Source organism: Conger conger, chromosome 1 (genome assembly GCF_963514075.1).
Source record: "Conger conger chromosome 1, fConCon1.1, whole genome shotgun sequence".
In the NCBI taxonomy this organism is placed as follows: Eukaryota; Metazoa; Chordata; class Actinopteri; order Anguilliformes; family Congridae; genus Conger; species Conger conger.
Genome location: NC_083760.1, coordinates 31,470,608 through 31,703,622, shown reverse-complemented (window position 1 = coordinate 31,703,622; position 233,015 = coordinate 31,470,608). Strand labels below are relative to the sequence as shown.

Below are 233,015 nucleotides of genomic sequence, written 5' to 3'. Positions count from 1 at the left end.
CGAACAGCGAAGCCGAACGAGCTGTGGCCATGATGAAGAGCCAGTGGAAATACGGCGGAGATCAGGTGAAAGCTTTGCTCGCCTACCGAACAACACCACATGAGAATGGTTATTCTCCTTTGCAGCTGTTGATGGGGAGACAGTTGACGATGACATTGCCCCAAATCCCATCGCCTTTGGCTCTGAGGTGGGCAAGCGTGCTTTCCGAAAAATTGACAAAGAGAGGAAATGGCGTCAGGAGCACAGATACAACGGACTACATTGCACCCACCATCTCCCAGAACTGCAGTCAGGAGAGAGAGTCTGGCTAACGATAGAGAATCATTCAGTATTGCTGCAGGCAATGACGCCACGGCTTCTGTTCGGATGATGGGCTGTAGAGGAGGAACCGCATTCACCTGTGGGCAACACCAAAGCCAGATCCCACAGAGATGCTGCAGCAACAGGCTCCTCAGACAAACAAATGAGAATCTTGCATACTTACCTGACCAGGACAGGACGAGTCACTAAACCTCCCCTTTAACTGGACTAAAAGGAGAAAGATGAGAGAAGCCTTATTGAGACTCTAGGGCTTGTTTTCCTATGGACATTAATATTCTACAAATTTGCAAAGGTTTAACTAGTATGACTAATGTAGTCATTTTTGTAATTTGAAAATAATTTGTTGAACAATAACAAAGTTTATAAATGGCTCAGAGGATCATAATATAATTGACCATAGATCTTTTATGAAGGTTAGTATAGCAGTCATTTCTGTCATTTGGAAATCATTTTGTGATTATTAACAATGTTTTCTGCATTCCTAAAAGTTTACAAACATTTTACTATACATGACCTTAGTTATTGTTGTAAAAATGATTTACTAATTACAGAGAAGTAATCTACAAATGATATTTAAATGTTTCATTTACATAACTTTTGTTTACTAATCATTTACAGTATTTGACCCTTTATGTATTCTTAAAATCATTCTTAAAATAATTTACAAAAATTTTTTATTCAACATGGCGGCACGGATGGTGCAGTGGGTAGCACTGCCACCTCACAGCAAGGAGGTCCTGGGTTCGAATCCCCGTCGGCCGGGGCCTCTCTGTGCGGAGTCTGCATGTTCTCCCCGTGTCTGTGTGGGTTTCCTCCGGGTACTCCGGTTTCCTCCCACAGTCCAAAGACATGCAGGTTAGGCCAATTGGAGAGTCTAAATTGCCCGTAGGCATGAGTGTGTGAGTGAATGGTGCGTGTGCCCTGCGATGGACTGGCGACCTGTCCAGGGTGTATTCCTGCCTTTTGCCCAATGTATGCTGGGATAGGCTCCAGCCCCCCTGCGACCCTGATCAGGATAAGCGGGTTCAGATAATGGATGGATGGATGGATGTATTCAACATGAAATTTCATTAGTTAATGTACAAATCATCTATAAATAATGATAAGTGTAATCTACAAATCAAATGCCATTAATGTAATGTAATGCATGATTTTTAAAGATTAATTCATGGTTTATACATGACTTACAAAATATTAACTATATAACAACAATTATTTATAATTTACAAACATATTTAAATGATTTGTTATTGATTTACTAATAGCTTATTCGTATTAGTAACTTATAAGGGATCATTATAATAAGTGCTACCCATAATTTATTTTCTGCACACAGCATCATTTGCCAGAGACACCATGGCATTTTGCAACTCGGAAATTAAGTAGAGGTTTCATTTATGAATATATTTCAGGAGCGACCTAGCCAACTACGATGCCAAGTGGAAGTCAATAACCACAACGATATAATGTTTTGAGCATTGATTACTATAACCACTATAACAGGCTAATAACTTCATGCCCAAACCAGTTAGGATATAACCAGTTATGATATGTAAGTAATCAATATTTTGTTGTAAAGTATCTCATATGTAATTAATAAACCTCTAGTTTGGACTTTAAACTTGGTAAAACTGGTCCTTGGGATTCATCAGCTCACTGGCTCATGGTAGCAGTGGGTTTCAGTGGGTTCTAGAATTATTGGAACCTTTAATAAAAATGGAGAAAAATGCATACAATATACAACTTGGATAATGATCTACCTATATTTCATGTTCAAATATACAGAAAAGCTATATACTTTAGAGTATATATATATACAGTTTGAAATACATTTACTCTCATGTTTCAATGCTTTTTATTTTGTAATTAATTTTGTCTGAAAACCGCAGGTGCCTAAATTATTGGTAAATAAAATCAAATAAATCTCCAGCCTCCCCCTCGCCAAACTTACAGTTTACAACCCTCACCTTGCCACAGACTCAGACAATAAAAGGCATGTTCTAACAATTTGTCTTGTTACCATTTATCTATGTCAAAAAAATGTAATTGCATGAATAAACACTTTTTTTCTTAGCAAATTTTTATTGCACGTCCAGCCGTCATATTTCTGGTTTGGTAGAAATTATTCAATACAGACTGGAACCAAATATCCCACCTAGTTATGATGCTGTTTTTCAGAACTGTTTTCTGACTAACATTGAAGTTTATTTTGTAATCCGTTCAACCATTTTCGAGAAAACTAAATATTTGCCGGGAATATACCAAAGTGAATGTTGCGTCAACGCATTGCTATGTCATTTCAGTAACAAACTACTGTAAAACATGGCAACCTTCTTGTGTAGGGTTCCTACTCTTTCCCACAAGGTATGATTATTCAGGTGTCATATTATATGTCATATTCAGGCGATGGACAGTCAAGGAATATCACTGCGTTCGCATAGCAGAATGAATATACAGACGTAATTACAGGATTCAGACTTACTACAGATAAACCTGTAATTGTACTGGCTAACAGGGCTAACAGATTTTAAAACCACTTAAGGACTGGACTGGTGAGATTTTCTTGGCATTCATTCCCTTTTTCAGCCTGCAATTTTCAATCACTATGGTAACAGGATATAGCTTTTGAAAGCGTTACAACTCTCGGTTCTATCTGTATAACCTATTTTAACATGCCAGTATCTTTGATATAGTAATATGATTGAACTAACCCTTAACTCATCTTGCCTTCATGTCAGTGAAAGATAAATCGGACCTCATGCCGTGTCATTTTATCATTTATTCAACCAAAAATAAGCCAACCTGCAGAAGCCAATGCACACCCTTACTGTTTAAATCTCTATTAAGGAAATAACTACAGCTACAGTAGGTAGCTGATGCTAATCAGGTGGACATGATTAGCTGATCATCAGCAAGTGCTTCCACCATATACAACCACAAACGTTAAACAGTTTTGGTCTGGAACAATGTGTTGTTGAGGACCAAAGATATCTGTGATGATAACAGGGAAACTATTTCTACTACTAGTCAGTTTGTGAAGGGTTTTATAGCCACTTCAAAACAATATGAAGTCCATCATTCCACACTTCAAAAAGTTCATTTACAAATAATTTAAAAATCTAGTAGTGGGTGTCCATGAATTGGATTGTATGGATTGCAAAGAACCCTCAAGCTACATCCAGTAATCTAGAGGTGTCTGTCTTAGAAAATGTTAATGACTCCACCATAAGGAAAAGACTGAACAAATATGGCTTTCATGGAAGGTTGGCCAGGACAAAATACCCGACTCTGCAAAAATGAACATTGCAGCACGGCTTAGGTTTGCAAAATTGCCTCCAAGAGTGGATTGTATGATGCTCTACGAAATTGCCAAGAACCCTAAGGCTACATCCAGTGAACTAGAGGCCTCTATCAACACAGTACATCTTCATGACCATTAGGAAAAGACTGAAGAAGTATAGCTTTTATGGAAGGGTAGTCAGGAGAAATCCCTGTCTCTCCAATAATGAACATTGCAACATTTGATGAAGCCCAAAGTGGAAACCAAACACTTCATATTGCCTCATACCACCTGTAAAGCATAGTGAAAGAACGGTGATTATTTACAGCTGCTGGGGCCTGCACAGGTTGAATGAGAAACAAAATGAGAAACCTACGTAAGCTGAAAAAAATCATGATTTATAAAACTGCATTCTCTTATAGTCAACTTGAATTTTTTAGTAGGCCTATATGCCCTATTAACTCCCACAACTAACCATAAATGGTTCATGGAATGCCAAATGTGAATATGATATGCATTTAAATCTGTTTGTCAATTCCAATTCATTGTCGGAGAATAGAGAAGTCAGACCACAAAATAAAAAAGAGACTGTGAAATCGAGATGCTCGTTATGGGTAAGGTCATACTGGTTATATTACATTACATTACATTACATTACGTGGCATTTAGCAGACGCTCTTATCCAGAGCGACGTACAACAAAGTGCAAATCAATCACAAGAACAAGTGCAAAAGTAGACCTGAGAGGACAGTACAGTTCCGAGTCCTAGTATAAACATACAGAAATTCAGAACCCTTGAAGAGTACAATCAACATTCAAACTAGCATACCACTGTTGGCAGCTAGAATACAACAACAGCCAATAAAAACAACAATACCTATACAAGTAACGATATCTATACATAAGTGCCATTACGGTCTAAGGCTAATCACAGTGATTGTGAGTTGGGGAGGGAAAGGTGTAGCCTGAAGAGATGGGTCTTCAGTCTGCGCTTGAAGGAGGTCAGAGACTCTGCCGTTCTGACATTCACCGGGAGGTCATTCCACCACCGTGGGACCAGGACAGACAGCAGTCGTGAGCGTGAAGTGCAGGTGTGGCGAGGGGGAGGCGCCAGACGGCACGAAGTGGCAGAACGGAGGGGTCTTGTTGGTGTATAGGTCTTGATAAGGGATTGAATATACACAGGGGCTGATCCTTTAACTGCCTGGTATGCGAGCACCAAAGTTTTAAATTTGGCCAGTGGAGGTTGCTGAGCAGGGGGGTGACATGTGAATGTCTGGGAACATTGAAGACCAGACGGGCTGCAACATTCTGGATGAGTTGTAGGGGTCTGATGGCAGATGCTGGAAGGCCAGCCAGCAGAGAATTGCAATAGTCCAGGCGGGACAGGACCATTGCTGAGTGGAGTAGGTGGTGAGACAGGGTCGGATTCTCCGGATGTTGCACAGGAAGAACCTGCACGCCCGGGTCACCGTAGCGATGTTCTTGGAGAAGGATAGCCTGTTGTCCATCACCACTCCAAGGTTTCTTGCACTAGGGGATGAGGTCACTGTGGTATCCCCTAGTGAGATGGAGAAATCAGAGAAGGGAGAGGTTAAAGCAGGGATGAAGATCACCTCCGTCTTATCTGGGTTGAGCTTTAGATGGTGGTTGCCCATCCAGCTCTGGATGTCTCTCAGGCAGGCGGAGATACGGGTAGAGACCTGTGTGTCTGATGGGGGGAAGGAGAGAAAGAGTTGGGTGTCATCGGCATAACAATGATAGGAGATGCCATGAGCAGAGATAACGGGGCCAAGGGATCTCGTGTAGATGGAGAAGAGGAGGGGTCCGGGGACTGAGCCCTGGGGGACTCCTGTAACAAGGGGGCGAGGGGTTGACACTCCTCCAGCCCAGGACACCTGGGAGGATCGGCCAGAGAGATAAGATTGGATCCACTCTAAGGCTGTGCCACAGATCCCTGTAGATGCCAGGGAGGCTAAGAGGATGGAGTGGTTGACCGTGTCGAACGCCGCAGAGAGGTCAAGAAGGATCAGGACAGAGGAGAGAGAGGTTGCTCGTGCAGCCTGAAGGGACTCGTTGACAGAGAGTGCAGTCTCCGTCGAGTGGCCAGGTCTGAAGCCGGACTGGTGGGGGTCCAGCAGGTTATTCTGAGAGAGGAAAGAAGAGAGTTGGTTGGAGGCGGCTCGTTCAATGGATTTGGATAGAAAAGGAAGGAGAGATACCGGACGGTAGTTTTGAATGCAGGAGGATATCTGCAACTTTCTCGTCAAAAAATACCGCAAAGTCATCATTATTGTCATCAATATTGTTTCTCCGCCACAGAAACAGACTGATGGCTGCGTACTGCCTAGGTATGAAGTTAATGTCCATAAAAACCAAAAACCAAGAAAACCTTTTTATTTTCACTCCTTCTCTATTCAAGTTTTACATTTTTCCTACTTATACAAGAAAACAAAGAACAGCTGTGGAACAATTATGGAAATTTAAAATGGTCACCAAATATTAATGTTATGTTCCTGTGTTCTGTGTGTTAGTTTATCATTGTTTATTATCTTTAGTCTTGTAATTTATTATTTTTCATATTCATGTCTGGTGTTTTGTTTATATTCATTAGTCTTTGTACTCGTCTTCCCCTGTGATGTCTGAGTCTGAATTTTTATGAGTCCAGCCACTCCCTTGTCTGCGTGCCCCACTATTCAGGTATTTACGGGGGTTCAATCTTCCTTCCAATCTTGCATTCCTTACTTCCTGCTTTCTCTCCATTTCATGTTTGTACATAGCACTAATATACTAATCCCAACTAACATAGAATTTGTACAGTACTAATTATACTGACACACTAATATGTTTGTCAAACTAACAAAATAACATTCACTAGTTTTGGCGATTTGTAATTTAAATCACTTAACTAACTTCAGATCAGTGCACAGTTTTAAAGTCGAAGACTGGAATTTAAGGAGACTGAGATGCCTATTGCAGAACATGGTTGTTGTTTTTACTTAACCTTTTCTGTATTGATTCTGAGGATCCAGTTCGCGCCCAGTTCCAGTGCCCAGGAGAAGACCACCAAAGGAACCCTCGCTGGCAGCAGGAACCCCGTCTTCTGCTCCTCTTTCCACAACCTTAACTCTCACAAACCCTTTCCGCATTGTTCCCACACAGTCCCCGGTCCCAAAGTTTCCTACGGTTGGACAAGGCAGAGGCTAGGAAGGGCAACTGCCTGTATACATTAATGCTCTATTTTAGCGATTTATTACCCATGGTATTTAATTTGAGCTTTAAAAATAAATTGAATCAGGCTAAGATGCAGCGGACTTGCAGTTGCAATTTGTTGCAGTTTTACACAGAGGACTGGGGTTCGATTCCTGGTCCTGCCAAAAGTTTGGCCGGCACTCGTGGAGCGGCATAATTTGCTCGCTGCTCCAGAGGGAGGGACTTGGCAGGTTTAGTGGATCGCCGCCATAACAGCACCCCAGGTGCCTCAGAATCACGGTCTATAATGTAGGCTAATAGCTATATTACTGTTGACATTACATTTTAAGTGGCATTCTAGGTAGTGTAAGGCTGGAAATCTGGCATTATCACTCAGGGCTGGTCAGCTTGCTGGCTTCCTAAATAAGACATCCACATCCATAAGAAATAAGACATCCACTAGATGTGGACAACTAATCTAAATTATTATTCTAAAATGGAGTCAGATAAACGAAGGTGAATCTATTGGCCCTATTGTGGAGATTCTGGGTCAGCCCGGACCAGTAAAGAGCGGAAGGCAGAGTGGTACTACTGCCTTTGTATCGTGGTTTGTTTATTGGCTGATCTAGACTGTCTGCATAGGGGCCACTAATGTTTAACCCTATTAGTATTCTTTCAGCAACACCAGAAGGACGAGCACGCTGATACCTTCAGCCCTCGCTAAATTCCGTCGTTGGGTTAGCTGGGGTATTACAGTAGCTAGCTGACATTAGCATGCAGAAGAAAGGTGCAAAATCTGAACATCTGCTTAAATGTCGGACCCTAGCTACAAAGCACGACATTAGTAAATCTTTCTTTTTTTAATTTGACTAGCATTATCTGAAATGTTCATTTAGCTATACATCAGCCTTGTACTGTGAGTAATTGGTTGGTCTTCAAACATACAAAGTAAGAGGAAACAATGAAATTACAATTTTGTTTTATCATCGATCATACGCAAAATGGCATTGCAAACGTACTCTACAGGTTTGCTGTTCCCATTTGCATTATGACAGCATTCGATTCTTTTGAGTGGGAAGTGTTAGCTATGGACATTATTTTTGCAAGTAGCAATAATTGTCATCTCTGCCATATAGCAGCGGTTTAGATCCAGCTGCTTCATGAATCACACTCTGGTTATCAGCAGTAGTTGAACAGTCAGAATTATTGTTGGTTTAAGATTGCTCAGCAATCTCTGCACGTGATTGCTGTGTAACTGCCTGTAATAGGTCTACATAGACTAATGGAATATATAGATTTTATTTATTAGTTGTATTAATCAATTATATAGGAATTAGAAGGGAAAAAAAAGAATGGAAATTCGGAAATTAAATTGATCAGCCCTAACGCTAACATCACCCTGCTCTCCAACAAGGTATCAGCACAGATCTCTGATGACTGCTCTGATAACCTCTCAAAGAATTCATAATTTTACAGTAGTGTACTGTAATATTAAAGTTAGAGGCAATATATTCTATATATATTCAATATATTTTACCATGTGTCATATTTGGGAGCACATATCTTGTATCACTCTTTTAACACAGCTTGGGGTTCAAGTCAGGTGACTGTGGAGGAAATTCCATGACAGTCAGGACTCCTTGGTCTTCTTTGGTCTTTAAATTGTTCTTGTAAAGCTTTGAGGTGTGTTTGGGATCATTATCCTGCTGAAATATGAAGTATTCTCCACAAAGATGCATACCAGAGGGTATAGCCTGTCTCTGGAAAATGGAGTGGTACTTCTCCTTGGTCAAGATGTAGTCAATTTGGTGCAGGTCTCCAACTCCAGAGTAGGCAAAAGACTTGAATTCCCACCACCATGTTTCACTGTTGGTTTAATACACTGCAGTATCATTCTCTCTCCTGTTCATCACCTTAGATACACCCTTCTGTTACTGCCATAAATCTCAAACTTGGATTCATCAGTAAACAGGCCTTTTTCCAGTCATCCACTGTGAAATGCTAGTATTTCTTAGCCTGCCCCAAGCGTTTGGCCTTGTTTTCCCTCCTGAGAAGTAGTTTAGAAACTGCTACTCGTCCTCTGAGACCACTATAAGACAGCCTTCTTTTGACAATACTTTTGCTGATTGGAGCCTTGCGTTCTTCATTTAGCAGATTCTGTATCAGTAATGAAGTTACTTTGCTATCTCTCAAGGAAGTAGGCTTGATGTATTGATCTTCTTATGGTGTGGTCACTTTAAGTCTGCCTGATCGTGCTTTGGATACAACTGATTCAGTTTCTGCAAAGCGTTTTAGAGTTTCATGGACCGCCCCTTTAGAAACCTTTAGTCTAGCCATGATTTGATGTTGAGAAAGCTCCTCTTTGCTTAGAATAACAATTCGACTTCTGACACTTTCACTTAGTTCTGATGCCTTTTCCCCCACTATCTACTAATGCTACTTAGTAAGCAATTATCTGCTGGAAACTTGAGGCACAGCCACATTTATAACCAGTGAACACTGGCTGAAAGTTAAGTTACTTTATCAAGCCTCTGATGAGTATATCAAATCCAAGTGTCATTGGAACATGTGCTTCAATGGAGGGGCTACAACTCAAGGAAATCTGACCTTTCATACAAGTTGGTCAATGCCCCAAATTTTCTTAAATTTGATTGCTGACCTAGAAATAGCACAGAATCTAAATAATAAATTAATAATTTCTTCTTCAAACTTTCAGATTATTGCTAGGTTTACGTGAAAATATTAGACATTATATCTGTGGTCTCAGGCTTTTGGACCCCACTGTATATGGGCCTAAACATAATTATTCATATTTGTCCAAATTATTGACCAATTAAACAAAGTCATAGCTAACTACTGTGCATTCACAGTCACTCAATGATAGTGACACCCACACTTTGATTCTCACTGGAGAAATACGTTATAATGTTGTACATATGTAATATATACAATTTATTTTCCATTTGTTTTCAAAATAATTATATGCTGCCATGTTAATTCTATGCATATAAATTGGTATAAATGAGAGTCTTGTTCTGCTAAACTGAATATAAACTACAGGGCTGTAGCATGTTGTCAAAAATCTGTCCTTATTCCTTGAGAAGTATAGAAGTATAGATAGCGTCATTGTTTTCCATTTCAACGACAATTCTGCTGCCTCAAACGCATTCATAAGTCTTAAGAAGATGCCAGTTGTCTGCCATCAACATTGCATTTGCATATTATCTTGCATGTTATCTCATTGTTATGTGTAATGAGAAATATCAGCCAGTCAGGTAGCTAGCAAGGTAGATTGCAAACTACTTTTAAAAGTGTAATCATAGGCTACTGTCACTGCCATTTATACATGTAGCCTGGAGCTAACTGGCTAGCCTAGTGAACTCAATTGAAATGTATTAAAATGTACAGTCATGAAATTATAAAAAGCACATCTTCATGTTTTTTAAGGGTACCATAACACAGAAATGGCGCAATGTTTACCAACAAACCAACCAAATATCAATGTTAATTTAACGCTGCCTGTTCAACGTTTGTTTGATGTTGACAAACCCAACATAAGATCTACATTGATTCCATACTGGGCTTTCAAAGAAGAACAATACCAACAAATCCAATTGACGATTGACAACCGATAAAGGACAATGCAATCTAAATTCAACATTGATTCAACATTCCTTTGCAATCCAGATCTCTTCTGAAAGGTAACCCTACCTAGAATTACACTAAATATTTTGAAAAACAAAGTTAAAAATGCTGCAACACAGTGGTGTTTTCTATTTCTCAGATATTTCTCTGAGTTTGCGCGTTTTTGGAATTATAAACTATTATGGATTTGGTTCACTGTATCCTTGCAGAGGAAAGGACATCAACATTAATATGATTTGTATCGCTTGTGAGTTCCCAAAATGCAGAGAAGGTGAGGTCCCCCTCCCTTGTTTTTCCACCCTAAGTTACAAAAAAAGTTACAAAAAAGGAACTGTTATCACTAAAGCAATGGCATTGTAAAATAGTTCATACAGATAGAACTGTGAGTTTAAACACATATTTTTATGCCATTGTTTTAGTGACAACAGTTCCTTATTTTGGTAAAGCAAGTGTTGGGGGATCTTACCTTCTCTGCACTTTGGAAAACCACATACTACAAGAAATATGGCAATGTCAGTGTCCTTTTCACGACAAGTGTCCAGTGGACGAAATGCATAATAGCTTCTCATTTAAAAAATGTACTGTTTACTTTGAATTTCTCTGGAGTAATTATCATTGCTGTCCTATTTTGCCATTGTATACTTCTACAAAATTCTATTATCTATGTTTTGTATAGGCTCTCTCAAACACGATGAGCCCAAGTACAACCATCTCTGACCAGTATTTCTAACATAGTTGCAGGAAAAAAGCGAAGGCATTTTATCTAATGACATTACGTTTTCCAACGGTGTATAATTTGTTAGGCTTGCATAAAACGTCACCTATGTGACGACACTAGCATTTTCAATATGCACTTCTTTGCGCTTTTGTCTGTTGTGCTTCGGCAAAAACTGTTCTTGAGATTTTATTCCAAAAAAGTTTGACTTTACAACAACAAATGTATTTTATGATTTTGCCTACATCTAAATAGAGGATTTCCTTTGAGGAGTTCCAATGAATCTCGTCTGAGTGAATATTTCTGAGGAAGAAAATGAAAACACAACAGGGGCGACATGGCTCAGGCAGTAAGAGCAGTTGTCTGGCAGTCGGAGGGTTGCCGGTTTGATCCCCCGCCCGGGCTGTGTGGAAGTGTCCCTGAGCAAGACACCTAACCCTAAATACTCCTGACGATCCTTGCATGGCAGCCAATCGCCGTTGGTGTGTGAGTGTGAGTGTGAGTGTGTGTATGAATGGGTGAATGAGCATTAATTGTACACTGCTTTGGATAAAGGCGCTATATAAATTCCAACCATTTACAATAGAGTGCATTTGTCACGTTTCAGGTCTGTCTTGCCATGTTTTATGTTTATTCATGTTGTCTTAGTCACGTAGTGTCTTATCATGTATTATGTTAGTCTAGGTTCATCATGTTGTTTAGTTATGTTTCGTATGATTATATTACCTTGTTATGTTGAGTGGTTATCGTCTTAGTTTCGCTTTGTGTTATGTTTTGATTTATGTTTATTGTTACGTTAACTGGTCGTTGTTTATGCATACACTTTTACATGTCTTTCCGCAAACCTTGCGTTCCGCCTTTTCTCTCTCTCTCTTTCTGTCATTCACTCCCTGTTTCCATTTGTCTATTTACTAAAACTACTAACGCTAGATCAGGATTGGGTAGAAACTAACAAACTAATCATGTGTTCATGTTACCTTACGTTTCTCGTGCATGTCATTTACTAATTTACTAATGCTAGGGCAGGATAGGTTTATTACTAACGATTACTAATCACCTTGTTAAACTTGTCATCCATCGCACCTGTTTTCCATTTCCTTTGTAGGCGCTAACTAATTGTCTACACCTGTCTACATCTGCATTTATATCCCAGTCGCGCTACTGTTCACTGCGAAATTGTCTGCCTCTGTTTACCACGCAACGCTTGAGCATTACTGGTTTTGATTACACGTTACGATCCAAGCCTGTTACCGACTTTTGATTATTGATGTCTGTTTTGTGACCATCGTTTGTTTTTGACCACGTCCTCGCCTACCGTTTTTGTACCTTTGCCTCACTGATGGTTTTATGGTTTCGACTTCCGCATTGCCCTCGACTACGACTCTGCCTGCCGTCCGCCTGTACTTCTGCCCCGCTGACAGCTCCTGCTACCGGACCTCCCTGCACGTCTACCGACTACGAGATTGCCTCTTCCCTCGGCACTGTGCTTGTTTACTATTTGTTTGGCTGGATCTACGTGTATGGACTTTGCTTGTTTTGACTACGCTCCTGGGATTCGTCCCGAATAAAGCCCTGAGGGGTCTTTATATAACTATTGTTTCTGAGTCGTGCATTTTGGGTCCAACCCCCACGCACCCGTCTCAGCATTTTCACTTCCATTTTATATCAGTGAGCATCTTAATACATTCTCAAAATATTTGATTATGAGCTGTGGTGGTGCACGGCTAAAGCAACGGACCTTGATGCAGGCATCAGTTTGTTACAGTTGGCTGAAAGTTATAATTGGCTGTTTAGATAATCACATGAATGAGGAGTTGCCAGTTTCAGTCATTCATTTAATTGAATTACCACAGCTGTTCAGAGGATTTACCTATTTTTTATTGTTATCAACTACCTGGAACGTATCTCTATTAAATCGATGATAAATGCTGTTCGGTTTACAAAATTTTGGTATCATAAAAATAATATTAAGGCTACCTTGAGTGTGCTTAATGACATGATTAAAAATCGTGGTAACATTTTCCAACATATTTTGTAAAAAGTGATAATTAATTATTGAAAATATAGAGGAAATTGTTAATGAGTTTAATGAATATGTTGTTAATGTAGGCCCAAATTTGGCAAAGGAAATTAATATTAATCAAAATAAAAAAATCCACTGATGGTAACTCTATTGATTTGACACTTTTAAAATAAGTAATTGACTGTGACCTTAAGCCATATACTTATATATGTAATAAATCCTTTCAAACAGGTTTTTTTCCTAATAAAATGAAAATACTAAGGTGGTTCCAATTTTAAAAATGCTGACAAACATATTGCATCAAATTATCAACCTGTGTCCTTGCTACCTCTTTTTTTAAAAATACTTGGAAAACGTATTTGTTAATAGACTTGATAACTTTGAGAAATATGAGTTATTGAGTCACCATCAATATGGGTTGAGGAGCAGTCAATCAACATCTTTAGCAATGATGGATCTGGTAGAAAACATAGCAACATCAGTTGAAAAGAAACAACATACTGTTGGTGTATTTATTGATTTACGTAAAGCATTTGACACAATCGATAGTTCCTTACTTTTGTAGAAATTGGAACGCTCTGCTATAAGAGGTGTCACACAGCACTGGTTAAGAAGTTATTTAAATAATAGGTTTCAATATGTAATAATTAATAATACTGAATCACATTCTAGAAAAGTAACCTGTGGTGTTCCACAAGGTTTGGTATTGGGACCTAAGTTATTTATACTTTATTTAAATTATATTTTTAGAGTATCCCATACATTGAAATTTGTAAATTTTGCTGATAATACAAACTTATTTTTTTCAGGAGAGGACATGAAAGAGTTATTGAAAACAGTAGAAAGGGAATTGATCTCTCAATTTGTTAAGTTTCAGAATACACCAGAGAAGGTGACTTAGTCGTGTTATTTTTATGAAAGGAGGGAGCCCAAAATATTGTGAATTCTTGGAGGACACAAGTGTATTAAAACAAAGACACAGGACAGATTAGGTTATTCTCTCAATAAACATGAGCCACCACTGTTTTAAAATTATTTATTGTGCTGCAAAGAAAAAAATACAAGAAATCGCCAAAAAAACTGCTGTGATACTTGTACAATATCATTAATATCAACATTTTGTTTTATCTGTATACAGGAGCAAAAACAGCAGGAGGAAACAGAAAGTGTCTTGTCTTTTTGAATAATTAAACAAGAGAAGAAATTTACCTAATAGAGAAGTCGCTGGCATCTCACACTCTCTGTAGGTTTGATTTTATAAGGATTTTTATTTTTTGCTGGGTTAGTTCTCCACACACTTGGACAAGGCAAATCCACATAAGATTAAAAAAACTGACAAACATATCAGGAGTTTGCATTATTAAGGGTGTGGACTGCAGTAAACTTAAAAACAAAAAAAAGAAGAGAACAACATTATTCTAAAACAATAACAGATTCACACATCAGTCTTTCAAACCAAATCGAAGTTTGAAACACCTGGAAGTAAAGATCTAAGGTAGCATTCCACTGTTGTGGGCCTATTTCTGCGAATAATTCCCTTTGGACTATCTAAAATTATCAACTGCGCAATGAACCAACTAGCTAACCAGCCTTAGTAAAATATTTTTTGTTGCACATTTTATTTTTACTGTGGGGAAAAAAACCAAACTGATTTTAACTATCTGTCATGCAGAAGATGGAGTGTTGACTTGAGAGAATGGTTTGTCCACTGATTGAATAATAAACCTCGTCCCATTAAATACTGTAGCTATACATCTGGTAGCAGCTAGCTATGAACATTATATTGTCAACACCAAACATTTCAACCATTTTGTGTTTATTCAATATAGCTAAAACTAGCAGCCATTGTCTACCTTGGATTGATAGCAAGCTACCTTGCTTTCTTCTAAAAACCTGCCCATTCACAAGAGTGAAATGTGGTGATTTGGTTAACTAGCTAGTAGGTTAGCTAATTCATAATTACTGTAGCAAAGAAGCATTATAGTTTTAAAAAAATGAAGTGTGCTGGTCGAAATGTAAATCTGGAGTTACCAGTCAACAGAGCCTTCCTAATAACATATTGTAGATAAATTAGCTGAATAAGAAGGCCCAATCTGCTTTTAAACAGAGACAATTATATGTGGCAGATGAAGCCTATAGTTGAATACCTAATGTGGAAACCCTTGTCAATAAGCATGGTTACCAAAACTGGCTATATTAAACTGGGCCAAACATAACTTTGCTAGCAATAAATGGAGTGATAAGCTAGCTAGCTATACATGGTAAGGATATTTCCAACTAGCTAGCTAATGAGTGAATTAGCTGGCTTCTATCCTGCTTGCATCCATTTACACTGCTTGGGTCCATTAGTTCTTTTGCATGTCAATTCATAATTTGTCCAAATACCTACTGCATCTTGCAGGCCATTTTCTATTGACCAAAATTTTGGGCAGCCACTGCACAAGGCTGCAGTCACATCAAGAGGCAAGAGTGAAATGGGTTCCATGTGACGCTGCTAAGCATTTCAATCCTCATTTCCAAATCATCATGGCCATGCCGTGAATGGACTATAATTAATAGTTTTCACCTTAAAAAAATTTTTTTCAAATCAATAAATTATACGATCATTACACAATAAATTAATTTTTTCATTTCTCTCATTTTAATCACTTTTTGTTTTGGCAAGTGACAAGTATTTACAACAATACTTGGAAGATGCACATAAAAAAAAAACATCTACCCTGTGAGACCCCTATTTATTACATCCTATAATTCAACTACTTTCAGTATAAGTGGCCATTTGTGGACCTAGTAGTAGTTAAATGCACGCTTTAACTCGTGAGACCCTTAAGAGTAAATAAGATTCTTCTTTGCCTTAAGTTTTTTAACCGATTCATTTCAGCCAGTTTATTGGTTTGTTGTATAACTGTATTCTAATTGTTTGGGGAAACTGGTTTAGAATTATGAAGGACATGGTCATCCCTGAACTGTCAACTGTCATATGACATTTTTTTGTGCTGCTGATCTGTGGAAACTAAAAGTTTGAGATACAAACACTGGATGAAGCAGTTTCTACAACATCTTTAAGGCAACACACGGGTCTCACAGGGTCGCATAAAAAAGGGTCTTCTCTTTCATGAACTGTGGGGAAAAAATAAAACCACATCAGGTTATATATAAAAGTGCTAAAATGGAGGACTCTAATGACATACTTATCAGATAAGAGATTATGGTACACCCAAGACAAATGACCACAGCTCCTCAACCCCTTCCCCTTCCTTTGTGCCCACAGCTTTTGTCTGTGAACTTTCCAGTAGTTCTGACATCAGAAGCAATTCGTGAGAGACCTGAAGTGAGAAACTAGAAGTTGAGCTGTAAAAACTCTTGACAGGTAAATGGCTGGCCTCCAGGTTGCCTGCAGCCCCTGTACTGTTATTTGTGGGAGCTTATTGATGCAAGCGACAAAGTCAAGTCGAGCAAATAATGAGAAAAACAAAACTACGCAACTAAAAGATAAACAATAGAATGAGATGTTTGTCACTTTCTTTCTGTTTTTCTCTCTCTTCTGCCCCAAACTAATTTTCGAACAGGCAATGCCCATTCAGCGTTATTTTTCCTTTATATAATCTCTCCTCTCATCCATAAATACATTCAATTGTAAATTCATAGAAAAATTTACATGTGAAGAAAAATTATGGGTGCATGCATATGTGTGTATACACATATACGTACATACATGCATACACATATACATACACACTTACACACAAACACAACAAAATAATCTTTTCATTTCAGCATAAAATATGTACATAAATGTTCTTATAATGTTTAAGTAGCCAAAGGGTTTGCTGCGGAAAAAAAAAAAAACACAAAAGTGCTTAGGTACCAGCACATCTCCTGGTAAAGGAAATGGCTGCCAAACCAGTAAAGCGAATTTTCATCTTCCAGACCTCCAAAACCCTCCTGACAACACATCAACGGACAGTCAAAATGTTCCGGATGTTAGCATTGTTACCCAGTAAGTACCTACCAATTGACCTTTTTTTGTGTGTATATATTTATATCCTGAACCAATAGGGCATTCAGAAACTAAAAGCAGCAAGTTAAAGAATATGCTCAAAATTCAACTCACAAGGAGCACAAAAATTTATATTCACTATTATTTCTCCTTTTCTCAAACCCTTTACTTTGAAACAGTTAAATGAGAAGGTGTGTACGTAGAGTGTAAATCTACCCTCAGGCTTGCAACAGGCAAGTCTGTTGCCTTGTGGATGCAATTTTGTCAGAATACTTGTATACCTGCAGCAGGAAAAGAAATAATTGAAACAACAAAAACCCAAACAACCGAGGGGTATTTAAAAAAAAACAAAAAAATTTAGGTTGATAGGCTAACAGTGTTTCTTCCTATTATCGATTCTTCAGATGAATTTTAGTCTGGAAATGTCAGTTCTTGAAGAAGAAAAAAAGAGACGGAAGTGTTGTATTCGGCAGGCAACTCACTTCCCTGCCAGTCTGCTCTCCTTTATTGTCGCTAATCAGTTTTCACTGCCTCCATGTGAGGCAGACTGCGGCAGTTCATTAGTTTGACAGAAACACAGGAGCTTTGGCGTGACAGTGTTCATTGGAAACACTTTCTTGTAATTTTGCGTTTTTTCTTTTTTTTTTCTGAGGCAGGAATGCAGAAAAACAGGACTTTTCCCAAATCCTAAAGCTTTTGCATTAAACTTCATACACACACCCACGCACATACAGCTACACACAAATCCATCCAACAAATCTTTACATAGCCTCATCGCTACTCCCATTTTGTCTGCGTTCGTTCAAATCGACTTTCGTTTGGTATCTTTTTGCGACTTTGTCAGATTGTAAAACCTTTTTTTTTTTTTTTTTTTAGTTTGGACAGAAGTATGTCAGGTTGTTTTTTTGGAGTGTTTATTTTTTCCGAGATTCTTTTCATGGTAATGTCCTTCAGTGTGCACGGCTCTGAGCCGCATCATTTGGCCTCTCCGTCACCCCCCCCCCCCCCCCCCCTCCTCGCCCCCCGGTGCTGATCCACCTCACGCAGTCTGGTAAAAGTTGTCCGCTTGCAGGTTGCTCTGTTTCTGCATGCTGTAGTATCCGCTGTACCGCGAGTCGGGGTCAGCAATGCGGAGCATCCGCTGGGAGCTGTCCACTTGCACTTTCATCCCCTTCTGGCAGTCCACGTACACGAGCTGGTTATTAAGACAGGTCGGCTGCTAAAGACGAGAAGTCACACACAAACAAATTTGTTTATATCACAACCAAAAGAAAAGTAGCTATATTTGACCAGATCGTAAATGTCCACAATTCCAGTCACACACCACAAAAATTTAATTCCAACCACTCTAATAACCATAATTTGCAATGATTATCAGGTTGGTGGAAGTTATTAGTTGTATGTATAAGTTAAATATTAAATTTGGCCACACACCATCAAGGATTTTCAATCTACATATTCTAGGAATTACTTGTGTCTACATATACATATCTAGTCTACGTATTTTCTAACTTTTAATTTAACAGATGGCACACCCCACACACATTGTATATATGAAATAACATTCAGTATATTTAAAAAAACTAGTTACACTGAAACGTTCACTCTATATATTCAAGAAACTACAAATATAAGGTTTCTTGATATACATAGATTTAAGAAAATATGTACTGTACATATTCAAACATTCAATCTATATATTCTAAAAATGTCTTATATATTTAAACTTTCATTATCAATATGTAATAATTATATATTATATTATTATATATTAAAAATGAATCTTAAATGAAAATGAAATAAGGTAGCGAAAAATACACATACACACATAATAACACAGTCCTTGCCTGTGTACAACTGACTATTTTATGAATTGTAGCTTATCCGACCTCTTCTGTAGTTTCTTCTAATGACCTTGATATTCACTTTTTTGTATATGGCTTTCGATAAAAGCGTCTGCTAAATAAAATGTAATGTAATGTAATGTGTTGAGCAAGTTTTAAGGGAGGCATCTGAATGTACCTTTGTGGGGGTGCGGTAGCATGGCACTGTGAGCCACTGTTTCTTCTGATTAATGACCAGAAGGGTGGCAATAGCGACCACTATCATCAAGATTGGCAGGGCCACCCATGCCGCTGTGTGGAAGGTCCCATCATCATGGGTTGCCAGTGTCTTGCTTTCCAAATAGGGCATCTGCAGGCTTCCAAAATCACCTGCAGCAAGGCAGCGGATATCCACGTCCATTCCCATTATGCATACAAAACGGTGTACAAAATGTGGACCAACTTACAGTTATGCATATCTATTATATTTATGAGTAATATACTTCACAAAGCTAGACACATTGCACATAATGTTCCCTGAAAGAAAACACACACACAAAAACCAGTTTTGCTTAACCAGTAGCTTGACTGCATAATAGTGAAACAATGGTTTTGAAACTTGTTTCTGGAGACCCCTGTGTTGGCTGGTTTTTGTTCATTAAACACATTATTAATAAATTTCCCATGGGCATGAGTGTGTGAGTGAATGGTGTGTGTGCCCTGCGATGGACTGGCGACCTGTCCAGGGTGTATTCCTGCCTTTCGCCCAATGTATGCTGGGATAGGCTCCAGCCCCCCTGCAACCCTGTTCAGGTTTGATCATTTGCTTTGTCTTTGTATTCTTTGTTTTACTTATTTATGGCATGCATTGTGAGTTCCGACATAATGTGGCTTAAGATGGAAAATAATCCCTGAAAACATGAAGAGTCAGAAAAACAAACAGCTTGTTAAAATTGTGGTTAGAATGAAAACCAGCATACACAGAGAACCACTGCAGTAGAGTATGACCTACACAGTACCCTCCCTGTTTGAACTGGGTTCATTGCACAGCAAATATTAAGCATTCATTACACCTGCTTGCTTGATTCAAGGACGTTTTGTGTTTGTTTCCACATAAACATGAGGTGAAAGAAAAAGTGTCTCTGACCTCTGAACTGGGGCATGATGTCATTTTCACTCGGTGTAGGCCAACCCGGCCTGCGCATCCCTGTGTCCCGGTGCTGGTCCGTCTTTTCGATCGGTATGTTTGTAGGGACGTACATCTCTGCATAGACATGTGTGAATAAACATATGTCACACACACATACAGAAGGAGAATGGTCAGATAGCTACATAAGCACAGAGTAATGTTCTGAATTACCTGAACAGAAAGAAAAACAGTTTGATAGTGTTATAAAGATTTATGAACATCAGAACATAGCAACAGAGCTTGCATTCACAACACCGATATGCCACATCCATTCTAATTTCTAATTATCATTGTTTAAATGTTTTAAATCAGTACAAATGCTAATTAATTTTTGTAAAGTTCAATTGCAAGGGTAAAAGTATTGAGGGTATGGTACCTGTTTGCATGAAAAAAACCATTTCATTATTTCAAAAGTGAAAGAGTTACAGGCTATGCACTGTATGGAAAAAATAGGAAGCATATACCTTATATAAAAAAAGTTTGAGTACATTCTGAAAGTACATTTATCACTTTTCCCCCTTGAACCGTTAAACTTCATTTGAACCAATGTGATTTTTTTGATCAGGCACAATTATTCTGTCTTACATTCATCACTTCTCGCCTTTAAATGCTAAGTGCCTATTGTTGTACCGTCACTTGATAAACCTACATCTTTTTCAAATCCAGATTAGCATACATCCTTGAAGCACTAAGTGTTGAATCAATCAATCAGCTGCAAGTTGACATAGTGTAAAAGTAATACAGACGAAAAAAATTGTGCCAATCAGTTTGGGGGGGGGGGGGGGGGACACAACAACAGAGCATGGAAAACCTTTTTCAAAAATCATTTTCTGGCCATATTTAGGAACCGGTGGGGAATGGTCTGTCATGCCAAACTGCTGACATCGCATCATTCCTGGTGTTGACCTCGCGAGTACATGGGCCCTCCATTTTAATTGAGACTCGTTTGACTGCAGTTTGGCCACAGTTAAGAACTGATGGCAACTGTCTGTCAAGGCAACCTGCTGACATCACAGTGCCATTGGCCTCACCTGAGCACATGGGGCAGCAGCTGCCCTCAACGTTGATTGGCTCATGGCAAGACAGGGCGGGGCAGCTGACTGTGGAGCAGAGCGTCTGGCCCTGCAGGCAGTAGCAGTGGGTGCAGCTGTCAATGTCCCAGCGTTCTTCGTCAGCGTATGTCTTTCCGTTGAAATTACACACTGCCCTTGCAGCGGTATCCTCTGGGAAATAGACCAGCAACAAAGTGAGAGGAGAATATACTTAGAATGGGAAATGAAAGCAATCATGAACATTCCCATGAAGGTGTCCTGACTCCTCTCAATGCAATATGTAGATAAAGTGTGGGCAATGTTTACAGTCAGCTACATTAACTTTAGGGACAAAGGCTTATTTTTCTTCATTTGGCTCTGCACTGCACAATTGTATTGTAATGAAGCAATTCACACGCAGTTAAAGTGCAGATTCTCAGTTTTCATTAAAGGGAATTTTTATACATTTAGTTTTCACAATGTAGAAATGACACTTTTTGCACTTTAACCACTGATTACAAATCTAAAATTGTGGAGTACAGATGTACGTCTTTGTCAAATATTTTGGAGTTCATGCTATATCACTAATTCCCGATACAACAGTTCAATTTTAAGTATGGTAACATATTTCAGAATAAGCATATTGCAATTGTTTTGATATGTATTGCATTTTTGTTATATGAGTCAATTTCAGGCCAAGCATAATTTAGACTGTTTAGCATCTGCATTGTCTTGTGGTCCTTGTCCACAATACCTGCCCAATCATCTGGAATGCAAAGGCCTTGTCAATTTATGCCTAAATTGATAACCAATAGATATTTGATATCTACTTGATAGCGCACTTACCTAGGCAGTAGGGGCAACACTGTCCCTTGCGCAGAACAGGACGGGCACAGCCAACCAGTGGGCAGGATTCTGAGAAGCACCGGATCTTTCCGTCTAAACAAACGCAGCTGGAGCAAGTGTTGGGTTTCCAGGACTCAGCAGCCAGAAAAATGTCCCCCTCTTCGTTCCTGCAGTAGCTGGGCATGCTGTCATTACTGGGTGACTGTGGGGTGAGTGGCTCTTCTGAAAGAGAATGTACACACGCAAGTTAATGACCTGTGAAGGTTTATTACCTCTTTCAGACTACGTTTTCAGGCTGAAAAGTTTGTAATGTCGACTGAATTAAGAATTTTTCAAACGTCATCGTTTGGAGGCAGCACCTCAGCTTGGATGTTGAGACTCGAAATACAGCCAGATATAGTAAAATACTGTAAACAGTATGGGTCATTTTCACGGACACTGATTATGTGGACACAAAACCGGCCCTGGCTATGAGTAATACTGATTTAAGTACCAAAACACCCATGAGGAAATGGGTATGGGATATACATGGACCCTGCATGTGTCCACATATGAATGTCAATAAAATATGAATTACTGTGCTCATTATCTAATGTGATGGATCAAAATAATGGTCTGGCCTAATTATTTGAAGGTTGCTTATATTCCCATTTGCAAAACCACAGAATGGTATCCACACGCCAAACCCCAGGAGCTGGTACATGCAGCTGGCAGCAAAAATGTGAGGATTCAAAGCAAGACTTTCAAAACAGACTCCTCTCAACTGGACATTTCCAAATCGAAAATGTTATTTTTTTGAAACATCAATAGAAAGATAATTCCATCAGGAGACCTTCATAACAAATAAAAATGTCAAGATCTTTTGTTATTTAACAAAATGGATCATCGCAACAAATAAAAAAGGAGAGTCCCTTCATTCAGTCTTCTCTTTCCTCCCAACAGTTTTGACCGGATGGGAATGCAACTGAAACATCCCTTCACAAGCGATCTTGCTCATTCTTATGCTCAATATGCTCATGAATTGAATTAAATTATTAACATTATGAAATAAATAATATTTAGGAAATATGTATATACTGACAGACAGAATTAGGTTGTATAGAATATTCCTCCTGAAAGATGTAAACGTGCTTTGCAAATTACACAAGCAGACACTGTAATACAGTTGTAATGTTGGACAAAACATAATGAAAGATAAACGCAACCTTGTTAGAATTGTCATATCACTTTCAGATTTTAGACTGAAATAGTCTGGGCCTTACTCTTACAGACAAGACTCCAAGACAAAAGTCTACAATTTAAAAGCACAGCACTGACATGCCCAACACAACTTCGGTTAGTTTGTGATTAGAGACAGTATAGGACCAATTGTTTCAACAGGAAGAAATTACCCTTGGTGTGGTGGAGGTTTTCATTGTGCCCTCTTTCTTTTCTTTAATACGACTGCATTAAAACCATAAGTGAACCGGCAGTTTCCTCATGTCCACTATAGTTATGGAGCTTGTCACATGTACATTTATAGCACCTCAAAAAAGTATCCTTGATGATGTTGTCAAGATGAGAGGCTTTTTTTCCCATCTTAGTCAGATATAAACCTCAAATATTCATGTATTATATGAAAAGTTTTCCCTTTTTACTACAGTACATTTTGCAGCAGTAAAACTTTATAGACTGTACTGCCTTTTGTGTTTACCAGACTATTAAAGAGACACAATAAATAGTCTCTACTTTAATTATGTTTCATTGATGAACGTCAGATGCGCCACAGCCAACAGGTCTATTGCAGTCAACCAGACCCATCAAAAACTGAAACGGAATATGCAATTACACCTTATCACTATAAACCTCTGATACCAGAGGCAAGCTTTAAACCAAGACAAATCATTTCCCATTTGTAGGAAGCCAAAACACAATCAAAAATTGACAAAGGACAATGTCTCAACACTATTGCCTAATTAAATTTGGAAAAATAAAGTGATAAAGAATTAAGTCGTAATGCAATATAAGATGCAATAAGATGCACTCAAAAAGCCATAGATATATATATAAAGAATGAAAAAAAAGTCATTTTGTGTTGCAGCAAAAACACTGCAGTGTCTCAATGAAACTGAATAGACATAAGATGAAAATATAAGCAACAACAGATTTGAATTAAAGTTAAACATAAATGCATCTCTTCTGTGATCACTCATCTGCCACATTTATTCAATGTTCACATTGTTTCTTATAACATAAAATTGTTGAAATTGAATTTTTGATTCTAGAATATTTTAGAAGGGACTGCTTTGATTGGGCAGTCACGTGAAATATTATGCAATCAAAGAAAAGCCAGCCAACCGTCCGTGCAACAATGCACAACAGAGCCTTCTGTAGCTGCTCTTGTGCTATTCTACCTGTGCCCACTGCATAATTGGTATCCTCTAGCACAGTGGCTGTAAAGATTGCAGTTAAACAAAGCAACAGCCCTAAATTGAAATAAACATGTTATGGTATTAACATGCCATACTGATTTTTTTTTTTTTAGGTTTGCTATATTTTTTTACATTGTATATACTGGTAATATAATTTGAACCTATGACTGTTCTTGCTGTTGAACAAATGTAGCCCTTTTATAAATCGCTTGTTAAAGTTGGTTTGGACCTCGAGGGCTTGCGCAAACTGGGAAAAATCTGTGCAGTCTCTCTCGTGGGTTTATGTGACATCATAGCCCTTGGGTCAGCAACCTGCCTCTATGCAGGCATGCCTTACCATCAGCATAAATTTAAAAACAGGATTTCGCTCCACCCGTTAACACCAGAACAACACAAACAGAAATAGAAATGAACTGAATGCTAACTGACTGAATCGAGGCCACAGTTACCCTGCAGGCTGTTTGAGTCTCGTGCTGACTGCCTTAATCGAACCGATTCATTCACTTAATTCAATTCAAGAGCTGCTTCAAACTTTGCCGAAAGTTAGTGTTTCTGGCTTCCAGAAGGTCAGTCGAGTGCACCAAATTCAAATAATCTTTCTGCTTTTAGCGTGGACTGTGTGAAGATTGTCGTTCATTCGGTTTAAGGCAGGAGCAGCAGTTCTCGGACATCAAGGACCACAAGTTGCTGATCCCTGGTTAAAAGACAAGCTGAAATCAAAATTCACCTTTTCCTTTTCCTCATAAAGTAAATACTCAATTGTTCAATTGTAATACTTCTGCAACTTCACACCAAAGTTTTCTCCATCCACTTCGTGGAAAACAAGATTTGATATCATTGTGTACCAGTTTGTCAATCAAATGTCAATCAATTCCCCTCCAATCAATATCCCCATTTGACATCAGATAAATCGATTCCCCCACTGCGTACATGTCATACTACGGAAGCTAGCGCTGCACTAACTTCACCTCGGCTTTAAGGAAACATGCCCCTGGCGCTGGTGCCGACCCCCTTTCACCCTTCCTGAACGCATAAGCCCAGCCTTTACCTGGGCAGTGCGGACAGCAGGAGTCCTGGGTCCTGATTGGGCTCTGGCAGAGCAGGGGAGGGCACACCTCTGTCTCGCACAGCACTCGCCCGCTGTGGCAAGCACACTGGGTGCAGGAGTCCATGTTCCAGGTCTCGCCCTCCACATAGTACTCTCCACCAGGGGCGAGGCACACCGAAGAGTCGCTCAGCTCTGTTCTGTGGGTGGTGGGGTCATCTGGGAGGGAAGAACGATAGCAGTGTGCTGTGAAATCACCATTGTCAAGACTGCAATACAGAGCGATATTATATATATATTATATGTATATATGGAGTGGCAATCTATGATTTCCTTGGTTTTGGTGGATTTAACGGGCATCCATGGCGACTGGTAGTCATAACAGGTCTATTCTACACTTTTCCTTTTATTTTGGTTACTTTACTACTTGTACTTTCATCCATTGCTGTAAAGTTACTGGAAACAATGACTGCTCCTAAACTCCTCCTCTTCTTATGTCGCTGAAACTCTCCTGTGCCACTGCCGAAAGTATGTGTCACGCAAACTATGCATCTCTGTATCGCTCGTAACACTATCCATAGGTTTCCGTCCATTTCCATACAGGGTGGGAATGGTGGGCCCTCCACAAACTGAAAATTTGAATATATAGAAAAGTACTCCGGTTTCCTCCCACAGTCCAAAGACATGCAGGATAGGCTGATTGGAGAGTCTAAATTGCCCGTGGGTATGAGTGTGTGAGTGAATGGTGTGTGTGCCCTGCGATGGACTGGTGACCTGTCCAGGGTGTATTCCTGCCTTTCGCCCAATGTATGCTGGGATAGGCTCCAGCCCCCCTGCAACCCTGTTCAGGATAATGGAAATGGTCCTAGTGGTCATTGCCAGAGAAATGCCTGGGGGAATATGTCTCAAATGTGGTATTTGTTCATATAAAAAAATTATAGATTGCCACCAGGGGCAATTCTAGGATTTTATGTGAAGGGGGGCTGAGCAGTGAATTATAGTTACATGGACAAGTAAAGCTTGGGGGGTCCGGCAGCATGCACCCCCGTAGAATTAAAAAAATAATCCTTTAAAGACCCGTTTCTGGCAGCATTTTAGGCAAAAATAGGGCAATAATAAGACAGAATATGGTCTTTTATAAAACTGAAACACTAGACTGGAGTCTGCTCTCAGTGATCATGTATTTCTTACCTGATGATCAGTGGCTCATCCCCATCCTACTCTCTCCCTCTCATCTGTGCCCTCTTAACATTTCCTGTCTGCTGTTTGTACTCTTTACTTTGACTGATTTTTCTGATCTTTTCTGTCTCTTCACAAATTTTCCACTGTTTCCACGAGAAATGTGAATGTAAGAAAGTTTTTAAGCAACCAGTCCCACGGGATAATTTGTTTGTCCAGTGCTTAAAAATGACAAAGCTTAATTGTTATTTAATAAGGTTACAAATATAAAGAATGTATATGCTATATAACTGACAGGATCCCTAAAGCACTGAAATTTACTGCACACATAAGGAGGTTAGTGCTTCTTTCTCTGTCCCTCAGATCTTCCCACTTGTTCTGAATGCACCTAACGTTACTTGTCAGTTTCTCTCAGTGAAAAAGCAAAGAAGTTCGTTAAATAGCTAGCTACCTTTTTCTTCTTGAGTTCTTATTGATTAATGTTACTAGGAAGCTAGCTACCCTTGGCTACTCTGGGGGATGTTCTTGGGCACTAACCAGGGCTGCAGACTAACTTTTTCAACTGGTGGCGGAATCAAAAATTCTGTTGTGGGATTGCACATTAAGCTATTTCCTACATTTTGGAGTGGCCTGTATGATTTCTCATTACACAGTAGGCCTACATTAAGGTTTTGAAATCAGAAATAATGTGCAACATTTTATATTGATACACTTTTGAGAAGACTTTAAGTGTATGACAACAAATCAATGTGCCATTGGTACTTCCTTCACAGGCCAATTCCCATACCATAACCAGGGGTGGAAAATCCAGGTCCTCCCCAGGGTTTTTTCTAATCAGCTGTATTTGTTAACTAGCACAATTCTTCAGCCAGGAGGTAGAACTAATTAGGTAAATCAGCTGGTTGAGTTCATGGGTGGAAGACTTTTGGCAAGACTTTTACTTCCCATCTCTGAGGGTAAAACCGACTCATTAGTCAAACTGACTGCTGGGTAGTTTTATTATACTGTACATCTCATGATTGCATATCTGTTTATGACTATTCCATGAAAATTAAGCATTTTGATCCTTTTTCGCAGTCTGAGTTTAATTGTTGTGTAACAGGTCAGTGAGGTACTACATACATGTATAACATAATATGATTGGTGGACAGATACTGCATTTTCCAACAGTATTCAAAGAATCATACACTGTGGTGTATATTGAACCATTGTAAACTGTAGAGGAAAGAGCCCTTTAATGGGTATACACTGGGCAAGAAGAAACCTTGGGAAAAAAACATGTTGGCTGAGCATCCCGCCCCTGCAAAGCGTTCATATGAAAAACTCCATTATATTCTGAATTATTTTATTAGTTTTCTTATTTGAAATATTCTGAAATATTTCTTGTCAACTCAAAATTGTCATCCTAGAAGGACTGAATGGCCTATTGTCACAAGATTGTTATGCCCCTATGCAATGTCAGTTGACATCGACTCTCTTGCAGCTTGTGCGCATTAATTTTGTACTAGTTCTGTGACTGATTTCAGCTCAGAGAATCCAGAGAAACTCAGTCCTTATATGGTTTCCAAACGGTTTCAAAAACATGACTTTCTTTATTTTCTCTTCCTTTTTTACCCCCTTAATGTTGTGCAGAGGGTTTTATGCATTCACATTTTTGTGTCAGTTTTATTACATATTTTGTTTGCTGGAGATATATTTTTATTTTATATTGTGCACTTTCTGTGGTTTTAGTGTGTAGTTTTAGCACATTCTTCTCTATAATTAGCTCACATCCAGAACTGTTTTACAATGCATTCCTGTTCACTTAGAATAGGGTTTATGAATAATTATTGAAGAATTTATAACTGATCTTATCTAATCTAACCGAAATCTAAAGTGTTACAATGACACTGCTGATTCAAATAATTTGAGATACAGATAAATGGCTCCATATCCAAATATTGAAGTTCATAAAGCCTCACTTTACTGTAATAAATCACCCCAAGCATAAAACTGCTACTTTTACTCGTGTAGAAGCACCCCTCATAGACAGGTCTCTGTTTCCCAGGTTGAATGGCTCTTACCTGGGCATGACGGGCAGCACTGGCCAGGCCGTATGGTGGGGTTGGCACAGACGGGCACGGGGCAGGAGATCAGGGCGCACATCTCCCGGCTGTTGTGGCAGTAACAGTCCCGGCAGCCGTCGTGCCAGTTCTCCCCGTTCTCGTGGCGACGGCCGTCCATGGAGAGGCAGGAGCCCTGCTTCACTGCGGGAGCCACAGAGGAAGCGCTGGGGTCTGTAGCTGTTGGGGGGGAGGAGAGTTCAGAGGTCAAATAGCCAAAAGACTAATTAAATAAACGAATAAAGGGGGAAAATTCTATATTAACGTACAGAACTTCTGCCCAGGAACCTTGAAAAATCATTTTAACATCTTGCAATGAAATGCCTCCCAGCCTGGCCAAAGGGATACGGAATGCTTTCAATGAACCCCAGGTGGCGCTGCAGATTGTGTTAAGGCACCGTTCTAGTGCATGGGTGGGTCCTGCAGTCAGGTATCGTATTTGGACTGTGTTAATCCCGGCTGTGGCCAGGTGCAATGCAGATTAACACACAATTTTAGCATCACCCAGAGATGGGAGGGATTGAGTAAGGATAATCGTGTCTCATCGTACACCAGTGACCCCTGCAGGTCGATCAGGTGCATACCAGTCCACTGGATAGGCTACAACTGAAGCGCTTCCTGCAACTTGTGTGCAGTGATGACAAGTCTGCTTATAATAAGCAACTTTGGGATTGTTCCAAGTTCGCTTGGAAAAATTCAGAGTTGCGGGTTGAGCTTTTTTTGGCTTATTTTAACATTTGTTTACATTTATTGGCACTATTTTCCCGGGTGCACAGTCTGTTCACTAGTCATTAATATCTCAAGTGCCATTAGGTATAAATCGCCCTCCCACTGATAAGTACACAAACCTCACCCCCTTCATTTGAGGATCATGTTGTCATTTCTATCATTGTCCTATAACTGGTATAGACAAAAGAATAATACCCATTTTCTTTCACCATTTTCACTGATCTTGATTTTGGGGAGCAATGGCTGTCCAAGTACAGAAAAAAGTATATTAAGAACTGGAAAAATGGAGAAAACAAAAGACTGGATATGTCCAGTAACCGGTGATGAAACTAAATGTATGCAGGTATTGTAAAGCGGAGACTCAAGCTCATCAGGCAGACCTCTTGCAACACGCTAGCACAGACAAACACAAGAGGAACTCTAAGCCATTGGATTTACTGTGTCAAATCCGTCGACTACAATGCACAGAACGGAACTTCAGCTGCCAAGCTATATCGCCTGCCACACAGCAATAAGTTCATTGTATCAGCCTTCACTGTACAAAATATACAGCGCTAATCCACAATGTCATAGCCCTCTGCATGTTCAAAGACCTGTTAAAAGATGCCAGAGAATTTCAATATTCTTTGTTGATTTGGCGAGAGCACAGACGTTGCCGCGGTAGAGCGGCTGTGTGCAGTAGTGCGCTACTGCAGCGTTTCGTTGAACAAAAACATTTCTACATTTTTGGATTAGTGGACTTGCTGGGAGAAACAGCAGAAGCAATTGGCACAACACTGACTCAGTTTCTCGCCAACATTGGTCTTAATTTCAAAAAGTGTGCCGGCATTGGAACCGATAGCTGGAATGTCATAGTTGGAAAAAAAATCAGTTTAGATGCATCTTCTAAAGGAAAACAAGAGACTCCAACTACTAAAGTGTGTTTGTTATTCCATCCAACTTTGTGTCATCAAAGTCATATAAAAAATGCCTCGCAATCTGGAGTTTTAAATTTTCTATTCTCATCACTGGTTTTCTGACAGTGCATCCATGTGTCGGGAAGATGCAAAAAATGACCAATTAATCAATCTCGGTGAAACGCCACACGCAAGCTCACACAGCTTTCCAGCACTAGGTGGCTCTCCATCCATTATTGCTGCTTCCGCATTTTAGCCCAACTGAACTGAACTTTCAACTTGGCAAAGATAAACAGCGATTCTAAGATGCAGAAGTTCTCGATCAGATGGACTGTGACCCTGTGAAAAAATTGTATGTAGAGTTTATAATGCCTATTCTACACAAATTTTCTAGAATCAATAAACAGTTCCAACTTGATGCGCTCAAAATGTTCTGCCTCTAGACATTCTTTTGTGCACTTATCTCGAGAGTGATTACACCCAGTGCAATTCCACTCTTAAGACTACAAACTCCTAGATTACAGTTTGGGTGACAGGCCTTATGTGCTGTTAATTTTGGGGTGCAGTTTACCACTGTAGGAAGCAAAGCCTGAAAACACAGTTGAAACAAATGTCAAGATGAGATGTCAGCACTTGGACAGCTAAGCAGGTGCCGAATAGGCTCCCAGCCAATGTCAACACATGGAAATGAATGGCATCCTTCAGCCCGTCTGTGATTTCATCATCGAACAAACCACAGTTAGCCACTGTGTTCATGTTGAAAATGTACAGAGGTGATCTGGGGACTTGGATTCACAGTACCAAGCAACTTCCATGAGTGGAAGACGAAGGATGACTGTCATGCAGAACCGTTTAGGTATTGTAAGGACAATAGTGAGGAACAGTGTTTTAAAGATCCCTGGAAGTTCTTCGAAAGACACATTCGGTTCTCATGTGAAATCAAAACAGACACCAGGTTTAATAAAAATAAATGCACTGAAGACATACAAATGCAGAACATAAACAGGCAGAAAGAGCAGGTACGAGTTTGTGTGGGTGCTTGTGTGTATGCGCACATAAGCACACGTGTCCCTTGAACAAAGAAAAGGTAACGGTAGCTAGGGTAGGTTTGCATGGCTGAATAAACTAATGCTACAGGTAACACTTGACAAAGAGAGAAGCATAGCTTCAACTCAAAGCTATACAAAAAACAATGAGTAGGTTATTCACGACTAACAGCTACGTTAGTTAAAGAGTTCTGCGTGCGAGTATTAGAGTTAGGTGCAAGGAGCGAGAGAGGTGTGGTTTAACTCTATAATCTTTAACTCTATAATATATAAATAATCATTTTGTAATTTCCACATTCAGGAAAACTGGTTTCGGGCACAGCCGACAGCTCAAAAACACATACTGTCTGAGTGAGTACTGGGCTGTGGTCCATTACATTACATTTTACATTTTTGTCATTTAGCAGATGCTTTTAATCCAAAGCGACATACAAGTGCATAGGTTCTTCCACAAGTTAAAGCATCAAATCCATAACTAGTAGAATACACATGAAGTGTTGTTCTAAACATATAGTCATCATAAGTGCAATTATTTTTTTGGGGGTTAGACAAGAGGGATAGAGATATCAGAAAGGGGGCCGGAGGAAATCAGGAGGGAGGACTAAGGTACAGTGTGTTTTTAGTCTGCGTCGAAATAGGGGGAGCGATTCTGCTGTCCTGACAGTGGTAGGCAAGTCATTCCACCACTGAGGAACCAGAGCGGAAAACAGGTGTGAACGTGCAGCTCAACCGCCAGGTGCTCGTAGAGAGGGACCCATAAGGCGACCAGAGCTGGCAGACCGGAGTGGTCTAGCTGGGGAGTAGGGAGTGATTAGGGATTGGATGTAAGGTGGGACAGTGCCCTTAACAGCTTGAAATGCCAACACTAGGGCCTTGAATCGGACCCAGTTCCTTTCAGTGACTCAAGTCATTTGATTCAGTCCACTTTAAAGATTAGTTCACTGATTTGTCCAGTAGTAGTTCTGCAGCTGCCAATAACTCCATCGGTTCCTTTGGTTCTTTCAAGTCATTCACTGATCCATTCCTTCAGTTTTTTTCTGGTTTGTTCAGCGATTCAACATCACCAGTTCATTTAAAGAGCTGAACACACCAATTTGTTCACCAACAGCCTCATGAGAATTTAAATAAATGCAGCCAAACTCAAAGGATCAAAGGTAATCTACCATTATTTTAATGGTTTCAAATGTCACTCATTATATTATATCTCCCATAATGTTATTATAAGTATTCAGAGATGATAAAAAGAAACATGCTCAGCTTTGATCATTTTTATCCTTTTTTCCCCTCTATCTTTCCATTATTTTTCTCAATAATAATTTTAGGTAGTGCTTTCAGATTGTTCACACAATGAAAAGCATGTCATACCTTTTGACATATTATTATTAACTCCATATAATAATGACAAAGATTGTGTACTGAATCCTACGTAAAGTGCAAAATCAAGATCCAGGACAGCACTCCAATTGACATTTTTTTATTCCTGCATTATTCAAAGAGAGCCTGCCCGCTAGGAGTTGTAGACAAATAGATTTTAAGAAAGAACCAAATAAACAAATCATTACATGGAGACGCTACACTTCATTCTGTTCACCCCAAATGAACAACCCACCACTACTGCACAATGGCACACATTTTAAGCACAGCCTCATGCAGGTGTTTGTGGGGGGGGGGGGGGGTTATGGTTCTTTTGTGCAAAAGTCGATCAGATGGCTGCAGTCTGTAATATATTTATGAGCACTTGCAAATATTGTAAATGTCTTATCTTGCTACTGTTTGAGATGCATTAACAAAATTCAGAGTATGTCAATTTATCAAAATGCGCACATGCCTCTTTTCACTGATGGGAATTAATATGATATGCCATCCTCCAGAGCCTTAAAGGGGAACTGCTTGAAAAAGTGGCAGTGCATTGAATTGCTATAACCAGGCAAGCCTGTCAATGTTTTTGTCTCTCCAGCTTTGCGTGCTAATTAGCTAACTGAAAGTGCAACGTCAATAAAGCAATAAATGTAAGTCAACTTATGCCAACCTAGAACCATAACACAGTACAAAATACTTTAGACTAATATCATTCACGGCCATAAACAATACTGGCATACTGTTCCATCCAAACAGACTTGTGATCTTTCATAAACTTTGCAGAAAAAAATCTGAGAAGTTTCTGAAAGTTGAGGTTTTAGTTGCTGTAAAAAGCAGTTACTGTACTCTGGGGCAATACAATGATACCCTCCACACTTTGACTGCTCTGCAGACGGTTCTGATGCAATAGCTTATTTGACAGCATGTAAACAAGACATAAGCTGTGGCAGAATGTTTCTCTGATGTAATCAAAAGAAACAAAATATGTCTGCAAGCTAGTGCCATTTTGCGCAATTTCAAACTAATTTTAATTTGAACCCATTTTGTTCAGCTGCAATTTCTCAGCATTACATATTATTGTTTTTAAAATTACCCAAACTTCATAAAACTTTGCAGTGCCCCATTAATGAACGAGTGCCTTTTAGTCTTGTAATCTTTGCAAGACACTTGCGTTTCTACATCAAGGGTCTGTTTGTTTAAAGGGCCACTTCAAATAAGTCATTTTTTCATTGGTTGACCTGTGTACTTTGCATGTAGTGAGCAATCAAAGCACTTGTTTTGTCCTGTTTCAAGTGCTTCAGTATTTGACTACCCACCCCCGACATGGTCACACTTGTAGTCTCCTTTCCCTCCGATTAAACCCTGGCAAGAGCCTTATCCTTCACATACTCTGTATTATAAACTGGAAGCAAAAACATGAAAAGAATAAGAAAAAAAACTCTTTGAGGGAAAATTAATTCATAGATGAAAGAGGAATGAAAAAACCCTTGATTACATCCTGTTGTTGAAATATAATATATCACTCTTAAACATTTAAAATGGAGGAGACTAAAAATGGCTTCACTGGGGAATCAACACAGCTCTCTTTTATGAATATTTCAAACTTAGAATTCATTATTTAGCACGAATCACATATAACATCAGAATAACATAAATAATAGAAGGAAAAAACAGGGCAAACCATGCCTACTACCCTTTATGGACAACAGGTGTGACAGTATACTGTGGATACACATCATTTGTTTTATATATTTCTATTTGCTTAGCATAGTGGTTTAAATCTTCTGGGATGCTTGGATGACCAAGTTCATTTTCTGTGACCAACCCCTTAATAGAATGAACTGTAACCTGATAGGGAATATGGAATTATTATTATTATTTTATTTTTTTAAGTCAAGACAACAATGTGCATCATAACTGGTATGGTGCATCTAACCGATACTGCCAAGTGTAGCGTGTCTATTGGCTAGTGTGAATGGCAACTAAAAATGCATTATTTAGTGTAACTTACATGTTGCACATTTATCCATTTATTTAAAGATATATTCTTTAAAGCAATTTTGGGTTGAGTACCTTGCATAAGGGAACAATGACAGTGTCCCCACTGGCGAACTGACCCTGAAGCTTTTGGATTACAATGCCAGCTCTGTAAACAATACATGTCACAGGTGGCCTGTAGCATAGTGGTTAAGGTAAATGACTGGGACATGCAAGGTCGGTGGTTCTAATCCCGATGTAGCCACAATAAGACCCGCACAGCCCTTGGGCCCTTGAGCAAGGCCCTTAACCCTGCATTGCTCTAGCCGAGGATTGTCTCCTGCTCAGTCTAATCAATTGTACGTCGCTCTGGAGCATCTGCCAAGTGCCAATAATGTAATGTAAATGAATTTATCAGATATGATGATCCCACTATATAATTAATTCATCATTTTCTTTGATTTCGGTGTACTCGTTCTACATGAAAATACAAATATTATATTATACAGACCAACAAGCTGTTTGGATTTGTATCAATAGTGCACAATGCTGTACATTATGAGTAGCTACTGTTATTGGTGTCACCATTTTAAGACTTATTCCTCTTGTAGTAAATTATTTTGTATACCTGTATACAACATAGGCCCAGCTAGGAACAGTATACAGTATAAAGGTTCTCCCCAAAGAAACAGAGCTGGTGCACTATTCTGTTCCCCATTGAGCCACTGGGTAGCGAAAATAGCAGCTGACTCACATCTACCTACTCAGCGGAGATCAGTGGAGAACACTATGCAAATGGTAATGTCAACGGAACTATTCCGATGAAAACCTACCAGTATGATGTTGAAATGTTAACCATTTGCACAGTGAATCAAACATCACTCATAGTTTTTTTTGAAGCATTAGGCTCCAAGAGTGTGTGACAGTGCATTTGCAAAAAATATGATATGATCAAATTAAATCATCAATAGCCTATCTCTCTTGCAGCACACTTATTTTTTGTAGGCAAAAGCAAGTTGCACAAGCAGGTGTAGCTTGCAAGATACTGTTAAGATTGTGTATAGTGCGGGAGACTCACATTTTCTCCTGCAAGCTTTAAAAAAACGAGTTCTTAATTCCCTTTTTTATTGTTTTGCCACTGTCAAGAGTAAGCAATGCCTCATAATTTACCTCTGTTGTTTTCTCACACAAGAGACACAAAATTATAGGCTTAAGGCTAAATGTTTTGCAATATTAAGCCATAATTTCTAAGATGTAGCTTAGCTCCATCTATTTTTATGTCTCTGTTTCCCAGGATAGCTAATTAAAATGTCTATCAGACGATGTCTGTAGTCTATTAATCCACTAAAGCCTGATATATTAGAAAAGAGACAGATAGCCGGCACGTGGTAATCACTTATTCCTGTGTACTGTGTGAAGTAAAGCTGAAGAAAATTCTCTGTTTTAGCGGGTCTGCCGCTGTAAAACAGGCTTTAGGTACTGTACCTATAAAATTGGACTTGCGTAATCGGAGGGACATGTCATCTATCTTTCATGTAGAGAAAATAGTCCCACCCCTAACTTAACACTGATTTGCAAAAACATGACTTGCTTCGCTCGAGAGCAGGGCTAGCCAACATTGTTCTTGGATATCTACAGTCTGATATCTTTTCACTCCAAACCTAACAAAGCACATATCATTCAACAGCTAGAGAACTCATTTATACCATTTTTGCTGTATTCTACCTTTATCAATTTACCTAGATATGCAGTATAACATACTGTAGCTTTCGAGCCATCAGCTAATATTAACTAAAGGGGATGCATAAGTCGTTTAGCACCAGATATTTACAAAAAACATTCCCGCCAACATAAATTGCACTAGTTTGTTATGGTAAGGGAAGCAATAGGTACATTTTAATTTTGAGGGTAAGTACAGGTTAGATCAAATCTTACAAACCTTATGCAAATCTTACATGCAAACCGGAATGACTTGAATAATTGTAAGGAGGGAACATATTTGATGAGTTGTATGTGCATAATATCAGCTGTGTAAATAATGTAAGTAATGTGAGATGAATCTCATCAATTTACCTTTGCACTGACAGAGGAGGCAACCGAGCTCATCCTGCTGGAAGCCAGTTGGACAGGTCTTCTCACATGGCAGTACCGGACACTTCTTGCATCGACAGACATCACAGCCATGTTTGTTCTTTCTGAGGGTAGAGAGTAAATAAGTAGATAGTAGAGAGAATATTTTGGATAGTTAATGGATTAGCAGATATACACCTGGTTGTAATAAATTATACAAATCGTTTGAAACTCTGCATTAATTATTGCTGGGGTGTAAGTGATTACACACCTACCTATTTACTGAATAGGAAACTTTGAACATACTGACAACATGAGACAGTCCATGTAATAGTGGGAGCACAGAAAGGATTGGTGTGCTGAATTTGTTATGTTGGAAGAAATGTGTTTCTAAAAATATTGCACTTCTTAGGTCTTGAGCTACTTTTTACAGTTGGGTTTTGTCCTGCACATTTCAGTGCTTTTCTCAGTGCGCTTGAAAAAGCATGTTTTTTTTATTTGCTTATATTCATTTCCATAATTTAGAATGAAATTAATTCATTTGTTTACTTTATTTAAAGAAAATAGTTATGTAACAATTGGTTTCATAATCTGTATGAAATTAGGTTGCTGTGCATGTACAAATCAATGCTACAGTATAAAGCTGAACATTTTGGCAGTAAAAACAAAACCCAGCCTTTCTAGTGTTAAAGGTCAAATTCATTCATACTCCTGTGAATTCATTGATTTCATAATACCACATACTGAATTTGAAATAGTCACCGTAGAATTTCAGAGGAGAAAATATGTTGAGTGGCAGCTGAATCTTTGACACCCAATTGCCAGAAAAAGGTAAACTGAGAGAGATCAAAGATTTTACACTCAAATTCCCACCACGAAACAAGTAAACAAAGCAGTGGTGGTCACTTTCAGCCAGCTGCTGCAAACAGGCTTCAGATTAATTTAAAGGCAGGCTCTTACATCAATCCGAAGGGACATTCCTTGTCGCACAACACCGGTTTGCACTTCTTTGGCCGGGGCCTACACTGGCACACATCACAGCCATGAGCATCGATCTGGTATCCAAAGGGACAGTCCAGGGTGCAGCCTTGGATCAACCCTTTGCACAGCTGTTCTCCTGTAAATAAGTAAATGGAAAACCATTGGTCTTCAAACAGCCGTTCACCCCAGCAAAGGGAATATGAAATGAGTACATTTTTTTCCATGAAATGCTTCTCTACTTTTCAGCAGTGTATGCTTATGAATATTAAATTTATATAATCTAATTTATCTTTCCAGCCTTGCATTGGTTAGCTGACATTTAACCAAGTGTCCTCTTAGTATGGTATGACCTCTGACAGTATATACTATACAGTGCCCTCTAATGTTTGGGGCAAAGAAGCCTAGCTCCATAATTAGCGAACAATTTGCAGATTCACAGCTTTAATTAAAAGTTGTTTTTTTTTACACATTTTGGTTTCACCCTGTATAAATAACAGCACTTCTTATAAATGCACAAATAGTTTCACAGCTGTTTATGATTAGTCAGGTGTGTTCAATTGCTTCCTTAATGCAAGTGTAAGAGAGCTTTTTCATTCAATTGCTTCCTTAGTGCAAGAATAAGAGAATCAAGCTATCTTGTCTTCATTCTACCCTTTTGATTGCTTGTTGCCTGTTATTGCCATTTGTCAACAAGTGGGCCAGAGTTCAGCTAATGATGGTCAAGGAAGCCATTATGAGGCTGAGAAATAATTTTTTAAAAACATAGGGCGAACAACTGGCTTACTAAAAGAAATGGTTTGGAACATAATTTAAGAAGGAAGAGAGCACTGGTGAGCTCAGTAATCACAAAAGGCCTGGCAGGCAAAACAATTCTGACCATAATGAAGGCAAACCACAAACACCTGTCCGACAGATCAGAAACTCTCTAAAGCAGCCAGGAATGAATGTGTCAGTAATTACTGTCTGCAGAACAGAATACTTCACAATCAGAACTACAGTCCAAACTGCAAGGTTAGAATTAGACATTTTAAATTGTGGAGTATAACCCCAATCAAGAAAAAATGTGTCTTTGTCCCAAACATTATGGAGCGCACTATATACTACATACTGTATACTGTATGCAGTATATACCTACCATTGAATTTGGAGAAACAGTAAAAAAAGAATCCTTTTCATCTAAATATGCAAGCTGGTTACATTATTGATATTATTCATTATCACTCTTGAAACTATGAGTTCACACATATTATGAGGCAATGAACCATTATTTACCAAAAATAAATTATAGTTTCATAGTGTTCAGCCCATTGGGGAAAATGTAGAAATTTACTCATCAAATATATGAAGGGAATAGATTGTTAAAATATGAATGAACATTTGATATTCTACCATTATATATGATCCAGCTGGATATCAACTCTGACAACTCAATGCTTTTCAACAGACTTATTTGCTGCCAAGCAATGGCAGCAACTAAAAATCTACTCTCAACTGTATGAATCATCCTGAATACACTAACTGGGAGACTGATTTTCCAGACCAGACTAGCTTCTGAAGTCATGTAATAGCAGGTGAGTGTAATAAAAACATTTTTCTGATAAATCTTTTGGATTGATTTGGATCTGAAGAAAATGGTAAACACAAGCACTCAGTTGAGCAGCCTGGGACGTGTAGATTTTTACAAATCACTTATCCTGGCTTCCTCAATCCTAAGAAAAGTGGAAAGAAAAAGAAAATAGCTCAACATCCTTTGAACCCTCAGACAGTTCCCTCTGAAGGCAGAAGATTGAACGGCCTGTCTTTAAAAAGGTTGAAGAATCTCCTGTTCCCCAAATTAAAGTGCTCTCTGAAAAAACAGTGTAGGAATCAAATACATTTCAATCCTTGAATAAGGTTTAAAATAAAATGTAAAGTGTGCCCCGAATAAATAATGACAAAGTAAAATCGGTTATGTGTCGTTTGACACATTGAGAATGAAAAGATTTATGTTAGGACTAGAAGAGAATTACACATGTTCTAATATGAAAAGCCGTAGAATTGGAAGATTGTGTAATTTCTTTCTCATATCACTGGCAATTGCAGCTGCATGGGCAGAATGGGTTGCTAATTGTGAGCAATACCCAAATGTAGTGTTGAAAATCGAGTGTTGAAGATAGCAGGAAATGGAAAACAGATAATATTTCCAAAATTAAGCAAATGACAAATGAAGACAAATGAAAGAATAAGATGTCAGACCCTCACAGTCCATAGAATTATGTACTTAAATAAGAGCAGGGATTCTTGAGTAGCCCTTAAGACAGTATCTGAATAAATGTATACAGCATATCCAGTTTACTGAAGACTTTCCTCCAGAGTTCAGCTTATATAAAGAACAAAGCCTCCCCTTGAAATCATCAAGAGAGTGCTGGAATACAAATGTTCTGACATCCCTTCATACTTGGTCACATACTGATACTGTATAGTGCATACAAAGATTATTGGCTCTCTTAATAAAGATGAGCAAAAAGGCTGCATGAAATTGGGTGTTGAAGCCCATCTGCCTCAATGTTCGATGTGTTGTGCATTCTGAGATGCTTTTCGGCTGACCACAATTGCACAATTGAGTGGTTATATAAGTTACCGTAGCCTTTCTGTCGGCTTGAACCAGTATGGCCATTCTCCGTTGACCTCTCTCATCAACAAGAGTCTTCATCACTGGAAGCTTTTGGTTTTTTTGCACCATTCTGAGTAAACTCGAGAGACTGGTGTGCATGAAGATCCCAAGAGATCAGCAGTTAGAGAAATAGTCAAACCAGCCTGTCTCGTACCAAGAATCATGCCACAGCCAAAGTCACTTAGATCACATTTATTCCCCATTCTGACGGTTGATGTGAACATTAATTGAGGCTCCAGACCCGTATCTGAATGATTTTATGCATTGCACTGCTGACACACGATTCAGTGATGAGATAATGGCATTCAGGTGTTCTTAATAAATTACTCAGTGAGTGAATGTTGTATGCTCAAAAAAAAATGAACAGCAACTTTAAATTTTATACTAATACAATTGCTCAGAGAGAAAGGTTGCAAAAAGTTATTATTGGCACCCTGGTTTTTAGGATTTTGTATGGTGTGATCTTTCCATTCACAAGGAGAGAACTACTAGTTGTCAAAACATGTAATCAGATCGGACAGCACTTGGAGCATTCCTCAATGCAAAATCCGGAAAAGGGTGGTGACAGAAATATTGACACCTTTTCAGGGAAAAAAATATTAACTGAGGAATTGCATTTGTATACATGCATATAAATTATTCTGCTTACTTGAGCATACAATATACACTCAGCAACCACATTTTAGGTAATTATTCTTCTGCTGCTGTAGCCCATCCATTTCAAAGTTAGAAATGTTGTGTGTTCACTGTTCCATTAACAAGGTGTTTTTGCCCACAGAACTGCCACTCACTGGATGCTTTTCTTTTCTTTTCTTTTTTTTTTGCACCATTTTTCGGAAAGCTTGGCGACTGTTGCATGTGAAAATCCCAGGAGATCAACAGTGTCAGAGATACTCAAACCACCCCTTCTGGCATCAACAATCATTCCACGGTCAAAGTCCCTGAGATCACATTTATTCCCAATTCTGATGGTTGGCCTGACCAGTAACGGAACCTCTTGACCATGTCAGAATACTTGTATGCATGATATAAAAGCTGAGGAGATATTTGCATTAACGAGCTGGTATACAGGTCTAAAACAGTAGTCACTGAGTGCAGTTCCTTACCTGTGTTGTTTAAGTGTATACAGCCTTTTTGACACTCATGAGTGCTAAGGCACACTATAGGCAGGAGTTCAACTATTTGTCTGTTTGTCAACATTTGTCCTTAACTTCCTTGAGCCAGAAGGGCTAAGTTCTTCTTACGCAAAGTTTGGCAAGCTATTGATCACAATTATGGATTTTTTGGATTGTGAAATGAAATGAACACCAGTTTAATTGGAAGAGAAAGTTAAGGACAAATGTTGATTGATTCCAAGCTGCAGTCATCGCTTAAGCATGCTGTAGCGGTTCCTTGCCAAGTAAATGCCAGCACCCATGACAAATGTTGAAAGGCATACACTACAGTTCAAATAGCAAGCTTTGACAGGACAAGGCCTGCATTGGAGAATGCTCTAATACACTGGCAGACATATAGCCTACAGCACAGAAATACTGGTCCAGGGGAATTTAATTTACTTGATACATGGTATGTGTGTGCCTCAAGGGTCCACTATAAAGTTTATTCAGAGTCCACAAGGAAATATACCAAATTCAAGTAGAGTGAAGGAAAAGCTGAATATACATCTTTGCAGATTGGTTCCTAAATTAGATTTTTACCTTAATCTATGTTAAGTTTAATGTAAGACCTCTACAATGAAACCTAGAAAGGTGTAAAATTATTTATTTTCATAAGTTCAAATAATGGCCTTCATTAACTACTGCCAAGTAGTGGTACTAGACGTCCTGGGGTTTGTGAGGCGACCATTATTAATGCTCATCATATGTGATGATGCAAATGGTGTAAACTTTACTTTACCCCAACTAAAGGCTGGCTAACCAAACTGGAAGCCATCTAACTAGGTCAGATAAATAGGACCCATGACATAATTAAATCACAATTCTACATAACTTAAAAATCATCACTTCAAACGGCAATTCCCAGTCTGCAGGCAGTTTAGACACAGAAGTGTAAGGAATTCCCAGCAACATAATCTATCTTTGGAAAGTCCTGGACATGTGTGGAAAAACTAAGTGAATGATGGGAACTCACGTGTTTTGCATTGGCAGATGTGGCAGTCATTCCGGTCTCTCTGGAAACCGTAGAAACAGTCCTTCTCCGTCAGACTGCAGTTTATCAAAGGACCGCAGGCAGGGGGCGCCATGGTAATATAGGTGGGCTCTGGAGAAGGAAAACATTTTTTGAAAACACTCCCTAGTGGGGGAGTGAGTCACCCAGAGGAGAACAACTTCACACCCTTAATGGAAAATGAGGCCATTATTATGGATCTAAATCCTCGCACACAGAATCCCAGGCAGTGTGACGAGGCTTTTCAATTTGTTTTCCCCGAGACCCTTCACCTTGATATGAAATTTAGCATGACTGGGAAGAATACATAGTTAAATACATAAGTTGTGCAGGGAAAAAGGAAGATAAAGAGCATGCTACAGTATATGGAACAAATAATGCCTCAAGGTGATGAGGCTTTATTTTTATGAGGCCACCTGATGCTCTTCTTTACCGTAACTGGAGGTGGAGGTAAAAATACAGCAAAAAATATATACTCGAGAAAATATTCACACTCGTAGAGCCAGATGAAAATGTGCCGTAATAAGCACTAATATGAATACAGAGAAATTCAAACTGTAATCACGACCATAAATACAAAAGACGGAATTAAAACCGCAGACTGAAGCAATATGATGAAGTCCAATCCTCATAAGAAAGCCAAAATTAAGATTAAAAGGCTCTATTTTACCGATAATGGAGTTAATTTGGGTATGTAGCAAATTATACACCAGGCAAAACACTGGCACTCACTGCAATCTTATTCTTAAGATTAGTTTAATTAAAGGACAAATATTTCATCAAAAGGGGACACATTTCTGAAATATTCAGTGCTGTTACTGCTGCTGCTATGGATACTATTACTATTACTACTGCTACTAATTATAATTATTATTAGCATTTATATGAAACAAAGCTTTGTGTGACACGACCTGAACCACCACCAGTGATGTTTTCTGTGCAAAAGCTGTTAAAAGGATAGTTCACACTAAACACACAATTAACTAAGGGGTTAAAAAAAGCACTCAACCTTTTTTTATCCTTTCCTACGGGTCAATTCCACCCAAAGCATACTGTACAATTCAAACGACAGTTTGAGTTATCAGTTATCCCTCGTGTCCGTGAGTCATGCTGTATTAACTGTCAGAAACCTTCAGATTTCCTTCATCTAAGTCTGACATCCTGTGCCCTTTGTATGCGTAATTACTCACACTGTGCCCAGCAGAGTAACCCGCCATCAGGGCAGGGCGACATGGGGGAGGGGATGGTTGTGGAAATCACCTTGAGGAAACAAGGTCTAGTAACAAATAACAATTAGGGAAAAAAATGCATAATTCAAAGGCATGACTTTGAGGACGCTATATTAAGCCAAGGCAGAGCAGAGACGTCAGCAATCTCATGCCTCAGGTGAGGGGGATGGGGGGGGGTTGCACCGTGGTGGGTCGGGGGCTGGTGTCTGGCCGGATGCACCACCTTTTGGCGGTGTCAAAATCTTATCTCTTTCCCTATCCTTAGGGAATACACGGCTGACGTGTAGCCGAACTCGGTCAAAGAGACTTCAGCTTGTGTCCTCTTAGCTCCTAGGTTTTCTTTTCTTTTTTTTTCTGTTCACTGTTGCATTCAGCTCAGTGTAGCAAGTGATTCCTCATCAAAAAACAATCGAACCAAAATGGCCAGAAAAAGATAAAGTTTCAGGGTGTGACCCAAAACAAATCACAAACACAGACTAAATCTACATCCAAACATACCGCGATGTGAGTGATTAGGGGGTGATGTCGTGTTGCAAACCTGTCTTGATATGTTCCGAGGATTTCGCTGTGATGACATCAGAACAAATTTGATAAAACACTGGGCAGTCTCTCAGTTTTGCGCTCCTTTTCTTCCTTTCCGGAAAAATTACATTTAGTAAAACTTCCTTCCCAGTGGCTTTTGCGATCGCCATTGGTTTTAAACCAGTAGGAGCAATTTAGAGGTGGGATGCACCAGCAAAATGTCATGGAAATGAAATGGAGATAGAGCTAGCGATGTTTGAGCTCCAAACGACCATGCTCACACTGTTCATTGTCAGATTAGAAAACTTAATTGAAACGATTATCTTTTATTGATTTATTTGTGTCATTCGGCTGATCGCTTGCTTGTGTCACTTTACGTTTGGATTGGGTGTAACGCACAGAAAGTTTAACTTGACATTTTTTACTTAATTAGCCCTAATCTTTTCAAATATGTTTAGTTTTCAGGTGATGAGTTATGGCGATATTTTACTGTGAATGCATGGAAACTGCGGATAAGTGCTTTTATAAGATAATATGATTTCACCAGTGATAATATTTTTTCATTATTAAAGCTTCATATGCATTTCGACAAGATATATAGTATTTTTTCCTGACTCCTGGGCAGGTGCTAAACTTCAGCAAATGTATATTTTCCAATATCAAAAATAAGTACATGCCCACGGCCGGCCTGAACACCGACTTAAAAAACAAGCGAAACTTTGCTTTGACTTGAAAAAAAAATGCAGCAGTCTGAATGCGGCCCTATGGGCAAAATCCATGTGCTCAGGTATGTTGCTTCTCTGGACAATATAATTTTTCATATTTCAAAATAAGGGGGAAAGAAGCTTCCATAAGTGTTTGTATTCTGCTGGAAACACATCCAGTCCAGGTGCTTCCCATTTCAATCGAGGGAACGCTGATGTAGTCCACTAAAAGACAATGGAGAGCCAAGGTGTTTGGCCTTTTTATTTAGGAGATGAAAGATTGATGCCGATTTAGACAATGAACATCTTAATGGTCAGTTTCATTTTCTGGCATGCGTAACCATTCTATTTCCATGACAATATATTCTAGATTTGTATTTGGCTGTTGTCAAAATGACGCCCTTTTTTGCTGCCAAATTTAAACTGCCTTTGGCAAGTTCTAAAGACAACAAATTATCTTTCTTTGGCTATTTCATTATTTAAATAATAATAAAATATGCCTGACTACATCATTTTGAGTTTCAGCTTCTATATTTAAATACATTTTTTATTTATATTTCCTCCGATGGTTGGCATACAGCCAGGGCTGGCGGGTGAAATTTTCTCTGTCTGTCTTCCTACCAGTTCATAGACCATTGATCGCACCCCTTCCCTTTCCCCTATTATTCTCATTGTGGCCGTAAAACCAAAAAAGCGTAGTTTCATCGGGAATCGTGAGCCAAAGCAAGAGAATGCACTTCATGTAACTCTAAAGGAGCCTGTAGAAGTGGCTACACCGTACAGTACATATGAGCAGTAAAGTTTTATACTGTGCCGGCACTTCTTTCCATCTCAGTCCTCAAGCAGCCCAACCTCTTCAGTCCCAATGACTCGTGTAGGAATGTCGATATAGAAAGCTATGCCATGTGTGCGTCAAAATCAATCACAATGTTTTTCCTGACATGATAGAGCAGTTATGAGCTCCAAAAGTAAGATATTGCTGCAAAGTTTCTTTATTCTGGAAGAGCACTAAAATTGTCCCATAACAAGCCAAGGTTGCATGATGTGTGGGGATCTGTTCACCTTGAAAGTAAAACTGATTTTATCACATTAGTACAAAATTTGACATTTTGTTGTTTTTATCAACTGTAGCCTCTATATCTTTACCTGATAACCCCAAATAAAAAAATATAAATACTTTTTTGAGGGATACAGTGTTTCACAGCTGTAGCCTCACTCACATTTATACGCTTACAATACTATTCGTCCGACTAAAATAGCCGACACAGCATTGCAAGATTAATCTGGCCAACTTCCAGGTTGTGTCTGCTAATACAACAATTTAACCAATATACCAAACTTATGTGTTCTGAATGAATCATTGTCTTTTGAAGTTGAAGCTCCAATTGGACGCACTGAATCAAACTCGACGACTCACCTGAAACACTGGATAAAGCTTGCGAGAACCAATCAGGCCACAGTATTTTTAGTAGAAACCAATCAGAATTACTAACATTCATTTTCATGAGCTCCGGGGATGGAGCATTTGCGGTCAAAACTACTCAGGCGGTAAAAACTCTCATTTCCAACATGTCAGGTTTAAGGCTGGCCTACAGTACATCACCAGCTAACTAAGACCAGAAGCCCATGCTGACATTGAAATGCAGTAAACAATGCATTTCCAGGATTAACAGGCTAGGGTTGCTCAGGTCACTGCAATAATTCCTCTGCGGATCATGTGGGGTGATGTCAGATGTCACTACAGAGAAGTAAGTCATTCCTCAAGCTAGCCTTCTCAATGCGTCCTTGTGGTAAATAGTGTGAAAAGGTAGTATAGGTGGTACGAGATGGGTAATGGTGATTAATCTGAATGAGGTTTGGTTCATCTGCATTTATCTGCATTTATCATATGACCAACTAATTTCCTGTTTGGCATCATGCAACACATACCTTTTTAACCCTACCATTTTTAATGACGGTAGGGCCTGCTGCTACATTTTAGCGCATTGCATATGTGATACGCATGGAATTTTTATGATATTTCAGACGCATTGTCTATATGGCTTGGCTGTGCTGTATTGCATTTACTTCATTTTCTCTGTTCTGCTTGCAGTCTGTCAGATCTGACATAATGTCTTCTGTTGCAAGCCAACGCATAAAAGATGAATTGAAGTGTAAAGTTGAGAGCAAGCCCTTTCTTCACATGACAAAATAACCTAGGGGCATAGTGGATTGTCCGTCTCCATTCAAGATACACCACCTAAGGCAGTGATTAAAAGCAGCTCAGAAACCCCAGGCCCCACCCCCTCAGGCTTTTTGCTACTTTAATTGGACGCTTTGCAGTCTTATTATATTAAATGCAAACCTTCTGTACCTGCTGTAGCTGGCATTTAGCAGTTTAGCTTGAAGTGAAATTTTGTTGCTCCTGCTTAACTGGAATGCACGTATTTCAGCCCTGCTACTGAGTGGAAAATGCCACCTCGGTGCGCCACTGAGATTATTTCCTCTGTCGCTGGATCAATATGGCATTCGTGTGATGAAGCCTACCATAATAATCCCCTGCCCAGATCCGATAATCAGCTAGTGCTCCAGTCAACACAACCCCAGGACAGAAAACCTGATGTATGTGATATATGTATGGTCACCTGGCACATAATATTCATAACAATGTATGGTAGGTACTGTATATGCACAATTGAAAATGGGTGTTGGGTGTAATGATCAACAAAAGTCTATCCAGGTCCAGACATTGTACCAAAGCAGCAAAATAGGTCATTAAAATGACTGGATACAAGTATCATACAAATCAAAGGTGATTATGTTCATGTTTCACCAGAATATAGTTTGGTCCTAGACTACCACACAAAGGAAATACATAGAAGCTCTTGATGAAAGTACAGACACTGACTTGTTCTGGATATGAAAGCATAGCATAACATTTATGAAGAGAAACTTCAGACACTTAATCTCTGCAAAAGGAGACCCAGGGTAGATTTGATCATGGATTTTTTTTAAAGGCTTCATAAAAGTGGAGCTACTGTATTAAAGTTCTGTCAGCAGAACAAATAGGCACTGGCAAAAATGAGTTGACACTGGTTGACATTAATGTACCTATTAAAGTGTTTCTCCCCAACACCAAGAATTAATATACAGTATGAAATAATAGTTTAGCAAGAATTGTGGTGAAAGCAGTGGTGAAAGCAGATAAAGCGGCCTGTAGCGTAGTGGTTAAGGTAAATGACTGGGACACACAAGGTTGGTGGTGTGGCCACAATAAAATCCGCACAGCCGTTGGGCCCTTGAGCAAGGCCCTGAACCTTGCATTGCTCCAGGGGAGGACTGTCTTCTGCTTAGTCTAATCAACTGTATGTCGCACTGGATAAGAGCGTCTGCCAAATGCCAATAATGTAATAAAGACCAGGCTTCGGTTTGATACAAACTAGACCATAGGTGATTAAATGGGCTGTTTGTGCAATGAAACCTATTTAACCTTTGTTCTTATTTACTGTTCTATGTTATGAGATTTGTATATAAACAGCCATCAGACTCAGCCAGTCCGAATTGGGTTGAGAATCCAATCCGCTGCTGTCTAATCTCAAAAATCCCTGAAGAATGATCAGAATGCATGCCTGAGGTTGTTCCAGCAAGCATAAACAGGCTGCCGTAATCTCTGGATGTAATGTGGTAAATCTTATCATATATTGAAAAAAAATACAAAAAAGGAACTGAAGTCTTGTGCCGAACTGATCAAAACTAAAACGTAATTTAAGATGCTGCAGATATGGGTAATTTGAAATTTGACCAGTCTGAAGAGGATAACAATGCTGTGAACTTTAAGAAAAGAATAAGCATAACTTCAGTTAGAACATAACAATCAGTGGCCAGTACTGTCCATGCGAATGTGCAGTACAGAAACAAAACAATTCAGACACAGACAAAAGAAAACAGGCTCAAATGAAAAACTATTCAGATGCAGACAAAACAAAATGAGTAAGGACCCAAAACAATTTGATGCAAACAAGATGAGCTCTCCCACAAACTGAGTATGACCCCTCTAAAAAAAACAAAAAACAAAACGAAAGACAGAAAACGATTTAGACACAGACAAAATCCCAATTTACCTTCACACACAGGGCAGCACTCTCCGGGAACTGTCACTGGGTTGATGCAGCTGTGCCCGCACGCAGCTGCGACACAGCGTGCCTCCCCACTCACGCACTGGCAGAAAGTGCAGTCGTCCTCTCGCCAGTGGTCGCCGTGCGCCAGAATCTGCGCGTTGACGTAGCAGCCGGCGAAATTCAGCACCGGGTAGATTGGATCTGCGGCAAGCAGGCGAGAGGGTCAGGTCACAGAAAGAACATTTCGGTTTGAATCAAGTATATTACAGTATGCTACCTCTTTTCTTGATTTTTAAAAAAATGATTTTGTCAATGAAAACTACACACACTATCAGCAATCCACACACTCAGTACTCTAATTTGGGCCATCCGTAGTTTTCCTCAGGCCACCATTTTGTCCATTCGGTTATCGTATCATAAACACACATTTCATCATGCATTTCATCAGATATGCCGTATACCGATTCTTATTATACCGTAAACGCGCATTTCAACATCAGAACTTACACAACCATGATGTCACTGGCAGTGAAATTATTTTTACCTCCTTTTTGTCAGTCTTCTCTCACCCACAGAGCTGCTTATAGAACACACTGATGCTTTTCACACTGGTATCTCCAAAGCCCGAATGACTGAATCATCAGATATTGACGCAGAATGTATCACACATCGCGCACGGCTGTCGGGTATCATAAAACAGCCATTCACCACTTGAATGCTTGATGTTTCCTAATGACTATGTGTCACTGGCACATGATTCAGGTATGCGTGTCAGGCGGCTCGAACAAAGGTGTTTAAGAGCGAGGAATTTAATTTCCCATTTCACCTTTTGTCGTGTTGGCTTCAAATGCTGAACAATCTAAATGTATGTGCGTTCCCAGGAGGGGCGGAATTGGAAATAGTTTCAGCGAATTCACAGCTGAGTGCATTGAAAGTAATACACTATTCTTCTGCACATTGTGTAGTAAGTCTGTGAAAAATGTCCGTTGTGATTGTTGCCATATTTTGGTGTCGGGTGTGAATGTTGTGTTACTAAATAGCCCACACAGGTGTTTTGTGCCCACTGACAGCCGTTCTAACTGTCACCAATCCTATGTGTCTGGAGGTGGAGATGAGGACGGCGGGTGGAACGAAAAGCAGCGGGATGACATCATACCTTCACAGACCGGGCAGCACTCTCCCTCAGGCACGTAGTAGTGCTCGCAGTTTAGCGTGCCGCACTGCGCAGAGAAACAAACCGACACACCCCCCTGGCAACGGCAGAAGCGGCAGGTGTCCATCCGGAACATGTCCCCCTCGTGGTACTCCACGCCGTTAAACGTGCAGGCGGGCTTGCTCTCTGGCGTGGGGATGAACAGTGGACCTATTAGCGTCAGTTCGGTGATTTGTTCATGAGAAGATAAGCACGGTGCATAGGCAGAAGGACAGCGCGGGCCTTAAACCCGCTGCATTCTCCCCATCTATCGTCTTTTTATCGCCTTTTTATTCACTGAAAAGCTGCTCGCAGGCCTATTGCTTTTTAGATTCCTATCTGTTTACCTCCAGCTCCACGGTCGTTGATTTCATTGATCTGTCAATGACAAAACACCTTTGTGTTTATTCTAATAATAGAGAGAGAGAGATAGAGGAGAGAGATTATGTACAGTATGTGAGGTCAGAGAGTTTGTTTAAATTAGTGGGCGTATATGAGAGTGTGTGTGAGAGAGACAGTCGTTTGTGAGTGTGCTTAAGTGTGTGTATGTGCGTGCGAGGTTGTGAATGAGAGTGTGTGTGCATGGGTGTGTGTATCTTTGTGTCGGAGATCTAAAGGGCACAGGGGGGAAAAAAAGACAGAGCATCATGATGTCTTGATTTTGGCAAGATGTTGCGACTTGTGGTGTCTCAGATCGTGGCCTGTCATTGATGGATTGTGCTTGCCTGTAATGCTGTGCCAGATTAGAAACCTGCTGGCTGTGGCCAGCCCAGATGGCGAGTGACAGTGTCCTGTCTCCGAACATTAAAAGAACAAAGGCGCAGAGAAAAGGAGAGGGGAAAACTGCTTCTTTTCTGAAGTTTTTCTTTTTATTATCAGAAGTCAGAACCGGAGAGCGACCATATATGCTCAAATATATCCAGTTAGTGGGGTAGTTTTCACATAGTCCTTGAGTGTAGAAGAAACAGCAAAAGTGTTATACAAGATATAAGGTATAATTATGGGACTGTCATGCAATGTCATTCAAACAATGAAACCAAACATTAATCAAGATCCAAAATCTCTATACCTTAATGTCCAAACCCACTCATACATAGTGATTTTTCTCATAGTTTTGGAATCGTCAACAGCATAATGCTCTCATCTTGTCATGCAATGTCCCGTTTGCCTGATGCATATCACCACAGAGCAATCGAGAGCTTTAGCTGAATACACAAATTGAGAGCCCCCAAAAATGTTTTTTGACAGTGATCATTAACTATGCATGAGTGACTGTGTGCCCACAAGTGCTGTAGATAGAATCATAAAACAGCATCATTCATAATTCTCTCAAACTATAGCTGCCTTTTCAGATCTAACAAAGTTTGTCACTTCAAAGACTGCAGCAACTGAATCAAGGAACCTCAATTACTGATAGAAAGCACAAGATTCATTTTTATTTTTAGGGGCCCAAGCAGCAGGGGCAAAGCTCCTGGAACCCTATTGTATTTGTAAGTTGTTATTATACCTTCCGGCGTTCACTCATTTCTGCCAAGTGTGTCTGACAACTTTTTACGAAACTTACGCAAAGTTGTTCAAGGTTGTGTGCATTACAAAAAGAACGATGTTTGTGCCAATTGGATTCTCTGTGCTCAATTGAAAATACAAAATTTGAAAGGAAGCCGCAATACTACCCTACAAAGACAAAAGGCAGTAACTTCCTTTTGCATGAATGTAGATTGTAGAACTGAGAAAAAGGACTTTAAAGTCTTCTTCTTGTCCTGCCAAATTAGTTGCAGGAAGATCACTGAAGATGTGCTAGTTTGTTTACTTTCTATTAGTCAATTATTTTTTCTACATACAGTACCAGTCAAAAGTTTGGACACACCATGCCACTTTCTGCTTTATCTGATTAATGATTTATTCCCTCTGTTTGTAATCAAAGAATTCACATATGGTCAAAGTGCCGATTATCAGCTTTTATTAAAGGGTACTTTGTTTTCACTATGTATTAATTGCAGCACTTTTTATACATAGCTCCCATTTCAATGTTTGAGACAAATTTATATAATGTCAAATAAAATACCAGAGACAATACAAAGTGGAATGTTACACCAATTTTATTGTGTCTAAATGGATATCGATGGGAATGGGGGGGGGGTGGGACTTGATTGAGAAAATGCTGTAAAAAAAGCTGATACAGTATGGAACACATTTGTGGACTAAATACTTTCAAGTGATCACTGTTTGCTTGCTTATACTCCATCAATAAATGCTGTAAATGTTATGCTGTACAATATGTCCTCCTCATATCCAACTCATAGGCAAGTTATATAAACAAAGTTGCTACACATACAAAATGTGCTTGCAGTAATATAATCCAATGAATTTGCATGGGCGTGTGGCTTTTTACCAAGAAGCTAATAAATCCTAGTAAGAGTGATGAAGCTTAGTAAGTCTATTTACAACTATCCTGATGACAGTCCTAAATAATTTCCACAATCAAACCACAAGGTGGTGCTATAGAGCCTCAACAAATGTAAAAAATTGCCCCCTAAAATGGAGAAATTCACAAAATACATACGAATATAAGATCAATTGTCTGGCACCAACAATCATTCCATGGTAAAACTCACTCCGTTCACATTTCTTTCCCATTCTGATGCCTGAACAACAACTGAAACTCTTGACCATGTCATACAGTGAGATGCTACCACATGACTGGCTTGGCATTAATGAGCTGGTGTACAGGTCTTCCAAATACAAGGGTCACCAATGTTGGGTACATGCAATCTGGATTATAATCAGTTGAGTTATTGAAATAAAATTACGTAGTCTTCCCATATGTATGAACATATACACTCAGCAAGCACTTTATTATGAACATTTTTACTTTACTTTTACTACACCTACTTCACCTAATTCATGCAATTATCTAATCAGGCAATTGTGTGGCAGCAGTGCAATGCATCACGTAGATATGGGTTAGGAGCTTCAGTTAATGTTCACATCAACCATTAGAATGGGGTAGAAAAAGTGATCTAAGTGACTTTGACTGTTGAATGATTGTTGGTGGCAGACACGGTGGTTTGAGTATCTGGGATTTTCATGGACACTAGTCTCTAGGGTTTGCAAGGAATGGTGCAAAAAACAAAAGAAATCCAGTGAGCAGCAGTTCTGCAGACAGAAGCGCCTTAAAGAGAGACGTCAGAGGAGAAGGAAGGAAGGTGAGAGTAATGCAAATAACCACACATTCCAACAGTGGTATGCAGAAGAGCACCTCTGAACACACAATGCATCATAACTCTTAAGTGGATAGGCTACAGCAGTAAGTCTGTAGGCTACAGCAGTAAGTCCTAATAAAGTTCTCGCGAGTGTAGATGATTAGCTGTGTTGTTTATTAAATGTATATTTTTCTTAAGGATGCCAGTATACGAGGCCTGTATATATTGAAAAAAATAAATTAACAATGGTAAATAATTAGTTTAAGCCATGGTGACGTTTAGAAATAAAAAATTAAAAAAGTTCACTTTCAACAATTGATGAAAAAAAGTTGCAACTTTAGATACGGCTAAGCAGTAAAAATAAAATTAATTGTAACATTTCTAAAGACAGAAGCTGTTGGAGGTATACTGTTTGATGACTAAATTCATTACAGATACTGTTTGAAGCCATTTCAAATAGAGGTTCATTTTACATGCAGTATTGGTAACAGTCCTTAAACTAGTTTGAAAAATTGACTAGCTTATTTGGATTCGCCCTGGACAGCCTTTGTGACTGTCCTTGCAAATTATTACTGGCAGGAGATAGCAAAGAGCAATTTGACCTCAACACATAACCGTGTCCTCTGGTCATGCAGCAACATGCCGGACTTCCGGATTCCGGATCCCTGAACTAAAATGAATGATAATGTGCACCCCTACATTACAGTTGATTGACCATGACAAGGCTGTGATAATCTGTTCAGACAGTGACGAACCGGCCGTAGCTGGTTTAATAGGGTTTTCCAGGACATTATCGCTGTTCGCTCACTGACCCCCACACAAAGCCTTTGCTTAGAGCCTGGCAGACACTGTAAGAGTTCAAACAATCACACAGCGAAGAGCGCACGGACGGTACTGACATGTTGACAGGCTGCAGAATCAAATACAATAACAAAACTGTCACACTACCAATAAATACTATACCATGATGTATCGGTTGGCATTGACCTTGTCTTCTAAGAGTACGAGTGCACCTAAGCACATCAGGAGAATGCACCCCATACCATTATAGAATCACCAGAGCCCATCACACTCATGTGTCTGCTTTTTATTCAGTACCTTTATTCAGTATTTTTAAAACTAAATGGATCACAGAATATTCATGGTCACAATTCCACTTTCATGCTCACCAACTAATGCCATTTGCAATGATGTTCCATATTGAAAACATTTTCATCAACCTCACCTCCCTTACTGTTTGTAATGAACCTACATTTTGTAACAGGTGTGCGTCCATCATCTGTACTGCTCGATAGACCAAAACGAACCACAAAATTGGGTTCGTGAGGATTACATTAGGGATCATGACTACAGATACAGCTCTGCATTCACCCCATTCCCCATTGCTTAAAGCAATCTACATTAAAAATTTCAGGTGAGAGAATTACACATCTTCATTTATTTAGCATATAATCCATTAATATTTACTGAAGCAATTCTGGTAAAGTATCATGATCACTGGTACTATGCACCTCCTGAGAATCAGGGGAAAAAACATTGGAATTGCAAGACCAGTCCCCCAATCATTATGCCTATGCCTACTGTGCTTTACCGCCACACCGGCTACTTCACATTGGGTCAGACGGCTCTTCTTCTTTTTTTTTTTTTCGATCTTTCTTAAATTTTCTAAAGAACATAGAACTATTATTTATATATAAACCGTACAAGTGAACGTCAATCAGGAGGTCCTTGGTCGCCATAGTGATTGTAATAAATAAAAAAACCAGCTCTGCCTCTTTATTTCATGCCTTGCGGCAACTGCTCCGAGACACTGTTCACACAGGGGCCTTGAGGAAGAAACTCTTAAATTGTGCTGCCTGAAACACCTCAATATATTACTTATTTGCCTGCTCCCACTCACTGCAAGATTTCTTCAGGTAAAATACAAGAAAGCGTCAAATAAATGTGCAATTTTCATTCAAAAAACATTTACAAAGGAAACCCGCCAGAATGTTATGGGTCATACACTTTACTCACATGGATATGCTCTGAGTCTAGGGAGGCATGCGTTCCAGAGAAAGGTATCCAAAACATGAACAGACTGGACTAACCCACTTCAGAGCCTTGCTGAGTACAGACAAGATAATGTGCGTGCTCTGTATATTTTGCACAATATTTTTCACGGTTGCCATGAAAACGGCAGCGCAGATGTTCACAGAAAAGGTGATCTCCAATGGAGAAGTTAGTGCATACGAAATGGAGGAAGGCAGTGACAACTGACCTTGTCGTTGCATCTGTACCCTGCTATATGGGAAGTCTGCCAGGACAGAAACAGCTGGCTTATAGCTGCAAGTAAGAGGCAATTTCAGGCTAACGATCATTGAGTTATACAGTAGTTTACCACAGAACCAAATGCTAAACAGTACAGGTGCTCTTCACTGGTACAAGAGTGACATTCTGGTTTTTGAAATCCTATGGTTAGGGAACTGGAGGTCATGAGATTATAATCAGTTTTTTCATAATACTGTGTGCTTATACAGTACAACAAAAAATGTAAATGTAACCAAAAAAAAAAGACTTCACAAAGGAGCTTCTTCTACGATTCTTTTCCTCTCCTTCTCGCCTGTTTGGAACACTAAATCATATTAATTTTAGGTGCTCACTGCTGAAATCGCAGTGACATATTTAGGAGTACACAGGAGCATGTGGCCTGAACAGGTGGCACCAAACACTAGCACCAAACAACCAGTAGGGGTCGTTGGCAAACGATGAGATGCTAATCCTCGCCAGCTAACAACCTCCCTTCCCTAGACAACACTAGTGCCAATTGTAATTTGCCCTGCAGGCAACACTGCCATGTTCCAGCTTCAAAATCACACCGTCCTAATGCGCCAATCCCCACACTGCGTTAACACGGTGATCCACCCAGCAGCCCCATAGGGATAAATATTAATTACAGATCCCACTGGTTAGGAAATATAATTTGCATTTTAGTCATTTGGCAGACGCTGCATAGGTTCTTCCACAGGTTAAAGCATCAAATCCATAACTTGTAAAATACACACGAAGGGCTCTTCTAAACAATTAGGACAACAGTCATCATAAGTGCAATTATTATTCTTTTCTAAAAACATTTTTTTGGGGGGTTAGACAAGAGGGATATTGGAGGGGAGGGGGGGAGGAAATCAGGAGGGAGGACTAAGGTATAGTTTGAAAAGGTGTGTTTTTAGTCTGCGTCAAAATACGGGGAGGGATTCTGCCGACCTGACAGTAGTAGGCAAGTCATTCCACCACTGAGGAACCAGAACAGAAAACAGGCATGAACGTGCAGCTCGACCGCCCGGTGCACGTAGAGAGGGAACCATAAGGCGACCAGAGCTGGCAGACCGGAGTGGTCTAGCTGGGGAGTAGGGAGTGATTAAAGATTGTATGTAGGGGCAGTCCACTTAGCAGCCTGAAATTCCAACACTAGGGCCTTGAAGCGGATGCATGCGGCAATAGGATAGCCAGTGGAGGCCAAAACGGAGTGGGGTGACATGACACGACCTGGGCTGATTGGTGATCAGGCCGGCTGCAGCATTCTGGACCAGCTGGAGGAGCTTGATGGCACAAGCTGGGAGACCGGCCAAGAGGGAATTGCAGTAATCGAGGCGGGAAATGATGAGCGCCTGTACTAGGAGCTGGGTGGCTTTCTCCATCAGGAGATGACGGATACGGCGTATATTGTATCGGAAGAACCTGAAGGTTCTGGCAGTGGAGGATACATGTGGATCAAGGGTGAGGTGGTTATCAATAGTCACCCCAAGATTCTTGGTCATATGGGAGGAAGATACTACAAAGTCCTCAACAATCAGTGAGAGGTCGGTTCTTGGAGAGGACTTAGCAGGGATGTAGAGAAGCTCAGTCTTGCCAAGGTTAAGCTTCAGGTGGTGGGAAGTCATCCATGCAGAGATATCAGCCAAGCAGGCAGAGATCTATGTGGTGACCTGGGTATTGGGGGGGGGAGGAAAGTAAGAGTTGAGTGTCATCATCATAAGCATGATAAGAAAAGCCATGGGAAGAGATAATAGAACCAAGAGACATGGTGTCTAGTGAGAAGAGGAGAGGACAAAGAACTGAGCCCTGCGGGACTCCAATTTGTAGGGGGTGTGGGTCAGAGACTGAGTCTCTCCAAGTCACCTGGTATGAACGACCAGAGAGGTAGGAAGAAAACCATGCCAGTGCAGAGCCTGTGACACCCATCCCAGTCAGCGATGAGAGCAGAATCCCATGGTTGACTGCATCGAAGGCGGCCGACAGGTCAAGGAAGATGAGGACAAAGGGGAGGGATTTGGCTTTAGCAGAGTGCAGTGCCTGCGAGCAGGGCGGTCTCAGTGGAGTGGCCACTCTTGGAGCCGGACTGGTTGGGATCATGAAGATTGTTCTGGAGAAGATAAGATGACAGTTGGCAGCAGACAACCCGTTCCAGAAAGGGAAAAAGGGAGACAGGCTGGTAGTTATTCAGAGCAGTAGGTTTTTTGCGCAGGGGAGTGACTCTTAAGGGAAGAGGGCATAGTGCCGGAAGAAAGGGAGGTGTTGATCAGAGAGGAGAGAAAAGGGAGAAAATTAGAGATGGATTGTGGAAGGGGAGAAGGGATGGGGTCAAGAGGACAGGTGGTTGGGCGGTGGGATGTGAGGAGTTTCAAAGTGTCGGAGTCAGAGAGGAGAAAAGGAGGATAGGGAGTTGGGGAAGGTAGGAGGTCAGCAGGGGGAGAGGGTGGGGAGAAGGAATTGCCTTCTTTTCAGAGAAGGAGACAAAGTCGTCAGCTGTGAGCGATGAGGGAGGTGGGGGGAGGGGGGAGGGGGTGCGAGAAGAGAGGAGAAGGTTGAAAACAGTTAGTGAGGGTTAGAGGCAGCTGCGTTAATTTTAGAGTGAAAGAAGGAAGATTTAGCAAGAGAGACAGAGGAACAGAAAGATGATAGGAGGGCATGGAAGGGAGGGAGACAGGACCTTTTCCATTTTCTCTCCGCAGTTTGGTTTGGTCAGCTCCGAGAGCATCAGAAAGGCAAGGACTGTGGAGGGAAGCCCGGGCTAGTTTGCTAGTGAGGGGACACAGAGAGTCAAAGGAAGATGAGAGAGAGGACATGAGGGTTGTGGCAGCATCGACGGGAGACAGTCGAGAGAAAGACTCCACAGATAGTAGGGAGAAGAGGATTGCAGATGAGAGGGTGGAGGTAGACAGGTGGTGTAGGTTGCGGCAACAGGTGACAGTGGATGGTGGGAGGGATGGATAAGTGTTAGAGGAGAGTGGAAGAGAAAAAGAGATGAAGGAGTGGTCAGATATATGGAGTGGTGTTACAAAAATTGTGCAGCTCCTTGTGAAGACCAGGTCAAGAAGGTTGCCTGCTTTGTGGGTGGGAAGAGAATGTTGTCAAAAGATGTAAGGAGGGAGAGAAAGGTAGACTGGGTGGACTCTGAGTTCTGGTTGAAGTCACCCAGGAGGATCAGGGGAGTGCCATTTACAAACTAGAGCTTCTTCCAGCCTTCCTCTCCAGAGCATGACGTCAACTGTTTATTTTGCAACCCAAATTTAAGGACTATAAACACAGGCAGAGTGAACCTCTGTCAGTGAGCCTTTTGCAATGATAGGAAGGGATTTACAAAGGTCTTGTAACAATGTTTTAACACAAAAATCTTACCTATTGTACATTTAATACCAGGTTGCCATTAGCACCTAGAGTCTGTGATTCAGAGCTTCCCGGTCATGCATCACCTTCCCTATTTATTTCAGGTGCACCTTGGAACACGTTGCTATTTTGTCATTACATACTTTTATCATAATGCCTGTGTCAGCTCTGGGGCTAAGTCACTGTTCCACCTTGTTCCATTCCTCTTAGCTGGTGATACAATCTTTATTTTTGCCACATGACTCCAGGAACAAAATGTGATACAGCCCCTCCCCCACCCATTCCCTGCTCTCTCATCCTCAGCACCTTTTCTGTTTTGACTTTTAACGTAGGAGATTAAATATTGTGATATCACGCAATGAGCCAGGTGTTCTCCTTCAAACATGCCCTGACTCTACTTGGAGCCATTGGCACCAAATCCTTTTTTTATTTTTTTGGCTGCGATAGAAGGCTTTCATAAACACACGTAGACAGATGTGCAATTGGTAGATGAATGAACAAGGGCCCAAAAGTAAAGCAAGAAAACATTGAAAAACACTGTCAGCTTTAGTATTTCTGTGTATTTTAGTCAAACACACTCGCCTCACCAACTGGAAGGGGTGGAAGAGGGATTATATCAAACATGCCAACCTGTAGTCTTCACGTCACGAGGAGAATGCTGAGTTTCAGGGGAACTAATTTCTTACTATGTGGTGAACATTCTACACCAGGGATGTGATTTTATCATTTAATTCCTTTACGTAAATTACCAGCAAGTGTAAGCGTGAATCCAGCACACCATATCATTTCACAATTAAATTAGCAAGTTCAAAGGTGTGAGTGAGCGTGTGAATGTCCATTACAGAAAGTGAAATTAATTGTTATTAGTTCCCTAGACTGAGGACAGTTGGTCTTGACATAATCTCGAGTGTGATCTAGATCCAACAAAACACCTACCCCCAATTCCGCGGTGCCATGCCTTGAATAATGACATGCCTGTCAGTATTGCTGTAGTGAATTTCAGGCATCATTGAATGTTTCTTACAAAAGATGATAGCACCTGCTAGAGCGTTAATTAGTTTAATTAAAGTTTTTAAAGTGTGATTTTGCTTGTCACAAATGTGTCTTTAAAAAGATTTTCTTTTGTAAAAAGGTGTAGACCATGACACTTTAACAATGTAAAAAAAACACTGTGGGAACATCACTGCATTAATATTCAGCACAGCCAAACATAACTCCACTGTAATGTTTCAAAAGTTCTAATAACATTTTGAACAAGCTGTGAGATTAGGTCCCCTGGTTGGAGGCCTTGGTCATTGGCTTAGCATGCTAATCATATAACTTGTGTCAGTCAGTGGATGGTGAGGGATTTGAGGCATTTGGCAATTTCCCTTTAATCGTTTGCATTGTATCCTTCCTATTCCCAAGGCTCTTATGGTTTAATTAACTGTGGTTCCACATAAAAGACTAGTAGGAAAACAGTTGTATATTAACTAATGGATATTTCTCACTGGCTGCTGACAATCCTTCACTACTTTTAAAACCCAATGCTGAACAAGAACATTTCTAAAACGGTTTTGATATCCATTCCAAGCTTGTACAGAGCTCACAGGAGCAATTATCATCCGTCATGGAGCCTGACATGGTACATCACCTAACTTTGTATGCCACAAGCCATTAAAAGAGCTGACTCACTGCTGAAACTAATGTTTTTGCATAAGCTTCAAAAATTATAAACGGTTGATTATGAGAATCTTATGAACATTTTATATGGCAAAGAATTTACACAAAATGAAGAAAAACAAACCAACCTCCAAAAATCACTGGATGTAACAGACACCTATGCAACTTAAAAACCGCCAAAACAGCTACACTGAACCCACATCCATGCAAAGTTGCATGTGGCTTTTGTGGGAGTGCCCCAAGATCTATACTAAACATAAATATTAGGACATTTTATCAAGACATATGTGAAGCTGAAAGATGCACTAACACTTTTTCAGTGGGTTGTAACACATAATGTTATGTGGCCTCCAAACAGAGCTCCAGCTCATAACGCATTGGTGTTCATCATTTTGGGGTACAGAGCTTTGGCAGTCTTTACAGTATTAGCCTGTAGTTCAGGCTGTTTTCAAACTCAGCCCTGGGGAACTACTGTGTAAGCAGTTTTTTCCAACAAATCACTTGATAAATTAAGGTTGCTGAGAACAAATATCTGTCTTAATCTTATTTTTTGTTAAATAATTTTCATGCTCCACAAAGGGTTTAACATTCGTGACCAGGTACCTCTGTTGTTGGAAATTAGGATCTCACTAGTCAGGTCAGTCTCACTAGGACATTACTATGGAGATTCCAGTGATGCTACAATCAAATTTAGCAAGAATTTGTCACATTTTCTCGCTACTGTCTAACTTTTTTGTCCATGAATACCAAAATGCCTTAAGTGCCTGGACATTGACATTTGTGATCTCAGCTTCTCAACAGCCATTTTAAATCTTTCATAGCTATTATTATGTTCTCTGGTGCCGAGTATCAAGAGGGACAGAAATGTACAGGAAATTATATTGTGTGTAGCATGGTGCGCTACAAATAATGAGATGATTTGACATTTTGAGCAATGCATATTTATAAACACTGAAAATGAAATCATTTCTTCTTTGTGAATACTTCTGGGGAAAAAGGAACCGGATAAATCTGATACATAATTAAAGTATCTATGTACAGCTATAAATACAAACACACGTAACATTTTTAGACAGCAGCATTGCTTTCACTTCAATTTTATGGCAATCCTCTATTCAAGAAGAAATCTCTAGCCCCCTTCATCTGTCATGCTCTCCCCCAGCACCCCTTGTCAGCTCAGAATCACTATCTTTCTTCCTCTCCTCTTCTCCTCCCTCTGTTCTTCTGAGTCATACCATTCTTTACTTGTCCCCCAGAGTTATGTTCTCTTTCCTGCGCAAAAGCCCTCTCCCTGTCAGAAATATTTGATACACAAGCTGACAGATTCATTACATGGCCTGTAACTTATCAGCACAATTGCACATTTGCATATTTGGTGTCCTCATTTCCTGCAATTACTAAATGATTCACATTCATATCACAGTAATAATTATCATTACAATGGGCATACACAATATATATAGGTATATATATATATATATATATATATATATATATATATATATATATATATATATATATATATATATATATATATATAGTGTGTGCTCCAGAATTATTGGCACCCCTGAAAATAAATCTTCATAAAAACTTTATTAATGATTCAACGGAACCGACCAAAGTCTTACATTTTTCCCCCAAAAAACAGGTTCCACAATTATTGGCAGCCCCGGTTTAATACCCCTGGCAATGATGACAGCCATTAGTATTTTCTTATAATTTGTGATAAGGTTAGAAAGCACATTTGCAGGGATTCCTCCATGCACAACTTTTCAGAATCATTGCTCTCCTTGGGATACCCCCCCCTTCAGTTCAGACCACAGGTTTTTCATGGGATTTAAGTCAGAGATGGCCATTGCAGAACATGGTTGCTCTTTTCACTTAATTGTGTGGATTTTGATGTACGCACTGAGTCATCATAGGACAACCTACCTACGACCAAGAATCAGCTTCCTAGCAGAGGTAACTATATTTTCTGCCAAGATTTTCTTGTAGTTTGTCTCCAAAGCATCAATGACCCACTGCCACATTTGACAGAAGGTAGGAGGTGCCATGTTTTTATTTTAGACTTGGTGACGACAAGACACAACCAATCTCTGCAGTTCTTAAATTGTGATACTTATGGCCTCCCTCATGTTCTTCCTTGCCATCTGTGGTGATAATATGCACTTGCATTCTCTTCCTGGCAAGTTTGCAATCCATATGTTTTACGACTTTATTTAAGTGGTATGTTTAACCAGTTTCGTATTTCTTTTGTACACATTACCCACCTTGTGATGGTGAATTACCATCTGGGTCTTCTGAATTGACAGTTCTCCGGCTTTTCCCATGCTGATGGTAGAAAATGGGATTTTGCATGCTTGTTGCATCCAAATGTGTTTGCCAGCGGTGTTTCCACAAAGTATTAAACCGGGTGTGCCAATAATTGTGAAACCTGTTTTATGCGGAAATACAGTGCTGTGCAAGTCCTAGGCTTTCAAACATTCTATATAGATAAGATTCTTTAAAAAACAATTCAAAGAAAGGTCCTAAATAAATGTACTATATATTTTACATTACATTGTATTAATAGTAAAGCAGAACAGTTAAAAATTGAATCAAATCAATATTTTTTTGTGACCACCCTTCGGCGTTAAAACTGCATCACTTCTCTGAGATAGCCAATGCTGTCCTGCAGTTATAAGACAATCAGCAGGGAGGTTGTTCAAAGCACGTTGAAGAACTTGAGCCACAGTTCTTCTGCAGACTTTGGTTGACTCCTTGCTTCTGATATCAGACAGCCTTGATCAAGTTTTTATGTAAAAAGTAGTCAATTGCTGACAGTAATATGTTACTTTTTAAAATTAAATACAAAAATGTCTCCGTAAAATAAAATATATTTATATTATATTTTATATAATATAATAGGAAATTTCAAATGTGTTCTTTTATACTAACACAAAAAAATATATATATATATAATAAAGTCTAGGGTGCCTACTGTATATATATATATTTTTTTTTTTTAAAGACTAGTGTTACTTTATCACTATTTTACACATGTTGGAAAATAAAACTAGTCAATAACTGTATTGCTTTTTAGTTAACATTATTTTTTGTACATATTTATCAGGGGCAGCAATAATTCTGGAGCCCATTGTATATAGAACATACTTTATATATATTGGGCAAAACCACAGAAACATGGTCTGGCCATCAGGACTTTGAGTTTACAAAAAAAAAAAAAAAAAAAAAATTCAGTCCCCATTGTAGGTGCATTGGTCACAAACTGCTAAATTATTTAATTTAGCCATGGGAACAAGTCAAAGCTCACAGACACGGACAAACAGCCCCCAAAAATTACCACAGAATTAAATCAACACTTCTATAACCCAGTCTCAACAAGAACTGTACATCTTGAGCTTCACAGAGCTGGTATTTATGGCACGGCCGCCTTTAGGAAACCGCTTTTATCCAAGGCTAATGCACAAAGACACATAACCCGGTGCAGAGAGCATAAAACCTGGGCCCCAGAGTAATGGAAAAAAGTAATATGGTCTGTTAAGTCATCTTTTATTCTTTTTCCTACATCTGGACAGGTTTACGTTCGCAGAGAGCCAAAGGAAGCCTTCAACCGACAACGTCTACTGCCGACTGTTATATGTACATGGTGGTGGACCTGTAATGGCATGGGTAGCCATCCCATGGGAGTCATTGGGTCTGATGATTGCTCTGAATGGTCCTATAATGGCCAAGGAATATGAAGCCATTTTACAAAGCCACGTGCGCCCTATGGTGCAAATGCTGCTAGACATGGTTCATGCACATCAGGATGAAGTCAAACACTTCTATGTCCTCCACGATCAGCAGATCTAAACATCGTTGCAGTTTTATGGGAAGCTCTGTAGTGCAAATATGAGAATTAGTGCAGTGGTGCTGGCTTGGAGAATGGTCCAATATCCCACTACACACAGTTCAGAACTTGTATGACAGCATTCTAAGAAGGATGGAAGCCATTCTGAAGGTGAATTGTGGCCCTAATACTTACTATTAGTTACTTGATATTCATATTATTGTTACATGTTATTCACTATTTTGTCTAACCCCTGTATATATTTTATATATTTTTGACTGACACCTAGTATATTAAATCAAGTTACTCACGCCCTCATTTCTGTAATGGTGCCACTCTCCTGACATACACATGTTAAATCAATTTTCACCTTTAATCATAAGTCTCTTGTCACTGTAATTTGAGAAGGGTGTAAACAAGCACACACTCTTTATCTCCACTGAAGCGCATGCTTTCAAACACTACTTCCTTTTCACTTCACTGTCCACCAACTGAGTATTTCTGGCACCAGGTCAGGCATAGGAAATAAAGACTGGCCTACAACTGTGAATGAGAGTTCCAGTACTGTGCAAAAGTCTTAGGCACCTGTATAACATTCTGTACAGGTAAGATTCTTTCAAAAATAATTCAATGAAAGGTCCTAAATAAACCTACTATACATTTGACCTTACATTTTAGTAATTTGACAGAATAGTTAAAAACTGAATCAAATCAATAGTTTTTGTGACCACCCTTCGGCGTTAAAACTGCATCACTTATCTGAGATAACCAACGCTGTCCTGCAGTTCTATAAGACAATCAGCAGGGAGGTTGTTCCAAGCATGTTGGAGAATTAACGACAGTTCTTCTGCAGACTTTGGTTGGCTTCTTGCTTCTGATCTCAGACAGCCTTTTTATGTAAAAGGCACTCAATTGCTTACAGTAATATGCTACTAACAAAAAAAAAATTAAATAAAAAAATGTCTCTGTAAAATTAAATCTTTTATTAAACGAATATTTGGAAATCTCAAATGTGTTCTTTTATACTAACACACACACACAAAAATAAACATATATATAATAAAGTCTAGGGTGCCTAAGACTTCTGCACAGTACTGTACAAACAGGTGAAAAATTGTGGATGAAGGTTCCCAGCACATCGTACCGTGCTGGGAACAGGAATCAGAGACAAGGAATCATCATCCTAAAATAGACATACAGCAATTACACCAAAAAGAACATAGACTGCAGCTTTTTTTCTTACCAGAGATCCGTATTCCTTTGTTCAGTGTTAGCATGCGATACATCTTCGAATACAAGTAGTCATGAATTATGGTTCCTGCTTTATGAAACATCTTTAAGCATCTCTCTCCCTCTCTGATCATCTCCCTGCCCCCCTAACCCCCCGTCCACCCAAAAATAGCATCACATTCTTTATCCTCTGATTGCATTTCCTCTTTGTCCTATGCTCTTCATCAGAAAATGTCACAAAATTCTTGCTTAACAAGCAGATTCTCATTCGGGGCAATGATATTTTTCATTTTTTCCACCATACTTCTCCTTCCTCCACCTCTGACCGTAATTGCATATCAATCACAAACATTTTAATTAGTAACATATGTGACATTGTTAATTTTATCCCCATTCAATTTAACTGCCCAGTTTGTAGCTGTCATTCTTATCCCTGTCCTCTGTCAATGTGGGTTCACCATAAGTTTGCACACACATTGAGGAGGACATTTAATGCATAGCTTGTCCAGCCAAACCTGTGGAACACCAGGCTAGGGTAAAATACATTATTGTTTTGGATTCAAATACTTTTCTATGCTCGATTGATCTTGCCTGGTGCAACTGAGCCAACCAAGACGACCAGAAGGTTTTTTGAGAGTACCTCATAGGTTCCAATACACCTGATAAGCTCAGTAAAGTGTAGAAAAGTATTCAAATCCAAAACAATTACATATTTGACCCAGGTGTACAGGTCAAAGCATGGCACCACAGCAGTCCAGTTCCAAAACCCGACTGTGGTGCTTGTCTACAAATTGCGCTTTAACAGACTGAGGCACAAAGTAACCCTGCAACAGGCAGCAAGAATACAATTGAAGCTGATGTTTAATTTTGCCACTAAATTAAAAGGGGGAGAAATTAAGAGGAGAATTAACTTACCATTGAAACATTCAAACACGTCACAGCATCTTCCAGGGGAACCATCACCGTGGGAGATAATGTGGAGTACACTTCCTGCCGAACACTGAGGCAAGCCGCATAGGCCAGGTAAGCATTCACACCTGAAGAAGGCAAGTGAGGACAGAAGAGCACAATTTCAGCCAATAGCCATGTCTGGAAGGGCATAATTTTAGCATATCCCCTCCTTTTAAAGTCTACAATCCCAGCCAACCACTGACTGTGGACATGCACGACAAATAAGCAACCTTGGAAGTGCAATTTTCAGCCAAATGCCACCTGCTTTCCTTGATTGAATTTGCATCATAAAAGTACAGTCTGCCAACCCAAGATTCTTGTGGGGTTGCAGTGTGGATAAGTGGTTAAAGGGTCTGTGCTTCTCAATCAAATAATTGCTGAAGTGCTTGCACAGGTGACTCAGAGGTGTGCTGAAACATGTTTGCTTCAGATTTAGAGATGTGAATGCGTATCCTCCAATATGGTAGATAGAGAGGAATAAACCATTTGAAATGGTGTCAGTTCTGACAAGACAACTTAAAACATGTGATTTTGAATAATTGGGTACTACACTAAAAAAACAAAATACATTGTAATTATTTTGTCTAGAGTTCTCTCATATACTTTTTTGTTATACAATAAGCCACTGGATAATCTTTTAGTTAGGTAATACAGTATCTATAAGTCTGGTTGTTTTTTTAATAAAAATTGCACATTTTCTTGAAAATGTACCCTGGTTAATGTTGTTTGTGACCACAGTAAGGAAACAGTATTTTATTTAATGCAACAAACTGATTTTTATTCTCATTATAAACCACTTTGGCTGGAGTGTAATGTGACACTGTATGACAGAAGTCAACAGGGGGAAATATCCGGCTCATAGAATCTTCCACATTCCAAAGGCAATCATACACCAAAAGGGACCAAAGTCACTGTACATTACTATATTTGCTAAGTCATATATTAACATCATTAACATATTAATATATCCATCCATCCATCCATCCATTATCTGAACCCGCTTATCCTGAACAGGGTCACAGGGGGGCTGGATCCTATCCCAGCATACATTGGGCGAAAGGCAGGAATACACCCTGGACAGGGATTCGAACCCAGGAACTCCTTGCTATGAGGCGGCAGTGCTACCCATTGCACCATCCGTGCCGCCCATATTAATATAGTCCTATAATATTTATTTTACTTAGTTGTTTATGTAAAATATCTATGGCTTACAGGTACAGCAGAAGAGGCTTCTGGAAACAGGTTTTAGTTGATATGGGCTGTAATTCAATAATCCACCATCAAGATAATGATCTCACAAAGCCACCTGTTGGCATAACCCCTGGGTACTGTATGTGTACAATCAGGAATAAAACAAATATTAAACAAACACTATGGTAACATGAAAAATCTTCTTCAGACGTTTCTGCAAAGTAGATTCATTTGAGTCTGGACACACCAGATGAAAAATGATGAGCAGCAGCTCGTTCAGGAAAGAAAAAACAAAACAAAAGGCTTCATTTTGGATGAGTTCATTGCTCAATTATCGTCTGGAGGGAAAGCGAGAAGGTAATGCTTAAAGGAGCCAAACTGAGGCTCAGACGGGATTAAAAACCAGTGCTCTCTCCAATGTGTGGTCGATGAACTTGCAAAATTGAAAGAAACAAGTGGAAAAAATACTGACATACAGTGTTTGCTCAAAGCCACAGCCCTGTGGTGGTCATAACACTCAACCAGCATTGTGTAAGGGGTGAAAACAAGTACCCAATACTTTACTACAAAGGTGATTGACTGGTGTACCACTGAGAGCTTTCACACAATTAAGTATTTCTTTCCAAATTGCATGAAAATCAAGAAGTAAAATGGCAAACACATTAAAATAAGTGGAAACTGTTTTATGCGCTACAATACCGCGTCTGTTCTGACTCCCTAGCAATACGGAGAATGAGCATGGAGCAATGAGACCCACCTCTTTTAGTCGGAAATGTATAGTAAACAAGCTCATATCCAATCAAAGCCTTAGCAGAATCTTCAAGCTGGTCTCACCTGGTCGGTAAGGTGCAACAGCCATCTGCCGTGAGACGCACCTGGGTCTCATAGCTGTCAGGGGGACATTTCACCTGCTGGACTGATGGACACTCCACTGTACTACAGTCCACACTGAACACTAATGGGGAGAAGAACAAGGAGAAGGAGGGAGGGGGCAAGAGGGACAGGGAGGGAGAGGGAAAGGGAGAGGGAGGGAGAGGGAAAGGAAGAGGGAGGGAGAGGGAGAGGGAGAGGGAGAGGGAGGGGGGGAGAGAGGGAGAGGGAGAGGGACAGGGAGTGGGAGGGAGGGAGAGGGAGAGTGAGGGAGAGGGAGAGGGAGAGGGACGGAGAGGGAGAGGGACAGGGAGGGAGGGAGGGAGGAGAGGGAAAGGGGGAGGGAGGGAGGGAGAGGAAGAGGGAGGGAGGGGGAGAGGAAGAGGGAGGGAGGGGGAGAGGAAGAGGGAGGGAGGGGGAGAGGGAGAGTGAGGGAGAGTGAGAGGGAGAGGGAGGGAGGGGGAGAGGGAGAGCGAGAGGGAGGGAGGGGGAGAGGGAGAGCGAGGGAGAGGGAGAGGGAGAGGGAGAGGGTGAGGGAGAGGGAGAGGGTGAGGGAGAGGGAGGGAGGGAGAGAGGGAGGGGGAGAGGGACAGGGGAAGGGAGGGAGGGAGAGGAAGAGAGGGAGAGGGAGAGAGAGAGGGAGAGAGGGGGGAGAGGGACAGGGGAAGGGAGGGAGGGAGAGAGGGAGAGGGAGAGGGAGAGAGAGAAGAGAGAGGGAGAGAGAGGAGAGAGGCATTCGTATCAACTTACATCGATATATTTTAAGCCCACATTAAATTACCCACCTTGCACATGGAAATATGTCCCAGTCTCACAATGTTTTTCTATTTTAAACAAACACAGTTCATATAACAGAGCCACAGTGAGTCAAAGACTGCTTCATGTCATCTTAAAAGGTTTCTCAGAGTGAAAAAACAAGACTTCTCTCCTATCCTAGAGATAGCTACATCTCAGGGACAGCAACCCAGACTCTGCTTCTGTGAGCTCCCTTGCAGAATACTTCTGAAAGTTGCACGATGCGCTAGGGCTTGCTTGCTTATCTTGTTTGTGCCAGCAGGGACATGATTCTGCCATAATATCAGTATTCGTTGCTCTGGGTTCTGGAACAAATTTGTTTTCACAACCTCCTACCTGATATCTATTCTAGCTTCTGACTCCTGACCTTTCTTTTATAGTGAGACCTAAGAAAGCACATGGTCCCTGCAAAGCTTCCTGGTTCAGTGGAGCATGCAAACTTCACCACTTCACAGTGCAAAAGAGTGAAAGCATGGTGTGCAAAGGTATACAGTATACCCCAATACAAAGCTGCGACTTCACAGATTCATATTCATATATTCATGCATTATATAATATGACTTTTCGTTATGTTTATGGGTCTTTCTTGCCCGACTGCCAAATCCGTCAGTTTGAGAAAGCATAGAAAAGGTCAAGTTCTCCTCCACCAATGCACCTGCTGGAAGCAGTTTCTTTCACTTTTCTCACAAACCGAAAAAAGTCCTTTATCGGAGTACATATTGTCATCAGTGGGAGCAGCTAGACGGTGGGTATTCCATAAACCAGACCAGGGTAATCCAGACCAGACCCCTCTCTCCAGACCTTGGTCAAATACTAAATTGTTTTAGATTCAAATACTTTTCTATGCTTTACTGAGCTTGTCTGGTGTATTTGAATCCCTGCCCTCTGGCCCTCTTGGTTGGCTCAATTGCACCAGGAAAGATCAACCGAACACAGAATCCAAAACAATTAAGTATTTGACCCAGGTCTGCCTCTCTCCCTCCCATGGTGATTCTACGACCAATTAACACGACCATTATACGACCATCCAAGGGTCTGCTGGCCACACTGCTGGGGGCATTGATACCAGCGGTATTAACAGGCTGAGCCATCCAGAAGCACCTTAATGCTTGTCATTTTTTAAACTGCCCTCTTTGATGATATATGCCGTACAGAAGTGCCCAGACGGTGAGATCAATAATTTTTTAACAACTGAATAGTGAATGCAATTACTGTTGTTGTCCTAAAGGCAGTAAATGTCTCGTCTTCACAGAATATCGAGCAGAATATGACAGAACTGTAACGTTGCTCTAATGATTAACAATATTCAGTACAATAAAGGCTACACAACATTAATCAGGATTTAATGGCGTGAGGCAATTGTAAAGCAGATCAGTTCGGTTATTTAAACACCTGGTTATAAAGTCCAGGATATAATGGAGCTGACACAGGTCGAAAGCTCACATTACTCTCGACCCTTTACTTCTACAGGAAAAAATACACAAAACCAATACATCCAAGCTACCAATGGCCGTTCCACGTACTCATTCATCTCACTGTCTCTCTCCCTCCCTCCCTCCCTCCCTCCCTCAGCCACATCAGATTTAAAGTCCTGCCGGTGGCTTACGAGGTAGCCAAAGGAGCGTCACGCTTCACCCTCTCTCAGACCCCGCTCTCCGAGAAGACGGATGCATCTGCCAGACGAGCAGATAAACGTCGGTCTACACCGCGCGCCCCTACCCGGCTTGCATTCGTAGAGGTCGCAGCATTCGCCGGGCTTCCCGGAGCCTTTGGAGACCAGGATGTTGAGATAGCCGGGCTGGCACACCTTCCGCAGGCAGCCGGCGGGGCTGCAGATGCAGCGGCTGGGCAGGGGGCAGCACTCCCCGGGCGGGGCGTACCCCTCGATCAGCACCGAGTCCTCAGGACAGCGGGGCGAGAACTGGACCTCGCAGCGAGCCTTCGAGCAGTCCGGCCTCTCCTCTAGAAAGGAAAAACAACACGAAGAGAAGAAGGGTTGAGTCCCGGTTTTGATTCAACATAAACGTTAGCCGATGATGTGAAATGCTCAAAATGTGTTCTTGTCAGTCCTCAGGGAATGCGACACACCTCAGGGAAATGGGACAGAAATGCTAACTTACACATTGTTTACACATTCCCAGTATTAGCTTTTTTTTCACTCTCCACAGACTAGAACTTCAAAGCCCACTTTTTTTCTCCCCCTCTGTTATAAAATAATACATAACAGAGGGGGTGAAAAAGCAAATACAAGTATGCTGCCTCTTCTGAGTGACACGTTCTGAAGACAACCAGTTCATCAAACTGAGCCTGCACTTCAACAGACCTTCAGATCTGCCCCCATCAAAGCCAAAGTGTGTACTACTAACGTCCACATGATAGAAAAGCTTTTATGGAACTGCTGTTTTGTTAACCACAAGGGAGACGAAAGGGAGGAGAGAAGGAGAGAGAGTATGACAATATCATATTATTCCTTGACAACAAACCAAAGAAAGCAAATGATGCGGAGCTGAGGAACCTGGGCATGCCTGAAATTGGAGTTGGGTTACAGAAAGTACCAGTGAGATTTTCAGAGCTTAGCGAACCCCAAGCTATTTCAGAGCAAGTTGTGGAAGGCCAGCTGGAGATCACCGTCTAGATTCCAGTCCTGGAGCAACTGCTTTTGATGGATGTCCCAGGAGAGACCACCTTCCAGAGTTCTAGATGTCCACAGTTTCTCCACAGGTTTTTGAAAGTTTCAAAAACCTCTTAAAGATAGGCAGTTCCGGTTTATATCATGAACAGGAACATTTTATAATTCGTATGCAACTAAAACAACACTGTGTTTAAGGAAATTTGGCAAATACATTCGAAAGGTATTTATATCGTATACAATTCACTTAAATTAAGAAGAAATAGTAGATATAGTAGATATAATAGACATATTCCCTGGTTTATTCAAGTAAGCATCCAATGAATATCCAAAGAATAATCTAGCTATATTATTAGGCACAGAGATATTTGCAGGACAGTGGACTATGTTCCACCAAGAATATATCTTAATTAATTAGGTTTGACTGAGCTGTCAAATGAATGTTACACATTTTCTATCTCAGGACACTGAGATTAATTTGGGTGACAAGCTATTAATTATTATGGGCCCAATAACAATTAACTGAACAACTAATTAAGTTTTCATTTAGTATTAATCAGTATCACTGCTCTGTTTAAGGGGCAGAAATAACTGAAAATAAATCCAAACCTTTATATGCATTTTCTTATTCGTCCAAACATCAATTCAAAGATAATGCATTTAAATAAAAAAATAAAAAAGGTTTTACAGTAGATGAAGATTCAATAAAATGGCAGGTTTTTTGTGGCATATGTTCATATGTTCTTGCTTACAGACACCAGTGCTTTTAATTGCTGGACTTGTTTTTGTAAATGAAACCGCTGAGCATTAAAATATGTACAATTCTGAAGTTCTAGTTTCTAGTGTTAAAGTTTTGGCAGGAATGTGGCACATTCTGTTTTGCTGCATGGTGTAAAACAGTCTTTCTTTTGGAAATGTTTCTTGGAAAAGTAGGACTGGTATCCACATATTTCCCTGGGAATTACCTGTGATAAAACTGGCTACAGCGCAACAACCTCTTCTGAAGACTAGATATGTGACCAAAATAAAAATAGCTAAGTACTATTTTTATTACAATTTAAATTTGTAATCTTTCATGGCTCAAATTCAGACACAACATGTGTGTCAGCACAAATAGGGTGGAATTCAATAAGCAAAGAGCGCTTGCTGCGAATCTTACCAAGCTTTAAGTGCTGTTGAATTATATCCACCGTTTAATGGCAAATGTCTTTTTCAGCCCCAGTAATTTTCCATATTGCCAGAAGCTGGTGGCCAAGAAAAACCACATGGGGTTTCTGATTAAAATAAATGCTCTTTCAAAACACCTGGCCATTTCTATAAAAAAAACCTGCTCACTTCTGCTCTCATTGTTAAAATATAGATAAGAGTTGCACCAAATCAATTTTTTAAATTACAATCCAGTTAGGTGGATAGCACGTGTAGCCTTTGACCCCACTGGATTTAGAAGATTCTGCTTTCACTATATCTTGTAAAAAAAAAAAGATATATATGTATACACATATATCAGTTTTTCACCAGTTCATTACATATTATGGATCTGTAGTTCAGCTCAGAGTATTGACAGCTTCCCCTTTAGAACCACATTTTTCAGTTGATTAGGAATGCTTTTTTTTATTATTATTATTATTATCGATAGAGGTGCATGGTAGCATAACACCATCATTTCCACTAAAAACCCACAGGTTCCAAGATAAAGTGCTGAATTTTGTGTCAACAATTTCGATGCTGAATTTCTCCTCAGTAATCATAATAACGAGTTAGAACCTTGGGACATGGCAGTTTAATTTAGAGGTGGCTACAGTATTTTGCCATGCATCCAAAACTGTCATCGCAAAATTACATGTATATTTGTTAAATAAAATGTATAAAAATGAAATGTTTTTACATACAGTAACAATGACGTGGCAATGTACAGTCAAATTCAACAGTCTTTGGTTTTCAGGGAACACAAAACTATAAAATATAGAAAGGATGTAAGAAAACACAACTTGATTTCCTCTTTAGCATTGCCTGCTCAAATTTTCATTTTAAAAGTACAAACATTGTATTGCTATTAGACAAAGAAATTTAAATATAGCCAAATAATTCAATTGAACTAAGTCATATAAATGAGCTTGCAAACTTATACATAAAAAAGTACAGTGTTTTTATGGAAAGAAAGAAAATAAAAACATACTTTATTCTATTCCTATGAGGATACACTAATTACTGGTTCATAAAATGTGAGGCCAAGGAAACAAAACTGAAATATTTTGCGGAATTAATAGCTTGGATTCATTTCTATTCCTTCCCTGAGAGCTCAGTAGCTGAAACACGATAACACTGCGCAGAATTGTGGGTAATTACCTATGGCTGACTCTAGTGAAAGGCACACTTACAGAAAAGGAAGGCAATTAACAGCTAACTGTGCATTTATAAACTTGGAATGTGTAAACGCTTGCCACAAAATGGCCGGTCACAAAAACATTCAAGAGCAAGTGGATAACAAGTGCACAACCAGTCCACCTGGGACATGGTTAAATAACGTTTCCCTACACATTGCCACCATAATAAGCAGTAAAGTACATCCTCCAAGGTAATATTATCCCCCCTACTGTTGTGGAATCATTCTGACCTCATCAGCAAGGCAAACTTTTCCACCAGTTCCTCTGGAAACCACCTTTAACTGCATGTTGTCCCCCTTTTCTATGGGGGAAAGAAAAAGGAATAATAACACAATTGGTACTGCAGAGCAGCCAAGCATGAAGGCCACATTGTTGACTGGCACTTGTTATTTAGGTGCACGCAATTGATTGCACGCATGTTATGTCCATTTCATATTTGTAATCTAATACGCGTAAAGCGCGTGTGTGTGTGAGTCTCCAAACACCTGATCCCGCTTAGAAAAAGATTAATTTGGCGATGAAAGAAGCAGTCTGTTCATCATTTTGCAATTATGTCAATTGTAACAACCAAGAAATTTGATGCAAGATAATGGAAAGCAATGGTGATAAAAGAGCTGAGCAAAATACTCAAAATCGGTAAATGAAAGCAAGAAACATCTGTAGCGTGGTGGTTAAGGTACACGACTGGGACCCGCAAGGTCGGTGGTTCGATCCCCGGTGTAACCACAATAAGATCCACACAGCCGTTGGGACCTTCCATTGCTCCAGGGGAGGATTGTCTCCTGCTTAGTCTAATCAACTGTACGTCACTCTGGATAAGAGTGTCTGCCAAACGTCATTAACGTAATGTAATGTCTTGAAGTTCTTTATAAAATGTAGCCCTGTTCGTTTTACGGAATTCTCGCTCAAGGGTGTTTTCTGAATCAGAAACTGTTTTACAGTTTCATTACATTTACTTGTAATAAACAGCTTTTTCTCAACAAACATGCTTTAATAACACACATTCAGAGGCTGCAGTGAAAACACCAGAGAGGCTTTGAAGCTGAATCTGAAAATTGAAAGCTGTAGACTACTTCGCTCTTAAGCAATGTGTTTACTGAATTGCACTGTTTATCTCATGAACATCAAAGGCATAACAGTGTCATTTAACAAAGGCTAGATTACAGAAAATGGTTGCTATGCAACAGACTAGCTGAGACCTCCTCGCCCCACCATAACATAACTGCGTTGTTTTAAAATCATATATCGATTTGAGATGTTCACGGAAAAAAACAACAAAAACATTGAAAACTTTATATATCACTCTTTGAAGTTTGGTAATTGAACAGAGCGCATGCAGTTGCTTAAGAGAAACAACTTTTGATGTGGAAGAAGAGAGGAGGAGCACCTTTAATTTCACAGTGAAAAACAAGATGCTACTCTATACCTTTTTATGGCTGCTGTTCAATCACTGTTCACAAGCTGGACAAGAACTGCATCTTTGAAGGGACTAGAGAAAAAGGTACCCCTAAGTGCTATTAAAGATAATATTCTGGTGCCCCTGTGGGGACTACATAGCATAGTATGTATAACTCACACATAATATCGCTCCCTGTAAGCCACCATTGTAAGGTCTTATAGTAAAGACTTTCCATCTCAGCTAACTGAGTTCAACTACAGTAGTTTAAGAGGCCAGAAGTAGAAGGGAGTGCTTATTAGGCTAAGTCACATGGGTGTAATTACCCATGCTAATCTCATACATTTCTGCTATAAGCCTATAATCCGACTACTACAATCTGACTGCTTACTACCTCTCTCATGGTGCAGCAATCCCTGACACCACAACTGGTTCAATTCTACACAGCCATTATCCAAAGCATCTTATCACTGTCAATCACTCAATCAGTCTGCTATGAAAGCACAGAAAATGGAAAGGATCTTCACAAAAAGGCTATGCACAGGTTATACCCCCCTCCCTGGACTCCATATACGATCAACGTATCGTCAAGAGCACAACCAAGATTATTAAGCACTCCCTTAAGCCAGCAATTAATGTTGTTTCTTTACAGTGAATTGCATTAATTAACAGCTATAAACAAATTCTACCAGCCTAGCTGTGTGGCAATAAAAGAAACTTCAAAAGTTGAATATACGGAAAAGCAACCAAATTACAACTTAACATACTACTGAAATCGTCCAAGATCGCTGCCATCGTGTTAGGCTTATACTGTTACCTTGTATTACTAGTGCATGAAGAAGAGCCATTGTCCAGATAACAATAGCAAGCTACAGAATGACAGCTTGTGCAAGCTTAGTGTACTCACATTTAAACAAACTTGTTTTGCCACTGTTAGGGTAATATTACTGTACATATTAATTATGAAAAGTAAATTTCATCCTATTGGTTAGCTGGCTATCTATATTCATCTTGGTATAAATATGAAAGGTATAATAGAGCCACTGGCTGTAGCAAGCTAGCCACTTAGCTAATGTGGTTACATGGATAACGGTCTATTAGAAGTACAAAACAAACAGTGCGCCTTAGACACCGTTTTTAAAGATTAGATTTTTTGACATGATTAGAAAACCATCAATTCTGGAGGGTGCTCAAAAACAAGTGGCCACCACGAACTGTGTCTTTGCACCCGTCATCTGAGTTTTGCAGCTTGAACCTGCATCACTGCACCAAGTTAAACCACCCAAGGGCAATTTGGCCATTTTAGTTGATATGCACAATCCTTTGACTGTTGAGATATCTCACCCATGCATAGTCATTTGGTTGTATTTTTACAGCAGGAATAAGACAAAATAAAAATAATGTGCAAAAAAACCTAGAGCAGATCACACAGGCAGATAACTGTACTATTCTTTCACAACTTCTATAGTTCATTTACAACGAAACCTGAAATACTTTAATGTGGTCATCTTGAAATAAAGAACAAAGAAAGAAAAAAATAAAAAATAAAAAATAAGCAGACTGAACCCAGACCATGTACTAAGGCTGAATCCACATTAAATGCACTGAGTCAACACATCACAGAATCAACATGTCAATATTCATTCAGTGTTCAATGTGTCAACAATCTGGACTGCTAACAGAGCAAACAATGTCCAGAAATGCACTGCATTTATTTAATGTAATCCCAATGCCAGTATTATGCAATTTCCAAGCCCCTGTTTCACCCCACCCCAACCAAATACCCCCCAGCCCAAACCACACACACTCCAGCTGCCTTTTTTTTTTCAATAAAAGGGACCTACTGCTGGATTGGCCTGTCACTATTTGTGGTCTCTCTTCGAAATGACTGCCGTGGTACTCCGCTGTGACTGCGGAACCCCACTACGCCATTACCACAAAAATTGCATTTCCGCCCTATCCCCTGCCGCGTGTGCCTGCCAAACAAACGTGCATTTTGCCCACAGTGCTGAAGAGCTCACCAGTGGCCGAACCCGCCCCTCCCCACTATCTGATGGCTTCTGTTCCAACCGAAATCTCAATTACTCCATCAAACCTTTGTCTGAGACAAATTTGGCTGGCTTCCAACTCTGTGTCGGTAAAAGGTATGAAAAAAGGAAGGTAACAGCTTCTATACTTCTATTCCTTTCAAAGCTGAACTGTAATAAAAATATGGATGAGCACGGTTGCTCGAATAATCGAATATCCGAAAGGGGGGTCGATATTCGGTTACATGTTTGAGTAAAAAAGTATTTGATATTTTATCTAGGCTATGTATGGATATAAAACACGTTTATTACAGAGACTTTAACAGAATGCATTTCCAATAACATTAATAGCACAGAAATGGTATAGGAGCAGCTGCTAGACAGGCAAGAATCACGTCCTGAAAATATGTTAGCTTCTTAATAGGCTGTCTACTGAGTAACAAGCAATTTCTTAAAAGTTAGATCTAGCTTGATAGCTATGAGTTAACTATCAAAAATAACTAGCAAGCAACTCGTTATTAGTTTTCCAATCACCTTTATTCCTCTTACGTTTCTTGCACAACTAGCCAGATATTCCTCATCAATCTGTGCTTCTCTGTCACTGAATTAACGTTACGTAACGTTGATTAGAATCTGGGGTAAAAAGTTCAGCCTGTTATCATGCAAAACAAAACATCCCTGATGTTTACTACGGTAACATGTGTTGTTTCCATCTGTTTGCTATGTTGCGGAATCTCATGTTTACGTGGATATAAGTTTCAAACTGCAGACTTGCTTTGATTTTTCAGAGAATTGTCCTGTAATGGGATCTAGAGAGCAGACTCAACACTCGGCTCTGCCCAGAGCAGACGGATGTGCCATTTTTTTAAACAAGAATGATTAGAATTACTTGATAAGGAGGGGCGCATTTTATGTCCTTAATTTTACAGAAGAGACGATACGCCCAGTCTTCAGCACTTAGTCATATTTTATTTCCCTCTTTCGGTTACTCAAATAAAAAGAGGATATTCGAATAGTGAAATTACCTCCAATGCCCATCCCTAAATAAAAGCCCCAAGTGGCACTGTGTAATCCAGTCCAGGTGGAATTTACAAATGAAGAATCAAAATTCTGGGTAACAGACAGTTCCGTCATGGCAATAATGGTCTCCTGCAGGGCTGAGCAATAAACCATAACAAAAATTTTTGAATCCAATAATGGGCACCATGTGGTGCATTTGTTGTTCTTGGCTGTTTCTCTTTAATTATACCTGATGCAGCAGTCAACATTAAAACTTCAGAGGCTGTTTGAAATGCTTCCAGGGAAAACAGAAACAGAAGACAGCCCATCAGCAGTAACTGTAACACTTCACTTGAACCTGCCATAATGCTGACATAACACTGTCATACACATGATGTAGCAGCTGTCACAAGATGGCTTAACAGATGATGTCAAGTTATATCAAATGATGCAAAACTATATTTTTGATCTGAAAATGATCTGCCATAAAAAATATCTATATATTTTTGTTTGTTATTTATCTGACGGTTTTATCCAAAGCAGTTGATTCGTCAATAATAGCCCAGATAATAGTAGTTGATAATAATAGCAGATAATAATAGTAGATAATAGTAGATAAAAGCCTAGATAATGCAGTTGATCCGTCGACTGCACAGGGGACAATCCCCCCAGGAGCAATGCGGGGTTTAGGGCCTTGCGCAAGGCCCAACAGCTGTGTGGATCTTAGTGTGGCTACACCGGGGCTTAAATCACAAACTATCCGGTACAGTACTTTAGCCACTAGGCTACAGGCTGCCGCCATGTATCAGTAAATACCAATAAAAGTATGGGTTTTATTGCATTTGACATAACCTGACATCATCTGTTATGGCATTGTGTGACAGCTGTTATATCATGCTTATAGGGAGGGGTTCAAGTAAAGTGTTACCACAAAAACACATCACATGATTACAAGGAAAGTTGTGTATTTCGTCTGATGGTTATCTCAAACCTTCAAATTAAACTGGGCTTCAAATTTTCAAATGCGAATACAAAAGTATTCTGTTTCACAAATGGTTTATTGAATATAATTGTACTTAAGCATTCTGAAATGCCCCAGTTCAGTGTACATTCTTTGTTGAAAGAGCCTTGTCATCTGTGTTTCACAGACAACACAGGTTTATAGAGGTGCAAGATGCTAACACACTGAAAGGTTTGTCAGAATGTTGTCTGCTGATAGTGTATACATGCCTAAATTATATATGCACAGTATATGCATATTATAGAATATACATAAATATGTGTATATTTCTCAGCAGAAATATAATGGCAGCAAAAGCTCGTTTGGAGGATGTATACCTCGTAATGATATACTCACCAAGCACTTTATTTGGAACATTTTTACTTTATTACACCTATGTTTTAATGTCTAATCAGCCAATTGTGAGGCAGTGCAATGCATACAATCATGTAGATATGGGTCAGGAGCTTCAGTTAATTTTCACATCAACCATCAGAATGGGGAAAAAAATAGATCTAAGTGACTTTGACGGTAGAATGTTTGTTGGTGACAGACAGAATGGTGCAATAAACCAAAGAAATCCAGTGAGCAGAAGTTCTGCAGACAGAAATGCCTTGTTAATGAGAGATGTCAGAGGAGAATGGCCAGACTGGTTAAAGCTAACAGGAAGGTGACCGTAACGCAAATAACCACACAATACAACAGTGGTATGCAGAAGAGCATCTCTGAACACACATCACATCATAACTCTAAGTGGATAGGCTACAGCAGTAGAAGTAAAAAAATAATAATAAGTCAAATAAATACCTAATAAAGTGCTCACTGAGTGTATACCTCTACCCTCATTTTTGAAAAACTACAATTTTTCATTTTCATTTTAAGATAAATCTCTACTTACTACAGGCAAAGAGATGAGAGTTAATTTTAATCAACAGGACTCTTCTACAAATAAAAAAAACCTAGGCTAGGATTCCCTGCTAAAAGATATCAATTAACATTATATTTATTGTTTCTCAACACTTGTGTTGTTAATTATTTTTTCAAAAGGGAGCCCAAATTGAGTTTTTTGGTTACCATCGTGTCCATTTGGGCATACCAAGGACTTATTAACACTAGCCTAATTGCCAACCACTTTTCAAAAGTACCTGGTATTTGAATGTGAGGGTACACTCACTCGGCCACAGTATTCACAAACTCTTCCACACACATTCACGCTTGCATGTGAATTCCGGTGTACTGGGTCAATGTCTGAAAACCACTTTGCCTTGATGTTTCTCTCCCAAGGTGAAAGCAACAGTGCCCTGCAGCACATTATCCTAGCAACAGCTGGACTCTTTTTTTGTGACATGGCAGAGAAAAGAACAAGGAATTCACTTGTCTGGCACTCAGCCAGTCATCGAGATGAGGATCAATCTGTCCCTGGCCCGCCATGACGACTTGCACAAATCCCATGAATAATGCAGTTTGATCCCTGGCGAGTTTCGGCTTTCATTTGCATGTATACACAATCACAGTGGGCTGGCCCTGCATGCAAATATTACACTGCTGTAGAATACCTACCTGAGCAAATAAGGCTGTCGAGCGTTTTGTTGATTTCGAATTACAAGATTGAAATCCGCGAGGATTTTTTTTTTCTTCTCTGTCCATTTGAGAAACTGTCCTGATTTTATGTAAATGAAAAATGTTCTCATAAAAAAGGCTAGTGCAGTACTTAAAAACTAAATAAGTGAATAAGTAAATAAGTAAGTAAATAAATAAATAATGTTCCAGGAGAGAAAAGCTCCAGATGGCCTTATGCCACAGCACCTGTAATTACTCATCTACCGTCAGAAACATTTAAGAGGCATTATGAAAGGCCAGAAATATTCCATCATATAATTCAATTAAGCGTTCTCTCGGCAGAGCACAGCTTCCGCACATAACGCAACAAAAACCGCTGCAATTAATTATCCTTTTTATTTGCACGGCAGACTGTGAAATTCATTTATTGTGCATGTGTGTATACATACATGCACGTACCCGCGTTTTACGACAGTCCTCTGACATGAAAACAGAGAAGGCCCCGGAATATTCCAGATAAACAAACAGTCTGATATATTTAACAGACGTTCCGCCCGTCACTGACACTCATGAAGCCATGATGGGTGAAACATCTGTTCAGTAAATCAGACTTTTAAAAATCTGCCTATAAGAGTACGGGCCTCCTTGATTTTTATGTGGTTACAATAGGTCAACGCACCATCACGACTCAAGAAGAAAAGTTAAGTGTGCTGGGTTTTGTTCCAATTTTCTGGAATCTTTTGACATACCAGCGCAATGCTCAGCAGACAAAATTGTCAAGACTCACCAGGGCAGGAACAGCATACACCACCTCCTGTTGACTTCAAGTCAATATTCAGAGTGATAAGGAATGCAAAAGCAGTCAGTCGGCTCAACCCTGGAGCCAATCGCGGGCACCAAGCCCACACAAAGCACTGATCTCCAGCATCCCTGCAGAACGCCGATCCAAAATTGCTCCTGGGACTAGATAACAAGCTTAATTTTATACCAAAGCTTACACCAGCGCCGTTGCATGAACCAAACTCTCTTTAAAATAAAATCCAGGTGCCAGACAGATTAAAAGAAATACATTTCATTGAACATATTCTGCATTTGGAGCAACGTAAAAAGTGAGTTCCAACTGAAGTTGTATAAAAATGGAGCTCTGAACATGCAGTGCAGTTCCACCAAGGCAATGAACAACCTCAAGCTGCAACCCTTTCCAAAATCTATGTATAAATAGGACACTATAATAGGATAAAATAACTTGTTTGTACCACCAATATCAGTGTCGATATGGAATATCCATGGGTTTGCACTAGCAGTGAATGAGTACTGCGTTATCTGTATCTGTTCAACCAACTATATTATCTGTATCCGTATCCGTTATCAGAAGTGGTTTACCCCGGAAGTTTCAGAATCAGCTGTCATTACAGCAGTCCACTCAGGGGCCTTGGTGTATGATTATAAAAGTAAAAGTCAGGCCAAAAGGCACCAAAATGCCAAGAACCTTGAAAGAAAAAGAAAAAATCTATCCATATGGAAGTCATAGAGTGAATAGGCTAGAACTGGCACAGCTGAGCAACAAGAGAGCGAACCAACTATTTACAGAACAGCATCAGAATTGACTCTGCCAAGTAGCCTATAGGCGACAGTCAGCTCCAGAATTATTGGCACCCTTTATAAAAAAAAAAAAAAAAGAATGCAATAAACACAAATAATAATCGTATGCTCAGTAATTTTATTTATCAAACGCACCGAAGGTCCTGTGATCAAATTGTGTTCCGCTAAAAATGTGCAAATGCCCTTTGAGCTCATGCCTCCTGTTCCTTTAGTTCTTATATCACAAACTAAACTTACATCAACTGGCTTTTCATAATCACAATAATAATGCCCTTTTTCCTTTTATCAATTGTACTTCTAAGCCTTAATTATCTTGCATCGAATATTATCAGTTAAAATAAATATTTTAAAATAAAAATAAATAAGATAAATATGGGATATCATTTATTATTGGGAGCGAGCTAAATGGCAACATGCACCAGTTGTTCGAAATGTTATGACCTAACTTGGGCTACTACGACTTTCGCTTCTGCAGAATTTTGGGACATACAGGTACAGGATAGCGACAGGTCCAATGGGCTTCCATGATTAAATGAACACTTCCTGTTATCCGTTTCAATTCCATAATATCCCCAAACTCCAACACTTTTTACCTTCTCTCCTCCAAACGCCAGCTCACTGAAGACTTTTGTAATAATAATTATTTAAATGAACCTGGTGATTAATTTCAAGAAGAGTTTGGGCAACTGTGTTGACAGCTTGATTTCTGCGGGGTGGAGTGAGACCATTTTATTTTTAAATATGACGGATATGCCGCGGAGACTTTAATCCCTGTGTTCAATAATACTAAAGAGATAAGGAGCTGAAGTTTTTTTTTTTTACAAATGTACAAGGGAAAGACAGCAACTGCAAGCCACAGACAATATGACAATTGTACACTGCTCATACGCTGGCTACAGACAGTAAAGTTATATATCCTCTCCTGGAGATTACAACAGCTTTGATGACGTTATATGGCAGCTGAATAAATCAATATCAAGTTTTGATTGTAGCTGAAATGTATGAAAATACATTTCAACTGCATTACTATACGTGTAGCTATATTAACTCATCACACTATATTGACTATACAGCACATCCAACAAAAATATATGAATGCTCTGGTTTTATTTTTGATACACTCTCTAAGGTCTGCAATTATGCATTTCATGTTGGGTGGTTCTTTGCCCCATGTCTTGCATAGACTAACTGCACACCTCATGGATTATAAGATTTAGTACAGCCAAGTGGCTTCGTGATTTAGCACTCCTTGTAGACATGACCACTCTACTCAATGATCTCAGTGTGAAGATGCAGGGCCACTGAAAGCTCATTACTACTTGGTTTGACAACATCCGGTCGTTCCAGAGAAAACATCAGCTGTTGAAAGGGAATGTAGCCCCACCTGCAAAGCCCTCAAGGAGGAGCATGGAAATCGACCTATCCTGCATCATTATGCACTCAGACAAAAACAACCGGATCATGCAAAACCTGCAGGCAGAATTCCGTTGCCACTTCTCGGACTACAAGCGCCATGAAAACTCATTCGAGGTCTTCCAGGATCCATTTAAATGTGTCCCAAAAGATGCAGCTACAGAACTGTAGTTTGAGCTCATCGATCTACCGGAAAGTTCCGAGGCAAGAGCTGCGCTTTGCAACAGAGCCTAATTGAGTTCTTTATTTATAAATTTCTATCAATTTACTTTTTTCTGGTATCTTTGTATTACTGTTGCATGTTTTCTGTTGGATATCGTTTTATCCTATAATCTATAAAGTGTCCTTTGGTTTGAAAAAGGCACCATATTATTATTATTATTATTATTATTATTATTATTATTATTATTATTACACAGAACTAAAATCCAGGCTGCCGAAAGCCCACTTACACTCAGTCCTTCGCATTGCGACAATAGATATGGAACCAAGAATGTAAGAAATTGTGACCAGGAGAAATCAGCACCGCAAATCTCATTTGTCATAACGGATTCCATTGTAAATTATGTCATGTTAGATAAGAAAAAAGTTAACATAATGTGTTATTTTGGGAGGAACAGATTTTAGAAATGCAAAAACTAAAACATTATTTATCTCCCATGTTTTGCGGTAGGCCTTATCTCCTTACCATCCTGCACTGGCAATATATATATATTTTTCTTCATTGGATATGGTGTGATGTAAGCATTTCTGTTGCTGTTACATTGAGCAAGATGCACTTGGGACTCACAAAATGGGAATACTTATTGGGTGTAATTATTGTTTTATAGTTTGCTTGTTAGTTATTAAAGTAAATTTAATAACTCTTTTTTTTTCTAAGTGGAGTTCACATTTTGAATGTATAATAAATAAAATTGATAGTTTTGGGTGAATATGGTGAGTTTTGGATGAGTCCAGCCCTCCAGATTTCTTATGTGGCTCCAGAAATTTGCCCTCCATCACCAACTTTTAGAATCCCTGCACCAGCGCCTCTTCAGAGACTCTTGAAATTACAAAAATATATATTTAGAATGAACTCTCCTCCCAGGCCTGTAAAATTGTCCATTTACCAAAGCTCCAAGCCTGAGGAGTGTTTCCATTCAATACAACTATAATGCATGAATGAATCAGATAAGAAGTGTCTCTATAAACCCTTTCAGTCCCAAGCCCCATAAGAAGTGTCTCTACCCAAATCTCAAGTGATTTTGGAGAAAATTGAGAAGTTGCGTTTTAATCAGGGCTCAAAACAATAGTACCGCAGTCATTTTGTTTGGTCGAAAAGGTATCAGGTCAAGAGTTCCGTATGGTAGTTACGCTTGAGTGCCCTTGGGACTGATGGGTTAAGCAGTAATGAATGTCTCTTCATTTTCCAACACAATGAACCAGAGAAGAGATGTCTCTTCACCACATGAATTAACCAGGGAGGGTCACCATTCACAAAGTGATAAACCAGAGAGGAAGTGTCCCCATTCACCACAATAATGAATTACCATGGAATTATCCCTCTGTGGTTCAACACACTTTTGGACCGCATCGTCACAGATGATAAGATTTAGCATTCTGATTTGGCCTTATAAGAAACACTTGCGACCAAAATTACACTAGTCTTGGATTGTTCATCTGGGAGATATGGGCTAACAATGTTTGCACTAATTCGCATGACTCCATGACTGTGACTTGCCCAATCTCAATTACTGTAGGAGAAATGGTTCTTATATCACTGTATCTTTACCAGCTCTATCTATACATATGTGACCTGCTCTATCATCAATCGTAAGTTGCGATGACCAATTTCCAATGTTTATGTATAAATGTACATTTCTGGCTGTTTTAGGCTTTCATCTTAATTTTGTATCTTGGCTTTCGTAATCTGGATGTCCTACTGGCAAATTCAAAGTAAAAATATAATTTGTAAGCTTTTAACATTGTAATAAGTTAAAGTAACACAGCTAGCCAGTTTGTCACTGACAGAAATACATTGTCTGTCTGTGTTAATGTCAAGAGTAAAAGTTCAGAGTAAAAATATAGTTCTAAAGGGTTTACACATAAGATGACAAGTTATAGCCCCAGAGTTCCGTTAGCCCAATCGTAACTCTTGCAACAAAACTTTGTTCTCAAAAGCCGTTGTTCTCAAAACCATAGTTTGCTGGCACCCAAAATTAAATGGGACACAACCCCTGTGATATGTGGAGTAGAGAGATAACTTTGGTATGGTAAGCTTACAGTCTCCTCTTTCGATTAGTTTCCAAAACTCAAAATTAAATTTTGGGCTCAATACGATTTTGTGAATACTTATGTAAATGAAAGATTTCAGTTTTTGATTTGTAATACATTTTTCAAATTATGCTTTCACTTTGTCATTAGGAGTTATTGCATGTAGAAAAAATTGCCATTTTTGCCCATCTATCCATTTTAAATGAAATATGCGACAAAAAGTGAAGGGGTCTGAATACTTGCAGAAGCCACTGTATATATATTTGGGACAAATATTTGATTTTAATTTGACTATGTATGCCACAATTTTAGATTTGTAATCGAACAACTCGTGTGGTTGAAGTGAAAGTACAATCAAAGCTGAGAATTGGCACTTTAACCACATGTGAATTGTTTGATTACAAAGTTCAGGCATACAGAGCCAAATCATGAAAAATATGCTGTAGTCCAAAAACTTATGGAGCTCACAGCATAATATATTATACATTAAAGGTACAATTGGTCATTTCGGACTTTCAACGGCCAAGAGAGGAATTGCAGCAACAAACACCCTCAAACCACAACACTGTTTATCCCTCCCCCTTCTCTGCGAACACACTGACATTGAACCCCCCCCCACACACACACACACACACCATTGGCTGTGGCAATTAGAACCAATTTTCAACCAATGAGTTTGAATTATTCTACAGCTATGCAATGTTTTGGAGTGTCAGTCCGTCAATTGTATATTTTTAAACCCGAACTGAAGGACTATAACAAGTTAATGAGCCTTTTTCAATGATAGGATAGGATTTACAATGGTCTTGTCACAATGTTATTACACAAAAATTATTGTACCTTTAAAGGTTCAAATGTCTAAGAAAAATAAACATTAATTTTCCTTTTTTTCCTTTATTCTGTGGCAGAAAATCTCACAGTGCAAAAAAACCAAATGTCAAGATTGTGAATAATTGTGTGTGCTCCCACACCCCACAAAATCATGAATCATTATCGGTCTCCTTATTCAAATACACTTGCCCAGTCTAGTGGGAGGACTCGTACCAGGAGGCGTGGCATGATAGGCTGGACCCCACCCACTGCTGTCCTTTTGTCCTAATAAATGTTGGACAAGGAGAAAGAGGGTAACAGTGATAATAATGTCAATTACCATTTTACCATCATTTGCATTATTAGATAAACATATTCAGCTGAACAAAAAGCAATATCAGGGTCCCTATATGGATTGTAGCAGAGCTTGCTTAAAACCTCAGGATAATAGAGCCAGGCATAGCATAGGGACAAGAAACCTTCAAATTAGACAAGAAAATCAACAATGAACCTATAGATTGACACCCAAACTTGGCAATATGGAAAATTAGAATTCAGGATAACACTTGCAGCCCTGCTGAAAAAATAATAATAAAATGATGAGCAGCCATGAGCCTGGATCACCCACGCATTGCCAGGTACAGTCACATGCATCACTGCTTTAGCTTGAAAGGTAAACAAAATGGGCCCTAATGAAGGCAGACCAAACTGAAACCAAACTGAAAGGAATCAATTTTCCCAGGAGTACGCATGTGCCAAAACTTGCTTTGGTTTTATCTGAAGCCCTCCTAAAGCGAGGAGCTCCATAACAATAAAATAATGAACTCACAAATTCCAAGCACGTTACATGAAAATCATGTCTGTGAACAGTGGCATAGTTGTTTTTAAGACCGCTTTTAACTCTAATCTAAGGAGCATGCACATAGATAATGCATGGATCACAATGTTATGCAATATCTGATAAGACCAAATGTATTGAGCACATAGTGGTGCAGTTCACTCAATTGCAATATAAAATGAACATTAAATTAAATCTTCCACAACCACAATTGTTTTACTAATAAAGCTATTCTTCCAAATATCCGACTCACTGTAAATATATGGTCAAAAATATGACGACTACTTTACTTAACTAATGAATTAATGCATAAATAAACCATTTCCCTAAAGTAATATTGTGATTTGACAGTAATCTAAAGTGCTCTGATTTCAAAATAAAATCGTTTTAATTGTGGTTTTAATATACAGTATTAAAAAGTTAATCTATTATGCAAATATGAAAGGGGAAAAAAATAATTACATGCCGTTAATGGATTGCGAAGTTGATAAATATTGAATGTTTTGACAAAGCCAAAACACATGGAGTACTTCATTCTTACTTGTGGAGTAATTTTAATATGAACAGGTTTTTAATAAGCACGATTCCATCCTACAATTTTCCATCACTAAATCTGGCTTATTGATACATCTGATATATCCGATATATAAGTCGGTTGTGCTGTCTTGCCAACCCACTTGTAAATAGTGAATTAATAGTGGATGGGTGAATTATGTGTGGTTTATTTAAACTGAATAAGTCTACAATCTAAATGATGAAATATGTTAAAAAAATATATATAATAATAATAATAAAAATAATAATAATAATAATAATAATAAAAATATTCAAAACAGAACATTTATAAAGGTCATTCATTTTAAAACCTTACAGAAATTGATGTTCCACATTGATGACTCCAAAAGATCATGCAAGTTGAACATCCTGTCCAACACCGCTTTAATGACACACTCAGTTTCCTTAAGCATCATAGTATAGAAATGTGTATTTGTATTAGATCGTATAGCATACTGATTAACTGCACAGCAGTACTCAGTAGATCACATTTTCCCAATGGTTGATATGAACTGAAGCTCTTGACTCATATCTGCATGATTTTAAGCATTGCACTGCTGCCACACTGATTAGATAATCACATGATTATGTAGGTGTTCCTAATAAAGTGCTCAGTGAGTGTATATCTATTTATACGGCATACTAGATATTGTATATATTGTATATATTGTATACATTTAAATTTACAATATAAAATGTCACTAAAAGTATGTTTACTTTTGGAGATGGTGACCCCCAAAAATTGTCTCTGCTAAAAATAAAAATTAGAATGCGAGATAAAAATGCTGCATAGAAACGTACACCAACATACAAATTTACAAAGATTTAGGGCTCTAAATGTAAAATTTTGTTTTTCATTGCAACACCCGGCAAACAACTAATCAAATAACAACAGATGCATAACATTACAAACTGCCTGTTTTCAGTTTAAATGGTAAATATACTGCATTAAATGAATCTACAGTATGAAGCAGAAATAATGACTTACAAGGCCATATATTACACAAATAGAGAATGTATTGACACAGCCTCTCCAATGAGACACGGTGCATGCACCACTGAACTGAATTGTATGCCTATGGCATGCATGTACTATGAGACACTTACGAAACCATGAATCATACACTTTGGACACTTTCTCCTTGCCAATTTTCTTTATTGACTAATGACAAGTCGTTTAACCATGTGCCCAAAAAACCACACATACAAACACACACACACACATACATACACACACACACACACATACATACACACACACATACATACATACATACATACATACATACATACACACACTATTTAAATGCATCAGCATCCTCTTTGGTAGGCACAGCCATGACTGTGAGTTTCAATTCACTACAGGCACGTAGTCACTGGCAGACATAACAAGTACTCTGCAATGAGGGCTTGACCTTAATCAAAGAGCATAAAAGATCATCCAGAGATGCCTGGCTGTTTACCTCTGTAATTAACCCTGGGTGCTTCACCAACACAGCCATCTTGGAGCGTGCCAGGAAAAGGCGTGTGACCAATTCATATGTTTTGAGGAAGAGATGTTGAGACTCCTCAACCACCCCCACCTCCCCCCCCCGACCCCCCCACTAATGGCTTCAACAGTGCAAACATCAGCAAAACCTACTATATGTGATCCTACTATAGACATTAACAGTGTGACTTGTTATTACATGTTTCAACCACAGGTGTCATTATATCAATTTTTTCGGGGAAAAAAATATTTTTGTTAAAAAGCATCCATTTTCCCAGGTAACTCAAATCTACTTCATAAATATTATTTCCACATCAAAAAACATTACTACTGCAATTTCATTGGCAGTACTGACAGGGCTCATCTAGCACATACATGGCCGACAGCCAAAGAGGGCTCCTGGCTGGTCCTTGAGTAGGTACAGAGTCCCACTGTGCCGGTAAAATTGGCAGATGTCCCAGGAGGTCTATTTTGCCTTGCGGATAAAAGCCAGTCCTTTGGCAGAGCAGGCTCCTCTTACCGGGAACGAAGACCCGATAAATCACAGCGTTCCGCACAAGGAAGGTTAATTCAGCTGCCGCCTATTATGACACATATTTTTTCACTGTAATGCATGGTTCACTTTAGCAATCTTGTGTCCTCCTGACTGTGTGCTGCTAGCAGAGGGAACTGCACTGGCCCCAGAGACAAGTTTCTCTACACAAACGTGAAACGTGAAAAAAGGACAATCAATAACTCTATACTTGTACTTAGTCGGCTACAGTAGGCAGCAAAGCTACTCAAAGAATACCAGAATTGTAATTCTGCAGATATGATTATCTAGCTGTATATTCAATATTGATTTTCCTGGCCGATTTCAGGGCTGCTTGTGGACATTCCATGCCTCTTGCTATTGAAAAACAGGCCATAAACCTTGATTTATCTAAATACAAGCTGCTAGCTGACTTTCTGGCAGATTTCAAGTAGCCTAAACCACCTCTGATATTTTGCCCAAACACAGTCAACGCAGAAATTCTTTTCCATGAACCTGTGACAGTCAGGAGGGTCTGCCTTAATGCAGATCTACTGTTGAATATCGCAGCAGCTCAAACAAACACTGATAACACTTCAGTAAAACTTCAAAATGCTAAGCTAAATATAAGGACCACTCTGGGCTCATATTGTTTCATGGAAGGTTGTGACAAATGTATGATTATTTTCTGTTCCCAGTGCTCCAACTCATAACGTTGTGATTGCTTGTAGCTGTCACATCCCAGTTTCTGCTCAGATGAGCTTACCAGCAGATTGGACTTGAGTTCAAGGTTGATTTCCTCTTAAAGCCAGTCTCTGGTCCCCTTTGGGAACCAGAAGAAGAATCGTGCTCTTTCTACTAGGCTATTATTTGTTTTTGCTTTGTTTTTCTATTTTTATGGAATTATTTCCTCATTTTGGACCCACATGAGCAACATTCCCAAAATGTAATTCATCATATTTTATGTACAATTCAGCTGAGCTCAAAGACAGCTTCTTACTTTACATTTTCTACTAATGGGTACTTTTATTTCAATAGATTTTTCTGCTGCATGGATTTTTTTGTAATTTACACTGCCATTCCACACTTTTAGCACATACTATGCATGATGGAGAAAACTGTATGCCATTTTTCATTTGTGCACTGAGACATTCATTTTTGTCATATTAATATATTTACCTGAGTAAAATGGGCTATTTGAGATTCTTGATTTTGCTTGAATTCCTTATATTGACAATTTATCAACATAAATGCATCTCTTAGCACTATGGTCACAAAATAACAGCCTACTGGAACAGTTTTCTTCTTTTTTTCCCATTTTTTAAACATAGCAACCCTCTCCCAACCATAATAATGAGTCAAATGGAACCTGACAAATCCAAGTTGACATTGGCCAGTTGGAAGCTGTCTTACACTATAATCTAGTCCACTGTGTACAGCACTAAAAACCTGCAGTCAGACATGTCACAAGCTCTTCCTGTCAAGAGCAAAGCGGTCACACGTGACAATAGAGAACGGCATCATGGGAATTCACCAGGCCTCTGGCTGTAGCCCCAGCCCACATAAATGTCCTAGAATTCTGAGGTGCTTTTTTGTTTTGACATCAAGCATCAATGAAATACAGAAAGAGAAAGAGAGTGATATATATTGAGCTCCATATGTCTTGGGACCAAGAAATTGTTGTCTTGATTTGCCTCTGTACACCCCCAATTTTAAATTTGTTATCAAACAATTCCACGTGGTTAAAGTGCACACTCATCTTTTAAAGGCATACAAACAAATATCTCAATATCTCACACGTTTCAAAATCAATCAATCAAAAACAGGTCTATTACAATGGCAACAGGTTCGCCAACCACTGATTTTGGTATTGCTACGTTGCGCCATTTCTATGTTATGGATACCCTTAAAAAATAGGCGTAAAATAACACTTTTTTTCCACAAAAACAACTCAATTTGAATCCAAATAATACTGACACAAGACTAATCATCATGTCCATAGTTCAGACGCATGCGTACATTTTCTCATTTCATGACTTTACATTTTATTATATTTGAATTTTCAACAATGAATTGTCCATAGACTTAACATGGGGGTGACACAGGCTAACAAAAATAATAATAAGGTTCCATTATTAAGAGGACATGAGAATCACAATCACTGTTATGTTCAGTAACTGTATCGCCGGCAATCACATTTAGCAAACTGACAGTAGTAGCAGCCAGCCTGAGGGACTGTCTAAAGTGGCAAGCAAGGACACAATTTATGACAACAGAGTACAGTAAATAATCGGATATAGTAAAGTGATGGCAGCCAAAAAGATGCCAGTCAGGTCGGTGTACATAAATGGAAAACTTACAGAACTCCAACCAGGAGTGCTGTAAGTTTTTCTGAGCTGCACTCCTTCGTCAGGGATGTCAACCTTAGCTAGCTACCATTAGTAAAGCTCAAGTAGGGGGTATCTGTTCTCAACCTGCACTGTATGAAATTAAACATAAATTAATTAAATATCCCGCTAATTACCCGCTTTAACGTCAATTAAGGTAACAGCTTAACGTAAGCTAACTAGCTAGTCAGCCAATAATGTATTTGTCTGTAGAATAATAAATGTAGCTAGCTACTGGAGCTCTACCTCAATGTAATCGCTAGCTCTAACGTAAGCTAACTGTTATATTGGGTGTGACCTGGAGTGACTATGGTTATCTTTTTAGCAGGACCTTCATGGCTAACTCATGTCTAGCTAGATTAGATAACTAGCTATGACTTGATTTGGCCAGCACCTACGGCAAAGCTTAACATAATCTAATAAATGTTCCCTTTCACAATTACTTTGTGTTAGCTATGATAATGATAAGCACCCCATCCTCATCTGTGAAACATGGCGGTTTGGGAAGTTCAAGAGAATGAGCCCAAACATACTGTGATAGCAACAAAGGAGTTTGTCAAAGCGAAAGAACAGGAAAGTTATTGACTAGCTAAGTCATTCACCCAATCTGAATTCAACATGCATTTCATGTGATGAAGAGAATACTTCACCAGTGGAGATAATCAGCACCCAGTGATGTCGACGGGGGACTTAAAGCCGTCTTTGAATGCAAAGGATATGCAACTAAACAAAGTGCTCAACATGACTACTTTCTTTTACATAATATTAATATGTCCCAAGTATTATGGTGGTCTGAAATGGGAGGGGAAATTATGTATAATAAGTGCTGTAATTTCTACATGGTGAAACCAGAATGTATATAAATACCCTGTAATAAAAGTTGAGAAAACACACTTGTGAATTGTTATGATCTCCAAATCTAAAATTGTGGAGTAGAAAGCCAAAAAAAAAATGTTTGTTGTATGTCTTTGTCCCACATATGGAGTAGTTCGGGAAACCACTTTATACCCAGACTAGCTTTGAGAAAGATGTCAATGTGTACATGAATCTAACTATTTGAATACATGCAATAAATATGGCACCACCTTTGTGCAAATGTTGATCTTGAAGCCATCTCAAGGCTAATCGTATTTTACTTTTTATAATGTGCCTCTTGGTCACATCATTTGCAAGAATCTCATTGCAATGTCCGTGACACAGGCATGTGCAGAGGGGGTCTCCAGGTGCCTAAACACTTGCCCTAAGTGTCCCTTTGACTTTCTGCAATCAATTTTCATTCATTCATTTTGGACAATAAATGGATGTTGTAAAACAGTTTTTCTAGGTTAACATGCCCTTTTATAATTTTTAACCCATAGTCTTCAGAAGGTCTCTGCATGACCCTGCTGTGCAGTGCCAATTTTTGTGAATTAATTATTGATAAAACATGCAAAAGTCTCAGAAATTCTCCAAGCTGAACACTTATATGATCATTTCAAAATAGGTGTCAAATAACATTCTGAGCAAGTTTACTCTAATCCTTGTTGTCCTAGCCCAGAAACTATTATTGTTATACAATAGTGACATTTGGATCACACAGTTGGAAGTATTCAATGTGCCACAATCCCATGCTCTTCGAAAAAAAACTGTCTAAGAATTTGGATACATTTCTGCATGAAAGTCATTGCTGTAGGGGAAAATGCTTTAGAATAAAGCAGAAGGGATTACCTGAAGTTTTTGCCAAAGTAATTTCACCGCATGAGGGATGACAAGGAATATTTCTTTTCAGTATCAGACAATAATGCAGGAAACATACATTTAACAGGTCATTACAAAAATGCCTACATTTTTGTAATGCTACAAATAATATCAAATCTATCCGTATTTGTCCTATTTTATGCACCATAATACCACTTTTTAGCTTGTCTACAATCTTTCCAATGAAAAACAATTACAATTACAGCTCCCAATAAAAGTTCTGACCAAAAGTGTAAATGACCTTATGCCAGAACCCTTTGCCTTCAAAAGCGACTCATTCAAACAAAGAACTACACAGATACACCTAGCTGCCTTGGAGATTTCTTAATCATGTGCATGTGTGATTTTAAATGGCTAAAGATTAGACATACAATAATTCAACTGCATAAGGACAGTGAAAGTCAAAGTTGAAAATAGGAGGGGAAAATAAAACGTCAGTTTGAAAGGAATATTGCATGATACAGACAAAATGGGAGTCCTAACAACTGGTGCAAGAACTGGTAGACCACAGGAACTATCACCATCATAAAGACAGTGCTTAAAAAAAGCTCCACTCTTGCATCAGATCTGAAGAAATCTGTCAATCCTTCCACAGTGAGAAGACGATCAATGCTATGGGTCTAAAAGGATGCGTAGCTGTCAAAAAGGTGCTACTGAGAAAAGGAAATAAACAAAAGAGAAGAGATTTACACTAGTAAGCATGAGATAAAACCTTTCTCCACTGAGATGTGGAGTAAGGTGTTAAGGGCCGATGAGTCAAAATTTCAGATTTTCAGAAGAGAAAGCAGTATGTACGCTGCCAAAGCAATGAAAGACTCTTGGAACAATGTCTATAACCACCAGTCAAGCATGGTGGAGGATCAGCGGGGTGATTTGGTTTTGATTGAAGACATAATGAATGCTGATATATACAAACAAATCCTGATACTGTATCATTCCGTATCCTCTGGACAACGTCTGAATGGGCGTAAATTAATTCCACAGCAAGATAATGACCCTATATACATGGCTAAGCGTCAAATTACCGGTGTTCTCAGAACAATGGACTGGCCACTCCATGAGTGCAGACCTCAGTATGACTTAATGTGTTTGGGATTAGTTGGATCAAGAGAAACAGAAAATGCAACCAACTTCTCAGACAGAACTGGGAGATGTTTACAAGAAGCATGGAAAAGTAGCCCTGCAAATCTCTTTAAAAAAAAAAAAAACTCAGAGCAAGTCTCCCAAAGAGAAAGCAAGCTCTGACTGCTGCACATTAACTTACTATATACTGTAATACACGATTTTTGTTCATAGCAATACTGTCATGAAATCATTCTTTATGAATCAAACAAGTTTACAGCTGCACCTGTGTGCTACAACATTTTTGAGGTTGCTAGAGAAAAAATGGGTTTAAAAAAAGGCATAAAAATGTAACTTTCTCATGATGCTACTCGTATGCATTTTCTAAGCAGATGTTCATAAGGTAACTGACCTGTGTTATGTTTAAAGTCCCTAATGAGTCATATAAAACAATCTCCAGTATCGCAGACAATAGTAGAAATCTGAAATATGTAATGCGAAATGACACGCGCTGAGCATACTTTGCCAGGCCGTGACAGAGTTTCCTGCACTCATTGGAATGCAGAGGTACCCACCCACTTAACGCTACAGGAAATGCCACCGTTCCACTGCAGCGCAGGGGGAATGTTACCCTCTCTGTGGAATGTCTGAATGCCATGTTTGAAAGAGGGGCTATTTTGCAAAAAATATTTCAGAGTTTCTCAGAGCTTAGAAATCTATCTCGACATCAGTCTGTGGCTGGTATTTTCGGAACTGTGACTGAATTAAACAGGTGGCCTGTGCAGATGAGATTGCCCATTGTGGCACTAAACCTAGACACTTTAGATAGACTGTTGCATTCTACATTTAAAAAACGATAAGTTAAATAGATAGATAGATACTTTATTCATCCCGAGGGAAATTTTAGAATGCATAACTCTCTCTTTCTCTGTCTGATGTATTTCCCGAAAGCTTGAGAGAATGTATACATTAACCAGAGACACATTGCAGTTTGTACACTCACAAGGTTAGCCAATGAATAAAATCAACATGGTTATAAAATGGCGCAGTGTGGCAGCCTAGTGGCTAAGTTGCTTGACTGGGATCCAGACAGTTGGTGGTTCAAGCCCGTGTAGCCACAGCTATTGGGCCCTTGACCAAGGCCTTTAACTCCACGTTGTTCCAAGGGGGATTGGCCCCTGCTTAGTCTAATCAACAGTAAGTTTTTTTTTTAATTGCAATTTTATTTTCCCACAGTCATGTCCTGTGATTTAGATCCTGTGATTTTTATATGATATCATTTGAATTATGAGGAATAATAAGAGAATAAAAAGATAACAATAAAAATTACAATAGAATAGCGTTGCCAAACTGTGGGTCAGGACCCCATGTGGGTTGCTCGATTTCAGGATGGGTTCACCTGAAAATTTTGAAAAAGATAAAATGTCATTTTTGTCTCTTTAAAATATGTGAATGTAGGCCACTACCTCTTTAACATGTGGCAGGAGAGGTTGTGGTATATTTGCAGAAAAGTTGTGGCTAAAGGGTGTTGTGGGTGGGGTGTTGGGTAAGTTTGTGAACATTTTCAGAAAAATGTTTGGGAACTCTTGGAATAGACCTTAGAATAGAATATTGTCCATAGAATAGACCAGTGAGGTCATTCTTACTACAAAGAATTTAAAATCCATATCGCACTGTAAAGTACTGTAAAAATTGTTACAATCCAACTTCTAAACAGCCCTATCCCTCATCGTTTAAATTGACCTTAATTGGCCGTTGCCCACAAACAAATGAGCCTTTTTTCATAATTAGCCCATTTGCATGATTGTGGGAGCTCATTGAGCCTTGAGCTTATAATCACCGCTGCCCTGAGCAACTGTATTTTAAGAAGATGAGGCCTCCAAGAGACGGGTGCAATGTACAGTCAATGCAAAGTGAAACTGGAAGCAAGATTTCATGGTATTTCCATGTGCATCCAAACGATCCAGAGATGGGAAGTTCCATGTCCCAACCTCAAAAAAATATTAATTATTACTGCAGCTCATGTCCTTATAGCAAAGATGGAAATGCGCACATAAAAAAACATACTAGGTAGGTGCAGAACTGAGTGATATTAAATAACTATACCGATATCTCCCTTTTTCTGTGCTTTCTTTAGCACCAGCAGTGATATTTCGAGTCTATTTTCTCTTCATCAGACTTCAGCAGATTCTTACTTTAGCTTCTGATCGGCTTGATTCACTTCTATGTTTCAGTGGTAGTAGGAAAAAAGGAAAGTAGTGCACTCATGTCTACTCATGTCTCTTTCAGGTGTGGCTAAGCAAGTGTTTGTTGTTGCTGCTACTGCTGTTGTCACAATGTTCTCATACTCGAATGCATCAGTGCCATTTTCATAAATAAACCAAAAAACATCCACTGCTCAATCCCTCATTCTGAAAGAATTTAAAAACCAGTGTATCAAATTCCTGAGGGCGCTTTGCATTTGCTAGAATAATTTATCACAAGGATCAATCACTCCACTTTGTGCCCCCTATGGTGCTATTTATGATCACATTCCTTGCATCTTCACATGAACAGAATGACAAATTTTTTTACATGTATTGGGTTTTAAAAGATTCAACAGCTCATCAGAAAAATCCCCTCCATATCTGAAAGATCAAACATGCTTTAGACTTAATCCATAATGTCATGAACATTCAAGGACTATGGAGTCAACACTGACTAGATATGAGTGCACATAAACAGTAATTAAGTGCTTTTTAGTTCAAGGAGATGCACTCTTTTGACTTGTGAGTTCTGACTTGGCGTCTCAAGATTGCCTTTGTACACTTTGTTACAAAATTGTGTGCATTCCTACATTTGGCTGTGCAAATTTAAGTAGACAGTCAACCACTTTAAACTCTTGAGGCACTGGTGCAATGCGTCACTTCGGTGTGATGTAACTTTTTCAAATGTCAACCTATATACTTGGCTATACTTGCAACTGATTGAGCAGTCGGGGTCTACTAAATAACCAAATAATCAGAAGGCTATTATGAAAACCATTCATTAAAACCATTCAACATAAAAAAAAAAAACATGGGATGCCCACGGCAATGGACACTGGGTCTGAAGGGGATAACCAGCTGAAATAGACAATGTGCTACTTTAATTTGTTCTGGTAAACCCATGCATTATATTTACCATTCCTTGGTAGTCACTCTTAACCAGAGCAACTTACTGTACAAAAGTAGATCAGTACATCAGTGTTTGATTTCTTCTATCACCAAGAAGGCACAGAATCAATGTTATAATTTTGTAATTCGCTGTAAAACACACTTGGGAGGGACAAAACAGCTTGACACGGAGATGCAATAAATCTAGATTTTATCTGTTATTTTTATTCATTTTAAATGAGAGAGAAGAAATAATAACTGTATCCATTCACCCACACAAGATTCAAATATAATAAACAAAAAATATAATGAACTTAAAAAAGTAAACTTTAAACCAACCAAAACCCAAAAAGTACAGCTTTTCAGTTGGGCTTTTCTGCATATCCATCTCTCTCCGATCTCAGGCATGAGAAGTCTCTAGTCTCAGACACTGTGAAAAGAAGCACACTTTTAAAGCTTGAACTGATTAAGTAAGTGCATCTGCCTACTTAAACCAGTAGGAGTGACCCCAAATTCCTGATTCCCTCCCCCTGCCACAAATTTGTAATCAATAAGTGCAAAGTTAACAAACCTGTGAATAGCACTGTAATAAGTAAAAGTAAAACGAATTATGCCACAAAACAGCAATGTCTACACAGCTATTGCATTACTATCCCAAATTACATATTACATTATTGGCATTTGTCAGACGCTCTTATCCAGAGCTACATACAGTTGATTAGACTAAGCAGGAGACAATTCTCCCCTGGAGCAATGCAGGGTTAAGGGCATGCTCAAGGGCCCAACAGCTGTGCAGATCTTATTGTAGCAACACTGGGATTAGAACCACCGACCTTGAGTGTTGCAGTCTTTTACCTTAACCACTACGCTACAGGCCGCCCCAAATGAAAATCGAAAAGAAAGACAGTCTGAAGGAAGGGCAGGCTGAAGAGAGTATATGGTGCAGTCTGTTGGGTTTTCAGCCTGCGTCTAAAGATGGGTAGGGTTTCTGCCATCCTAACCATACATTAAGTTATGGCTTAACTCTGAATTAATGTTCAAACTAGCCTATGTTTGAACTTACATAATACTGGCGCAACAGGCTGCAGGTACTTATACATGTGTGCTTCTTTCCACCGTAGGTGGCTGAGACTGGCGAACAATGTCCGTGACCAGTGTGCGAGCAAATACTGAGAGCTGACAAGCCAGAAAGCCCAAGGCTGCTGAAAAGCATTGGGAGCAGGTTAATTTTCTTTACCTTTGTTGTTTTAGTTATTTGTTTTGGCCCAGATTCCGTGAGGGTGATGGGTGACAATTTCTTGTTCATTTTTAATTTGGTCGTGGGCTTGCGGACTCCAGTTCCCCAATACAAATAAAACGCCTGTGAAAACTGACGACTGAATTCTTCCTACCTCCCGCCGTCCATATCCTCTGTCCGCCCAAGGGTGTCTCCCTGCTTGTGACACTATTAGATTATGAAATGCTATTTTACTCTATATACACTCACTGAACACTTTATTAGGTAGACCTAATAGTCTAATAGTCTAATAAATAAAACTGTAGTTTAATAACGTCAAGGTCATGTGGCAGCATTAACTTCCTGAATATATACTTGTAATATCGTAAGGGGTTACATTCCACATATATTAAGAAGTTTGGCGGCTCTAAGTAAACAACCTCTAACGCTAGGCAACTAAATTTGGCTAATTATCAAGCGTTACCCTGCCAGCTCTTAGCAATCAAGTTTGTCACCAAGCTACAATGCTGTGCTATTCTGGTTAGCCTGGGGGAAGGAGAACACTCTTTCTGCATTGACATGCCATTCATTTATTACAGTAATTGATTTGTTTCAATTTAAGAAGCATTAGAGCATGCAGGTTCTGTTTAACACAAGCAAATGCAGGACAGATAGGTGATGGATAGTGACCTCACACAGTACCATCATTCACTCTCCTCACACACCTTCCTGTAAATATAATTATCATGACTAATGCTACCAAAACATGCAGAACTGTCCAGCAAACAACCATTTTCATTGTTGAAAACTAGTGTTAGTAAGTAGCCAAACCCAGGCTGATTGAACAGGAAGGTATTGCTGAAGTGCATTTGAAAACAAAAGCTCCACAAGCTCATTGTGTTATCCTATATGTTCAGATAACAATGGCATTCACACAGATATATTTTACTGCCATGCAGACAATGGGTATCAAATATCACAGTGACAGCTATCTTCGTAGATCTAAAAAAATAAAATAAAATAAAAACCAGGACTTTCTTTCTGAAGTAAAATAGAATTTTTTTTTTTTCATTTTGAAGTGCAACAAAAGAGTATGAACACAACCGTATGTCCATGGATTTAAATTTTAATGACCCTTGCCAGAGGACATGACTTTACACTCAAGATATCAGCTTTGTTCAGTGATAGTGGTTTAAGCTCTCTTCAGCAGTTCTCCAAGATACAGAGCTTGAATGTGAAGTACCAGCAAATCATTATTTGCATAACTATAAATCAAATATTCTTCACAGTAGTTGGAAGAAAACTGGGTCCTCAACACCTGACTGCAAGTTGGCTTCAATCAATTTCACTGCATGTTGGCTCTCACTCTTCACATACTGGTCCCCCATCACTCCTCTACCATAAACTTCAGGAAATGACAAACACAGATGCCACGTTTGGCTTTCAAAGTAATATCAGGATTTCATGCATAAATTTAAAAAAATGCATTCATAATTAAAAATAGGTACCACAAGCCATCTACAGTGACTGTATCTTCAAGAACCTGACGCACATCCACTTTCTTAAGCCTCGTCACACAGCCCAGGTGTGAATATTTCCTTCCTCCTTCCAAGGTTAATAAAACTAAGTTAGAACAATTGCTCAACCATTATTCCGTATTCCTGATTCACCATGCAAGGATGTGCCTCTGGCGCTTGGGCACTGTGCAGCATCTACGAGACCGGAAATCTCCGGAGTCCTCAGAAACCTTCACTTCACCCGACATGGAAAATAGCATACATGCGGCGTTACAGCTAGCTGACCACAAGAAGTTGAAGCCAAAGGAACCTACCCAGCAGAACGAACAACGACTGTATTAGTATTGTATTGTAGTATAATTTATAACTGAAGACTACAATATTCATGCAAAGACAGACATATTTAAAAAGACATATGCAAACAGACCTAGCCTACAAACAGACATATTTACATAGCCTACACATATGCAGCACAAAATTGAGCGAATAGAATGAAAGTTCAACATGTAGATCAAGTTGCAATAAAAGACAGTGAGTAATTTGCAAGGTGTAATAGGTGAGAATTCCAGAGCTTGACGCCTCTATAGCGATTTGAAAGAGAAATTACCTATATTTGTATGGCATATAGGAAGGTGTAGATGATTGAATTGTCTGGTTGAATACTTATGAAACAGATTATTTGTATTAAGCCAATATTTTAAACAACCTGGCAGGCCGGAATTCTGATATGTAATTTTGAACAATAAAATACATATTGCACAAATATTGACTTTCAGGAACAACGGAGCAGTTGGTTCATGCAGTCCAGAGAATAGCTATCCTAACAAACCTTTTTTTAACTTTTCAAGGTATGATGGATACATACTAGCCCACACAATAATACAATATGTGAAATATCTGCCTGGCTATTTCTCCATATATTTACATTTACATTACATTATTGGCATTTGGCAGACGCTCTTATCCAGAGCGACGTACAGTTGATGAGACTAAGCAGGAGACAATCCTCCCCTGGAGCAATGCAGGGTTAAGGGCCTTGCTCAAGGGCCCAACGGCTGTGCGGATCTTATTGTGGCTACACCGGGATTAGAACCACCGACCTTGCATGTCCCAGTCATTCACCTTAACCACTACGCTACAGGCCGCCCTTTTAATTCATAATGGTCTTTGTTTCTTATTTTTCACATATGTGTCAGTGATTGTTCTTTAAATTCATGAAATTAATGGTTAGATATTCTACATAATATAAATTTTATGAGACTGATTGTGTAGTATAGAGGCATCGTCACCATAAGTGGTGCCCAGTGTGGGAATATAGAGATATATTCTGTACAGAAGTGGTGCCCTGTGTAAATATAGACGTATTTCTAAAATTAACAGAGGAGGGGGAAATACTGCCAGGTCCTGTATGTATTCAGGACCAAAGATGACTATAGCAAGAAGCCAGAAAGAAAGTCCATCCATTCATCCATTATCTTAACCCGCTTATCCTGAACAGGGTCGCAGGGGGGCTGGAGCCTATCCCAGCATACATTGGGCGAAAGGCAGGAATACACCCTGGACAGGTCCCCAGTCCATCGCAGGGCACACACACCATTCACTCACACACTCATACCCACGGGCAATTTAGACTCTCCAATCAGCCTAACCTGCATGTCTTTGGACTGGAAACCGGAATAGAGGAAACCCACGCGAACACGGGGAGAATATGATAACTCCACACCGAGAGGCCCCGGCCGACCGGGATTCGAACCCAGGACCTCCTTGCTGTGAGGCTACCCACTGCACCATTCCTTCACATGTGTGTATGCATATATACAAACAGACTTAGGCTAGAGGTGTTTATTCTGTAAATAGCAAAACATGTACTCTAAGACATGTTTTTTGTTGACAGAGCACACATTCCCCAGCCATTTTCCTTTTCAAATGTTTTCCTTTGAGGGAAAGCACACTTAAAAGGCTCTGTTGTCTAGCACACAGCTTACAAACAATGATGCTCCTGGTGACAGACAATCAAAAATATAGATGAACAATTTCAGACCTCGATAAATTCAATTTGAAAGGAACTACTAATATCAAAGTCTCAATAAAATAAATCTGTTCAATTGATTTTGTCATCCATGTAACACATTTGTATTTCTGTATCTGGATGTATCCAATGACAAGCAGGAACAAGCTAACGCCTTACAAAGGGCTGAAACTGATAATAGCCTAAATGGAAGACATAAACACCAAATAATGGTGTTTACAGATTACAGACACACTGGATTACGCCAACACCTAACAATGAACTCATAGGGATAATGATCAAGAGCAACACAAAAATAAACAGAAGAGCCCTGTATTCAGCCATTTGAGTTCAGTTTTTTAAAGAGATGCTGGGAATAAAAGCACAGCTATCAAATACTGCACACAGGATTCTATGAAGAAAATATATAGACCTATGCTATTTTATTTCAGTTTTCAGGGATATCAGCAACCTGCGAGAAACTATGGTGCTTTTCACGGTATTACATAACATCACATTCACTCAGCAAAAGCCCTTATCCACAGAAAACTACATAAAGCAAAGTACATAAGTACAATAAGTGCTAGAATTTAGTAAACTACTCTAACAAACAAACCTGACAATCCAGCATGCTCCAGAATTATTAGTACCCTTGATAAATCTGCACAAAAATTAAGGATTCAATGGAATCAACCCAAGTCATCCCCAAAAAATTTTTTCCCAAAAAAACAGGTTCCACAATTATTGGCACACCTGATGCAAACACCCCTGGCACAGATGGCAGCCATGACTCTTTTCCTATCATTTGTGATAAGGTCAGAGAACACATTTAGTAGAATTTCTGACCATTCCAGAAATTTTCTGAATCATTGATATCCTTGTGATACCAGACCACAGGTTTTTTCATGGGATTTAAGTCTGGAAACTGAGCTGGCCTTTGCAGAATATGGTTGTTTTACTTAACCATTTCTGTGTTGATGCATGTTTGGAGTCATTGTCCTGCTGGACAATCTACCTACGACCTAGTCTCAGCTACCTAGCAGAGGCAAACAGATTTCCTGGCTCTTTTAATTCATTATGCCATTAATCTTAAATAGTGACTCTGGACCACTGGCAGCAAAATATCTCCAAAACATCAATGACTCACCACAATCTTTGACAGTAGGTATGAGGTGCTTCTCCGTATATGCATTCCATTTTGCCGCCAAACATGTCGATCGTGTGTATGGCTAAAACGTTCAATGTAGGTCTTATCTGAGCATAGCACTCTCTTTCAGTCATAATTCCAATGAGGTTTGGCAAACTCAAAATGGTTGGTTTTGTTTTTAGTCTTTCTTCATGCCACCCTTCCAAAGAGTTTGCTGGTAATACCATTTTTTTTTTTATTTTTTTTATTTTTTTTTTTTTTTTAGATATGGTGACCCCAAGACACAATCAATCTCTGCAATTCTTATACTGCGATCCTTGGGTATCTTAAGGCCTCCCTTGCCATCTTCTTTACTGTCCATGTGGATAATTTGCACTTGCTTCCTGCCAAGTTTACAACCATTCCATAAGTTTTACACCTTTTTATTATTGCCTTACATTGCTAAGTGGTATGTTTAACCGTTGCTGTATGTTTTATAGAACATTATCTGACTTGATGGTCAATTACCACCTGTGTCTTCAGAATTTACATTTCCTCTGCGTTTACCATGCTGATGGTTGTAAAAAATTTTGCATGCTTGCTACCTAATTTTTATACTCTAGTGTAACAGGAAGTGATGGAATGTCACAATAGGGTTCCTTTAGACTGAGATTAATTTAATGAAAGTAAATTGTGTTGCCAAGTTGTCAGATTTTATTTACAATAATTCTTAGGGGTGCCAATAATTTTGGCATTCATGTTTTTCTGAAAAATTACTAAATAAAAACATTGAAACATTGTAAATGTACGGACATGACAGTTTATAGTTTCCCGTATAAACATAAAAGAAAGATAAATATCATATGTGCAGTCTTTTTTCTTCGTTTTTATTGAGGGTGACAATAATTCTGGAGCCCACTGTATACTGTACCCAGAGAGACATGAAGTACGAAGATTATACAAGAAATAAAGAGCTATAAAAGTGGGTCGAGTAAACTTTGCATTTCAACTAAGGAACTATTCAGTTTCAAGCACAAAAACATGTTCTCTCTGACAGGACCCTGAGCTCAGTAGAGGCATATCACTGCCTTGTTAAGAGCTCCAGACACTTTCTGCCATTTTGAACAATACCCTTGGGCCGTGGCCCTAGTTTGACTCCCAGTCCCAGCCACATCACTGGTTTGCAAAAGCGAGATGCGTCCATTATTGCTTTTAAGAGGTGGCATGCGTCAAGGGCTGATGCAGCATAGATCAAGCAAGCTTTCCTTAAAAAAACAGTTTTCCGCTCGAATGGGCGGTCTCCCAGGATGGAGGATGCGGTCAGGTAAAGGGGAGGGCACGCCAGCGTCCGACTGGCACATGATATATATAAATATATATCATGTGACATCTCCAGAAAGCGCCGGTAACCAAACATTGTTTGCACCAGGGCAAATCAACTGTGATTCTGCATACCTGCAGAGTATTCTGGTGATCACCATTAAGCAGGTAGTGAATTAAAGCATCTGAATTAGCTAGTAACTCCTACACTACACATCTACACTTGGTAGATATTCAGGAAAACACAAAAACCAGTAGATGCTGTCTAAGCTCTACGAGAACTGTGTGGAAATTATTGTAGCTCTCATGAGATTTCAGCCAGCTGGCACCATCATTGCTAACAGTGTTTTGGGCTGAAGAACATTAAAACACAATACTGAACACAAGGTAAGAATGGGTTGCGGTATGTAATAATTATGAAAGAATACATTTTGTCCATTTCAGTTCTTTCCAGCTTCTGAATGATTTCTAGTCATTTAACAGAAGAGCCATTAGGTAAACTTTGTTATGCAAAGACTTGAAGTAACACAAAATTGAGTTTTACTCCCAGTGTTATTTTTTTGTCCCTTGTTTAAATTTGTTATTTAATTTGTGGCACACACTTTCCTTCAAAGATCCCGGCCAAACTAAATGAGAAATTAATCATAAATCATTAATTTAATAGGCTCACAAACTACAAACAGTGCATACTAAATTATTGACTGGTCAGAATTAATACTGTCCAATAATTCTCATCTGACCATGCCTACAAATGCATTACATTACATGGCATAGCAATCGATCAACGTGCACACAATGTACACCATCACAGAGACAAAACAGGAATTTGAAAAACGATCTGGGTTTGCTAATGAATTAAATAAATGCAGCTGTAAATGGAAAGCGAGTCAGGCAATATGGCTGCCGACTGCTGTGAGCAATTACAGGTCAGTCAATGGAATGATGCATCCACTGTCTGCTCCACTGAGCAGTCAATAATGCAGTTAAAATATTCCATTTGGATCATTCAGCCACATACAATTACATGTAAATGCGGAGGATAAGAGGGGCAAAGCATTGTTTTATAGAGGGAACATTGTATAGATCCATAAAAAGGTTATCTTTGCCAGCGCCTGAAATGAGTTGTCACTGGGAGAGAACTCAAGTGAACGTGCGTCACCCACGGGTTTTGGATAGAAACGCACTGGGGGAAATTTCACATGTGGCAGGCATACCAGCTGACCTGCAGACCTCAATTTGAATCACATCACATGCCTCTCTGCAGCTTGCCAATTACAAGGGTTCTTTATGATGTCATCTCCCGCTTAAGGATCTTTTTTTTTTACAGTGCCCTCCATAATGTTTAGTACATCATTTATTTTTTATTTATTCACTCCACAATTTGAGATTTGTAATAACGTGATTAAAGTGCACATTGTCAGATTTTAATAAAGGGCATTTCTATACATTTTCAACATTTCTCACAATGATGGAATTACACCAGTGTCAAGGTCCCCCAATTTCAGGGAACAATGATGTTTGGGACGCAGCAATGCTATGTAAATCAAAGTAGTCATGTTTTGTATTTTGTTGCATATCCTTTGCCTGCCATGACTTCCAGATGTCTGTGACCTATCAACATCAGCAGTCTGGATATTATTATTTTCAGGTTGTTCTACAGGTGATACTAATACTCTTTTCATTTGTGGATCTCTATGGATATTGGGAGGTGGGACTAGATTCAGTTGTTATGTCAATTATCCTGACCCGTATTTGCATGATTTTATGCATTGCACTTCTGCCACACGATTGGCTGATAAGATAATCGCATGAAAGTAGGCGTACAGGTGTTTCTAATAAAGTGCTCAGTGAGTTTCTATTTTTTTGTAGGGTTACCAGCTTGAGTAAACAGGCTCACCACAAATGTGAGCTCACCTACAGACCACTACACCTTTTTAGAAATTTTTCTTTACTAAAAAGCAAATAAGCAAATAGGCAAGGACAGTTACTCTCAGCGAGGCCTGGCCATTTCCAGTAACCACACCCACCCACACCCACAGACGAACAGCTGGCTGGGATTGGAGGAAATGGAGGTGCAGCCGCCTGCATTTATTCTTTTAACTTTATTATTTATTGTCACTAGTGTCTGTTATCCAGTCAAAAACTGAAAATCTTTTCAGTGAGAAAAAAAAGCTTCCACTTTCACTGTGTTAGAGCTTCTGTAACTTGAGTAATATTTGGAGTAATTCTGACTCTTGAACAACAAACCTCATAGGGCTACCATTCAGAAGAGACCAGGATTATGCCTGTAGTCAAAAGGCTTGAAGAATAGTAACCATTTTATTTTGGACATGTCAGTTTGAAGATTGCCTCAAGAAAAGTGGCAATACTAAGGGTTTAATTAATTAAGTTTACATTTAATGGTGTTTTTTTACTTTTTTTCAAGGAGAATTTAGACATCGTCGACAAGCAATCTATGCAGACTTCTGCTTACCCCATTCTTTTATCTGAGGACTAAGCTTTTATTCACCCACTTGCCATTACAGCCGAATCAAACATACTTTGAAAGCATCTGGTTCAAAACACAGCTCACTTCTAACTCTAAGCCATCGTACATGTAAGCAATATTGCTAACTAAAACCCACGAGGCACATAGTCCAGACAGCATCTCTGGGTGAACGCTGAAAACCTGTGCTCTGCTCTCTCTTCTGAAAATCGCTTTTTGCAGCTACATTACCCACCCTGCAGGAGGCATCCATTACATTATTCGATTATTTATGTGCTTTACACACACCTTCATTCAGACCGACTTAAACAGCTTATATTTTACATGGTATTCCCCAATACAGTTGGATAGTTACTCGTGCAGGTCAATTACCTTGCATTGGAGTTCACAAACAGTGTCAGCCCACCTCAAACATCACTTCCACTACGCTGCTGCCCATGATGTCAGTCAAGTTTATTTATATAGCACATTTTCATGCAATAGTACCTGTGCTTTAACAAAAAAATAAAACAATCGATAAAATAAAAAGGAATCAATAAAATAATAAAACCGTTTTTTAAATCCTCCACATCCCACTCATCATCCATAGTACTACACAATCAGCATGTCTAGTCTATTTAGGCGTAAGCTATACTGAATACTCTATTTTCCGGCCCGGTGTGTTGCGAGCGGTCACACTGGCAAAGTGGTATTTTTGTAATCGATTTACTAATTTATGAATACTGTTTGAGCATTAATACAATATTTTCAACAAGGCTACACTGTTAGGCAGCGAGGGCAATAGAAAAAACCAAAGAGAAAGTTGCATGCAACGTGTACAGCAACTGTCCATTTTTCCCCTCTAAAGGTAATCACTCAGTTCAGTTTACTATAAGTAAGCCAGGCTATTGTTGTGAATTAAGCTAATTTTTTTCTTTCCTTTAAGCAACAGTTCATAAAAAGTCATTTTACTGCTGGAACAGTTTATTGGCATTGTTGGTATGATCGGCATGATCGATTTTTTTTTTTCCAGAGCAGTTCATACAGAGTCATTTTATTGCTATGATTGTGATCATGGCATTGTTTCGATCCATAGTTTTATTTTGGTGTGGCTTCTGAATATACCAACATTCAGAAGCCACACCCACTGGGACAACACCATTGATGCAGCCACACGCCATTCAACGTTGATTCTGGAAAATGGAGCCCCATGACTCCTACAAATACAAACTGTATACTGCATGTACGATGCTTCATGGTCAACAGAAACAGATTTCAGCCGGCTGAATAGGGACAGGAGCCGAGAAACGTCCAATCCTGCAAAAGCCTCTGACATGCAGTTGTTTGGGGTCTGGATTCAGCATTAGAATGCTGGATGAAGAGGGCTGTGCTTAAAAGGTCAACTGGGTATAGACTATGAACAGACCCAGTGGAGGTTCAGGAGAAATGTGCAGCTGTGTGCCTGCTCCAGAAGCAACAGAACATCTGGAAGTGACAGGGTGAAAAATACTAGAACCTTATTTGAGGATTTTAGGTTGGCTTTCAACACCATAATACAAAACCTCACAGAAGAGAATGAGCCATGACAGACACAGTGTAATGATTGCCCCTGCACATCAACTCATCAACTTTTATACCTTGAAATTTCAAGAACACTTGACAGGTTTGATGTTGTCCTTGTTTTTATCCTCCTACCTTACACATTTGGTGCTTGCCATAAAACATGCATACCCAGGCTGAATACAAAATGTAAAAAATCATAGTGACCCAGGCATCAAGCTGTGCATAGCCACCATCTGCCATACCACTTCAGGGAGACTATGGGAGTCAAGCGTAAAATTAGGGGCTCTTAAATCATCCACGTGTTAACAACAGCTTCTCCATAGCTACCTGCAGCAATAAATAAAATTGTCCTGTCTCCGTATCAACTCTCAGGGATGGCATAGCGTAAGACTGCAAAACAACTGCAGAAGCTGAACATGTAGTATCGCTTATAGGCTACAGTTCCGTACTTTACTGAAATAAATTCACTGGGCTTGTGTTACGTGCTGCTGCTTTTTAATTCCTCTGCTGATAATCCAGTGTTCTCTCCCTGCAACTTGGAGTTCCAGATGAATGAACGACTAATTGATTGATTGGCTCCACCTGCCTGCAGCCCAACCTAAGCCCTGCAGCAGCAGATGAGAGAAGGTTCTTTAGAGATCTTTTAAGCAGACTTTTGGGTGGTGTGACTCTGCCCTTTTTGTGGCAATTTTCCTTCTTGCTTTCTTTGTCTTTCTTGAATGGTGTTTAGGCAGGATGCTTACTTTGTTTTCTCGTGCACTTTTTTGGTTTCTCGTGCAGATTTTAGGTCAGAGTAGGGAATCTATCTGTAAGATTTGCTTTCACAGGAGTTTAAGTGACTTTGTTTTAGAACAGAGGTTTTAGTGTTCTGTGGCCCTGCTCTGGCCTCTGTCCTGCCCACCACCTTCAAGTTTATGTATTTTGGTTTGTTTGTAGTCTCTATAATAAATCTCTTTTTGTATTGCTTTTTGCAGAACTTTTGAACTTTGCTTTGTTTTGTGCACGAGGGACTTTTGTTGTTGCATCCATGATGTGTTTTTCATGTTGCTGTAACATGGGTGAGATTTGGGACGTAATAGCTTTCACTGCAGCATGTAGTAGGCTCACATTTTTAAAAGCATCCTGAAGGAAAATAATGTTATGGAACATTTGCTATAAAATATCTTTATGAAGCTCAGGTATTTATAAAGCTCACTGTACATTGAACACATCTCTTTTATTTATTTTTTAAATAATTTTTTCCAGATTTTTCCCTTTTTCTCCCAATTTGGTAGCCAATTGTACCTCGTCTGATTCAATTGGAGGTAATCGTATTAGATGTACCGCCCGTACCCCGTCCCTCGGCGGCCCGAATGAGAGCGACACGCCTTTTTCAAGGCATGTCGTTGCCGTGATTCCGAGGCGCCCGAGGTGCCCGAGGTGCTTATTGTGCAGCGATCTAATAACCCTGCCAAGTCCCTCCCTCTGGAGCAGCGAGCCAATTATTGCTGCCCTACGTGAGCCGGCCAAACTTGGCAGGACCGAGAATCGAACCCCGGTCCCCGGTGTGCAACTGCAGCAAACTGCAACCGCAAGTCTTAGCCTGTTGCGCCACCGCGGCTCCCCGAAGACATTTAAACATTTGACAAACCAGTTTGACCTATTCCAAAGAGAGGAAGAAAGGTACCTTAGCAGTGACTAAAGAAGATGGGTACATTAGAATTAATATATTGGATGAATACTGTAAATATAGACCAAAGTTACTTTCTTTAATTTTCTTCTTGCTGTGAAATTACAAGAAATGCACTCAGGAAATACTACTTGAAATGGATTTGGATAAACAGGGGATAGGCCAACATGCATCCACATAGACATAATCTCCTAAATAACTCACACATAAAAACACATGTGCATGCATAGACTCACAAGCTCTCACGCTTACACATACCAGCAAAAACAAAGTAATCCTAATCATTTAAAACAGAACAGAATGGTAACAATGAATAGTAAAGAAAGGAATAAACATTTTATTCTTAAAGATCACCATCAGCACAGCCTAAAAGACTATCATCAGCAGTTCCACTGATGATAGTCTTTTAAACTAAAACACTTGCTCATTTCAACACCTTCACACAATTTGCAAATAACATTTTTCATGCTTCATGAAAATTCATTTTCACAATCAAACAGTAGTTACACAATATACGCTTTCCTTAGACATAAAGTACAAGCATCTGCTTTAAACAATTAATAACCATCCATGATATACAGTATATTAAAGGCCCACTTAATCATTTTGGTTGATAAAAAAAATACTAATGGTTTACAATAAGCAAAAATAAGAAGATACAATTACTCTTAAAATAATGATAAAGATCCTCATGAATACCATTTTAAAAGAAAAAAATAAGGATTTAAAATGTCGGACTGACACAACTTCCAAGTTCATCTTCAGTCTTTCACAATTCATTCTACTTCTTTGTTTTTAATATCTGAGCAATCTGTAGTCATTGCACCACTCACCACAATGGAAACAGATGTATCACTCACTCACCTGGTAAGATATCATAAGGAATAGTTACTCACATTTTGCTAAATAAACCATGCCTAGCTGCTTCAGTACTTGACATTGCCAAAGTAACCTTATGCAAACTGCCACAGTAACAAAGGCTCAGAAGGATAAGTAAAGTTGTTACCCAGGTTATTAACATTCCAGTGTAAGACGTTAACAATTATGAGCGTTCCACTGAGGTACTTCCCAATTCACAATTCTTTAAGGAGATCACAGACAGGAAGGAAGTAAATAATTTTCATTTCAGCCATTATTTAAGACTTACTTAGCAGAGCCAAAAGCAGTAACCAATGAAGCAGTCACCAATTTCAAAATACCTTAATTAGGAAATTATCATTTTAAATGTAGCCATGTTAAGTATATTAATTTGCATATTGTACTCGCATCAGTTTCCCCTTCATTCAAACAGCAGCGACTAGCTGCCGCTACAAGATTCTCACCACCACTGCAATAAAGTGGATACAATTATCCAATTTCTCGTGAATAACTGGTGTGTCATCGTTACCGTGTTCCCCAACGCACAGCCTGTCCGGAACTGGTTTGAAATAACAACACTTACCCTAAGTTCAGACAGTGAGCTGATGCCAAGCCAAACTAAAATACAATTTGGTGCGGCAAAGAGAAACTGGAACCCTCATTTTCTTTATCAAGTGCATGCTCGTATTTTGTGGCCCAGCCTAGTAAAGGCAATTGTCATCTCCAATTGTCACCTATTGTAGGTGAACGATATGGGGGGCTAAGTGTTAAGAATGGAGGTAGATCCACTATGCTTTGGGGTTGTGTGGCAGCTGGGGGCACAGGAAATATTGTGCGAGTCGAAGGAAGAATGGATTCCACCAAATATTAAGAAATTTTTGATGATCAGTCCAGACATTGTTGAAGCAGGGGGAGAGAGTTTGTTGAAGAGAGGTTTGGTATGCCATCAAGACAATGATCCAAAGCATAGCTAAAAATCAACCATGAAGTACCTCCTGGAAAGACATATAACGGTTTTGGAATGGCCACCACAGTCCCCAGACTTTAGATATTATTATTGAAAATCTGTGGAGATCTCATTGCCGAACATTCAAGGAGGCCAAAGAATATTTCTGAGCTAGAGGTGGTGCCAGGAAGAATGGGGGGAAATTCCAAAAGCGAGAATTGAAAGACTCTAAGCACTAACTGACAGGGTTCCCAAACTTTTGGGACTTTTTTTTTATTTTTTTTATTTTGCAACTGTAAAAAAAAAAAATTAAATAAAAGTAATCTTGATTTCAAATTCTAAGAAATGTGTCATGTTTAACGTTGCACCATTTAGAGGTCAGGTTCGCTTCTGTTAACCAAGATATTAATTGTAAAATCCTTCTTAACCAGGGGTGCCCAAATTTTACCAGTAATTCAGTAATTTATACATTTCTGAAAAGCATAATTTTTGCCTATCCATTCACAGCACTGTGATAATAGGCCAACGTGATTTGGCTTATTAGTCATACAGCGCCAGGATCTGTATAAAATGCTACAGAAATTACTGCCTCTTGTGAGCTGTGAGGCAATTATCCACATGAGTTTTGTCCAGAAACTAATAACCCAGTTACAAACATAGTGACTAGACCATCGATGCTGATTGGCAAAAAATAGAACCACATCTAAACACACAATGGATACCGATCAGTTGGATCTGTCCTTTTTTCATTAACTCAGTCTGACCCTCAGGACATGTGCTGACTGGCCTCAAACTTTCGACTCAGAGAACATGTCAATGCTCTCTATACGTAAAACAACATGATTAGTGCTCCAGGACCCAGCAGTGTCTGTGTGGCAGTTAATTGTGCATCACACAAAGGTTGTACTGCCAGTGGTTATTCCTGATAATTAAATGGATTCTCTTTTTGTTTCAAATCACAAAGGACACTGTGCCTCTTTTTTCTGTATACCATCGGGCCCAAACCACAGTACTGTTAGAAGTAGACAACACCTCACTAGATAGTCACCTTGTTCTCTCGGTTCTCTATGGAAATAACTGTGCAGTTGTTAATTTATCAGGTTAATGTGCTTATCTGACCTTGTAACTCTTAAAATAGACTCTTAAAATTAAAAAAATTTAAAGAAATAAAAAAATGAAAAAAATATTGTATATTATAATGTTTTTATAGCCATTTGTTGAGTTTTTTTTAAAGACACAATTTCAGGGCTTCAAATGGTGTGGCTGCAACCATTCAAATTGGCAGAGTACTAGTGTCTGTATCATTTAACCTTCTACAATATGTAGCAGACCTCTATGGAATCGTATCTGTGCCAGCCAGTTCAGTTCACCCTTTCCTCCCGCGAGAGACTGTATTTAGTTCACTTGCCTTAAATTATGAATTTTTTTCTGATCTGGGTCTTCACAACGATCACATCAACTAGTTATTTGCCAGAATTTTTATTTAAGCAAGAGCTAAGCTGTGCACAAGTAAAGTAATGTTAGTTCAGAGCTAATCGACTTCGTCTTTCTTATTTCTGTTGCTTCAGGTCAACATGCACTATAAGCTATTCAGAAAGAAATATACATGCTTATGAGTGATAGACATAGTTCTATGCTCTTTTCACTATTCAATTCCCAGTGGATTAGCAAGCAGCCCTGCTAAATTTATTTTCAATGTCAAGCCATTGGTAGACAGCTACTGGTATTTTTTCAAAGACAAGATACAGCAAGTTGTGTTTGAAGTAGTGAATTAAACTTCAATTGTTAATGAATATATGGATACCCATGAACTTATTTTTGCTTATGGTTTTTCACAATTAACAGAGACCTAGGTAAAGGAATTCAACATAATCCAGTCAAATCTAGTGGAATAGAAATATAATTTCTAGCTTCAACTGCACTACAGTTGCATTGTCAAGCTTGAAAACACAATGCGGCACCACACTGTGTCATTGTCCGCACGCAGTTCTACAGTACCCTCTCCACTAAATTCTTTTCATTTTCCGGTGGAAAGATTGAAGTAGCAGCATGCCCTACTTTGGGCTTTTAGTAGTTAGTTACTCATGCCATCTCAATTCCTTTCAGCGATAAGATCAACAGCGGCCAGTCCTCTAGAGGGAATGACTATTCCCTGACTATTACAGTACATGCTTCTTGGCCACCAGATTAGCTATGCTGTCAAGAAAATAAAAATACTACAGGCCCTCACCAGTCATAACGATTTTGATTTTACTCTCTCTATGCTGTTGACTATTAAAATACAGCTGTCTGCTACCTTCATTTGTTTTCAATTAGTGTTGAAAACATTACACTACAGTTAGTGTGCATCTGTAAATCCCCTTTTCTGAAAGCCAAAAAGCCCTCATCAAGCACAGATTCATAAACCATGAGCTAATTCAGGAATGTAACCCCTGTGGTCGGATGAGGACCACTGAACTGCATTGTGTAATTTTTTTTAATTCTTTTAACATTCTACCTCAGTTTGGAATGTGAAACAAATATTTGTTTGAACCAACATCGTCAAGAACCTTCATGGCAGGCATTAAATGCCCCTACTATCAAGCTTTCAAAATTAGAGCATCGATCAATATCTTATATGTTGCACATGCAATTACCGCCCTGCGTGCGTGTGGAGAAACACTATCGCTCTTCAGGTATTCAGTTCCCAGGAGAGCCCCACACCCTCCTCTCAACCTCCTCCTGGAAAAAAACAAAGCAGAGGCTCCGGGGAGGTTTGCAGCACGAAATTCGCATTGCTCTGGGTGAGGACTCCTGTGCTCTGCAGAACATGGCCTGCGGTGAGAATGACGCACCCCCCCCCCCCCCCTCCCACCCCCTGGTTCAAAAATTCAGTACTGTAATACTGCCAGAGTGCAGAGACACAACTCATGAGAAGGAATGCAAGGCATTTCCTTTAATGTCCTTTGGCTATGCCGGGTCAGAAGACCAGCTCTCAGAATGATCAAACTGCAAGAGAACAACACTTCCTCCACCACAAAAAAAGGAAAAATAAATAAAACTTCATCCCCGTCTGTCCCTCAACAAAAGCTTGATATACCAGGTTGCTAAAAGAAAATCTTACACTATCATTTCTGTAATGCATTACATGCTTACTTTCCCTTTTTAGATTGAGTCCCCTCTGAAGTGATGTACTTGAAATTACAACTTTGAATGGAATGAAGTCACTACTTTTTTAGATATTGCACTGACCCCTCAAAGCATGACCCATGCAATGACTTGAATATGCCCATTTCATTCACAGAAACTGCAATGAGGAAAAAACTTAAAAGGCAAACTGCATGAAAATGTAAGAATGTCTATAATTTAGCAAGACCAAAAGTTGAAATGCTTAGCAGGGGGGCCTCATGCTTAAGTGTAAAGCGAATGATCATTTCTGAGTGCTGTTTGTTCAAAAATAGAACAATATAGGGACAAGAGCCATGTCCAATTTACCTCTCCCAGTCTGCCATTTACCCATGAGCTTTAATTAAAATGTTTCCCTTTTGTTGAAACATACAGTATTTCCAAAGCTATAAAGAATGCTACTGAAGCTCTTAAGTAACTCAGTGCATGCAACTTTTAAATACAAAGGTTGGTTATCTTTTTTTCTCCCCTTAGATTTTCTTCTAGAAGTTCAAAGCATGTAGTTTTGCATTAGACAGGCTATTACAGTAGTGTGCAAAAATGTGGGCACCCCTGATCAAAAAGCCATTTACAATTAATATCCAAGTTAAGAGACGTGAACCTGACCTCGAAATGGTACAACGCTAAATATCACATTTCTTTACATTTTAAAGCAAGATTTACAGTTTCAAAGTAATAAAAAAAATAAAAAAGGCCTGCGCAGAAGTTTGCGAACCCTGTTAGTTAGTACTTCGTAACTCCTACTCGGGCAACAGCTTGTAAACGTTTCCTATGGCCAACTACAGCTGCCTTTCAATTCTTGCTTTTGGAATTTTCCCCATTCTTCCTGGCAGAACACCTTTAACTCAGAAATATTATTTGGCCCCCTACATATACAGCAGGTTTGAAACCAACATCCTCTTTCCTGGAGGTTCTTCATGGTTGATTTTGAGGTATGCTTTTGGTGATTGTCTTGCTGAAATACCCAACCTCTCAACTTGTCTGGACGGACCTTTGAACATTAGCTTCTCAAATTTCTTGATATTTGGTGGAATCCATTCTTCCTTCCACTCTTACAGCTGCCACACAACCCCAAAGTATAATGGATCCAACTCCATGCTTAACAATTGGCAAGGAGTTATTCTCTAAAAAGGCTTACCTTCTTTGGTGGTGGCCAAAAAGTTTCATTTTGGTTTCGTCAGTCCAAAGGCTTCAGGCTTCAGGCTTCTCATTGTTTTCTTTTGCATACTTCAGACGCTTAATTTTGTGTTGAGTTTGTTCTTTCTGGCAACTCTGCCATGTAGGTCTATGTTGTGTACGTTGTATTGTTGTCCTGTGAACAGCTAGACCTGTGTTTGCTACTCTTTTTTGCAGCTCTTTTGCAGTGATGTGTGGGTTCTTCTGAGCATTTCTCACCAGGTCTCGGGCCATTATATATGAATTACTTCTTGGTCTTTCAGACATTGCCTTGACTTCAATTGTTCCATGTATCTATTTTCTAATAATCGTTCTGACAGTGGAAATAGGTACAGTTTGAAACATTGAGAGAGAGTTTTGGGAGCTTTCTCCTTCTTGGTGTAAATGAACCATCTTCATTCTGAAATCCTTGGACTACTGTTTAGAGGAATCCCGGTTGTTAACACTAGGCAGAACAGCCACTGCAGTTGGATACTTTAGAAGGCATGGTGTTACTTCAGAATAAAAAGTTCAGCCCTGGAATTCTACTCACCTGACTCATTGAAGCCTTAATGAGTAACCGGAGTCTGGCCTTAAGTAATATATGTATTTAAAAAGTAACAAAGAATAATCCAAAAGGGTTCCCAGACTTTTGCACAGGGCCCTTTTCCTTTTTTTTATGCAGTAAAAAAATTTAATAAAATACTATTTTGCTTTAAAATTTGCATGCATCTCATGCACAACTCTGCAGCATTTATAGTTCAGGTTTGATCAGTTTCAATCACATACAGATTCATTGTAACAGACATTTAAACCAGGGGTACCCAAATCTTTGCACCACTGTATATTTTATAGGAGTGATGAATAACATGGAGATCAAAATGCATGGTATCTAGTATATTTGCTCATTGCCTGTATAATTTAATGATTTTTGAGCTGAGCATTTTTAATACTGTAGTTTGAGCCACAGTGGAACATACATTAAGTTTTACTGCTCACTTCAGAGTGAAGGTATGTGACCTGACATTTTCCAAGACTGGGAACAAAAGTAGATGGCCCCGGCCATTTTTCTTTTACCTCGTACCTCTGTAGGAATGAACTGTCAACAAATAAATGCACTTTCATGAGGACAAATTAATAAATAAAAAGGAATAATATACTGTTTGCAGAAAGATGCAGAAAGCCTTTCTGCAGACAGTTAAGCTAGAAAACCTACATTGTTACACATCAGGATTATACATATCATGGATAATGGATGGGAAATAACAAGTAATTATGCAAATACAGAGAGCCTCCATTATAGCATGTGTGTGTGCATGTGCATGCGTGTTCCCGCTCACCAACTATTCAAGTTCAAACTGCTCTGTCTAGGACCAGCAATCATTCCACAGTTAAAGTCACATTTCTTCCCCATGCTGACATTTGGTCTGAAAAACAGCTGAACCTCTTGACCATGTCTGTACACCTATTTATTCAGTTGCTGTAGTAGGTGTATATGTCCATTTTGTATTTTATATTATGCTGATAGATATTTCATCCTTGACCTGGGGGAGGTGTAAGGGGTGATGGAATATTCAAGATGCTGAAGGCTCTTGAAAGAAAACAAGTATGCATATATCATGTCTCGTTTTGATATGCTTTTAGGTAAAATGTGCTGGTTGGAAGCAATAGCTTTTAACAATTCAATTAAATAATTCAAGCTTATGGCTTTTGAAATGTATGCACTGTTTAAACTGCTTTCACAGCAACAGAGGTGGTGTCACCACAGCTCTGCATAGATGTGCTATCATCATCATGGCCTGTGTGAAATGGGGAAAAATATTCCCCATGTAGATTTGAACTTCTCTTTCGATCTTCCGCTCTGTGCGAGTGGTTACAAAGTGTCGATGTTGGTTACAAATGTCTGCAGGATTTTTAGGACCTTCAGTGCAGTGGGTTGAAAAAAAACAGCTGTCTTGTGATTTCTGTCCTTTAAAATTTAAAAAGGCCATGCATTAACTCAGCTTTTTATAGTCAACATAAACATTGGAGAAGCCAGTAAAATCAGTGTGTTTCCATGGTGACCCATAAGGCAGAGGTTCTCCCATTACTATTCAATCAAGACAGGCTGCTTTAGCTTGGGAGTTCATCTCATTTTCAGCTTTTTGGACATTTGCGTTTAAATCCTGTTTGCCTAATCCGTTGCCAAAATACAGCGAAGCACTTTTCCCCACTTGATTGATGTTCAAGCCGATTATGTGTCCTGTGGTCCGGTGTGAAACTTCAGCCCTTTTTTATACAGTCCTCCCAATTTTAGGGGCTCAAAAATAATTGGACAAATTAGCATAATCACAGATTAAATTGTCATTGTTTGCATTTGAATGGATCATTATGGGAATTTGGGGAGGGACTAGATTCAACTGTAAATTATACTGATACAGTATAGAACACATTTCTTGGCTCAAGGGTCCAAGGTATCAAAATCAAGGCCTCAAATCATCATGCTGTTGTCAGACATGCAGTAGATATGGATGGATCACTTCAAGGGTTGTTTCTCCTGAATAATTGCCAAGACATACTTAAAAGAGCAACCACAGTACTTGAAAAGATGAGACAAAGGTTAATTTATACCAGAGTGATGGCAAGAGCAAAGTATGAAGGACAGAAGGAATTTCCCAAGATCCAAAGCATAACTGCTGATGGTAGTAGCATAATTAATTCTGAATCGTATAGACACATCCTATCTGGAAATGCCTCAAAACTCATTAGCCGACGATTCATTCTACAGCAAGACAATGATCCCAAACATACTGCGAAAGCAACAAAGGAGTTTTTCAAAGCAAAACAATTGTACTAAAAAAAAACATGCCTTTATATGCTGAAGAAAAAACTTAAGGGGACTAGCCTTAAGACTCAAGCATGAGTTAAGAAGCACCAGAGAAGACACCCAGCAATGGTTATGTCCATGAATCACAGAATTCAAGCAGTCATTGCATGCAAAGTATATGCAACAAAATACAAAACAGGACTACTTTCATTTACATAACAATGCTGTGTCCCAAACATTATGGTGCCCTGGAATGGGGAGACTATGTATAAACACTGCTGCCATTTCTACATGGTGAAATCAAAATGTATAAAAATGCCTATTCTATTCACTCACTGAGGCTGGGATGGCCTCCAATTACATGGATACACATCTTTCCTTCTTTCTCACATTTTTCATATGCTTTCCAACAGTCTACCAAGGCATGTAATATGCACATCAATGTCAAACAAGAAATTAATCATAAGATCTTCATTTTATTCCAAAATAGGAAAAATATCCTACAGTGTCACATGTTCCCAAGATAAAATTAGCTCCACAAGGAAGACAACATTTTGACCAGCTAAGTCTTTGTCAGGTGATTAGGTGGATCATAATGGTGGCCATGAAGATTTGCAGCAGATCAGACTTTTATACCATATTCTAATCACCTTCATTGTTACTGCACACATTCTTGGATACATTTTTATATTTGTATTCTGATGATAAAGTCTTTCCCTGCTGTGGCTGGAAGAGTGTTGAACACTCCATTTTACTGTGAGCTCAATCGTATTGCCCTCCTATTTGTGATCTCGGTGTTCCCCATTTTCATTCCTACCAAGGTCACTAAGAAAAGGCACTCAGCCTACACTGGATTACGGTTTGTCACTGAATAGCAAGCAAGAAATTATGTTCTAAATCACTAGAAAGCCAAACCTCACTAGAAAGTCACACTAAAAGTAAATGCTCAAGAAAGCATTTGCCCATAGCATTTCAAAAGTGCCTTATACACAATTTATCCATAATTGTTAATCATGGAAATTCTAAGTAGAACAATTCAGGTACCACACTGAGGTGATAATAAATGAATACTCAACAGGGCTTTGCGGTCTTAGTTCTTAGCACCAGCATAACACCAGGACACATTCAGCACCATCCAGTGACCCATAAGTTTGCAGCTTTGCCCAGAGGGAGCCCTGAGGTCACTATCTAAGGGGACTGGAAGTCAAAGTTCTTTCCCTTGAATCTTTTATATAATGTTCCAATGGTGTGCTTTCCCTTATGCTGAGCAACATGTTTATTTTTTAAATCCATTTTCACTTCATTTTATCTAGAATTGTATGTGTACAGTGTTATAATATGCTCATTATCATCAACTTTTTTCCATCCCACTATAATCCAGACGTCTGAACTTGAACAAATAAAAATGGTCTGCAGTGTTATTCCAGTTTTTTAATACAGAGGCTAAATTGAGTTACCGTGTCGTTTTTTCCCACCCTGAAAACACCCACTGTGAGGTTTTGTCTGTGTCTGTGTTCTGCACCCTCTTCAAGTGCCGACAGCACTGTAACATATTTAGATTTTTAATAACCGCCATTTATACAGACATCACATGGTGATTAGTCTAAAAATCAAACTAAGCTCGCCTCACCAGATGACGGATAGCTAAATGTTTTTTAATCCAACTTTCCTATTCTCATAAAAATCGGAATTTGATGAACTCAACAAATAAGTAACAGCTTTAAAACCATCAACGGACACAGCGTATCAGAACATAAACCTTCAATAAAACATAAAAAGACATGATGAAACACAAGTAATTTCCTCAGAGACAAAAGACAGGTTTCAGTGTGAAGGGTTTAGTAAAGAAGACTGGCATCCCACAGCCAATAACCAATAACACCTTGAACAACTTTGTGATCTGTTCCAATAGTCACCCTACGAAGAAATTAATGTCCCAACCACTCACAGCTGTAAATCTATTTCTATTAAATGTATAAAAATTCTGTATCTAAACTGTGACAACACAAAACCTTGGGCCTACAAAGATGAAGCTAGAGTTTTTTTTTGTTTTTTTTCATTCCTCGTTTTTTTTATTGCCTTTATTGTCTGTGCCTTTAATGTTAATAGAGAGCAATGGGAGGGCCTAATCTACCTACCCATAACCTCTGAGCTGACATTTTCTCACTGTTAAAGTTACAAGAGGTTCAATCTTTATGAGTTGAAGAATGAATATCTAGCTGCAGTATGAAAGCATATGAAAGCTTCAACACATCCCCAGGACAAATCTGGTCACCAGAACAGCAAGTTGATATACTGCCTATCCCTTTATATTGTGAGAGAAGAGGTTGTTTAATACAGAGCAATAATTCCATGGTATTCCTGTGGACCACAGACCACAAAAACACCAGCTCAACTTCTGAGTCAGAAATATAATCTCTGACGTGATATGAGGAACATTACGACAGCAGAGAAATATTTGGACGCAGTTGGGAGTGGTGGGTGGGGGGGGGGGAGAACAGAAGCTGTGCACATGTGAGCAAGCATACAGAAAGAAAGTGAACCGATTAAAAACGGCAGTCACCAAGAAGACCAGGGCTCAACATCTTGCCCTGATGGTCAAGATATCACTTATCTTTGTTCATGCCATAACTGCAATTCTGCTGCCAACATTTCTGCACCTACACAACATGCAACCATGGACCAACACAGTGATGATAAGACAATGCATCAGTTGGGGTCTTCTGACAGTCGGATTCACATTCTAACAATATTGAAAACATCCAATCAGTTAAAAAGTTTGGTTTTTGTTTCACATTAGCCTAGTCCATGATAAAACCCTGATGAATTCTTCAGGGTAAAACAAAAAACATCTCTACAGAGGTAGAGATACATCAGCCGGTCGATATTGGGCTTTTGAGGTGGCCAGAATCAGCCAATGATACGGAACTCCACATAGGGAAATTCAGCATCTTAGTTTAGATACCTACCGCAGAACATGGTTAGATGTTTTTAGCAGTACCAGCTGCTTCAGCGGAATCATTCAGACAATGGGCCTTGGACTCAATGAGTGAAATGTGAAAGATTATTATTATTGTGCATTTTTATAAAAAATATCTAAAATACCACATGCCAAACGGATGGTCATAATAGGCTATTGTTCTGTCAATTGCAGTAGACAATCACAGTAATGACAAATACAATGGGCCAATGACCAATTTTGGGATAATGGCTACTATTAAATAGGCTACATGTCTCAAATACAGTGCATGAGTTATCATTCAATGAAAAACATGCACTGTAGCCTAATAGAGAGGACTTGTAGTAGGCTACTGAAAATGTCAATGCTAGTGCCTAGTTGCCAAGTATTTTCTAGTTTCAGTTATCATTTACTTAGCTTTTTAGCATGTGAATGTGCAAATCCATTGTATGCTATATAAGCACGATCATATTGCTGATCACTAGAATAAGTTTGGGAATTGTTCTATTTGTGTCCTGACATTAGGCACAGTACAAACAAGCTAAGTATTTAAAACAGTAGAAAGATAATTTGTTAGCGAGCCAATGTAGTCACAAAATCTTTGACCAGTCATCAACATTTCTTGTTGTTTGTAGTGCAAGCTAAATGTGCATTACATTGCTTATTAGCCAACACATTGGGAATTGGGAATGTAGATTATAATAACCTCTGAAATGTTCAAAATTTAAAAATGAAAAAACAGAAAATACACAAACTTTGAAGAAGAACAACAAGGTGGCATGGAGACCATGTAGAGAAATGTGTTTTTGTGTGGACCATTTATTTTGTGATACTTTTTTTGACATTCATAAAAATTTAAAACAGAAAAAGCTGCAATTAATATATGAGCTATATTTCTTTTCTGATATTTGAGCAAAATACATTGTCGAGATAAATATGTTCAATTAAATGATCTGCGTAATTTCATTTTATTATAAAACTGTGTACTATTAAATAAGATAAATACTGTACATTGGCATTACAGTAGCCCAAAACCTATATTTGCTGGCATTAGCTTTTGAAAACCCATCCTTCAGCCTCTATTTTTCTCAGAAACATCCAGTTGAACTGAATAAATTAATTAATGAATAATGCATTTAATTCTTCTTGCCCAACAATGTAAAGACCCCAAATTGCACTGAGGGAAAATTAATTAGCGGGTAACCCCCTCCATGTTGTTTAAAATGCAAGATAATATAAATATTTCCATTGAAAATTAAAGGCTTAAATTCCAGGACAATAATATAAGCCACGAGACTAAAGCAATCTACTCAATTGTATATTGCAATCATATTTCAGTATGAATTCTTGCATTTCTTTACAAAAAATGCAAATGCAGCCATTTGTGCATTTTTGTATTTCTTTTAGGACTCATTTTCACAAATGAGGTAATTTGTAATAAACACACTTAATTCACAGAATGGGATGTATGCTGTCTCAAAACTGTACCCAGGGATTATTTTGTTATGTATACAGTATATTGTAGAAAGACAAAACACATTTTGTTGCCATTTTAAAAAACAAGTAAACAAACCAACGACTAATGAAAATGCTGTTCCTATGTTCCTTTTGTATTTTTTTCTTTTCTCCACTACTAGTCAACTTGCCATCTTTAATTCAAAGACAGAGAAGTGAAATCAATAATATAAAGAACCTGTAAAGATTGATGACATACCTGAATAGACTAAAAAACAATTCTCTTTCTAACCTCTGGAATATAACACAGCACACAATAAAAACACGGAAAGTCACGGTTTTCACAAAAGGAAAATCCAACCAACTAAAAATAAATAAATTCATACGTAAATATGAATGTTATTTCACTGAGTTTGTAAACATTTTGAATGAAATGACCATATTTTTCTACAGCCAGCAGCAAGAAGGGAGAAAAACCCAAGGTCACTACCTGCCTGTTGTAAACAAGAGGATGAAATGACTTACAGCTGCAAAGGACCTCATTGTTTTGCGTGTCACCAGGCACTGGGGGAAAGAGCAAGCCTGGTGGCATCTAATGCACTGCACTTTACACCAGTCGAGATTAAAATAGATTTTGCAATGAAATGGAGGTGCTTGTATTTTCGGACTTAAAAGTCACACCAGCGTAAAACATATGCCAGGACTAAGTCGCACATGCATAAAACAGGCACTAATACAGTAGATTTTCCTCGGGACAAAAACAAACATGTTCCATCACCTTTTGTTATTTGACAATCAATTCCAATATAATGTTGCAAAGACCCCTATGTAATTAAGGTCAGCAGGAATAAATAAAACAGGATCAGAGCTTCTTTGATGGCTGGCATGTTTTGAATAATGGCAATAAATAATAGCACATTTAAAAGCCTGGGGAAGACAAGGGAGCCTACGCACCAAGAATATTCAAAACAAATACAGTACTGTGCAAAAGTCTTAGGCACCTGTATATAACATTCTGTACAGATAAGATTCTTTAAAAAATAATTCAATGAAAGGTCCTAAATAAACATACTATACATTTTACATTACATTTGAGTAATTTGGCAGAATAGTTAAAAACTGAATGAAATCAATATTTTTTGTGAACACCCTTCGGCGGTAAAACTGCACCACTTCTCTGAGATAGCCAACGCTGTCCTGCAGTTCTATAAGACAATCAGCAGGGAGGTTGTTCCAAGCATGTTGGAGAACTTGCCACAGTTCTTCTGCAGACTTTGGTTGGCTCCTCGGTTCTGATCTCAGACAGCCTTGATCAAGGTTTTATGTAAAAAGTAGTCACAATTGCTTACAGTAATATGTTCATTTTTTTTAATTAAATACAAAAATGTTTCTGTAAAATTAAATCTGTTGGAAAATTAATATTTGGAAATCTCAAATATGTTCTTTTATACTAAAATAAACAAATATATAATAAAGTCTAGGGTGCCTAAGACTTCTGCACAGTACTGTGCAAAATGAAAAGACAAAACATTTGATTAATATTAACAATTAAAATCAACAAATAATGATTAACATTTAAAAGTAAAATTGTTAATAACCCTAGTCTCTATCATATATTTGCCCCAACAATGAAATCCAACAAATAGGTTGCCAACAGATCATGAATGCCTTATAAAATAAATAAAAAGATTGCTAAATATAGGTTTAGCCATCAACATTGGATGTTTACATTCAAGTATATGACACTAAACCATAGTTTAATAAACAGGATTAATGCCCAGTGCCATAAATGACAAAACATTGAGTTCCACAGACTTATTTGGAATCACTGTACCCCAGCTTCCAGAGACATCAAGGCCTACCTTCGATTTTCTTTAAGGCCGCCTGGCAGGCATCCTGGCTCTGGAACTCAAAGGGGTTGTTGCATGTTCGCAAGCTGTCGCATTCACACTTCCCATCGATGATGTTGCAACCTGTAATCAGGTTTTCGTTGCAAGGTTCAAATCCCAGAAGCTGATCATCATCCCAATTTTCATCTGTGCAGAGACAAGGGAGATTTTTATAAGACTGTAATTTATTACTACAAAACGCCATAAACCATACAGTATGAAACAAATGGTTGTGATATATTTTATAGCCTAACCATAAGTATGGTTTTCAAGACACATTGCTTTATCACATTTCATCAGCTAAAGTTCAAAATCTGAAATCAAAAGTAAAATAATTGCCATATTCAATAACCTTTCTAAAAACTGGCATAGCTATATAACCGTGTATTCTGCCATAGTCACTGACAGTTTAAAACAAGACAGGATATAGGAGTACAAGGACGAGAGGCCAAACCCGTTAATGGGTACAAAGTGGTCCCAGAAAAGTTTTCTGTGGCCCACTTTGTTGGAATGTACTACTATATTGCAGAAGTAACCAAAAAAATAATAGCCAATACACTAGGGATGTGACAAATCATCAGTTTTTGAAAAAGTTTTTAATAAAATTTAGAAAATGGTTAACCGTGTAACCGATACTGCGAATGGCTGCTATGGGCCGTATCTTATTTACTAAAAAAACTGTACTGACAAATTTCAACTTTATTTTGGGCCATGTTAGTTCCATTTAAATGACAACATTGTAAGTGAGATAATAGCCTGATTGGCAAATTAAAGATGAACATTTACATTGACGTGCAGCGTAAGCTCAAAGTTACAGCAATCTGTAGTTAAATCCCTGTAGTTTACGTCCAGGCATGGCGGTTGATCGCATGCAATTTTTTTTAATGCATAATTATAATTCTTCTTAATTATAATTATTCATCCCTCTTCCCTCTGGCTTCTGCCTGACTTGATTGGCATGAACTGTGTAAATATGCTGCTATTGAGAACTTTTTTGTGCACAAATTACGTGATTCATGCACTATTTACCTAATATAATATAAAACCGGGTCTATTTTACCCGGTAGGTGATTGGTCTAATGATTTTACTTTTATGGCAATAAGGGTATCTATTTTTATGTAACGGTAAACTTTGGCAATGCATTTGATTTTATATTGCACAGGGTAATCCATTTAATTTAATATTCAATATATTTCACTGGTCTAAGGATTTTCCTTTCATGCCAACAATTCTACTTGATTTTAGAAATAGTTCAACTATACGGTCCTGGAAAATACAGGTAAGCTCTGGCCAACATTAAAACACAACATATAAAAAAAATGCAATTTCAGCCTTTATGTTCAACTTACCTACTTACTAATAAATTTGTCCAAAGATGTACTGCTTTATTCATTGTTATGTAGATACGGCATAGGGGAAAGCTACATTCAGTTTGCCAGTAGTTTGAATTTGCGTGTCAACGAATAAACATGGACCCTCTGTGAACCTTACAATACAATACACCATACAACAAGCCATAAGTGAACCAACAGCTCCAGATACAGAACTTCTTTGATAACTATAATATTGTAGCATGCAATTTGCATTTGTAATCCCCGAAATGGCCAAAGATTCCTAGCTAGCTTGTCAATTGCTAGTTTAGAATGTAAGCTAAACAGCCTGACAGGAAAACGCAGCCAAAAAACGTACTGTTCACACCCCTACTTTATGCCTGGTTTACTTGCCTTGTAACTCAAACACGAGGGCAATTCAGTTTATTTGGATCTGCATGGAAAGTTAGTCATTGTTGTAATCAGACATAGGTGCAATTTAAATGGAAACAAGACCACTACATAGGGGTGGTCTCAAGCCATTGGTAACTGATGTTGGCCCACCAAAGAAAATGCATAGCAATGAAAGAAAATGCATTCAATGTCAATGGGAAATAACCTACATTTAAAGGGGAACCACACTCTGCAGGGGACCTCTCCTTTGACCTTACTTCAAGCACCTCATCTGCTCTAAATGTAGTGTGTGAACTGTTTCCACAGTTCAGAAAATAGACAGCACTCTGTCAGTATGTTTAGTTTCTACTTCAGTTCATTGGCAAAGCCTGCCATGACACACAGGAGAACCAAGGGCAATAAGTAAGGTGTCATCTGCTGTATACCTGTATATTTTTCAGAATACTTCAGAATACTTCAAATAATGTCTAAAGAATATAAGATAATCTCTAAATGTGAATGGGTTACCTGGTTGGTTAAACAAAGTAATAGCGAAAACTGAAGAGGGAGAAGATTAGAATCATTATTTTGCAAGAAACATCATTGTCTAATTTTGAGCATGATGAATAAAAATATTGGATTTAGGAATACCTATTATTCTTCCAGTAAAAAGGGACATAAACAGGGGTTTACAATACAGTTACGTAACTCAATCTCCTTTTAACTTCACAGAATTGAAGGATAAGGAGGGACAGTTTGTAATTATAAAGGGGAAAGTAGATCACAAAGAAGTAACATTATGTAATATATATGTACCTCCAGGGAGTGACAAGCTCTTTTATAAAAAAAAAGTGTTCGAGATTATTGCCTCGGAAAGACATGGTACTCTTGTTTGAGGGGGAGATTTTAATATCCTCCTTAACCCCAAACTCGATAGTATGAATCAATATAGGAAAGAAAATCTAACTGAAACTAAGGTCAGTGCAATTCTTCATGAATTGGGCCGATCGATATATGGCGTGAAATTAATGGGTCGGGGAAAGATTATACCTTTTATTCTGCACATCACACCGCCTACTCCAGGATTGATTATTTCTTTATGTACAGTAAAGATAGACATTGAGTGAAGAAGTGCAGTATTGGCCAGCGGGATCTGTCAGGTCACTCTGGACTATATCGGACTGCATCGGGGCAGCAGACCCAAGAATACATTATGGAAGCTTAATACGAGCCTGCTGAATAATACAACATTTATAGAAGAGATGAATTTGGAATTTGACACCTATCTACAGAACAATGACAATGGGGAGATATCACCGGTCATGCTGTGGGATGCAGCCAAAGTGATAATAAGGGGGAAAATCATTTCTATAGCAGCACTGCGGGAGAAATTAAAGGCACAAAAATTGATAGATTTACAAAAAATATTGCGAAATCTGGAGCAGTCCCACAGCAAGACTAAAGATACTTTGATATTGCAACAGATGAGACTAATAAAACAGGATCTGGACAAGAGCTATACAGAAGAGATAGAGAAATAACTCAAGTTCATGATATGAAGCAGGCTCAAAAACTGCAAAACTGCTTGCTAGGAGACTTAAAAAACAACAAGCAGATAATACAATTTCAAAAAGAAAAGACCCCAAGACAAACAAGATAACAGCCAAGTTAATACAGGCAGCCTGTGAGGTATACAACAACAACGCATACACTCAATCTGATAGTCCTAATGTCCAGACTATAAACCAGTCTAGATCTCCCATCGATCGGAAGTGAACAAATTAGAATACTTATCTCTGATATAACTACAGATGAAATGAATAGGGCACTCTCCAATTTGAATAACAATAAATTACCTGGGACTGATAGACTTCCCTCCAGAATAGTATAAGCTCCCAATTTTTTTGCTTCAGGCCAGTTTTAACTGGACTCTTAGAAAGGGGGAAGCCCCAATGTCCTGGAGGGACATCAGTAATTCCTAAGGAGGGTAAGGATAAAACGAAATGCAGCGCATTCCGGCCAATAAGCGTCTTAAATGTGGATTATAAATTATATGCATCGGTACTTGCCAAAAGGCTAGAGTTTTACAATTTTGAATGGACTTTGTCCCACATTAAATACTTGGTGGTAAATTTACATAGAGATGTATCCAAGCTCTTTGAAGTAAATTATACCCTGACAGTTAAATATCTATCAGGACCTAGAGAGGTGGAGCTCTCTCCCACAACAATTTAGCAACACAATCGAGGCTGTTAAAATGAACATCTTACCTAGGTTGCTGCACCAATTCCAGTCTCTGCCAATAGAAATTCCACTAAAACTATTTGAGGAATGGGATAGAAGGATCTCAGGAATGGTAGGAGACCTAGTTTGCAGCTACCTAAAGATAGGGGTGGGATGGTACTACCATGCCTTAAAGACTACATTATCGCAGCCCGACTGTGACCCCTTGTCTGCTGGTGTATTACTGAATATGAATCAAAAAGGAAAGGCCTTGAATTCTCCCTGATGGAGAAACTTGTACAATGAGTTTTAAACAACCAATATTTAGCGGGGGAGGTATATAATGTATAAAATCCTTGGGTACATTTTTCTTTAAGAATTTGGTTTAACATAGTAAAACAATTTTATTTAGACAAAGAGATTAAACTTAAGTTGGCCTGCATATGACTCACATTTTATACCAGCAACCCAGGATTCTAGGTTTAGGGAGTTGACAAGGAAGGGGAATAACTCCAATTTCTACAGCTATGTGGGATGGAGATATTGAAAGCTTCCAGAGCCTGGGCGACAGACATATATGGGACATCAATTCAATTTAAGGGTAAGAAAGTACACTTAAAACCACTCAACCTTTTGGGTAATAATAATCAGCATTAGGAATGACAGTTCTATTGATTTTATGGAGAACACACTACTAACAAGAAACCTGCATTTATGGTAGTGCTGAATATGGTGTGCATCATGAGTCAGTGTTAGCACCATCAGTGCAGCATATTGCAGCATCAAACCTGAATTTAAGAGTGCCAAACTTATGGAGCAAGCATTTCCAGATATTTCTGTCTTCAAATAAGAAGAAAATGCAAGGAGGCCATAATTTTTCATCGACCTCGAGATAAACGTCTCCATAATTTATATTCAGGCAAATATCCTGCAGTTTGGTTGTTATACTTCTTGAAAAATCAAGCCTTTTTCACTGTTAAACACAACATAATATTACTGGATATGAAGAAGAAAGAAGAACTACTAAAACATTCTGTATGGTTCAGCACTAAAGACAAGCTGAAACAGAAGTTTGAGCAGCACTAGCTTATACAATATGATGTTTACATGACTGAAACAAATGTTTCAGAGGGAAATTTGGATGGGAAGTCCCATCAAATGAGGCAAGGGGACATCCAATGAAGATGCATACTGCTGAATGAAAAGGATATTCATTGGAGGGGAATGGAAAATTTACATTTGACCGTCAAACACGTACACTGGTACACGATGACATAAAATCTAAATTCAATATAGTTTTCCTGGAAGTAGATGAAAGTCGGTAAAGAAACTTAGTCCAAACTAAATTTACACTTATAGTTACAGTGGGAGCAATAATTATTTGATCCCTTGCTGATTTTGTAGGTTTGCCCACTTACAAAGAATGGAACTGTGTAGAATTTTAATCATAGGTACATTTTAACATTGAGAGACAGAATATCACAAAATAATCAACAATAACAACAGCATATAAATTTTATAAATTTATTATCGTATTTTTGCATGAAATAAGTATTTGATCTCCTACCAATCAGCAATAATTCTGGCTCCCACAGACCAGTTAGTTTTCCATTAAGAAACACTCCTAATCTCAACTCATTACCCAAAACACCTGTGTCAACTCGTTACATCGTTATGTAGCTGTGTAAAAGACACCTGTCCACACAATCAATCAGATTCCAACGTTTCCACAATGGCCAAGACAAAGGAGCTACCTAAGGACATCAGGGACAAAATTGTAGACCTGCACAAGGCTGGGATGGGCTACAAGAAAATAAGCAAGCAGCTTGGTGAGAAGTTAACAACTGTTGGAGCAATTATTAGAGAATGGAAGAAACACAAAGTCACCGCCAATCTCCCTCGGTCTGGGGCTCCACGCAAGATCTCGCCTCGTGGGGTATCAATGATCATGAGAAAGGGATCAGCCCAGTACTACACAGGAGGAGCTTGTTAATGACCTGAAGGCAGTTGGGACCACAGTCACGAAGAGAACCATCAGTAACACACTACACCGTGAAGGATTAAAATCCTGCTGCGCGTGCAAGGTTCCTCTGCTGAAGAAGGCACATGTACAGGCCCATCTGAAGTTTGCCAAAGAACACCTGGATGATCCAGAGGAGGCTTGGGAGAAGGTGATGAGGTCAGATGAGACCAAAATAGAGCTATTTGGCATCAACTTGACTCGCCGTGTTTGGAGGAAGAGAAATGCTGAGTACAACCCCAAGAACACCATCCCCACTGTGAAGCATGGAGGTGGAAACCTTATGCTTTGGGGGTGTTTCTCAGCTAAGGGGACAGGACAACTTCACCGTATCGAGGGGAGGATGAATGGGGAAATTTTCCATGTACCAGGACATTTTGGGCGACAACCTCCTTCCCTCAGTGAGAGCACTGAAAATGGGTCGTGGATGGGTCTTCCAACATGACAATGACCCAAAACATACGGCCAAGGCAACAAAGGAGTGGCTCAAAAAGAAGCATATTAAGGTCCTGGAGTGGCCTAGCCAGTCCCCAGACCTAAATCCCAAGCGACAGCCTCGGAACCCTAAGGATTTGGAGAGGATCTGCAAAGAGGAGTGGACCAAAATCCCTCCCAAGATCTGTGCAAACCTGGTGAAAAACTACAACAAATGTCTGACCTCTGTGCTTGCCAACAAAGGTTTCTCCACCAAGTATTAAGTCCTATTGTTCTATGGATCAAATACTTATTTCATGTGAAAATATGATATTAAATTAATAAAATTTATATGATGTTGTTATTGTGGATTATTTTGTGATATTCTGTCTCTCAATGTCAAAATGTACCTATGATTAAAATTCTACACAGTTCCATTGGACAAACCTACAAAATCAGCAAGGGATCAAATAATTATTGCTCCCACTGTATGTATATTTATACTTATGCATAAAAAACTGCTAAAATAAAAACTATTTAGGCTAGGCTAAGGAGCATAAATGGATACTTAGATATCTACTCCCTAGTCTTATCAGCATAATGTTCTCCAAGCAGTCTAACTGTAATAGGCCAATAAATAGATTCAATCCAGGGCTGAAACCAAGCTGTAGATACCATGGCAAAACCATGAAATACTTCAGAGAGTATGTACTTTCCGTATGGAATGTGTGTCACTGTCCCAATACTTTTGCATTCAGTTAAACTAAACAAAAAAGCTCCTGAAAAAGAAAATGACTTGAAGGACAAACAAAGAGAACTGCACGTTCAAAGCAGGCCAGGCTGTTCCTTGCTGTATCAAGAAAGAAAATTGAAACGAACATTGAAATCGTCACGTAGGCAATTACTGACAACCCAGCAGAAATTAAACTGCTTTTAGCTGGTCTAATAAATAAATAAATGAAACTGCCAGTGTGTCCAGAAGCACACTAAAAAGTGTTTTATTGTTTCACTATGTCACTTTGTCAGACTCTTGTTCCCAACTCAATCACTTTCGAAGGACCCAGTGTGCCGTTATAAAGAGAAAGGTATTATTTGAGTTTTTATCAATGAAAAGTGTGGCTCAGTTACAAAATGGAACACCCGGCCCAAAGTCTTTCTTTCTTCTCGCACAAAATTCTACATTTGTGCAAGGTTTGCGGCACCAAGAAGAGATTTGAACGAACGAAAAGTGTCAAATGACCCAAAATCATCACTTTCCATGTCAGATATTGGCCTAGCATTTTTTGTCTATTTGCCAAGTGGTCAAAGTGGACAACAAAAGTGACACACATACACACACAGACACACTCTCAAACACATCACATCACTGTCAAACACATCTATAGCTCAGAATCCTTGGAGAATAAACTCTAGTTTAAAAACTAGGACATCCATGACCTCCAGACACTGCTATCTGAAGATAGCACGGAGCCTTATTGACAGTATAAACATATTTTTATGTGGAATCCGCAGTTTGTAGCCACATCACAGACCATGTCTGTTGGCTCGCAAATATATTTACGCCCATAGGTATAAGAAGAATACTGCTCACAGCAATGTATAATTTAAGGATTGGCTATGACAGCTTATGCAGAATTCGGGCAGTGATTCTCACTCAATGCTAAGAACGCAATGCCTTCTGATGAAAATCACTGCACCATGTTGTGAATCTGCCTTGGGCAACAAGATTTTCTTCTGAAATTCTAGTCACACGATTCTAGTCTAGTCGCACATCGTATATGCAGTTAGAGGCAAGTGACAAGTCCTAAACTTTTTCTGCCATGTTTACTTTTGTTTATCATTTCAAAGACGCAATTAATGTGAATAAATTGAAAGATAATCATTTTACTATGAATGCAAACACATTCTAAAACTAGCAGACTGTACCATGAAGAGGTTGTGTCAGCTTCTGTTCACTTAAGAGATTAATTGTAGCAAAGATGCCCAAAGATGCCCATATAGCAAAGATTGAGAATTGTATGTTTTGTTGGGACTTTGTATATTACAAAAAATGATGAAAATAATTATTATTTTTATATTTAAGTTTGGACTGTTTGCATATGTATTAAGATACAGACAGTTGAATTCATTTGAAGCTGGAAAAACTAGAAGATCATATACTGTTTTCTCAACTGATGTTTGCTTGTACAACCTTTATCCTTTCCTGTCACTTGAAATGTTTCTTCCTATTATTAAAATTCAACCTTTTATACATCCTCAAAGTTATCAGCCATACGGCGTGTCTAAAATGTAAAGACTGAATAATAAAAAGGTTGTTCACAAGGAGCAAATGTTGGGAGAGGGGATAAAGAAAGACAAAAGTTTATCAAATCCAGATCACTCCAGTGCTGCCTGTCCCTATAAGACACAAAGGCAAAACTAGCCCCAGTGTCACCCAGGACACCACCATCATCATCTGATATGCCATTTTGGAGTTCAAAAGCCCTCCATTTCACAGAAGCATTCATTTTCCCTGCACAGGCACACCTATTTATTACACATAAATATAAGATGTGAAGGTCCACATCACCCAATTACCACTGTGCATTGCCCACTATTTACTTATAGTTGCCTACAATTAGCACAGGCCCAGTTTGTATGCATGATGAATTAAGCACTGGCTTTTCACAAACGTTGGTTAATGTAGTTCAGTGTTATTCTGCTGGTCAAGGGTGTTTACAGCTATTACACCCAAAGGAAATTAACTGGCCATGAAAATCACTGTACCCGTACACATCTTAGATTCCCACAATTTAAAACGCACTGCACATTCTCCACCTTTAAATATTTCAGCACACGTTCAAATTACTCTCATACAGTGCAACAACACCTTTAAAATTAAAGAGTACTTAATGCAGTTGACATTTCATTTCGATTTATGAGCATCAAGGAATCCACTTCAACGACTGAATACAAGCGCGCTGCTCCAAAACCACATTATTGAATCACTACAATAAAACAATATACGCTATTTTTTTATGTGCAACATTACCTATTATAGTTCTGTACATGTGCTGACAAAAAGTACAAAAGACAGACAGATAACCTCACACTCTTTCCCCAGTGTGTCTGGAAGGAAATTTATGGTTTCTCCACCGTCTTCAGTCTCTCAGTTCGCTGCTCTTCAAATGATGTTGTTTATAGCACCCAAGATTAGACTTCCATCTCCTAATGATAGATGATTATGTCTAAATGCACGATTCTTCTGCAACTGGCAGTGTCCAATTAAAGATGGGAAGACCAGGAGACAAAAGTGCACCAGCAACACAGTAAAGTGTCCAGTAGGCAATTCAACTCTTACAGAGTACATCCAATAGGTATTGTACTGTGAAGGGACCCAACATATTTCCCTTGACTCATATGTTACACTCTCTTGCACAATACTTTATGCAACAACTGAAACAATTCCGTCTTTTTACTATTCTCTCATTGGTGTCAAAGTCATTAATAAATAAACAAAGTTGTTATGTTTAGATGTCAGAATTTCATGTCAAGTCCATTGCAATACAGGAAATGAATTGAAATTCTATTCACAAATTGAGCATATCCATAATTTTATTTGAAGAATTTAGTTGAATGAATTTATTCATTGAACTTCAATTCATTTCCAGAAGTAGAACTGAGCGACCCAATTGAAATAAATCAATGCCACTGGCAAAGGAATACAAGTTTCTTTGACACATTAAAGAGCACTGAAGCCAGTCTTGGCTATATAGCTTCCTGCATTGAAAAATGAGCATTTTCTCTTGGCTTTTAAAAAGTGAGCAAGAAAACAAAAGCAAAACCTGAATTATGTTGAAATGTTGTGGAAACATTGAATAATAAATAATCAGTTTTTATTTCATGGTCATGACCACCATTAAATTCCAGAAATAAACTGTGTAAACAAGTCTTTATTTATATCTAGATTCATTTATTTGCTTGCTTGATGGCTTCAGGGAACTTGGCTGTCATAAAACCACATATTCATGCATTTCTTTCTTAACATGATACTTATTGATTTTTATTCTATTGAAAGGCATTCCATGGGACTCTGAACAAGCAAGCACAATAGAGTGGATTTGCAAAGAAATCAATGGGCCAAATTAACCAACACATTTTTCACCCTCAACCAAAGCCACATTGAACATTGAACATTTCGTCCCTGAGACCCAGGATATTCTGTTCCCACCAATATTCTGCTCAGACCAATAATAAGAGGCTCGCAAAATGTAACAGGTCAAGCTGATAAAGGCTGTGGGCAACAAATTTACTGTTCTGATTTCGTTCACACCCATCTTACAAAAATGCATCTCAAGTGGAATATACAGATACGTGACAAATTAAAGGAAAAACCAACATAAAGTGTCTGAGCAAGGTGTTGGGCCACAAGCTGCCAGAACAGCTTCAATGTGGAATAGATTCTGGAGCTCTGGAGGGATGGAACACCTCAGTTGGTGTTTTGATAATGGTGTGGGAGAGGATTGTCTAACACGCCAATCTCTCCCATAGGTGTTCCACTGGGCTGAGATCTGGTTACTGTGAAGGCCATAACATATGGCAGCCAATTGCCATTGGGGTGTGAGTGCGTGTAGGAATGGGTGAATGAAAAACAATTGTGCAGCGCTTTGGATACCATTTACCTTAAGATTCACATCATTTTTCCACTCATCAAACCATTCAGTGACCTTGTGCCCTGTGGATGGGGGCATCGTCATCCTGGAAAAGACCACATCCATCAGGATAGAAATGTTTCAGTATAGGATAAATGTGATCAGAATAAAATATTGATTGGCAGTAGGAGTCGACCGATTATCGACCGATTATTTTTCCAATAATCGGAATCATTACAGTCGGATATTTAATAAAGATGGTCGATAAAATAAAGAAATAAAATACGCCGCTCCTCAGGCTAAAAGCTAACGACCAACAGAGTGAGAGCTACGCAAACTCTGCGTAAAAGTGCTTTGAGCTGGACATCTCCCTAATTTATTACATAATTGGTGATGAGAAACTCAGTCGACCTGTGTCAAAAAAATGCTAACTATTCTTTCAAAGTTATTCATTTTTACAGGAAAAAAACTGACATGCACTTCAATGTATATTGTCCCCAAATATCGGTTAACGGTCCTCTTGATTAACTAAACAAAAACTGACTGGTGAAAAAACCACAACAGTCGATCCCTAATTTCAGTGACCCTTCCCTGCAGGGACAAGTGGACCCTAACCATGCCAGGAAAATATTCCCCCTTGGGGTCAGGTATTCAAACCTTGACCGTCCTCTTCCACTTTGTTGTACGTCGCTCTGGATAAGAGCGTCTGCCAAATGCCAATAATGTAAATGTAATGTAATGTGACCAAACATGAAGTGAAGTCAGAACGTTTGTATTCCAGCACTCACTTGATGATTTCCAAGGGAGGCTTTGTTCTTTATATAGAAAAGTCTTCATTGAACTGGATATGCTGTATATATTTATTAAGATATGGTCTTAAAGGAGTAACATGGTGGTTGGTCTCACTTTCTAGGTTTGTATATGCAATTTACACAAGAGGGACTTGAAGAAACACGATGAAAGTATTAAATATGTCCATTCTTTAATTTTGGAGAAGTGTTTTAAATGTATAGTCCTATTTTCAACCAGTTGAGAATGTTCTCCTTGTAGGACTTCACACAGGGATAACCACTCCCCTTATCCCTATAATTTGTGACCCATAGTTTGCACCGCTGGCCTCCAGGCAAGACAATGCAAATATTTGATGAACGTTTACTTAAATTATAGTGGCTTTTAAGGATTATTAGACGAGTTCTTGTTATATTCATTTAGCCAACGTCAGCTAGCTAGCTAGCTTGTTTCATAAGGAGACGTTATCGATAATGTTAGCCAGCTAGTTTGCTTTCATAAGGACGTTGTAGTTGTGCTTTTATCTTAACTTGGCTGGCTAGCTAGCAGAAATGATCAGTGGCTAAATCAGCGTCCTTAGCTTAGCTATCGATAATTGATATACTAAGTTAGCAAGCTTGTGAAAACTCAGCCTCCCAAGATGAGCATGTATCATGGAGGCAGCTATGGTAACAAATAACATATGGCAAGTGGGAGCACAGTCTGTCGATCATAGCTAATTGACAGTTCTCATTACCAAGCCCACTTTTATGGTGGGGAATATGTTTTAAAATACATTTAAATGACTGAATTGTTTTGTTGTTGCCTAAAGACAAGTGCCAACTGTCACATTCCATCACCATGTTACTCCTTTAAGAACTTCTAGATAGTCACTCTCCTTAGTATGATCAAGTCCCTGTGGACACACATTTTGTGCTTAGATTTGGCTCACTTTTGGAAACAGGATCTCCTTTCCATTTCCTGATATTTTCAGGAAAGTATTATTAGGACATAACTAACACTCTTATAGTCCTAAAAGTAGATAAATCTATACACTCCTGAAAAGTATAGAAGCATTTAATGGGAATGAATATACTTCTTTCATGTTTGAAGACCAATGGTCCTCCGTTTACTTCTTGCCACATGCACTCATATGGAGACTCATCTATCAAATGTATATTCATTTTTTGACATTCTCAGTAATCTGAGGAATATCGAATTTGTGCATTCGATTACAATTCCAACCCTATTTACTGACATCTTTCCCATATATCGAAATGCAGATGTAGTCACTTTAGCCACCGTTACTATTGAAACACTTGAGCCAGTTGAGCAGTCTTTGTGACTGAAGCTGCAGCCATCTGTGCCCTAATGATGAACAAGGACATATCTTAAATGTTTCCTCTTGCCATCTTGATCCAAAATTGAGGTCAACTGGGCCTGACCAGCATTTTAATACATGCCACAGTGCATGATAGGATGTCAAATGTTTCATTGTATCATGCAATACACCCGTATGGAAGAATCTGCATTTGTTATTTATTGAGGTTTTTCCTTTAATTTATCATCCATCTATACATGGGGGATTTTCAAATCCAATACCACTCTTCCAGGCACATGCATGAACTTTCAGTGGGACAACAAATATAGACCTAGAATACAGAATATAGAGCTCTTTAAAGTAGATAACTAGATACCATTCAGTTGTCAGGGATTTTCCTGGCTAAAAATTAGGCTAATTCATTATGATCACATGATGAAATGTCCTACATCTTATTAGTAATATGAATTACAGTTTTTAACAGTCAGTAATGATCAGATGATGGCCTCAGATGATGGTACTCTTTCTAAAAAAAATAATGTAAAAAAGCTGTTATTCTACGACAACGTTTCCCAACTTACAGAATCTGACGGCACACCACTCTCAAAAGCGAGTTACATAGAATGATGTAACACGTGAACAGTAGGCCTGAATGTTCTTTTGGGGGCTGAATTCGATTGAAACTTGAACGTATCATTCTGGTGCACTTTGGGAGAAAATTAAGACACAAGATCCATGAAGAATCTTATCAACATAACATTATATATCACAGCTGGGACACAGCTTTGCCAACTAGATGCTGGAAATAATATTATGTTAGCCTTCTATTAGAGTATACAAGTGTGAAGCTAATGTTTGTTGTTGTTAACTTGGTAGATTAGCCAGTGGCTAATAATTCATAACGCAGTGCCAATATCGACAGTATCACTCCTTCACATAATCGACTTAATGGTAGGCTTCACATTCTGGACAGACAGCTTTAATAGCCAGATGCTGGAAGTTGAGATGAGATGCAGCACTCTAGAGTGTTTAAAAGAGACTACAGTCAACATCGAAAGCCTGTTCTCATCTCATGGGCACGTATGGAAAGAGACAGTGCAAAACACATTGCAATCTATTATGTTCATTATGGGAGTAAAAAAATATTCTGAAAGGTTTCACAACAAATTAAACTGGTGGGCTGTCACAATTAAGTAAATGGAAAACACTGGGATGTGTTAGTTATTTATTAATACTTTTAATTCATGTGAACTTTTTAAAAAGGTATGCCTAACCTCGCCTGAGGGCAAAATGGTGTGCCATGGCACATCAGCTGGGAAACACTGTTATTCGGGCTGTATCTGCAACTTTTAGTTTGAGCAAGTTGAGCAAACTTAGCAATCTCCGGTTATGTACTCTGAAAACACAGCTTTGCACACTTTTTCAGTAGCGCCTTTCCCAGTTGTGCTGATTATAATACAGCACCACAATGGAGTAATGCCGCCATTTCAGTTAGAAATACAAATCAACAGTATGCAACAAATGTTTTTGGACGCCGGTCAAATTTCATGGAGGCGGCATAAAATTTGATAGAGGCAGCCGCCTCAGAATTCTCAGAAAACCCAGGTTGTCTCTAACCATTTTTCAATATCATAACAAAATGGTAATGTCATGAGCTTGGATCAGGGCAATATTATCCATACGGTGTGACAAGGTCAACAATGGCAGATGAATTGCCTCTATTACAACTGAGACAAGGACAAGGATTTTTTTAAACTAATTCAAGCTTCCATTCAACCCAGGTTTAAGGACCAATAAAAGGCTATATGCTATATGGCAAGTATTGCAGACTATGAAAATGTAAAAAATTACTTCAATATCCCTGAAAACGAATGATGATCAGAATGATTACCAATACCTCATCAAACGTAAATAAATTCTAATACTTCAGTGGTTTAAAAAGAACATTTGATCCAGCATCTGATACAGAATTTGATTAAATATTAGCCCTATTAGCCATGGCTTTTTGACTCACAAAACACAAACATACCTTTTCAAATGCAGGGTTTCACAAGAGAGAAACTGTGGAAGGTGTCAACTTTAGAGGTTGATGCATTGTGTGTTCAGAGATGTTCTTCTGCATACCACTGTTGAAATGTGTGGGTATTTGCGTTACGGTCATCTTCCTGTCAACTTTGACCAGTCTGGCCCTTCTCCAGGGACCTCTCTCATTAACAAGTTGTTTTAGCCCGCAGAACTGCTGCTCGCTGGATGATTTTTGGCCACTCACCATTCTCTGCAAACTCTAGCAACAGTTCTGAAATTCCCAGGAGATCACCAGATCACCAATGCAATGTATTTGTGGGTGGCACATTTTGGGAGCTTAAAGATTGGTGAGGTGATCCAGACCACATCCATATAACCCTGATATTGTTTTTAATACAAATTTTATGTCTGACTTGAAATGCTATTATAGTTATTTACATTACCTTGAATAGATATGTGGTGGATGTGTAGTGGATACATCCCTCTGTGATAATTTATGGTTATTCAAAAAATTTCCAGCTGCTTTACAGGCACTTTGAGTCATCAATATAGTCTTATCCCCGAGCCCAATGCTATCTTGATCGGACCATTATATCTTTATTTTGTCGGTCTTGCCAAAGAATGCTTGCAAGTTGTGCACAACACAACTGAACAATGTCAAAGAAAACAAAGCATAGACTGCATTATCTGCATGACAGCATCTGTGTCCACTTCCCGTGTAACATGTAGAATTTTATAATTTGTTATATAAGCACAATAGGCGTACAGGTATCTGACTTATCCTTCCAATGTGGTTGTAAAAAAACGAGTTTATAGAAAACACTAAACTTGCCCAGTCTGCCGAGCTTTTACAGTAACTCGGGTAGACACCAAGGCATCAATTTGTCCTATCGGTACAAAATCTGCCACATGCTGTAGGTAACTACACCTTAAATACCTTCTTTTTTTTGTTCTAGTACTCCTTTCAAATTTCTAAACATTAAAATATTTTTTGATGTAACAATATATAATATCTGCATATGTGAATGGGACATCTAACACAGCCTGCCCATGCTGTATGGATATTGACTTCAAATTTACTTCTGACTGGTCACACATTTGGTCAAATGTAAATACTGTCCATTGTACTCCACTGTATTTACAGTAAAAAACATGGTCTCAAAATGACCAATACCAAATCCTCCTTTAGTGGGAAGCATACTTAACAAAGGAACTTTGTTCAATACAAAAGTCCATTATTCAAAAGAACTCTGCTACTTTCAAGATAGAAAGCCTCATTTAAAGTCTCAATAAATAAATCAAGCATAACAGCATAACAGTTATCTTTTAAGTTTGTTTTATATAACTATTCAAACTCTAGCAAAAAAACAACTACGGGCATGTTATTTAAGTAATGACTAAAAAGCATTTTAGCTAATGACATTACGTTTCCAATGGTGTATAATTTCTTAGGCTTGCATAAACACCACCGCATTTTTTCACCGGCATAAGAAAACTGCATTTTCAATATGCACAAAGTCTGTTGTGCTTTGGCAAAAACAGTTCTTATGAGATTTTATGCCAAGAAAGGTTGACGTTTTACAACAAAAAAATATTTTGCAATGCCTACAATAGAGGACTTCCTTTGGAGGCATTTCAATGAATCTTTCGTCTAAGTGAACACAACACACAATACAGGGCATTTACAGTTATTTAATATCGGTGAGAATTTAAATACATTCTCAAAATACTGCATCATTATTCAGTATGGGTATAAATAAAGAGCCAGCCTGCATTTGAATAATACATAGCATGTGAAAGTATGGAATGTGTTTGACTTGTTGATGGGTGTTGGGTATTTGACAAAAAACCTAACTCAATTGGACTCAATGAATATATTAGTATACAAGATAGTAATATTGTGATTATTGCACTTCTTTTTATGATCTTCTCGACCTGTTGCGATCTATGGAAGGAGAGCGAGTTTGGGACAGAGAGGTAGAGGGGGGTGACAGGAGGGGGGAAGTGCAAACACTTTTTTTCCCAGTATAAAAACTGCAAAATGCTGTATTTTACATAAGATCCATATCATTTACTTTCCATGTGTCCTTTTGGATTACATTATAAAAAAAACTGGTGATATTGTCCCAAAATTTCAATGGGGATTTGTCCAGTGTTGTGACTTGGCTCCATTGTGTTTCTAAGCGCACCAGCCACAGCTACAATAATCTGTATCCAGTAAAAAACTGAAAATCTTTTAAGTGAGAAAAAAAGCTTCCACTTTCACTGTGTTTGAGTTTTTGTAACTTTGTTTTAGTAATAGTTGGAGTAATCCTGACTCTTGGAAAACAAACCCCACAGGGTTACCTTTGAGATGATACCAGGATTATGCCTGTAGTCAAAAGGGTTCACAATAGTTGATCGCTCATAATTTAATTACTCATACTTATAGCCAATTATCTTGTTATGTTTTGAAGAAGAGTAGATACAGAAGAACACAATAGATTCAGCTAAATTACAGGCTACCAATATCAAGACTGGAGGAAACGCAGGGCATAAAATTAGTTTCTGTCACAACTAGGAATAATGCACTCAGGAGAGTGCAGACCTCTGCGAGCCAATAACCAATAAGAATATTCTGAAAAAATCTCCCCTTGCATAAACATGTACAGCAAATCCAGTCATTACTTTTAGAAATCTGTTTCCTGATGGTGATGCTAGAGAAAAGGTCATGGGGTCATCAAAATCAAGAGGTTTCTTCTCCAGATATACGGTTGTGTTCAAATAAATAGCAGGGCGTTAATAGAGTGCAAATATTTTTTAATAGCTTAGTTAAATATTTTAAATGTAGTGGAAAACATTACACATTCAATTCCAAAAAAAAAAAAAGCATTAGCAAATTGTATCAAGTCTGCGCTATTCTTTTACATTTTTAATGTCACCCCACAAGTTTTCAATGGGGTTGAGGTCGGGGGATTGAGCTGGCCACTCCTTTTTGTCTAGAACCAAGATGTTGCTCTCTTAATCGAGTGTTTGCGGTCGTTGTCTTGTTGAAACACCCGTTTCATGGGCATTTCCTCTTCGGTACACGGCAACATAATCTCTTGAAGTATTTTGATGTATTCAAACTGATCCATGATCCCTGGTATACGAAGCCAACACCGTAGTATGAAAAACATGCTTTACGGGGGCTTCTTGCTGATAGCTTAACTTCGATCAAACGTCTTCTGACTGTAACAGCACTTAATTGTAGATCATCTTTGATCTTTCTGGAGCTGATGAATGGCTGAATCTTCGATCCGTTTTAACAGTAGTTGCAAGTTTTCTTCCTCTTGTTTCGGGTTTTTGTTGCCATTATAAAGCATATGAGATCATTTTAGCTGAGTATCCTATAAGTTGCTGTACTTCTTTATAGGTTTTCCCCTCTCCAATCAACTTCTTAATCAAATTACATTCTTCCGAACAATGTTTGGAAAGGCCCATTTTGAGAAGGAAATATATTTTATAACAATGTGAGAAACATTCGTCCTTAATAAAGGACAATTAATGACACCTGTTTTTTTCACAGAATGAATAAATTCTCTAATTAAACTCCAGACTGCTATTATTCTGAACACGCCCCTTCCAAAGAATGGGTCAATTACTCAGAAAAAGCATCACCTGTATAACATTCTGTACAGATAAGATTCTATCAAAATAATTCAATGAAAGGCCCTAAATAAACATACTATACATTTTACATTACATTTTAGTAATTTGCCAGAATAGTTAAAAACTGCCTATTTGATCATCGGAATTTTAATTTTATTTCATTTGAATTTCATTTTTTTATTGTAGTACCGCAACACACAAATGCATGAACAGTGTATGAACCACTTACCTAGCCAAACAATGCTTACCTAGCCAAATAAAATATCCTGATACACAAGTAATTATCACAGGTAAAGACAACAAATAAGGTTTACAGGGAGGTACGGAGGGGCAGGGAAAGGTGCAGCTTGAAAAGGTGTGTCTTCAGTCTGCGCTTGAAGATTGCAAGAGATTCTGCTGTTCTGACCTCAACGGGGAGTTCGTTCCACCACCGTGGAGCCAGAACAGAAAGTAGTCGTGAACGGGAGGTGGAAGTTTGGAGAGGGGGAGGCGCCAAGCGACCTGTGGTGGCCGAACGAAGAGGTCGGGCAGGGGTGTAGGGTCTGATGATTTTTTGGAGGTAAGCTGGAGCTGACCCCTTAGCATGTTAAAATGTTAAAATGCCATTAATGTAATGTTGGAGAGCTTGCCAGTTCTTCTGCAGACTTTGGTTGGCTCCTTGCTTCTGATCTCAGAAAGCCTTGATCAAGTTTTTATGTAAAAAGTAGTCATTTGCTTAAATTAAATACAAACATGTCTCTGTAAAATTAAATCTTTTGGAAAATGAATATTTGGAAATCTGAAATATGTTCTTTTATACTAACATGCACAAACAAAATAAGAAATGGATATATAATAAAATCTAGGGTGCCTAAGACTTCTGCACAGGACTGTATTTGGCGAAAATTATATACACGGTTGGATAATTCAGTTTGAATTAATTCTAAAGTTGCATGTAGTGAATAATCGATCCTGGAGTTGTCGATGGGTCGCACATAGAAGCTATGCCTTAAGCAACCTTAAGGGATAGTTCAGGAAACACACCTAGAAAAGTAAACAACTTTAGTAAGGTATACCTTTCAAGTCTTCGTAAAATGCTAAGAGGCACCGTTATCAGGAAACGCAGCCCAGAACATTTTTAAATACCCAAAATGCATAGATATTCATTAAAATCAAATATAATTTCAGCTATTTATCATACATTTACATCCTCCTCCTTTCTCACTCTCATCTCCTTCCTCATTCGCACTTTGTTGTCTTTTCTCCTCTTTCTCCATTTTGCCTGGTTGCCATTTCCCCCTCACATGGTCCATCTTTCATATATGGAAATTAAAATGCGGCTCATGATGTTTTCGCCGTGCTCTTAACTAAACAAATCAACAAGCTGTTGGTGCATGACGTAGCCTACTCTGTCGGTGGCAAATCCTGGCTCTGTTATGTTTAAATTCGATGTTTATTCCCTTTAGTTAATTTAAAAGCCTCAATCAAATCCCCCTAAATCTCCTTTTACAAAGCTTAAAGAGATTCCTCATAAAACTTTTTTTATTTCATTTTTTATACATGGACTCAATCTTGCTGCCCTTCTCTGAACCTTGTACAGCACCACTATATCTTTCTTATAGTGTGGTTCCCAGACCATTTTTTGTCTTGTAAAAAAGTTCATCTTAATTGGCAAAAACATGAGCGTCATCTTAATTGGCAGTTGAAAATGTTTTAATTTTATTCAGCCCCAAGTGGATTTCTAACACTTTGCAAAATGTTATAAAAGCACCAAACCAGTGATAACTATCATCAATATATTATGGGTATGTATTGAGAATTTGTACTTTGGTTCTTGGTTACAGTCTATAGCTAGCGGGTCGTGATGTTTTATTGTGAGGCTACTCCCTGCTTCCTAACACACTGGTCTTTGACCAATTCATTGTAAGTCACATTGTAAGTCACTCTGGATGGGACCGTCTGCTAAAGCGATTGGATTGTAGCTCCCAATATTTGGCAAGGTGGCTTTGCTAGGTTCTGCAATCTCCTATGTGGTATCAACAGCAAACGCCTCTGTTCCACTCCAGAACAGTTTAAGTGGCAAGTTTAGTTTACTACTACTTCAACTACTTCAAGTTATTCTTCGTTTTATTTACTTACTTTTAGAGGAAGATATTTCTCATGTCCCTATGGTAAATTTAAAAAAGGACACAAGGTCAGCATAGCCGACTTTTAAACATCAGCCTACTATCATCTAATAAGTCATTTTGATATATATCCAGCTTGCGCTTGCTTAGTTCATGACGTTCAATATCATGTGTACTATTTTGCATTATTCCTGTGTCTATATATCAGTCTGTAAAGGGTTACAAGGTGATTTCTAAGGCTCTGGGACTCCATCAAACCACAGTGAGAGCCATTATCTGCAAATGGAGGACACTTTAAACAGGAGTGGCAGGCAAGCCAAAGTTTCTCCAAAGGCACAATAACAACTGGGCAAAAATGGGATCTATCTAACCACAGCTAATGAAGAGAAAGATTTTGGGATAATGTTCTATGGACAGATCATGGAGTCCCATTATATTTGGAATAAAGCATTTCACAGTAAGAACTAGGGATGTCATGCAATGCCATTATCTGTATCTGCATATGTATTGCTTATGACACAAAATTATCTGAATCTGTATTCGGATTAGGATTCAGAAATGGTTGTGGTTTGGTTAGAAGTGACTGAAAATACATTGGATTTACCATTGCCATGCACACATTCAAAAATACTTTTATACAGTACTGTTTAAACAAGTTTAAAAAAAGTGAATTTATTGATTAATTTTTTATGATTCTGTTGTTCTTCAAGGGACCTTGCCAGCATGAAAAGATCTCAAAAACATATTGATTTAACATGGCAAATGTGACTTGCCCTGATGTTACGTGGCCCCCTGTAATGGGAAATAAACGCATCATTATCCATTGCTCATTTTCTGAGATATTTAAACATGTAATGTACCCATTTTAAAAAGCGCCATTTAATAAACGTTAATAAACAAATGTGAATAATTATTCATTACAGTTACAAATCTTAAAACGCAACAGTTAGAGATATTTGCCTACAGGGGTAGAAAACATCCACTGCTACAGTGGACTCCAAACACTGTCAGGTTCCCAGGGGACAGTACCATTTAAGTGGGACAAGCACACATTGATTCTCAAAGGGTGAAATATCTGGACTTGTTCACCAGAACATCAACAGCCAATCAGAATGTATACCCCGCAAGGCAATACTTGGCCGATCTCACACAGAGTGAACTGTGTTGCTGCAGTGTGAACACAAACTAGCTCTTCGGTCGAGATCAATCGCCTCTCTCTTTCTTTTGTGTTGAGGCCAGTGGATTTCCCCTCCCAATCTCTGTTCTTAATTATTACAGTATGATTTTTGTGGAATCTTTTTTTTTCCAATGAAATAAAAAAAGATTTTTTCTGCGTTAAAATAAAAAACCTGCAATAAAACACATAGAACACTTGAACCAAGTCAATTCATCCAAATCCATTGAACACAGCCTTCTACAAACCAAAAACATTTTACTCTTCAATCACAGTATTGTAAACATTGCACTAAAAACAAAAGCCTTCGTTTTCCAATTGGATATTAAGGACATTTTAGCAATCAATTTCTTGGAGCAATGAAACTCACTTTTAAGTTGCCTACAATCATAACCTCAATTCTCACTACTGCAGCATAAGAAACTGTTACCCATGATGGTTATGACCCATTTAAGACTGAACCATATAAAAGAGAAATACTGTCAATTTCCAAATTCTTTCTTCTCCCTCTGAGGAATATATACTATGCAGTGCATGGAACATTCATTTAATTTTAGGTGGAACAAAAATGTCATGTCATGTTTAGCCATTGAGGTGAATTCAATACAACAATGTTTTTTGACAGATGAATTCCTTCCAAGGGCACCTATGAATGTGTTACTTCTGAGGAAAATACAACTCCAGCCCACTTGAGAAGTGAAACCGCTTCCAAATCGGAATCACAGATAAAGTAATTTGAGATTTGAGCTTTTGAAGGCAGATACCCTGCCCTGAGTAGGTGGGCTTCACATTGTTGAGTATATCTGCTGGAAACCCATGTTTTCATAATCTTCACAGTATACTACGGATTTTGAAAATGACTCCAACAGAAGGCATCTGTGAGACTGATACAACCGGGTAGCACAGTGGTGCAGTGAGCAGGGCTGTCGCTTCCCAGCAAGGTATCAAGCTGGAATCCTGGCCAGGGGCTTTTCTGTGTGCATGTTCTCCCTGTGTCAGCTTCCCCCAAGCACTCCGGTTTCCTCCCACAGACCAAAGACAAGCTGGTTAAGTTAATTGGAGAGTCTAAATTGTCCATGTGGTATGAAAGTGTGAGTGAACAGTGTGTGGGTTTGTAACCTGTTCACATGAGTGAATTGAAAAATTACTGGCATAATTACTATGCCATATTGTAGCACATGCAAACTGGGTGACTGACTAAGCTTACACCACTCACTTATATTTGTGTTTTTTGTGACCTTGATGACAATTGCAAATAAATAAATGTAACAGATACAAACGTTACTGCTTCGCCTACCATCCTTTTATTAATTTTTCTTTTTAATACCATACTGTAGGCTACATAAGTTTCCCTTGCAGTGACTTCTTGCAGTCCACGCGTTACAAACTCAACAACCCAGAAGTGCCCTTAAAAAGAATAGTAAATATGGACGAATGTAATTTGCAACTCATGCCTTATCCCAGACGTCGAGTGGGTAGGATAGCCTATATATCAATTCTCTGTTGACTCACATAACAGCGTTTTTTATGGGATTCCGTATATTTGAAGTGCACGTCTTTCCGCTAGGCGACGTAAAATATACGCGTTGATGGGCAAGAGGAGTTGCATAGCAGACATTCCAACGAAAAACCAACAAGCCCCGGCGGAAAGACTGGGGCTGGCACCAAGTCCAAAAACAGCATGGAATCCGTTAGCAATACCCCAAAGAAATGGAAAACCAACATGCTGCAAACACATTAACTGGCTTGCTTGCTTGCTCAATCTCTGCTTCTTCCTATCTATTTCAGTCTCAAGTCATTACACATGTAATTTTAGGCTGTTATTCGGATACATCACTGTCAATGCCGCAGATTCCTCTGCAAAAATTATAACTTGTGATAGACAGCGATATATAAACGAATGGGCTACTACAACCAGTCTACTGTTCCCGATAATAATCATAATCGTCACCTAACAGAAACCTTATTAATGCTTAGCAATTACTTTAAAGGGTAGCCTCTGCTATACCGACACACTAAGCCCTTCAAAAACAATTAAAATTGTCCACAAAAATTTTTGTTCGACACATCGCGAGCTAGACTCACAGGAAACATGCAATCCTGTTCAATATTCTGCATACCCTGTGCTGCATGCATGTTAGAGGACCACTGCATAAGCTAGAATGCAATTTGTGTTTCTAAAGAATATGAGGTTGACTGCTATTATTTGTTGACACCGTTTATCAACTTTTATTCCATTATTTATTACAGGAACACAATCAACATACGTAGCCTACCTTCACAAACCCCGACCTCATACTGGGTGATGGAGCCGCCGTTCAGAGGTGGTCTAATGACGCACCGGAGCCCCCGGTCGCAGGTCCCGTACAAACCGAAAACGCCACCGCAGTTCTCGTTCTTCTGCTTGGCACAGACGGAACAGCAGCCGCAGATTCCCAGCACCATGCTACCAGAGCAATGTTTGGGCTCCTCACATTTTGACTCGTCGCAGGGCAGACACAAAAGCGCCTGACCGCTCTCCGCTACAAGGATAATAAGTTGGGAGATCACAATGCATTTCGCAAGAAAGTACATCCTGGAAGAGGCCATGTAGGAGAGAAAAATATATCCAACCCGCCCCCAAGCCCCCAAACAGTAGGCTATTTGGGGAAAAATAATAATCTTCTTCTACAGCAGTTAAAATAGCAAGAACAAAACCCAGCGATCCAAGGAGATACGGAAGGTGTACAGTTCCAAAAGAATGTCAGCTTTTGTGAAGTAAGGCTTTTGCTTTTCCGTTCGTAAAACTTTTGTTGATGTTATAAGCCCCCAAAAATGACGATTTTTCAAAAGACAGTAAGCTATATAAACCCAGCACCTTATCCCACAGTAAAAATAAAGCGAATGATTCTTGCACCGCTGGTATTAGCAAGCAAAGTTTAATAGCTCCTGATTGTTTCCACCACGCAAAACTTTCTTTTCTGCCCTCATGCGTCTTTTTTCCTCTCTGGTTTTTTTTTTTTTTTTTTTTTTTTTTTTTTTTTTTTGCAAGCTAGGGAATTTCTTCCTGTTCAGCGCGCTCGGAGCGCCACAGTCAATATGCGAGTTTTCCCCCGTCAACTCAATGAAAGATCAGTCCTATAATTAAGTTGCTGGCTTGGGCTTACTTAACTAAACCTGTTTAAATAAAACGCTTCCTGCTTTCACATATTTCATGTCCCTCCGTCTCATGTTTATCGCTCTCTTGTGCCGAGCTTTTCATTGCCTTCACCCTCAGTTCAGTCCCCCACGGTGACCTCATAACGGAACCCCTCCCATCTTGCATTACTTTGCTCGATTGGGTAGTTCATTCCAGATATGGTACACAGGAAACGTTGGCACGCAAAACGTGAATAATGTCAGCCAGGAGCTGGCTGGGAATGTAGTTTAGGCGCAGGTGAGGTATTTAGCGCTCGAACGGCCTTACAAAAAGTTACGTTTACACTGTAAATCTCTCTCTTTCGATTCGCTGAGAGAAGGAGACGTAGTATACAGTGGAGACTGACCGAAATGGCTTCTTTTGGTTAGATAACCGCAATTGTTCAGTCCAGTCTAACGAATTTCATGGAATGTACAGTTTGCACGATTGAGTAACACTATCAAAATATTTTCTTGTTGCTGTTCAGTTGCTTGAGGTTACATGCACCATTCGTTACAGGGAAATAATAGATTTTATTACATGTATTATACTGTTATTTTGCCGTAACTTAAATGATCGTATCTTAAATTTCCAAAAAGGGTGGGACCAAAAGATTGAGATTTTATTTTATTTTTTACTTTTTAAATATTCTATTGGTTGATGTTATTATAAGTTTGTGTGTTCGTAACAATATCTTTTTATTAATGAGTCATTGGGTGTATTACTAAGATTTAGCTTATTTATTTATTTATTTATTTATTGGCAATTTAGTTTCAGAATGTAGTAGAGTCATGTCTGCACTGAATGGTTGTATGACTAGGCCCTATTTCAGGACCAACCCAAATGCCCCTACTCCAATTTACAAGAGGACAATAAATGTACCTTACTAATCGGTTTTTAATTTATATTACTTGTGAACACAAATAACAAACAAGCACAAAATATCATATGACAAGCTAAATTTCTGACCAGTATGATTTGTATGGAAAGGCAAATCATGAAAAATGTCTTTATGTGTAATATCTGCACACATTCATGTAAAGATATTACTCCTTAAGATGTTCTTTTTATTATTATTTTTTTTTAACTTTTACTTTTGGAAGTGGCCATTTTAAATGTTATGGTCATGGTCCGATAGACCAGGAAATGGGTCTAATTGGATTGAGGTTGCCTGCGTAAGATATTGTAATAACATCATTGTCATACTCTATGACTTTTACACCTGATTGTAGGGTAACGTATATGAAACGTGAAGCACAGGGCCTTCATCGACAGGTTAATGTTTAAATAATTATGCAAATAATGGCAGTTTACTATTAAGCAATTGGTCAAGAAAAAGATGTAAAGAAAAAATCTCTTTGTTGCCGAAACTATGTTTTTAGGTTTAACCTCATTACAAGTTGCGTGTAAAGACATTTTTTAATACTTCTTCAGATTTGACATCATACATGCTAAAGCCAGTGTGTGCCAAGAAGGCAGTTTGGGGTGCTGTCCACCAGGCAGCAGCACCAGCCCTGCATACAGGTATGGCTCAGCTGTGATGAATTGTAATCACTGTAGCTATGGCCACTTACCTAATTAGTGGGCTACATAAGTGGCCTGGATTTTCAGGCCAAGAGATAGGGAGTTGAGGATCTGAGAAGCCTGTGTGTGGACACGGCTGGAGGAGCCTATTTTGTGGTTCCATGGCTCTTTATGATTTCCTATAATTTCTGGGTTGCCAGATTTGCCTTATTTTTAAGTTTCTGTTTCTTTTTCCTCTAATACATTTTTTTGCTTACTTTGCTTGCTAATACCAGCGGTGCAAGAATCATTCGCTTTATTTTTACTGTGGGATAAGGTGCTGGGTTTATATAGCTTACTGTCTTTTGAAAAATCGTCATTTTTGGGGGCTTATAACATCAACAAAAGTTTTACAAACGGAAAAGCAAAAGCCTTAGTTCACTAAAGCTGACATTTTATTTTATTTTATTTATTTTTTAAAACTGTGTCTATTTACCAACGTGATGCTCAGGACCTCCCCTGCCCGGCACTACACCCGTTACATACTATTACACCTGTTACATGTAACACATGTAAGGATGCAGTGAGTGTAAAGTTCACACTAAATGTTACATTGTAACTAGTTAGTTTAAAACTAGTTGTGTTTTTGTTTGGTTGCACAATTCATACTTACTCTACATCTTAGCGAAGTTAACCGTAAGCCAAAACATTGTCAAATACAGTGACATTTCTATATTCAGACCAATCGTGCACATTTAAAAAAACAAATCGTTATTTGCGTCTCATGCCTTTCTAACCTCAAGTATCAAGTAATATGATGGCCAAATTATTCTATCTCAATGGCTGCCGGCTGCCTGTAGGCTACCACTTATTCTAGCTGGTAACTTCTTATGGACTTTTAGTGGATGTATTTGGTTTAAGACTTTTAGTCTCAATTGCTTTTTCTTTGATATGTATTGCTCTCCAACAATTGATATAAAATATTATTATTAGAATGATAATTTTAAGGAGTAATTTAATCCTGTACTCAGTGAGAAGGTCGGTTATTTTCTGTACTTCAGCTTGCCGAAAATGAAAACATTAGTGCACATTAATATCATCATATACATTAAAAGGGTCAGATAATTTGCTGCTAGCTTATACCAAATTGAATTGTTCCTCTAACAAGTTTTTCAGTCTTTGAAATTTATGTGTTATGTCAACAGCTGTTTTTGGAATGACTTTACACCTTGTAGAAAGTAGGTGTAAATTTTAAGTTGTATCTTAACTCTATGTCTGAACTAAATGAGTTGGTGCAACCGACAGTGCCCACGTCGACCGTATATCATTTTTCTCTGTGTGCTGTCTGGAAAAAATTATGCCAGTGGTGATATTGGCTCTTGGCTCATGCAGTACGAGCAGTCGTCTGAGCATTTGCATCATCGTGCCATTTTCATAATTACTAAATAACATGTAATTTCATTATTCCATAATTGAACAGATGTTATACAACAGATATGAAGATGTCACCTGCTAAGCAGAGTTTTAAGCCAGTCTGACTGCCTTGCAGTTTAGTAAGTTACCTGTTCTGTTCATTGTTAGTTACAAGCTTGTTTGGGGGATCAATGATAATTCTTGTTGTAGCTAAGCCAGCATTCGGTAGAACAGCACTGTAGCAGGACATTCTACCTAACCAAGAAACCTGAGGCCTCATGCAAGAAGCATTCATACAAACAGATTTGTTCTTAATTCACTCATGAGTGGTCCCAACCTTATGTATGAATCATGTTAGCAACGCATTCCATTCTTTTCTATGGAGAGGCTCACCTGGCTCACAGAACTCAGATCAAACTTTCAGACTAGGCATTGCAGATCAAATATGAATCAAGATTCAGCAACTGCACTGCTTATTTCTTAGCTGCATTGATTATTTCAAATGTTTTCCTAAATTTATTTTAGTGGACTCTTTGGAAGGAATAAGAGAAAGTTTATCACTGGTCCACCATGTTGTTATGTTTTGCCAAAACCAGTGAACCGCAGTCTATCAGGCGTTGACTACGTGGTAGACTACGTCCCTTGTTCTTATAGATCCCTTTAGCCATTGATCCAACGAGACCCACCTACAGTATATACTGTATTATAATGGACATCTTCTGAAGTTATGAGTGTTTGTTGAATCAGATGTGGCACACTCATATGAGCCCTGAGGACTGTTTTGGACAAAATATTAACTTATCTGGTCACAATAAGGCCGCACTGTCAAACCATTATGACATAGCTACATAGCCCACAGTAGATCTCTCTGATTGGCCAGGTGGGACTGCAATGCCTTGGTGTAAAATTGGTCAAGACCAACAACCCTCCCCCAGTGTTGTGCTTGTTGTGTGCATTTTTGTATATAGCCATTAAACTTAAAAATTCTAATAAAAACCAAGGGAGGTCTTTGCTAGCATGATTTCACAATGCCCACCAGAGGGCGACACCACTCCTCCGACCTCATTCTATAATACTTACAAGCATATAATTGGTGTGTTGTCCTGGGAAAGAACCAATACAAATGGACAATAGTTGTAATTAAATGATGACATAATCTTTCACCAGTTAATTCTCATTTTTAAAACAGACAAAAAAAGGCAGAGAAATACATTTCTGCACCAAATTATTGTCCTGTATCTTAAAGAGTGCCATGTCTTCAATAATCTTTACATTAACCTACATATTTCTTGGCAATTTGCACCACTTTTATGCTCAAGAAATCAGATATTACCATAATCACACAACATTATGCATGTATTATGTTTGCACAACTCCAAATATGACACTCTTTAAGGATGTTATATAACTTCAAGACATGAGATATTCCATTCTATTTACATTCAAAAGCATTTAAGCTAAGGGCATTCCCATTGAGATTGCATTTAGATTTCAACCAATGTCATTTTTCTTAGTGACATCCATTGAGGTACGTATGTTGTAGATTAGATAATCTTATAGCCAGGCACCTGCCAATTTAAGTCTTATAATGTAATGAACTGCAACTCAAATGTCAACACTATTTTATAGTCAGTTGCAGAAGTGACACCTATATATAATATGTGTCATGTGGTCATGCTTTGGTCAGGAACCACAGCCTCAAAATAGGACATTGGAGTATTAAACAGAGCTGATCAGTTTTGCATCCTTGAGAATAGTACATTTTTTTGTCAATAAATGATGAATGCCACTGATAAACTATTTCAGTTTTTCATAATTTCATCTAGGTTGATGACATCTATGATGATAATATTAATAATGAATGCTTTCCAGAATCCAAAGCACTTAATCATAAAGACAGACACACATTAACCACCACCAATGTGCAGCACCCAGATACTCACCTCTGTTGAGGTGAAAAGAGAGCATATTATTAAAACAGTTAAACAGTGCAGATGATTATGTGGCCAAATTTGGGAATTTAGCCACGACATGAAGGAACCCCTTATTTTTTTGCATCTCTTACCAGGAGGGTTAGGATTTCATCGAAAATTGTTTACTTTATTAAGGATATACCCATCATTGTACTGGTTTTGTGGTCAAGATGGTAAGCCACCCCCCCCCCTTAGCCAACCCCAACTACTTCTGCCTGAGGGACGCATATTCACATATTTATCAAGCCAGGAAAGATGTCGACAAAATGTGTATTTCTGCAGGATATGATATGAACTCTCAAGATCCTTTGTAGTGGGTTTGTCTGACCGCAGTGTGTCATCTAAATCATGTCTTACTTCAACTACAGAGGGAGACATTTCCCCCTCATAGTAGAAACTAATATACTGCCTCTTGGCTCTTTGAAAATAATTTGGCATCAATCAATAGAACATCTTCCCAAGATACAGACCTCTGGCAGATTTTCAGCTTTATGCATTTTTGGGCATCTTGCATTTTCTGAGCAATGAACAGCGTAAAGGAATCAGCATCATGGTCACTGATGGACCCAGGGGCAATGAGACCTACAGTAGCCAGCAGATGCGTGCCCGTGAGATCTTAGGTTTTAGATGGGGGAGCTAATAACAATCATGGGATACACAGCTATGTATGGGAATATGGCAAACCTTTGTAATTGCATGTGATTTATTTTCTGTATACTCTTTGTTTTTTTTAATCCTTTATTTGACTAGGGAAGGTCCATTGAGAATATGTTCCTATGTCTCAAGGTTGCCCTGGTAGAAACACTGTAAAAGCCATTAACAGCTATACAGCACTGAACATGATTGTCAGGAGAGACATTGGTACCATCCCCCATTATCTCAGGATAGGGGAGCAAAAGCAACGGTTATGAAAGGGATGGCTATGGAAAGAAGGTCCAGAAAAGGCATGTTGTGGTATAGGGTCTGTTTGCGTTCTAATTCATATTTGTAATTTTTAAACCATGCAGTACAATTTTCTGTATTTGGGTTAGAGCTAGATGCAGCTGGAATGGCTTATTGAATCGTGACACATGCAGTACACTCACTGTATATAATTTTAGTAAATTATTCTATAATAATCTATAAGCATATCCTTGGCTCAGTATTGGATTCAGCATAGCTGAGAGCAAAATCTGCAATGTGGAAAATCTCCAAAGCAGTGCATAAAATTGACTTATCCTATCCTCAAACAGACTGTAACAACTAGTAAACTGTAACTAATGGTAATTTCCATTTGTGGTACAGTACATATGGTAAAGCAATCTCACCTTTCACTGACAAACAGTTTCACAGGAAGAGAGTAGTGAGACTCAGAGAATCAGGAAAAACACAATTATCCAAGGCCAGGTTATCAATCTTCTTGGAAGTGAGAACAAGACAGTGGATGCATTTGCTGTAACTGAACAGTTACACTGGATATAAGTGGGTGGCTGTCTCCTTGGTTATCTCCAGGTGAATAACTAAAAAACATATTTAATTTCTCATGTGAAATTTATTCAACAAAATTAGACAAGTTATAGTTGTGAGTGTTCCAGTTCAACTTAAATTGCTTGTGAACAATATTTGTATGTTGTATATGAAAAAAGTAACCTCTGTAAGTCATTCCAGATAAAGGTATGTACAGTATTAAGCAAATAAACAACGGCAAATAAAATAGCTACATAAGGCCAATCATGACTTAAACATAAACCCACATGAACACCCACAGTGTAATGTATTGTGTCATATTCAGATGATGTCATCGGCTGAATCCCGCACCTTGAACTAGGTGGCGGTAGGGCACAAAAGACAGCACAAAATGTTTGTAAACTGGTCCCAAGTGCAGATAGAATGTGCTCTGGTGTGGTGCACATCTAGCCTTTAAATGTTTGGGGGGGGGGGGGGGGGGGGAGAACTATATGAAAATAATGAAAGATTTGTTGGAAGTGATGTAGATACAATATAAATATAAGTATAAGAGTAAGCCTAGAAGCACGTTATGAAGTCCCCCCAAGTTATTATGTGTAGGACAGATATCTCGCTATGCAGTGGAAGAGTTTTCTTTGCCTATGAAGCCCACAGGCCCACAGGCCTACTTTGTCCTGAGGTCTCCCATTTAAGTAAATAATTATTTTTCTCCTGATACAGATATTTCCAGCACCTAACTTGCACAGTGAATCTCGTGAAGGGCTATATTATTTATTATTACTTATTTGATTGATTAATTGGTTGTTTGTCGGTCGGTCTATCAATTTTTTAATTGATGGAGAGACTGGCATAACAACACAGTTATAAAGTAGACCTACATTTTGGAAGTATTGATATCTGGTAACTGAAACAACATTTTCATCTAAAATCTAACTACATGTGGGAGACAATGGGCCTCATGCAAGTGCAAATCATACAAACAGATTTGTTCTAAAATCTCTTAAAACGACTTATTTAAGAGAACTTGGCACATTCAGCAATCTTTTCTTACTTAGAATTTTTCCTTTTGGTAGGAATAACTGTGACGACCTTGATTTGTTCGTTTTGTTTACCACTGCCAGGGTGCAGTACTGCCTTTGAAAGTGTAAGCACCTGGCTGGAAGACTATAAAACATTCTCCTCCTGCACCAGGCTGGACGGCTGGATGGCTGGACGTTCTGTTTGTGTCACGTTTCAGGTCTGTCTTGCCATGTTTTATGTTTATTCATGTTGTCTTAGTCACGTAGTGTCTTATCATGTATTATGTTAGTCTAGGTTCGTCATGTTGTTTAGTTATGTTTCGTTACGATTTATTTTCTTGTCATGTCTAGTTATGTTTCGTACGATTACTAATCACCTTGTTAAACTTGTCATCCATCGCACCTGTTTTCCATTTCCTTGCTACGCTCTAACTAATTGTCTACACCTGTCTACACCCGCATTTATAGCCCAGTCGCGCAACTGTTCTTCGCGAAATTGTCTGCCTCTAGTTTACTACGCAACTCTTGAGCATTATTTACTGTTTGATTACACGTTACGATCCAAGCCTGTTACCGACCATTGTTTATTGATTTCTGTTTTGTTGACCACTGTTTGTTTTTGACCACGTCCTCGCCTACCGTTTTGTACTTTTTTTGTACTTGATTGTTTCATGGTTTCGACTCCCGCTTCGCCCACGACTACGCCTCTGCCTGCCGTCCGCCTGTTCATCTGCCCCGCTGACAGTTCTCCTGCTACCGGACCTCCCTGCACGTCTACCGACTACGAGTTTGCCTCTTCCCTCGGCACCGTGCTTTTTGTTTGTTTACTATTTGTTTGGCTGGATCTACGTGTATGGACTTTGCTTGTTTTGACTACGCTCCTGGGATTCGTCGCGAATAAAGCCCTGAGGGGTCTTTATATAAGTATTGTTTCTGAGTCGTGCATTTTGGGTCCAAGCCCCACGCACCCGTCTCAGTTTGTTCACCTTTTTACCGGTTTGGGCTGACGATTCACACCCAACTTTTCATTTGCGCATCCACACACATTTCTCATAAATACGCTTCACAAAGCAGTTTATTTTTTTATGTCTAGCAAGTTGTTTTTTTAAATGTATCATGCTCTGCTGTCTTTGTAACGATTTACCGACGGTCGTAACACACCACATACAGGTTGTCTTTTATTCCCAAATCAAACATAGAGATAGGAACTGGCAGGTATTTGCCAATGAATTTAATTCATATAAAACTTTTGATGATTTCTTATAATGCCAGCACAATGAAACATCCATCCATCCATCCATTATCTGAACCCGCTTATCCTGATCAGGGTCGCAGGGGGGCTGGAGCCTATCCCAGCATACATTGGGCGAAAGACAGGAATACACCCTGGACAGGTCGCCAGTCCATCGCAGGGCACACACACCATTCACTCACACACTCATGCCTACGGGCAATTTAGACTCCCCAATCGGCCTAACCTCCATGTCTTTGGACTGTGGGAGGAAACCGCACGCAGACACGGGGAGGACATGCAAACTCCGCACAGAGAGGCCCCGGCCGACAGGGATTCGAACCCAGGACCTCCTTGCTGTGAGGCGGCAGTGCTACCCACTGCACCATCCGTGCCGTCACAATGAAACATTCAATTATATAATTTTACATGACTTCCCATGTGCTGGAAAGATTTTTTTGGGGTCGCCATGAGCATGTAAAAATGTGTCTGTGCAAGAGTGCAATACAGTGTAAATAGGGCCCAGGCGTCCATATAATGGACACAAAATATTTATTTTTCTTACTCTGGTAAAATACCTTGTGATTGGTTTATTTAAATGCCTGTCGAAAGAACATACTCTGTACAGCCAATGAGAGATGACTTACAGTGCCCTCCATAATGTTTGGGACAAAGACCCACCAAATCACAAGTGGACATTGTCAGAATGTAACAAAATGCATTTTTATACATTTTGGTTTCACCATGAAGAAACTACAATGGTGTTTATACATAGTCCCAGAGCAAGCACCATAATGTTTGGGACACAGCAATGTTATGTAAATGGAAGTAGTTTTTCCCCTTTTCTCCTTACCCCTGTTCTAGCTCCCTTATTCCCCTTATTCCTGAGCCCTTGCCTTTGTGGCGTTCTGTCTTGTTGATTTTTGTTTCCTGGATTCTCATTTATGACCCCTGCCTGCTTCTCTGGACTCTTCTCTGGTTTTTGTGGATCTCTGCACCTCTGCCTGTTTTTGATTATCCTCCTGCCATTAAACCTGCCATTTTTCTACACCCCCGTGTCCGCTTTTGGTTCCTCTGTCCCCCCCGCCGTGACAAGTTGGTCGTGTTTAGTAAATTGTTGCATATCCTTTGCATGCAATGAATGCTTGAAGTCTGCGATTCATGGATATCACCACTTGCTGGGTGTCTTTTCTAGTGATGTTCTGTATTGCAGCCATGTTCAGCAAATAATCTAAATGCCCACCCAAAGATGACATACTTGGAACACCTCTGGTGCAGAGTGTAGATATCATCATTCATAAGAATAATTTTAAAAGAGCAAGGAGTTTTCCACGGATAGGAGAAGTAGGCAATCAGTACTGTCAACACTGCCTCAGCGACACTTTATTCACTTGAAACAATACAGCAGCACTGGTGCAAACTTCAACATCTCAAGAATAACAATCAATGACAGAGGAGCTGTTCCTGTTGATGCAGTTTTACACATCGCCACTCCATTTATCCATTCAAAATGGTCCAATTCAATGAAGTGAGGTAGTATGTCACTTAAATAAATAATATACCAAAGAAGTCCCTTCACTGGTCACTCAACTGATGTCATGTGGCTTGGTGGATCTTTTTAAAGTCATTACGGTATCATTCTTGCACCATTATTTGCACACCCAAATTAAAATGAATCCCTTCTAAAATGACAGGCAAGTTTCCTGTGAATGTTATTTAATGAGCATTTGATCATTTTGCTCAGAGTCAGACTGAGATGAAGCACAGCCTCAAATGTGAGCTAATACAGCAGAGAACATTTCATTTTTTGGAACCTTTGAAAAAATATATGTTTATAGCCTTATATTATATGCATATTGCAAATCTTACTAAAAAGTACAGAGCTCACTGTGATGAAGACAGTTATGTCATTTTTCCCCAACTAAAATGGTAACATATTGTAATGGCAGGGAACTGGAAAGACTCAAAACTCCTCCAAAGGGAGAGGCAGCTGCACTAACCACTGTTCTAAAGATGAATTCACCATTAGCAAAGCTGTTATAGTAGGAGGCCTCAAAAGCAGATTGCGACAATATTACTGCGTCTTGTAATATTAACATTTTACTTGTGAGCTAGTGTTGTGCACCTTTCTTCCACTAAATTAATTTATTGTTAGTGGTCATTTAAAACAATAGAGTACAGTAAATTGTATACAGTACTGACATTATGTGAGCTCCACTTTTTCATTACAGTTAAATGCCTTGAAATGTCTTGGCAAGTTAACATTGACCCATAGATTTGATGTCTTCATGTGGGGCTTCAGCATTGGAGTATAGCCAATGATTCTGCTGTCCTGAACACAGTGCACACCACTGAGGGGCCAATACAGGCATTCTGACTAAGAAAAGTGATCATGATGGGAGTGGAGAGCCTGTTGCTCAATGTTGTAGAACAGAGAGATCTGGCCACGGTCTAAGGTTTCAAGATTGATTGGAGTTATGGTGGAGCTGTCCCACTGTAGGTAGGCTGATACCGAGGTTTTAAACTTCATGGGAGCTGTAACAGGTAGCCAGTGAAGTGAGATGAGGAGTGGTGTGGCGTGACCACACTTGGTGCAGCTTCATTCTGTCTTAGCTACTGCAAGACAAAAGTGAGAAGGGAATTGCAGTAGTCCAGATCTGAGAGTACCCAGGCCTGGACTAGTGACCATGTACAGCAGGTGATGAGGAAGGGGCGGATGATTTGGATATTGTATAACATGCACGGCTCACTGCAACTACAACAATGTGCTGTACCACAGAAAGTGGTTGGCGCTCTGCTTCTGCTGACAGAGTTCCATGCTCAGCTCATGGTAGAGGCAGCCCTATGACTCTCACTTGAGAAGCAGCTGGCTGCTGCCTTACTGTCTAATTACTTGCTGTCCTTCAATAGTAAAGTTTTAGGAGGTGCGTGAATACAAATCTGAATTGAGACAGTCAACACCTACAGCATCATGAGCTTTGAAGATTGTGTGGCTCACAACCAAGCCTGCGCACACACATAGCCTACTTATTTACATCCATCACACATCCCCCCTCAACCACTATCCTCAGCCTACCTTATAAATTAAACTCTTAGAGTTAAGTTAGCAAGACAATGAAGTTGAAAAAGATTTAATGGAAAAATGGCACAAAACTGAAGTGTGACCAATTGCTATAGTCAAATACACAACCGCTGAATCATTTAGTTTCCAAATAATTTTTTGACAGAATAGTAAATAATATCACTTGCATTTGTCTTCCATTTTGGTAGCTAGTTAATTTCTAATGGGATACATCTGATAGTTTACATTTAACATTTTTGTCATTTGGCAGACGCTTTTAATCCTAAGTGACTTACAAGTGCATAGGTTCTACCACAAGTCAAAGCATCACATCCAGAACTAGGAAAATACACATTGAATGCTGTTCTAAACATAGTCGTCATCATAAGTGCAAATGTTTTTATTTTTTTGATAGTTTGATAGCTCCTTCAGAATCGTCCAAATGCAGGTATCTTTGCAGGCATCATTTTATGGTAACTTTCGAATGAGACATGCCTTGAGCCTTGATGCCTTCCAACAGTCAAATACTGCCTGTGCAGGCAGCATCTAATGAGACAGAGTGTCAGTGAGACAGAGGAGTGGTGATCCCTTCACAGATGTGGACATTGGAAGGGTTGGCTGAAATAAGGCACTCAGCAAGGTCTACAGCAGGGTTGTGCAGAAACAACTTGCACCCATGTACAGGAGTTGTTAGGTTGGGGCTGGGTGGAGAGCCAGATGCGACCGAGGAAAAACCCTCTAAAACGAACACACAAACGTGTTCGTCACTAGATCCCAGGAAACAATGGGAATGGGATGTAAGCAACAGAAACTGAGCATAAAAAGGAAAAGAGAAAAGCCAAAAAACGGCTATAAGAAAATAAATCAACCCTCTTAAAACAGGGCGAACCGCACCACTGACTTGGTGCTCCAAACGACTGTGGACCAAAAAATAAAATACAACCTACCCGGGAAAAAGGCTAGGCACGAAAATAAAACCTTGAGACGCAGCTCGGGACCAAAACGCAAACCAAAATACAGTACCGGACTTTTAACTCTCACAGAGTCTACCATGTGCATTACCGGCTTTGTGTCAGAGCGCACAGTGAACACAAAAGCATTGGTAGACTGCCAGCACTGGCCTTAAATACTCTTTAGGAGGGGAAAACTCCTCTGCCAATAATGACAACCAGGTGAAGCCAATGAGCACCAGCCCTCTGGTGGACACCTTAGGTGTTACCTCACCATGACAGGACCCCCCCACTAAGGATCGACCCCAGGCGATCCTTCAGCCCCCCGCCTGCGAAACTCGCGAATTAGTTCTGGGTCCAGAATGTCCCTCGAGGGGACCCAACAGCGTTCTTCCGGGCCGAACCCCTCCCAGTCTATCAGGTATTGTTTACCTCTGCCTACGCGGCGCTCCGCCAGGATGCGCCGCACGGTGTAGACCGGGCCCCCATCAATTAATCATGGGGGTGGTGGAGGAACTTCCGCAGGGGCCAGTACGCTTGTCAATACGGGTTTAAGGCGGGAAACATGGAACGTGGGGTGAATTCTCATGGAGTGGGGCAGCTGGAGACGCACCGTGACGGGGTTGATTTTTCTAATGATTTTAAATGGCCCCACGTAACGAGGGGCGAGTTTACGCGGCTCAACCCGCAAGGGCAAATCACGCGTGGACAACCAGACCCGTTGCCCCACCCTATAGCAGGGCGCCGACTGACGGCGCCTGTCGGCCAGCCTCTTCTGGTTGGCAGTAGCCCTCAAAAGAGTCGTTCGCACCCTCTTCCAAGTGGCCCGGCATCGCCGAACAAAGGCCTCAGCAGAGGGCACTTCACCCCCTTTCTCCAGGTCCGGGAACAAAGGCGGAGGATATCCAAACTGCACCTCGAACGGCGAGAGCCCCGTGGATGCATTCTGTAGTGTGTTATGGGCGTACTCTGCCCACGTGAGTTGGCGGCTCCACGAAGTGGGGTTGTCAATAGCCAGGCACCGGAGTGTGTCCTGGGGCAGCCCGTGAAGTCTGAACACGTGGTCAACCACCAACCGTGCGGTCTCCACTGGCGAGGGTAGTTTAGGTAGCGCCACAAAATGAGCCGCCTTGGAAAAACGATCCACTACCACTAAAATGACCGTTTTACCCCCTGAGGGTGGCAATCCTGTGATAAAATCCAATGCAATGTGGCTCCAGGGACGCCTAGGAATAGGTAGCGGATGCAGCTGCCCTGCTGGGGGACGGTGGGAGCCCTTGCTGCGCGCGCAGACAGGACACGCGGCCACAAACTCACGGACATCCTTCTCCATCCCGGGCCACCAGAACCGTCGGGACAATAAATCTTTCGTACGGTGGACCCCGGGATGCCCCGCCAGCCGTGAGGCGTGTTCCCACAGTAACACTTGGGGCCGGACCCCAGTGGGCACAAAGAGGCAGTTAGGCAGACCCCCTCCTGGATCCGGCTCTCTGCGTAATGCTCTACGCACTGCTGATTCCACCTCCCAAATAATCGGCGCCACTATTCTAATCCCTGAGAGAATAGGTTCAGGATCGCGTTCCCCGTCAGTCTTGTCGAAAACCCTAGAGAGGGCGTCTGGTTTGGTGTTTTTGGACCCAGGGCGGTATGTCACCGTAAACGAAAAACGCGCAAAAAACAGTGCCCAGCAGGCTTGACGTGCGTTGCGTGTCTTCTCGGAGGCATCAACCTCTACAATGAATGGCAGGGATGGGTTCGGAGTTATCAGAATCGGCTCAGAACAGAACCTTTTCTTCAACTCGACGAACGCCGCTTCTGCACAAGGTGTCCACACAAAGCGTGCCAGGGCATTCTTTTTCGTGAGCGCAGTGACAGGTGCGACTACCGTGCAAAAATTACGAATAAAACAATGGTAAAAATTGGCGAACCCTAGGAATCTCTGCACCTGTTTCACAGATTCCGGGGTGGGCCAATTCTTCACAGCAGAGGTTTTTTTCGGATCCATCTCCGTTTTACCAGCAGAAACGATAAAACCCAGGAAGGATACCGAATTTGCATGGAACACGCATTTTTCAGCCTTAACAAAAAGGCCAGCCTCTAAAAGGCGCATCAGTACCAGTTTCACATGTCGAATGTGCTCAGAGAGGGTAGCGGAGAAAATCAGAATATCGTCTAAATAGACGAACACGAATCTCTCCAACATCTCCCTGAGCACATCGTTAACGAGTGCTTGAAATACAGCAGGGGCATTGGTGAGGCCGAAGGGCATAACCAAATATTCAAAATGGCCCGAATGCGTATTGAAACCTGTTTTCCACTCGTCTCCCTCCCGTATGCGTACCAGGTTGTATGCGTTACGGAGGTCTAATTTCGTAAACACTGACGCCGTTTGCAATCGCTCGAACGCAGAGTTCATAAGCGGCAGGGGGTATCTATTTTTTACCGTAATAGTGTTCAGCCCCCTGTAATCTATGCATGGCCTTAAACTCCCGTCTTTCTTTTTAACAAAGAAAAACCTTGCTCCAGCCGGTGATGAGGACGGTCTAATGAACCCATTAGCTAAGGCTTCACGGATGTATTCTGTCATGGCCCGGCTCTCAGGGACTGACAGAGAATAGAGTGCAGCCCGGGGGGGAACTGTACCTGGGTGTAGGTCTATTGCACAATCGTAAGAGCGATGCGGGGGTAACATGGTCGCGCATTGTTTGCTGAATACTTCAGCTAACTCGCAATATACCCTAGGAACATTGGTAGGCAGCGGGAACCCCATAGCCCCTACCATCCAATTCTCGCACCCACTGGCTGCAGTAGGGAACATACTCTCGGTGTCCCAGTCTGTGCCCTCACTGCCCTCACCCTCGTCAATGGGACGATTCCAATCATACAGTGAATCCCACTCCAGACTCCACTCCTGCTCCTCCTCCTCCGGCCCCCGGACATTAGGACCAAGAGGCTCCCTAGCCTCCTCCTCATCCCATTCAGACCCTATGTCCGTCTCTATGGGAGGGGCCGAGGGAATATACACACGATTGGAGTGAGTAGCACATTTTGGTCCCCACCGAGACACCGGATTGCTCCGGTTGCCCCAGTTTATTTGGGGTTGATGTTTAATTAGCCAGACATGGCCTAAAACTATCGGGCATGCTGGGGATTCTACCAAATAAAAATATATACGTTCCTGGTGTCCCCCAAATGGAATACGCATAACCACCCGCTCTGTCTTGTGGCGAACCACCCCAGACCCCAACGGGCGGCCATCAAGCGCCGTAATAGATTGTGGCTGCGGCATAGGTCGAACCGGTAGGTTTTCTTGTTTAGCCCACTGGCGGTCAATAAAGTTATCCACTGCCCCAGAGTCAATAAAGGCGTCTGTCCTCACTACGACCCCCTTCCACGTCAATTCAACGGGAATAACTGTGCGAAAGCTAATACCTTCACTAGGTCCCACTAGCAACTTTCGCTCCACTAGTGATCTTTTACTGGAAGGTCGGGACAGTTTCTTATCCGATGCCCGGATCGTTTGCAGAAGAAACAGAGCCCTTCTCTCCAGGGTCGTCTCCTAGGACGCGCCAGGGTAGTACCGTCTAACTGCATAGGTTCCTCCGATTTGTGTGCCCCCTGTCTCCCCGTCTCTATACTCCTGCCTAGAGAAGGCGGAACCGGCCAATTAAACCCGCCGACTCTGCCGGCTCTTTCTCGCTCACGTTCCCGAATCCGGTTGTCTAAACGAATAGCAGCAGAGATTAGCGAACCCAGATCCCCCAGTGGTTCTAATGTGGCCAGTGCGTCTCTGACTGGGTCTGACAAAGTGGCTGTAAATAATTTCATAAGCGGTTCGTCCGCCCACCCAGTCTCCCCTGCCAATGCCTGAAACACCACAGAGAACTCTGCCACACTCTGGGTCCCCTGCCTCATCCACGTTAACCGGGCCGCCGCCTCTTTGCCCGTGATATTGTGGTCAAATACCCGGGTCATCTCCTGTATGAGAAGCTGGGAATCGTTCATTAAAGGAGATTGTGCCCGGATCAGCGGATCCGCCGAAGTCAGAGCAGTCCCGGTCAGTAATGATAAAATGAACGCTACTCGGGAATCTTCAGTCGAGAAACGTGAGGGCTGGGCTTTAAAAAAAAATCAAGCACTGGGAGAGGAACCCCCTACATTTGCCTGCCTCTCCCCAATACCGCAGCGGCAGCTGTAATTTGGGCTCCCTCACCCCGGGTGTAATGGACTGGAGAGCGGATCCCGCAGGTGGGGAAGAAGGGAGTGATTGGGGGTTGTCAGGGGATAGCGCCTGTGCCCGTGATGAGCGGAACTCGCTTGCTAGTTGCTGAAAGCTATCGGCGAGCCCCATCAGCACATCTTGCTGCCTACCTAGCCTGGCCAGGATCTCATCCTGACGATGGAAAATTACTGTCTGCTGCTCTGTCGTAGCAGCCTGCTGTTCATGCAACATACGCAGTGCCTGCTCCTGAGTCGCTAGAGCAGCCTGCTGGGCGGCTACCACCGCTTCAAGTGGTGAACCCCCCACCTCGTTCCCTGAACTGGTCGCTGGTCTCTCCATAGTGGCTTTTGTGTTCTGTTAGGTTTAGGCTGGGCGGAGAGCCAGATGCGACCGAGGAAAAACCCTCTAAAACGAACACACGAACGTGTTCGTCACTAGATCCCAGGAAACAATGGGAATGGGATGTAAGCAACAGAAACTGAGCATAAAAAGGAAAAGAGAAAAGCCAAAAAACGGCTATAAGAAAATAAATCAACCCTCTTAAAACAGGGCGAACCGCACCACTGACTTGGTGCCCCAAACGACTGTGGACCAAAAAATTAAATACAACCTAGCCGGGAAAAAGGCTAGGCACGAAAATAAAACCGAGACGCAGCTTGGGACCAAAACGCAAACCAAAATACATACCAGGGGACAATGTCCCCCAACCACTGACTCACACGAGTCCAAAGAAAGAAAAAGATAACCAAAACCTTAGAGGAAGGCGCCAGCGAACACAACACCAGCTGAACGCCTTCCTTACCTTTTAATCTTTTTGTTTCTTAACAGCGAAACACACACCAGCACAGTACCGGACTCTTAACTCTCACAGAGTCTACCATGTGCATTACCGGCTTTGTGTCAGAGCGCACAGTGAACACAAAAGCATTGGTAGACTGCCAGCACTGGCCTTAAATACTCTTTAGGAGGGGGAAAACTCCTCTGCCAATAATGACAACCAGGTGAAGCCAATGAGCACCAGCCCTCTGGTGGACACCTTAGGTGTTACCTCACCATGACAGGGGGAGAAGAGGAGAGAACACATTCATCAGAGTAATGAGTTTTCCTATGGCCCCAGGTCCTATAGGAGTACATCTCCACAGGAGGAAATGCAGGGGGAAGGAAGGGAAGTGGGGAGTCCCTCTATGCATGGACGTCCCTGCTCACTCTGTCACACGTGTGAGTGAGCGCAAGGCAGTTGGGAGCCACCTGTGGAATGTGTGCATGCAGATGGGGTAAATCTATGTGTGTGAATGCTATGTGCCTGAATGCTGCTCCACCAGGGAGAAGAAGGGTGGAGTGGGAATAGAAATTTGGAGTCGCTCAGAGTCTGCATTTGGGGGTCTGTGCTGCCTGGGGCTGGGGGGGGGGGGGGGTGCAGTTATGCAGTTAGGAATAAAAACATTGCCAATCCACTCCAGCTTGGATGCCAATCATATTGCACAATAACAATACACATGCAGCAAGCCAACCATCCCTGACCATTTCTTTGCTAATTAATCTCTATCTATTTTATCAGCTAGTTTTATACCTCAGGCTATAATAAGTCCAATCATTTTGATTATTTGCTGTGATAGACTCCCCATTGTCTCTCTATTAGCATAGCATGAAGATATGGTAAATGATGCAGTAAAAGGGAGGAATATGTTAGAATAGGTAATTAGGCTTACAGTATTACAGCCTGAGGTATTGAAGTAGCTGGTAAAATAGGCAACTCATGCAAAGAAACATAGTAATATGCAGTTCAGAATAGACCTAACTAGATAGCAACATAGCTAATGAGGTAGCCTAACATACACAATCAACTAGGATTATCCGAGTTTATTTTAGTTTATCATCTTATTTTATTTTAAAACACATGGTAATGACAAGTTACCTACTAATTGGGAATTTAACGTCCGGTTTAAACCACCAGGCCAAGGAACTACATTAGAACTATTGTAACTTATCTCTCAGATACATGGTAGCTCTTCCAGGTCTCATGCAGTTATGTGGTCTAGTGGCTTAACTGAGGCTAAAACCCCTGGCTTGTGCATTGGAATCAACCCTGTGAGTCTGAGAAACTGAGGCAAATACCCCTGTTCAAACTCCTGGTTGATAATTATTTCTATTGGTGTTATATTCTAATGTACTATGCTGAAGCCCACACTACAATGGACATCCAATGAAATTTAAATAAATCACATTTTTGAATATACTCACACTGCAACATTTTTAGTCATCCAAGACACTTTTATTATGGAAAATATATATGTATTTTATTCCTGCTGAGTCTCAGGAGGATATGTTCTGCAGTGAATATGGGCTTTTCAGTGTCAATAATTGCCAGGAGTGCTGTGAGGTAAAACATAATTGCCATAGCAATGCCCAGGGAGGGAGAAGTTGTTGGCTTGCTGCACGTGCATTGTTAATGTGTATTTCTCAATTAATTCAATTTTAAATTTTGTGAGGTCTATACCATAGTATTTAGACAGTGAACATTGTCCAGCAGGAGAAAGAAAAAATATTGGACAGTAGCCATTAGCTGTCCTGTAGAATACTGATTATGGCATTATTCACTCGGTAACAAATTACCATCATCGGCTGCAACATTAGTAGTCTATTCCCTAAGTCTGAAAGGCTCAGAAAAATGATAATAAATGTACAGTATATGTAATGTTAATATGTATGTTAATAATATTATGGTATTAAATAGGAAATCCTGGTATGAAACTGAATAGTATGCTCTATTATGATGCCATGCCAATTTTATCTCAACACAAGGAGGATATGGGTCATCAACTAATGACTTAAATAGTGACTAAATTAAATGATGTAGCTTCATAAATTAAAGTTTACAAAACATCAGTCAGTGCCAATGTAGTATTTTCACACAACATAACTCATTGTCATTTTTCTCCATTCTTCAATGTGTCACAATTAAAGCAAAGCTTTGTCTCTACTGCATCAGGTAAAATAGGTTACAGTCAGTTATCAGTCAACCGCCACACAGAAGACATTGCTTGAAAATATATTTAGAATCATGAATATATAAACTGTGTATATTTGCATGAAGTATCTGTTTTCAAAAAAAGTTGTTCTAGGTCTTCCTTTGAAGAATACACGAACAGCCCAGAAACATTACTGTGTTTCCGACACTCCCAGGTGTATGAAAGTAAAGGTTCTGTAAATGGTGAACGTCACAAGATGTCAGTTTGTACCAGAAGCAAGGATGCTTCCAATTGAGTTATTTCAAATGAATGAGATTCCTGCACCAGATTAAATGAAAAAAGAATCTATACTTGCTACCGGTTTCCAAAAATATTTTACCAATATAGTATGGTAGATATCAAGTGTAATACACATTTGTCATCCAGTGCTGGTAATTTAGGAATGACAATGGGTTTGGCATATTCGCAGAAATATGGGGGATTAAAAAGGGTGCATATGGGTGCAACATGAAAATGACATGTGGAGGAACAAGGATATTTAAATCTTGTCTCAGTAATACTAAACACAGGGTAACTGGAAATATATGTACAAGCACTCTTTTATCATATAACACAGGAGCTTCCCATTATCAGTGAATTGCAGGGTACCATCATTCAGAACACCCTTATGGCATGAAATTGATGACATACGTCCTGCTCATTTGTAACACTGGGATGTTTAATGTACAGAATCTTGAGGGAATTTTCAATCTCTGATATGGACTCTGGATATTCTTTAAAGGGAATTATGCATGTATTGCATACGGTAAGCTAATAAGATGTAATGTTTCCAGAAACAAAAATTCATGAAGAGATATCAATAAACCTCCTCACCTAGCATTGTTTCTTTGACTTAATTTTCCATTTTTGAGCAGATTACTTTGCATGAATTTTGAATTTTGGATTCCCCCCCTCAAATCAAGTTCATGTGTTGTAAGTCAGTTTGGTCTTCTTTTTCGTTGTTTTCAATCTAGAACTGGGCTGCCCAACCCTATTCCTGGAGATCTGACACGATAAATAGGCTTGTCAGAGCAACGTCGCTCCGTCCCAGTTTGTGATGTTATGCTTCACCCCATCCCAGTCTGCTCTCTCCCTCGAAGACACCCCCTGCGACGTGGGCCTCCACGGTGTCGGAACCCCTCGAACCTCAGCTACCCCCCGCTGTCCCCCTGTGAGGACTTTGCTGTCACAGGGGGACTATGGAACTGCCAGTCTGCCACTCGGAAGGCTGACTTCATCCCTGCGTATGCCTCCCTACAGTCCCTACAATTCCTTGCCCTCAAGGAGACCTGGATCACACCTGACAACACCGCAACTCCCGCTGCCCTCTCATCCTCCTTCTCCTTCTCCCACACTCCCATATCCACTTTTGAATTCCATTCTGTTGCAGTATCCTACCCTATACTAACCTTTTCATTGCAGTTATCTACCATCCTCCAGGGCCCCTGGGAAACTTCCTTGATGAGCTAGACACCATTCTCAGCTCCTTCCCTGAGGATGGCACCCCACTGATTCTCCTTGTCTTTGTGAGGAACTGCTCATGCTCCGATTTCACGGTTACCCCTCTGCATACATCTGATCACCAATTCATCTCATTCTCCCTCCCTCTTCCTCCCCATCCTCCTCCCCCTCCTCCTACCCACACTTCCTCAGCCCGCCGTAACCTCCACTCCCTCTCACCCTCTTCCTTTGCCAGCACCGTCACCACCTCACTCCCCCCTCTCGAATCCTTCTTCAAACTCCCCACTAACTCTGCATCTGCCACCCTCCTTTCATCTCTCTCCTCCGCCTTTGACTCTCTCTGTCCCCCTGTCTCAAAGCCACCTCGCACATCCCCTCCCAGTCCTTGGATATCTGACACCCTCCGTACCTCCAGGGCCAGCCTCCGCACAGCGGAGAGGAAGTGGGGGAAATCCAGAGACGCTTCAGACCTCACGACTTACCAGTCTCTCCTGGCGGCATTCTCTTCCACTGTCACTGCCGCCAAAGCGAAATACTATCAAACACAAATTCAGAACTCCGCTTCTAACCCCCGGAAACTTTTCTCTATTTTCTCCTCTCTCCTCAACGCACCGCCTCCTTCTCCTCAGTCCTCCTTCGCTGCTGATGACTTTGCTGATTTCTTCGATGAGAAGGTCACAGTCATCCGCAGATCCTTTACAACCACCGCCCCCCTCACTGTGCCCTTCCCCCCTCTAGGCCCATCCCTTCCTTTTCCACTTTCTCCCCCCTTACAGACTCTGATGTTTCTCAACTCCTGCTCTGCCACCGCCCTACAACCTGTGCCCTTGACCCTATCCCCTCTTCTCTTCTCCAAACTATCACACCTGACATTCTCCCATTTGTCACCTCCCTTGTCAACTCCTCCCTGTCTTCCGGCTGTTTTCCGGCATCCTCCAAGAGGGCCCACATCACTCCGCAGCTAAAAAAGCCTACTCTGGATCCCTCCATCATCCAGAACTACCACCCGGGATCTCTTCTTCCTTTCCTTTCTAAAACTATAGAACGAGCCGCTTCTACTCAACTTTTTTCTTTCTTTTCTAACAACAACCTGCTAGACCCCCATCAGTCTGGCTTCAGATCGGGCCACTCGACAGAGACTGTGCTCCTCTCCGTCAGTGAGTCACTCCATGCCGCACGAGCAGCCTCCCTCTCCTCTGTCCTCATTCTTCTAGATCTCTCTGCTGCCTTCGACACTGTGGATCACTCCATCCTCCTGTCTGCCCTGTCAGCAACGGGCATCTGTGGCACAGCCCTGGACTGGATTGAGTCCTACCTCTCTGGTCGCTCCTTCCAGGTTGTCTGGGCTGGTTCGGTATCGACACCTTGGCCCCTCGCCACAGGAGTTCCCCAGGGCTCAGTCCTTGGCCCGCTTCTTTTTTCTCTTTACACTCGCTCCCTTGGCCCTGTGATCACTGCACATGGGCTATCCTACCACTGCTACGCGGACGATACCCAACCCTTCGTCTCATTCCCACCGTCTGATACGCAGGTTTCAGCCCGTATTTCTGCATGCCTGAGGGACATCCAGAGCTGGATGGACAACCACCATCTAAAGCTCAACCCAGGCAAGACTGAAATGATATTCATCCCTGCTAATACCTCTCCCCATCTGGATCTCTCCATTTCCCTCGGGGATACCACACTCACACCGTCACCCAGTGCAAGGAACCTCGGCGTGGTGATGGACAGCAGACTGTCCCTTTCCGAGAACATTGGGGCGGTGACCCGGTCTTGCAGGATCTTCCTATACAACATACGGAGAATCCGCCCCTTTCTGACCCCCTACTCGACCCAGCTCCTGGTCCAAGCGATGGTTCTGTCCCACCTGGACTACTGCAATTCCCTCTTGGCTGGCCTCCCAACATCCGCCATCAGACCCCTCCAACTCATCCAGAATGCAGCAGCTCGTCTGGTCTTCAACCTTCCCAAATACTCACACGTCACCCCCCTGCTTACTTCCCTCCACTGGCAGCCTGTCATGACTCGCATCAAATTCAAAACATTGGTGCTAGCCTTCCAAGCAGTTAAAGGGTCTTCCCCAGCTTATCTACAAAAAATTATCAGACCCTACACCCCTGCCAGACCTCTTCGTTCAGCCTCCACAGGCCGCTTGGCACCTCACCCCTCTCCGAACCTCCACCTCACGCTCACGACTACTGTCTGTTCTGGCTCCACGGTGGTGGAACGAACTCCCCGTTGAGGTCAGAACTGTAGAATCTCTCCCCACCTTCAAGCGCAAGCTGAAGACACACCTCTTCAAACAGCACCTCTCCCCATCCCTCCCTACCTCCCTGTGAACCTTAATTGTTGTCTCTGTGACTTGCTTTGTGTATCAGTATTTTTAGTTGGCTAGGTAAGCAGTGTTTGGATAGTTAACTTTGGTCACTTTTGCTCTGTTTGTTTGTTTCTTTAATAATAAAATAATAATAAATAAAATAAATAAAATAAATAAAATAAATAAAATAATAATTGGCCCTCGTCCTTATCTTTGTTGTACAGGTAGCAGTTTAAATTGTACTTCCCTCTAGGGTCTTTCAGCGAACTTATCCCTGGTTATGGGTATGCACTTTGTTGTACGTCGCTCTGGATAAGAGCGTCTGCCAAATGCCAATAATGTAATGTAATGTAATCTACCATCATTTCATCCCTAATTTGGCACGCCTGATTCTACAAATTCAACTCAATGAGATCTCTAGGGGTGTGTCCCATTACTCAAAAAATGCATACTCCTTTATTCCACTACCACCCTCCTCTGTTCTGGTCTCACACTAATTCGATGACAGGTGACTGAATGTTCTGACCCCTGAAATGGGCATCTGTGTTCCAAAATCTGCCCCTAGTAGTTGAAGTTAACAAGACGTTAAGTACTACTCTGATGAATGCATTCTCTCCCCTTCTATTTTATATCTATTATTATTCTCCTTGCAATTGCAGAATGTCATTGTGGGGTGGCGCTTATCCAAGATTCGGTATATGAGAACAGATTTCCAGGGCATGACAAATTGCTCGCTCAGTGAGATCATGTTGCTCGCTCCACTGTTCCATTACTGGAGTAGACAAGTCCATCCTCTTCTCCACCATCAAAATATACAATGATGTTGGCTGCAGCATAAGTCATTTCACATTTCTGGGTGATTTCATTGTGCTCACACCCAGATACTATAAAAGCCTACCTTTCAAAATCTGGCACTAAAGTGGAAATTATGCAAGATATTTCGCCAAATTTCTGTGTTGTTGAAGATGTGTGTTATTCTTATCACATACTGTACAATATAGGCCTAGCATTATACCTGAAGGATAGATTGCTTACAACTGATAACAGTTTGCTTTTGTGGCTCACATCCTCCAGACAAATTTGGTAATAAAAAAAGATGGGGAAGCAGGTTTATTTATTTGTTTGTACATTAAACCAACATGACTCTGTTTAGTCCAAATAAGCATAGCAGCTACCATTTCAGTACATGAACATGCATTAATCAATTTATTCAACCATCTATTTCCTATCTAAAAATCCAATAAATAAAATCCAAAATTTAAGACATGACACATATAACAGGAGATATAGTTACGCATAAATTCTTCTTCAAGAAAAGTAAAAACAAATGCGGTGTTAAAACTATTATAATGTTGCAAATTTGTATTTTTTTTCTCAGACTAATTTTTGTTATTTTAGCAATTATTCAAAATTGTTATCAAATATTGCACATATTTCAAATGTTTTTTCTTGTCAATGGAAAATATACCAGTGAGAATAAAAAAAGTTAATCATGTACTGTAAGTAAATGCAACCTCAGGATGGGCTTATTTTTCATACCTATTACATCACGTTGCATCCGGGCTTTGAAATCCGCCTCGCAGCCGTCATTCGCCAATTGTTTTTAGAGCCACACTCTGTGTCACGTGGGCTTGCTTCCACGGACTTTATTGGTTTAAGGGTGCTAAGCAATGTCGATAAACTTTTTTTCTCTTGTAGTTTGACTTGGGTGAAATGGCACTTAGCTAACGAGGAAGTGTACTGTCGTGAAAGCTGGTCTGATTTGTTGTCAAGTTGTAGCAGTGTGACTTCAAAATCAGGAAGTGTATAGGTTCATACAGAAGTATTGCTTTGCACTTTAAGTTTTGGGCTGCTGACTATCATGTGACCTAGGTTGACCTGGTTCGAATTATTCACTCCTTTTCTATCCTTACTTGTCATTGCAACGGCTAGGTTCGTGAAAATGCCTGGGTTGAGAGAAAGGCTAAGAGGGATTTTCGCTGTGGAGCCCGTTCTTTTCTTCTTCATGACGAGTACTTTCATTGTTTTCCCAGCATTTCAGCAGCTTGTCATCGCCAAGGTAAACGTGCGGGAATGAGCCCGAAGCTTCTAATCTCCTGGTCCCATACTATGTCATCGACTGGCAGCACTGCCTCGCACTTCTATTCAAACAAGAAAGAGCACTTTAAGTCTCTAAAGAGGGATCCATTTGTTACAACGTACATACAAGTGCCAGCATCTGTTCGTGAAAGAACATGAAGCGTGCATTAAAATGTTCTGGATATGAGAGAGAGAAAAAAAGTACAATGTGTAAAAGCAAAACGCTTTGTTTAAAAATAATACGCCTTTAAAAATAATCTGCAAGAAGACTTGGGCAAAATGTAGTCCCTGTGTAATCAAAGTTTAAATTAATTGGAAATATTTATATATATATATATATATATATATATATATATATATATATATATATGCAGTCCAGTAGTAATATAGTAGTTATAGTTATTTTAAATGTTTATTATTGATATATTTTAGATTAAGATGAATTGGTGGCAATTGTTTTGCAGTTTACAAAATACCATTTCAATGTAGATACTGTATAGGCCTATATGTATGTGATTCAAAGCTTTGGGAAATGTTAAGGATGTTATGTTGATACCAAATTTATCAAACATCAGTATACTTTGTTTTTGGAATGAAAACAAAATGTGATTTAAATTCTATGACCATCTTGTATTCCCATTTGCTAAAGAGATATGTTTTTCTGTCTGATATTTTTTCAGTGTTCTTCAAGAATATTCTTGCTGCGAGAGAAATCTTTGAGCCTTTTCTGAGCACTAGCTGGAAATTTGAACTCATTGTTACCCTTGCTTTTTGGCCTTACTGAATCTGACTAAAAATGTCTAGCTTTTTGATTTTCTTTATTCACACAACAGAGGTATCAATCTCTAAATCAACAGGTGTCATACAATGAAAAACTTGCAATGCAATGAGGTCCCTTGATTAGCATATCCAGAAAGAACAGTTGCATGTTTAATTGCCCAAAGCACAACCCAAGGAGGAAGGGCATCTGTATTCAGAGTATCTTTCATTGCAGACATATTAAGCAGTATTCTATTAATCAAGGAACAAATCCCTTCTTAAATTGTCACACAGAAGCAATAAGAAAGCTTATAAAGCTCATAAATATTGTCCAAAATATGTTGCATCCAACTCTTTTGCTTTTTTACTGAACAATACATATGCTTATCCATGTCTGTACTAACTGTCATGTGCTGTACATTCTGCTTCTGTCATTATGCTAGGTGTGCAATGAGATGTTCCCAACAAACACGACGGTCTGCGACAATCCCAGACGATTGAATGGGAACGCTGAAATTCAGAGACGGTCCTCCTTCATTATCTTGGCCTATTCTGGAACCCTCAGCCTGGTGTCCATCCCTCCAGCCTTAATGCTGGGCTCCTGGTCTGACCAAGGGGGCCGCAGGTTGGGCATGGTCCTGCCCAGCCTGCTGGCCCTGGTTGGCAATTGCATCTTCATCGCCATGGCGGTAGTGGAAAGCGCTAGCGTGTACTGGTGCGTGGCGGTTGCCCTGGTGACGGGGATCTCGGGATGTCACGTCTCCGTGTTCCTCAGCTGCTTCAGCTACGTGGCTGACGTCGCTGATGCCAGCAGCCGCACCCGACGGTTAGCCCTGGCCGAGTCCATGGTCTTCATCGGTGGGACAGTGGGGTTCCTCCTCAGCGGGTACCTCCTGCAAAACTATAAGTTTCTGGTGACATTTTCGGTATGCAGCACATTCCATCTCATCAGTATCCTGTACGTCCTGCTGTGTCTGCCGAGCCCTGACCTGAATACGCTAGCCGAGGGACAGGAAGAGGAGGATGGGCCATCCCTCCTGATGCATGTTGGGCGCTCCTTCAGGGTCATGCTCAAAAATCGACCAGACAACGGGAAGCAGAAGCTTTACTTCCTGGTGATCTGCACCTTCCTGAACAACGTGATTGTCATAGGTGGGTGAACAGCTCTGAACATGCTGGCACAAGAGAGGTGTGCTCTTTTTTCTGTCTTTTGTTGGTGGTCTTTCTTGTTATCACAGCTGTAGCATCAAGAGAAGATTGATGTTGTATATAGAATTATCGTCAGCATTAAGGCAAGAGAAAACACTGAAGAAATACCTCACCACATTCATATTTTTTAATTTGCCATTTTTCCTGGACTAATATAAACATCTTAGCTAATGCAAATTTTATATAGTGGTTCTTTATAATATTGTTCACTAGATTACAGTACTGTGCAAGAGCCTTAGGCATATGTAAAATGTAATAAATATGTAAGGCATATAATTAAATAATTAAATTAAAAGGGAGCAATATACAGACAAAACTAAATCAAATCATTATTTGTTGTGACCACTGTTCGCCTTCACAACTGCATCAGTTCTCTTTGGTATAATGTCCTGCAGTTTTAGAAGAAAATCAGCTGGTGATTTGTTCCAAATATACCTGAGTTCTTCTGCAGCCTTTGGCTGTCTCACTTGCTCCTGGCTCTCCAGGTAATCCCAGACAGCCTTGATCAAGTTTTTATCTGAGCTATTATTTAACTCCTTAATATCACCCCTTTTCTTAACACAAGCTTAAAAATGACATACCCAAAGTTAAATAGTTACTATTCTTGAACCCTTTTGACTACAGGCATACTCCTGGTCTTATAGAACAGAAGGTGTGATTCTTACCAGTTACTTATTTGCAATGCAGGGTGATAAAATAGCTGGCTCCCCCATGCCACGCTAACGGTTCACATCCCTGACCTGGTCACAGACTTGGACTTGGACTTGGATATTCTAACAATCCTTGATACAATTTCTCTACATCAAGAAAACAAGTTCCAATATAAGAACAATAAGATCCAATTCAGTAGTTGCATGAATAAATGTCCGGCCAACATATTTCCGGTAGAAATACAAGTTTGTTTTGCTAATTATTCAATACAGACATATTTATGGAACCAAATATCCCATCTAGTTATGAAGCTATGACTGTTCTGACTAATCCGTAATCCATTCGGCTATTTTCGAGAAAATGTTTTTTTGCCGGGACTATACCTAAGCAAATGTCATATTAACTACTGGTTTCTTTTGTGTGAATGCTAGGTCATTTCAGTAGCAAACTAATGTAATGTTTCTCACCTTTTCCAACAAGGTATAAGGTGTCATATTCAGGCGACGGACAGTTTAGGAATATCACTGCATTTGCATAGCCGAATAAATAGGCAGTCATGTGTAATTACAGGTTGTGGACTTGTCATAAATGTCGTAAACTTCTACTTGTACTGGCTAACGTGGCTAACGTGGCTAACGGGGCTCTGGTTAACCTAATTTTGAAATGAACTTCAATATTAAATGTGATGCAGATTTGTTAGAAAGTGTTAGGTTGAGTAATCTTTTTTGGAGTTTTGAATAAAACACATGTTGAGGTTACTTTTCTTTTTTGTATCAAAAAATATGTTTTTATAGAAAAATAAGCTTTTCTGATCATTCATGTGTCTAGACAAAAATATATGTGTATGTTTTGTATTTGGAGAGGTTTTGGGACCATTGAGGACATCTGGGGTGCAGTTTTGGGAAAACTCCTGTGGAATTTGAATGTCTGTCAATATATTTATCCAGTTTCTATATAAAGTAGTTTTGGGTTGGTCCTTTACTTAGAAATTAAGATATTCAGTGCTAAACTAATAAGGCGTTTTGTAATTTTTTAGTATTTTAATATGACTTTTGTGTACGCTATATGTACGTGCTCTAACATAAATTTGTTCCGTCTCAAATTTTCAGAATGGTACAAGCCTCAGAATGGTACAAGCCTACAAGTTATTTACTCCACATGTGAGATATTTAAACTTTTCTAGGACTAGTACAAAATAGGTGTAAATTGCCCTTTCGGGGCAATGTTTTTGAACTAATTGGGAAGTGTTAACGGGTTAACGGGTATTATGAAGGTGGTTACCATCTTATTTCTCACCTGAGGAAAAAACCGATGTGAAAGAAATAATGGATGATACAAAGTTAGAACAACAGCAACAAAAAAAAATGCCAGGGAGAAATTTTAGTTATAAACTTATTTATAACTATCAGACCACTCTTAATAAAAACAACCTCCCTGCTGATTGTCTTGCAGGACAGCGTTGGCCATGTCAGAGAATTTATGCAGTTTTAACGCCGGGTGGTCACAAAAAATATTGATTTCATTAGTTTTTAACTATTCTGCCAAATTACTAAAATGTAATGTAAAATGTATAGTACATTTATTTAGGACCTTTTATCGAATTATCTTTGAAATAAGCTTATCTGTTCAGAATGTTATACAGGTGCCTAAAACCTTTGCACAATACTGTTCATCTGCAATTTCTATTGCTATTTCAGAGCTAATCAGTGCATTCTTGCACGCTAGCAATGAATCAAATGGTTGATTTTAACACCCCTAATGGCTATATCTCTGATCAATTTATTCTGAGTGATCAGTGTCAAGATGCCCTGCTTTACTTGTATTGTCACTTATTTGGTCCTCATGTTGAGAGACAATAGCAATAGACTCCAAATGCAAATTCTACTCCTAGAATCAACTCTGAAACTTTTGTGTATATACTAATGCTGCAAAGACACACAGGTGGCCAAGAAACGCCAGCCAATTGTCCAATTACATGATGACCCACATAGGGGCTTCTCTGACCAGTATCGGCCAGTGGTTCCCAAACTCGGTCCTGGGGCCCTGTATGTGCTGGTTTTCATTCCAACCACAATTTCAATACCAGAATTGTAACAACATTTTTCTTAATCGATGCTATTCATGCTTAGAAGCATTATTTATCATTTTGGGTTACATTATGTCAAAAATAGCGATGAATGCCATGAAGAATAAAAATTAAAATATAAACACTTTATGATTACTGAGAAAGTAAAAATGTGAACAATATGTTACTTTATTCATGTTTCAATGGAACCAACCAGAATCGAGCATTAATTTCATAAAAATGAGACTTCACCAAAATCAAGATTCCATAATTATTGGCACCCGTGGTTTAGTGGTTTCTGGCAAGGAGAACAGCATGGAGTCTTTTCCTTTAACGCTTGACAAGTTTAAGGAACACCTTCAGAGGGATTTTGGACCATTCCTCAGTGCAGGTCCTTGCAAGATCCTTCACATTGGGTTTGATATTTTCATCTGCCCTCATCAGTTCAGCCAACAGATTTTTGGTCACTGCAGAATGTAGATTTTGTTGTAACGGAACCATATTCACACTCGCTGGTACACAATGAAGTCCTATTAAATGTCAAATCGTTTTCCAGGAAGTGGATGGAAAAAAAACTTAGTTTCAGTTCACACTGAAATTTGATTAATTTTATGGAATATTAGACATTTAGAGATTTTGGCTTGTGTTTAAGTGTATTGTTACTTGGCCCAAGGAGTTTATGTGCAGTGAAGTAGAAGTTGATGTGCCAGCTTTACAATGGCTGGTAAAGGGTCTAGTTGAGAGCAAGAAAATTAACTTCAAATACCTCCAAAGCAGTGATGCTTTACCACCACAGATTGTATAATGTGTATGTTACCCAATTATTCTTAACAAAATATGTATTTTATCTTGTATTCTTTTTAGAACTATTACTTAAGGCTAGGGTCACCAGTTTTCTCCACCCTGTTTTCTTACCTTTCAGTCATCCCTCAGCAATGGATCAGTAGACTTCCAGGATCACTTACTGTATGTTAGGCAATTATGACATTACTCCTCCCCAGCTGTCTACATTGAGGCATCAGTTGCCTCTTAAGGGTAGTTGACAGCAATGTTCCCACACTGTACTCTATTCAGACATGTGGCAGTAGCATAATTTATAGTGTTGTGCTGCATCATTGGTTTTTTCATCTGTGGCAAGGAGCCTACACAAAAAATCCCATCTCAAATGTTATTTAAAATAATTCAATGGTTTGCACCAGGTTTTGGCAAAAAAAAATCTATTACAATAGATGAACTGAAATTAAATGAAAATATGAGGCATATACTTGAATTTAATCATGGTCAGATTTTTAACTGTATTCCTTGTCATTGCGTGATGATGCTTGGTGTAAACGTGTTCTTATAAAGAGACATCTTTCTGCATCAAGGATAAGAGGGTGGCTGAAATTGACAATTATCATTTTGCTTGGAACATTATGAGAGAAATGTTCTGTCCTCTCATAAATCTCCTCCAATGCCATTGCATTGGGTTTTTTCATCTGCCTATAATTTCTAATCAACATATTTGGAAGAACTCATAAAATCCTGGAAATAAAGGTACAATAGGTAAGATTTTTGTGTTAATACATTGTCACAAGACCATTGTAAATCCCTTCCTATCATTGAAAAAGGCTCACTGACATGCCGACTCACCCTCTGCCTGTGTTTATAGTCCTTAAATTCGGGTTTCAAAGTGTTCATTTGTCAGGCCGTCAAATGTATCAAAACATTGTAGAGCTCTACAGCAATTAAAGCTCATTGGTTGAAAAATGGTCCCAACTGCCACAGCCAATGGTATTCTGGGCGATACTGGGGGATTGTTTGTGTCGATGCCCAAATTGCACTCCAGACAAGCAATCACTGAAACTCTGTGTACTACTGCTTATTAATCAAGCGAAGACTACATATCTAGTTATAAAATAATACCAGTTTGTTATCGGTAGCAACAAGCAAATTAGCTATAGTTAGCTTGAAGAATTCACAAATATCCACTTACAATAAAATATAAGCAATACAAACATGGTAGTGATTGCACAAGCGGTGTGCTTCAGGTGGATATTTGTACATTTGGGAAGCTAACTAGTAATCGCTTATTTGCTTGTTATAGCAAACTGGTATTGTTTTCTAAATAGAAAAGCAATAGTATACAGAGTTTCAGTGATCGCTTTCTGGAGTGTAATTTGGGCAGCTACATGTTCCTTTTGTCTCTAAGTATTCAATCATCCGTAAACCTTTATTTCTCTCAAACTGTAAGTTGTAGTTGCATCGTTTCTGGTTGACTATCATATCTTAGTTATATAGCCCGCTAGTTACGCAGCCAAATAACTTACTTGCTCACAATATAGTTGGTTAGCTAAAGTAAAAACTATAAATAGTGTTGTGTAGCGCAGCAAATTCTAGATCTCATAAAGTAACCTGTTCAGCAAACATTTTCTGACTAGAACGCTACGAAGAGACGACAGACTCTATTCCATTTGTCACTGTCAGCTTTCCAAAACAGTGCACAAGAACGCTGAACTGTATAATAACAATTTATATTACGCGTTATATTCATAGACTGTGGGAAGCATAAACAGTGTTGTGGTTTGAGGTTGTCTGTTGCTGCAATTCCTCTCTTGACCGTTAGGAGTCCAAAATTACCTAATGTACCTTTAAGTCCAGAAGAAGATTTTGTCAAGTTGGGTGTACTGGCTTGGTTAGGGTCAGAAACCCTAACCCTAGAGGAATTTGTGTGGTGGTTGAATAAATCTAGAGTGCATCAAAGTTCATTTAGTTGTTTTGACTGTGCATCTGCTGAGTATTTGGTATTCATTTCATTAGTTGTTTGATCTTATTTTACATTTAAAGAATTCAGATTTCTGTACTCTGAAACCAGCTGATAATTTGAACAAGACTTTCATGTTCCACAGTTAACATGAGTTGTGCCCCTACACCCTTGTTATAAAACAACTCCCTGAGCTCTGCTAGCACAGCAGTATTTGCTGAGATTATCCTGGTCCACAAATCTGAAATAGAAATTGAGGTAGTGGGATGGTACAACACAGCAGAATATAATGTGACTTGCAAATGGCCAGTGGAAGTGGAAGCCCCATTGGAAGTGTTGGACTTCTGCGTGCATGGCTACAGTTGGTCCTTTCGTACTCGCTTTGGATTGTATGATAGTGAGTGGACTCCATGTTAATGTCAGGTGTACTCAGGGGCGGTTTCACGGTGTTGTGGTATCCTGTGATAATATAAAATATTGACGGTCTCCACGTCAATTCCGTCTAAAGAATTATGCCACAGTTTCCATTACGTTAAAAACTCCCGTATTTAATAATTTTCTGCTAGCAGCCCTCAGTCATCAAAAAGGAACATTCTATGACATTTTACAATGTAGCAAGGTGTAGGTTAAATTCCCTTGATATTCCCTTGATATCACCTGCTATAAATGAGGTTAGCTAATTTGAACGCACCTCAGAAAAAACATTTGGGAGTGACGTGTGCTTGTCACTTTGCTTGTCACTTTGCTTTGTAGTAGGCTAACTGTGTGGCTAACTGTGTAAATGAACACTGTGAGGGGGGTGCATAGCTTCTCACCACCATTGCAAGGATACTGGAATCCCTGGCACGTGCAGATTTTTTTACCGCCTTGGACCTTAGGTTATTAGGTGGTAGAAATGGATCCTGAAAACCAGCCAGTCACTGTATTGGTCACTTGTTTGGGATTGATCCATTTCAAGGTTCTAACTTTTGGTTTGAAGGCAGCACTTGCTACCTTCCACAGACTTATGACTCCTCTGGGAGACTGTTGTATCTGGGCTTCAAGTTCTTACATTTCTTGGGCATGTGGTGAGCAAGGAAAGTTTGTGTAAAGGTCCAGATTCATTGGTTGATTCATTTATGCAAGAGCGGTGATGAATTTAGTGGATTTTTATAATTGATTGTGTACTGTATGTAAATGTAAACATTTAAATAATTGTGTTAAACACCTAGTAGACAGTGCTTATTTTAGGGATAGGTTATTCCAAGTTGATCTGAAAAAAAAATTCTGTTCAATAGAAGTCAAATAAATATTGTAAATTATTTTTGAATAGTATTTTGAAGAGGCATTTTTTCATTGGCGAGGAATTTGTTTCGTACATCATTTTTATTGTCCCCCTCCAAATGAAATAAGTCTCCATAAGTTTGTTTGTTTGTCACACTGTAGCAATGTGTCTACCACAAGGGGGCATCGAAGCCATTATAACTTTCCTCAGTTCGGTTTATTTCGTTTAGCTGTCATGAAATGTCCAGAAGAGGGCTACACCATTTTTCTTCCCTTCATAGCTAGCTTATACAGCGTAATGTCTGTACAGTAACTTAGCTAACTTATTAAAGCGTAGAAGCAGATATATAGCCTACAGTATGTACCTATGCATAATTATTCATATTTATCCAAAAGTAATTCAAACAAATTAAACAAAGTCATGGCTAACTATTGTGCATTCACAGTCTCTCAATGATAGCCTTACCCACACACCACTTTGATTCCCGCTGTAGTAATAAGTTATAATGTTGTGTGTAATATATACAATTTATTTTCTGTTAAATTAGCTTTAAAGCTAGTACCAACGTTAGGCGCCAAGCTATTTTCCCCCACCCAATGAAATCAGAGGTGGCACCAGTGCATGGGGGTAGAGGACAACCGTTTTCTTTTTAAGTTTTTCATACTTTACTTGTTTTATGTGGTTGGAACAAGTATTAAGATTCCTTCCTGGTCAGCTGGGGTTTGGGGATAATGCTACGGTTATATTCTATTCAAATATTGAAACTGAAAATATCAAAAACCCAGGAAGTGAAATACAGTATTCCTTATGTGATTTTGTAATCTAATATGAAGCTTTGGAGAAGGCGAAAGAGTAATAAACATGCCATTTGAAGGAGGCAGCTACCCAGACACCAGTCCAATTTCATCTATTAAGTCCATTTTGGTTGTGCCCTTACCAGAACCAACCCTGATCCTCCACTTCAGGTTGATTCATTTTATCAAAGGACCTACTTTTCACATTATAACCTAAATGACACCCTTCCAGACTTTTATGTGAAGCAGTCAAGAGTAACTAACAATGTGCTCTCCTTTTCCCAGGTGAACAGTCTATCTTACTCCTCTATCTGACATATAAACCAAGAGAATTCACCACAGAGATGTACGGTGTGTTCAACTCTACACGGATGCTGTTGTTAGTAAGTACTTTAGTAGGTTTAGAAAAGGAATGTCAGTATAATCAAATATGAATGTGATCTAAATGTGTAGCATGATGTTTTCTCAGCAGTTTAAGCCCAATTAGAGGGATTTCCGTTGTACAGGTAATTGTATTATTGATTATCCGAAACTTATTTTGTAGCAGTGATCGGGGACCAGTGGACAGTAGACGCTATTGGATTGTAGAACTTTGGCTACGTATGTCAAGGTAAACTGATGTAAAGAGATGGTCACCTAAACCTATAGCTTGCCAAGGCCTACACAATACATCTGACCAAAAAGCCCAAAAAAGAGGCAAGATTTGGCAAGGACACAGCTCACGTAGTAACGTTCATACTACTAGGCTAGCATGTAATGTTATGTAATGTCTAGAGGCTATGGATACAAAGCGTAGACTTATGCTATTAATTTATAGATTTCCTGATTTGAATCACCAAGTTCCCACCTAGCTACCTGTAGGTAACAAGTATTGCTACAAAAACTGCACAACTGCACCACGCTAGTTAGCTAATGTAATAGCCTAATAACGGTCTGATAATGCACCCTGTCATTATTTAGCTATCAGTGGCAGTGTAAGTAACTTAACATTCATACAGTGCAGTCCGTAAATATTTGGACAGTAGTGTAATTTCTGTTATTTTGTTGCTGTACTCTAGCACATTGGATTTGAAATGAAACAATGAATATGAGGTTAAAGTGCAGACTCACCTTTAATTCGAGGCTATTTACATCATATATTGGGTGATCCATGTAAGAAGTCCATACCTTTTTATACAAAGTCCTTCCATTTTATGGGGCCGAAAGTAATTGGACAGTTGCCTTCTCAACTGTTTTAGATTTTTCAGGTGTATTCAATTACTTCCTTAGTGCAGGAATATTAAATTGTTCAGTATCTAGTCCTGATTGTAGGATTTTGAGGATTTTTGTCAAGGAAGCCATTATGAGGCTGAGAAAAAACACATAAAAAAACAATCCAAGACATTGGCCGAACAATAGGCTTACAGAAGCGAGCTGTTTGGAACGTCATGAAGAAGAAAGAGAGCAATGGTGTACACCCCCACTCAATCACCTTGCCTGGTTTTCTGAATTAATTTTTTATTTCCTCTGTTTGTAGTCGAGCAATTCACACATGGTAAAAGCAAAGTCTTTTTATTTCACAGAGTTTTTATTGAAGGGTATTTTTATACATTTTGCTTTCATTATATGTGTGACCTATCAACATCATCTGAGTCTGGATGTTGTCCTACAAGTGATACTAAAAACCTGCCTTTGAATGGATGTCCATTGGGATTGGGACTACATTTGGGGGTTTTTATTCATTATGGAGAGCATATTTAGTCTTCAGCTCTAGAGGTCTTCCATGACCCGCCAGCCCCTTTGTAACTACTGAGCTCACCAGTGCTCTCTTTCTTCTTAATGATGTTTCAAACTGTTTATTTTGGTAAGCCTATTATTTGGCCTATGTCTCAGACAGTTTTTCTTTTTCTGATTTCTGATTCCTGATAATTGCTTCCATAACTGTTATTGGCACAACTCTGGTTCTCATGTTGACAAACACAAGTAACGAGACTCAAAAGCCTAGAATCAAGACTCACACGAAGGAAGTGATTGAGTACACCTGAATTATTAGAAACTGCAGAGAAGCCAACTGCCCAATTACTTCTGGTCCCCCAAAACGGAGACTTTTGGGATGTAATTCTTACACGGATCACCCGGTATGGATGTAGATGCCTTCAAATTAAAGCTGACAATCTGCACTTTAACCTCATATTCATGATTTAATTTCAAATCAAATGTGCTGTATAAAAAGCCAAAAGAACAGAAATTGTACCACTGTCCAAATACTTACGGACTGCACTATAGTAACGTTAGACTCACTGTGTTCCGTTGTCAGTCGTTTTCTCACAATTGAGCCATCCAACTTTTTCAATATTCATCTGTTATCTCTTTTCTGTGATCCACCTTTGTGTTTATAAGACATCAAATGCTTTTTTGTAGATAGGACTCCTCATCATCACTATCTAGTGGCTACCTGATAATAAGTTAATAATATTTGAAATACATTCTCATCATATGTTTGACATTTAGCTAGAGGTTATTACAAAGTTGCTCCATATATGTTTGGCTGTGGAGAATCCATAAAGGATCATAATAATTTATTGGCAGTGCCTGCTGTTTGTGATTTTCAATCATTCTGATTGAGTGGGCATGACAAAGGCCACCTCTGTCACCCTATTGCATAGCTATGGTATATTATCATTGCTTAACCTGGGACAATTGCTAAAATATTCCCCGTGTTGTAGTTATCTCAGTACAGTAGCAGACTAGTATGATGATTTTATACAGGTCATGAAACTTACTTAAACCTTAAGTAACATCTTCCATTTGCAAATTCAGCCAGTGTGTTTTGTGTTTTGACATTTTAAGGCATCAGAAAGTTTTGGACTTTAAACATTGCCCTTAAACAACCCTGTCCGAAAAACTGCATTTGAATTCCAAGCGGGTCTTATCTAGGCAGAAATAAAAAGAAATGATTTTTGTTGCAACTGGCCATAAGCTTTTTTTATTCTTCAATTTGCATAGATATATAAGCAATAAAAAGATGAGTATTTACTAGAACCTTAAAAGTCCTCCAGGCCCTCAGTTTTTGAATTGGCATTGAGGAGATGTCACATAAACCGATGTGCAAGTCACAAAAGCTCATTGTGTAATGATTAGTTTCAGAGAAAAGACTTGGGGTAATGTGCAACAATATGCATTTGCCATGCCTTGTAATTGTACGGAGTCTACCTGCTGAATTAAACTGTTGCTATCTGTCATATACAGTTGACTGTCACTGTATCATTTAGCAGGGCTGTTTTTTACGACATAAAATAAATATGTAAGGCAATGTCATTGGGTGTTACATGATATTGATTCCTTCTGAGTTATCTACTTCTACTACTTTCTTGGACATGTACTTGTGTGTTAGTGGAATTGTGCATTTTATCCATCAGGTATATTTTAGCATTGTGATTTGCAATAAATGTGAATTAGGTGAACATTTTATTTGAGTGCTTGCTATCATGGATATTTATGTATATTTCTTTTTAATTAACAATAATTTTCCAATTGGAACCAATTAGATTATATTTTAGTAAGTAGTAAATAGTAAGTTATCTGAAAAAAATGTTTCAGATAAGTGTTATGTGGCTGTTCTTATCTTTGTGTCTATAATCCGCAGAATTTAATGTATTTGATCTCTGCCATTTATTTTACAATTCTTAACGATTAGTCATTTCCCATGCGCAGGTACTCATCTGAGACGGATTGCAAGGCTTTCTCCTTGAATGACTGCCTGTCTGTATATGCTGCTTTCACAGGCAATAATGCATCTGTGCCTAAAAAAGAAAAAAACAAAACAAAAAAGAACAGGTTGAAAGTGGCTCCTATCAAGCATGAAATAGGCCTGCAACCATTCCAAGTCCCAGCAGTAGCCGTTCATACCATAAATGCCATACGTGTCTTCATCTTCAGGATAACGTGCACCCATTTAGATGGTGACTGGTTTTCCTCCAGCAATGGGGCAGGCGAATACTGTTTTCACCTTCTGCATATATTTTAGTGATTACACAGGGTGGCTCACAAAATGCCTAAATACCTTTAAAATTCCTTACAAAAATGTATTTCCTTCGGGAGACTTGATATTAACATTAGTTCATGAAATTAGAAGTAATTACTATAACATTCTTCAAAATGTCACTGAACCAAAAAGTCTGTATTTGTTTACCCTGTATCCTTATACGAGGACATTCAGTTTTGGCTTCCCTGAGCTCGATTCACTATTTTAGAATGCTTGGCACTATTGCTTGTACTCTCCGGTAGCACAATGTGTAGTAGCCTATGGTTTGAAAACAAGATGGTGGTGATCAGAGTGAATGTATTTTATTGAAGAAGAGCAAGCAAAAGTAGAAGACGGTACGAAACTGCATCAAGTTTTGATGTTGAAGTCTGTTTATGGTTGCAGTCACAATATTGTGTGCAACCACTTTGAGTGATTGAAGAGGACAGTGATTCAAAGAAACTTGAGCCAAGGCGCAGTCAAAAAAAGCAGTAGTTAATCCAGGGAAGAGGCAGGACATTAATTTAACACACAAAATTATATTATTCATTGATTAAAAACACCATGGACTGGTTTCTAAAGTCTATCTTGCACTAAAACATTCCCCGAGTGGAGATCCACTAAAAATGAAAACTTAGTCTTGAACTAGACTTAATCCTTGTCTGGGAAACCAGCCTCATGTTTTGGTTCACAGAAGCCTTCAAATGATTTTAGTATCGTAATCCTGTGTTTGGGGATGTAGTAACGCTCTTGTCATATTAAATTAAATACAGTGCAGTCTTTAAGTATTTAGACAACGGTACAATTTCTATTCTTTTGGCTCTGTGTTCCAGCACATAGTATTTGAAATGAAATGATGAAAGCAAGGTTAAAGTACAGACTGTCACTTACGGAATTTCATCCTTTTTTGTATATGGTCCCTCCATTTTAGGGGACCAAAGGTAATTGGACAGTTTCTCAGCTGTTTCTGATTAGTCAGGTGTATTGAACTGCTTCCTTGTAGGTATAAGAAACATTTCAGTATCTAAGTTTGATTCTTTGTTGTACGTCGCTCCGGATAAGAGCATCTGCTAAATGCCTTGTGATGTAATGTAATGATTCTAGGCTTTTGATTGCCACAGGTGCTGGTTCACTTGCCTTCATTGATAATGTAATTGTTGATGGCAGCAGCAGAATTTGAAGTGCACGGAAGCATCTTATCTGCTCAAGGTCACTCAAATACTTCCAAACTCATTGGACGGTGCTTCATGCCACAGCAAGGCAATGATCCCAAATATAGACAAATGCTCTCTTTCTTCCAAATGTCCCCACCAGTTTTTTGTTTTTTTTGTAAGCCTATTGTTTGGCCTATGTCTCTGACATGTCTCCATTTTATTTTTAGTTATTCTGCAACCTGGGGGGTATTTCACGAAGCAGAGTTACTGAGTTAGCTTGGATAACTGTGCTGAGTAACGGCTCTTTTTGCCGCAGTCCATGTTCTCAGATTTGGGAGGGCTCTGGGTTTTACTTAGTGCAGTTAAGGCCTCATGAGGAACATTGGTATGTGCTGTATAGGTTGGGACCGATTGGGCTGCCTCTAGCCTCTCTCCCCTCTCTTGGAGAAGTGGCAAGGAGTAGAAAAAATGTCAATTTGTGATTGGAATGAGCTCAAAACATTTAACAGCTGTTGTTTATATCACGGAATGTGGTTGTAAATGGCTAATAAAATAATTTTAAAAAAAATATTTTTTTATATGCATATTTTAGGGTCTAACTGCTATTTTTCCGAGCTGGATTTCCCTTGTGAAATTGGGTGATGTTGCTAAATGTTAACACAGAGAGCTGATCACAGGAAGCGGAGGGTTGAGGGACTCACTGCCCCACTGCTCTTTGCAAATGTTTTGTGGGATTTTAGATACTAAAACCAGGAAGAGAAACCAGAAAACTTCTTGTGCTTGAATGATGCCAATTAGCATCACTTTTTTTGCACTCTGTAACCTCTGCTCATTCTTCTTTTCCTGTGATAGAGATATATTGAGCTTGTATCCTCACATGCTTCCCGGCATGCTGGCAAGATTTCATGACTTCATTCCGCCTAAATTGATGTGTTTTCACCTCCTTGCAAGCACACAGTGGGGGTTATTTTAGGCTCTGAGGTTGTCAAAGCTAACATGCCACAAAATCAGTGTTGTTCATTTGCTACCTTTTATTCTTGTAAAATTGCACCAGAGGAATACAGGATGACCTACGGAGGCCCATAACACAAAGTAATATTGTATAATTGGGAATCTATATACAGTATCTCTTTTTTATGCCATGCCATTGATTGCATCCAAAGTGGCACCTTCTGTATGGTTTCCCTATGGTCTGTTTCTCACAGAAAATGTGGCTGTTTGAGAGAACATACAGCATGAATCCTCAGCAAATCACCCAATTTACCTGTTGAGTGAAGAGACTCCTCCTTGCATTGACAAAACGTGGGTCAACTGCGAATGTTCTGGTACTGTGACTTGAATTTTACATAATGAGATACTGTAAGAAAATAACATGTCCTGGGTCATGGTCTCAGGCCAGCGTTCTTTGTAAAGCCGCTTTGTGACAATTTGTGTTGTGAAAAGCGCTGCACAAATAAAATGGAATTGAATTTAAAGAAATATATCTTCCTTGATAATGGTATTGTTTTATCGTGGAATAAAATAGTGTTGTGTGATAGGAGTACTCGGATAATGTTTTTTTTAACATTTCACCAAAATATCATTGATCGGAGGATACCTGTGAATTTGTACTACTTGTACTGCTGTTTCAGAAAACATGGAAAGCTCTCTATGGACCTCCTCCAGCTGTGTAGTTCTTTGGGTTGTCAAATTGTGCTGCTCCTTAATGGAGAACATATGTAATATGGCAAATACACACGGCCAGGATTACTTTGACTTTGCATATTAAAGCACACATGAATGTCTCAGGACCTTTGCACTTTGAATTCATGTTCCATTATTGGTTTTTTTTTAATGGCTTAGGGATTGGACCGACTCATAATTAGGGTGGCATTGGGTCCACTCAGAATTATTAAACACCACAGGCTTTAATGAGTTCATTAAACTTAAAACGTAGTATGCTGACCTTTTCGGGACAATGTTTATGCATTCCAATTATGTCTCCTTCAGAAAATTGGGGAGGGGGGGGCCACTCAGGATTATTAAATCAAACCAGTGTGTGCAGTAATGAAGGTGAAGTTAGTCACTGTGTCCCAAGTCTTTCATAAGAGCAAGAGAGGAAAAAGCCTGTTCATTTGTTGATTGGGAACCATAATCCAACTTGTATACCACAATCATTTTTTTATGACTTAAGCTGTAGATGCTTATATCAGCTCTGTACCATATGACTTTTAAATACAGCTGTAGCAGCGCTTTGCCCCGAGTTTCTTAGCCAGTTTAGGCACACCCAGTTTTTGATTGGTACACCCAAGGTTTCTCCTCCTTAAATGCATAATGTCAACCCCCCACCTCAGCCACGATCACTGGCACACCTGCAAATTTCTCTGGTACATAAGAATGTTATTATTATTATTTTGTATAGACACTCTGGTACAATGTGAGCTCACGTACTCTGAGCTTCTCTGACCGGTAACCATAATAAGGTTGTTAAGTATCGATGTTCTCCTCATCCATGCGCAATCAACTACAAAAAGCATATAACTAATGACATAATATTTCCAACAGAGAATAATTTGTTACGCAGATGTGAACATGCTTATGTAAGCCTAACAAAATTGTGGCATTTTCAATTCATATATGGAGACTGTTGCGCTTCAGCGAAAACAGTTTTTGAGATTTTATGCCAACATTTTTGAAATTATACAACAATTACATTTACTTTGCTATTCCTTTCCAAGGAATGTTTGAGTACTGAGTGAAGGGTTTAGGGTGAGCATCTAAATACATTCTTAAAATATTATATTATTATTCGTTAAGCTTATGAATAAGAAGCCAGCCTGCTTTTGAATCATAAATAGCATGTGAAATTGTTGAATGTGATTGACTTGATGGGGGTTGGGTACTTCAATCAGTGGACCTCAATGAATATATCAGTATACAAGATGTTATGATTGTCATTATTGTACTTTTGAATGATCTTCCCAACCTGTTGCTGTCTGAGCAGAGTGCAAGGAGAGGGATGTTGACACAGGGCAGTGGGAAGCAGGATAAAAAGTGTTGTATAGTAAACAAAATGCAGTATTTTAGACCTCATCAGACCCATAATATAATTTAGTAAGACATAGCTTTAAAAAATGTAAAGTAATATGTGGTGATATTGTCATCAAATTTGAAAGAGGATTTGTTCAGTGTTGTGGCTCCATTGTGTTTCTGACCGGATCAGCCACAGCCACAGTAATCTGTATCCATTCAAAAACAGAAAATATTTTCAGTGAGAATAAAAGCTATTTCACTGTGTTTGGGCTTCTGCAACTTTGCTTTTGTAATATTTAGAGTAGTTCTAACTCTTGGAAAAGCCCAAAGGGTTAAAGACCAGGATTATGTCTGTATTGAAAAGGGTTCAAGAATAGTAACCATTTTATATTTGGTATGTTATTTTCAAGCTTGTGTCAAGAAAAGAGGCGATACTCAAGGGGTTAAAAACAACATAAATTTGTATTATACTGTTTAATTAATCCTGTTTGCACTGTGAAATAATTAAATCTGTCAACATCACCCATCAAACCCAGTGGGTGCGCCTAATGTTTTGATTGGTTGATCGATATGAGTTACATTACACTAATGGCATTTGGCAGATGCTCTGATCCAGAGCGACGTACAGTTGATTAGACTAAGCAGGAGACAATCCTTCCCTGGAGCAATGCAGGGTTAAGGACCTTGCTCAAGGGCCCAACGGCTGTGTAGATCCAGTCTTGTACCTTAACCACTACGCTACAGGCCACCCGTTGATTGCTTTTGCCCTTTTGCCTACAGCCTTGTTTGTGTTTGCAACAGTCCCAACAGGATATACAAAGTGGTTTCACTACTGTTTTCTTACACTTGTAGCGATAGATATGAAATCAATACTGAACACACACATAAGCACAAAGATTAAATCAGAACTTCAAACGCTGTCACAGCACAGTATAGTGAGCTCATGGGAAACACCATTTACGGACAGTTAAGGATGAATTGATTAATGTTGGATTCATGTTTTCCCCAGGGATTTTCCTTGATGGGGATCTTTCCACTGCTGTTGCGATACTTCGGAGAGATGACGCTGGCCAAAATGAGTGCATTCTTCAGGACAGCGTCATATGTTCTAATGGCATTTTCCACAAACACATGGATGGTATTCCTGGGTAAGAGAACATTTCTTGCTTTGTCTTCACCTTCTCAAGTCTCAGTGCTGTCTTCTAACGTGTTTCATTTTCCAATATTTTAAAATATTGTGTAATAGGCTGAATATATTGAAAGTCGAAGTCAATAGTACAAGGGTTGTGGTTCAGTGCACCAATGGTTTCACAAAGTGGCCTCTAATTGTGCTTGGGAATTTCCAAAAATGTCATTGCAGAAAATAAGAGCAGGAGACAGGCTTCCCTGTAATGCTTTGCTTGTTTTTTTTCAGCTGCACATGATTTAAGCCATATGTTAAAATGTCGGAATGGTTGGAAAAGGAAACTCTATTTCTACATAGAATAGTACATTGCCACAATCTGTTTCTTTCTGTATTTGATTTAATTAAAATAACTGGTAACAGGTCTTGTAAGTTACAGAGGGTTCAGAGAGTATTCAGACCCATTATTCAGTATTCACCTTATACACACCTTATTGTGTTGTAGATTTAATTTTGAATGGATGAAATGACCATTGTTGCCCATCAGTTTACACTCAATAACCCACAATGAAAAGTGATTCTACATTCAGCACTTTGTAGATGCCCCGTTGGCAGTAATTACAGCTTTGAGTCTTCTCGGGTACTGTAACTCTCTATAAGCTTTGCACACCAAAATTTGGGCAGTTTATCCCATATTTTCCTGGCAGACTCCAAGCAGGCTGTCAAGGGTGGCTTTCATCTGGCCACTGTACCATAAAAGCCTGATTGATGGAGTGCTAGATGGTCGTCCTTCCGCCATATTCTCCCACCTCTGCAGATTTCGGAACTTCTGAAGCTCTGTTAGAGTGACCATTGGGTTCTTGGTCACCTCCCTGACCAAGGCCCTTCTTGCCCAGTTACTCAGTTTGGCCGGACTGCCAACTCTAGAAGAGTCTTGGTGGTTCCAAACATCTTCCATTTCAAATGCATTTAGACCACAGTGCTCCTGGGAGCACTCAAACCTTTAGAAATGCTTTTATACCCTTGCCCTGATCTATGCATCACCACAAAGTCTACAGGGAGTTCTGTGGACTTCATGGCTTGGATTTTGTCCTGACATGCAGTGTGGATTGTGTGATCTTATACACAGGTGTGCCTTTCTAAACAATTTCCAATCTATTACATTTGTCACAGGTGGACTCTACCAAGTTCTAATCTAATCTCAATGATGATTAAAGCAAGCAGGATGCACCTGACGACTTTTTGGAGTGCCATGGCAAAGGGTCTGAATACTTATGTAAATGAGAAAGTTATTTTATACATTTGCAAAAAGGAATTATGGGTTATTGAGTGTAGATCCATGGGCAAAAATGGCAATTTTATCCATTTCAAATTAAATCTGCAACACAATAAAGTGTGAAAAAGGTGAAGGGGTCTGAATACTGAAGCCACTGTAAGTCTCCATAGGCCCTTACATAACATCCTTTTAAATATTACGTATGATACATACATTCAGAAACAGTCAACAAACATGAACTCATTATTTACATTCTGTCACCTTTCATTTCATATAGTATGTCTCATTTAGAGTGTCCTGGTTGTGTAATAATGTTAATTTTGTTAATGCACATAGCACATCTGTCATCTGTCACATGAATCTTCTAGTAGTGTTCATGTAGGCTTTAGATCTGTAGACAGGCATATACCTACCTGGGTAAGAATGAATTTATATATTTTTCAAGAAAAAGTATGTGAACCCTTTGGAATTACCTGGTTTTCTGCATGAATTGGTCATAAAATGTGTTCTGGTCTTCATCTAAGCCACAAGTATAGACCAACACAATTCTTCCTTCAAAATCTGCTTCAGCTCAGCCATATTCTTTGGATGTCTCGTGTGAACGCCTCTCGTGAGATCATTCCACAGCATCTCTGTTTGGTTAAGGTCTGGGCTCTGACTGGGCCACTCCAAAGGGAGATTGTATTTTTTTGAAGCCATTCTGTAGTATATTTTCTTCGATGTTGAGGGTCATTGTCCTGCTGGACAGCCACCCTGACATTATCCTGTAAGATAGGCCCTGAGGCAGCAAAGCAGACCCAAATCATGATGTTCCCTCCGCCATACTTCCCTGTTGGGAGGCTGTTTTCATGCTGATATGCAGTACCCCTTTTTACGCTATTTCCAGTTTGTAGCTTGTATGGCATCCTTGGCGAACCCCCCCCCCCCCCCCCCCCCTTCAGCTCCCCCGGCAAGAGGCTGCCCATGTCGCCCATACCAAAATCCGGGCCTGTTCTGCTTCCCAAACAATTCAACCTTAGTTTCATCAGTCCACAAAACATTTTCCCAGTAGCATTGTAGTGTGTGAAGCTGCTCTTTGGCAAACTTCAGGTACACATAGATGTTTTTTTGGAGAGAAGTGGCTTTGTCCGTGGTGTCCTACCATCGACACCGTGCCTGTTCAATGTTTTGCATACGGTAAACTCATGAACAGAGATGCTAAACAGTTCCAATGATTCCTTCAAGCCTTCAGCTGTTGCTCGGTTCTGTTGCATGGTTCTGTTGCATGCTTCTTGTGAATAGTAAACTCAAAATGTTTGAGTGTTTTTTATACTGTGAGTCAATGTAGCTCTAACCCACACGTCTAATCTCATTTCATTTATTGGGCTCCAGGTTTGCGGACTGCTGACTCCAATTTGCTTTTGTTGAAGTCATTAGCTTAGGGGTTCACATACTTTTTCCATCCCAGTGCTTGAATGATGTATTCAATATGGACAAGAACAATACAATAATTTGTGTGTTATTAGTTAAAACAGATTGTGTATCGTTTAATATTGTAACTTAGAGGAAGATCAGACCATGTTTTAAGACAAATTTATACACAAATGCAGGTGCCAGACAGGGTGGGAACTGCTGATCTCCTGGGATTTTCACGCATACCAGTCTCTAGAGTTTGCAGAGAATGGTGCGAAAAATAAAAGACATCCAGTGAGCAGCAGTTCTGCGGGAAGAAACTTGTTGTTAATGAGAACTCTTCAGGTCAGAGGAGAAGGGCCAGACTGGTCAAAGCTGACAGGAAGGTGACAGTAACACAAATAACCACACATTACAACAGTGGTATGGAGAACAGCATCTCGGAACACACAACACATCAAACCTGTAAGTGAATAGGCTACAGCTGCAGAAGACCAATAAGTAAAAAATAGGCAATTTACAGTCTCACTGTATTTAATTTACAGTGGAAAAAAAATCACCGTATAGTTAAAGCTTAGCAATTATCAGTTACTGTATGCCGATGCATTTAGGATCATAATGAGACAGACTTGTGTTTCAATGGGTTTCATCTTTTAAAAATGTGCAGGACAAATTGTTCCTGTTATTGCAGTTTAGCCCATGTATAGTTTCTGTACATCTCGTCCCATATGGTTCAAGCCCTGGTATAACCATGAACCTTTACAGCCTATTACACAACCAACAATATACGCAGTTCACTAACCAATATAAGATTGCCTCATCATAATCAAACTCAAATCTGAGCAGTTGTACAGTAATTGGTAACGGACTCCCGATGTCTGTTGTATGAGGAAGGAAGGAAAGGGTTTTGGAAGGTGAGTGTTATTGCGTTCAATGGGAAAGATAAAAAGTGACTTAAAAGGATGAGCATTCCTCTGTTGAATTATCAGCAGGGGCCACAGAATCTGCATTCCTCCCTATTAGTTTTCTAGCATAATGAAGGGAAGGGCAGCAGCCTCCAGGCATCATCTCCTCCATTCTAATGCCGGTGTGCCAGCACCTTGTTGTAGTTGTACAGCTAAACACGTTGGCATTAACCCCCCTTCTAACCTCCTGCAATGAATGGCTGTCTGCTCATTTTTTTTGTTGAGAAAAACATTGTTTCCAATTTGTAATTCCGGACACTGTTGGAATGCTAGATTTCTAAAGCAGGACACTGTAGTTTCACTACTTTTGTATTGGGGGGGGGGAAGGTTGTTGTTAGTATTTTTAGTTTTAGGTTGCGAAATACATACAAATACTACAACAATTAGATTATGTATGTTCTTGCATATTAATTCTGATTTTAATAAAGAAGATGGTAATCTGTTGGAGCTTTTTCATTCTGATAGCTTATGTGAAATCGAATGAGATATTTATAGGAAATAAAACAAACATGATTGGAAGCCTTCCCCCTGCCAGTTTGGGGCTGTTCACAGTACATTTACACAAAGTAATGACAAGGTGCATTAGGTCGCTGCACTAATGGTTTATAAGTGTAAAAATATTGGGGAGCAACAGCTCTGTGAGATCTACTGAAGTGAGGAAAAAGAAAAAGAGTCCCATCAGCCTCAACTGTGAAATGTTTCCAAAATTCAAGATTGAAACTCTCCATGGACTGATCCTCTTGGCAAGACAAGGAACCAGGGCATAACAAAATCAATGAATAACATAGTAAGCTGACCACAAAGTTACTTTTTACTTATTTGGGTTGAATTGAAGAAGACAGTCGACAACTGCAAAGCAACGAATATGAAGGATCTTGAAAGATTATCTGTGGTGAAATGGTCAAAGATCCCCAACTATACAGTACATTCACTGACTATTGAAGACTTGGTTATCCTTGAAAAAGGAAGGTATGCAATGTACTCAAAGTACAATATTTTCAACATGTTTGAAAACTCAAATATTGCTCAGTATCAGTGTTATTAACCTGATACAGCCTTTAACTGTTCATCTTTGTCAAAAGTGTAAATAATTTTGGAGGCTGCATTAAGTTTTTCATTAGACCAGATCTGCTTGCACTGCATAAAAAGATCTCATATTAACACATTTGGCCTGATGCAAGAACCCTTTCATACAAGAACTAAAGATTTGTTCTTAAATCGCTGGTATGAGCGATTTAAAATAACCCGGTGCATTCACCAATTTTCTCATATTTAGAATTTTTTCTCAGATTAGAAGAACATTTACAAGTGGTCCTGACCTACCCTATGAATCATGTGAACACGTATTCAGATTTTATGGTGCAGTTACAAATTTGCAGCTAGGAGCTCAGAATTTGTTTCTGATGCAGACCGTTGTGGTCGAGGCGTTAACCCTCCATATGGTACAATAAAAACTGTTGTTTTTTGGAGCAGTGTGAGTCATTTCTTCTTTTCATTGCTTCTGTTCTCTCTAGCTTCAAATATGAAAACTTGGAAAATGTCTCTGAAGAGTTCACAGTCCCTGTTTTTGTGTTCCCCTCCCTGTAGTGGCTGTGGTGGGGGCACCGTCTGGAATCCCTCAGGCCGTGATCCGATCTCTGTCTTCTGCTATCGTCGACCTCAATGAGCAAGGTGAGCTTTTAACATCTACTTGTCCACACATTCTCCACACAACTTTGTCTCTCTTCTATAATACCTAATACAGATCCATAGGTGTATTTGTAGTATACCCGTGTATTGAGCTATGCATTCATGTGTATGCCAGTGCTATCCGTATTTCATTTTAGCTGATTTTAAAAAATGGAACTCAAAGGGAAAATGCACACTGCGGAGTCTTGCTTCAATAAAAACTCGTTTTATCTTGGGCTTTGTGCAAGAACAGTCTGCATATTCCTCAACTGATACGGCTCTAGCTGGGAAGCAGTCAATCACAAGGACAAGCCTGTTACTAAAAGATGGAAATCACTGTTCTCTCTGGCACACCATTCAATATTTTGTGACATCCTTGACATGGCATTTATATGAACGCCGTTTTTTTTTTTTTTTTCTGTATTCAATTTAAAGGTGCCATGTTTTCCTTTATGGCTTCGATGGAGGCATTGTGCATCATTGTTTCTGCGGTGCTGTTCAATGGCATATACCCTCTGACCTTGACATCATTCCCTGGGATGGTCTTCATCGTGATGGCAGGATTTGCCTTCATTTCTCTGATCTTCATACAGTGAGTAATCTCTGTGTTCTCCTATAGCTGGTGGAAAGATTGGTATTATCAGTTTTAAGGGAAGAGTTACTTCACAAAGTGTTTACTTCACAAGGAAAAAGAAAGTTGATGCTGGTTATTCACCGGGGCCATGAGGGTTGTAAGGCCATCCAATCAGAATACATTCTTTGACTTTATCAGATGTTTCACAGTAATGGCATTGAAGGAAGTGCTCATTCTCTGGAACTTTTCGATATTTCAGATATGCAATATATTTTCTATTGGCCCTGGCATTTTTGTTTGTGTGCGATGAAGAATGTTTTTGATGCTTGTATAAAATCAGCCACTTTCAGAATGACTAGTTCAGTGGCAGGTATTAGCTTGTGCTTTAAAGCAAAAAGTCTGATTCATGAGAAGAATGTGTGTTAATTGATACTTACATATGTGTTGGACAAAGTGTAGTATTTTACACAGTGCGGCGTGTAAAGGTGATCCATTCTAAGTGATGACATGGCCATTGTTGTTCATGCTAGCTGGTTAGTAACTATTAAGCGAATTTGCACTTGAACACAAAATACAATTAAGAAAAAGTGCTGAATGAGAGTATGGTAAATGAGGTTACTGCTAATAATAATTTAATCTTGTTTATTATATTGTTTTATGAGATATTTAAGAGATAGCCTTTGGGAGTTAACTAAGTCTACCTTTTCAAGACTGAAAAGGTGAGTAATATTAGCGATTGGTTTAAATTGGCAACACCTAATGTTGTCGTGGAGAAGAATAGAGACAAACTCGGTGACTGAGCACAGTCATTCAGAAAAATAAATATTCCCCCTGAGAATTAAACATACGTTGTTAACAGAATGAAAAGTCTAATACACTGCTGAACTGATCAATCTTTATAATTATGTTGAAATCCACTCACCGAGCAACATTATTATTTCTAAAAGGATTCTCCAAAATGCAGTGCCAGTCTATTTTAATCTTTGTCCTGAGGTTTATAGACAAGTTGCATGATGTGCAAAATAAATTGAATCAGTCTGTATGGATTGTGCCAGTAGGGTATTGTTTTAATCTGTCAGTGGTTGTCAGTCACGTTGTTTGCTTCATGTTTGACTGCCTCCACACTTATCCCTAGCAGCAATAACAGCATTAATATGCTTTTTAGTACTGAAGAATGCTTGTAAATTTCTCCGTAATGGTATGTTTCTTAAGGTATAATAATATGTGATACATATCCATGTTCTGTTATATATATGTAAGTTAGTTTCTACAGAGTTTGCTAAATAAATTTAAACATTAATATAAACTACATGAACATTTAAAATGATAAAAGAAGGAAGACCACACATGAAAATTATGGGGCAAAATAAATGTATTTATTTATTTATTATGAAAATAATTTATTTATATTAAGAAATGAAGTCATACATCTTGTAGAGGGACATTTGTCTTTTTTGGGTGGTTGTAATGCTCCGGAAAGCAGGAAATGACTTACGGTGCAAAAGCTTATTATCCTAAATAACCAACCACGTCTCCTTTGCCAGTGCTCATGTCCCATTCGAACCCACAAGCTCCACTGTGTTAAAAAATTCTGGGAAGAACCCTGATATGTTTTAATCCTTTCCTTTCATTTAAGACAGCACATTAGGTAGGCCTATGTACTAGGAATAATTACTCTATTGACTCAAATAAGATGGCTAATTATTTATCTCAACCGCAGCTAGCTTCATCTTCTCTGGAGAATCTAGACAATCTTCCTCAATTTGTGATTCAATTCGTGTTGTGTCTTGAGAAAAATTTCTGAATGTCCAAAAGTTATCTGGAAAATTCCCTTCCTTTGCAACCCTAGCTGGGATGAGTGAAAAGTATCATGGTGAGTTTTGTAAAATGCAAAAACACATGCAAAGGAAGAGAGAAGCAGGTAAGCAAAAAAAAAAAAAAACAGCAAGCTCCTTCCATCTACGTGTCGGTAGTTTTGGTCCTGAAGTGCCGGTGGGAGGGTGGGTGGTAGTGATACATTTTCCCTGTCCTTGCAGGAGGTGGTGTCTGGACAGTCTGAACCAACTCACAAATTGCCCTGGCTAATTGATTGATTGGCTGTTTCACTTGTAGATTAGCTCACTGTAAAACATTTCATATCTGGACTGAAGAACAGTCCAGACTGCCATTGATTTGCTTATTAAGAAATAGCCAAAGTGTCAGTTGGTGTAAAAGCCCACATGCATATGTTTTAGAGATTTTAATATCATCCTGGAACTTTCAATTTGTGTTCCATTCCAGGACTGTGGAAATACTCTCACCGAGAACTTTATTAGGAACATTTTTACTGTCTTACACATACTTATTCATGCAATTATCTAATCAGCCAACTGTGTGGCAGCAGTGCAATGCATACAATCATGTAGCTACGGGTCAGGAGCTTCAGTTAATGTTCACGTCAACCATCAGAATGGGAATGATTGTTGGTGGCAGACAGGGTGGTTTGAGTATCTCAGAAACTGCTGATCTCCTGGGATTTTCACGCGCACTAGTCTCTAGAGTTTGCAAAGACAGAAGTGCCTTGTTAATGAGAGACAAGAGGAGAATGGCCAGACTGGTCAAAGCTGACAGGAAGATGACAGTAACGCAAATAACTACACATTACAACAGTGGTATGCAGAAGAACATCTCTGAACACACAATGCATCATAACTCTTAAGTGGATAGGCTACAGCAGTAGAAGTTTAAAAACTAAGTCTTGTAAATACCTAAATATCACTGAGTATACAGTATTGTGCAAAAGTCTTAGGCACCTGTATAACATTCTGTACTGATAAGATTCTTTCAAAAATAATTAAATGAAAGGTCCTAAATGAACGTAATATACGTTTTACATTGCATTTTAGTAATTTGCCAGAATAATTAAAAACTCAATCAAATCAATATTTTTTGTGACCGCCCTTCATCACTTCTCTGCGATAGCCAACGCTGTCCTGCAGTTCTATAAGACAATCAGCAGGGAGGTTGTTCCAAGCATGTTAGAGAACGTGCCACAGGACTTTGGTTGGCTCCTTGCTTCTGATCTCAGACAGCCTTGATCAAGTTTTTATGTAAAAAGTAGTAAATTGCTGACAGTAATATGTTACTTTTTAAAATTAAATACAAAAATGTCTCTGTAAAATTAAATCTTTTGGATAATGAATATTTAGAAATCTCAAATATGTTCTTTTATACTAACACACACAAAGAAAAGAAACATATATATAATAATGTCTAGGGCAGTGTTTCCCAACTCCAGTCCTCGGGACCCACTTGCCAGAAGGTTTTTGTTGTAACCAGTAGCTCACACACCTGATTTAACTAATCAAGGGCATTTTTGTGGTTTGATTGGTTCAATCATTAAATCAGGTGTGTGAGTTACTGGTTACAACAAAAACCTTCTGGCATGTGGGTCCCGAGGACTGGAGTTGGGAAACATTGGTCTAGGGTGTCTTAAGACTTCTATCCGTATATCCGTATATAGTTATATTTGTAATCTACATGTCTCGTAAGATTTGTTATGCTATGGTTAAACACAAACCACTCAGTAGAATATAACAGATGTATTGATATTCAGCGGGTAAATTCATCTTAACACCAGTAGCTAAATCAATATAGACACAATCAAGACAAAGAAAATACAAAGAGGTCCATAGGCTGGACACAATCTTTTTAAGTGAACTGAACAGCTTGATCTATTAAGTCATTTATTTTCATGACTTTACTGAGATTTGTGCAGAGATCAGAAGGCAATAATGGTGCAGTAAGATGTACAGTAATTGTAATGAAGAGATACCATTTGCATTGTATTCTATTGGCAAGAATGTGCCCTGTGGATATGTATTGTTATTTATTCATGCAGTATAAATCATTCATTTGGTACACAGATGTGTGTCAATATTTTATGTTTTGTGCTCCTCCAGAGCATCTACATCATTGCTTTGTACAATTAAATTTCCATAAATTTGTATGTATTCATACTTGCAACTAAAGCCTGCTCAGTGTGGGTACATTTTAAAAGATTTTTTATGAATTAATCTTAAACCAGAAATGTTTTTTTGCATGAGGTAGTATATGCGCATTAACATTAAATGACCAACATTTAATGGTTAAGTGGCCACTTCCCCGTGTTTACATTATGAGTATGGAGTGAACTTGTGTGTCCATCAAAACGGATGTCATTTGTCTTGATAATGCAGATGGAGGCTTTGCATAATGGCTGACTAAAAGAAAGGGCAAATTAACAAATGAGAGCTAGAAAACTGAGAGCTAGAAAACCTGCATACTCTTGGGCCTTCATGATTGGGCGCCCCTGCTGTACATGATATCAGTGTGGCCCCCATCCCCCTTGCTGGAACAGCATAGCGATTTGCACATAATTCTGCAGTTCCATCACACCTCTCAAGATACATGCAGGTGATGTAGTAAATTTTGCTGCATGAAATTACACACTCATCCAAGACACTGAAGTCTAAATGATCTGGCTTTATTTCCTAATGGATGTTTCCCCCACAGCGGATCCTAACTCTGTAATTTCGAGGCATACACATTCCTCCAATAAGGACAACACATGAAACCAAAATAAACCCACAAGCCATCAGGATTTACTTGTTCTGAAATAACTTTTTTACTTCTTGTAACTTCATGTAAACATGTGGAACCTTATTTGAGTCAGCAGGTGCAGAGCCTGCTGTGGGGACACTTGGACGGTGGAGAGGCACGTCATGCTGGAATGTGACTGTAGTACAAAGGGAGAAAGTTTCTTGCAGCTCTAACTTTCCATAGGCAGGAAGTTGATTATGCGTGGCTGCTTCATTTCTGTATCGGTGCAGAAGCACAGCAGTAGCCCAATGCCGCAGGCAGGTCTCATCTCCATGGTGACCAGCTATCGCCGTGAATTACCATTGAAGTGAGATAACAGCTACTGTAGCTAAACAGATCTTCCCCCTCTGGTTTCCCTTCTAGATTTAAATAAATTAGGCTACACTATCCTAACATGGAAAGAGATGCAATAATAGCATTATTTGTTACTTTTAGTCCAATCTCATGCTGGGAACTTCGCCATGAGGAGATGCATTATAATATTAAGCTTAACCCTTTGCTCTAGATACACATTTTTAAAACCGTATTTGCTCATAAGCACCCAAAAAATTGTTTTGGTTTATTTCCCCATTTTTGCCATGTCTGTCCTGAATTTCTCATCAGTAGAAATTATGCTTTATGGGAGATTTATGGAAATTCTATTGAAAAGTTTCAAATATTGTGCAATGAAAATGAATAAGACTTCACCTAATGGAGTTAATGTTCATAACAAATAACTTTAAGCTAACATTACTGAAAAAAGTGGTTCAGATATATACTGTTGTAATGACTGCGTCACATTAATTAATATTTATATTAATATTAACTGATAACATTAACAAGATGGTAAAATAGTTCATCCTTAAGGCCTCCATCTATGCGATAGTGTTTTTGTTGCTTACGTTGAACTTTTTCAAGATCATATTTGAGTATGATGTGGCCCTGCAAGTGTCTGAGCCTACAAAACAAAGACTGGCAGCAATCAAGAAGGCAGAGGAGGTAAAAACAAGTCACATAGGCATGTTAAGTAGCAGAGCGCACTTGAGTGATGCTCACTGAAAGCAGCAGGCATAATTTAACTTGATGTACTATAATGCAGTATATGCACATCACAGTGAGCGGTGCACTGAACCATTTGCTCAATTGCATGGGGATTGAGGAGATTGGGGGGGCTCACTGAGTGATTGGATGATCTGAGTGAAAAATAAGCAAGTTAGCTAGCCTGAAAGAGGCTGAGCTGAAAAGCGTGTGCGCTTGTTTTGTTGGCCTTTCGGTTCGGGAGAAGAGCAGTTAATGAACTCCATAATGAAATGTACTGTAATGAAAGCAGATTGAATTTTGCATCAGTTCTGAATGATAGAACAGATACAACACACATTGTGATTGTGTAGTTGGACCAGACAGACACTGTTGTCCAACAGTGCAGAGGAGTGCCCTACTGGACACTTTTGGGACACTGCCATAAGTGTGGGTCATCTCAGTCAACTGAATACTTCTGCCTGTTATGTGCCGCACGGAAAGGTCAGCACCAGAACGGTCAATTCAGGTCTTGGAGAAAGAAATATAATGCATGCTAAGCATATGCTACCGGTTGTTTTAGGATAAAAAGTGCAGGTGGCAGTAAAGTTATGTACTTTGAAGTTGATAAGAAATGGGATGGCTTCCTCAGCAGATAATTGTGATGCAGTCCTCTTTGTAATGAACCTTTAAGTAATTTATCCTGCTATCAAAACTCCATGTGCTCCCTTGGTACTGAAGAATTGATTCTTTAGACTCATTCTGTTGGCACCTGAAAGCAAACGGCATGAAATGAAGCAGAAATTGCGAGTTCACAAATGTTAGATCTTAACAGTTTGCCTTTTAGAGGAGTCTGAATGTACTTAATTTATTTACTGTAATTTGCTGCGATGAAAACACTTTGACCTTGGGAAACTTTTTTGATGGACTGATATTAAGTTGGGGTAATTTATTTATTTTAAAGCCATGGCACTATTTTCACTGGAGTTCATTTAGCATTGTATGGTTACATTTTGAACTGCACACACATAGCTTGCTGTTTTATCTTGGTTCTCTGAAGACATGGCTTCTCAGACCAGACCCATCATGAATGCTGATGAGAACACAAAGCGATGCACGAAAATGAAGAACACTACAGCCAAACCTTATCTGGAAGGCCACATTTTAAAACATGAGCAAGCATCTCCATTGAGTGCAAACTAAATTAATAAATTACTAAAACATTTAAGTTGTTCAAAAGATTCTTATTAGAATTGGTATAATTATTGGTGATAAATATGCACTCACTGAGCACTTTATTAGGAACACCTACACTTACTCATTCATGCGATTATCTAATTAGCCAATCATGGGGCAGCAGTGCAATGCATACAATCATGCAGATATGGGTCAGGAGCTTCAGTTAATGTCCGCATCAACCGTCAGAATGGGGGAGAAATGTGATTTCAGTGACTTTGACCGTGGAATGATTGTTGGTGCCAGACAGGGTGGTTTGAGTATCTCTGAAACAGCTGATCTCCTGAGATTTTCATGCACAACAGTACCTAGAGTTGGCAGAGAATGGTGCAAAAAAACATTTGCGCAGCAGTTCTGCAGGAAAAAACGCCTTGTTGATGAGAGAGGTCTGAGGAGAATGGCCAGACTGGTCAAGGCTGACAGGAAGGTGACAATAACCACACATTACAACAGTGGTATGCAAAGGAGCAGCTCTGAATAAACCACACATCAAACCTCTAAGTGGATAGGCTACAGCAGCAGAAGTCATAATAAGTCTAAAAAATAAAGTGCTCACTGAGTGTAGCAAGACAATAGCTTATACAATGCTTGCAATGCGTGCTGTCCTACGCTGAAAAATATTTTAAAATGTTTTTCCCAAAATATGGAATAAAGGTGCAATCAATAAGTATTTGAACAGAGATACATTTTTTCTTGTTTTTGCTCATTTCAGATTTCTAATAAAACAATTAACTTGCCATTATAGTGAATATTTCAAGCTTTTATACATTCTGTTTTCACCGTGTAGAAATGAGAAATTACAGCACTTTCCCCCCAATTCAAAGTACCATAATATTCTTGACATGTTCTTAATGATGTTCCAAACTGTTTATTTTGGTAAGCATTGTTTGGCCTCTTGACTATTTTTTTATTTCCCTTTGACCCCACAATTTCCGGACCTGCTGCCACGTGCCAACTCTTCCGGATCTGCTAAGACAATTGCTCTGTCTCTGACTACACCATTGAGTTCCGTACCCTGGCGGCCTTGGCTGGTTGAGATCACATCGCACAATACAGCGCCTTCTATAATTACATTACATTACATTATTGGCATTTGGCAGACGCTCTTATCCAGAGCGACGTACAACAAAGTGCATACCCATAACCAGGGATAAGTTCGCTGAAAGACCCTAGAGGTAAGTACAATTTCAACTGCTACCTGTACAACAAAGATAAGGACAAGGGCCATTTTTTTTTTTTTTTTTTTTTTTTGAACAAACAAACAAACAGAGCAAAAGTCACCAAAGTTAACTATCCAAACACTGCTTACCTAGCCAACTAAAATACTGATACACAAGTCACAGAGACAACAATTAAGGTTCACAGGGAGGTAGGGAGGGATGGGGAGAGGTGCTGTTTGAAGAGGTGTGTCTTCAGCTTGCGCTTGAAGGTGGGGAGGGATTCTATAGTTCTGACCTCAACGGGGAGTTCGTTCCACCACCGTGGAGCCAGAACAGACAGTAGTCGTGAGCGTGAGGTGGAGGTTCTGAGAGGGGGAGGTGCCAAGCGGCCTGTGGAGGCTGAACGAAGAGGTCTGGCAGGGGTGTAGGGTCTGATGATTTTTTGCAGATAAGCTGGGGAAGACCCTTTAACTGCTTGGAAGGCTAGCACCAATGTTTTGAATTTGATGCGAGCCATGACAGGCAGCCAGTGGAGGGAAGTAAGCAGGGGGGTGACGTGTGAGTATTTGGGAAGGTTGAAGACCAGACGAGCTGCTGCATTCTGGATGAGTTGGAGGGGTCTGATGGCAGACGCTGGGAGGCCAGCCAAGAGGGAATTGCAGTAGTCCAGGCGGGACAGAACCATCGCTTGGACCAGGAGCTGGGTCGAGTAGGGGGTGAGAAAGGGGCGGATTCTCCGTATGTTGTATAGGAAGAACCTGCAAGACCGGGTCACCGCCGCAATGTTCTCGGAAAGGGACAGTCTGCTGTCCATCACCACGCCGAGGTTCCTTGCACTGGGTGACGGCGTGAGTGTGGTATCCCCGAGGGAAATGGAGAGATCCAGATGGGGAGAGGTATTAGCAGGGATGAATATCGTTTCAGTTTTACCTGGGTTGAGCTTTAGATGGTGGTTGTCCATCCAGCTCTGGATGTCCCTCAGGCAAGCAGAGATACGGGCTGAAACCTGCGTATCAGACGGCGGGAACGAGACGAAGAGTTGGGTATCGTCCGCATAGCAGTGGTAGGATAGCCCATGTGCAGTGATCACAGGGCCAAGGGAGCGAGTGTAGAGAGAAAAAAGAAGCGGGCCAAGGACTGAGCCCTGGGGAACTCCTGTGGCGAGGGGCCGAGGTGTCGATACCGAACCAGCCCAGGCAACCTGGAAGGAGCGACCAGAGAGGTAGGACTCAATCCAGTCCAGGGCTGTGCCACAGATGCCCGTTGCTGACAGGGAAGACAGGAGGATGGAGTGATCCACAGTGTCAAAGGCAGCAGAGAGATCTAGAAGAATGAGGACAGAGGAGAGGGAGGCTGCTCGTGCGGCATGAAGTGACTCACTGACGGAGAGGAGTGCAGTCTCTGTCGAGTGGCCCGATCTGAAGCCAGACTGATGGGGGTCTAGCAGGTTGTTGTTAGAAAAGAAGGAAGAAAGTTGAGTAGAAGCGGCTCGTTCTATAGTTTTAGAAAGGAAAGGAAGAAGAGATACCGGGCGGTAGTTCTGGATGATGGAGGGGTCCAGGGTAGGCTTTTTTAGCAGCGGAGTGATGTGGGCCCTCTTGGAGGATGCCGGAAAACAGCCGGAAGACAGGGAGGAGTTGACAAGGGAGGTGACAAATGGGAGAATGTCAGGTGTGATAGTTTGGAGAAGAGAAGAGGGGATAGGGTCAAGGGCACAGGTTGTAGGGCGGTGGCAGAGCAGGAGTTGAGAAACATCAGAGTCTGTAAGGGGGGAGAAAGTGGAAAAGGAAGGGATGGGCCTAGAGGGGGGGAAGGGCGCTTCTCCTCTGCTTCTGTCCTGACCAAGACTGACCCAGAGAAGCAGTTCACCCTCAAGGTTGACGCCTCCGACACCGGTGCCTGAGCGGTACTTCCACAAAGGGCTCCAGATAATAAGATGCACCCCTGCACCTTACCTGCCTCACACCCACAGTGAGGAACTACAAAATTGGTGACCGAGAGCTTCTCCCGGTCAAACTGGCCTTCGAAGAATAGCGCCTCCTGCTGGAAAGAACCCATTGTTTGGACTGACCACCGCATTTTGGAGTACCTGAGGTCGGGCAAGAGACTTAACCCCTACCAAGCCCATTGGTCCCTGTTCTTCAACCGGTTAAATTTTTACCTGATGTACCGACCCGGCTCCAAGAATATTAAGCCTGATGCTCTCTCCTGGCTGTACTCACCTCCCCACACATAAGAAGAGCCAGCCACCATCCTGCCTCCCGGTACCGTGGTCCCTGCCACCCAACTGGGCATCATCAGCATGGTGGAGGAAGCCCCTGTCCAGCCCCTGACGACACACTTGCTGACCATCTGTTTGAGGTGTTCGGAGTCCAAGTAATCCGTTGACTGATTTCAATCCGCGGATTGTTTGCAACAAGAAAATTTTTATATTTCTCTCTTGGGAAGTTTCTCTCAAGATGCCGAATGCAAATCAAGGTCTGTATGGAGTTGCAATTACCGAAAAGCAACAATACATAACTTTATAGCAAGTGCCCACAACAGTAATGGACTGTCTAATCGCATTCAAGATGAGTTGCGACCACCTGTGAGCTGCCCGCCACTTTGGATGGACTTCCGCGTGGATTCACGTCTGAGGGGGTGACGAGCCATGAGACAGACCAGGGAATCCAGCTACCCCAGAACTACACTCACCCCATGTCCTAGCCGTCAACCTCTGGTGGAGAACCCTGATCTTGAGCCCATGCAAGTCGGCCGCACCAGGCTATCACCGCAAGTGAGCGAAAGACGCATTTTGGAACGACTCTGCCTCTACTGTGCCGGACCTGGTCATCAGGTCAGTAACTGCCCGGTAAAAGAGAACACCCATCAGTGAGCAAGGGTGTCCTGATGGGCACGTACATTGATTGAACCCCCTCTACCTCCCAAACCACCGTGCTCACTGCTATTTCCTGGAAAGGTGTACAACACCAAGTATGGTTTCTGATCGACTCCAATTTCATGTACACCACTCTGATCGATCGGCTGGGAGCACCCACCTCTTCCCTGACACAAGCCCTCTGGACGAACGCTCTCACGGGTGCCCCCTTGGCTGATGTGAACACCGTCACTTCACCTGTCAGTCTCCTGATCTCCGGGAACCACCAGGAGGAGATTGCCTTCTATGTTATGAAATCACCCCCGATTCCGGTGGTTTTGGGCAGACTATGGCTTTTTTACGCCACAGCCAGGGAACCATCACAGCTTGGAGCCCCGACTGCCATGTGTCCTGCCTCCAGTCAGCCATTGATCCATCCACACCTGCCCCGCTGACCGAAGAAACGCCTCCTGACCTGTCTCCTTCTTCCCTCTAGAATTGCACGTTTTAAGCTGGATCTATGCAATGCCTATCACCTGGTTTGCATTGGTGAAGGTGACAGAATCTTCCAGAATCTCATCAACCACATGCTTTCACATATGATATTGAAGTTTGTGTTTGTCTACCTGAACGACATCCTGATCTTGTTGGATTCACTCGAAGAACATGTCCGCTATGTCCGTCAAGTCCTGCAGCACCTGCTTGCAAATTGGCTGTTTCACTGCTCCACAGTTCAGTTCAGTTCCTTGGTTTTACAGTTTCCCGAGGCCAAATTGAAATGGACCCTGAGAAGGCCAAGGCTGTCGTCAGTTGGCCTCCCCCAACTAACCGCAAGGAGTTACCCTTCATCAGGAACTACAGCTCTGTTGTCGCCCCTCTCACCGCCCTAACCTCCAGTGAGGTCACCTTCTGCTGGACCCCTGATACCGAGTCTGCCTTCCAAGAGCTCAAAAGACGCTTCTCCTCTGCTTCTGTCCTGACCAAGACTGACCCAGAGAAGCAGTTCACCCTCAAGGTTGACGCCTCCGACACCGGTGCCTGAGCGGTACTTCCACAAAGGGCTCCAGATAATAAGATGCACCCCTGCACCTTACCTGCCTCACACCCACAGTGAGGAACTACAAAATTGGTGACCGAGAGCTTCTCCCGGTCAAACTGGCCTTCGAAGAATAGCGCCTCCTGCTGGAAAGAACCCATTGTTTGGACTGACCACCGCATTTTGGAGTACCTGAGGTCGGGCAAGAGACTTAACCCCTACCAAGCCCATTGGTCCCTGTTCTTCAACCGGTTAAATTTTTACCTGATGTACCGACCCGGCTCCAAGAATATTAAGCCTGATGCTCTCTCCTGGCTGTACTCACCTCCCCACACATAAGAAGAGCCAGCCACCATCCTGCCTCCCGGTACCGTGGTCCCTGCCACCCAACTGGGCATCATCAGCATGGTGGAGGAAGCCCCTGTCCAGCCCCTGACGACACACTTGCTGACCATCTGTTTGAGGTGTTCGGAGTCCAAGTAATCCGTTGACTGATTTCAATCCGCGGATTGTTTGCAACAAGAAAATTTTTATATTTCTCTCTTGGGAAGTTTCTCTCAAGATGCCGAATGCAAATCAAGGTCTGTATGGAGTTGCAATTACCGAAAAGCAACAATACATAACTTTATAGCAAGTGCCCACAACTCTGGTCCTTGAAGCTGCAGGATCTTTTGGGTTTTGTTATTGCATTGATTAATGACAGCAGATAATTATACAGTCAACTCACCTCTATTGATTTTATTGATTCATAGCTAATTGTAACCAGCAGACCTTGCTTCTTGCTGGCTGCAGACCACTTTGTAATGGTCTTTGCCTAATGAGCAATTTAATCAGTTATATTTTTATATTTTGGCTGCAAAATGACTTGCATTTGAGTGAAAAATGTAGAATTGCAAAGAAAGAGAAGGACTAAAATGAGAGAACTTTCAGACAAGAAATACGTTTTTATTGACATTTTGCGTTATATATTGTGGACCTACCAGTGTGGCCAATGTTTTTATTTGTTAATAGTAAATAGACAGGAGCCATGTTGAGCCATGGTAAGATTCCCAAGCTCTCGGAAATCATTTGAAAGATCTTGTTACAGGTGCAGTATGACTAGTGAAAATGAGAGATCATACTGACTCCAGTGATATATGTACCTAGTACATACAGTCCCTTCAAAAAGTATTGGAACAGTAAGGTCAATTGCTTTGTTTTTGCAATATACTGAAGGTCAAAACTTGTAAATGAGATGAGAGATCTGAATTTCTGCTTTTATTTCCTGGTATTTTTATCTAGATTTGTTAAACAACATATCACGTTTTGTATCTGACCAACCAATTAGGTGAGCAAAAGTATTGGAACATGTGACTGACCGGTGTTTCTTGTTGTCCAGATGTGTCTTGTTACATTGATTAGTTAAACAATAAATAGTTCTGAATTTCTACTCTTGGTTTTAACCTTGGGTTTTGCCTGTGAAGACTGCATTAGAAAAGATAAACCAACATGAAGACCAGAGAGCTGTCTTTGGGAGAAAAGCAAGCCATTTTGAAGCTGAGACAAGAGGGGAAATCGAGCCATTGCACAGGCTTTGGGGATAACTTGTACAACTTGGAATGTCTTTAAAAAGAAAGAAACCGCTGGCGTACTGAGCAACAGACATGAAACAGGTTGACCAAAGAAAAATACAGCAGTTGATGACAGAAAAATTGTGAGAGCTGTAAAGAAAAACCCCAAAATATCAGTCAGTGACTGATATCTCCACAGGGCAGGGGTGAAGGTATATCAAGCAACCATTCAAAGAGAGCAATAGTGTAGAGGCTATACCACAAAATGCAAACCACTCATCAGTAGTAAGAATCGGAAAGCAAGATTACAATTTGCAGAAAAAGTACAGAGATGAGCCACAAAAGTTCTGGAACAAAGTTCTATGGACTGGTGAGACCATAATTAACCTCTACCAATGTGATGTAAAGGCCAGTGTCAGAAAGTGTCATGGCTTGGGCTTGCATGGCTGCTTCTGGAGTGGGCTCACTATTCTTTATTTTTGTTCTAACACATGATGGTAGCAGCAGGAGGAATTCAGAAGTCTACAAAAACATTCTGTCTGCTAACTTGCGTCCATTTTGGAGAAATTCGGTGGAGCAAGCAAGACAATGCAGCAAGACAATGATCCAAAACACTGCCAACACAACAAAGGACTTCATTAGGGAGAAAACGTGGAAGGTTTTAGAGGCTTGATGATGCAGTTATTGCAAGCAAGGGATATGCTACCAATACTTTCCCTCACCTAAAAATTGGGTGGTCTGATACCAAAGGTACTATGTCCTAAGTAATTTAACACATCTAGGTGTAAATACCAGGAAATAAAAGCTGACATTCTGACCTTCTTGTCTCATGTTCATCTTTTTATCTCAACCCCAAATGTATTCAGTAATACTTTTGGAAGGGACTGTATGATGACCACATCATTTCTTCTCTGTGAGAATGTTTGAAGTCTCCCACTGTAAACCCAAAAAGCTCCTAATAGTGTTTTGCTCGTAGCAAATCTGATGCTTCTCTCAGCTGACAAGAAAAATGAGTAATCTGGTGGCAGCACTACACATATTTTACCAACTGGTCAGAAAAGCTGCAAATCCTCTCATTCTCCTCTAAGTGGACACTTCCAACAAAATGCTGTGCAGTTCAGCAAATGGACTGCTTAGTGACAAATTCTTGTTTGTACTCTCACAAATTGACACAGGACTTTGCAGTGATGAGATGGGCCTGCACCTACATCTGGGGATTTAAAGTTGTTGGGGGGGGGGGGAGGGTGGAGCGGAGCGTGTGTGAGGAGGACAAAATAAATGTCATTCTGTCACTACATCCCCAAGGAGGATTTGTTGAGAAAAAAGTATTTATCTTGAAGGAACCATTTAATATCTCAAGGAAGCAAGGTACTTATTGAATTGCTCCCTATCTAGAGCTGAAGTCCTCCCCTTGAGATATTAAGTCCTGCTACCTGGTGCTGCTATTGCAAACATGGTATATGTACTGAAATAAGAGGTGCTACAGAAGTCATTTCAACATATCAACTGTGGAGTGAACTATATAATATAAAACAGTCTAGCATTAACCCCTTAAGTACCCCTTTTCTTAAGACAAGCTTGGAAATGGCACACACAAAATATAATGGTTACTACTCTTGAGCCTTTTTGACTACATACACAATCCTGAACTAGGCTAGGCAGGTTTCCATAAAGTACATTTGGAGACTTAGAATGCATACGAAATGATAAAATACATTTTATCCTTAAAAATATATTCTGCCTCCCTCTTCCAACTCTCCCCATCTGGCAGCAGCAGGTCCAGATGATTGTATAAAAAATAAAAAAAAAGTACAATAATTAAATCTTGTATGCTAATCAGAAACATCCCACAATTTCACATGCTGGTTTTTTTTATTTTATTCAAAAGCCGGTCTACTCCTTATTTATAAGTGTAAAAAAATTTAACATTTTGACAATGTATTTAGCTGCTCACCGATATAAAATTGGGTCACGTCACTGAAAATGCCATGGAGTCAAATGTGTTTTCACTGTCCTGTTCACTGAGGCGAGCGATTTCTTTGTAAAATATCAGCCTTTTTAGGCATAAAATCTCAAGTACTAATTTTTCAGCACGTAACTGTCTTAGCATGCAAACTGAAAATGAAAGGAAAAAGGACTCTAACACCCCACGTTACAAAATAAGGAACTGATGTCACTAAAGCAATAGTTTCAACAGATGGAACCGTGAGTTTTAACGCTTTTAAATAGTATATGCTGTGACGATATTGATTGAAAATTGCACCGTGAAAAAGTGTATGTCAAATAGTATGGACTTAAACCTGGGCACTTGCAATTTTATCCAGTAATGTAGAATGTATAGTAATGTACATTTGCTGTACAGTTCCTCCCTTGAGTTTCTCCCCAAGTCTTGTAGCTTGTCTTTGGTTTGTTGTGACTGCAGACAATACACTCACGAGCACTTTATAAGGAACATTTTTACTTTATTACACCTACTTATTCATGTGATTATCTAATCAGCCAATTGTTTGGTAGCAGTGCAATGCATACAATCCTGTAGATATGGGTCAGGAGCTCCAGTTAATGTTCACATAAACCACCAGAATGGGGAAAACGTGACTGACCGTGTGTTGTGTTCTGCCAACACTACAACTGTTATATATTAAAATAAAAAGACGCAGGAACCACGGACATCACTTTAACCATTTACTAGGCACTGTGGCAGACTGGTTCAAGGGCAACAGCACACATACATATCAATGCGCATGTACAGCATATCTTGCATGGCAGATCATGCTAATAACATAAAATAGTGCCGTGTATCATTATACACATACATAACACCGTGGAATGATTGTTGATGGCAGACAGGGTAGTTTGAATATCTCAGAAACTGCTGATCCCCTGGGATTTTCACACACGCTAGTCTATGCAAATAATTAAATCCAGTGAGCAGCAGTTCTGCAGACAGGGAGGCCTTGTTAATGAGAGACATCAGAGGGCAATGGCCAGACTGGTCAAAGCTGACCGGAAGGTGACAGTAACGCAAATAACCACACATTACTACAGTGGTATGCAGAGGGGCATCTCTGAACACACAACGCACACAACTCTAAGGGGATAGGCTACAGCAGTAGAAGTCTAAAAAATAAGTTTAATAAATACCTAATAATGTACTAACTGAGTATAACATATTGTATGCAGAATGCATAGGTGATTACCGTGAAGTTCAGAAAATAGATGCCATGTAAATAATTGACGGAATACTACACATTTAGTGTCATTCTATAAAAGGTTATGGCTCAGCTACATTTTACAATTTTTACTGGCTCTCTGATGGCTCCAGTTAAACCACTGGCTGGCTCTTGACCAAACCAGGACCAACTGGTCAGGAGTCCTACAGGCCAATTCATAATTTGAGTTGCAGTCCTCTGACATCACGGCTGATCGTGAACTGGAAATGAGCAGAAACAAGCAGCATCTGGCTGTCACATTTGCCAATATTCAAATATGGAGGTAATATGCACCCCATATGTATTCTTTGCATATTTTACATTGTTTTTCTGATTAAACTACCAGCTTTTCCTAGGATGTCTTAAATTCCCACTGCGTGATGTATTCACATATTAATTAAAAGCTCACAAACTGTAAAAAAGAAAAAGGGAGAGCTCTGAAATCATAAAATAAACATTACATCAGAAGTCTATTGAAATCCTCCTTTGAATCTTGTATATTTACTCTCCTTGCAAGACTGAGCAGAGGCTTGGTTGAAGGAAAATTAAAGAATACGGCAACACATGTTAAATATGCTAATGGATAAACAGTGTGGAGTTGCATTAGAGAGCCCCATACTTCCCTAGATTACTTTTCCGAATGATAACGTGTTGAGATGTGGTAAAGTGGCTGTATTGATTTGCATACTGGATTGATCCTAAATCGCCTTAGCCTGTGCTAATCCTCACTGGGAGAGTCCCTTTTCTCACAGCTCAAGGATGAAATGAGAATCGGCACGGAATCCATACTTTTGCTTGTTTTGATTATTTACGTCATTACTTATTTATTTGTGTGGTTGTTTGAAGGGGCATTAATGGGTTTTGCCTTGAGCACTGCGCTGTGATTCTGGCATGTCCTTCACATACAGGGATTTTTTTTTTCCTTTCTCCGTTTAAATACACATCTCTGTGTCGGAATATTTAAGGAGTTCAAAATGTCATTATTGTTATCTTTTATTCAACATTGTTGTTTTGTTGTCTGGTCTGATTTACAATGTCCACAGGTTCTCATTAGAATTAGAGTGAAATGAGTTTTGAAAACTGGCAGCGTTTTGTCACCGCATTCCAGTCATCCCTATGCAGTAAATACAGTCCATTCAGGCCAAAGCAGTAGGTGTGTTGGATTGAAGAAATGAAACATTTAAGGCATGAGGGTTCGTTATTTTTGCTGAGCTTGATCCGGGCCCGCTGTCTCATAAATAATGGTTTGTTTTATGAACTCCAGACATGTACACACCTTTATGAGTGAGGAAAGGGAAAAATATAATAGCAGCAGTGATACAGAGCATTTTAACAAAGCGAGGCTGATATAAGGGGAGGACGTGATGATTAAATATGGACGTTTTTCGCATTCTCTGTTAAATATAAATAGGCTCTGTGCTCTGGCTGCCAAGAAGGACTCAAGCTCCAACTGTTTCACTGAAAGGTCACAAATGAAAAAGAAATTGGTTTTGCGGAGCCATGTTTATTATAATTAAACATTCAAAATTGGTTTCTGTATTTTTCTGAATGCAGAAATTTCCTTCAGAAAAACCAGGGTTCCATTTGCAAACTGAAAGTGCTTTAAAATTATACAATTTAATATTAAAATGATTTCATCTATAAACAAAAACATTTTACAGTGATGGTGAAATTTTTAATTTAACCAAACAAAATGTGATTTTAATAAAGGATAAGCATAAATTACAAAACCATATGTCCTTCTCTTGCAAACTGCATGCTGGGCATCAAAATCCATTGTGGATTTTACAAAATCCATTCAACATAAACCTCTAAATACTAGGCCTAATTGGATTCTGGAAGTTTGATGTTACAAATGCAAATTATTTGCACATTTACATGTAATATGGCTATGATTCTGCTTGTTTTAAAGTGAACAACAGCTGTAGGGGATTTACTGTGTTTTGGGACATAGCCCAGGTGCAGTTCCACACGGTTGAACTCTAATTAAGACTGAAAATTACTCAGTTGGTGTGCTTTGCAACATAAATATTCTTTAAACAAGTCAACCATTTGTAAGGTTGTAATGTTGGCACCAGATATGAATCATTTTTCTTTAATTAATTTGTATCTAAGTTTGTATACAGTTTTTGTCCATACATGCATAGGCTACATATACAGTGCAGTCCATAATTATTTGTCTTGACTCTGTACTGTAGCACATTGGATTTGAAATTACATAATGAATAATGAAGTGTAGTGTGTCTGGGGTAGTTACATCCATATTGGATGATCTATGTAGGAATTACAGCTTTTTATACATTGTCCCCCATTTAAGGGCACCATAACATTTGGGACAAATGGCTTCAAATATAGTCCTCTCCAAAGGTATTGGAATAGCAAGGCCAATTGCTTTGTTTTTGCAATACACTGAATAAATGTGTGGTTGTGATAAAAAGATGAAAATGAGACAGTTCAGAATTTCAGCTTTTATTTCCTGGTATTTACACCTAGATGTTTTAAACTACTTAGAACATAGCACCTTTTTTAGGTCCATCCAATTTTTAGGTGAGCAAAAGTATTGGAACAGAGAGTATTTAAGTAAATAACACTTAATATTTGGTACGATATCCCTTGCTTGCAATAACTGCATCAAGCCTGCGATCCATTGACATCACCAAATTGTTGCTTTCTTCTTTTGTGATGCTTTTCCAGGCTTTTACTGTTTTAGGGGCTTTTCCTTCATTCTCCTCTTCAGGAGGTGAAATGCATGCTCAATTGGGTTAAGGTCTGGTGATTCACTTGGCCACTTTTTCTCCCTGATGAAGTCCCTTGTTGTGTCAGCAGTGTTTTGGGTCATTGTCTTGCTTCATGATGAAGTTCCTCCAAATTATTTTGGCAGACAGAATGTTTTTGTAGGCTTCTGAATTCATCCTCCTCCAACCATCATGGGTTACATCATCAATAAAGATTACCTAGCCCACTCCAGAAGCAGTCATGCAAGCCATGAAACTTCCTCCACCGTGCTTCACAGATGAGCTTGTATGTTTTGGATCATCTTCTTTCTCCACACTTTTGCCTTTGGTATAGTTAATTGATTAATTCTGGTCTCATCAGTCCATAAAACTTTGTTCCAGAACTTTTGTGGCTCATCTCTGTACTTCCTTCTAATCTGGCCTTCCAATTCATACTCCTGATGAGTGGTTTGCATCTTGTGGTATAGCCTCTATATTGCTGCTCTATAAGTCTTCTTTGAACGGTTGATTGAGATACCTTCACTCCTGACCTGTGGAGAGTGTTTTTGATGTTGCTGACTGATGTTTTAGGGGGTTTCTTCACAGCTCACATAATGTTTCTGTCATCAACTGCTGTTGTTTTCCTTGGTTGACTTGTTTGATGTCTGCTGCTCAGTACGCCAGCAGTTTCTTTTTCAGGACATTCCAAGTTGTTGTACAAGCTATCCCCAATGCTTGTGCAGTGGATTTCCCCTCTTTTCTGAGCGTCAAAATAGCTTGCTTTTCTCCAAAAAACAGCTCTCTGGCCTTCAAACAGCTCTCTGGTCTTTTCTAACACAAATGCAGTCTTCACAGGCAAAACCCAAGGCTAAAATCAAGAGCAGACATTCAGAACTAATTTATTGTTTAACCAATCGATCTAACAGGATACATCTGGGAAACAAGAAACACCTGTCAGTCACAGTCATGTTCCAACACTTTTTCTCACCTAAGAATTGGGTGGTCTGATACAAAAAGTGGTGTGTTTTAAGTTGTAACAAATCTAAATAAAAATGCCAGGAAATAAAAGCTGAGATTCGGATGTGTCATCTCATGTACATCTTTTGACCTCAAACTCACTTGTCTTCAGTGTATAGCAAAATCAAACAAATTGACCTTGCTTTTCCAATACTTTTGGAGGGGACTGTATGTTTTTCATTGGTCGGATGTGTTCAGTCATTTCCTTAGTGAAGGTAAAATAGAGCTTTCATTATCTAGTCTTGATTCTAGGCTTTTAATTACCTTTGGAGTATGTTATTGGGGTTTGTTAATGAGGACCAGAGTAGTGCCAATGAAAGCCAAGGAAGCCATTATGAGACATAAGAAAATAAGATTAAAAAGTCAGGCCAAACAATAGTCTTAACAAAATAATCTGATGATCATTAAGAATGAGTTTGGATAAGCAGGTATAAGAGGTTGCTGGCCTTGTGGGTTGGAGGAGAGTGTCGCAAGGAGAGGCCAAAGGATTGGCAGATGGAAGGCAGCAGACTGGGAGGCTTCCAGGTGGATCTTGAAGATGTTGTTAATATGGTAGGCAATTGAGACAGAGTGGTATTCAAAAGTGGTTATAGACCAGTCAGGGAGGAGGGGAATAGAATTTCCAGGAGGGGGAGATAAACAAACCAGAACTACCACCACAGCCAGGTAGCTAGCGGATGTGAGAGAAAGAAAAAGAGGGAAAGAGGGCTGCAGGAGTGGTGGTGATGTCAGGTGTGATCCAGGTCTCTGAGTGCAAGGAACACCCCCATTTCCGTGTTTCACAGATGAGAGGGGGTGCTTTCGATCTTGGCCAGTTCCTTTTGGCCTCCATTGTTCGTTCTTGCTATGACTCTGATATAAGTCAATTTTGGTCAATCAATTCAATCCAAGGACAATCCAAGTCAATGTGGGACAATGCAGATAAGCCCACACACTCCTGCCATGCCTGTATTGCCAGCTTTTGTTTGCCTCCTCAGTCGACCAAATTTTGCAGACTAGATTTTATGAGCAGCTGGAGCAGACAGCCATCCAACTGTCCAGAGCAGTGTACTGCTGTGCAATGAGATGTGAGCTACAGCTTCTCCTCCTTAGATGGCATTACAGGGAAATAATACTTCAGTGAAGGTGTTTTAAAGATAGTTATATAACTGGAAATATCATGTTTTGCTGCCAGAAAAAGAAAAAATGCCCACTGGAAGTCTGCAAAATTATGAATAAAGACATGTGATGTTGTGCGTGAACATTCTATCTGTTGATTTGTCAATTAAGTTGATGAGGTTTCAGTCGCTTGCTGGCCCTCTGAACAAAACTTGCTATGTGCTCTGCAAGGAACATACATAGGTATATGCGATGCATTCTTTGTTTCCTTATGAAAACTAGTTCTGCGCGTTTCTCCAAATTAGAGATTACCAGCGGGTTACCGAAAGATATTAGCCAGCTACTAATACAGATTAAACAATGGCAACTAACAAGAAATCAACCAAGCAATCTCTTAAAATAATTATCATTTTATTCATTTAACTATACCTGATATTGAGAATTCAATTTTAACTAGTTAAGATTGGAATTTTTCATACTGGTAATTGAATTTGAACTAGTTAAAATTTTAAAAGTTAAAATGAGTATACTAGTAGGAATTGAAATCAAGAATACTAAAATGTAAATTCAAGAAATTTTACCTTTAATTATAACTAGTTAAATGTAATTATTTATATAAAAAACTGCTGATATCACAAATAAAAATTATAACTACTTAAAATGGGGATTAGGCTATTGACCACTCATGGGTATCAGTGTCTCTTGATTCATATTTTCACCAAAATGCATTAAAAAAATTCAGTATCTAGTTTCTTAAATGATGGTGCAGCAGAAACAGTTTACCCTACAGTTCCCACCTGACAACTGCATGATAAAAAATGTACTACCTCAAGGATTAATAAATTATTGAATGAATCAATGTGTGTGTACATTTTTGCAGCAATCCTCATTTTATAGCCTAATACTGCAAGCTATATCATATAAATTAAATTGTATTATTCCATGGTCTGGGTGAATACTCGATTCTGATTGGATGCTAGGTGATGAATCCATTTGTATAATCCTTCAATGTTTGGCAAGTAGTCCAGGTCTAATTACTGTCCTAAATTCATACACTGCCTGCAGTCTGCTGCAAGGAGAGACCCAAAGGCAGCAGTGTGATAGGATTTTTTGATTTTACCAATAAAGCTATTTGCATTTAAAAATAGTTTGCTCATGTTACTTGCTCATGATATGTGACATCCTGAATTGGTTGTTTGTAAACAGACAACACTCTTGGCTTGCTATTACCAGCACGAAATGTGCACGCTGGCTATGTTGGCTAAAATGGGTGATATGTTAACTGTGATATTGAGGATAAGAAGTTCATTCATTCATTCATTATCCTACCCGCCCCTTCCCTAGGTAAATGACAGTAAGCACGACAAAGACTTGATCAATATAATGACACAAAAACATCCGGGTATCCACAAAACATACTGTTGCTTGTTGCAGGCATTAAGACTATACTTCTTTTCATGTATCTGAGCCAAAAAACATGATTGATCTCAGTCCTTAGATCATATTTTTACTGCAATTATTTGAGACTGAAAAACAACAAATTAAATGTACCTCTTGTTTTTATTCATTAATAAAATTCAGAAAGGTTTATTTAAATGTAACAAATTAGATTGGTGCTTAGATAAACTCATTCAGTTAATGAAATTAACAACATTAAATGAACCAAATGGTGAAGTTAATGAAATTAACTAAATGTTGTTAATGGTATTCTAAATGGTATTCAAATGTAGAGGAGATTGCAAAAAGGTTTTAATGCAGATAGATTTTTTGGTTTATTGTGACATGCCATTGCCCCTGCCCCCACCCACACCCGTGGGTGTATCTGATAGATTAACAGACGCACAGATGCACAAAATAATGGAATATAAATGTGTAACACTGTTGCATGAATGAACACAACATAGTCATAATAATATACAGTGTAAACTACAAAATAATACAGTGTATAAAGTAGTGTGCTTTATTAATGATTCAATGGAATCAACCAAATTCTAACATTTTTCTAATAAAAATATTTCCCCAAAAAATAGGTTCCATGATTATTGGCACCCCTAGTTAAATACTTTGTGCAAACAACCCTGGTAAAGATGACTGCCATGAGTCTCTCCCATTTTTGACAGTGGGTATATGAGGTGCTTCTCCTTGTATGCATTCCATTTTGCCGCCAAACATGCCGATGGTGTGTATGGCCAAAATGTTATATTTCTGTCTCATCTGGCCATAGCACTCTGTTTCAGTCATAATTCCAATGAGGTTTGTCAAACTCAAGATGCTTGGTTTAATTTATTGTGCTCAGTAAGGGCTCTCTTTGTACCACCCATCCAAAGAGTTTGCTGGTATGGAGGTACCATTTTATGTTTTTATGCTTCTATGGGGATATATACCCATTACCCATTACTTGTGATGTTCAATTAACATCGGTGTCTTGTGAATTGACAGTTCTTTTGGATTTTGCATGATTGTTTCCTCATTTATTATACTCTTGTGAAACAGGAAGTGATAGAATGACACAATATAGTTCCTTTAGACAAATATTAACTAAATTAAAGTAAAATTGCATTCATTTTGCAACTTCCCCTTGCCAGACCATATTAACCTTACCACATCCATTCAGTAATGCACGGACACCTTTTCCTGACCCTGAAGCTCCTAGACAGTGAGTGCCTCCATAACTGCCTGCAAGTACTTTTCCAACAGCCACCTAAACACATTGCCGTCCATCTCCTTTATACACACCCAAGGGCTTTGCGTCAAATAAAAGACACTCCAAAACATCTAAGGGAGTTTAATAAATCATTTTTATTCTGTCATTCCCTGACCGAATATAGCTATGAGTCAAAAATTACAACTAATCTTTAAGACTTGCTATATTACAATTGGTTTTAAATATAACTGTTTGTCACCCTGCCAATGCCCAGTCCTTCCTTTGTATTCTTTTTGAACATCTCCTGATGAATTTGAATGGATTACTTCTGATGGCTTGAATTAATCACTAAATAGAGAGAAACGCGAGCATTTTAACTGCAAATTTCAGTTTCTTTGTCTGCATGGTGGACCCAATGCTGGAATTAGACCAGTTTTTCCATCGTTGGCCTGAACCTTGCACTTGTCTCTCTTCATTGCGCTAGTCACACAATAGTGAATTTCATGGTAATGGCAGAATGGACTACAGCAATTTATCATTCACAAAAAAAACTGGTAATTCATTTTGGATTGCAAACAAACAATCTCTGGGGTGGCCTGCTACTCTATTGAGGATGTAGAAGGTGACTGTTGGAGAAATGGGTAAACAAAGGCATTGAGTCAGTATTAGGCTATACATCATTTGGCCACTAGCTTTATGAGATTGTTCCATGCCTGTACGTATTCACACATGCACACGGGCACGCACACACACACGCAAATGATTATCAAACATTGAAGTCAGTAGATATAGTTGGAGCAATGAGTGTCGGGGGCCTGATTGATTCATCCATAGCATGCGCTGGATATAGCATAATTGCTTATAATATGAACACCAGGTATAGTACATCTCTGCGCTGGGACAGGTTTACGTTTTCCTTAAGGTGCAATGCTTCATCGGATGGCAATGATAGATGAACTATTTTAAAAAACTGGAGAGAAGCACTATTGGTCTGAAGACTTTATCCAGGTGGTTTGAGTTTTAAGGCCTGTGAAATGTTTTATCTTCATTACCCACTGTGTTTCCCTTGAACAGGTGGATCAGTGAAATGCCCACCACCCAGCCTCTCCAGAGCGACCAAGACTGAACGGCTCCAGTGGCTGAGGATACAGCCGGGAGAGGGAAGCTGTATGAACTTCATTATGAGCCATGCTACATCCACCTGTTAATAATGTCTGTTACCGATCAAAAGCGTTCTCAACTGTAGAATCCACAATAACCACAATAAGTTATGAAATGTTTTAAATATTAAAAATTAATGTTTAAAGGAATTTATACAAATTGTATTTTTCACTGCGTTTGCACTCCCAATTGTACTTGTAAAAATGGATGCACAACTCAAGTCCCCCTCCCATTTCGCATACATTCTTGGAAATTTATTTCTTGGGCTCAGTAGAAGTTTAATTATTATATTATTTAATTATTTAATTATTATAACACACTGCAAACGTACATATTTAATGGGGGGAGGGGGGGGGGGGGTTGCATTGCTGTAAATGATCATGTTTGCTCAGTCTATCTACCCTGTGTAAATTAAATTATATTAAAATGACACACAATGTAGCTGCATTACAGTATCAATACCATTTCACACCACTGAGAATGTATCTTTAAAGTTGATTTCAACTGAGAATGTGACAATATTGTACAGTAAGTGAAATTTTCAGATCATGCATTAAAGGTTTGTTTTTGCAAAAAGTCAGCTGTGATGAAAGCAGTCAGTTTAATCATTTAACACCCTTTAAACAGTAAGTGTATAATTGCTTTCATGACATAATCACTATCAGAAATGAAAAAGGTTTCATTTAAATGGCTTCTAGGCATCCTGAAATCATTAACAAGAATAATACACAAATGGCATACTGATAAATTATCAGTATGCTGATAAGTGTAGATAGAAACAGAAAATAAACAATTTAAAATGTAAATTAATTATTTGTAAGGAGGAGGAAGAGGCATAATCTGAAAGAGACCTGAGGCTTTTCCACCTAGTTAGTTTGACTTAATCAAAGAGAAGTGTGGCTTGGTTCATGTGTAGTATGTGAAACCTCTAACTGTCACATCTTCATAGAAAGAGGACAATTAAAAGAATTGGACCCTGAGGGTGATCTTGGTGATTAGAGAACATGGGTCTTATGAATCCTACATAACTCTGTTTATTAGCTCATATTTTTAAACTATATTTTTAAGTGTGAATGTATTAATTTAACTCATTGTATTTTTAACTATATTATATATAAGTTATCTTCGGATCTGTTCGTACTCGTCTTATTTGATGTTTGTTCTGCCGTAACTTGGAGACATTGGGTGGGTTTCTCTCTCAATGCATCTCTGAGATTTAGAATGCATTGATTAATTTTGGCAAAGTGTTCCAGTTGTTCAATGTGTTGAAAAATTTTTTTATTGAAAAGTGTCTTGAAAACGATCTCCTGCATTTCCAAAAATATCGATTCTACCGAATGGGAAGAGTTTACTAGCTATGTCTTACTATGGGAGAGACTCATTTACTCTCGGTCAGCTCACAAGTTACTTAAATGACTGTTACTGCTATTATTATGCAGGGCATACAGAAGAACAACATATGAGCAAATGTGTGGACCTACCTACAAAATCTAAAGATTGTCACAAGCATTATGTGGAGTGGATGGTGACTGACCACTCAACTAACAGATCCTCGAGCCTCACCCCCCATGGAGGCCATTCAAAATGGAAAACGAGTGTTCGGGTGGATTGAGATGCCTAGGTGCGTGTGGGTAATGTATAGTGTCAGATAACGCTAAAGGTATAACTTACTTATGCAGAACCAAAGTATTCTTTTCATGGTTCATTTCCATTTAAAGTTTTCATTTTTCAAAATACGTTGGGTCTATAGAATGCGCAGTAGAATAGCTGGGAACACACTCCACTGATCTGAAGTGATCTGAACATTTCTACACATCACCCCCAAGATTTAAATTAAACAGATCATCTCATGGAAAGTTTATTTATTTTTAATATCAGGAGGATATTAGAGACTCCATTTAGTTTATATATCAGGTTTCCTGGTGCATGAAATTGCTTTTTCCCTGCATTTCCCATAACAATAAAATAACCTAAAGTACACTTGGGAAATGAATAGGCCCTAAAAACAGGTCAACAGAGTAAATATAACTGGTGTTTGCCATGTATGATTGACAGTGATGAGTGGTCAATGAGACCAGTATGTATATTAGCCTGTGTATCACACTGTTCCTTTTTCTTACTTTCTTCCATGTAAATGAGAAATATGCACATTATGGTCACTGAAGCGACTTGACAGGGAACGTGAATAGCATGTGTAGAATTCTGACTTGGTGCAAGTGAACCTTTGGCATGATGAGTTTATATACACATGGTATGTGTATATAAACTCATGTTTCATGTTTCATGGTTTGCTTCACTACCTGCTGTCTCTGCCCTACAGTCCATATATTGCACTTATTTAGGTAATTGTGAAGTACTTACAGTGCCATGAAAAAATATTTGCCCCCTTCCTGATTTCCTCAATTATGTCATATTTGTCTATTTTTTATATGATTTATTTAAGATCTTTTTATTTATTTATTTAAGACAAAATGTAATACTAGAGAAAGGGAACCTGATTTAATTTATATAATGAAGTAAGTTATCAAAGACTCATATCACCCCTGTGACAAAGTAATTAACCCCTTAGATGTAATAAATGATTGCACCACCTATTGCAGCAATAATTGCAACCAAACGCTTCCTGTTATTTTAGCCTACTCTTTGCAGAACTGCTTTAATTCAGACAAATGGGTAGGTTGCTGCTGTGTTTTCAGGTCCTGCCACAGCATCTCCATTGGGTTCAAGTCAGGACTTTGACTTGGTCATTCCAAAACCTTCAATTTTGTTTCTTTTCAGCCATTCAGATGTGGACTTGCTTTTGTATTTTGGATCATTGTCCTGCCCAATTACACTTCAGTGTCAGCTCACCGGCAGATGACTTGAACATTCTCTTTTGAGAATTTTCTCATACATAGCAGAATTCAAGGTTTCTTCAATAATTCACAAAAAGCCATCCTGGTCCTGAGGCAGCAAAGCATCCCCACATCAGCACACCACCACCACTATGTTTGACTGTTTGTCTGATGTTATTACTGTGAAATGCTGTATTTGCTTTAGGCAAGATATAATGGGAACTGTATCATCCAATAAATTCCACTTTTAACTAATCTGTCCATAGAACATTATCCCAAAAGGTTTGGGGATCATCCAGGAGTTATTTAACAAAATGAGATGAGCTAGGTTAGCAGTGTGTTTTCCACCTTGCTACTCTCCCATGAATCAAATTTTTGTCTGGTCTCTTTTTTTATCATGAACACTGACCTTAGCTGAGGCTAAAGAGGCTTTGCAAGTTCTTCTGGGATCGTTTGTGACTTTTTGAATGAGTTGTCCCTCTGTCCTTGGAGAAACTATGGCGGCTGGCCATTCCTGGGAAGATTCACCATTGTTCAGAAGGTTCCCCATTTGGAAATAATGGCTCTCACTGTGGTTTAGTGAAGTCCCAGAGCCTTAGAAATGGTTTTGGAGTAGTTTTGGTCAAAATCTTTACTTGGGCCCAGTTGAGACGCTGTGGCAGGCCTTATTATTAAAATGTTTTTCTTCAGTAGGAACAGCTTTTACAAGTGGTCCCAACCTGTTTTCTGTAAACAAGAACCTTGCAGTGCATGTAAGTACAGCTCCCCTGGCAAACAAAACTCGGATAAAACTTTCAAACTGGGCGTTGTAGATCAAATATGAATCAAGATTTAGCAACTGCATTGATTAATCCTTACATAAAATGTTTTCAGAAATGTATTTTAGTGGACTGTTTAGGAGAATAAACTGAAAAGTTTATTAACCGTCCACCATATTATGTCTTGCCAAAAATGAATGAACCACAGTCTACCCAATCAGATCAGTTGTCCCTTGTTCTTGTTAATCCCAACAGAACCCACCTACAGTACCATATATACTGCATTACAATGGACATCTTCATTTAAGACAGTTAGGTGCGTTTGTTGAATCCGACGTGGCACGCTCGTATGAGCCCTTCGTTCAGAAAAAGAGGGGAAATGCTTTTTCACGATACTGTATGTTGTCGTAAATACCCCTAGCTGTTACATAGATCCATCATTCATGCATATACTCTTGCAGAATATGATGAAGCCAGGGGTGCCCAATCATTTGTCATGGCGGGCTGAGAGTATGCATGTTTACATTCCAGCCTATCACTTCACCAGCTGGTTCACTAATATGACATACCTTCAACCAGAGAGGAAGGAACTAATTTGTGAAATCAGCTGGTGTAGTGATTGGTTGGAATGAAAACCTGCATGCTCTCGGCCCTCCACCCTACACATGACTCGGCACCCCTGGGCCAAGCTGAGCAATACTTCATTTTTATTTATTTATTTAAATTTTTTTTTTGCTCAATTAAGTTCTCAAGTGTGAGTGGTTTGTTTTTTCAGCTTCACGTCTTATTGGATTGGATAATGTCCTTGTGACTCTTTATTGCAATGTGTGCATTTTGATTTTAGTTTTATTTTTCCTATATTCAGAAATGTATGTTTTGTGCAGCAGGTTACGTCTTCCTTATTGTTTCA

At 39.5% G+C, this 233,015-nt stretch overlaps 2 protein-coding genes across 6 annotated transcripts; one reads left to right on the top strand and one right to left on the bottom strand.

The window, feature by feature from the left end:
- Positions 1-18,201: 18,201 nt before the first annotated feature.
- crim1 (cysteine rich transmembrane BMP regulator 1 (chordin-like)) lies at positions 18,202-152,976 on the bottom strand. 5 transcript variants are annotated; one of them, XM_061247202.1, is made up of 18 exons: positions 151,997-152,976; positions 127,679-127,852; positions 88,111-88,161; positions 71,523-71,765; positions 68,973-69,093; positions 66,912-67,033; positions 50,388-50,570; positions 49,235-49,432; positions 42,644-42,772; positions 37,840-37,996; positions 36,883-37,004; positions 28,764-28,982; positions 25,525-25,740; positions 22,066-22,287; positions 21,220-21,411; positions 20,147-20,263; positions 19,199-19,389; positions 18,202-18,395 (listed from the first exon to the last, which is right to left on the bottom strand). In XM_061247202.1, exons 1-18 carry the CDS (start codon positions 152,307-152,309, stop codon positions 18,216-18,218), a joined length of 3,150 nt encoding a protein of 1,049 aa, XP_061103186.1. In that variant the 5' UTR covers positions 152,310-152,976; the 3' UTR covers positions 18,202-18,215. The 5 variants fall into 5 exon arrangements, with proteins under 5 accessions (XP_061103186.1, XP_061103187.1, XP_061103189.1 ...); XM_061247203.1 differs by having other exon boundaries at positions 18,202-18,392; XM_061247205.1 differs by lacking the exon at positions 50,388-50,570.
- Positions 152,977-178,152: 25,176 nt separating this feature from the next.
- On the top strand, positions 178,153-228,662 carry zgc:174356 (uncharacterized protein LOC100137120 homolog). Its single transcript, XM_061239781.1, has 7 exons — positions 178,153-178,540; positions 179,763-180,471; positions 188,331-188,428; positions 197,224-197,362; positions 202,558-202,641; positions 203,074-203,230; positions 228,427-228,662. The coding sequence occupies exons 1-7, from the start codon at positions 178,424-178,426 to the stop codon at positions 228,476-228,478; spliced, it is 1,356 nt and encodes a 451-aa protein (XP_061095765.1). The 5' UTR covers positions 178,153-178,423; the 3' UTR covers positions 228,479-228,662.
- Positions 228,663-233,015: the final 4,353 nt, after the last annotated feature.

Excerpts from the sequence above, each read along its gene's own strand:
- crim1 (XM_061247202.1), bottom strand. The coding sequence starts at position 152,309 with ATGGCCTCTTCCAGGATGTACTTTCTTGCGAAATGCATTGTGATCTCC. Across the intron at positions 69,094-71,522 it reads CCTCTACGAATGCAAGCCGG|TGTTCAGTGTGGACTGTAGT; the intron begins GTAGGGGCGCGC and ends TCTCCCCATTAG. Across the intron at positions 67,034-68,972 it reads TGTTGCACCTTACCGACCAG|GTGTGAATGCTTACCTGGCC; the intron begins GTGAGACCAGCT and ends TGCCTTCTTCAG.
- zgc:174356 (XM_061239781.1), top strand. The coding sequence starts at position 178,424 with ATGCCTGGGTTGAGAGAAAGGCTAAGAGGGATTTTCGCTGTGGAGCCC. Across the intron at positions 180,472-188,330 it reads GAACAACGTGATTGTCATAG|GTGAACAGTCTATCTTACTC; the intron begins GTGGGTGAACAG and ends TCCTTTTCCCAG. Across the intron at positions 188,429-197,223 it reads CTACACGGATGCTGTTGTTA|GGATTTTCCTTGATGGGGAT; the intron begins GTAAGTACTTTA and ends TGTTTTCCCCAG.